Raw genomic sequence first — 288,358 nt, 5'->3', positions numbered from 1 at the left:
CACGGCTCCATATGATTATTGAATCAGTTAAATCTATGATACTTATCCTCCTCGAAGGATTTTTTCTCTATTTTCTTTTTTGATTGATATATGTAGCGATGCCATTCCTTGTCAATGCGACTTTTATATATAACTTTTTTTATTCTTTATTTTCGTATTTTCTGTCATTATATTTATTTATTATTCTATCCCGAGCTGCATTTGAGTTGGTTAGGATAGAAATTTATCTGTTAACTAAAGGTATACACTTGTGCTCCACGATAAACACCTATAGCTCTTGATGAGTTAATTACACACCTGAACCCATTAATGGACATTCCATCACTAAGAATTATGATTGGCTACTTAGCCTTTTAAATACTGGAGACCTTCCTCCAGCTACTATGCTCCTTCTGAAGAAACCGCCACCATATTTCTGCGGAGAAACGCGTCAAGGATCGTTATTTATTGCTTCTAAACCCTCCTCTTACCTGCTGAGATCCTTTTTGCAATTCAGGAGACGGCGCAATACAGAGATCGAGACATTTTCCAAAGCGGCAATTACAGCTGATTTACAACTACCTGCCTATTCGGAAAGCCGGACACTGTGGACCTATACAAAATCTAAGGTCAGTGAAGGTGCTCCCCGCCACGCCAAACACATCATCGGCTCGCTGACTACAGCTGGAGCCAGGCGGGTTGAAGCACCCGGACACAGAAGGCTACCGCAGGGAATGTATGTGAGTACCCGTAACATCAGAGAGGTACTGGTCTCAAAGTTTATACAATAAGCGCAACCCTCTCTCCTGAGAAGCCCTTTGGCAACAAAGAATGGTCTATTAAAACTCTTTAGATGTGCACATCTTCCTCAAATAAAGGATAAGTTTTCAAAGACTTGAAAGGATCACCTTCCTAATTGATCCCACTTATTTGTATATTTCCTCGGAAATTACAATTGATGGATATTTTATTTTTCATGTGCAGGGAATTGTCTAAGAGCTGGGTTTATTAGTAACCTATGACTAAGTGGTTAATATATATTTTTTATTGCATTCCCAATTGGGTTAATTATATCCGTGATATTATATTTTGTGATTGTATATGTGTCTTCAATGTATGTTTTTTTCTCTTTTTTATAAATAAATTTTATATGAATTTTCTAAGATATATGTTCAGGTGTGTGGCGCTCTCTTTTGAATTAGATTAATTTTAGTGTTTATTTAAAGCCAATTAATTTTCTTTCTTATAATTCAATCAATTTTTATATCTTTAAACGGCAATATCCAGAATTGCCTTTGGGAGCAGCCTTAATATTTTATATGTAACCAATGTCATTTGGTCTAGTAAAAGAGTAGTGGAGTTTAAATAAAGTAATAATAATATCGCGCCCGATTGTTGTAGTTTATATGCTTCTAAGGTCCATGGATGACAGCAGCAGCAACCTAGTCATAGGAGGGTTTTTAATCAGAAGCAGCACTGGGACTGTGAGGTCTCCTACAGTCCTACAGAGTAAGGTGCAGAGGGACAAACACTGGCTTTTCATGTGGTATGTATGTATATATCCCCTGCAGTTACCCATTGACCAAGTTTATACTGCCTTTACTCGGTGTTTTGACAGTGTAATATTCTCCCATGCAGTTTGCGGCCAGTAATGACAAGTGTAAGGGCGCCCCCCTGTCTAAAGTGCCCTGGGCCCCCCAAAGGCTTAATCTGGTACTGCATGTACCCAGGGCTGGATTAAAGGGGGGTGGGGGTGCGGCACAGGGGGTCAGTACCCCTGGGCCGCCCTCTATCTAGGCATGTGTGCAGTGCATTACTGCGAGTTGAGCAGGTCCCATGACACCATTTTTTTTTAAAATACATGCCTAAATACATGCCAACCACAGGGGGCCCTAGCTAGAGGGGGGGGGGTGCAGGGGTACTGACCCCCTTTAATCCAGCCCTGAGTCCAATGCTGGCTGCAAAGAGTTGCTTGCTAATTTATCCTTGTAGCAGGTTTCTGTCACTTTAACATGTTCCAGTAAAGCAGAGCATTGGGAGTTTGATGGCACTAGCTGCATGTACGCATGCACTTTGAAAAAACATAACATAACTTTGTAAGAAAGTGCATTTAAAAATAAATTGAAACAGTTAATGTACAATACATAGCCCACGTACCGTACCACTCTATATTTACATGACAAAGTGCTCTGTTTACACTTATTGAGAAGAAAACCATCATATTGCTAATGGGTACTTGTTGAGCACAGCTGGAAATTAAGTTTGGGACTGGAAATGAATGTTTCATACAAAATGTAATGTACAGTAATGAATATGCTTACCACTGATTTAGTATAATTGACAGGTTGAGTTAATTGTGAAAGGGATAATACAAGAAAATTAAGTATCCAATAAGGTTGCCTTGTGAGGGACAATTGATGTGTGCTAAATTGTATTGCTAAATAATCTCAGCATGCAATTTCGGACTTTTGCTATATATCAGAAACAACAACGCAGAACATCAGAAACAACACAGACCCTTATTGTACTTGGAACGTGGCTGCTTTCAGTGTTGGTAATTAAAGGACTCACACACACACACACACACATGTATATATCAGTGGCGTAACTATAAGGCCGCAGCCCCCACGGTGGCGGGGAGGCGCCCGGGGTCTGCGGGCGCTATTTTTTCTCCGCTGCTGGTGGGTGCAGCGGGGAGCTGGCAGGGGGGTCCGTGCGGCACGGAGGTACCTGTATTCAGGGAGAGCCTGGAGGTCCCTGCGGCGCTGAGTATGATGTTGCCGGCCGGGGTCCCTGCAGTGAAGTGGAAATAACGCGCTATCTCCGGCGGAGATAGCGCGTTATTTCCACTTCACTGCAGGGACCCCGGCCGGCAACATCATACTCAGCACCGCAGGCGCAGGGACCTCCAGGCTCTCCCTGAATACAGGTACCTCCACGCAGCACGGACCCCCCTGCCAGCTCCCTGGGGAGGTCTTTTAACGGGGGGCAGCGGCAAAATTGTCCCGGGGGGGGGGGGGGGGCGGCAAAATTGTCCCGGTGGGGGGGAGCAAAAGTTTTCGTTACGCCGCTGGTATATATATATATATATATACATATATATATATATATAAGGTGCTGTAGGTGGCACTCCAGGACTCGCTTGATATTGAAGTACAGAGCGCTGGTGCCTTCCAGAGAGGGAAGCTGGTCCCACGTAGTATAGAGGTATGGGGGGTGGCGGCACTCAGCAAAAATGACACATGAGACGGTTTTGGTGGACCGACGTTTCAAAGCCCGCAGGCTTTTTTATCAAGGTGCTGTAGGTGAGAACAGGTGTTCTCACCCACAGCACCTTGATAAAAAAGCCTGCGGGCTTTGAAACGTCGGTCCACCAAAACCGTCTCATGTGTCATTTTTGCTGAGTGCCGCCACCCCCCATACCTCTATATATATATATATATATATATATATATATATATATATATATATATATCCACAGTGGAAAAAATTTTTAGAGCGCACTCACCAGACTTCTGAAGGTTAAAATTTCAAATCTTTATTTCTCCAATGTAAAAACAGACATGGTTGACTAATAATTTTTCCACTGTCAATATATTTTGGCACACCTGGATCTTTTCATGTGAAGCCTGGGATGATGGCACCCCAGCAATGACATTAATGAATTTTGTGAGTGCTGCTTTACATCCTGGAGATATATATAAACCAGTTGCTAGTGTAGGACTTGCAGTGAAATGGGGTCCCTTGGCGATGGGCTGCAAGCTTAAATGCATTGATCAATTCATGAACTAAAACCCCATTATTTATTTATTGATTATTTGAATGTTAAGGTGAGTTAGTTTGTTGTAGTGAGTGCTGGGCCCCCTGTGTTTGTATTTACTAGAGTGTGTGGTCACAGGCCACCGCACCCCACCCTGGGATGTGGGTGCTGTTTGCACCCCATTCCTAGGAATGGCGAGTGTGTTGGTACTTCTGTATCTATATATCTTTGGTGATACCCTGCTGCTGGCTGCTGTTCTAGGATCCCTGTATACTGATGAGATTATACATCAGGGCCATCTGTTGTGATATCTATTCAAATTGCCTGCTGTGAATTTTATTTGAACTACCTGCTGTGATACTTAAAAGACACTTCTGTTTGATTCCGAATATTGAAAAACCATCGGATTGTCCTATGAAATGTATGTCTTCAGATTCTATTGATATAAGACACGTATAGTGTCTACTGGCTATGCTATCTGCCCCTGATGAAGTCAGGAACTGACGAAACGCGTTGGGCTATTTTCTACTGAATCGAACAATATTCATGAGAACCTGTACAAGCATATGTGCCTTTTCCTGTATTAAGCAGTTTTATTTGTATGTGTATATTAGATGTATTTGTGATACCCCAATAAGGTTTTTTTTCCACTTTTATATTAAACGGTAAAAACCGATCTGTACCTGATTGTTATTGGCTAGCGCCCTCTGAAAACCCCCCTTTTTCCCATATATATATATATATATATATATATATATATATCAGTGACGTGCGGTGAGGTTAATAGTTGGTGAGGCACTAGCTTGGTGGAGCCAGCACCGACAAGCTCTGTGGGGAGCCCTGGGTCCACAACACTTCTGCACTGACAGGCAAGTGCAAGAGATACCGCCTACATAAGCTGCAGAGACCAGCAGAGCAGCTCCTACACTGACCCAGTGCTCCCTGCAGACCCTGTCGGTGCTGGCTCTACCAAGCCGCCATGGGGTCTGCCCACTGTTCTACCACCCCTGCTGCAGTTTTTGTGAGGGATGTTTAGATGGGTGGCTCTGGGCTGGGGACAGGGATGGCTCGTTAGATAGGGGGGCACTGGGCTAGGGGATGGCTGATTAGATAGGGTGGTAATGGGCTGGGGATAGGGATAGCTGGTTAGATAGGGGGCACTGGTATAGGGGATGGCTGGTTAGATATGGGGCACTGTGCTGTGGACAGGGATGGCTGATTAGATAGGGGGGCACTGGGCTAGGGGATGGCTGATTAGATAGGGTGGTACTGGGCTGGGGATAGGGATAGCTGGTTAGATAGGGGGCACTGGTATAGGGGATGGCTGGTTAGATATGGGGGCACTGTGCTGTGGACAGGGATGGCTGGATAGATAGGGGGGCACTAGGTTGGTGACAAGGATGGTTGGATAGATGTGGGGGCACTAGGCTGTGGACAGGGATTGATCGCTGGATAGATAGGGTGGGCACTGGGCTGGGGATGGCTTGTTAGATAGGGTTGGCTGGTTAGATAGGGTTGGCTGGTTAGGTAGGGGGCACTGGGCTAGGGAAGGGCTGGTTAGATAGGGCAGGCACTGGGCTAGGGAAGGGCTGGTTAGATATGGCAGGCACTAGGCTGGGGATGGGGATGGCTGATTTGATAGTGTGGACACTGGGCTAGGGAAGGGGAATGACTGCTTAGATAGGGAGGACACTAGGCTAGGGAATGGTGTGGCTGGTTAGATACAGGGGATCTGTGCTGGGGGTTGGGGGATTCCAGCACTGACCTGAAGGATTGCAGTTCCTCAGATCTGGCATCAGGCGTGGGGGCAGCTGTCAAGTCCCTCTGATGAAACTTCCCTGCTGGTCTCACCTGGAGCCACTGGAGCTGGGGCCAGCGCCAGGGGAGAGGGGGAGACGCTGGTGTCTCCTGGAGCCGCTGGAGATGCGGCCAGCGCTGGGGGAGCTGGTCGCTGGGTCGCTGGTGTTACATTCTAAAATAGAGCATATGGAGCTGAGGTCAGCGCTGGGGGAGCTGCTGTCACTCGGGATGGCGCTGGGCGGTAGTTAACAATTTATTCGCCATGCTGTTATTACGTTCAGCGCTGGAGCTGGGTCCAGCGCTGAGGTAGAGGGGGAGACACAAAGTCATTCCCCCGCTGGTGTCACATACTTGAGCGTCCGGAGCTGGGGTCAGTGCTGGGGGAGAGGGGGAGCTGCTGTTACATTAGACGCTCGGGCTGGCGCCTAATGTGACTAACAATTTATTCCCCCTGCTGTTATTACGTTCAGCGCTGGAGCTGGGTCCAGCACTGAGGTAGAGGGGGATCCACCAAATCAATCCCCCCGCTGGTGTCTTGATTAGCGGCGGGGCTGGTCCGGCTTACGGCACCTATAGAAGCTTCTTCTAGTGACTTGGTTCAGGGACGTGCTTTCTGTTTCTGGCTATATGAAAGCACGCCCCTGTCACTGAGGCAGCGCAACTGTGCCCAATCATATCTGCCTCAGTGACAGGGGCGTGCTTTCATATAGCCAGAAGCAGAAAGCATGTCCCTGACTGTCACTGAGGCACCGCTATAAGTGCCACCTGTGCTGTTTTCTGTAATGGGCATTCACAGCCTGCTACTTGGCCCCGCCCCCTACCCACCCCCTATTTCAGAAACGTTAACATTGACACACGGAGGCACCGCTCTTGGTGCCTCCGTAACCAATTATAAAACAATAAATGGGGTAAAAGTGATTATTATAATATAAAGCATATACTTATGACACATATGTGTCATAAGTATTTCTTTGTATTATTTCATTAATGACAGGGAAGGCACTGCCTCCCCTGCCTCCCCTGACTGCACGTCCCTGATATATATATATATATATATATATATATATATATATATATATATATATAATGTCCACGTCAAAGCAGTACATCCGCCAATAACATGTACTTTTAAATGGTGCTCTCCCAAAAGACCAGTTCAGGTCCCCACAATATTCATCCAGACACGGTGGCACTTCTCAATAAACAAAACTTAGTCAGGGATAGCGATAACGTTTCGAGGCTTTATTACCTCGTCGTCAGATCAACCAGAGAAAAGAAACAAACAGAATTTATACTTACATACACCTGTGTTCATTCCCGGCGCGGGAGCATCTGCCGGCGTCACCCGCCGTCGGTGTCACAGAGCGTCGCACGGCGCACCGCGTCATCATACGTCACTCCGCTCCGGACGGCGCACCGCGTCATCATACGTCACTCCGCTCCGGACACAGCGTCAGATGCGGCCAGACGTCCCGGCGGCCCCGTTGCCAAGGAAACCTATAGCATAAATACAACACCAGAAAAATACATTAATAAATGTGCATACATTAAACACAATACAATTAAAAACAAACAGACTCCGTCACGGCAGACAGTGAGTCACTACACAAAAGATATAGTATGCTGAAAATTTAACTTTATGATAAAGAGCGGCATTTAGAAAAAAACGAAGATAAAGACTTTCCACATAATACATAATTATCCATTCCCCTATTACACAAAGCTGTGACGCCGACGGCGGGTGACGCCGGCAGATGCTCCCGCGCCGGGAATGAACACAGGTGTATGTAAGTATAAATTCTGTTTGTTTCTTTTCTCTGGTTGATCTGATGACGAGGTAATAAAGCCTCGAAACGTTATCGCTATCCCTGACTAAGTTTCGTTTATTGAGGAGTGCCACCTTGTCTGGATATATATATATATATATATATATATATATATATATATACATACATACATACATATATATGAAAAACAGAATAGGTTGCGCTAGTCCTTAAAATAGGAGTTCCATATGTTCCAAATCTTGTATGGTGCAGCTTCTCTTTGAATAGCAGATCCCACGGCTCACAGAAGATATGCAAAGAAGATAGAGAAGCGCACAATGAGCTAAGATTGTCACAAGTATTTTATATAATAAAAAAGCTCACACACAATTAAAGTGTAAAATGAACCGCTTGCCAGCATGGTATAATGGAGTCCTGGGCTGGCGTCTCTCATACTACTCTGGAGCCGCACAGCTTCCATCGTACCATCGGTCGGACCTTCACAGCACCAAGTACGTAACGGAAACATGCCCAACGTGTTTCATCACACAGTCGGACTTCGTCAGGGGGTGTCTTTTTTGTCTATCGCAAGGAGCTGATCAAAGTGCAGATATGTTAATCTCCACTTCTGTTAAAGTTTTTTATTTTCACTCATTAATAGCCGCATGAGTTCTAAGGAACACTCATCTAAGATGCGGTTCAATTCTTTCATAAAATGATCATTCTATAGACCAGTGGTGGGTAATTTCATAAGCCTGAGACCCTGTGGCACTAGTCCACAGGTGATGTAACTGTCCAGGCCTTTGATATCCCACCAAGGGCGTAACTACCATAGGTGCAAGGGGTGCAGCTGCTATGGGGCCCAGAGCTGAAGGGGGCCCATCTTCACTGTTCAAGTAATGTTTTACACACATTTATCACCATCAGTTGCTAAATAGGGGGCCCTTAAAAACTTTTGCTATGGGGCCTATGAATGTCTAGGTACGCCTCTGTATCCCACCATGTCTTTGCCTATTTAATGAGTCATTCAAGATCAACTAAACAGCTTTTTTTATCAAGAGGACTATTTGTATCAGGTGAGACATCTAGCATCTCATTAAATATTCTTGAACACTCCTGTGAGCATTTAGTATTCAGTTCACTGTTTCTAAACATAATATCCAAACAATGACAAAAAATTAACTCAAACAGGTTATAAACAAAGCAGCTGAAATTTTGAATGGGATAAGGATTAATATTTTGCTACCATCGATGTGCAAGCATTATACACTTGCATTTCCCATGAAATGGGAATTGAAGCTGTTAGACTCTGCCTCCAACAAGATCCCTCAATTAAATCGGAGAGGATCAGTTTTATTTGCGACTGTCTTTGCTTTGTATTAAAGCGTAATTATTTTGAGTTCCTATGTGAATGGATCATTCAAACATGCGGAACCGTGATGGGACGATTTGCGCTCCGAGCCTGGCTAACATCTATGTGGGCCAATGGGAGTCCTCCCCATCTGTGGGACAGTTGAGAAACAATGTAGCACTTTTTAAGCGCTACATTGGCGATATTACAGTCGTGTGGAAGGGGGATGAATCATCCTTCAATAGTTCCCTAATTCACTCAACATTCCTTCCTTAGGAATTGTTCCAATATTGATAGATTTAATGAACAGTCATTGGTCTATATTGAGAGGTTTAAAGAGAGAGGTTACCCATCTGTAATTATACAAGGTGCACTCGATAGAGCTAGAGGCTTTGATAGAGAAAATCTCCTGAAAAATAAAGATGCCAGCTCTACTACTGGTGCGCATAACAGTAATGAAGTATTGTTTATATATAACAACAAGGAGAAGGAACAGTGGGGTAGATTTATTATAGCGGCGCTAAGAGCGCCGATATAACACTCCCTGCTTCGCCTCATTAGCGAGGCGAAGCAGAAGGGGACACCGACAAGATCTACAAGATCTTGCCGCCGAAGCGGGGGAGCGCTAACTCCCCCCTCTGGCGATGTCCCCTCCAGCTGACAGTACGTCAGTTAACATTGACGCGCTGTCTCCTTCCCCCCAGCCGGCTGGACTGCACATGCACGGGATCTCGCTACTCCCGCGAGATCCCAGCGCAGCTCAGCGCCAGCAGCAGGGACAGCACTATCCCTGCTGTAGGTATAGGGCATTGCCGCCTGCAACTGTCGAAGTCAATAGCTGCAGGCGGCGGAACCAATCAGGCAGGAGGCAGGGGCGCAGCATGAAATATTGTAGCTGCGCTATGCTTCCTGCCCCACACCGCCGCCGACAAAGTACCCGGCCAGCAGGTGTGATAGATCAGGGGAAGCGCTATCCCCTGCCTTAAGGCACGGGGATAGTTCATATTCCCATGATCGCCATATAATAAATCTCCCCCTGAATTCCACTGGAATGTGTTGAGCTAGATCCCATTCTGGCTGGACATATTCCAGATGCACCACGCATGGTTTATAAAAGAACCACAACCTTAAAATCTATACTTGCAAAAAGTCAACTTGAACTTTTGAACAATAGGACACCTTCCAGTACCTTTTTGGCCATTAAGGGTTGTGACCCCTGTAATGGCTGCAAAGTATGTTCTTTTGTGTGTAAAGGTCCCTTGATTGTAGATTCTGACTTTATGGTTAGAGACTTTATTAATTGCAATTCTTTATATGTGGTATATTTACTGACATGTGGCTGTGGCCTGAAATATATTGGCAAGATGAAGAGGTGCATGAAGATCAGGATTCTTGAACAACAATAATATTAAGCACAGCATGGCCAATCATAGTGTGTAATGCCAATTCAGTAAATATCAAACTTGCAACCCATCTGGGTTGACTTTTAAGGGTATTGAAATAGTGCAACAGGGTAAAAGAGGAGGTGATTGTGACAAGCGTGAAACTTTTTGGATTTTGAAACTTAAACACCTCAGTTCCTTCAGGACTCAATGAGGGATATGAAATAATGGTGTTCATTAATTAAATGTATTAGTTAGGTTTTTCATGTGAAAAAATGTTTTGGGTTTTTCATGTTTTTTTAATAGTGAACTTCCCATGTAAGAGATGTTTTGTGCACATGCATATACTGAATTTATGTATATACATTTTTTGTAAGGTATGACATATATTACCACGGCTTCCTTGATAAGTTACGTGCATGAGAATATATATATATACTAGGTGATTCATCGCACCCTACGGGCGCTCTTCACACCGGCGTAAGGGGCTACGCCCCTTAATTTGTGAACATTTGTATTGTGAGAAATATGGTTAGAATTGTATGAAAGATGCCCTGTATTGCAGCTTCTGGCAGTGGGTGAGGGTCCAGCGTGGCAGCACAGGAGTACCGGACGGTGGCCCTGAGTCAGTGTCTCCTCCTACTGGGTGGGAGTTAGGGTGCATGAGAGCAGGAGGCTGGGATATGAGGCATGATAGGGGTATGTGGGCAACACAGCGTCAGCGATTACCCAGTGGTGGAAGTTACGGTTCAGGAGAGCAGGAAGCTGGGTAGTGATAGGGGTGTGTGGGCATACGGGGGACTAAAGAGGGTGGTGGACACTGTGCAGCTTCTGCCAGTGGGTGAGGGTCCAGCGTGGCAGCACAGAAATACAGGAGTCAGTGTCTCCTCCGACTGGGTGGGAGTTAGGGTGCATGAGAGCAGGAGGCTGGGCGGTAAAGCATGATAGGGGAATGTGGGCAACACAGGGTGAGCGGGTCTCCACTGGCGGAAGTTACGGGGCAGGAGAACAGGAGGCAGGGCAGTGTCCTCCCACATTGATGGCAAAAGTATTCAACATCGACCATAAACCATCGATTATTTGAAAATCATTGATGGTCGATGGGCATCCCTAGAACTGGAGGAGGGTGGGGGACAGCATGCAGCTCCCGGCAGTGGGTGAGCGTCTCCTCCCACTGGGAGGGAGTGAGCGTGCATGAGAGCAGGAGGCTGTATAATAGTGGTATGTGGGCAAGACATTGATAAAAGTTGTGGCGCTGGTGCAGAGGGCAGTGGGGAAACCTGCAGTGCGGCAGCCAGGGCCGGATTTCCCACCTAGGGGCGGTACCTGCTTGTGGTGGTACAGGATCCCCCATTGTCACGGGGGTACGTGAAATGCGGGAGCGGGGGCCGCGGTGGTCCGCTGGGGGGTGGAATTGCCGGAAGGGGGTCTGGGGGGTCTGCAAATTGCGGGAGGGGGGGTGGTGTGTGGGGATCCGCGGTTAGCGGGAGGGGGCGGGTGTCCGCAAATCGTGGACAGGGGCGCGGGGGGGCTTGAATCGTGGAAGGGGGGTCCGCAAATTGCGGGAGGGGGGTTGTCGGGGTTAGTGAATTGCGGGAGGGGGGGTTGCGGAGGTCCGTGAAATGCGGGAGGGGCGCGTGGGGTGCCGTGAGTCAAGGGGGGGTGGTGCGGGGGTCCGTGAATCACGGGAGGGGTCATGAATCGCAGGAGGGGGTGGTCGTGGGGGGGCTGCGAATCGCAGGAGGGGGGGTGTGGGGTGTTGCCGTGAATTGCATGAGGGGGGCGTGAATCAAGGGAGGGTGGGCGCAGGGGGGTGGTGCGGTGGTCCGTGAATCGCGGGAGGGGGCATGAATCGCGGGAGGGGGGGTCGTGGGGGGTTCCGAATCGCAGGAAGGGGGGTATGGGGTGTGCCGTGAATTGCGTGAGGGGGGCATGATTCGCGGGAGGGGGGGTCCCCGAATGTGTGAATTACGGGGCGGTGGCAAATCGCGAGAGGTGCCGAGGGGGCCCGCAAATCGCGGGAGGGGGGCGCTACGGGGGGTTTCGTGAATCGCGGGAGGGGGGGTCGTGGGGGGTTGCGAATCGCAGGAAGGGGGGTGTGGGGGGGGTGCCGTGATATGCGTGAGGGGGGCATGAATCGCGGGAGGTGGGGTCCCCGAATGTGTGAATTAGGGGGCGGTCGCAAATCGCGAGAAGTGCCGAGGGGGCCCGCAAATCGCGGGAGGGGGGCGCTACAGGGGGTTCTGTGAATCGCGGGAGGGGGCGGCGCGAATTGCGGGAGGGGGGTCGCAAATCACAGTAGGGGGGGGGGGGTGCCGTGAATCGCGGGAGGGGGGGTCGCGGGGGGCCCTTTTAATGGCGGGAGGGGGGGTCGCAGGGGTCCGGCGAATCGCGGGAGGGGAGGATGCAGGGGTCCTGCGAATCACGGGAGGGGGCTCGCGGGAGGGAGGGGTCGCTGGGGTCCCGCGATTTGCGGGAGGGTCGCGGGGGTCCCGCGTTTCGCGGGAGGGGGTGGTCGCGGAGGTCCAGCGAATCGCGGGAGGGGGTGGTCGGGTCTGGGACGGATATTAGACAGCACTTACATCGACAGCCATTACATCGACACCATTAGTTCGACAGCTCAATAGGTCGACATGGTTTTAGGTCGACATACCATTAGGTCGACATGTCATTATGTCGACAGCTCATTAGGTCGACAGCTCATTAGGTCGACATGTTTTTAGGTCGACACTGCCATTAGGTCGACAGAGTCTATGTCGCCAGTCAAAAGGTCGACATGGGTTTTTTCACTGTTTTTTTGGCCGAAATGTCGACACAGTCGACATGGACACAGTTTGAAGTGTACCGTAGCCGCTCGCTATGCTTCGGGCACGGTGCCTCGCTGCGCTCGGCACACTATTTTATTCTCCCACCACGCCCTAGTGGATAGTAGGGCATGAAATACCGCCTGTCGGCACATGTCGGCTCAATAAACAGTGAAAAAACCCATGTCGACCTTTTGACTGTCGACATAGACACTGTCGACCTAATGGCAGTGTCGACCTAAAACATGTCGACCTAATGAGCTGTCGACCTAATGACCTGTCGACATAATGACATGTCGACCTAATGGTATGTCGACCTAAAACCATGTTGACCTATTGAGCTGTCGAACTAATGGTGTCGATGTAAGTGCTGTCTAACAATAGTCCGGATACCGGGGTGGTCGCGGGGGTCCCGCGAATCGCGGGAGGGGGGTCCCGTGAATCGCGGGAGGGGGGGTTCGCGGGGGTCCCGCGAATCACGGGAGGGGGGGTCGCGGGGGTCCCGCGACTCGCGGGAGGGTGGAAAGCGGGGGTCCCGCGAATGGCGGGAGGGGGGGTGCGGGGTCCCGCGAATGGCGGGAGGGGGGGCCACGGGGCTCCCGCAAATCGCGGGAGGGGGGGTCGCGGGGGTCCCGCGAATCGCGGGAGGGGGGGTCACGGGGGTCCCTCGAATCGCGGGAGGGGGGGTCGCGGGGGTCCCGCGAATCGCGGGAGGGGGGTCGCGGGGGTCCCGCGATTCGCGGGAGGGGGAGGGCGCGGGGGTCCCGCGATTCGCGGGAGGGGGGGTCGCGGGGGGTCCCGCGAATCGCGGGAGGGGGGGTCCCGCAAATCGCGGGGGGGGGGGGGGTCGCGGGGGGTCCCGCGAATCGCGGGAGGGGGGTCGCGGGGGTCCTGGCAGAGGGTAGGGATGTGCAGGAGTAATGGTGGATGGTGGCTGTGGAGTAATGGTGGATGGTGGGCGTGTACTGTAGCCCTGGCTGGGCGGGGGGAGGTGATGTCAAGGGGGTGGAACATCATACACATGAAAGTGAAACTGTTTTACACAGGAACGTTCTCCACAGGGGTTGAGTGACAGATCTGGCTAAATATATAAGAGATATCTATCATTTTTTATTCACATATTGTTCTATAGATATATTTATTTTTATTATTTGCACTAAAATACTGTGCAAATTTTAATTTGCCAATCCAATTTGGTATTTATCTTAAAAGTACTTCTCAAGCATGTTAGACACTTGCAATATGTGTCTACATGGGATTTTAATTATATTAGGTGGTTGCACATGAGTGACAGCTAGTGCCTATTTAAATCTAGTGAGTGTGTGCGGTGGTTCTGGTGAAGTCCCAGTTACGAAACTTGTCAGGGTGTAGCTTACTGCACTCATCATTCTGCTGCTCCTGCTGACCCCCTCCAGCCGGTGACCGTCCAGGCACTGCATCGCAACCCAGAGGGGAGACGTGCTGCAGGAATCCAAGCATGGTGGGACCAGTTTTGTCCAACAGATTTGCCTTGGTGATATGTTTCACGCCATGTGGTAACCAGCCCACACTGTTTTTACTTTTGTATGAGCAAAACTTATACCAACTTGTGGCTCTACTATTTGCTTCATTAAAAAATAGTTTTTAATGCACCATGAAGCACATAAATTGGACTTTGGTGACTTTCACAACGGAGGTTTTTACTGCTGGACTTGTTGGTTTTATTACTTAGCGCTGGTTTAACTGCCTTTGTTTCCATAAACTGAGGCAACACTCAACAGACTTGCAAAGGATGTCCTTTGTTTTGGGGTTACCCCCCACACACACACACACACACACACACCACCACCACCATCAGTACCAGATACACTTAAATACTGCTAAATAAACAATTCAGTAACTACACACATATAAATACCCCTCCCCCTTCCCTCCCTCCAGAAAACAAGACAAAAATTGTCTTGTGAGGTGCCGAACTCCCACAGCTGCTGCAGGACACAGAGAACAGCCGTGCCGCCAGACATTGGTGCCTGAGTCTGGTGAGTCCACTTTTTGTCTTGTTTGTTGAAGGGAGGGATTGGGGAGGGGTATTTATATGTGTATATTGTCAAGGTCTAATGGCACATACAAGTGATTCTGGCGAATCAAGACTGGCACGCCTTGTCTTCAGGGCTAGATAGCCAAAAGAAAGGGACTGTCCCGCAAAAATCGGGACAATTGGAAGGTTTTATATAGTTATATACTTTTATTTGTTGGGATGCCCTGTGAAAATTAGCATATTTCACACTAAACAAAGAGATATATGACAAGCTCAGCATGAGCCCCATTGTGTGCTCTCAAACTATATCATAAATCTTTTTGCTTGACTCATCTTTTAAAGTGGTTTCATAAACACCGCAGTTGATTGAAAACACCTGTTCATTTCCATTAAATGACTTTCTCCGTGCTGTGTGAGATTGGATTTCACCAATCTCTACAGATGCTTTGTTGTTGTTTTTCTCAACCTTGTCAAAACTAAAACTTTGAGTTGTGTGACTAGCAGGTATCTAGCCCTATTAAATACTGTAAAGAACACTCAATTGTCAAAGTAGTATCATAATGATAGACATTCTTCATATCCGATTCCCTTGTTAATGTTCTAGTGCATTGTTTTCTGTGAAAAAAGCATACAAAAGGGTGAAATTTAATAGGATGAGAGATTCAGAAAGTGAGAGATTTGGTGAGAAATCTCCAGTTTTTTTTAAAGCGCAATTATTTACACTGCAAAATCAAACTGGTTTTGCAGTGTAAATGATTGCCGCTTTAACCCCTTCAGTGGTGGGTTTTTTTTTTGGGAGCGCTCCCCACTGGGCGAGTTTTTTATGGGGAGCGCTCCCTTTAAAAAAAAAACACCACTACCCCCCTGGGTCCGGGCAGCGCCGCTGAACTGTCAATCAGCGGCTGCCCGGACCTGCGCCCCCCCGCGCCGCATCGCTGTCCCCGGCAGCCGGCTTGTCATAAGCCGGCGCCGGGGACTTCTATTAAACACCCGGAGGGGAGGGGGGAGGAGGAGGGAGGAGGAGGCGACGCCGCAGAGGGGAGGGAGCTGGGCAGCGCAACGCTGCCTGAGATCAGAGTGAACTCAGCAGCGCTGCCCGGCTCCAAACAGTGGCAATCCCGAGAATTTTCTGGGCTTGCCAGACTGGGCACTGAGGCACAGCCCGAAAAATTCTCGGGATTGCCACTGAAGAGGTTAAAAAAACCTGGAGATTTCTTACCAAATCTCTCACTTTCTCAATCTCTCATCCTATTAAATTTCTGCAAAAAGTGGACTTCCATTTCAGTGAGATATACTAAAAGGAAACTGTCATACAGTATAAAAAAAAAGGTTGGCTATTTATTGAAAAGAACAACATGTTAAAAACTGTACAGTGGCAATAATCAGGACAACCAACAATGCTCCAACACGAACACACAACATGCATTGCGAATGGAATCCACCCTAAGGGTGCTTACAACACAAAACAAAATGTCTAAAAAACCATATCATCAAACTGGAGTCGACCATCTATAAATAATAAAAGAAAGTCACGATGAATACCAAACAATCATAGGTTCTCATGAGTGAAAAAAATCACTTTGTAATACCCTACATGCCGGCTTGATAACCTGTCAATCAGTGCTCACTGATCATACAAGCATCAGGCACAATGCCCCTGAAACTAACATAATGAAATATGGACAATGCATGCACTATGCTGTTATCACCACCTAGTGCATGAAAAACATTGAAAACTATTTTGCATGGTAAGCCGTGCTACACTAGCTGTGCAAGCAAGGCCCCTCTATCAGGCCTTAGTAGGGTAATTAGCAGAGCCAGATTTAGACCTCATAGGGTCCTAGGTATGATCTCTCCCTGACACAATACAAAGCACTAGATCTTAATTTCATATTCTGAGTAACATAACAAGAATGCTTTGGCATGTGCACAGTATGATCTTGGCATGTGAGCAGTTTACTGGCAGGAGCTCAGTTGCATGAACATCAACTGAATCAGTCCCTAGGATGTTTTGGAAACAGACAGAATACCGGTGCTGTATACAGATACAGTAGATGAAACCATTTTGTGTCCAGGCACTTCTCATCCTATCAAAGAACATTGCTTAACACCATTGTCACAAGTCCCTAGTAAGTCAATAGGCTGCATTATCAGGGTTATTGGGTCAGGACCTTGTATTTCTTGATGCGGATGGGATCTTGGATATAGATGACTGTTTACTCTGGGCCTGACTCTACACAAAGATATGTAGATTTGTAAATCCAGGACACGTAGCATCTGTACCCTAAACCCCTAACCCAAATTGCTAAACCCTACATCAACCCTAACACCTTATGCCCAATGTTAGCTATAGGGTGTTGGGTATGGATCATAGGGTCGACAAATGGAAGGTGGACATGCATTAGGTCGACCGCTGAAGATCGACATGCATCAAGGTCGACATGTCTGAAGGTCGACATGGGGTTAGGTTGACAAGGCTCATTAGGTCGATGCAAGAATTACGTTGACATGGGCAAAGTTGACAGTCAAAAATTCAACATGGGGTTTGTCACTTTTTTATCCCGAATGTCGACACAACCGACATGGACACTAATAAAGTGCAACGCGTCCCCTCACATGGCTCGCTGTATTTACCATGCTTCGGGCATTGTGCCTCCCCACCCTAGTGGATGGTAGGGCATGAAATACCACTTGTCAGCACATTTTAGCTCAAAATAAAGGGAAAAACCCAATGTCAACCTTTTGACTGTCAACCTAGTCCATGTCAACCTGTCGGCATCTGTCCCCATGTCATCCCAATTCATGTTGACCTTCCCCTTGTTGACCTAGTCACCAATGGTTTTTTTTTTTTTGGTTCACTCTTTCTGACAAATACCTTCTTAGATGGACAAACCCATGTGCACTGCAGGTGGGGCAGATGTAACATGTTCAGAGAGAATTAGATTTGGGTGGGGTTTTACTTCAAAGTGAGATCTATATTGCAGTGTAAAAATAAAGCAGTCCATATTTTCCCTGCATAGAAACAAAATAACTCACCCAAATCTCATTCTCTCTGCACATGTTACATCTGCCCCCCTGCAGTGCACATGGTTTTGTCCATCTAAGAAGAATTTTGTCAGAATGAGTGAACCAAAATGCCATGGTTTTAGAGTTGGTGTAGGGTTTAGCGATTAAAACCAGATAAAAATATTTTATTAATGTCACAGATTTTTAATGCTCATTGCTGAAAGCAGAACTCAATACTGTACATCAGGCATTCCCAACCACGGTCCTCAAGGCACACCAACAGTGCAGGTTTTGTAGATATCCTGGCTTGAGCACAGGTGACTTAATTAGTATCTGAGGGATTCTGATTAAACCATATGTGCTGAAGCCTGGATATCACTAAAACCTGCACTGTTGGTGTGCCTTGAGAACCGTGGTTGGGAATGCCTGCAATACATGTTGGTGTAATTTGGAAGTGGACCTGCACAAATCTGTCTAAAACAATAATTATGATAAAAGAATTACTATTCCCTATTAAAAATTATGTTGAACAACAGACAAGCCAATTAGAATTGTACTTAAAAACAAATAAACCCATACTGTTTTTTTTCCTGCCTGAGTGATAAACAGCCAGCCAATCAGCTCCTACCTGCCATGTCACAGACTTTGTTTGAAAAATGTCAGACAGGAGCTGATTGGCTGGTTGTTTATCACTCTCCATTTTATCACTTTTGAAGCTTAGAGAATCTGGCCCTTGATCTCTTTCCTCGCCTTGTCTGTAAACACAAATACATTCACATAGCACCCACATAGCACCCATGCATCATTTTTTGATCCATCCTGGGACGCACTGTAAATCACAGGCCAAGTGTAATAGGCAGCCATTTTGTGAGCCAGTAGAAGATAATCATTAGATTTAATGAGGTAATTAATTTAACCATAAAACTAACCCGGTTTTGCCTTAAACTAATTGATTCTTTAAATCAAATGACTCTCATGCCAGAATGGCACCAGCTCCTGCCAAACTGCATGCCATTACATTATGCCCTAAGTCTTGTTTTATGACAGAGGGAGTGGGTGCAGCACAAAAAGGTCCTGTAGCTAGGAACAGGATTAATGATCGGGGACTAGAGGCACAGAGTCCACATCAGACTTCTTGGCTGGTACTGTTTGTTATTGGATTTTGTATGCTAGTATAACTACATTCTATTAGAATTGGTCAATTACAGTAAACCAGGGGGAGCAAAGCAGCAGTATAAAACGTTTATGAGCAATAGTAGTCTAGCTGAGGTATTGAAAATACATTGTAGGGATGAATGTGAGGAGGACTCCCACAGTCATATGCACAGAGAAATGACTGATTAATGGGAAAATAATGAATGCTCTATTGCCACCTAAAGAGATAATCATTATTGTAACTCATTGTAACTCATGCTGTAGTGAATTTATTTTGCTACAAGTTGTTTTTAATAGGGTAACATGGAAGAGTAATATTGTTCTCAGAACAAGAAGTAACTGTACTTGTGCTTCTGCAAATGCTGTTTTTTAAGAAATGATGGTGCTAATGTTGTATCAATAAAGCGTAATTTTAAAAGTAGTTTTAATGTTTGAATTTTATACATGGTCTATTTATAGAGACCCCTCTTAAATAAAGTTGTTCTATCACTGCTAATCCATTAATTCTTCTCTTGTGGGTTTCCGGTGTTTAGCTATGGAGGTTGTCATGGAGAACCACAGTTACAGTATGAGTGGATGTCGTTTTTGGAATCCCAGTGTCCTTTCTAAGTGTAAACCTATATTAGAGTAAAAATACAATATCTAAAATGACTGTGGGCGGAGAGTATAAGAGGAAGAATCCGAAGTCACAATGTCAATAATGCATATTTTGATTGGCCGACTGATTACAACCCCTCCAAAGTGTCATGCACGGAGATCTGGAAAAATGACCTCAGTACATGCAGTAGAGTCCAAGGATTTTGGAAAACAGTACTGCTAACAAACCATGTATACTAGATGGCTCTAAAGTCTGAACCCAAGACATGTAATTATTTAATAACCACCTAATAACCAATAATACCTCAAATGAAAAAGTAGGTATTTTTTAAATAAAGTCACAGATTTAATTAATCCAATTGTAATTGATTCTCAGCATGGTAATAATGCACTGCACACCATAAACAGCCAGACAATGTCATGGTATCAAGGAAAAGCCCACCGTCCACATCTAAGGTAATGGCTTTCTGAGTAAAAATCAATGGTAAAATTCCCAGAATGCACACTTACCCCCTATATCTGCCACAACCAGGTTCTAAGAGCTGCAATCCACCACCACGAGACCCCCAAAACTACAAAATCAATAATAAATAAAAGGACGAAAATAAACAACTCCAAACCCCAGGCATTTAGATGGGGCGTTAGATAACCCAACATTTGCCACACCCCCTTGGGAACTCCTCCAAACTGATGCAACACATTCACTCTAATGTAAGGTCAAATATTCCAAATAGGTTGCAGTAACAGCAATGATAAGCTCTTGATCATAAGGATATCCAGGGGAATCATTTAGAGATTCTGCCTGATACTAAAAGGAGAAAACACCCATATACCAGACCAACACCCATCCACCAGAAAAAACCCTGAATTAAAGTACAAGGACAAACCCTTTAGAACAGACAAATGGCTGAGCATCCAAACACTGGATCTGGACAAACCTGCCCTGGTAGGTTTGTCCTGCCCAGGAAAACCCACCACTTAAGGTGCCAATTTATGTTTTTGCTGGTGGGTCCTCAAGCCAAAAATATATGGGATTGGCTTGAGGACCAACATTGGGGAAGGGGTGTGGCCACAAAATAATACCAATGTATATTACGCACCACAGTTGTCTCCAATATTCAAATTACGGCAGCTGTGCCAAATACATTAATGCCCCCACAGTGCCAAATACAAAAATGCCCCCACTGTGAGGGTACATAAAAGCCCCCACAGTACCTGTGTCGGTGATGAGGGAGGGGGAGTGCTCACCAGCCCCCGCAAGCATGAGCCGCACCCCATCTGTATGTTGACATGTTACTTTCCTAACAAAAAAAAGAAAAAAAAAAAGAAATCTACAACAATTCAAAGTAAAATCTACATTGCTCATGCAGCCAATGTAGGACAACAGTGACAGTTGGTCTAATGCCTACAAGATTTGGGGTATATAAATTGGGTGAAATGGCTGTTCTATGCATTTTTCCAAAAACAAAAGTACAAAAATTATACAAAGTGTGTGTTTTTTTTAGCAGAATATGCTCAAATAAATTGTGGGTGAAAGCAGACTCCCTGCACCACCAGCAGCTCACACAAAAATAACCTACCATTCTGCTGGATTCCTGGCTCTTCTCCGAGTCCAGCGTGTCTCCCCTACGTGTGTCGTGATGACGTCACATGCCGCAGCCAATAGGCTCTGTGTACAGCAGCACAGTGGGATTGCTCAATTTATCTGAGTGACAGACAGTCAATGCCCACTGCCAGGCCAGCGACAGCACAACTTTATGCCGCGCACTGTTGCCGCGGCGTGTTATCAGACTGTTCTGTCACTGACTGTCAGCTCAGCAGCCTAATGCAGTGCCCTGGGCTCCTCAAGCCACCGCGGGGTCTGCCTCACAGTAGTTATGCCACTCTCCAGGTGTAAGTGGTTTGACTTTTCGGAAATTCTGCATTGGCACATGGGCACGCAGCCTGTTCCCTGGACATTCACACAACCAAGTTTCTATATTTTATTTTACGCTTTGAAAACTGGATTACAGTAATGCTGAGTTGCATTATCTCTATTTTTTATAATGTTTTTTACTATGCAAAATGGTTTGAAATTTTTCTTTTACTTGTGTTTATGACCAGCTGGGATTCCTCCAGTATTTTAAACTGTTAAATGATTCTTAATTTGTTCACTGCAATATGTTGAACTTTGGACGATCCTGTTGTATCCCTTCATAACAGTTGAAAAATGAGGCCACAATAGTCTTCATTTGTTTCAAATGGTAAAACTGAACATCACTGATTCATCTGTACACAACTTAAAAATATATCAGGTGCTAGTTACCCTAATATTTAATTGTAACCATCAGCACAGCTACATTCTCTGTTTAATGAAGTGTCCTGTGGACACATTAATCATGCACTATTAAATGCTTTTCTTTAATAAGTATACTGCTGACCGAATGTGTCTTGATTGATTATGCTTAATGCAGAGGTTAGGTTTCAGATATAAATACCCTAAGGACCATGATTTGTAGCTACCTACGCACTCAGGGACCTGTAATCGTTATATAACATCTCACCATTCTTGTATCTATAAAAACATGAGCTAAGCCAATGGTGCTTAACTACTAATTCCATGGTAAAATTAGAGCCACAGCTGTGCAAATGATGTAACACAAGTAGTTAGGTATGACCAATCCAAAAATGATCTGTAAAAATGTCGTGGCAACAAGAACAATACATTTTTTATTCTGACTCCTTGTTTCATTTAAAGTTATTAAAGCCAATCTAATTATAAAATCTAATAATAAGACCTCGGGGAATGGAACACACTGTTCAAAAGAAACACGATCAATTCAATATTACAAACAGTTGCGCACTGGTCAACTATATTTATCTGGCATTATTTATGGGTTTACAGAGGGGCAAGGGTAACATGTCAGGTGATTTTATAACACATGAAAATTTTATGTCTATTTAACCCTTTGAGTGCCAAGGGAATTTGTCAAGATACAGGTAGGTATAAAAATTGTCAAGCAAACATTTTTATTGATCATAATGACCTGGAAATATAATCTTTTTTTACACAATTTTCTTTTTTTAATTTATATAACAAATGTGAGTGATGCTGGCATATTTTGAACATCTCTCACAGAGATGCTGGCACTCAAAGGATGACAACCCTGTAAATCAGTAAACTCCTCTGCCAGGATAAACTGTAGAATAGATCTAGTGTATAATGAACCTAGGTTGGTGTAACTCAGAATAAGGAGAATAGTGTGGGTTTATTGAAGTGGAGCTGTTGCCCATAGCATACAGTATTGTGTTTATTTAATGATCTGTGTGAAAATTTAATTGAAACATAATTGCACACCCTATTGCACCAATGGTAACCTATGTGCATGCTATTTTGAAGTGCTATATAAAAAATATTATTATAAAATTGCATAAGGAAGAAAGTGCTGGAAAACTGATAACATACATTGATAAAGCATATTAAAGCATATTTATTATTTTGAATAAATGAATCAGTGTTAAATGTAACAGACAGTCACTGCAATGACTGATGGTACATTGATTCAGGAACCACAAGACACTTTGAGCCTTATTTAGACCCTCTTGCTAGGCAGTGTACACTCGCTGTCTAGCAAATGGATAAGCACCGTTCTGACGAATTCTGCCCCACCAGACACCAACGCCTCCTGCATCCCCTCGAGAACACATCCCCTCACATGCAACCGAAGAGGAAAGAAATCAAATGATTTCTCTCCCCATTGTAAATAATTTATTTCCTCTGCAGATTGCAGAAAAGGGGATGGGTACTGACGTTATGAAATGTCAGACGCAGCCTCCAGCAGGCATCCCAGAGGAACATCCAGCAATGGATGAGTAGCTGTACAATGGAGGAGTAGCTGTACAATCAGGGGCACATCTTTGTGCACAGAAAGAAGCTGTTCCTCTTGTGTAAATTTAGTGGCTGCATGCTGTCTCTACATGAGAGAAAGAGTTATTCTATAAATGCAAAAGTAGCAATTTCTGTATAAATTCAATTAATATTTTGTTAAATTGACTCAATACCCACTATATTTCAAATTAGATATACTTCACATAATTCTTATGTCTATATCAGATACTTGTTATATGCTGTTCACTACTCAGTAAGGACCATAGTGCGTGGGTCTAGTTCAGATATTATGAAAATACTGTATAGAGAGATTTCAGAGTTTGCGCAATAGAGAATGTCTACCATATGGCATACACAGTACATTCCCACAAATCTGTCAGAAGCCTTTTCAGTTTAAATCATTCTGATTTATATATAATGGGCACCAGAATGCACAGCAGATGGCAGCAATAGTTGTTTTTCTCAGTTTCCTGTTATTTCTATAAATTAGATGCCTATTTTCTGTTAATAATTACTGGTCCATAATGGATGTGTGGTAAATCCAGCTGCATAGCAGCCCTCATAGAAATAGTTGGAAACTGAGGGACTGAGTCAGACATTGGTTACCTTCCTATAGTACCTGCCCCCCTGCTCCTGACACCCCTGTAATAAAACCCACCAGGACATGTCACACTAACTAGTGCTGGGACACTATAGATCTCCTAGCAGCCGGATAAATATTTTACAGCAAATGTATATATCAGGGGCATCTTAAGAGAGGAGGGGACCGTATGCAGCCTCCTCAGCCAGGCCCCCTCCGCTCTGCCGGGAGCAACGTCAGGAGCAGTATGGTCTGAGCACTCTAGTGCTCAGATCCTATTGCACATGCACGGACCTCTGCTGCGCTGCTGTGCACTAGAGCCGTCAGACTCCACTGCACACAAACAGATCACTGGAAAAATGGCTGCCATGCCATTTCCCTGGCCATTTCTGCAACGCTTCTACTGTATGACTCCAGAGGGTAAGTATTTCCAAAATGGGTGCAGTGTGCAAGGTGTGGGTGCAAGGTGTAGGTGCACTCATTATAGATACGCCACTGGTATATGTTAAGTTTGATATCTTTGGGCTAAATGTTTTATTAGACATACATTAACAATCATAGGCAAGATTTCTTAAATTCAAATTTCCATTATTTTACCAGTCCTAATATACCGAATCACAATGGGCCTTATTCTGGTCGATGCGTAAATTTTCGAATTCTTTCGGATGGCGTTTTTTAGCCGTCTGCGCATGCGTAGGCAACGCTATGCACATGTGCCACGCACGGTCTCCGTACTCGTTCTCACTAATACCGTACAGAAATGTGCACCGCATTCACTCTGGAAATATGGGCGTAATATGGGCGTCATTCGGAACTACACAGGGGCGTAGTTTCAAAGTGGGCTAAACTGGGCGTAAACATGGGCGTACACGAGGGAGTGCACTAATTCTGGTAGGTGTGCATTCGGACAGAACACCGACTGCAAACGAACCAACAGGCAGGAAATATGCGGTCTTCATAAGCAAGTTTCACTTTGCGGACACCACTCGGTCATGCGCTAGGCATTCGGATCGCCCAATTAGTACGGCCGCACTTGAACCACTGTCAGCTGAACACAATACAATCCACTCCTCTACTCATTACTCATTAATTACACTCTTTTCATTGCTTCAAATGGAACCATTGCAGCCTAAAAGGACCATTACAAAACAGCACTTCACATGATGTAAGGGTTAATGTAAAGTGGTAGTAATGTGTTTAATGTGTTTAAGTATCAATAGCGATACCTGCTAGGAGAGGAGACTTTATGGTGTCACTGCTGACACTCACCAAAATTTTATCTTCTACCAAGCAGTTTTTTCAAATATCGCAACATTTGGGTTCGCCATCCGGTGAGGCGAAATTCGAGGTGGATTGGATTGTCGTATTCCATTCGCCCCCAGGTTCTATGGACAGACCTTTGAGGTCATGGCTACCCCAACTTTCTAAATCTAAAAAAAGACCTGCCACTACTAAAGGAATTTCCCTGAAGGGATAACCGTTTATCCAGGAATTAAAAAACCTGAGATTTTATACAGTGCGAAGACACTCTTCTTATACCAATCCTATCAAGACTTTTATAAAAATCTCTTTGTTATACCCCTGACGAAGTCCTGTGCGACGAAACGCGTTGGGTTTTATGAATAAAGGATCACTTATCCTAAAAGGAGTCTCCTTCTTATTTGGAAAACGGATGAAAGAACTATTCTACTTCTGATAAGAATACCAGTAAAATAGACTAATTGTGAAATAGCTAGGTGGTACTCATTATACGCACTCCGATAACCCCCTTCTGTATCTTTGTACACCCCTGTTTCTCACTAACAGGAGAATCCTAATGGAGGAGCAGCTGTTTCTTTAGGATTAGGGCACTACGGAGGTTAATCCATTGTCTGTTTTCTGTGTTTAAGTATCTATTAGGATTTAATTGATTCCAATTACAAACAAACAATTTTTAATGAGGTAGCCTAATTGCATAAGTGTGTCATGTGACAGATTTATGAGTTCAGAGAATAGTCGTGAGTTTTGTGGAAATACACCGCATCGGTGCGTACGTGCAGCTTCATGTCCGTTCTGATGCTGTAAGACCGTGCAGAATCTTTGTGTGGCCACCGCACACGCACGGTTTGGATGTTGTCTGTAAACACACCCTCTTCTTAGAGAGCGAGTCCGTCCGTATGCGGAGGACCTGTGGGCGTTTCTTCTTACAATGTTTGCACAGCGTGGAAAGAATTCGGAAAGAATTCGGAAATTTACGCACCAACCAGAATAACCTCCAATATGGCAAAACACTGTACAAGCTAAAAGAAAGTGAAGTTAAAGGATTATTCACAGTGGAAGGCTCATGCTGTGTCACTGACAAACCTACTGATTTAGTTGCTGTTCTGTTTCCTGACTACAGAGACTGCAGAACAATGCAAAATAAATCTCACAATGTTGGCAGGAGTTTTGTTTGATAGCCCAGATGCCGTGAGTCTTACACAATGCTTAAAAACTCCATTGTCCAAAGAATACAAATTCATCTTTCATATTTTCACCTGCCAAGTTACACGACTTTGGGTAAATTCAGCCAATAGATCCACAGGGTTGTAATCTATTGTCAATGTACAATAAAGAAATGTTTACCGTACAAGCATAATATAAACCTATCAATACAGTCACTCAACTTGCAGTAAAACATTATTACACACGCAATTCAGAAAATTGCACAAAGCAGAGAAGCGGAGGGAGTGGGCACTATCAAACCCAGGTCCAATCCACCTGGAGGGACCTGGCGAGAGCCCAGGTCAGTAACACATTGGTCAGGGACAGGGGACACATTGCTATGTGATGGGATGCAGAAAAGCGGAATACTACTTAAAAAAATAGGGAGCTGGCATAGGCACGTCTGTTTATCGGGGCTACACTATCCAGTACACAGGACAGTCACTGTTTCTTGACAAAATCCACAATGACCTCTGCTCAGTGCATCTTATCTGCTTCAATTTACCTGACAAGATTCTGTTATAAATAGGGAAGAAGTTTACCTAGTGGGTGATTGTCAGGTGGGGTGAAGGTATTCCCAGCAAAGTACCAAGCTGTCCAAGAAAAAAAAAAGAAATTACCCTTTGCTGAGCTAAATTATTCCTATATTTTAACAGGTGGGAGTACAGGTGTGGCACTGTGAAGCAAGCTATTCTTGGGAATGTACCCATTAGGGTTTGAGACCTACAATTGCCAATGTACTGTAGTCAAAACAGAGAGCAAATCACAGTAAATTGAAAACAAAAAATATTGCCCAGCAAGCGTTCTTCTAAGTAGATTCCAAGTAGCACCTTCAAAAAGATTAAGAATATGAGACTGGGACCGTTCATCCATAATATTGATATAGTATTCCCATTTTTTATAAATTTTTTCGACTTTATATCTTTTTTAAGAGTCTTCTATATGAATAAAATTGTAAAAAAAGATGTTGCTCTATGATTGTTTTTATATTTGATTTCTAGTATATTAATCTCTCAGGAGGTACAGCAGCTAGCCTATGTAAAACTTAACAACGGAAAAGCGAGCAATTCACTGAGTGTATTCATTTATTTAGGTTCACCCAATAAGCTGCTAGGGTAAGGTCATGTGAGTATCCATGAGTAAACTGTGCTGATCATGCGGCTATGAATGACAAACACAGAGAGCTGTCCAATCAGATCAGGTGCTGCCCAATTGCTCTCAGAATTGTCGAGCTGTATAACCGAAGCGGAAAGCAGTTGTCTAACAACCGCAGTACACACATTTAAAAAAATAAAAATAAAAACCAGAAAACAGGTAGATCAGGACAGAAGAATAACTACTGACCACACTTGTACAGGTGCCAATTGCAAGGTAGTCTTCCACTAATTGTGTGTAATTAAGCCTTTAATGGTTGTTGTCATCTGAAGATGGCACTAAACTGGAACAAGCTTGGTAAATTCAGGATTCCCAACCAGGGCTGCCGACAGGGGGGTGCTGTGGGTACAGCCAGGGCCGCAGACAGGGGGTGCCAGCGGTACAGCTGTCCCAGGCCCCGGCCTCTGAAGGGGCCAGGGCAGATGCCCACAGTGGCACGGCACCATACCCCCCGCACCCGCACAAATCCCCCCCCACCCGGCGGCCAGGCGCGCACAATACACAGCGCAGCCTGCAGAGCACTGAGCCTAGAATGCAGAGGGGCTCTGCAGGCAGCACTGTGCAGTGAGTGCTCTGAGCCCTGTGTCCCGGAGGGAGAAGGTGCTGCACCGCCGCCACTGCTGGTAAGTAATAGTAATTGTGGGCGGTAGGCGGTGTGCCGGTGCGCAAGGGGGGGGTGCCGGCGCGCGCAAGGGGGGGTGAAGGGGCCCCAACATTACTAGTGGTGGCCCTGGGTACAGCTGTCCCAGGCCCCGGTTTCTGGAAGGGCCCAGGCAGCTCATTTTGCCCACGGTGCCACCCCCAGCCTGCACATTGCCTCCCACTCGGCGGCTCCCCAGCCAGGCACACTCCACGCAGGGCAGCCCTCAGAACGCCGAGCCCAGGACACAGACACAGAGTGCTGATCAGCATCATCTGGATGCTCCCCTCTGTGTACCAGCCTTGGCGCTCTGCAGGCTGCACTGTGCACTCACCACAGAGGAGACGCCGAGCGGGACTGAAGGGATGCAGGAGGGTGATGCCACGCTGCTGCCACCACCACCGGGTGAGCAATTGGAGGGGGGGTTAGACTGAAAATCAGTCCTGGCCCCCAAAATTCCTAGAGGCAGCCCTGTGCAGTAGATGCACCAACTCTTCTAGGAGCCTGGTGGACTCTCCACGTTGCACCAAAATAGGTAAGTATGATTTAATCTAATCTCTAACTACTATCCCCCAAAGCAATATTTTGATTATCTCTCACAGAGATTTTGGCACTCAAAAGGTTAAACAGCAAATGTCTTGTTTTTGAATTAAGCTTACACATTTTTATCACATAAAGACTTATTTAAGAATTTTATATTATGCAGTGTTGTAATTACAAAACAGAAATCAATGTTCCTAGCTAACACTTTAAGCCTATAATGTGTTCTCTAATTCTTTCATTTTACAATTAATTGATAATAATTGCATAATCCATAAATGGTAAATCCATTATCACAATAGGATTTCTGAGTGAATAAAAGTACTTGAATGTAAGTTTATTAACTTTTTTGAAAGTACTTGAATGTAAGTTTATTAACTTTTTAAGTGTTCTGTAAAATATTGTCCTGATGTTGTACTTAACAGTGACATGATGCATGTTCCACTGGTGAAATATCTACTAAAACAGTGGATCCTCAATCCAGTCCTCAAATGTAAATACACTCTCCTTCATTCACACTCTGTGGACTGCATTCAATAAATACACTGCACAAAATCAGTATGGGACACAATCAATACTAAAATGTTTCAATGATCACGTCATTTTCAGCAGGTTGTGTGCAGTGTATTTATTGGATAAAGTCCGCAGTTGGTGACCGAAGGAAGGGGTATGTATACTGCCGAGAGTATATGTAAATCGTATAGATTCCGAATGGAAAGAGAGGCAGCACTTTACAGACAGTGTTCAAATCAATATATGAAAACATCAACAGGTGCCAAACTTGCCTATCTTCTTGTCGTCCATGTTTCAAAGCATATTGCCTTTTCCTCAGGAAGTGCGGCTAAGATGGTGAGTGAAAACATAGCAAACCATAAAGACACTGTAGTGGAACATTCCTCATACATACAAAAATTGTCTGAAGTGTCAAAACAGTGTTAGACTAGGAATTCATACTATTTAAAATATCCCAAAAAATCACTGCTGTATTTAGCTAAATGCATAAAAATTCATAACTGCATATTTAGTTCAGGATACAAATGGACTATAACCAATTCGTAGTATTGATTATAATAGTGAGACTTAGAGAAATGCATTTATAGAAAATGTTTTGGTAGTTGCTTAGTTTCACGGCGGCCGATATATCGAATGCGATATATCAGCCGATCCGATGCATTTTTTTACCTGTTCATAACCCTACTATCCACTACGCATGGAGTTGATCTTATATAGTGTGGCGAGCGCAGCGAGCCACCCATCCCGAAGCGTGGCGAGCGGACACGGATTACTGTGCTCGCCAAACTATATAAAATCAACTCCATGCGTAGTGGATAGTGGGGTTATGAACAGGTAAAAAATCGCATCGGATCACATCGGATCGGCCGATATATCGGCTGATATCGCATCCGATATATCGGCCACCGTGAAACTATACAAGTACCCATTTTTTGTTTAACCCCAGGGTATATACAGTATATGTCCAGGGTATACATCCACTTCATCTTACGTTGTGTCAACCTACAGTACGATGCCGATCTTCTCCACTTGGGAGCTAGGGATATGGTCTATATTGTATCGAAGGCTTGCCAATGGGTATCCAAACTGTTTAAAATGTTGGCAATTTGCAAAATGGATCTTAGTGAAGCGCTCTGCTCCTATGGTGTGTGTGTTTTTGGTGGGGTTTGGGTCTCTGAAATGATGAGTGATTTCTTTGTTTGCTGAAAAAAACTTTACTGAAGAGGTGTATATGCATACAATATATTCACATTAATAACAATTTTCTTTACACATATAAAACAAAACAAAGTTGTTCCAAATAAATTGATTACAAGGTATTCTTCTACTGTGTCCAAATTCCACTTTAAGTGTGATTCCCTTGTTCCCAAATCAGTTCTGTCACAACTGATTTCGGTTGGGGCTTTGGGGGATGGTCAGGTTGGGGGATGGTGTGTCCTCACGGTTTGGGGTAGTCCAGGGAGGTTACAGTCAGTGTCTGCACTGACTCCCTGGACTATCATTTCAGAGACCCAAACCCCACCAAAAACACACACCATGGGAGCAGAGCGCTTCACTAAAATCCATTTTGCAAATTGCCAACCCTACCCAGACTGGTCAGCTGGGAAGTGAAGCACCTAACTCTGTACAACCGAGGATAGTGCGCAGACCCCAAAAAACGTTGAAATGTTTAAAATGTTGTGCCACAGGTTGGTCAATCTCTTTTCCATTTAAGATCGACCTTATTGCCGACCAGTGGTGGGCCACTCATTCAAGGAATTATCAAGTGGTACGGCCCACATAAAAGAGTCTGCACAGGTATATAGTTATAAATATACAATGAACTGTGAGGTACACATTAAAATGTTGACGTGCATTTTTCATGCTTTCTTTTGGACTTCTTTATACTTTACCATCTACGTGGACTATGATTGACTCGTGCATTTCCACATTAGCATCAGTATGTCTACTACATACTTTATCACAGTTTTATCAGAATCTATATCTGCACTTTGTTGCAGTGTGTTGTGTCACATGTTTTCCATCAGCGCAGTATCAGTATTATGCATGAAATCTCTAAAATTTGGCATACAGGCCAACATCAACACATTTGTTGAGACTGCTGAACATATAAGGAATTTGATACCTCGGAGCTTAGTTCAAACTTGGTGAGTAGACATTTTGACGTTCAAGTGGATTTGGACCGGTAAAACAAAATAAAGCCAGCGCTTACCTTCAGCTCAAGATTATAGCTGATTGAAAAACAACCCAAATAATGAAATAACTCTAAATACTATCACTGTCTTCAAATAGTTATTATAAAAAAAGTAAGACAATCTAATTTAATATTGTGCAACTAAATATCCCAGAAAATTTAAATCAAATGACTAATAAGGAGTGCTTCAATGAAAACATTTTTATTATAATGCACATTCAAATGAGAAATGGTAAGTATCAAACGATAATATATGCATAAAAATAATAACAGATAATAACAAATAATAAAAACACACACATATTGTATACTATATATATTCATATACAGTGCTATTTTTCAGCAGGAACTAGCAGGAACTCAGTTCCAGTACCTCATATTAAAATTTGGCATTGTCAGGAACCCAGTTCCTGAACCTGTCCTGGACCATAACATACTTTCCATAAATTAAGTTTTATTTTAAAGCTCTTTTTGAGTGCCTTCTTTTCTGAAAAAAAGTTAAAAAAAGAAAGATATATATATTTTCTCCCTATATGTATATATATATATATTTATATATATATATATACACACACATATATATATATATATATATATATATATATATATATATATATATATATATATATATAGACATTGTAGGGGCTCTGCACACACTAAATTAACTGATAATAAATAGTGGAGATTTGGTTCATGAATTGATCAATGCATTTAAGCCTGCAGCCCCCTTCACGGGACCCCACTTTTCTGCAGGTACTAACACTATCGCTGAAAATGGCTACAATACACATAGCTATCACATCAATGTTTGATTCCTGGCATGCTATCTGGTCTGAAGCTCACAGCACACTTTGCTTTTATAGGTGAGCAGCTACCACCACACCTGTCACTAATCATCTAGGGAAATGGTTAACATAAGCTATGGAATCTTAGTTAAAAACAGGGTGCATTTTTCTGTTTACTTAACCATCATCAGACACAAATGTAACAGATACAGAGCTTACTTTAAATAAACCAGTGTAACCCAAACAAATCACCATCTCACGAATACTGATCTCCGGACTTCCGCCTGCAACCGGACTGACCTTTCGGGCGATCGTGCCTAAAGCTGGGTACACATATATACAATCGTCGGGCCGTTCTTCCAATCTGGGGGCAAACGGCCGTTCGATTGTATAGGTGTGTACGCTGTCCCAATTGCTGCTGTGCGACCGATAAACGGCCAAAAACGCTCTTGGCCGTCCACGGTCGGTCGGTCGAAGGTTCTTTGCTGCTTAATATTTCATCCGACAGGACGGCTCCATATCGGAACAAAAGTGAAGTGTGTACGCACCTTCGATCGATATGCTTGACAGTTTGACAAAGCACGGTGGTATGCTGCATTATGAGAGACCCTGTAACCCTTTGCCTGCTGTTTTAACTAATGTGTGTATAATGCCTCACTGCCCAACACTTTAGAAGCATCACTTTAAGACATTAATCAATGTTGAAGTTTTAATAGTGTGAAGCTGGTGCCCTGAAAAGAGCTTCCAGCCCACTCTATTAAAACTTCAACATTGATTAATGTCTTAAAGGGATGCGTCTAAAGTGTTGAGCCACTGCTCAACATATATACATTATATACACAAGTTAAAACAGCAGGCAAAGGGTTACAGGGTCTCTCATATACTTCTTCTTGCGATTGTTTGGACGGGAGTACATCGGACGTTGCAAGTAAAATTGTACATATGTGTACGCGCAGAACGGTCGTATGTTTTGGACGGCCGAATGTGTATTCGGTCGATCGAACGGTCGCAAGAAAAAGGAAATTGTACATATGTGTACCCAGCTTTACAGATAATCTGCATAGTAAACATGGAAACCCAATAAACAATAATTCTTTAATAATAAGGAGAATTTCCTACATACTGTATAACAATAGTTATTAAATGGCGTCTAAGCATGTTCATAGATGCAATCTACCAATTTTCATACAAATAATCTCAATGATAAAGCCGGAATCACTATAAGAAACAATTCAAAGACATTGTTTCATTCAATCTTGCTGGATATACTGTGTTCAGTTTGTGTATTCAAGTTGTTTCTTTTTGCAGCAATCTCCGATTCCTGTCCCCTCCTCAAGTCACTTATCTTATTTGTTTTAATTAAATATCCCATTTAATAGACTCAAATCTGTAATGAAAAATTGCCTAAGAGTTTAGAATAAAAAGTGCAGATACTAGTGAACGACAGTAGATGAGGAGCAAATCAGGAATAACTAATGTTTTATGTGATCAACTTCAACACTGATTGGGTGTAACAAATATAGATACAAACCACAATTGTTCTTAAGGGATGCTGTATGAATCCATGGGTATGTAGTGAGGATGTAAATGTCATCTAGTTATCAGTTACTATTGGGCAAGTTGCTATGTTACACATTTTGGGGAGTTTTCAGAGTGGATCGCTGTTGTTTGATTCGCAATCCCATTGATTATTGAGCAATTATGCAAGAGTACGGATCATACTGCATATACGCAAGGCCAAGCAGCAACAAAATCAGGGATGAATATAATCCAAATCCCTTACAATTTTACTGCCAGGAGCCAGTGCTTGGGGGAAATGACACATCTGCCATTTTCTGGGGGTGTCATAAAAACGCAGGTATGCCCAGGTGTTTTCTGGGACATTAGCTCTGGTCGCAATCAGCCTGTATGTGTTGGTCAGTTGTGGAAGGGTCAGAGTTACGCACACCAATCGTTAGATGGTGAGTGAGTTTGCAGATGACATGTGATCAGCGATCCATTTGCAAGCCATTAGCAGACCTGTATATGGCAGGATTTCACTCTGCCTGGGCAGAGTGCAAATTCACACAGCAGCGATCAGGTTTAAATTAGTCAATAAGTATCATATGATGACCGGCCAATGGTACAGAAATGTGTATTTTATTGGCAGAAACTTTTATTGTCAATTTTGGTTTACATACATCTCCGATGTTAGCTTGCGCAGGACCCAACTTAGCAGCCTAGCAGCTGTTGTACTGCAGCTATGCTTTAACTGAATAAGTAACAGATACATAGGGGTACATTTACTAAAATGGCTTCTAATTCTTATTTATTTAGCACCTTTTAGAAGATAATAGATCAAATCTGATTGGCTGCTATGGGTAACATCCTATCTTCAATAGAACTCCCATCTTAGTTAATTTTGTGTGTTATAAATATTTTCCCTACTAACACTTTAGATTTATAGGAAAATTAATCCTAAAAAAATATAAAGGAAAACCATTTTACAACAATAAGCCACTATTATAACAACAAAACAAACAAACATGTATTTATTACACTACACTTGACATTTACTTGTATCTGATGTAGCAACTTCTAATTTCCTTTTGTGCTACCTGATGTATATAATACACACACACACACACACACACACACACACACACACACACACACACACACTATACTGATATTTGCACATATGGCAGACTTTTTCAATTGTGTATGCATATACAGTATTGTATGTGACTCAGGGGTGGATTTATTAAGCTCGGTGAAGTGTTAAACTGTCTGGTTTTTATCACCGGCCAATCAGCTCTTACCTGTCATTTTTCAAACCAAGCCTGTAGCTTCACAGGTAGGAGCTGATTGGACGGTGATAAAAACCAGACAGTTTATCACTTCACCGAGCTTAATAAATCTACCCCTAAAACACACACTGCAAATTTCTCACAGAGGTGCAGTTGTGATTAGGACGCATTGGACCAGATGTTATAACCATGTAATAACTGTTGTGAGGGATGCCAGCCGATTTTTTTTTTATAAAGGGGCGATCATGTACAAGGCAAAAACATGCCTTGTGCATGATTGCCCCTTTAAAAACTTCAGAGTACAGCTGGCATCTTGCGTGGCTGCCGAACTCAAAAGCTATTACATTTAGCAACTGGCCTCAGAAGTATATAGGGAATGTATTGTGGTGTTCCTGGGTGGTTCCATATGCACAGAGATGCATTGTCTTATGGGCATGATATGGGAGTGTTGCTGTATTCAATAGTTTATACAGGTACACCAACGATTATCCAGCACCTGATGGTCAGGCAGCTCTTTTGAGGTCCAGATGCACTAAGCTTCAAAAAGTGATAACATGGAGTTTGATAAACAACCAACCAATCAGCTCCTGCCTTATATTTCTCAAACACAGAATGTAACAGTTAGGAGCTGATGGGCTGGCTGTTTATCACTCTCAATTGTATCACATTTTGAAGCTTTTTCCAGTGATATTTGCAGCTGTGCATCCGGCGCTGGGCTGACAGAGAGAAGAGTTTATTTGAATGGGTGCAGGGTGTGGCATGTGTGTGGGGGCCCATGATCCTAGGGAGCAGTCTACCCTGACATATTATGCTGATGTAATTCTCTTACAGTATATTCTCACACCATATGTGTTCTAGCCAACAGTTTGGATGCATATAATGCATGTAATGCATTACTGTTTGCCAGTTTATCTTGACACATATGTTAAACATTTATAACTATATGTGTAGCATGACTTACTTGGCATTTGTTCCCTGGAAGGTTTGGGTAGGATTTTATGCTTCTTCTTTTTTTGTCAAATGCGATGTCTACAACTGATTTGATGGGATGATGTTGACCTTCAACAAATGCAATGACTGGAACAGTTCTAAGCCACAGAGAATTCATATTGTCAATCCTTTTTACTTCCCCAACAATGTGAGCGTCCCCAGGGTGCAAGTTACCTCATTACAGCCGAAGCTATGTCTAACAAAAGCAAGATAGGAAGAGATTTGAAAAATGTCTTTTGTGAAATCTGTTGTCCTTTGCTATTTCTGACACAGTTTTATCAATTGAAATGCATTGCAAGAACTAACAAGAAGCTGCATGCAAACATGACAAATATGACAAAAAAAGTGAGTAACAAACAGTGTCGGACTGGGGCATGAAGGGCCCACCAGGGAAATCACTCACAGGGGCCCACCAAGGGGCGTGTTGCGCGCCGCAGGCGCGCCCGATTTTTTTTGGGGGGCGTGGCCTAGTAATATGGGGGTGTGGCCTATTTCAATGAGACCACGCCCCCATTTTTTGACGCTGTGGGGCATGGCTAGTGGCTCTGAGCTGCTGGCTATGTCCCCGGCAAGGACAGAGAGAGTGACAGCAGACAGAGAGTGACAGCGAGGACACAGAGAGAGCCACATATGTATATTGAGCATCATTGTGTGTGGCAAATGTATAATGGTCATCACGGTGTGTGGCCTATGTATAATGAGTCCATTATACAGTGCAAATGCACTGTGGGCAAGGCACAACTGGCACATAGATAGTTACGTTCCTGTGTGGGACACAGATCAGGCTGCTTCTGCCTCCACCCATACACATTATTATGTTTTTAACTAGTGTTTAATGACAGGTGTTGGTGCACTGCCCTACCCTAAAACAACCACTGTCTGCCAAGATAATGATCTTTCTTTTACTTACCATGTTCTTGGTCTTCTTTCTTCTCCTTCTGTCTTACTTCTCTTTTCTTCTCCTTCTGTCTTTCTTCTCTTTTCTTTTCTTCTCTTTTCTTCTCTTTTCTTCTCTTTTCTTCTCCTTCTGTCTTCTAGGGCTCCTCGCTGTATGCTCCTCACTGAATGATGCAAAATGTTATGAGGTGGGAGGGGGTCTCTTTTCAAGTGTAAAGGCCCCCCTCCACTAGTGTACTTTGGAATGTTTAATCCGATGCAGAGCAATCAAATCAAATTAAATCAAATTAAAATGTAAAATGGAGGTAGAATCTACCTTCATTTTACATTCCCTCTCCCCTAGGACCCATATAGCAGCATATTCTACCAGGTACCAGCATCTTCTACATTCATAAATACTACACCCACTGCCGCTCTCATTCATACATACTCCACACACTGCGCCCTCATTCATACATACTACACACACTGCCACCATCATTTATACATACTCCACACAATGCCGCCCTCATTCATACATACTACACACACACACACACACTGCCGCCGTCATTTATACAAACTACACACACTGACGCCGTCATACATACATACATACTACACACACTGCCACCCTCATTCATACATCCTACACACACTGCCACCCTCATTCATACATCCTACACACACTGCCACCCTCATTCATACATACATACATACATACTACACCCACTGCCTCTCTCATTCATACATACTACACACACTGCCGCTCTCATTCATACATACTACACACACTGCCGCTCTCATTCATACATACTACACACACTGCCGCTCTCATTCATACATACTACACACACTGCCGCTCTCATTCATACATACTACACACACTGCCGCTCTCATTCATACATACTACACACACTGCCGCTCTCATTCATACATACTACACACACTGCCGCTCTCATTCATACATACTACACACACTGCCACTCTCATTCATACATACTACACCCACTGTCGCTCTCATTCATACATACTACACACACTGTCGCTCTCATTCATACATACTACACACACTGTCATTCTCATTCATACATACTACACACACACGTTTCGCGCCCCCTCCCCCCCCAATTTGTAGTAGGTGAGGCTCCTGCACAGTGAAAAGTCGGCATGGACCAACATTATACCACACACCGTAATGCCCATTGCACATTAGGGAACTTTGTAATTACAATTACACAGAAGCCCACACATGATGCCCACGACATACTATATAACACTCCGCAATGCCCACGACATACTATATAACACTCCGCAATGCCCATTGCATACTATATAACACACCATAATGCCCATTACACATTTGACACATAAGTGCCACTTACCTACATGCTCAATGCCAGGGGCTTCATGCTCGATGCCAAAGGGCTTCGTGCTCGATGTCAAGGGGCTTCATGCTCAATTCCAAGGGGGACTGAATTTGTTCGTTGCCAAGGGGGACAGAACTGTGCAGCGGCCTGCTCCCGGACGCTATTTTCAATTCAATGCACCGCCGGTGGTGTGCAGCAGGGAGGGAGGGTGGGAGCGGTGGTGTGCAGCAGGGAGGGAGGGTGGGAGCAGTGGTGTGCAGCAGGGTGGGTGGGTGCAGTAGTGTGCAGCAGGGTGGGTGGGTGCAGTAGTGTGCAGCAGGGTGGGTGGGTGCAGTAGTGTGCAGCAGGGTGGGTGGGTGCAGTAGGGTGGTTGTGGGAGGGTAAGTGCAGGGTGGATTTGAGACTAGTGTGCAGCAGGGTGGGTGCGAGGGTGGGGAACAGCAGGGTGGGAGTACACCTGACCTTACTCACCCCCCCTGCTTGTGCTGCGTCCTGATCCACCTCCCCCTGCCTCTGCCTCTGCTGCTGCCTGTAATGCCCTGTGCCCCCGCTCCCCCCGGGAGAGAGAGACGTGCTGCTGCTATGTAAATTCATTCATAATCTCCCGCTGGACCGCTAGCCAATGGGCGCTTGCGGTCCAGCAGCCAATCAACTGGTGGCTGCTGGACCGCGAGCGCCTATTGGCTAGCGGTCCAGCGGGAGCTATGAATGAATTTTACATAGCGGTGCGGACGTCTCCGTCTGACGTCAGACGCCGCACAGAGCACACGCTGGCTGGCTCCAGGCTCCAATATGGCGGCGCCCTGCGCGACCGTGCACATGCCTGGAGCCAGCTGCAGCGCTGACAGGCGAGTGGGCGGTGGGCTGGGGCCTGGGGATGGTTTGTGCGCGGGTTCGGCGGTGGGGAACTGCTGATGGCGAACGGCTGACGGCCCGGGCTGGCGGCAGGCGCAGGCTCCGCCCCCCTTTAAAAGTGGGAGGAGTTCTGAACCAATGGGGCCCACCGGGGAATCTCCCGGTCCCCCGCCAGGCCAGTCCGAGCCTGGTAACAAATAACAACGATAACCTGTAAATGAGTATCTACAGTAAACACAATGGACTTTTTCTATTGCTGTGATAAAAAAATAGAATTATTTCCAGTATTTAAAAAGTACAATGCTTCTGTAATACTACTGTGTACCATAGATATCCCATGGGGAGTGCACAGTGTTTGCCCACACACTCCTGGCCTTCCCACCCTGCTGCTCTTGTTACCTGCCACCATATGACGCAGGACTTCAGAAGCCATTGATGGCAAAACCATTGAGTATTGGTGATTAATCATCGATTGTTGTTTTTACACATCAATGGTTGATGGCAATGCCTAAAGCAAGCACACCACTGGCCGAGTGAGCAGCACAGTCGCACTGAAATTCTACTGCTGCAGCACAGGATTTTTAAATGTGAAATATTTTTCTAACAGTTTAAAATAGACATTTCAGGGTTATGATTTTCATTGGTGAAAAGTTCAGGAGTGTGGAGCATTTACCCTTTATCAAGACAAAGGGCCTAATTCAGACCTGGTCCCTGTGCTGCTAAGTTTTGGAGCCCTGTGATCAGGTATACACCACCCGACAGAGCGAAATCCCGCCCTGTGCAAGCCTGTGAATTGCTTAGTGTGGCTCACCATCTAATGATCTTTCACATGTGCATGCAGTCTGTGCGTAGCCCAGGACTTCCTCAGAGGCTGCAGTAGAAACAGTCGGATCAGGACAGTCTACCGATAATCGCCTGGCCTGCAAATTCGTAGCTACAGTATGCGATCAGGTCTGAATCGGGCCCAATGCCAACACCTACTGTATACCAAATAAGTGTAAAAATTATAAAAATTATGAATACGTTTTCCTAAGGTGTTCTCATAAATGCAGCGTTCCTTTCACTAATCAGATGTTCCTCAATCCCTTGTTGATGGAATTTATTAATACTATTATTAAATTAAACACTGTTCATTTTGCATCCATTTGAATTACACTTAAACTCAGTTATGTAACTATAGCCCCGCAGCCCCCGCGATGGCGGGGAGGCGCTGAAGGGGTGTCGGCATCGGAGGGGGCTGTGGGACTATTATTACTACTCACTGCCTTCTGCTGTCAGTGCCTGTGCCGGGTCCCAGCTCTCCCGGCTACTGCTGCAGAGCTGCTTATCTAAAAAGTGACACTCTGAAAATGGCTGCCCCCATACTGCAGACAGTTTTTCGTCCGAAGCATGGGGGCAGCCATTTTCCAAGTGTCACTTTTCAGTAGACGGGAGAGCCGGACCAGGCGCAGACGGATGCGGAAGGAGGTAAACCCCCCCTCCCGCCGCACCCCGGCTCCACTCCGTGCACCCCAGCTCTCCTCCACTGGCAGCACAATCGCGGCTGAGGTAACGGCCGCACGGGGGGTGTCAGGGGTTGTTTACCCTAGGGGGGGCGTCCCCCGCATTTTCGGCAGGGGGGCGCAGAATTATTAGTTACACCACTGCTTAAACTCTCATGTGCTCCTCAGGGAGGCCATTATTTAGCTTGGTAGTACCTCTGCCTCTATATACATCCCATCCAGAGAAGGCTGCATTACCAAGGTAAGTACAAGGGGGGGGGGGGGGGGGTGGATAGCAAATTTATTTTGATTATTTTAGGAAAACTCTTGCCTGGCCAGAAAATAAAACTAGAGAGGATATAATCATATTATACATTAACATCTACTAATGAACACTGATAACAAACTAGCCTAGAGTTGACTATACAGTACTAATGGTAGTGACTTTTTTACTCTGACACTTCTGGAGCCCTTATTGGTGCCATACATGACCATGACTGCTATTAAGAACTGCTTAATACATGAATGTATGTCAGTTTCTATGGAAAACTCTTTAAATTAGTCACCCAAGGCCTGGATCACCTGTTCTTCCATTGATATTGTCTATGACCGCCAATATATTTGCAATAGATATACTGACAAATACATACATACAGTATATTCCTGATATATTTGATGGTTTTCTTAGTTTGGATTTCATAGTTAAACATAAAAAATACCAGATGGTGTTTGTGGGAAATTGTATATTGATATAGTTTTACACGTGTCCACCACAACCATGGTTCTCACAGCAGTGGCGTAACTATAAATTTTGTATAATACAAAAAGTTTGTGGCACCCCCCCCTCCAGGCTCCTCTCCAGTTTGAGACATGATGACGTCTCATGCATAACAGAGAAGCTGAAGCAGGATAGAGGAAGAGGGACACTGCTGCTTCCCTTGGCACCGACACATCCCAGGCTGCCCTAGCACACCCATCCGCCCGCCCGCCAATCCTGTACACAGTAGCCAATAGCCGGCTCTGTGTACAGTCAATTGAATCAGTGAGGGAATTTGACATCTCTGCCATGGCCCCACCCGCGTTGCGGCTGACTCGTCTCCAGTGCTCAGTCAGTGGGCAGCAGCAGGCAGCAGCATGTCAGTTCATCCAGCGGGTGCCGGCGCCCACACACACCCTGCTGCTGCTTGCTCCCCCAAGCGGCTGCTGGGGCTGCCTTACAGTAGTTACACCACTGTCTCACAGGATTTCCACTCCCCGAGATCCCTGTGTCACTGGAAATTCCATTAGGCACCAATGCTCCCACAGTTCCTGGGAGAGATCTCACAAGACCTTACTCATCCCAACTCCAGCAGCACCAGAAAGCACCCCCACCTCGGTGCAATCTATTGTACCGGTGCTGCGCCGCCCCCCCCCCCCCCCCCCCATCCCTCAAGAACTTAGCACTCCAGCCTGAAACCTAATCAGCCTATTGGTTAATCAGGCTATGTTCAAGAATTGCGAATTTTCTGCTGAAGCGCCTGAGATGCTTTCGGAGATCAACTTTCCATTTAATATCCCACACCCCTGGTGAAGAGTTATCCAGAGGTTATTAATAAAATATTGCCGCTCCCAGGTGAATGAAATGGTGAATTATCCACAGAAAAGTCTGACAAATTATAGTTCACATGATACAATGGGGACACCATATTCCATCAAATGTAATGAAGAAGTCTTCTAACAGCAGGCAGTGTAATTTACAGAGCAAATTATAATTTGCAAAAATTTTCTCCCAGACTTCCAATTCCGAAACTGCCTGAATAATAAATATTGTCACTGTTCTGTAACCTTTTCAACTACTACTTCAGTCTGCTGCCCTTGGCATGTCTGCTTTAAGAAGGGGGGCTGATAAAAATAGAAAGTTCAAACTTATTTATGATGTGAACAGGATGCTTTCTGCAAATACAGTAGGTTTGGTTTGCCCTAGTGCTCCTACTGTTTCTGGCTCACACAGCAGTTTAATGTTCTCATCTTTGAAGATAGATGCCTCTACTACTGCTCTAAGAGTCCTTATCAGAGGAAAATGTGAAGGCTAAGTGGTTAATTTACTAAGGGAGTTCTTTTGAAGATGGGATGTTTACTTCTAGCAACCAGATTTTCCTTCTTTATTATTTTGCACCTTCTAGAATATAATAATCTGATTAATTACTACAGACAACATTGTACAGTATCTTAAATAGAACTCCCATTTTAGTACAATTACCCCCAAATGTCTCATACACTGATGTGATCTTTCTGTGAGTTTAAACAATATTTTTATATAGGAAAATTGGTTCTAGACATATGTTTGCAACTGAAATTTAACTGGAAAATGCAAAATACTTCCCATTAAAACTAGAGGGAGAGACAAGATCACCACTTTTTTATGTATTTTTGCAAAAGAAAATAAGTTTGCATTCTTTCACAAAACAATGAAAGGTCTGGCAGACACCAAATCTGATCCCACAGACACTGATCTCCACAGTGTACCCAAAAAGGAGGCTGTGTTGCTGTAACATAGACAGAGCTTGAACATGGTGTCGCCACATCAACAATGGGCTCCCAGCATGAGCATAGGAGTAGACACCACGGCTCGTAGAGTGCGCTTTGCAGGTGTGTTGGGGTTAATCATCTATGTCCTATGGGAGGGGTTTCACACACACACACACACACACACACACCCCTTAATCACAGCCTTTACACTCCTGTACTAAAATTGTAACATCCCATCTTCATTAGAACTCCCATATTAGTAAATTTACCCCAATAAATAACAACACGTCAATCTAAATATTGCCAACAAGGTTAATGTAGTCTTATAATATTTTATTAACTTGTTTATAATTATTACATACATTTCTAACAAATTAATTATTACACATTTTTCTATTTAACATAAAATGACAGGTTTAATTAACTTTTTATGGAAAGAACAAAACAGACTCCCTTAATAGACATGAGATTACCTCTCATTTTGAGTTTAACATGTCTGTTTTTTTGGAAGGAAACAAAAGTTTTGCTGAAAGTTTTAACTATAAAAAGACATCCAAAGGCACTTTTAAGTATCCTTGACAAAGCAACCAAGAACTACAAACGCATTGAAATTATCATGCTCATCATTGGGCAACAGTCACCAATGCCCAGAGCAGAGCGAAGCGGTGTCCGATCAGATGTCATCACACCGACCAGATGTCATCACACTTTTCGTATCTACAGCACATGCACATCTACCTTCCTAATTGGGAGACACTCTCTTAACAACAAATAGAATTTAAGGAAAGTGTAGAGTCAGTTTACCTTAAAAGCTTGCTCTGGGACAATCCAAGTAATGTCACCTGCCCATAAAGTCTTAAAAAGACTATAAACATTCAAAGTGCGCCTACATTTACTTTTTGCTTTCTGCTGTAATAACTGTCATTTTATATTTCATTTTACATTATACAATACACTTTATACATTATTCAATAGCACTATTTACTATTTACATATATTACTGTTTACTTTAACAGAGAAGCCTTGTTTTCATGCACATAGAGTGAGTTGCTTATTATTTTCATCAATTACACTAGATACCATACTGACAAATAGACTTTTTATCATCCAGCACAATATGGAATAGATTTACCATACCTCCCATCTGTTCCGGGGGCATAGCCTTGGGACGTGTCATCCCACGAGGCCATGCCCCCTTTTCATATACCACGCCCCCTTTTGGGGCACGAGTGCGGCTTCAATGTGCGTGTGTCCTGATCAAGGAGGACCAAAAGTTGGGAGCTATAAATTTACTAAAGCGTCTAAAAATTAAAAGAGGTGATCATTTTCTAGGATGTAACAGAGAAATGTTAGACAGAATCTTGAATAGGCAACATCACCTCTTTTAATTGTTAGAAGCGTTGTCATGAAATAAATGTTTCAAAGCAATAAAAAGAAAAACATTAATAATTTTTACATGATTCAATCATTGTTGTATTTTCATAAAGTATATTACCAGGGGATAAATACATAAAAAAAACTAACTAATGGGGAAAAAAAGTCTACAAAGGAAAATATCCACTGTGTTGTAGAACATTATTTTAGTCTTTATTAAACTCTCCTACACAAATTCCGAAATGATAATAGAAAGATGAATGTAATAAAATATACCAATGCTCATTTTTTATTATTTATCCTGCTAGTTACAGATAAGTGATTTACCGGGAGTGTTGCAACTTTACTTTAAATGTCATCAATCTTTTGAATCTATTGGAGAGTCTCCAAATATAATCTTATCAATCTCTGGTAGAGATTTAATGCATTAACACCATTAAGTCATTAGTCTATGCAAATAAAATGACGTTTGGGCTATTTTCTTTATTACTGTTTAAATAGTTGTCAGAGAGGCAAAATTCTAAACTGTGTTCAGAATCCACATCCATGGATTTCTAAGCTATATCTTTTTCTTAGGCTTTTCTGAATTGTGTCCAACAGAAATAAAACAGACATCATTAGCAGTGATTTAATGTTATTCCTAAAAGAATGTTTTTAACTTAAAATGCTCAAATATAGTATATGAGGCTAAGCTTTAGCTGTGCCAACAGTATGCAAAATCTAGTTTAGTAGGATTTTCCAATAAATGAAAGCCTGCAAGCACATTGAACTTTGCTTTTTAAATATAATTTGTTATTATAAGTGGATGATATTTTGTGAAGTGTACTTATTCATTTGTCTACATTACTAGAGTATGATAGCCAGACAGGGTTATTTAAAAATTGGACAATAAGGGGCATTGCAGAGTTCAGAATAAGAAGCCAGGATAGACTTCCTAACAGTGGAGTTGGATATGCGAGGAACGTATAAGGTTTGCTTTCTTAGACCCATGGATTTTAAGGAGAACAGTATATACTGTACCTTTGTTTTAAACAGGGAAGATTTAGTATTAAACCCTGTGGAAACCCCTAGGCAGTTGAAATCTCAGGCTGCCTTCCAAATTGTCTCCTTTTTTATGTACTGTATTTTTTATTGTTATAGGATCCAATAGTAGAAGAGCATTTCCTGTAGTGTGGAGCCTAAAGTGTGGGGTCATAGGCTGGTACCTATTCTGCCTATTCTGTAAGCCGGCACTGGGAGTATCTTGGGAGTATCCATAGACTTGGTTATTTAAGCAGCTCAGGAGAAAGAGGGGTAAGATGAGCCAGTTGGTGACATATACACATACACACAAGCACACACATACAACAGAAAAATCCTCACACATCCAATAAAGCAGGGGATCTCAAACTCGGTCCTCAGGACCCCACACAGTTCACGTTTTCCAGGTCACCTGTCAGGTGCACAGGTGCATTCATTAGTCATTGACACATTTTAAACGATCCATAAGGTGGAGCTAATTATTTCACTTGTGATTCTGTGAGGAGACCTGCAAAACACTGTGTGGGGTCCTGAGGACCGAGTTTGAGAAGCTATGCAATAATGCATTACATAAGTTTTCATGAGAAATTTATTACATTCAACAAAATGTCAATTCATGTGCAAAACAGAAAAAAGTGCAAATAGGGAAGACCTGACAAAGTATCTTTAAAACTTAGCAGCAACGCATCTGCATAACTTAGCAGCATAAATATTATCAAAGGTTTAACACAGTCCACGCCATCCCTATGCAGCCAACTCAACAGCTGTTTCAGTTACACCTAGTGAATGATAAACCTCATATGGTTTATATGGTTTCAAATTACTTTTAAGAGAAGAAACAAGACTATTTGGAAATGAAAAAAGGCATTAGTATTTTTTTCTTCTAACAATGCTCATATTTAAACTTGAAATAGTCAATTGGTCATGTTACTTCTACATGGCTCAATTTACACACTGACCCGGTCAACTTACCCTAAAGTAGTGCAAATTAAGCCACTAGATAATTTTTTTTAGAAGTCATATTTTGAAAGTCCTTTGTCCTGGATGCATTATTATAATTTCCATTGACAAGAGACATCCTGAAATAAAAGTAGATGCTTTCTTCCTATTTTTTTTTGCCTAGGAGAAGATAACAATATACAGATGTGTCCACATACGTCTTGGTTTTATTGTGCCATGTATGGCACAATTTGGCACACCTTGGACTCTGCAAAAGTCACACTTTGTGATTTTTCTAAAAATGTGCTTCTCTAATCTATTACTTTATACAAATTCTACTGCTGCTAATTTTTTTTAGAATCTATCTAGTTGCTACATTAGGAAAAACAGCTAAGCCATGTTTTACATGTTGTAACAAATTGAGAAAAAAAGATGTATGTGGACACATCTGTATGTGTTGCTCATCTTACCCCACTTTGCCCTACTACGGTTGCCTTGGGGGATGCAGATATTAAATGTGTTGAAATCATGATCCCCGAACCCGGTGGGGATTGCAGAAATGGGACATTTCAACATGTTTTATATTCACAATTCGCCAGTGGATCGACGATCATTGATGCTTGCCGATAGATGCATTTGTTCAGTGAATCGGTGCCGCCAGCAGGTCAGAGGATCAGAGGATTGCCCCCTCTGGTGTATGGGCACCTTAAACTCTGGAATCAACAGATATCGATCCTAGAAATGTCGAGTCTGGGCAGAGTGAATGTGTAGTCCATGCTGGTAAGGGTGGTCCCTAGGTGTGTGTGTGTGGGGGGGGGGGGCTTTGTTGTACATCACTTGCTCAGAGAATCTACATATAAAGGTAAGAGGTAAGTAAAGACCTCTGGCATATTCAAGAAGTACTCAAACTTTTATTTATTTAGCAACTGATTTAGAATTATAGTAGGAGCAATTTGAAAAAAAGAGCAATATAAAACAATGGTATGCAATCCATTTATTATCATGCATGCACAGAAAATACTGATCACATTGCATGTAAAAATAAATGACTGTCCAGCTTTGTGTAATGTAGGATTAAGCTAGATATCAAACCATCCAGTTTTATTGAGTCAAACACATACTAGATTTCACTCCAACCAGTTTGCTATCTTATGCCAATGAGAGTATCAGTGGCAAAAGTACGAGCTAATAGAGCCAGTAGCCATATGACACCTGCTCCGAACAGGCAACTCCTCCATTGCTACAGTAATAGGGCTAGATTACCAGCAGTATGGTGATGGCAGATCACATACATCTGTATGAGGAGAGGAAGTGTGTGATGGGTGACCTTTTGCAGTGGCACAAGCAGGGCATGGGGTATAGTACTGAGTACGGCTGCACTAGGGTCAGTAAAAGCCGGTTGGTAGGGAAATAAGATACTGCATTCACATTAGGAAGATACTGTATTCATTCCAGGATGGAATTCACTAAGTGACATTGCACTGGATACAAAACACGACTCATTATGCACAGCGGTAACCAGACCCAGAGCCCCATTTACATGCCAGAAAAGAGCCGTCTCCAGGTGTTGGAGGCAAGGATGCATGATAAATACCAGTACTATATTATACCCCTTTTACATTGCCGAAAAATCCCGGATCAGCGGCGGGTCAGACCCTTTACACGGGATTTCTACCCAGGTCCAGACCTGGGTAGAACATGGCTAGGACCTGGGTAGAGGGCAGTGTAAACGGGTACGCTGGGTCATACGACCTGGCTCCCATTTACATCAATGGGGGACGTCCAACCTGCGGACCGCAGTGTCCACAAGTTGGATGGGGGGCACACACAGCCTCGGCTGCTGTCTGCTGTACTCTACAGACAGCAGTGGCAGCAGTGGAGGAGGTGAATGGATGCCTGTGTGCAGCATCCATTCACCTCCCGGATGATGGTTGGCGAGGTGCACGGGGGCTGGGGGCAACGATCGTCGGTCCTGTGGGGAGGGGGGGGTGACCACGGTCCCGGCGCTTGGAGATTATGTCATCTCCTAGCGCCGCCTCCCTCTCCACTGCAGGTAAATGGGGGTAAATCCCGGATCCAACCCAGCTTGGATCCTTGTTCCAAATGCCGGTCGGAACTGGGATTTTTGGTGTAAAAGGGATATTAGTTGCATGTACTGCACCTTTGCAGCATTAAATCCTCCCTGCTCATGTGTTAGCATTAGAGAACACCAATCCATGTGCTCAATGTATCCACAAGCTCCTCGTGCGGACCTGCATGCTATCTGCACTGCTCTCTGTGGGTAGATATATGTAGACTATGTGGCTACACACCTACTTTGCCTACTCTCCTGGAATGACTGGTGGCACTCCCATCCCCCATCTGTGTGCACCCTCTCAGCAGCCACACCAAGTATGCTACACATTCTGTGTAACATTCACACATCTGCTAAACCAATCCCTTTTGGATCAGTGTGAAAAGTACTGTGGAATTGTGGTTTAAGAACTGATATATTATTTTCCAGAGTTCACTATATACCTTGTATCCAATATTGCAACACCAATGACCCATCCCATGAGCTGAACTAACGCTGGGAACACTGGGTATGGTTGTATTGTGGTGCGGGACCTGCAGCGTTGCGGGATACTGGTTTACCAAAGAGGGTTTTTTAAAGGGGCAGTCATTCAGAAGGCATGGTTTTGTCTTGTAAATTATTGACCCTTTGAGCAAAACTCAGAGTTCGGCTACAATACATAAGCCTCTGGTTCAGTGAGATTTTCAGGACTTTACAAAGTGCACAAAGATCTTCACAAAAAAGGTTTTATAATGGGACAATTCCAAATTGTATACTTAACATTAGCTTTTTGACAGTACCAGTGCATAAATTCTAGGTGGTACATTTTATAAGATGGGAGTTATATTGAAGATGTGATGTTGCCCACAGCAAACAATCAGATTCAATCTATTATCTTCTAGAAGGTGCAAAGAAGTAGTATTGTATTGGTTGCTATGAGCAACATCCCATGTTCAATAGAACTCCCATCTTAGTCAATTTAACCCTAGGTGTCTTAGGCAAAGCGACACAAAACAGCCCCTACTCCCCCTAATACACCCGACCAACCTCTCAAACGCAACTTTACTTTAGAAAATATTAGATTTATTTTTGGATTTCATAACAACATTACTTCTAAAAATAACAACACTATAACAATAATAGCAATAACAGCACTTTCCACAGGACATGTACTTGAAAAAGTGGTTATGAGAACTTCCATTTTTACATTCTCGGTTTCTCTCTATCTAACATGAGTGCACATCTGAAGCGGATCACCCATAAAGGGACCTAGATACGGGTTGCCTTGCTGGCAATAACTTGTGGGAAGAGAAAAAAGGGGATTTGTTCTATAGTACTCACTGCGCCGTGAGCAGCAATATGAAACAACACCAATAGGGGATAGTTCCGTCCCCCAAAGACATATATATCACAATAAAATATGGGTATTTCTAATAGCGCTGAAACCTCAAAAAATAATATAATTACGTGTCCAGAAGTAATGAAACAAATGGGAATCTATGTTCAGGAACACTCAGAAGCTTCTTGGGATGATTCTCACATATATAAAAAAATCAAACAATAATATGCATAGTGTAGTATTTATAACAATTTTGAATAAGTAAAATAGATAAGTATAAGAAGTAGATTCCAAAAGGGGCGATACCTCTTCTGGTATGGGAGTAAGTCCTCTAAGGGGTCACCCTCTGTGCTGCAACAATTCAGAAGTGCTTACAGGAAGCTTACCGTTTAATTTGTGAATACCAAACATTTAAAGGTATATTTGTATAAGCTCACATCAATGCTTACATCATCCAGGTGGTGTAGCCATAACGGTTTCCTAATTGTCCAAAAGGAGCCAGTATTAAGCAGATGTTTTCTTAAGAATAATTTTCCTTTTTTTATTGATATATAAAAAAGTATATAAAATATATTAAGGAGCATATACAATAAGATGGTAACTGGACACTACAGTGGGAGAATGGAATGGCGCCCAAATTAAACTCACCGCCATGTAGTTCCACTATGATTGAAGATCTAGCCTCCTTACTATTAAAATCACCAATGCGTTTCAACAATCATATGTCTTTTTCAAGGTGTCTTTCAAGAAAATTTCTGGGCTTACCACCGAAGGGGTTCAAATTTTTCTGAAATCTTAAGATAAATCTTTGTCAAGATGTACCCTTTGCACAAAATATTTTGGCCAGGACTGAAAGGTAGTTTAGGATGGGGCTTAAGTCTGGCACTGCTGTCTGTGATTAGCAGGAGTGATTCCTATGGAAACAACTGGGGGATTTGGAGCTCACAGTTCAATGGAGGATTTATTGGGGTAAATATGACACTGTTTTCTATGGTTACCAGTAAGCAGAGCGGATTTGGAATTGAACAAAAATTTGGGTGAAAATTCCTAGGAGGTAACAGGACGGTGGCTACTTAGACACAATCATGTTACAACCAACAGTTATGTGCAAAGATGCAGTTGCAGTTGCAATGGCAGTCATGGACCTTCTGAACAATAATAGATTAGCTTTGATGTACGATGATCCAATGTCCAATGGTGTGTCAGATCTGTGATTAATGGTTTGACATTTTATTCAAAATGGCAGATAAGACACATCGTTGTGGGAGTCTCTGTAACATTTCCATCAGTTGCTGCATTAGCATAAATTTGCAGTTGCAAACAAAGACACAGGGGGTCAAATGTAATAGGGCGAGAGTTTCAGAAAGTGAGAGATTTTGGGAGAGAAAAGACATTGTTACAGTTATATGATTGTACAAAGAATTAAGGCGTGTATTATTTGTTACAATACAGAAATTCATAAAATCTTTAAAAGTTTAATAAAATATGTAAAACATAATGAACCGTGTCAATGTTGTATTATTACACCGGGGATTGAGAAGTACACTGTTGGTTATGGTAGTTAGTAAAGACTCATGAGCTGTACATAAAGATAAGAATTATCTAGTATACATCAATATAGGATAAATGGTACTTTCACTATCAATGCAGTCGTTAAAAGTTGCAAAGCTGATTGAAATATGAATATAATAAAAATGGGCTTATAAAACATAACAAAAGTCTCTCCCCCCCCCCCCCCCCCCAGCCCGCTTAGTATCTGGTATTTTAGTCCTAATTCTCTTCTCTTCTACTCCCCCCCTTTTTATTGAATTTTGTTTTAGATGACTTCAATTGGGGGGTCATTGCTCACCAAACGTAATAGGTACCACGAGGTGTTCTTTAGGCTGTCGGCCACTTGCTTTCTTATTGCCGTGGATAAGGTAGAAATGTAACTCTCCCATGTCAGGAAAAATCTCTCTGTTTTGGTTTCTTTATCTAAAGTAACCTCCACCCAGTCCATCCTGAAGACATTAAAAAGTTTGCACCTGAACAGTGAGAAGGACGGAGTTGATGGAGTTATCCATTCATGTAGTATTGTTTTACGGGCTGCTGCACTAATTGCTAAAAGAAGGCGTCTACCCCCTTGCTTATTCTCATTCCTGATGGAATTATGCCAAATATGGCCCATTCGGCCACCATTGGTACATAGTTAAGTAAAAATGATTCTATGTGTTGTTTAATTTGAAGCCAAAATCTCCTTACTAATGGGCATGCCCAGAAACAATGAAATAGATCTGCATTTGGTTCCCCACATCGAAAACAATTGTGTGTAGTTGATCTCCCCATCAGAAAACTTCTGTGTGGGGATAGATAGGATCTATGGAAAATATTTTAAGTCATTTCTGTATATGTGGAGGCGGGCAAAGCCTTATATGATTTCTTAAGTGCTGCTAAAAGGTCTTCCATTTGGAGATCTGGGAAATGGGTCAACCACAATCTGGCCCCACCGGATTGTTCTGAGTACTTTATGTTTAGTCTGAAGAATTTGTAGTAATATGAAATTGCTTTTTTTAGTATAGGGGTTTTTGTTAGGTTTACATCTATCCCATTCTCCCAATCCTTATCTGAGAATTCACGCGTGACTGTAGACACATAATGCTTGGCTTGCAGGAAGGCCAGGGGATAACCCGCTAGGGTATTACATTTCTCTGCGGCTTCATGAAAGTTAAGGAGACGGTATGATGCCTTATCTACTAAACAGCCTATATTAACCACCCCTCCCAATCTCCAAACATTAAAAGGGTATGTTGCCTGTCCGTTTTGAAAGTTTGGATTGGCCATGAGAGGTAGCAGTAATGTGTTGTGAAAGTTTAGTCCTGCTTTATTGCGGGCCCAATGCCATGTTCTTTTAGTGTTCCAAAGCAGGGGGTTTTCCTGTATTGCAGGTGGGACTTCCAGGTCATTTGTATGTAGGTATATCATTAGGTCTCCACCTTCTAAAAACTCCCTCTCTATGGAAGTGTTGGCGTAGTTGTCCTGACCTGAGGCTTAATCTGATATATATCTGAACATTGCCGCCCTGTTGTATAATTGGACATCTGGTAATCCCAGTCCCCCATTTTCTTTTATTTGTTGCAGTTTAATTAGGCCAATTTTATGTCTTTTACCATTCCAAATAAATCGAGTGAACATTGTGTTAATACGTTGGATGTCTTTTGTTGTAATAATTAGCTTGAATCAAATACATTAATCTTGGGAATGAGATCATCTTAATTAAATTTAAGCGACCCGAGAATGACAAAGGTAAACTTTTCCATCCCTCTAACTCCCCAGATGTCCTTTGTATTAGAGGTGAATAGTTGATCGAGTATAAAGTTGCTAAGCACCTTGGTATCTTAACCCCTAAATATGAGATATTATTTGTTGTCCAGTGTAATTGTGTGCTCTCCAAAGTGTTGTAGTTTACGTGCAAGTTACCTAACGAAAGTACTGTGGATTTTTGTAGGTTTATTGCAAATCCTGATATATCCTCGTATGACTTTAGTAAGTTTAAAATATGTGGCAGGGACATTGATGGATTTGATATGTATAGCAATACGTCGTCCGCAAAGACAGTCATTTTGATCTCTTTGGATCCTATTTGTATCCCCTTGAACATAGGGTCCACGTCTAAAAGATGCAGTAAGGGATCAATTGCTATATTAAACAGGAGGGGGGACAATGGGCACCCCTGACGTGTGCCTCTATGCAGTTCCACAGGGGCACTGCTATTTCCATTTACCAATATATTAGTGATTGGGGCTGTATAAAGGTATTTAATTATGTTTAGAAAAGATGCTCCGAATCCCCGCCCGTCCAATACTGTGAACAGATGGGGCCACAGGACAGTATTGAATGCCTTAACAGTGTCAAGGCTAAGTAGGATGTTTTGATTCAATTGTGATTAAGAGGATGCCGCTGTAGCTGCAATTGCCATTCTGATTCCCTTGACCGAGTGACGGCCCCTTACGAAATTTGATGTGGGGTCAAAATATCTGGCAGAATATTTTGTAGTCTATCTGCTATTATTTTTGCAAGGAGCTATACGTCGGTATTAAGTAGGCTTATGGGGCGATAAGATTCTAGTAACTTAGTGTCTTTTTTAGGTTTTGGAAGCAATATAGTGGTGGTGTCGAAGAAGTTTGGGAAGGGGTTGTAATTAGTTGTAAGATCATTAAATAGCTCCAATAGGGATGGGGCTACCTGTTGTTTTAGCATCTTGTAATATTCATTACTAAAGCCATCAGGCCCTGGTGATTTCCCCAGTTTTAATTGTGAGATGACCGTCAGTATCTTGTCTAAAGTTATTGGGCCACTTAATGATTCCCGTTGTGATTCTGTAAGTTTTGGTAATGTAATATTTTGTAACATGGCTGTGTGTTTTGACATATCGAAAGGTTGTGTGCTATAAAGCTGTTTGTAATAGTTTTCAAACTCTTTTGTTATTTCCTCATTTTTTGTGAGTAATGAGCCTGATGAGGGTTTAGTGATTGAGGTTATGTATTGTTTTTTATATTTTGGTTTGGACATAGAAGCCAGCAGCTTCCCACCCTTATTGCCCCATCTGTAAAATTTTTGTTTGGTATACAATAGGTCTCGCTTTGCCTGGGAGAGGAGGTGAGCGTCTAACAACTGTTTACTTTGTGAGTATATTTCCCTGTTATTCTCAGTAGGAGTTTCTAAATATTTTTCCAGTGCTGCAGCTAGTGCGGAAGATAGGGAGCAGTATGTTTCTGATGTTCTTTTCCGTTTTCTTGCAGTATAATCTATTATGTGTCCCCTTAGTACGGCCTAGGAGGCACCCCAGAAGGTAGTTGGACGTCCCCAGGCTTCGATGTTGTCATCCTGGAAGTTCATCCAATGAGACAACAGAAAGTTTTTAAACTCCTCCGAATTGTATAGATGTGCGGGGAATCTCCAATGCCTATGGCTTTTAAATTTGTTTGGGGTGGAAATTGATATTGTTATGGGTGCATGGTCTGATATTAAGATTGTATATATGTCAGCCTCTGTGACCTGAGTAATTAGATGGTCAGCAATAAAAAAAGCATCTATTCTCAACCAGGATTGGTGTACTGCTGAGTGAAAAGTGAAAGTTTTATCTGATTGATTGAGTAATCTCCAAATATCTGTTGTCTGCAGGGTGGTTTTAAAGGATTGAAATCTGCGCCACACCGCTGCACTAGGAGATATTGGAGTAGGTTGTCTGTCTACCGAAGGATTTTCGACTGCATTAAAATCTGCAATTATTAGGGAAAAGTTATTTATTTGCGCCAAGATGCCCTCCATCTGACCCAAGAACTCATGAGGTGCTGCATTTGGGGCATAGATGTTTACTAACGTGTATCTGCTACCCCATATTCCTACGTCTATTATAAGATACCTGCCATTATATTGTGTATTGAAGAGATCTATGAAAAAGAATGGCCACTCCCCTGACCTTCCTGCAATAGTTTGCTGTCACACATTCACCAAGCCAAGGAGCCCGCAATGTAGCAGTTTCACCCTCTGCCCAGTGAGTTTCCTGCAGGAAGATTATGTCCGGGCGGAATCTCTTTAACTGGCTCATTACCCGTTTCCTTTTTATGGGGGAGTTCAATCCTCCTACATTCCACGAAAGTAATTTTATTTTATCTATTGATAATTCTGGGGGAGATGTATTATTTAATTGTGACATGTCTTAACCTATACCTAGTTTGATTTAGAGATTTATCAGAAGATTAGTGTTATGCAAATTAGCCTTCCCTGTCCCAGCCAGCAGGGAGGCAAATAATTTGAGACCTATGTCAATAGTTTTAGACCGGAGGGGTGAGGGAGAGAAAAGAGAGTGCCCATAAAAAAACGTGTTTAACAAGAACAAACAAAGCCTTATCCACATTAACCTTCACTAGAAACGCTGCAGTAGGCCACAGTGCATATACATGCGGCGTACTATTAACAAGTGTATTTTTCCAAAATAGCATACATACACAAAAAAAAGGGGGGAAATAAAACACAGTTATTGGAATAACATGAATAGCTCCGCTCCAAAGTTGGATTACAGCATTTTACATTTATAGCCAGTTGTTAACACCCGTGCAAGTCATTGACTTGTAGTGGCAGACATAAGTTCACCTAATAGGGGACCTTTCCCTATCGGCATTTATACCAAAGTGTGATTTTGCAGTGGCAGGGTCTGTAAAAAAAATAGCTCTACCGTTTTCCTCCACCCTTAAGCGTGAAGGGTATTGGAGGGCAAACTTGACGTTTCTTTGATAAATCCATTTGCATACCTCAGAAAACTCTCTCCTTTTCTGTGTCACCGTAACTGAGAAGTCCTGAAATATTAGGACTGTATACCCATTTACCTCTAATTTTGGTATTTTACGATAGGCTGCCAGTATTTTTTCCTTCATGCGAAAATCCAAATATTTCGCAATTACCGGTCTGGGTCTATTGTTCTGTGCTGACCTATCTGGGCCAATACGGTGTAATCTTTCAATGTGAGGCAGTCGGGTGTTTTCTGGTATTTTTAAAGCCTGCAGTATTGTAGTTGTTATTAGGTAATTTAGGGATTGGCCTGAAATTTTGTTCTGGAATCCCTATGAACCTGAGAGTACTACGTCTTGTACGATTTTCCAAATCGTCTATCTAATCAAGAAGAGATTGGATTGTATCTGTGTGGGATCTCACGGTTTGATGCATTTCATGCATTTGGTCTTCCACATCACTAGTTCGCTGTTCCAGGGCATTGACCCTAGAAGTATTGGATTCAATTTTAGCCAGCACTGCATCAAAAGAAGATTGTAAAGAATCCAATTTCTTATCTAATTGGGGCATTATAATTTTAGATAATTCTTGTGCCATCTCCAGAACAGCTGAGGGGTTACTCGCACTAGGACCCGGAGAAGGGACCCCATCCGAGCTATGATCTGCATGCTGTGATGGAGAAGGAGGGACTGGTCTCCCAGATGTGTGTCTGTTTTTGCCCATGTTGTTGATCCGGTTATCTGTCTTAGGAGTATTCGGAACAGACTTCCGGACAAATCTGTCCATACCCTAGAAAGGGTTATGTGTATGTACTCAGTACGCGTGGGGCCTACTGCTTTAAGTTATAATTTAGGATGTGGTACACGGGATATGTATAATGTATAAAGTAAAGGTGTGGGAGCGGTGCTTTCTATAGCCTTAACTCATCTTCAGTTTTTACATTACAGATGTACAATACAGGGTACCATCAGTGAACTGATCGGAAGTGATGCTGGGAAGATTAAAAATCCTCTCCTTTAGAGTTACCCACTGTAAGGTGGTAGTTACAACCAAATTCCAATTAGCACAAGGAACAACAACAAAAAAAAGGGGGATAATTACAATACTTATGTGCTCAGCAAATTGAGACTGATGTCACCCAAGATGCTGATGTAACAGAGGGCAATCACCTCATGATGGTAGCGTCACACCTGTAAATGCCAATGTAATAATTGTTCAATAACACTTACACTGGACCACTGCCCTAGCTGATCTCTAGGAGGATGGGTCTGGGTATTGGCCACCAGGTGGCATAAATCAGCTGCCAATCCCTTAATCTGTTGTGCTTAAGTGAACCATGCAGCCGTCAAATGTCTCCTATAAATCTAAAGTGCCTATAAGGGCAAATGCTACGTAACAACAATATATCAATGCAAATGCTGGTCCGTATATCCTCTGTGCTTTTTGCCTATGAGAGAATAAACAACTGCCGAAACCCCACCGTTCCAGCTGTTTTAGTCCCGGTGTTAAAGATGAACTTTTATGAGATCAAACGGTGCAGTCACTGAGAGGTGTGACACCTCTAAGAGAAATAAGGGGTTCCGTCTCTATATTTGCTGTAAATAATCGGTAGTTAGTCTGTCTCTTATGGGCTGAGACAATTCTCCCCGCGCATCGTAGTTGAAATATGTGAAGCGCTTGTCAGGTGTGAGAGATTGTTCAGGAGCTGCTAAAATGGGGGAGATGAGGAAGGGACAGTCCTCTGTGAATGGGAAAAGAGGGATCAGTTATGGGGACTTGGTGCACAGAAGTGCTACACAGGGGAGTAACAGAGTACCTTGTGTAGATGGCTGGGCGATCTGTATGCACCTTTCAGGCTACAAGGCAGGTGCTCTCACCTTCCAAGGCTGAGGCCCGCCGTTCATCCAGACCAGTCCCGCTCCCGGCAGCTGCACTCGCGTGTTGGGGAAGATATGCAGCCGTGGGGGTATCGTGATCTTCCACCCCAGGACAGGCCTTGCCCAGCTCCCCGCTCTGGCAACACTCAGCACAGGCGAGGCCTCCTGGGAGACCAAACAGCAGGTGAACCTCGTCCGGGTTCCAGCATGTGCCCCGACGTGGGGAGCTGCACTGTGCCGGGCTAGTCCCCGTGTCCCGGGCACTCCATCACGGCTCACACCCACGGGGTCCGCTACAGTCGCGTCCTCTGTGTCGGCCAAGGGGGAGCAGGCGGTCCGCGCCGTATCAGCAACAGGTCTCCGCAGAGTTTGGCAGCGTTCCGGTTTTCGCGCCTAGAGGTAGGCGGTCATGTAGGCCTGCACACAGCGGGCTAAACTCCGGTGTGAAGTATAAAGTTTTTGGGCGAAAAAGGCATCAATCTGCTCCAGGGAGTGTGCTCTATGCTCTGATGGGGTTTTCCTGCGTTTTCAGGGGTTTTGAAGAGCGATGGAGCTGGATTTTGCCTCGTCTTGTGTAGAGCCCATGTAAAATGCGGCCATATCCAATGCTCCGCCCACCGGAAGTCCCTTCCCATGTTTTTTTAAAGCAGCAATCAATTACATGGCAAAATTAACCTGGTTTTGCAGTTTAATTGATTGCTGCTTTGAAAAAAAGGGGAAAACTCTCCCAAAATCTTTCACTTTCTGAAACTCTCACCCTATTACATTTGGCCCAGGGTGATAGGATGAGAGATTCAGAAAGGGAGAGATTTGGTAAGAAATCTCCAGTTTTTTTAAAGCGGCAATCATTTACACTGCAAAATCAAACTGGCTTTGCCGTGTAAATGATTGCCGCTTTAAAAAGCTGGAGATTTCTTACCAAATCTCTCACTTTCTGAATATCTCATCCTATTACATTTCCCCCACAGTAATGATTGGATATGCATTCATCTCTAAATCAGACCCTGAATGAGAGCTCTCAATCTGCTATAGGAATGGATGTGTTTGATACTAGAGATACATGTACTGGGAATGTGTGATTTGGAGATGGTAATGTACTGTAGGCAGCAGACAGGTGTGTAGTTTTCTACCATTTGGGATTACCCCTCTCTGACAGCCAAGATACAGCATGTGATTTCAGAAATCTCAGAATCGCCTGCCTTCTCCTAGTAGTTCTATGCACAGTTTTACAAATGACTGCTTTATATATAATTGCAGGTTTTATTCTTGACAAACTGTCAAAATCAGGATGACAGTTTGAGAATAGGTACATTGAAATAATGCACATTCATGCCACTAAAAAAATCTCTGAAATCTCACTTTCATTATTTTGCTGGATCTCTAGCGACATCTAGTGGCTAATTCAGTTTTTTGTTTGTAGATGCTTAGTTCGAAAATATTACTATTATTATTATTATTATTATTATTATTGTTATTTGTAGTAGTAGTAGTAATAATAAAATAATAATAATAATAATAATCAGAATAATTGGTACTTATGTATTATCTGGGCTGCCGATTTTTTGATTGTATGACTTAACTTAAGGCATACAATCAGATGCGATGCGATAGGATTCAATGTTAAAATGGACTGAGTCCATTTTAACATGGAATTCAATGGGAAAAAGGGGTCCTTGTCATACCCCTACTATCCAAGTGGGCATGGAGTTGGATATAAACCTGTGGCGAGCGTAGCGAGCCACCTAGCCCGAAGCGTGGCGAGTGAAGCGCGCCCCGCGAGGGGACGGTATTCTGTGTCCCCTCGCGGGGCTCGGTGGCTCGCTACGCTCGCCACAGGTTTATATCCAACTCCATGCCCACTTGGATAGTAGGGGTATGAAAAGGACCCCTTTTCCCATTGAATTCCATGTTAAAATGGACTCAGTCCATTTTAACATTGAATCCTATGGAAAAATCGGGTCCATCGCATCGCATCGCATGCGATATGGTCGGATGCGATGCGATTCGATGGACCCGATTTCAAAATCGGCAGCCCAGTTACTACATAAGTACCGAATAATTACCTAACGAGGTATTGTATCTCCAAAAATATTTAACACAGTTGTTAACAAATTTTTTGAATGATATCCAAAACACAATCTAAAACAAAAGCCAGTGAGCTGATATGTGAGACTGCTTATGTTAAATGATAACAATTACTGTCAAATATTAAGGGAATAAGTAAATACGCAGCAGGCGTACATTTACTAAATGTTTGAAAAAATGACATTGCCCATAGAAACCAATCAGATTAGTCTATCATTAGTATGCAACAGAGGAATGATAGACCGAATCTGATTGGTTGCTATGGGCAACATCACTTCCGTTCATTTCTAGTACCTTTAGTATATGTACTCCTAAGGGATGTATCAAGCTTTAAAAAGTGATAAAATGGATTGTGATAAACAACCAGCCAATCAGCTCCTAATTGTCATTTTTCAATCCCAGCCTATAGCATGACAGTTAAGAGCTAATTGGCTGGTTGTTTATCACTCTCCATGTTATCACTTTTTGCAGCTTGATACACCTGGTTCATAGAGTGAACAGCACTCATTTATTTATTTATTTATTTACAGTTTCTTATATAGCGCAGCAGATTCCGTTGCGCTTTACAATAGTAGACAGTGATAAGACAAACAGACAGACTTGGAGGTAGGAGGGCCCTGCTGCAAGCTTACAATCTATAGGGATATAGGGGGGAAACATAAGGACAGGCACCAGTAATAGCATAGCAGTTACAAGTCCAGAAGGGAAGCTATATAATACATAAGTGCCTCGGAGGGTTATGCATGTAGAACTTAAATATGATAGGCTTGCCTGAAGAGGTGAGTTTTCAGGGAATGCTTGAAAGTTTGGAGACTGGTGGAGAGTCTTAATGTGCGTGGAAGGGCATTCCATAGGATGGGAGCAGCCCGATAAAAGTCCTGTAATAATGAATGGGAGCTAGTGATCCGTGCAGAAGAGAGACGCAGATCTTGTGTAGAGCGTAGTGGTCGAGATGGGAGATATTTTGTGATAAGTGCAGAGATATATGCTGGTGCAGTATGGTTAATAGCTTTATAAGCAAGTAGAAGTGTTTTATATTGAATACGGTAATATACAGGCAACCAATGGAGGGACTGGCAGAGCGGATCAGCAGACGATGAGCGTCTTGCAAGGAAGATCAGCCTAGCAGCAGCATTTAAAATTGATTGCAGTGGTGAGAGTCTGTTCTTGGGAAGACCAGTTAGGAGACTATTGCAATAATCAATGCGGGATATAATGAGTGCATGGATAAGAGATTTGGTAGTGTCTTGTGTGAGATAGGGTCGTATTTTGGATATGTTTTTTAGATGCATGTAACATGATTTGGAGACAGATTGAATGTGGGGAAGAAAGGACAATACACTACACTCCCTAGGTCTTAATGATACAGCCCTTTCCTGGTTCACATCTTACCTATCTGATCGCTTTTTCAGTGTTCGCTTCTCTAACTCTACTTCCTCTTCATTACCTCTGTCAGTCGGAGTTCCGCAAGGTTCAGTCTAAGGTCCTTTGCTCTTCTCAATCTATACCTCCTCTCTTGGCAAACTAATCAGTGTAGTATATTGTTATGGGTGCGTGGTCTGATATTAAGATTGTATGTATGTTAGCCTCTGTGACCTGAGTAATTAGATGGTCAGCAATAAAGAAAGCATCTATTCTCGACCAGGATTGGTGTACTGCTGAGTGAAAAGTGAAAGTTTTATCTGATTGATTGAGTAATCTCCAAATATCTGTTGTCTGCAGGGTGGTTTTAAAGGATTGAAACCTGCGCCACACCGCTGCACTAGGAGATATTGGAGTAGGTTGTCTGTCTACCGAAGGATTTTCGACTGCATTAAAATCTCCTGCAATTATTAGGGAAAAGTTATTTCTTTGCGCCAAGATGCCCTCCATCTGACCCAAGAACTCATGAGGTGCTGCATTTGGGGCATAGATGTTTACTAACGTGTATCTGCTACCCCATATTTCTACGTCTATTATAAGATACCTGCCATTATATTGTGTATTGAAGAGATCTATGAAAAAGAATGGCCACTCCCCTGACCTTCCTGCAATAGTTTGCTGTCACACATTCACCAAGCCAAGGAGCCCGCAATGTAGCCGTTTCACCCTCTGCCCAGTTTCCTGCAGGAAGATTATGTCTGGGCGGAATCTCTTTAAATGGCTCATTACCCGTTTCCTTTTTATGGGGGAGTTCAATCCTCCTACATTCCACGAAAGTAATTTTATTTTATCTATTGATAATTTTGGGGGAGATATCTTATTTAATTGTGACATGTCTTAACCTATACCTAGTTTGATTTTGAGATTGATCAGAAGGTTAGTGTTATGCAAATTTGCCTTCCCTGTCCCAGCTAGCAGGGAGGCAAATAATTTGAGACCTATGTCAATAGTTTTAGACCGGAGGGGTGAGGGAGAGAAAAGAGAGTGCCCATAAAAAAACATGTTTAACAAGAACAAACAAAGCCTTATCCACATTTTCTAATTAACCTTCACTAGAAACGCTGCAGTAGGCCACAGTGCATATACATGCGGCGTACTATTAACAAGTGTATTTTTCCAAAATAGCATACATACACAAAAAAAAGGGGGGAAATAAAACACAGTTATTGGAATAACAGGAATAGCTCCGCTCCAAAGTTGGATTACAGCATTTTACATTTATAGCCAGTTGTTAACACCCGTGCAAGTCATTGACTTGTAGTGGCAGACATAAGTTCACCTAATAGGGGACCTTTCCCTATCAGCATTTATACCAAAGTGTGATTTTGCAGTGGCAGGGTCTGTAAAAAAAATAGCTCTACCGTTTTCCTCCACCCTTAAGCGTGAAGGGTATTGGAGGGCAAACTTGACGTTTCTTTGATAAATCCATTTGCATACCTCAGAAAACTCTCTCCTTTTCTGTGTCACCGTAACTGAGAAGTCCTGAAATATTAGGACTGTATACCCATTTACCTCTAATTTTGGTATTTTACGATAGGCTGCCAGTATTTTTTCCTTCATGCGAAAATCCAAATATTTCGCAATTACCGGTCTGGGTCTATTGTTCTGTGCTGACCTATCTGGGCCAATACGGTGTAATCTTTCAATGTGAGGCAGTCGGGTGTTTTCTGGTATTTTTAAAGCCTGCGGTATTGTAGTTGTTATTAGGTAATTTAGGGATTGGCCTGAAATTTTGTTCTGGAATCCCTATGAACCTGAGAGTACTACGTCTTGTACGATTTTCCAAATCGTCTATCTAATCAAGAAGAGATTGGATTGTATCTGTGTGGGATCTCACGGTTTGATGCATTTCATGCATTTGGTCTTCCACATCACTAGTTCGCTGTTCCAGGGCATTGACCCTAGAAGTATTGGATTCAATTTTAGCCAGCACTGCATCAAAAGAAGATTGTAAAGAATCCAATTTCTTATCTAATTGGGGCATTAGAATTTTAGATATTTCTTGTGCCATCTCCAGAACAGCTGAGGGGTTACTCGCACTAGGACCCGGAGAAGGGACCCCATCCGAGCTATGATCTGCATGCTGTGATGGAGAAGGAGGGACTGGTCTCCCAGATGTGTGTCTGTTTTTGCCCATGTTGTTGATCCGGTTATCTGTCTTAGGAGTATTCGGAACAGACTTCCGGACAAATCTGTCCATACCCTAGAAAGGGTTATGTGCAGGGCCGGATTTGTCACTAGGCCCGTGAGGCACGGGCCTAGGGGCGGCACCTGCTATGGGCGGCAGCTGGCAGGCACCTGCTGTCATCCAGTTTGTCAATCTGAAACTCTTTTACAGAGCGGCCGCTTGCCGCCGCTCCTCAGTGCAGGGAGGAGCTCTCTAGCCTAACTAGCATCCCCACAGCTATGCCAGTGTGCTCAGCAGCGCTGCTGCTGCTGTACCTGTCCAACTCTTGGTAGCAGCCCCGGCACTGCAGCCTGAAGCTACAGTGACCCGTCCCTCCCTCCTTCCGAGCAGTGCATGCAGGCAGTATGCCTGCCCTGCTCACACGCTGTCAACCTGGAACTCCGGAGTCCGTCTCCCTGCACTCAGGTTACGAGCCCTCCCTCCTCTCCTCTCTTCATGCTGCACGGAGCAGAATGTGTCTGGAGCACTTCTTTAACTGTTTGCATCCTGTCTGTAACAGTAAGTGCTAATAAAGTGCCATGATAAAAGTGTGTGCCTTCAAGTGTGTACGCTAGGTGTTGGTGACTGAGTACTGGTGTTTTTTTTATTATTATGGTGTTTAATATATATATATATATATATATATATATACATGGGGGGGGGGGCAAAAATGTTGTGCCTAGGGGCGGCCTGACCCCTAAATTCGCCCCTGGTTATGTGTATGTACTCAGTACGCGTGGGGCCTACTGCTTTAAGTTAGAATTTAGGATGTGGTACACGGGATATGTATAATGTATAAAGTAAAGGTGTGGGAGCGGTGCTTTCTATAGCCTTAACTCATCTTCAGTTTTTACATTACAGATGTACAATACAGGGTACCATCATTGAACTGATCGGAAGTGATGCTGGGAAGATTAAATATCCTCTCCTTTAGAGTTACCCACTGTAAGGTGGTAGTTACAACCAAATTCCAATTAGCACAAGGAACAACAACAAAAAAAAGGGGGATAATTACAATACTTATGTGCTCAGCAAATTGAGACTGATGTCACCCAAGATGCTGATGTAACAGAGGGCAATCACCTCATGATGGTAGCGTCACACCTGTAAATGCCAATGTAATAATTGTTCAATAACATTTACACTGGACCACTGCCCTAGCTGATCTCTAGGAGGATGGGTCTGGGTATTGGCCACCAGGTGGCATAAATCAGCTGCCAATCCCTTAATCTGTTGTGCTCAAGTGAACCATGCAGCCGTCAAATGTCTCCTATAAATCTAAACTGCCTATAAGGGCAAATGCTACGTAACAGCAATATATCAATGCAAATGCTGGTCCGTATATCCTCTGTGCTTTTTGCCTAACAGAGAATACACAACTCCCAAAACCCCACTGTTCCAGCTGTTTTAGTCCCGGTGTTAAAGATGAACTTTTATGAGATCAAACGGTGCAGTCACTGAGAGGTGTGACACCTCTGAGAGAAATAAGGGGTTCCGTCTCTATATTTGCTGTAAATAATCGGTAGTTAGTCTGTCTCTTATGGGCTGAGACAATTCTCCCCGCGCATCGTAGTTGAAATATGTGAAGCGCTTGTCAGGTGTGAGAGATTGTTCAGGAGCTGCTAAAATGGGGGAGATGAGGAAGGGACAGTCCTCCGTGAATGGGAAAAGAGGGATCAGTTATGTGGACTTGGTGCACAGAAGTGCTACACAGGGGAGAAACAGAGTACCTTGTGTAGATGGCTGGGCGATCTGTATGCAGCTTTCAGGCTACAAGGCAGGTGCTCTCACATTCCAAGGCTGAGGCCCGCCGTTCATCCAGACTAGTCCCGCTCCCGGCAGCTGCACTCGCGGGTTGGGGAAGATATGCAGCCGTGGGGGTATCGTGATCTTCCACCCCAGGACAGGCCTTGCCCAGCTCCCCGCTCCGGCAACACTCAGCACAGGCGAGGCCTCCTGGGAGACCAAACAGCAGGTGAACCTCGTCCGGGTTCCAGCATGTGCCCCGACATGGGGAGCTGCACTGTGCCGGGCGAGTCCCCGTGTCCCGGGCACTCCATCACGGCTCACACCCACGGGGTCCGCTACAGTCGCATCCTCTGTGTCGGCCAAGGGGGAGCAGGCGGTCCGCGCCGTATCAGCAACAGGTCTACGCAGAGTTTGGCTGCGTTCCGGTTTTCACGCCTAGAGGTAGGCGGTCATGTAGGCCTGCACGCAGCGGGATAAACTCCGGTGTGAAGTTTAACGTTTTTGGGCGAAAAAGGCATCAATCTGCTCCAGGGAGTGTGCTCTATGCTCTGATGGGGTTTTCCTGCGTTTTCAGGGTTTTTGAAGAGCGATGGAGCTGGATTTTGCCTCGTCTTGTGTAGAGCCCATGTAAAATGCGGCCATATCCAATGCTCCGCCCACCGGAAGTCCCTTCTCATGTTTTTTTAAAGCAGCAATCAATTACATGGCAAAATTAACCTGGTTTTGCAGTGTAATTGATTGCTGCTTTAAAAAAAAGGGGAAAACTCTCACTTTCTGAAACTCTCACCCTATTACATTTGGCCCAGGGTGAGATTTAATAGGATGAGAGATTCAGAAAGGGAGAGATTTGGTAAGAAATCTCCAGTTTTTTAAAGAGGCAATCATTTACACTGCAAAATCAAACTGGCTTTGCCGTGTAAATGATTGCCGCTTTAAAAAGCTGGAGATTTCTTACCAAATCTCTCACTTTCTGAATATCTCATCCTATTACATTTCCCCCACAGTAATGATTGGATATGCATTCATCTCTAAATCAGACCCTGAATGAGAGCTCTCAATCTGCTATAGGGATGGATGTGTTTGATACTAGAGATACATGTACTGGGAATGTGTGATTTGGAGATGGTAATGTACTGTAGGCAGCAGACAGGTGTGTAGTTTTCTACCATTTGGGATTACCCCTATCTGACAGCCAAGATACAGCATGTGATTTCAGCAATCTCAGAATGGTTTAAAATGCCTGCCTTCTCCTAGTAGTTCTATGCACAGTTTTACAAATGACTGCTTTATATATAATTGCAGGTTTTATTCTTGACAAACTGTCAAAATCAGGATGACAGTTTGAGAATAGGTACATTGAAATAATGCACATTCATGCCACTAGCAGGAAAAAAACTCTCTGAAATCTCACTTTCATTATTTTGCTGGATCTCTAGCGACATCTAGTGGCTAATTCAGTTTTTTGTTTGTAGATGCTTAGTTCGAAAATATTATTATTATTATTATTATTATTATTATTATTATTATTATTGTTGTTATTTGTAGTAGTAGTAGTAGTAATAAAATAATAATAATAATAATCAGAATAATGACCTAACGAGGTATTGTATCTGCAAAACTATTTAACACAGTTGTTAACAAATTTTAAGAATGATATCCAAAACATAATCTAAAACAAAAGCCAGTGAGCTGATACGTGAGACTGCTTATGTTAAATGATAACAATTACTGTCAAATATTAAGGGAATAAGTAAATACGCAGCAGGCGTAAATTTACTAAAAGTTTGAAAAAATGACATTGCCCATAGAAACCAATCAGATTAGTCTATCATTAGTATGCAACAGAGGAATGATAGACCGAATCTGATTGGTTGCTATGGGCAACATCACTTCCGTTCATTTCTAGAAACTTTACTATATGTACTCCCAGCGGTGTAGCTAGGTGCCATGGTGCCCGGAGCAAGGGCATATTTCCGCCCCCCCCCCCCCCCCTGTAATGAATTGGGGGCGTGGCTAACATGTGTTGGCATTTGAAAAGAAAAAACTTAAAAAAATAAGACACTATATAAGACATTGTAATGGAATCTGCTGCGCTATATAAGACACTGTAATGGAATCTGCTGCGCTATATAAGACAATAAGACACTGTAACGGAATCTGCTGCGCTATATAAGACACTGTAACGGAATCTGCTGCGCTATATAAGACACTGTAACGGAATCTGCTGCGCTATATAAGACACTGTAACGGAATCTGCTGCGCTATATAACACACTGTAACGGAATCTGCTGCGCTATATAAGACGCTGTAGACACTGTAACGGAACCTGCTGCGCTATATAAGACGCTCAAAATGTGACTATTAGTTCAAGAGAGAACAAAAAAAGAAAAAAGAAAACTCTGTTTGGGGGCACCCTTACGTCCCAAAATATTCTATGTACTGTGACTATTCCTTAATATTTAACTTTTATTTCATTTGTTAAAATTATGGACCACCTCTCATCAGTTATCACACACCGCGAAAATCATGAGTATTTTTAAAAACTATCCATGTTTAAATTGCAAATCAATACCTTCATCAATAAGAAAAATTGAGAAATATCTCAAAAAATGTAAAAAATGACCATCATATATCCAGCCACTTTTTACCCATTAACTTGGGTTGGTTGCGTGGTTAAATCATTGGTCATCAATCTCATACCATCTTGTTTACGCAAGAACCCTATTCCACTGCGTGTTATTTTCTCAGAAATTATGACTAAAAGGAGAAAAAATATGTAATCCGCCCTCTCAGAGTTGTGTCACTTCTGCTGTTCACCCTTCATGCCACCGGCGGCAGAGGAAAGGGAATGAGAGAGTTTATTGTCTCGGGGTTTAGGATTGAAATAGATAAGATAGCCAACCGTTATACCGATGTGGTTACCCTTGGCAACCCTGTTGCCATGTAAGGCATTGCAGGGTACTACCTATGGATCCCAGTCGGCTTTTGGTTCGCTATGAAAAAAAGGGGAGAGTATTTTGCAGGTAATAATGGTCACCCCTGCCAGCAAGACTCCACCTCTGCTTTTCTCCCTCTTGTAGCCCACAGAGGAGGGAAAATGAGAGAGTGGGGTCCACCCGGGTTTTGACCTAAATAGTCAGATGACCAATTACAGTGCCGGCAGATCCTGCAAGCTGCTCCTGATACTATATGAGCATTGCAGGATGCTATTCTTGCTGGAGGTCGGCTCTCATATTGGTCATGAAACAAAGAAAAAGGTGCAGTATAATTTTAGAACATACAAGTAATTATAGGTCTCATCTCCTTAATGCCTCTTTTATATACTGTACTCTCTTACATATTCAATGATTAATTACCTCTCTGTACCACCTTAATTCTTTTATTCTTATCTAGTAGTTAAATAACCTCTTACTCTCCAATTACTGTCTAAATTTCTATTAAAGATGAAAGTAGAATTAAATAAGGTATGCGTTTGTTTTTATCAATATTTAAAACATGTACTGTCACATAATAATCATATACTAATTTATGAGGAATTGTAACCAGTATTTTTTGCTTCTGGATAGTATCAGTTAATTTCTGAATACTAAATTGCCAATATTCATTCAGTACCAGACAACATCAATTAATTCCTAAAGGGGCAGTCACCAGCGTTGATCCTGTCTCCACAGGATACAAATACATTGGACTCCCAAATGGATCAATTGTTCTTACCCTAGACAGCCAGCCACGTATCTATATATAGTTTAGGCGCAGTTCCTGAGACAATAAACAGTGAAATACTTCATCTCTAATGTCAGAGAATTACATAGCACTGTTGCAGCACATCAGATACGATATATTCTAAGATATGCTGACAATTGCAATTTGTGCTGTTCTCACATCAAATATACAGCAAGGTTGCAATATATGTTTGTCAATTCTCCTGTAACAATCAACTTGGTGCAAAAAATTCAAAGGATATAATTCCTAACACCATATATCAGTGCTATCTCCTTAGGTAGTAATTATGTATCCCACCTATTGTCTGGCAGCCTGTCTCTGTATGAGCGTATTAACGTTGGTAAATCCCCAGCGTCCGCACACTCCAATAGTGCATGACAGCTGGGTATCCCAAATGCCACCCGTTAGTTGTACCGCTCCCCCCTAAGGGTAAACTTTATATAACTCCGGCTTCTATTAGCGGGTCGCCAGTTTGTACTCGCACTGATGCGAGATACTCCTGGCGTCCCCCTGTTACCTCTCCCGCCGGCAGAAACAATTGACCCGGCTGCGTCTCTCTGCTGCGTCTCGATGCTGCGTCTGGCTCTGTAGGAGGCTTCCCTGGACTGATTAGGATTTCAATTCCTGCGGTCACATGCGTGCACCATGTGACCTCTCAACCTTCTGACGTACGTTTCGCCTGAGCTTTATCAAAGTAGATTGTGTGTGTCCTGTCCATTTCCCCTCACTGCGCTTTTATCAGCGCTTCTATCCAATGGGGAAGTGACTACACCTAATTAGCGCAAAATCGGCTTTTCACACTGCTTTCTTTGTTACAGTAATTTAGATTTCTAGTACCTTCAAAGTATTAGCATTATCTGCCTTTGAAAAAATGTATCTATTCCCTTGCGACAGGGAAATAGAATAAAAGTTTTTTATTATTAGAAGAATCTTTCAATTAACGGAGTTTAATCATTAAAAGGAATATTTTGTTTGTTGGCCCCTGAAAATTACTATTACTTTTGTTCACAGGGGTCGCTATAGAAAACTCTGCCACTGGCTGCATGTATATCATTTAATTTTTGTTTTAATTTAATTTTTACACCTACCTCCATTGCCTTTATTATTCATCTATATTAAAGATTTTTTCTTGTGTATTGGGGTTATCCTGAAATTTCATTTTTATAATACAATAATTAATAATATCTAATTCATTTTTTATATATATTTTTTACATTCTTTTAGATTTTAAATAATTGGCTTTCTATTATTTTCCATATGTTAATATAGTTTGTTGTTATTGTGCTAAGTGAGATAGCACTGATATATGGTGTTAGGAATTATATCCTTTGAATTTTTTGCACCAAGTTGATTGTTACAGGAGAATTGACAAACATATATTGCAACCTTGCTGTATATTTGATGTGAGAACAGCACAAATTGCAATTGTCAGCATATCTTAGAATATATCGTATCTGATGTGCTGCAACAGTGCTATGTAATTCTCTGACATTAGAGATGAAGTATTTCACTGTTTATTGTCTCAGGAACTGCGCCTAAACTATATATAGATACGTGGCTGGCTGTCTAGGGTAAGAACAATTGATCCATTTGGGAGTCCAATGTATTTGTATCCTGTGGAGACAGGATCAACGCTGGTGACTGCCCCTTTAGGAATTAATTGATGTTGTCTGGTACTGAATGAATATTGGCAATTTAGTATTCAGAAATTAACTGATACTATCCAGAAGCAAAAAATACTGGTTACAATTCCTCATAAATTAGTATATGATTATTATGTGACAGTACATGTTTTAAATATTGATAAAAACAAACGCATACCTTATTTAATTCTACTTTCATCTTTAATAGAAATTTAGACAGTAATTGGAGAGTAAGAGGTTATTTAACTACTAGATAAGAATAAAAGAATTAAGGTGGTACAGAGAGGTAATTAATCATTGAATATGTAAGAGAGTACAGTATATAAAAGAGGCATTAAGGAGATGAGACCTATAATTACTTGTATGTTCTAAAATTATACTGCACCTTTTTCTTTGTTTCATGACCAATATGAGAGCCGACCTCCAGCAAGAATAGCATCCTGCAATGCTCATATAGTATCAGGAGCAGCTTGCAGGATCTGCCGGCACTGTAATTGGTCATCTGACTATTTAGGTCAAAACCCGGGTGGACCCCACTCTCTCATTTTCCCTCCTCTGTGGGCTACAAGAGGGAGAAAAGCAGAGGTGGAGTCTTGCTGGCAGGGGTGACCATTATTACCTGCAAAATACTCTCCCCTTTTTTTCATAGCGAACCAAAAGCCGACTGGGATCCATAGGTAGTACCCTGCAATGCCTTACATGGCAACAGGGTTGCCAAGGGTAACCACATCGGTATAACGGTTGGCTATCTTATCTATTTCAATCCTAAACCCCGAGACAATAAACTCTCTCATTCCCTTTCCTCTGCCGCCGGTGGCATGAAGGGTGAACAGCAGAAGTGACACAAGTCTGAGAGGGCGGATTACATATTTTTTCTCCTTTTAGTCATAATTTCTGAGAAAATAACACGCAGTGGAATAGGGTTCTTGCGTAAACAAGATGGTATGAGATTGATGACCAATGATTTAACCACGCAACCAACCCAAGTTAATGGGTAAAAAGTGGCTGGATATATGATGGTCATTTTTTACATTTTTTGAGATATTTCTCAATTTTTCTTATTGATGAAGGTATTGATTTGCAATTTAAACATGGATAGTTTTTAAAAATACTCATGATTTTCGCGGTGTGTGATAACTGATGAGAGGTGGTCCATAATTTTAACAAATGAAATAAAAGTTAAATATTAAGGAATAGTCACAGTACATAGAATATTTTGGGACGTAAGGGTGCCCCCAAACAGAGTTTTCTTTTTTCTTTTTTTGTTCTCTCTTGAACTAATAGTCACATTTTGACCTATTTTCAAAACTCGGGGTGCACCACTGACTGTCACGCCTAACCCAAAGAAATTCTTTTTTCCAAAGGGTGTGGTGACCGATTGTGAGATTACACTCATGAAGTCAGTAGTCCCAAATTATACAGATTAGACCATAATTTACAATTATCATAACATAGTGCTCAACAAGACTGGTGCGGTCTCTGTCCCATTCCCCTTTTCCTTTTCTATACATATTTACACTGGCTGGTAACAGCTTTCAAAAGTGACCCGCACAGTAATAAAACACTAGGATTACAGATCCCTCCCACATTAGTGCAGAAAGGCTAATTAACACCAAATCCAGGAAAACATTGAATCAATAATATCAGATATCAAAAATGAGTTTTAATTTATTACAAGAATTGTCAACAAGACGCAAGAATAAGGACGAATTGGAAGAAATCTTCCCCAGTGATGTCACCAATGATGATCCACATAACAACTGGGAAGCGGAGTTTTTTAGATTAAAACAACTACTACAGAAACAGGCAAGGGTGAATTGGGACCTGATTACAACAGAAAATTACCTAAAGAATAAGATCTCACCAAGGGGTCTACGCCCAAGGGTCTTCCCAACATTCGAGCTGGCGAACGAAACTCTGAAAAAAGATTGGGAAGATGCACTTTTGAAATGTTCAACGGAACTCATGCAAATTCTTGTCAAACATGACACCTTAACGCTGGATGAGTGTGAGAAAGACCTAGTGGAAGTAGGCAAGAAGCTGGAAGAATGGGAGAAAGACCAACAATTCCAGAAATGTTTCGAGAAGAATAAAGAAGAGCTAAGGAAGTATGAACAAATGATCATTGATCGTAAAAAGAATAAGTTTGCGCGGGATAAGAAGGATTTTGCAACCGGGAGAATTTTCAGGTGGCAAAAATCAATACCAGTGAGGGTGCCTCGGAAATACTCAGAACAATATACATCCTCGGAGGCAGAGACTTCAGGTGTAGACGAGGAGGTGGAACATATGGGTAGTCGTCTGAACAATCAAAATCCTAGAGGTGAACGCTTATTTGACTCTAACTCTGCATCGGCCCCTTTTTTAGGGGATGTCAGGGAAAGCAGAGGGTGGAACAAGTCAAGAGGAAGAAGACGAGGAGGGGGGGCCGGAGACATAAGAAGCCCTCCACGGTGGGATCTACCACAGAGTCGTCGTTACCCACAGAGATCCACGCGCAGAAAATAGGACCCCAAGAAGAGGATATGCAAGGTATAACATCACAAACTGCACCTCTTCAAATTATAAACCTAACAGAACAGATACTTACTGAAGAACAGATATCAGTTCTACAAAAAGGCCTGACTTATTCACCAACTCAACACTTCAATCGATTTGAGTGGGAGCGAGATCTTAAACTTTTTTGTAGGAAAATCCTGCTGACCAAAATGTATGGGGAGAGGGGTGAACCTTCCATAGGTCAACAGGAGTCAACCCTTGAGAGTGACCTGGACACCCTAGAACAGGAAGCACTGGAAGCATTATGTGAACTGGCGGGGGAAACAGCGGAAGGAGATAGAGAGGCATCAAGACCCCAGGTTAAAAAGAGATCGACCTTTTTTCCTCTGGAGCATACCTCACCAGAGGTACAGATCTTCTCCAAACTGGTATCTCAGGAGTTTGATAAAATCTACACACGAGGTTTTAAAAGTATGAGAACATCTAACTTAACTCAGAAACAACGAAAAGCCCTGAAAGAAATGCAGGAGTGGAAGGGGGTCATCATTAAATCCTCTGACAAGGGGGGCAATGTTGTCCTCTGGTCAGAGGAAAAATATCTCAAAGAGGTTAACCGCCAGTTAAACGACTCCAGATGCTATCAACATATACTGTTCAATCCCTTGGAGAACTATAAAAGATTATATGATCGAATCATCGACACAACGTTCAAGAATGGCATAATTACAAAAAATGAATATGGATATTTGAAAACTGACAATCCAAAAATAGCCACTTTTTATGCACTACCGAAAGTGCATAAGAATTTGACCAACCCCCCGGGACGCCCGATAGTCTCGGGGATAGGAAGCCTGACCGAAAGGGCAAGTAATTTTCTTGATTTACATTTGAGAAAATATGTCTTGGAGTTACCCTCCTTTACCCAGGACACAGCAGATATCCTCAGAAAATTACATGATATCACCCTGGAGGATAACCAGTATATGGTGTCCTTAGATGTCGAGGCGCTGTACACCTCAATAGGGCATGAGAGAGGACTACAAGCAGTACAGTATTTTCTCCGAACTAGTGGCTATGATGAATTTCATGATTTTCTCATGGAATTACTGAAATTTGTGCTTTATCATAACTTTTTCACGTTCAATGACCGGTTCTATTTACAGGTGAGGGGCACAGCTATGGGGGCAGCTTGTGCCCCCACCTATGCTAACATCTACTTAGGCTGGTGGGAGCGTGAATTAGTTTTTAACGAACAGAATGCACATCTGACCAAGAATGTAATTATGTGGAATCGTTATATCGACGATATTTTTATGATATGGGAGGGTGACAAGGAGGAACTACTCTCTTTCATAGGGATTCTTAATTCCAATGACCTTAATTTGCGCCTGACATATACAATCAGTCAGAAAGAGATTCCATTTTTGGATCTCCTGATACATCGGACTGAGGAAGGAAGAGTGGCGACGAAACTCTACCGAAAGGAGACTGCGACTAACACACTCCTCCACCAAACAAGCTCACATTTTCCTCCAACTGTGGAAAATATTCCGAAGGGCGAATTTCTTCGCCTGAGGCGAAATTGCTCGGACGATCTGGAATTTAAAAATATGAGCAAAGATCTATCATGTAGACTGAAGGAAAGAGGATACAGCAATACAGCTATTAAGAAGGCAATCAGGACAGCTGAGTCCAAGGATAGGGAACATCTTATTTTTGGTACTAAGAAAAAGAAACAAGAAAATAAGATCAGATTTGTTGGCAATTATTGCCAGGAATGGAAGGAAGTTCAACAAGCAGTGCAGAAACATTGGTCAGTCCTACACTTAGACCCAGTATTAGCAGGAAACCTGGATGACAAAGTGTCCATGAGCTGGAGGAGGGCGAGAAACCTTAAGGACCGTCTAGTCTCCAGCCACTACATTAGGACAACCAAAAAGGAAGCAGGGACAGTGGGAACGTATCCCTGTGGAAGCTGCAAAGCGTGTGAGTACATGACAACAACCAAGACAATAGAAGATCGATTTGGCAAGACACGCAGAATCCAAGGTTTTTTCAACTGCAATACTAAGGGGGTAGTATACTGCCTCACATGTAAATGTCAAAAAAGATATGTGGGCATGACCACTAGACAATTAAAACAACGGGTCTTGGAGCATGTAGGAACTATACGCAATGCTGCATCTGACTTGGGAAAAATGAAAAAACTGACGTCTGTGGCACGTCACTTCCATAAGTACCATAACAGTAAGTGGCAGGAATTGAAGGTGTGTGGTCTCGAGAAGATCACTTTAGGAATTAGGGGAGGTGATTTGACGAACGCCCTCCTAAAGAAGGAAAGTGAATGGACCTTCTGCCTTAATGCCATGAATCCACATGGACTAAACGAATATATAAACTATGGTGCCTTCCTCAACTAAATACTATAATTGCGATATATGAAACCCTCTTCCGGATGTCCAATTGCCTTTGGTAATAGATATTATAATACATATCAAGTTATTAAAATTAACATACCAGATAATAAATAGCCCCTATATAGTTTAAATATTTCACAATATCACATTTTAAATAACCGTTGTCACTCATTTTTTGGTTTTGTTTTGTTTTGCTTCTCACTAAAGTTTTTTACACTACAAAAAGTACATAAACACATGTGCACAGATGGATACATGTATACGTACACGTTTGCACGATTTAGAGGTCCTATACATACATATGTGTATTTGTATGGGAGCAGACACGATCAACTAATTTACACTCATAAATTTTATTATTATTTCTATATTATCCGACATAAATGTGGAGGTAATAAAATATAAAATCATATTCACTAGAGATTTCACATTTATCACTTCTGGGTAATAAAATAATCTGATCACTTATATCAGCACATTATCACTTAGCACAATAACAACAAACTATATTAACATATGGAAAATAATAGAAAGCCAATTATTTAAAATCTAAAAGAATGTAAAAAATATATATAAAAAATGAATTAGATATTATTAATTATTGTATTATAAAAATGAAATTTCAGGATAACCCCAATACACAAGAAAAAATCTTTAATATAGATGAATAATTAAGGCAATGGAGGTAGGTGTAAAAATTAAATTAAAACAAAAATTAAATGATATACATGCAGCCAGTGGCAGAGTTTTCTATAGCGACCCCTGTGAACAAAAGTAATAGTAATTTTCAGGGGCCAACAAACAAAATATTCCTTTTAATGATTAAACTCCGTTAATTGAAAGATTCTTCTAATAATAAAAAACTTTTATTCTATTTCCCTGTCGCAAGGGAATAGATACATTTTTTCAAAGGCAGATAATGCTAATACTTTGAAGGTACTAGAAATCTAAATTACTGTAACAAAGAAAGCAGTGTGAAAAGCCGATTTTGCGCTAATTAGGTGTAGTCACTTCCCCATTGGATAGAAGCGCTGATAAAAGCGCAGTGAGGGGAAATGGACAGGACACACACAATCTACTTTGATAAAGCTCAGGCGAAACGTACGTCAGAAGGTTGAGAGGTCACATGGTGCACGCATGTGACCGCAGGAATTGAAATCCTAATCAGTCCAGGGAAGCCTCCTACAGAGCCAGACGCAGCATCGAGACGCAGCAGAGAGACGCAGCCGGGTCAATTGTTTCTGCCGGCGGGAGAGGTAACAGGGGGACGCCAGGAGTATCTCGCATCAGTGCGAGTACAAACTGGCGACCCGCTAATAGAAGCCGGAGTTATATAAAGTTTACCCTTAGGGGGGAGCGGTACAACTAACGGGTGGCATTTGGGATACCCAGCTGTCATGCACTATTGGAGTGTGCGGACGCTGGGGATTTACCAACGTTAATACGCTCATACAGAGACAGGCTGCCAGACAATAGGTGGGATACATAATTACTACCTAAGGAGATAGCACTGATATATGGTGTTAGGAATTATATCCTTTGAATTTTTTGCACCAAGTTGATTGTTACAGGAGAATTGACAAACATATATTGCAACCTTGCTGTATATTTGATGTGAGAACAGCACAAATTGCAATTGTCAGCATATCTTAGAATATATCGTATCTGATGTGCTGCAACAGTGCTATGTAATTCTCTGACATTAGAGATGAAGTATTTCACTGTTTATTGTCTCAGGAACTGCGCCTAAACTATATTTGGGAGTCCAATGTATTTGTATCCTGTGGAGACAGGATCAACGCTGGTGACTGCCCCTTTAGGAATTAATTGATGTTGTCTGGTACTGAATGAATATTGGCAATTTAGTATTCAGAAATTAACTGATACTATCCAGAAGCAAAAAATACTGGTTACAATTCCTCATAAATTAGTATATGATTATTATGTGACAGTACATGTTTTAAATATTGATAAAAACAAACGCATACCTTATTTAATTCTACTTTCATCTTTAATAGAAATTTAGACAGTAATTGGAGAGTAAGAGGTTATTTAACTACTAGATAAGAATAAAAGAATTAAGGTGGTACAGAGAGGTAATTAATCATTGAATATGTAAGAGAGTACAGTATATAAAAGAGGCATTAAGGAGATGAGACCTATAATTACTTGTATGTTCTAAAATTATACTGCACCTTTTTCTTTGTTTCATGACCAATATGAGAGCCGACCTCCAGCAAGAATAGCATCCTGCAATGCTCATATAGTATCAGGAGCAGCTTGCAGGATCTGCCGGCACTGTAATTGGTCATCTGACTATTTAGGTCAAAACCCGGGTGGACCCCACTCTCTCATTTTCCCTCCTCTGTGGGCTACAAGAGGGAGAAAAGCAGAGGTGGAGTCTTGCTGGCAGGGGTGACCATTATTACCTGCAAAATACTCTCCCCTTTTTTTCATAGCGAACCAAAAGCCGACTGGGATCCATAGGTAGTACCCTGCAATGCCTTACATGGCAACAGGGTTGCCAAGGGTAACCACATCGGTATAACGGTTGGCTATCTTATCTATTTCAATCCTAAACCCCGAGACAATAAACTCTCTCATTCCCTTTCCTCTGCCGCCGGTGGCATGAAGGGTGAACAGCAGAAGTGACACAAGTCTGAGAGGGCGGATTACATATTTTTTCTCCTTTTAGTCATAATTTCTGAGAAAATAACACGCAGTGGAATAGGGTTCTTGCGTAAACAAGATGGTATGAGATTGATGACCAATGATTTAACCACGCAACCAACCCAAGTTAATGGGTAAAAAGTGGCTGGATATATGATGGTCATTTTTTAAATTTTTTGAGATATTTCTCAATTTTTCTTATTGATGAAGGTATTGATTTGCAATTTAAACATGGATAGTTTTTAAAAATACTCATGATTTTCGCGGTGTGTGATAACTGATGAGAGGTGGTCCATAATTTTAACAAATGAAATAAAAGTTAAATATTAAGGAATAGTCACAGTACATAGAATATTTTGGGACGTAAGGGTGCCCCCAAACAGAGTTTTCTTTTTTCTTTTTTTGTTCTCTCTTGAACTAATAGTCACATTTTGACCTATTTTCAAAACTCGGGGTGCACCACTGACTGTCACGCCTAACCCAAAGAAATTCTTTTTTCCAAAGGGTGTGGTGACCGATTGTGAGATTACACTCATGAAGTCAGTAGTCCCAAATTATACAGATTAGACCATAATTTACAATTATCATAACATAGTGCTCAACAAGACTGGTGCGGTCTCTGTCCCATTCCCCTTTTCCTTTTCTATACACTATATAAGACGCTGTAACGGAACATGCTGCGCTAAATAAGACGCTGTAATGGAATCTGCTGCGCTATATAACACACTGTAACGGAATCTGCTGCGCTATATAAGACACTGTAACGGAATCTGCTGCGCTATATAAGACACTGTAACGGAATCTGCTGCGCTATATAAGACACTGTAACGGAATCTGCTGCGCTATATAAGACACTGTAACGGAATCTGCTGCGCTATATAAGACGCTGTAACGGAACCTGCTGCGCTATATAAGACACTGTAACGGAATCTGCTGCGCTATAAAGGACGCTGTAACGGAATCTGCTGCGCTATATAAGACGCTGTAACGGAATCTGCTGCGCTATATAAGACGCTGTAACGGAATCTGCTGCGCTATATAAGACGCTGTAACGGAATCTGCTGTGCTATATAAGACGATGTAACGGAATCTGCTGCGCTATATAAGACGCTGTAACTGAATCTGCTGCGCTATATAAGACGCTGTAACGGAATCTGCTGCGCTATATAAGACACTGTAACGGAATCTATATAAGATGCTGACAGCTGTAAATAAATATATATGCAGATAAAGAATAAAGACATATACAGCACAGCACAGCAGGGCCGGGGCGGCAGCAGAAGCCAGAGATATTCACCCCCACCCACCCCCCCACCCCCCCCACACGTTTATTACTATGTTTAATATTAACATTAATTAGCTGTATAAATAAAATAACAATTCACCTTGAATTACAGGGCGGCACGGGCGGCAGCAGAACACCTTGTCCTCCTCCAGGCTACAGCCAGCGCTTGGGATGGTTGATAATAACGCTGCTGTAGCCACGGAGGAGGGAGTGAGTCAGGTGACTCTGGGAGTAGTCTTTAGTTCTGCTACTATGCTGCGCTGCCCGGAAGCCGGACCGAGCAGCAGCAGCAATTTAGAGAAGAGAGAAGATTGTTCGCCCGCCGCCCGGCCACACCGTCAGTGACGCTTGGCGGCAGGGACCGGACGAGAATGGCAGGACGGAGGCAGACGCCGGCGCCGGGTAGGGCAGGGCAGATGCCGGCGCGCGCTGCCCGTTATTATACTTAACTTGTGCAGGGAATGGATAATTTGCATAGGGGGGGCGGGCCGGCGGCGCCATTCCACCAATCTGCGCCCGGAGCATGAGCTCCGGTGGCTCCGCCCTCCCTACGCCTCTGTGTACTCCTCAGGGATGTATCAAGCTTTAAAAAGTGATAAAATGGATTGTGATAAACAACCAGCCAATCAGCTCCTAATTATCATTTTTCAATCCCAGCCTATAGCATGACAGTTAAGAGCTAATTGGCTGGTTGTTTATCACTCTCCATGTTATCACTTTTTGCAGCTTGATACACCTGGTTCATAGAGTGAACAGCACTCATCAACTGTCCTGAATACTTTATAGGTCCATACTTATGCCAATATGTTTACTCTCTAGCAATGTTGATCTCCTATACTGATGCATTTTTTTTTGCGCTTTTTTATTCTATAGTATCATCTACACTGCTTATTATTAGAGATGTGCACCGGCCACTTTTCGGGTTTTGGGTTTTGGGTTTTGGGTTCTGATTACCTTGAGGTTTTGGGTTCTAATGGGTTTTGGCAAAACACCTCCTAAGTATTTTGTGTTTGGATTTATTTGGGTTTTGGGTTCTGATTTTTTTGTTAAAAAAAGCCTAAAAACAGCTAAAATTGCAGAATTTGGTGTTTTTTTTTGCTCCTACGCTATATTGACCTCAATAACATTCATTTACACTCATTTCCAGTGTATTCTGAACACCTCACACCTCACAATATTGTTTTTATTGCCAAAGTTTGCACTGAGGTAGCTGGATAACTATGCTAAGCCACACAAGTGTGCGGCACAAACACGTGGCTCATGTAAGAGTGGCACTGCAGCGGCAGACATGATGGCAGTTTAAAAAAATAGGCCCATAAAAGATACCTATCTGGCTTGCACTGTTTACCATGTGCAGCCAAGGAGCGGTGGGCATTTTGTGCAGCACAGAGTTTGTCTGCAAGTGTGTAACTGTTTCGATCACTTTAACATCCAACAAGACCCCTATCTGGCTTGATTGTGTGATAATGTAATCTGATTGTTTAATTTTGTGATTATTATTCATTTATTATTACCAGTCGTCTCTTAAATCATTGCCTAATGGGTGTAGGGGAGTGGGCTAATCAATTTTAAGGTGGCAGATGGAAGATGTAATGTAATGTAAACCATCACTAGCATTGGTTGCAGCAGTGGCAGTAACTGATGGACCCGGCTGTGCAGATAAGGAGGATGCTGACAGCGATGATGTCAAAGGGAGAGCCAGCGAACTGTTGCTCCATGCAGCGCTGGAAAACTTCGCTGCCCGTGGTGATGCCATAGGGCATGCGTAGGAAGACGTAGCACCCAATAGGGGTCATGAAGGCAGTAAGCATGGAAGAGGCTCTGTCCAGAGGGATCTGCCAAAACCCACACTTGGCATTCAGGGTGCTAAAGACCGTTGCACCTGGCATGTCAGTGATCACCTGCTCGATGGTGCAGAGTGTGTATCTGTTTTGGTCAGTTTAATATTTCATAAGACCCCTATCTGTCTTGATTGTGATTATGATTATTTATAATTAATTTCATCTGATTTTTAATTTGGTGATTAGTAATATTATTCATTTATTATTTATTATTACCATTCGTCTCGTCAATCATTGCCTAATGGGTGGAGGGGAGGGGGCTAATCAATGACTAGGTGGCAGCTGGAAGAGTTCTATCTGGCTGCGACTTCTGTAACTCTATTGATCGCTAGGGTGGATTCAGGTGATCTGGCTCGCTAGGCCGGTGTTCCCTTTGCTCACTGCTTCACATGCGTCCCTCGTGAAGCTGTGCGCTCCGTCGAGGAGGATGTCCTTTGCCGGTAGAAGTAATGATCTTCTCTCAAGGTGTTACGACTCGTAGCTGCACTCCCCTGCTACAACCTCAAAACAAGCACCAAGACCCCTATCTGGCTTGATTGTGCACTGTTTACAGTGCAGCCGAGGAGCAGTGGGCGATTGGTGCAGCAATCAATTACTCTCATTAGTGGAATGCAATCAGTTGTATGCATTTAAAAGACAAGTCCCTCATACGAATGACTCTCAGCAGTGGGCACCAGACCAGACAGGTAGATGAAGCAGTACTAGACACCACACGGTAGATAAGTCAGTACTAGGCACAAGACCGGTAGATAAGGCAGTACTAGGAAGTACTAGGCACCAGACGGTAGATACGGTAGTACTAGGCAGTGGGCACTAGACCAGACAGGTAGATGAGGCAGTATTAGTTGTGTGTGTATCTGTTTTGGTCAGTTTAATATTTAACAAGACCCCTATCTGGCTTGATTGTGATTATGATTGATTGATTGATTATTAATTAATTTTTTGATGTGATTGATTCATGGTCGAAACCCCGTTTAACAACCTGGCTGATCCTGACCCTGATGTGCAGTTTGTCTCTGTGCTGAAAGATCCCAATCTCAAATGGCAGACTGAACAACCTGTGGATAGCCATATTTCAAAAAATGTGAATGGGCTTGTGTGGCAGCCCACTACAGGATACCCCCTGTGCCCCTGGAGTGCCCCCAAAGAAGTTTAATTGCAGCCAATGCTGCTCAGAGGAAAACTGCAGGGATGTGAGGGGTTAAACAGCCCCAGCTCAGTCCACGTGCAGGGAGCCTGACACCCCCCTAATTGGCTGCCCAGGGAGCGCAAAAGGAGAGGTCAGAGGTGAAATGAAACTGTGCAGCATGACGGAGGAGGGTTTGCAGCAGCGTGAGAGAGGATGACACGTGCTTAGAGAGAGAAGACAGGCTGGGCACCCTAAAGATCCACAGAGAGGAGAGCAGCAGAGTGCGCAGCCTGGAAGCGTGCAGAAGTGAGACCCGCTAGAGAGGAGAGAGCCGTGCAGCGTTTCCGTGCAGGAGACCCGGCGGTGATGGACAGCGGCGCACACAGAGAGAGCCAGCAGCCAGCATCATGAGGAAGGCAAGCGGGAGGCCCTGCAGAGTGCTAGCCGTGACACCAGGGAGACGCTACCGGCCGGAGCCGGCAAAAGCAGCAGAGTACAAGGGTGCCCTACCCCCACTCAGCCTGTACCCTTCCTGCCCCAGCCCTGACTCCCCCAAGTCAGGGAGATCACATTCTCACCCATGAAGATGGTGATGGTGACACAATTTTAAAAGAGGACAGAGAACAATCTCATGCACATGAGACCACTGTGCTTGATACAAGACAGACCAGAGTCCACCTAAAGATGTCGGCTAGTACAGCATCCCTAAAAGTCTCAAGGCTCCAAAAAAAATTAGGCAGTGAGCCCCTGACCAGACAGGTACAGCAGTATTAGGCAGTGAGCCCCAGATCAGACAGGTAGATATGGCAGTATTAGGCAGTGAGCCCCAGACCAGACGGTAGATATGGCAGTACTAGGCACCAGACAGGTAGATAAGACAGTAGTACTAGGCACAAGACAGGTAGATACGTCAGCAATACTAGTATTGTGCACCAGCAGAATTTATAATAATTAATTTTCTTATTAGGTACTGCTTGGCCGTGGCACTCAGTGGCAGACGTCAGTGCACAAGCAGCATGGAATTCTTTTTTACAGTCCCACACAGCACAAGTATTATTTTTGTTTTTATTAAATTAGATATAGCAGCTGTGTGGAGGAATATGGCCGACGTGTCGCTGGATGAACTGATCAGGAAACGGGGAATGTCCGTGGGCACTGGGATATACCGCAGGGTCAGTAACAGGGGAGGTATAGGAAACGTGAGATCCAGACTCCAACCATCTGTGAACAATCGTCCACTTGCCACCAGTTTTCAGAGAACATTTGATGCTCATTTGATGCTCGTCAGAATTGGTGTGACTGATGCATGCCAAAAACTAGGGATAAAAGATAAAAGATGCCCGTGAAAAGTTGGTGGCCAAAGATGCTCGCTTCCGCATAAGGGGTAAAGTGCAGGACGCCCGTGAAATGCTGAATTCGAGAAAGCAACAGATCATGGCAGGAGACAAGCCTATCAAAGTGATGGACGCTCGTGAAAAGATTACTTTAAGAGGAGTGCTCCAACAGTAGCTGCTAAATCACCTATGGCACAAGGTTCATCGGCGATAAACCTCACAAAAACCATCCAGATTCCACAACACAAGACCATTTCAGGTCTGAATAACTCTGTCAAGGGAATGCGAATAAATGTGGTCAACCACCAGCAGCAGGTCTCATCTCAGGATGATGACTATGATGATGAGGATGATGAGATGGAACTTGCTCCCATCCCTTCCAAACAGATGAAATTCACAGCTGCAAATACTTTACAGAAAAGACCAGGAACATTGGGCAACCAATTTTCACTTGGCCAAACATTACCTTTCACTAAAGTTGTACAGAATGATACGTACACTGCTCCCAGTGCTACACCGCCTGCCCCAACAGTACCTTTACTACGGACTAAAACGCTGACCAATATGTCACGTACTCTTGTTACAAAGGAGGCCCTACCAGCCGTACCACCTCCAACAGAGTCTGTTTTCAGCCCCCTAGAAGGAACGAAAATGACGGTAAATAATTGCAAAATATTGCGCTCAAGGTCAAGCTCAAGTTTAAGCCCCAGCAGCAGCACCAACACACCCTCTCCCAACCCACTACTTGACTGGAGTGAAGATGGCGGGCGCGTCAGCCGCTTATAAAGCCTCGCGAAATCCGGCGCCAGGAGATGACGTTCTAATCATGCGGACGGACCCGAGTCAGGTGGGAATCTCCGAGCGCTGCTCGGAATCGGGCTCGGAATGATGACGTCCGTGGGGGCTCGGAATGATGACGTCCGTGGGGGCTCGGATCTCTGAAATCCGAGCCCGCACATCTCTAGCAGTAACTGATGGACCCGGCTGTGCAGATAAGGAGGATGCTGACAGCGATGATGTCAAATGGAAAGCCAGCGAACTGTTGCTCCATGCAGCACTGGAAAACTTTGCTGCCCGTGGTGATGCCATAGGGCATGCGTAACCATCTCTAGCATTGGTTGCAGCAGTGGCAGTAACTGATGGACCCAGCTGTGCAGATAAGAGGATTAAAAAAGGAGGATAAAAAAAATGTAGCCTCCCAAAAAGAAGTGTAATTGCAGCCGCCCAAAAAGAAGTGTAATTGCAGGCGCCCCCAAAGAAGTTTAATTGCAGCTGCCCAAAAACAAGTGTAATTGCAGCCGCCCAAAAAAGAAGTGTAATTGCAGCCTTCCTGCCCCAGCCCTGACTACCCAGGTCAGGGAGATCACATTCTCACCCATGAAGATGGTGATGGTGACACAAATCCAAAAGAGGACAGAGAACAATCTCTTGCACATGAGACCACTGTGCTGGATACAAGACAGACCAGAGTCCACCTAAAGGTGTCAGCTAGTACAGCATCCCGAAAAGTTTCAAGGCTCCAAAAAAAAAGACTGCAGTGGCAGACTCCCAAATTAATGCAGGGTGAGAGCTGCAACCAGCAGTGGGCGATTGGTGCAGCAATCAAGTGGAATGCAAACAGTTGTATGCATTTAAAAGACAAGTCCCTCATACGAATGACTCTCAGCAGTGGGCACCAGACCAGACAGGTAGATGAGGCAGTACTAGTTGTGTGTGTATCTGTTTTGGTCAGTTTAATATTTAACAAGACCCCTATCTGGCTTGATTCTGGTTATGATTGATTGATTGATTGATTGATTGATTATTAATTAATTTTATGATGTGATTGATTCATGGTCGAAACCCCGTTTAACAACCTGGCTGATCCTGACCCTGATGTGCAGTTGGTCTCTGTGCTGAAAGATCCATATTTAAAAAAATGTGTGGCAGCCCACTACAGGATACCCCCTGTGCCCCTGTGCCCCAAAGAAGTTTAATTGCAGCCGCCCCCAAAGAAGTTTAAATGCAGCCTCCCCCAAAAAAGTTTAGCCGCCCAAAAAGATGTGTAACTAATTGTACCCAACTGGTCATCAAAAAGAAACCAATCTTTATTGTGAAAACAAGGTATCAAGTGGCAAAGAAAAGGAAGCCAGTGATGAGAATTTTGTGAGCTGTGAAAGTATTATCAAGGAAACATAACTTTACTTAAGTTTTGAGGAAAGGCTTTATCGGACCATTTCATGAATAAAGAATAGTTGATGAAGAAATTAAAGAAGTATTCATCGTTCTTGTCATTAAATAAAAAGGAGAGAGATGCGAAGGTCAAATCATTACAAAGGTTATCTGATGAGGAAAAAGCAGTTCTCTCTAAAAGGCTATGCACATATGACAAATACTACAAAATGTTTGCAAATCAATTAAAAATTGAAAAGGGGGGCCAGAAGGTTTGTACAGCTTTATCTCCTAAAAAATTTCCAACAACTTGTTCCGAAGCAACTGTGTCTGTTAGTAGGTCAGCCTGTACAACTAACGGAAAAGAAAGTGACTATCTTCAAAACAAAAGGATTTTTGCCGCTTCAGAAACTGATCGTGCTCAAGGTGAAGGCAGTCAGTGTACACCTCAGAATGCTAACCAAATACACAAAGTCCATGCAAAGATAAAGGATATTGTAAAAGAAAATTGCACTGACAAGTCTTCAACTTACAAAAACCAAGCTATGTATAAAACTGCAGTAACTGGAAAACTAAAAAAAACTTTAGCCGCCCACAAAGAACTTTAATTGCAGCCGCCCAGGCTTGATCCTGATTATGATTGATTGATTATGATAGATTGATTGATTATGATTGATTGATTATGATTATGATTGATTGATTGATTGATTATTAATTATGATGTGCCTGATCCTGACCCTGATGTGCATTAAAAATGACTGTCAGCAGTGGGCACCAGACCAGACAGGTAAAAAAAAGTTTAGCCGCCCAAAAAGAAGTGTAATTGAGCCTTCCGGCAACAGCCCTGACTCCTCCAGGTCAGGGAGATCACATTCTCACCCATGAAGGTGCAGCAATGAGGTGGAATGCAAACAGCTATATGCATTTGAAAGACAATACCCTCATTAAAAATGACTCTCAGCAGTGGGCACCAGACCAGACAGGTAAAAAAAAGTGTAGCCGCCCAAATAGAAGTGTAATTGAGCCTTCCTGCAACAGCCCTGACTCCTCCAGGTCAGGGAGATCACATTCTCACCCATGAAGGTGCACCAATGAGGTGGAATGCAAACAGCTATATGCATTTGAAAGACAATTCCCTCATTAAAAATGACTCTCAGCAGTGGGCACCAGACCAGACAGGTAAAAAAAAGTTTAGCGCCCAAAAAAAGAAGTGTAATTGAGCCTTCCTGCCCCAGCCCTGAGTCCCCCAGGTCAGGGAGATCACATTCTCACCCATGAAGGTGCAGCAATCAAGTGGAATGCAAACAGTTGTATGCATTGAAAAGACAAGTCCCACATATGAATGACTCTCAGCAGTAGGAATAATGAATGGTGATGCAAGATGGAATTGTCCTTGGGCCCTCCCACCCACCCTTATGTTGCGAAAATAGGACATGCACACTTTAACAAACCAAACATTTCAGCGACAGGGCCTAGAAAACTGTGGCTGAAATGATTGGTTTGTTTGGGCCCCCACAAAAAAGAAACCAATTCATAATATCTCCCTGTATAAACTGGCTCTACAGTAACAAGATGTCATCGTCACTCATCATCATCCTCCTCCTCCTCCTCCTCCTCTGATTCCTCGCCCCCTTCAGTGTGTACTTCCTCATTCTCAGAGATTATCAATTCGTCCCCGCTGGACTCCACAATCACAGGTCCAGTTATAATCTCTGGAGGCAATTCCTGGTCTTCATTGAATAAGTGATAATTCATTTTTATAAACATCATTTTCTCAACATTTTTCGGGAGCAACCTCCTTCGCCGCTCACTGACCAGGTTCCCCGCTGCACTGAATACTCTTTCGGAGTACACACTGGAGGGGGGACAACTCAGGTAAAATAGAGCCAGTTTGTACAGGGGTTTCCAAACTGCCTTTTTTTCCTGCCAGTACAGGTAAGGACTGTCTGACATGTCTACTTGGATGCTGTCACCAAAGTAATCATCCACCATTTTTTCAATGTTGACAGCATCCAATGCACCGACAGTAGACATGTCAGCAATCGTTGGCAGGTCCTTGAGTCCGGACCAGATGTCCAAACTCCCTCCTGCCTGCCCTGCATCCCCGCCAGCGGGTTGTGTGGGAAATCGCAGCTGTTTCCTCACAGGCACAGGTGGGGGAGAAAATGAAGGAGGAGCTGGGGCCGTGTCACGGTCCCCTTCAGATGACAATCTCCTGACCAGTAGGTCTTTGCACCTTTGTAGACTTGTGTCCGCCGGAAACAGAGACACAACATACGCTTTAAACCGAGGATTGAGCACTGTGGCCAAAATGTATTCCTGTGACTTTAACAGACTGACCACCCTCGTATCCTGGCAAAGCGTATGGAGGGCTTCATCCACAATAGCGACATGCTTTGCGGAATCGCTCCGCTTTAGCTCCTCCTTCACTTTCTCCAGATGCTTTTGTAACAGCCTGATCAGGGGAATCACCTGACTAATGCAGGCAGTGTCGGAACTGACTTCACGTGTAGCTACTTCAAACGGCTGGAGAACCTTGCACAACACGGAAATCAGCCTCCACTGCGCTTGAGTCAGGTGCAGCCCCGCTCCTCTGCCTATGTCGTAGGTGGCTGTGTAGGCTTGAATGGCCTTTTGCTGCTCCTCCATCCTCTGCAGCATATAGAGGGTGGAGTTCCAGCGCATCACCACCTCTTGTTTCAGCTGATGGCAGGGCAGGTTGCGGAGTTTTTGCTCCCGCTCCAGCCTTCGGCAGGCTATGGCAGAATGCCAAAAGTGTCCGCAAATTTTGCGTGCCACCGCAAGCATCTCCTGCACACTCCTGTCATTTTTTATGAAATGCTGCACCACCAAATTTATTGTGTGGGCAAAACATGGCACGTGCTGGAAATTGCCCATGTTTAATGCCCGCACAATGTTACTGGCGTTGTCCGACACCACAAATCCCCAGGAGAGTCTAAGGGGGGTAAGCCACAGGGAGATGATTTCCCTCAGTTTCTCTAAGAGGTTGTCGGCGTTGTGCCTCTTCTTGAAACCGGTGATACACAGCGTAGCCTGCCTAAGAAGGAGCTGGCATGCAGGAGATGCTGCTGCTGCTGCGGAAGGCGATGCATCTACCCAGTGGGCTGTCACAGTCATATAGTCCTTAGTTTGCCCTGATCCACTTGTCCACATGTCTGTAGTTAAGTGTACAGTGGGTACAGCCGCATTTTTCAGGGCACTGAGGACACTTTTTCTGACCTCCCTGTACATCGCGGGTATCGCCTGCCTAGTGAAGTGGAATCTAGACGGGATTTGGTACCGGGGACACAATACCTGCATCAACCGTTTAAATCCCACTCCATTGATGGCGGACACCGGACGCACGTCTAACACCAACATAGCTGTCAAGGCCGCAGTTATCCGCTTTGCCATAGGATGACTGCTGTCGTATTTCATCCTCATGGAAAATGACTGTTGGGCGGTCAATTGCTTAGTGAAAGACGTAGCGGTCTTACGACTTCCCCTCTGGGATGATGACTGACTTCCCCTCTGGGATGATGACTGACTTCCAGGAGCAGCAGCAGCAGCGGCAGTAGTAGTAGTAGTAGTAGGCGTAGTGCTGCAGGATCCTCCGGAGGAATCTATGGAGTCATTCATGCAGGTGAGATGGACTGCAGGACTCCCCCCTATCCGGATCGAGGAGGAATTTGTCGAGGAGGGAGTTGGTGGTGTGCTTTTCAGGCATTTGGCTCCAAAAGGAGGACCAAGTGATTTAGGTGTCGCTGGACTGCTAGCCGCACTTTCTGGACTAAACACTGAACCATGACACGTCGTTAGGTGACGTTGAAGGGAGGTTGTCCCTAGGTGGGCAAGATCCTTACCCCTGCTTATTGGAGTTTTACATAAGCTACAAATGGCAATACTTTTGTTGTCCGGATGCGGATAAAAAAAATTCCAGACCGCAGAGGTGGATTTATTGGTCCTTTGTCCAGGCATGACGATGGGCTTTTTCATCCCATGGACAACAACTTTTTCCCCCACAGGTGCCTCATTCCCCCCTGGTGCGTCATTTAAGCAAACCAAGTCTCCATCCTCCTCGACAACTTCCTCCTCAGTGCCAGCTACATCAATATCCTCCTCCTGGTGTACAACATCACCTTCACTAATAAAATCTGGAACTAGACTGTGGGTGATCCTTCCAGCATATGCAGAGGGCATACTGCAAATGGTGGAAGGAGCCACCTCTTCACGTACAGTGATGGGAAGGTCCGGCATCACAACCACCGCCACCCTCGGACTCTCCGTGGGGATTTGGGATATGTCTTTAGAAGGATGAGTTTTTTCCAGATTTATTTTCTGAATTTTTTTCTGTTTTTTTTCTGAAATTTTTTCAGACTTTTTTGAGTCGGTGTCAGCCTAACTCTCTTTGATTTCCTATTGGGTGGGGAGAGCGGAGGAGGACTTTCCTCGTCATCTGAAGCTGCACCACTAGTCATGAAGTTAGGCCATGGCCTTAGCCGTTCCTTGCCACTCCATGTCGTAAATGGCATATTGCCAAGTTTAAGTTTCTCTTCCAACGATTTACATTTCATATTTTTATTCCTTTTACGGAAGTTTGGTTTCAATTGTACATGCCCTCTGCTTTCACACTGGGCATCGGCCGTGGCAGACGACGTTGTTGGCATTTCATCGTCTATGTCATGACTAGTGGCAGCAGCTTCAGAACTATGAGGAAGTGCATCTTCATCTTTCCTTTGTTTGTTAACCTCCATATTTTGGATCTCCATTATTATTGTGGAGTTATGTCACAGAACAGCACCACTGGAGTGCAATTATATATGTCAGTGAGTATGCACCAGCAGGCAGTTATACAGATACAGCAGTATTAGGCAGTGAGCCACACACCAGACAGGTACGGCAGTATTAGGCAGAGAGCCCCAGACCAGACAGGTAGATAATGATATACGGCAGTATTCAGGCAGTGAGCCCCAGACCAGAGGGTAGATACGGCAGTATTGGGCAGTGAGCCACACACCAGACAGGTACGGCAGTATTAGGCAGAGAGCCCCAGACCAGACAGGTAGATAATGATATACGGCAGTATTTAGGCAGTGAGCCCCAGACCAGAGGGTAGATACGGCAGTATTGGGCAGTGAGCCACACACCAGACAGGTACGGCAGTATTAGGCAGAAAGCCCCAGACCAGACAGGTAGATAATGATATACGGCAGTATTTAGGCAGTGAGCCCCAGACCAGAGGGTAGATACGGCAGTATTGGGCAGTGAGCCACACACCAGACAGGTACGGCAGTATTAGGCAGAGAGCCCCAGACCAGAAAGGTAGATAATGATATACGGCAGTATTTAGGCAGTGAGCCCCAGACCAGAAAGGTAGATAATGATATACGGCAGTATTTAGGCAGTGAGCCCCAGACCAGAGGGTAGATACGGCAGTATTGGGCAGTGAGCCACACACCAGACAGGTACGGCAGTATTAGGCAGAGAGCCCCAGACCAGACAGGTAGATAATGATATACGGCAGTATTTAGGCAGTTAGCCCCAGACCAGAGGGTAGATACGGCAGTATTGGGCAGTGAGCCACACACCAGACAGGTATGGCAGTATTAGGCAGAGAGCCCCAGACCAGACAGGTAGATAATGATATACGGCAGTATTTAGGCAGTGAGCCCCAGACCAGAGGGTAGATACGGCAGTATTGGGCAGTGAGCCACACACCAGACAGGTACGGCAGTATTAGGCAGAGAGCCCCAGACCAGACAGGTAGATAATGATATACGGCAGTATTTAGGCAGTGAGCCCCAGACCAGAGGGTAGATACGGCAGTATTGGGCAGTGAGCCACACACCAGACAGGTACGGCAGTATTAGGCAGAGAGCCCCAGACCAGACAGGTAGATAATGATATACGGCAGTATTTAGGCAGTGAGCCCCAGACCAGAGGGTAGATACGTCAGTATTGGGCAGTGAGCCACACACCAGACAGGTACGGCAGTATTAGGCAGAGAGCCCCAGACCAGAAAGGTAGATAATGATATACGGCAGTATTTAGGCAGTGAGCCCCAGACCAGAGGGTAGATACGGCAGTATTGGGCAGTGAGCCACACACCAGACAGGTACGGCAGTAGTAGGCAGAGAGCCCCAGACCAGAAAGGTAGATAATGATATACGGCAGTATTTAGGCAGTGAGCCCCAGACCAGAAAGGTAGATAATGATATACGGCAGTATTTAGGCAGTGAGCCCCAGACCAGAGGGTAGATACGGCAGTATTGGGCAGTGAGCCACACACCAGACAGGTACGGCAGTATTAGGCAGAGAACCCCAGACCAGACAGGTAGATAATGATATACGGCAGTATTTAGGCAGTTAGCCCCAGACCAGAGGGTAGATACGGCAGTATTGGGCAGTGAGCCACACACCAGACAGGTACGGCAGTATTAGGCAGAGAGCCCCAGACCAGACAGGTAGATAATGATATACGGCAGTATTTAGGCAGTTAGCCCCAGACCAGAGGGTAGATACGGCAGTATTGGGCAGTGAGCCACACACCAGACAGGTACGGCAGTATTAGGCAGAGAGCCCCAGACCAGACTAGTAGATAATGATATACGGCAGTATTTAGGCAGTTAGCCCCAGACCAGAGGGTAGATACGGCAGTATTGGGCAGTGAGCCACACACCAGACAGGTACGGCAGTATTAGGCAGAGAGCCCCAGACCAGACAGGTAGATAATGATATACGGCAGTATTTAGGCAGTTAGCCCCAGACCAGAGGGTAGATACGGCAGTATTGGGCAGTGAGCCACATACCAGACAGGTACGGCAGTATTAGGCAGAGAGCCCCAGACCAGACAGGTAGATAATGATATACGGCAGTATTTAGGCAGTGAGCCCCAGACCAGAGGGTAGATACGGCAGTATTGGGCAGTGAGCCACACACCACACAGGTACGGCAGTATTAGGCAGAGAGCCCCAGACCAGACGGTACATACGGCAGTATAGCCAGTGAGCCCCAGACCACAAAGGTAGAGATATACGGCAGTATTTAATTATTTATTAGCCAGTGAGCCCCAGACCAGACGGTACATACGGCAGTATAGCCAGTGAGCCCCAGACCACAAAGTTAGAGATATACGGCAGTATTTAATTATTTATTAGCCAGTGAGCCCCAGACCAGACGGTACATACGGCAGTATAGCCAGTGAGCCCCAGACCACAAAGGTAGAGATATATGGCAGTATTTAATTATTTATTAGCCAGTGAGCCCCAGACCAGACGGTACATACGGCAGTATAGCCAGTGAGCCCCAGACCACAAAGGTAGAGATATACGGCAGTATTTAATTATTTATTAGGCAGGCAGTATTTAATTATGTATTAGCCAGTTAGCCCCAGACCAGACGGTACATACGGCAGTATAGCCAGTGAGCCCCAGACCACAAAGGTAGAGATATACGGCAGTATTTAATTATTTATTAGCCAGTGAGCCCCAGACCAGACGGTACATACAGCAGTATAGCCAGTGAGCCCCAGACCACAAAGGTAGAGATATACGGCAGTATTTAATTATTTATTAGGCAGGCAGTATTTAATTATTTATTAGCCAGTGAACCCCAGACCACAGACCGCCAGATTCAGTGCAGGCAGCAGTGCAGCACCAGTGGACTATATATATTTATATTTAATATAATTAATTAATAATTATATATATAATAAATGGCACAGCACAGCACCAGAGGTATGCCCCAGCACAGAGGAGACAGTAGTACTACAGGCAGGTACACACAGTTAGACTGTTCTCTTAAGCAGAGGAGAACATAGTACAAAGCAGCACTGAGGGAGACAGCCCTAGCAAATAAAATAATTAATTACAGCACAGCTCACCAGAGGTAGACCGCACAGAGGAGACAGTAGTACTACAAGTACACAGTTAGACTGTTGTCCTAAGCTGAGAACAGAGTACACAGCAGCACTGAGGGAGACAGCCCCAGCAAATAAAATAATCAATTACAGGCAGCACAGCACACCAGAGGTAGACCGCACAGAGGAGACAGTAGTACTACAAGTACACAGTTAGACTACTACACAGCAGCACTGAGAGACAGCACCAGCGATTGCAAAAGCTCAAGGTCAAGCTCAAGTTTAAGTTTAAGCCCCAGCAGCAGCACCAACACACCCTCTCCCAACCCACTACTTGACTGGAGTGAAGATGGCGGGGGCGCGGCAGCTGCTTATAAAGCCTCGCGAAATCCGACGCCGGGAGATGACGTTCTAATCACGCGGACGGACCGAGTCAGGCGGGAATCTCCGAGCGCTGCGCGGAATCGGGCTCGGAATGATGACGTCCGTGGGGGCTCGGATCTCTGAAATCCGAGCCCGCACATCTCTACTTATTATGTGCAAAACTTTTGCTACTTCCGAGCCAAAGACTTATTTTACCGCCATGAACTTCCAAAACTTCTATATAAGACGGTCTTTGGATTTACACCCCTGATGAAGTCGTTAGAACGACACACGTTGGGTTTTAATTCCACCAGGAGCTGACTGTATAAATAAAGAACTGTCGTCAATTCTGTACTATCATATACATTTTTAATAAACATTTTATTAACAGTGCTTGGTAATGTTTTATTAAAACATATTCACTTGAGTGGTGGAGGTATAACTTAAAAGCGCACTCTGTTGAATATATATATATAGAATATACAAGAAGAAGCTATATATATATATATATGTTCTGGAATGGGGGCGTTGAACTTTTTGAAGCAATGATGGCTGAAATTAATGCGGCTGATACACCGATTAAGTTTACATACACCTCGAGTAAAGAATTGATTAACTTTTTGGATGTATCTGTAAGACTGGTTGATGGTAAGATCAGCACCAGATTATTCAGTAAGCCTAGCGATAGAAATACATTGTTATTGGCTAGTAGCCACCACCCCCCTCCACTCAAGAAAGGCTTGCCTTTCTCTCAAATGGTGAGAGTGGTCCGTATTTGCAGTGACAGGTCGACAATTGATGAAGAACTGAACAGGGTCGTTGCAAGATTTCATCAGAGAGGATATTCTTTGAGAGAATTGGAGAATGCTAAAATGAGGGCTCTTAAACTCAATAGGGCTGATTTATTGAAATCAAAAAAGAAGAAAAGCAAAGAAGTGTTTCCATTTGTGTCTCAATTTGATGCATCCAGTTCTGTAGTCCCGATAGCCACTAAAGCGCTATGGCCGATTGTGGCCACTGATGCAGAGCTCCCCATTTTCAAAAAGTAGCTTGTTACACCAGGGGACGTAATTTAAGAGACATCCTTGTCCATACAGATGTCACTGGGTTTGAGACTGCACAGGCTCCGAATGTGCAGGTTAAAAAACCAGGATGTTACAAATGCCCCCGTTGTGTAACATGTAGTTTTATGCGTGCGGGTGATAATTTTCAAGATCCCCATTCATCGAAAATATTTAAAATCAGACACGTTTTGACATGTGACACTAGGTTTGTTGTATACATGATTATATGTCCATGCAATTTGTGCTATGTCGGGATGACATCACGCAAATTTAAAGAGCGCATGGCCATGCATAGGTCATCCATCAAAGGGGCTCTGTCTGGCAAGAAAGCCGAACAGCCTGTGGCTATTCATTTTAAAGAAAAGGGACACCCACTGGAATCCTTAAGGTATCAAATAATTGACCACATCCCTGAATCTAATAGAGGCGGTTAAGAAGCTGCTACGTCTTGAGGCTAATTGGATCCATAGATTAAATACAGTTGCACCACACGGATTAAATGAAAGAATTGTGTGGAGTATGTTTATGTAGATGACCATGGATCTAAATGATGTACACTGTTATTATTATCTCTATTGCATGTCTTGCATTTCAGTGATTTCCTTAGTAATTTTTATATACATCTTGTTCTATAGCAATGTCTATAGTCATTTCTATTCCATTGTCTAATTTTTATATTGTGTGTCTTTTTTGTAATTTATCTATGTAATGTGTATTAACGATTGTATGTACAGGTAACCGTACACTAACTGCACATTTGCCACCACTGCCCCTGTACTCAGATGATTGCTCCGGTTGCTATAGGAACGCGTACAGCGGGTGAGAGCCGCGGACGTGATCCTTGTGCGCCGTTTTGTGATTGGCTGAGAGGAAGGGGGATGATAGACGCTGCCTCCGTACTGTCTAAGGTGAGGATGGGTTGTCATGGTGATGACGCCGGCGGGTGGGAGCCGCTGACGTTGGATCTATGCGCCGGTGCTCACGGGGCTGGCCGGGGGAGCGTCTGGGCGGAGCTCTGTGTAATTTGGCGCCACGGTGTCCTATTTAAATGTAAGATGTGTCTGTATGCTGTATCCTCTTGAAAACGGGGTGTTACCCCGAAACGGCCCCTTGAGGTCAAATAAAGCAACTATTTCTGTGAGAAGGCTGCAGTGACGTGTTTGTGCCGGCTACCTGAGGGGATTCGGTACCCTGCTTTGTATATATATATATATATATATATATATATATATATATATATATATATATATATATATATATATATATATATAGAGTAGACGAAAAAGCAGGCACTCAAATATATATATATAGCTTCTTCTTGAGACCGGCACTCCACAGACTTACTTCATTTGAAAACACCAGCATCTTATGTTATCTTATCTTACCGGGTATCTTACCCCGAAAGCGCTCGATATTTTCATGCCTAATACAGCTTGAACTGCTACAAAGTTGTCTGTGTGCCTCTTTCATTAGACGCATATTCTTGGATATTAGAGAGCACCTGACCCAGATGACATATATTATTGGAGTGCCGGCATAAAAAGATATATTTGGATTGATGTGCTGTTCTGGCACATGTGTTGGAAGGCATCTGGATCTTATCAAGTGATATTCTTGCCTGTTATTCCCCATCGCAACTTGGTAAAGTCAAGTGATCTAGTATCACCAGTGAATTATATATTCTGATATAATTTTTCACTTTTTTTGTGGTGTTTGTACAATATGGAACCAGCCAGACAGGGGGACTGAATCTATCTGGCATTACTACTACCCTGTTGTGTGAAGTATTTAGTTATACACAGGAACAAATTGACTCCATTCTGGCACAAGAATTCTTGGAATCATTGGCTGACGTGGATAATATCGAGGATGTACAATACCATACAGCATTTGGCAGGTTTTCAAGGCGCTCAGAAATATTAAATTTTTTCAGAAGAGAAAAAAAGACCACAATGGTGTAATATTGGTAACAATAATAATATGGTGACTTCAATTTGTAATAGTATTGACTCATACCAAATTGTTAGGTCTACGTATCAGGTAGACAACAGTGCATAATGGGAGGGACGATACAAGTCACTATGGATAAAGTCCTCCTTTCACTCCCCTCCATGGATAGAGTAGTATCTCAAAAGGATAAAAAGGACATCATGGTGCAGCATATACACTTTTAATAAAACATAATAAAAACAGATAACAGCGATCAGAATCTCAGGACTCTCACCATTCAATTTTGTCCACAGGTAAATGTAGACAAAATAAGAATGTGTTGTTAATCCAAACAGGCATCCCTGGATGCTGGAATAGGGTAAGGGATCCCCCGAGTCCTTTCACTGTTTCTCCTAATGACCACGACCGTGGTTAAGAACCATTTTGGTCTTTTTTTCTGTTTTGGGTGTAAAAATTGAATATTTCTAAGCGCCTTGAAAACCTGCCAAATTCTGTATGGTATTGTATGTCTAAATTTCTTTGAAGTGGTTCTTCAATCTTTTGGAAGTGGTTATCAGGGCTGCTAATTTAGCGCACAATATTTTAGCCTGAATCCATTGTCTATTTTGAATATCGAGGATGTGTATCATCGATTTTTGAAATTATGATGTCGCGAGACAGACTTTTTATTACACAGCACATCTCTTGCAAATTATTACAAAGAGCATAAGATTCCTCGAGGCTCCTGGGTGCGGAACGTTCCTACACTGGGCAGACACAATCCAGAGTTTGTAAGGAGATGGGTGGCGATACTCAATAAGTGCGCATTCGATGTAATGATTTTGGTGGTGGAGAGGCGAAGATAAAAGATTACAGCACGCCAACAAGATTTTAAGGACATGCTGCAGCTAGACTCTAATGCTAGCTGGTTAACCAAATTGGAGTCACAATGTGAATCATATCAGAAGGAATTAATAAAGTTTAAACGGAGTAAAAGATTTGCTGTAGATCTGGACTATGAGGAGAATAGGGTGTACTCATGGCTGTACGGTGGGGAGAGGCAAACCTTTGATAATGCCAAACCACAAAGGAGATGGAGACCGTGGCTACGTAGAAATACTCAGACAGATCGCAATAAATCCAGCAGTGATAGCAACTTCCATTTCTCTGATCTGGATGATACCAATAGAAACACGGCTGTCCCTTTAGGACCACAAGGGGTGGATCCCATCTGCCTGAGCTTCGTGCCTACATAATGAGTACAATTGGAAACTCAATCACCATAGGTTCTCCAGACAGCTACGTAGAAAATAATGTTTTCAACAAAAACAATTGGTGGGGCGTGGCTTGGCAGCCAACGAGTGCAGCAGCATAGGGTCTGAGCTCCGGTACCAGGGACCTCTATAAGCTCTTTTAGCCCCTTCCTCTCCCTCATCCACCCTCTGGGAGAACCCCCCCATCCCTCATCACCCCTCCAGCACCCGTTTAGGACTGACCGCGGAGACGGGAAGCCGCCACGGAGGCTTCTGCGAACTGCGGCCTTCCCGTTTGCCGGAAGCCGGGGACTCGAGTGGGGAGCGCGGCCGCCCCGCGAGCTCCGTGACGCCCGCCGGCGCCGGAAACTCGCGCCCGGCTCCCCCGAACACCGCTGAGCCCCCCAGACACAGGGTAACCCCTGCAGAGGCTCCACCACCCTAAGGGGACCCCCCCAGAGTGCTAAACTGACCTGGACACCGCAGGCGGCGAGAAGTTCGCGGCCCAGGCCGCAGGCGCAGCTGGTACCCGGACTCAGCTCCATAAGGACTTGCAGGGGCGCACCATTTCCCCTGCCCTCCACCTGAGCCTCCGGCGGACAGTAAAGCAGGGTAAGACCCTCTAGTGTGCCTCTCCTACCCCCTCACTTTCTTTGGACTCCAGGCCGCAGCGGCGGCCATATTGGTGGAGGCAGAGACCCTCTCTCCACCACTAACCCTTTATTAAACGCACCTCTTAAAAGCTTTATAGGTGCATAGGCATAACACCAGCCACAGTGAGGCTCCCAACAACTCGCCTGCCACAGTGTCTCAATTTAACACCTCATCAGGAGCGCACATAACTCCAGGTTTGGAATATGACCTGTACCACTGGAGTGCGTTCCTAAACTAGTCCCCTCCAAACGCAGGAACTTTCACAGAAATTCCAGGCCGGGTGCTCCTTATCCCTCACCCACACAATACCTCCTATTTTGTGCCCCAAGGTTCAAGCCTCTACCCCCAGTCCCACCTTGTGGTTGCCCTGCCTGAAGGCCCTTTACATTTCACCTTTGCACACCCCCCCGCTCCGTGAAATCATTACTCACCGACTCACACCGGTGGATCTTCTAAGCACCAGTACCCAATTTCTGCAAAGGAAGTTTCCCGCCTACAAACCTCTACTGCCTACCCCACTCGGACATCACTTGAGTACCTGTCCCGAACTGCTATCTGTTTAACCAATACAGCATATATGTCTGCCTAAACTTGCTCCAGGTCCGGAGTCTCTTCCTCATTATCCAGAGCATCCAGGAGTGACGTGCCTGTAAACAGTAACTTTGATTACAACACAGCTTCTCTCACCCCTACCTGGTCAGCCATATCTCCCCCACCATGCCTAAAGGTCATCGCAAGCAGGACAACCCGGAACCCTCCCAGACACTCAGTAGATTTGCTTTCTCTGTGGAAAAGCCTCAGAAAAAACCCTTGAGCTCCACCCAAGACCACTCCGATTCAGATGAATCCGACAACTCCCCGCTGACAAGAGGTGACCTTCGCTCCCTACTCCGAGAGATCCAAGAGACAAGGCGTTCAGTCCAAGCTGTCCAATCCGAAGTCAGGGATGCAGTCACCACTCTTAAGGCAGATATCAATGACATCGGCAACAGGACAAACCATCTGGAATCTAAAGTAGATGAAATTGTCACATTTCATAATGACCTATCCTCTGATCTACAAAACCTCAAAAGTGAGATGCGTGACCTCCAAGACCGCCAAGAAGATCAAGAGAACCGGGCCAGACGTAACAACTTACGGATAAGAGGCATTCCCGAGGAGATAGAAGCTTCTACTCTTGACGATTATCTCAAGAAACTTTTCTCCCATCTCTCCCCAGCTACTCCAGAGGACCATCTACTCCTCGACAGAGCCCATAGGGCACTCCGCCCTAGGTCACTAGACTCTTCCCAACCCCGTGACGTTATTCTCCGTTGTCACTATTTTCAGGCAAAGGAGGACATTATTAGAGAATCGAGAAAACTACCGAGAGTGTCTTTTCAAGGCCACAACCTGCAAATTTTTCAAGATATTGCCCCGACGACTTTAGCTAAACGCAGAGAGTTTAAACCAATCACCTCCCTCCTTAGCGAGAAGAACATTAGATATAGATGGGGATTCCCATTCCGTATTCTCATATGGCACCAAAACAAGTTCGCCCCAGCAAGAACTCTGGAAGAAGCCTGGAAACTCCTGTCTGCGATGGGCCTTTTCCATACCTGCCCCCACAAGTGCGGCAATCCCAACAACACAAGCTACTCCAACCTCAGCAAATGTCAACAACCCCAGAAGATTTCTAAACCGCGACTGGTCCCAAATCCCCTCTGCCAAGAAAGCCGTGCCACCAGATCACCCCCCTTGAAATGTCGTCAGAGGGTGAGATAATTTGACTTTCTTACTCAAGTTCACATTAGTGAACTCTTCTGGACTGCTATATATAATTATAAAGTTAGTTTACTTACTTGGCATGTCTACACCTAAATATTCTTTTGTTTTTTTTTGTTTTGTTATGCTTTCTTAGACTGTCTATTCACTACTATAACAATAGCCGACATGTGATGAAGATAGCCTAATCAACATAGTCGTTACTGTTTAGTGTTGTTATCTGCTAGTTTCACGTGTTAATTCAGTCTTGATGTGATATTTTCCTGTTATGCTCGTACTAACTACATTTATGTTAAGACTCCGGACCCATCTTGGTCTCACCTAGACCTAATCAATACTATGTCCTGGGTAACCCCAGGCCGCGACCCCCTCCTGGGGCCTTTAGCCCCATACCGGCCCAGGTCGTACTCCGACCCTCCCCTTTTTCCCTCTGGCCGGTGCCTTAGACCGGAACTAGTCCCTCCTGGTCTTCCACCTCCCTGTATCCCCATGGCTATTGCCACCTTTTTCGTTGATACCACCCGCCCAGTCCCTCCCCTGAAGGGTAGAACCATTCCCATCCTACTATTCAGAAAATCAAGCTGTAGATCTACAACTTTCCCCCTGGGGCCCATCCCTTGTTATTTTCCTACCATATGCCTGATATATCTGGATACCTCACTTAACCCACACAATGGCCCTTAGAATTTACTCCCATAATGTTAAGGGCTTGAACAGCGCTACTAAAAGAACCAAGTTGTTCCTAACACTTAAGAACTCTAAAAGCGACTTGGTGTTCCTCCAGGAAACCCATTTCAAAAATCCCACTCACCCCGACCTGAAATCTAAACTGTTCCCTCTTACATTCCATGCATGCGATGCCAACCAAAAGAAAAGGGGAGTATCTATTCTCTTCGCCTCACACCTCACGTTCGCGCCAGAAAATATCTACGCTGATAAGGAAGGTAGATGGCTCATTTTGGTAGGGAAGTTAAACCAAACCTTGTGCACCCTGGTCAACATTTATGCCCCCAACCAACGCCAGGCCCGCTTCTTTAATAAACTCAGCTCTCTCCTAGATAATTACGCCAAAGGTTCCATCATAATGGCGGGCGACTTTAACGAGGTGCTGGATAGTAAACTAGATCGCTCCTCAATCTCCCCCCCTTCGCCGTGCTCTCCCTCACCTGGTTCAAGGGCTCTACTATCACTTCTTAAAAAGCACTTATTATATGATTCATTCAGGCTCATGGACCCCTCTGCTAGGGACTACACCTTTTTTTCACCAGTCCACAATTCTTACTCGAGAATTGACATGATTCTTCTTAGCAAATCCCTCTCGTCCAATATCATAGCAGCAGATATTCACCCCATGATCTGGTCAGACCATAATCCAATCTCATCTGACCTTGCCACAATTGCCACACGCCCTCCTTCCTCGCCTTGGCGCTTAAACGACTCACTTCTACACAACCCCACATATGTCAACCGAATTAAAGACCACCTTGAAGAATACTTCCAGCTCAACTCCTCCCCGGAGATATCCCCACAAACTCTCTGGGAGGCACACAAGGCGGTTATACGAGGCCACTTCATCAGCATCGCTTCCAAACACAAAAAGACACTAGATCAACAATTGAACACACTCACGACTAAACTTCACTCTCTAGAACTACAACACAAACTCTCCCCAACACCTCAGTTAGCAGAACAATTGACCAAAGCCAAACAGGAGGTGTCCACCTTCATGTCGGAGCGGACAGCGAAAGCTCTCCAAAAGCTGAACCAACTATTCTATGAGAAGGGAGACAAAGCAGATAAGATCTTAGCATCTAGACTCAAAGCCAAAAACTCTCGAAACAACATACTAGCCATCAGAAATAGAGCGGGAGACCTGTCGTATTCTGCAGACTTTATTAACAAAGAATTTGAGAATTACTACTCTAATCTCTATAACATTCACAGCAATAACCCATCTAACATCCCGCCAGACACTGCAATTGAGGACTTTTTAAGAAAAGCCAATCTACCTTCCCTCCCAGACCACCTATCCACGCAACTATGCCGAGATATCTCGGATGATGAAATCTCGCACGCCCTGAAATCTCTAAAAGTATCTAAGGCCCCAGGCCCAGATGGCCTTTCGGCTGCCTATTTTAAAAAGTTCTCCCACATACTCCTACCTCATCTCAAGTTATTATTTAATACAGCCCTACACGGCTCCCACTTTCCCTCATCAATGCTCGAAGCAAGAATAATCCTAATCCACAAAGAAGGTAAAGACCCACATGATTGCTCTAGTTATAGGCCTATCTCCCTCCTCAACATAGATATCAAAATTTATGCCAAAATCCTGGCCAATCGCCTTAATACAATCTTGGCGTCCATGATACACTACGATCAAGTTGGGTTTATCCCAGGCAGACAAGCAAGGGATAACACCAGGCGAACAATAGATATTATACAAATCTTGAACCACAGGAAAACCCCCTCTTTGATACTAGCTCTGGACGCCGAAAAGGCATTTGATCGCATCTCATGGCCTTTTCTATTTAAATCCTTACAGGCTTTTGGCATAAAAGGTGAATTTCTATCAGCAATTTCAGCCCTATATTCTTCCCCAACAGCGAAAGTCATGACAAATGGTATCCTTTCTAATCCATTTTCTCTATCTAACGGTACTCGCCAGGGATGCCCCTTGTCACCTCTCGTATTTGCACTAGTGATCGAATCCCTGGCTTCTAGGATCAGAAATTCACCCGATATTAGAGGGGTCGAGGTAGGCCAGCTTGAGTTAAAACTTTCATTGTTCGCGGACGATGTTCTATTAACCATCACCCAACCCCAAACATCCTTACCGGCATTATTCGAGCTCATAGAGGAGTATGGCCATCTCTCTGGATACAAAATTAATTATACTAAATCCGAAGCCTTATCTCTCCACATTCCCCATGACCTCAGAGCTTCCCTCTCCTCCACATTCCACTTTAAGTGGCAACCCCGAAAAATTAAATATCTCGGCATTAACATCACCCCCAATTACAACTCTCTGTTCTCCGAAAACTACCCCCGTCTCATAGACAAAATCACCAAAGATCTCTACACTTGGAAATCATATTTCATTTTATGGCTAGGAAGAATAATAGCGGTCAAAATGTCAATCCTTCCTCAGCTATTATACCTTTTCCAAACCCTCCCGGTAAAAGTCCCCGATAAAGTACTACGTGCGGTCCAATCTTCCATCACCAAATTTATATGGAACAACAAACCGCCTAGATTGGCTCTTAGTACCCTTAGACTCCCCAGATCAAAAGGGGGCAGAGGCTTACCGGACGTTAGATGTTACTACTTAGCCAGTCAACTAGGGCAGGTAGTGGCCTCTTTCGCGCCAAAGGGCAGCTTAGCATGGGTCGATCTCGAATCCTCAGCACTTGGGACCAGCTCCCTCTCCTCGATTTGGCCTATGTCTCACAAGTCTAATATCCCCAAACTCAGCACCCTCACCGCCTTCCCCTCCATCAAATTCCACTTAACCTTATGGAAACACTCTAACTCTAAATTCAGACTCACCTCAAATTCAACTCCCCTTACCTCAATATGGGACAACCCTGATTTCCCCCTGGGATGCTCCCCCACAACTTTTAAGTCCTGGAAGAGAGCAGGTATCAAATACATTACAGATCTACTGATTGAGGGGCAAATAGCTTCTCTTGACGGTATCAAAACTAAATTCCCCTCTCTATCCTCCCACTTATTTGAATACTTCCAAATTCGCCACTTCATTAACTCGCACATGGGTACTACTACCCCACAACCTCACACCGCACTAGAACGTATATGCTTGGAGAACCCCCTGCAACGAGGTATAATCTCACAAGTTTACTCACTCCTATTAGACTCACTTGCACCCTCCTCCCCACGCCACGAAGTAGAATGGGAACGTGACCTAGGACCTCCCCCTGACCAATCAACCTGGGAAGAAATTAGGGAGAACATTGCCAAGTGCTCAATCTCTACCCGTCTTAAAGAGACCTCATACAAACTTTATTACAGATGGTATTTCACCCCGGCTAAACTTTCCAAAATCTTCCACCAAGCTAACCCTAACTGCTGGAGAGGATGCGGTATGAAAGGTACCCTCCTGCATATATGGTGGGAATGCCCTGTAATAGTTTCCTACTGGGAAAAAGTCTCTATACTGATAAATTCGCTAACCGGCACTCCCCTCCCACTTGACCCCTGGACATGCCTCCTGGCCCGACCTTTACAAAACCTCGATCCCAAAACAGGTAAACTCCTATCACACATTTTGGTTGCAGCTAAATCACTAATTGCTAAAAACTGGAAATCCCCAACTGCGCCCTCCATGACTGCACTTCATAACCAAATCAACTTTATCGCCAACATGGAAAAAATTTCCTACTATCTGCATGACTGCCCCCAGAAATTTGATCAAATTTGGCACCTCTGGCCTCCAGCTAACTCCCCGCTACCCAACAGCTCCCACAATGTGGATACTAGTCCCCACACCCATCTCAGTCCCCCCAACCAGGCGACCCCACGCCTAATATCTACCTATACTTGAAGGCCTCTTGGCTTCTCCTTTCAGGACGATCCTACATTTATCATGTGAATCACACCTTGTGCTAACCTTCAGTAAACATATATTCAACACCCTATCAATTCTACCCCCCCCCCCAACTCCCTTCCCCCCCTCCTTTTTAATTTTGTGTTCTGCACCCCCCCCCCCCCCGTAGTTATGCTATAGGGTTACTTATCGATCTTGCCCTGCCTTTGCTTCTATGTGATAATGTTACATATTTTGTCGATCATATGTATGGACTTCATGTTTTTACGCGACATGTGACAGCCTCAACTACTGTAACCTTAAACTGTTCAAATAGATAAAAAGTTTAAAAAAAAAAAACAATTGGTGAGACCTACAACTGTATTTGACAGTTTTTTGTGAAGAGCGTCCCATTCCAATTTTGATCCTCCTTCGCAGAAAAGCTTGCTGAGGACATTCACAAGACTCATTGATGACTCCATGAACCGATTTCTTGCCACTCCATACACTATTCATCCCAATTTGACTAAGGAGGAGACTGAAGCATTAAAAATGTTGGAAAAAGACCGGTCCATAGTTATAAAACCGGCAGATAAAGGGGGAGCCACAGTGATTATCAATATGGAGGATTACAAATCTGAAATTTTGGGACAACTGGCGGACCTAGAGGTGTATGAATATTTGCCAAGAGACCGAACTACGGGTTTTCAAAAGGAATTGTTTCCCATCATCGATTCAGCCTTGACCAAAAAGCTTTTACCCAGATTTTGGGGTAGCACACCCGATGGTCCCAGTTTTGTATACGTTACCAAAACTCCATAAAAATCTGGTGAAACCCACAGGAAGACCGATTATATTGGCTCGAGATTTATTGCTGCAGCCAGTGTCTCAACTATTGGACAGTGTTTTACAACCGTTGCTCCCCTTGGAAGATATGTTTCTTAAAGACACCAACACCTTTCTCCTTAAACTCAAGGAGATGGGGACCATCCCAGCTGGGGCTCTGATGTGCTGCCTTGACGTTTGTAGCCTGTATACATCCATCCCCCATGTTGGAGGGTTGAAGACTATGGAGGAGTTCTTGATGAAGTACTTGGATCCAAAACTGTTTGACCACAAATTTCTCCTTACCCTTCTGGAGTTAACCCTATGTCAAAACTATTTTTTATTTGATGGGTCATATTATATACAGCTAAGAGGGTGTGCCATGGGGTCATCTGTGGCCCCCTCTTATGCCAATATATACATGTTCACCCAGGAACGGGACCTCTTCTTTAGTGACCGGGACATCTGTGGACATGTCATGCTGTACCTAAGGTACATAGATGACGTGTTCCTCATTTGGACTGGGAGAGAGTAGGGGATCCTAAATCTGATGGCAGACATAAATATGAGGAGTCCCTTCATCAGATTTATGTATAGTTACAGTGGGTGTCAGGAAAATGTTCTTGAAGTAGCCATAGAGGTCAGGGCTGGATTAATCTCTAGTAGTAGATATTACAAAAGCACTGACAGGAATACTCTACTCAGGGCCTCTAGTCATCATCTAGGTTACCCCTATCCCAGATGTTGAGGGTGGCACGCCTCACCAGTAATAGAGTACAGATGCCTGGGGAACTTGATTTAATGGTATCAAAGTTTGGTGAGAGAGGATATGACCAGAAAGGCCTCCTGTTGCAAAACAGCAAGTTTTGGACATGGATCCCCAGTCTCTTTGGATTTCAAAGAAATAATCCAATGAGAAAAGAATTCCATGGGTCCATGAATTTTCACTTTTAAGCCCCTTTGTCCAATGTGCCTCTAGGGCTCTATGGCCTATCATCAAAACTGACACCGATCTTGTAGGTTTGAAAGATCACAGACCTCTATTAGCATATACAAGAGGCCACAATTTGAGGGACCGCTTGGTCCATGTGGATATTACAAACCATTGTGATATTGCACTTTAACTCTGCACAGAGACCTGATGAAAAGGCCACTATGGGTCTTGAAACGTCGTCTTGATCTGCTGTAAATGTATCCAATTTTTTCACTACTATAAACCACTAAACTGAAAGTCCAACGAGTGCCAACTCCTTCTTCCTATCAGAACACCCAGCAGGGTACTGTGGAATTCGTTTATAGAGAGAGAGAGAGAGAGAGAGAGAGAGAGAGAGAGAGAGCAGACTCTAGTTTCGCGCCACAGAACTTATGAATATTTTACCTGGGCTGCCTGGCTTACAATTTCCCCTGTTGGATAGGGGAAGGATAGGATATGGATAGCAATTGTAGGATGGCGCTCTTTGTAAAGACCTTAAGGATTAGATCAATGAAGCCTTTCATTTTCGAAAACAACTAAAATAAAGTCCATAAATTTCAAAAATTTATTAAAAGTCTCTTTCTCCATTCAGTGTTGGTGGTTATTTCAGACCGTTAAAAGGTTCAGGTATTTCAACATAGCAAACAAGTATTCCCAACGCGTTTCGTCCCTACATGGGACGATCCATTTTAATAAATTGACAAATATCAGTTCACATGCAGAAAGAAAAAACACCCCGTGCAAAAGTTTAAGTGCATTGAGGTTCAGTAACAGATCCATTTGCAAATCACGAAATATCGAAGAGTACTTACCATTTATCCACATGTGAGGCTTCCACTAATCTGTGACTAAGATGGGCTGGAATGTCAGAGACCCCCTAAAACCAACTGGACAAACCTGCATTTTTTCGAACACACCCAGAAAAAGCTTCCCTTTAATCAAACTGCAACTACTGTGCAATTGCTAAGCGTTTATATATTCACTAATTTCGACACGCACCGGAATTCTCTAATTAGGGATCCATGCTTCATTAGGTCCATAGACAGCTGGGATATTACTATAAGTTAAATGTTTATTCCCACAGCCTATGTGATTGTAAGGTTATACAGAGCCCTGAGGGCTGTAGTACAGAATAAGATCAAAGTATTCCGGCAGAATAATTCAGAATATAAATACAGATGTAACTCAGCAGCAGACAGGCAGATGATCAAAGTCCCATTTTTTGTGTATATACAAATAGATGTGTCTGGCAAATAGTAACAGCAAACACAGATGATAGAACTCTAGATATATAGAAAGATAGATAGATAGATAGATAGATAGATAGATACTGACAAATGTGGATGCACTCTCAGGACTTGTAAATTCCAGCATAGGCTGTCAGAACGGTGGATTGCAATATCAGTGTACAGTACCTGAACAGATTTTCTAATGTATTCATTTAGGGGGGTGGTATTGAAACCTTTGACGCTAATTCCAACGGGGGAAATAGCATCCGGTGCCTATTCAATGCTGTCTTTCCCGATAGCATTGAAGAGGCATCTCTGCAGACTGGAACGACTTTAAAAGCAGTTGTGCTCGTTTTGGCGAGAACAACCGTGGATTGTCAAGCTCACGGCCATATCTCAACGATCCATGGCCGTTTCCGCAGACACGCCACCTTTTTTGTCATTCGGCAGGTGGGACATTGAATCCCACCTGCTGAATAACAGTCGAGCGGGCCGAGAACGGGCCAGGGACACAACTGTCAGGACATCCCGACATTCGTGACCCGGATTTAATACCCCCTTAATCTGCACACCCTGAACTCATATTTAATTATTTACCTCTACAGAGTTCAGCATCAGCATTGCAGCAGACGTCACCTGGAAAATGGAGCCGTGTCCATTGTCCTTATGATTTGTGCATGCACCATAGAGATTAGTCACTGGGTATAATGCCAAGTCTACTGCACCTCATAGAAAAGGGGGCCCGCATGGAGTCTGTACACAGGCCTCTTCTCTTAAATTGAGTTCAGCACAAAACAAGCAGATAAAGTGCCAGTTAAACTGTATATCCCAGGCAGGCTTTAAATGAATAAATGCATGCAGAGGACAACACCAGACACAGGCACATCAAAAATCCATGAGCATCACAGAAACATCAGAAACTTCAGTGGGAGCACAAGAACGAAATAACAAGCAATGTGTTAGGAAGGCGGTGTACAAGCCCTCTTTTGCGGACCCCTAGCTGTCCTGATTGCCTCCTGCGAGCTAAGGCTTCACCAATAGCAGCCACGTTCGAAGGGGTAGATTACTTCCACCCCAACCCCGGTGCCACCTGGTATTATGGATTACAAGGCTGCTACAGGAGGCAAGATACCGCAAGAGTAACTGGCTGAAGCACACACACCTTCAATACCCAGAAATAAATGCAACAATGCAGGAAGACGATACCAGTAAATACAAATATATTTACCAACACACAAGATAGTACGTGGTTAATAAAGAACAATAAATGCAACAATGCAAGAAGATGGTACCGGTAGATATTTATTAAAGTGTCCATGGGTGACAAAAACTGAGATTTAACAGGTTGCTAGTTTAGCCCCATAGGAAAATCCTTCCGTCCCCCTTCCTCCCACATTACATTGAAGAAGGGGAGAAGAAAGAGTGAGGGGTGAGAGACAAAGACTGTATTGGGGAAAGAGAGAGAAAAGGGAAGAGATGGAGTGAGGGAGGGTGTCAGAGAACGAAAGGACAAGAGACAGTGAGTGCAAGAGAGGAAGTCAGGGAGAGAAAAGGGGAGACACGGAGAGATGGTATCTGTCAGCAATGCCGCTGCAGCCGAGTACTGTTGCCCGGCAGGCCAGGACAGTGGCAGCACTTCAGCCCGGTGGCGCCGGGTTCTGCCGAGTCACTTCCGCCCAGCTGAGGTGCGTTTTTTGGCCGGCCGACTTCACATTCACCCCACTGCGCTCCCCTGCAGCCACTCGACAGTTGCTTAGTGACAGGGGATGCCGGGGAACGCGTGTACCTGAAGCCATTAGACCTAGGGGGGCTGCTTCTCCTGGTGGCGGCTGATTGGCATGTGCATCCCTTTTAAGGGATATGGCCATATGCAGCCCCGCCAATGATACTGCCTTATTCAGGTAATTACTTTTCCTGTTTCCTGCCTGCCAGTTCTGTCCTGCCCAGCCTGCTTATCTCCACCTGCCGCTGCTGAAAGTTTGCTAACCCTCCTGTTCCAGTGAAAGGTCATGTAAGTGCTCCATTGGAGCCCAGTTTCCTTTATCTTTATTCTCATTATTTGGCGATTAGCCCTTTATTTCTGTTATTATAAGTTCTATTGGATTTCCCCAGTTCTGATCCTCCCTGGCGTGGCGAGGCACTCAGAACTGCATTGCTTTGTATGCTTTAGGGTATTGATTGTTTGTGCCCTGTTATTATTGCTTTTGTATTCTCAGCATAGGTATTGCTGGAGGTACCCCAGTTTAGTTGTTAATTGTTTCTGCGACTAGGTCACCTTCCCCGTCCTTGACCTGGTGCCGTTAGATAGGTTGTCTTTGCCAGGCAGGCCCTTTAGTTGGATCTCCTTTTGATCCCGGTCCTCTGATGATCGCCGATACATTGTCACCTCCTAAGACCTGGTTGAACCGGAGTTGGGGTGGACCTAATTCGCTCCTCCAAATGTGGCAATTATAGGTGAAGCTTTAGTTCCTGCAGGTATCAGTTATCAGTCAGAGGGGATCAACAGAGGTAGTGCAGGGTGCACCATAGCCATTCTAAATATCGGTCCCGGCTGTGGGTCCACATCCAAAATCAAATATATTACCCGCCTTTGTTACTGTATCAGAGAGAGAAAAAGGGAGAGAGAGGGTGCCAGGTAGAGAAAGCGGGAGAGGCAGGGAGAACAACAGAGGATGTCAGGGAGAGAAAAGGGGAGAGACAGGGAGAGAGAGAGAGGGTATCAAGGAGAGAAAGGTAGAGAAAGAGGGTGCCATGGAAACAAAGCAGGAAAAGAAGGGGGAAAGACAGGGAGAGAGAGAGGATATCAGGAAGAGAAAGAGAGAAAGACAGGGGAATAGATAATGATAAAGAAAGATGGTGTCAGAGATAGAAAAGGGGAGGGAGAGGGTGTCAGGAAGAGAAAGGGAAAGAGACAGGCTATTATAGAGGACTGTGTAAGTATGAGAGAGAGACCATGCCAGGTAGAGAGTGAGACTATCATTTAGTGGAAGAGGGAGGAAAGATAGATGAGAAGTGAACTGAAAGAGGTGGGGAGGAAAGAGATAGATGAGAAAGAGAGCAGGGGAGAGAAAATGAGAAGGAGGAGAGAGGGGAGGGAGCGCAGGGTTTGAAAAAGTTGTGTTTGAAAAAGTCCCTCCTAATCTCCCCCTTCCCCCAGTACAGGTTGGACTGTGTAACTTGTGTTGTCCCTTTCTCCCCCATCAGTACGTAGTGACAGGTCTATTTTTCTCAACGGAGCTGCTGGTCACCGGCTCCAGCAGAGCTGGGTCTTTTGCTCATGCTCCCTGGCAATGGGTCTTCTGCTCCTGCTACCCAGTACTGGGTCTCCTGAACTCTCTCCCTGGAGCCGGGTCTCCTCTTCCCGTTCCCCGGCGCCGGGCCTCATGCACTGATAAGCGGTACAATTTTTTTTAAGGGAGCAGGGGATTGCCTGCAGGGGGGAGTGGGGCCCCCCAAGCCACCAGGTCCCATAGCAGCATCCCCTGCACCCTCTATAGTTATGCCACAAATTAATATTCAAACAAACACAACTACTGTTTTATATTGGTCTGTTATTTATGTACACTGTGTGGGAGCAGTGCCGGATTTGTGCCTAGGCCCGTGAGGCACGGGCCTCGGGGCGGCACCAATTTAGGGCAGCACGGCAGGCTAACTGAATAAATGAATAGCAACTGGTGGAGCCAAGTGGTCAGCGGCGAGTGACGAGCGCCGCCGCCGACGACATGCTTCATTATAGGCAGTGCCGCTCATCACCCGCCGCTGCCCACCCGCACTGTCACGCACATTACATCACCATCAGAGCGGTCCCACTCCGGAGGGCTCCGCCGCTGGGTGCGCTGAATGGCTGAGCTCAGGCTCACTGCTGCCGGTGCCCATTGGCTACTCTATACACACAGCCTATTGGCTGCTGTGTATACAATGGGCGGGTACAGCAGGCTTCCCTCCAGGTCCTCAGTACACAGTCCAGACTGCTTGAAAAAAATATTGAGGTGGGCTAAAGTTACATTTTAATTAAACATAGATATATATATATACTAGGTGATTCATCGCGCCCTATGGGCGCTCTTCACACCATCGTAAGGGGCTGCACCCCCTTAATTTGTGAACGTTTGTATTGTGAGAAATATAGTTAGAATTGTATGAAAGATGGCCTGTATTGCAACTTCAGTTATAGGTGAAATGTGTTAAATAGAGAGCATATGATGTGGAAGGGGGTGTGTATTGTTTTGTTTAATTAAAAAGCGGTGACATTTGTGGGTGTGGGGGGGGGCTGTGTGTGCATGTTGTTTAGGTGTGTGTGTGTGCAATAGTATAGTAGGGTGTTTTTGAGTCAGCGGCTCCCCACTGGCGGAGGTCACGAAACAGGAAAAACAGGAGGCTGGGTAGTGATAGGGGTGTGTGGGAATAAGGGGGACTAAAGAGGAGGGTGGGAGATACTGTGCAGCTTCTGCCAGTGGGTGAGGGTCCAGCGTGGCAGTACAGGATGGTGGCCCTGAGTCAGTGTCTCCTCCTACTGGGTGGGAGTTAGGGTGCATGAGAGCAGGAGGCTGGGCTATGAGGCATGATAGGGGCATGTGGGCAAAACAGCGTCAGCGACTCCCCAGTGATGGAAGTTACGGTTCAGGAGAGCAGGAAGCTGGGTAGTGATAGGGGTGTGTGAGTATACGGGGGACTAAAGAGGGGCTTAGGGGTGCCGTGAATTGCGGGAGGGGCGCGGGGGGTGCCGTGAATCAAGGGAGGGGGCGCAGGTGTCCGCGAATCGCGGGAGAGGGCGGGGGTCCGCAAAGCGCGGGAGGGGGCGTGAATCGCGCGAGGGGGGGTTGCGAATTGCGGGAGGGGGGTTGCGCGGGGGTGACGTGAATTGTGGGAGGGGGGCGTGAATCGTGGGAGGGGGGGTACGCGGGGGGTCCGCGATTTGCGGGAGGGGGGGCACGGGGCGCGATGAATCAACCTAGTTGGTTATATATTCTTGTAGAAGGATGGTAGGATGTTGCGGTCATTCAGAATGCATTTACATAAACAGTAATAGTAGCAGTAAAAGATCTGACTTAAAGCACCTACAGTAAAACAGAACAGGTGTTATATATTATACAAATAATTGGTTGATGATGTCTAGGTTGACGTGCACATAGTTGTCACTGGAAAAAAATTGCCACAAGAAAAAATCAACACAGACATGTAAATGTTGACATAAGTGTGACACCTCATTGGTGTCCATGTCGACACATGAGAATGAATATGAAAACATTCAAAAAAAAGAAAAATAAATCTTCAAAAACTCATGTCAACCTTTTTCATTGTCGACCATAGCCGTGTCAGTGTTTTGCATGTGCCATGTTCTGGGGTTGCTGTGAATCACGCGCGGGGGGGGAGGGAGGAGGTGAGGGGTGTCCGCGAATCACGGGAGGAGGGGTCGTGGGTGGATGCCGTGAATTGCGGGAGGGGGGGTCGCGGGGGGGTGTGGGTGCCGCAAATTGTGGGTGGGGGGGCGCGAGGGGTTGCAGTGAATCGTGGGAGGGTGGGTCCGGGGGCGGGGGGTTGCCGCAATGACAGGAGGGGGGGCTCGGGGGGTTGGCGCGAATCGTGGGAGGGGGGTCGCAGGGTGCCGCGAATCGCAGGAGGGGGGGGGTGTCATGGGGTGGGGACGCGAATCGTGGAGTCGCTGGGGGTGCCGCGAATTGTGGGGGGTGTGCTGCGAATCGCAGGAGGGTGCCGCAAAGAAAAATCAACACAGAAAGGTCAACACATGTAAATGTTGACATAAGTGTGGCACTTCATTGGTGTCCATGTCGACACATGAGAATGAATATGAAAACATTCAAAAAGTGAAAAATAAATCTTCAAAAGCTCATGTCAACCTTTTTCAATGTCGACCATAGCCATGTCAGTGTTTTGCATGTGCCATTTAATCGTGGGGTTGCCGTGAATGGGGGGGGGAGGGAGGTGGGGGGTGTCTGCGAATTGCGCGGGGGGGGGTCGCGGGGGGTGCCGCGAATTGCGGGAGGGGGGTCGTGGGGGGTGGGTGACGCGAATCGCGGGAGGGGGGTCACATGGGGGGGGGTACCGCGAGTCACGGGAGGGGGTCGCTGGGGTGCCGCAAATCGCCACAAGAAAAAATCAACACAGAAAGGTCAACAAATTAAATGTTGTTATAAGTGTGGCACTTCATTGGTGACCATGTCGACACATGAGAATGAATATGAAAACATTCTTAAAATGAAAAATAAATCTTCAAAAACTCATGTCAACCTTTTTCATCGTCGACCATAGCCGTGTCAGTGTTTTGCATGTGCCATTTGATCCTGGGGTTGCTGTGAATCGCGGCGGCTGGGGGGGGGGGTGGTGGGGGGTGTCCACGGGAGGGGGGGTGGCGGGGGGGGGTGTGTGCCATGAATTGGGGGAGGGGGGGTTGCGGGGGTGGGTGCTGCGAATTGCGGGAGGGGTGGGCGTGGGGGTTGCAGCGAATCGCGGGAGGGGGGGTCGCGGGGCCGGGGGGTTTGCCGCGAATCACGGGAGGGGGGGTCAGGGGGGGTGCCGCGAATCACGGGAGGGTCGCGGGGGGTGCAGGGGGGGATGGGCGCGGGGGGTTGCAGTGAATCGCAGAAGGGGGGACGCGGGGGGTGGGGTGCTCTGAATCGCCGGAGGGGGGGTCGTGGGGGCTGGGGTTGCCGCAAATCGTGGGGGGGGGGTGCTGCGAATTGCGGTAGGGGGGTTCGCGGGGGCGGGGGAGCGCGCGAATCGTGGGAGGGGCCCCGCGAATCGCGGGAGGGTAGGCGGCGGGGGCAGGGCTGGATTTGTGCCTAGGCACGTGAGGCACCGGCCTCAGGGCGGCACCAATTAAGGGCGGCAGGCAGGCTGACATTCTGTTAAATAGCAGCATGGCACAGAGGGTGGGCAGCAGCGAGTGACGAGCGCCGCCGCTGCAGACATGAATTATCATGTGTAGGCGGCAGCGCCGCTCGTCACCCGCCACTGCCCACCCGCTGTGACATGCACATTACATCACCGCTTAATTGCTGGTTCCGACGGTCCCCCTGCGCATCCGGAAATGTCTCAGACTCACTGCTGCCGGCGCCCGCCCATTGGCTACTCTACACACACACAGTCTATTGGCTGCTGTGTATCCAGCAGCTGAGCGGAGCGGCGCGCAGATCCTCCCTGTGGCTCAGTAAGTCACAGTGTGAGAGAGACTGACGGAGAGTGAGACACTCTGTGCTGTAAAACACTGTACTAATAAGTGCCTCCCTCCCTCCGGGTCCTCCGTACAGTGAGCAGTCCAGAGTGCTTAAAAAAATATTGGGGCTACAGTTAAATTTTAATGAAATATATAAATAACATTGTATATACATATATGATTACATTAAAATAGGAGGGGGGCGGGGACAAAAATGTTGTGCCTAGGGGTGACCCGACCCCTAAATTCACCCCTGGGCGGGGGGCGCTCACCTGGTGTGTCTGGTGAGTAGCTGTGTCTTTGCTGGGTAACATGGGGAGGCAGAGGGTGTCTGGCACTGTGCATACCTCCCAACATGACCCATGCCAGGAGGGTCACAATGCTCTGCCGCTGGACTTTCTTCCTAATGTATGATTACCTCCATCTGTGTTGAACAGGTTAATTGATAGGAAAGGTGCTTCAACACAGGTGATGGCAATCATACATTAAAAGGAAAGTGCAGGAGCAGAGCAATGTGTCCCTCCTATGACTGTGGGCTCACTGGGCTGGTTCTCTGTCATGTGAGTCAGAGGCTCCACCCAGCGTTAGAGGGTCAGACACACTTTGAGTGACAGATGTAGCCAAATATATAAGAGATATATGACGTGAGAAAGAATGTTTCAGGGCTAGGATGCCCGTTTTTGAAGACAACTTGGCAAGTTAGGACTGATTAAATTAGGGGGGCGGCCAAAAATGTTGTGCCTAGGGGCGGCCTGACCCCTAAATTCACCCCTGTGTGGGAGCAGTGGTTATCGGAAACAAATTCCTTGTGTATTATATATGCTGTACATTGATATACTTGGCAATAAAGTGATCTGATACTGATTCCCAAATTTCTGTCAAAGTACAAGCCCTAAAGAAATGTACAATAATACACTTCTGCCTCTAGATGGTGGCATTGTTGCACAGTGGTTAAACCGAATTTTGTACTGATGAATTTTGCAGATACACTGTATTGCTTTTATAAACTCTAATGCATTTTCTAACAGCTTTTCTTTTTTGTTTTGGTATAGATTTTTTTTTTATTTCAAGAAATAGCATAATTTAAGGGTATATGTCAGTATTTATCAGTGTCAATTTTAGTAATTTATTTTAAAAAATGTAGAGAAGAAAATAGTATAATTGCATCCTTAGCAAGACAGGAGGAGGCAGAACAACTCAACAGAATTGACAATTTTACAGTTGAATGGGCTGCTTCAATGTTTGTAAATACTGATTTGACATTACTTTTCCAACAGCAAAAAACAAACATAAACATGTATTTGCAGCAAAATAATTGTGACATTTGCAGGAATTTTTTCCTGTAGCTTTTCTGTCCCAGAGAATCTGCTTTCTCAGACACTGTGGGCAGCACTGTTGCCCAGTGGTTCATTCACATTGAGTGGAGTTTGCCTGTTCTCCGTGTGTTGGCATGGGTTTCATCCAGGTGCGCAGGGTTCTTTGCATAATTTAAAAACATAAGGTGGAATAAATGAATACTGAGGGGGGGGGGGAAGCTGGCATTCCCCTGAAACCGTTTTTTCAGGTGTTTTAATTTTTTTTTAAATACTACAGTGCGGGCAGTAGAAGCAGGAGACCAATGCTGCTGACTGCAGCACACAGGAGACCTGGCACTGCTGACTACAGGGGACAAGAGACCTGGTGATGATTTCTGCAGGACAATGAAGACTACGCGCTGATGGCTGCATGGAACAGGAGACTCAATGCCGATGGCTGAGGACCATGGGGCACAGGAGACCCAGCGTCAATGGCTTAGGACCGCAGGAGACCCATCGCTGCTGACTGCAGGATACAGAAGACCCTGCACTGATATAGCCAAGGACGGCAGGGCACAGGAGAAATGCTAAAACCTGCACCACCAAACAGGAGACCCAGTGTGACACAGGTCCCAACTCTGTGGAGTGCAAAGTTGTGAGGTATGCTCTCACTCCCCCTCGCATCTCTCTGTCTCTCTGCTATTTCTCTCCCCCTGCTATCTCTAGCTCCTCTTTTCCCTACTCTCTCTTCTCCCCTGCCCCCTCTCTTTCTCTCAACACTCTATCACTCCCCAGTCCCCCTCCATCTCACCTCTCTTTATACAGTATATCTCTCTCCTCCGCTCCTGTCCTCTTTCCCCACACTTTCCCGCTCTCTCCAACTCTGACAGTCTGTCACTCTCTCTCTCTTTCCTTTCCCCCCCATCTCTATCTCTCTATCTGACACCTTCTTTCTCACTCTGTCTCTCTCCATTTATTTTCCTTACATCCTCTCTCCCTTCCTGTCTATTCCCCTTTCTCTCCCCTACACCCTTTCTCTCTCTCTCACACATGACAGTGGTGGTGGGAGAGCCCTTTCAAAATCTTGCTATGGGGCCTACACGGTTATAGTTACGCCCCTGATGAGGGCCTTTTGATAAGTGTGGTAAATCTTTATAAGATGGCACCATAGGCGAATCATTTTGTAGCTGAGGGATGGGGCTTTCCAACGAGCCCAGCCCTGTGTCTCTAGCCCCCTGGGAACCGGAGATACGACCAGGCAAAACTGGAACGTTTTCCCTATAGGATAACATGGGACCCGCTAATTCCGACCCCCACCCAGTTCAACGGCTGCCAGTTCCCCCTTCTGCATCACTGAAGCTCGAGGTTGATCTCAGTCGAACCCAAATCGCTGGGCCTTCAATCTGATACCAGGCTGGATCCATATGGGTTAATTGGTTCCAGGGATATTGAGGTTAAACCGTTTTTTTTTGTTTTTTTTTTTCATTTCTTAAATGTAAGTTCATGACTGTTTATGTTCTTTGAGGGCAGATTTCTCTGGAACCAAACAGCCCAGTTTCACGGGACCAAAATCATTCAAAGCCAACTCAAAAGTTCTTCAATATGATGGTCTCATGTAATGGGTCAGTTGGTTCCGAAGATATAGTTGGTTGGTTAAAGGGGAGTAAGGAGAGGGGAGTGGTTATCTCTCCCCCTCAAACCAGAAAATGCATGATCCTGGGACCATATTCCTGGGTAAATCCCTGCATTTTCGGTTGTGAAAGGGGTATTATTTCAAACAGCCTTGACCTGCAGTGCTCTGAATACAGCCGGGCAGCCCCCTGCTCTCTGCCTAGCTGTCAATGACTGTCACCCCTGCAGCTTCCGCTCCAATTCTTTGCTTAAGGGAAGCTACCAGTGGCAGTATGTGGGGGCATTACGCATAATGTGCGGCTTAATGTGTAAGGGGCATTACGGTGTGCAGCGTCACGTGTAAGGGGCATTATGTGTGCAGCATCATGTGTAAGGGGCATTATGTGTGCAGCATCATGTGTAATGGGTACTATTGGGCGCGGCATCATTTGTAATGGGTACTATGGTGTGCGGCATCATGTGTAATGGGTACTATGGTGCCATCAAGCAAGAACCCCCTAGCAATGAGCACGTAGGTAAGCAGCACTTATGTGGAAAATATGTAATGGGCATTATGGTTTGTTATATAGTATGTAATGGGCATCATGATATGTGGCACAATGTGGCATTACGGCGTGTGGCTTTATGTGTAATGGGTATTACGGAGTTTGCTACAATGTGTAATATGCATTACTGTGTATGGTCTAAAGTGTAATACCACACCCCTTTTTGTGATGCCAGGCCCCAGTCCCCCTGCTATTATATCTAGGTCTGGGACAACCATTACAATAATTCTAGATTCGCCTATGGATGGCACCACAATACCTTTAACCACATGGGAAAGTTCTATCTTCAAACACTCACAGGACAAATTACAGTCAGAAGCGAAGCATTGTCCAGAAGACCAAATACCTGTGAGAGGTGTCATTCTTGTTTTTTTTTTTATAAACGTTTTTATTGATTTTGGCAGGAAGTAATACAAAGCGTAATCAATATGCAATCAAAGTGCAAAAAGTAATCTGCGTCTACATGACTGCAGGAATCCAATAACATAAATTTGTATGATCATGTTCATTTGGATCGGTAATGGTCTAGATAATACAGTTGTCCATAGAGCTCAGTCCGGAGCAAGTCTGTGAGTCTTGGGTGACCATCAGCGCCTTCATGAATAAATGATACGTAACTAATACTGTATAACCTTTAGTGTCAGAAACCGTCTAATTCTTGATTGCTCACAACTCAACCTTGCGAACTTCTGCTATGATTGAGAGTGAATAGAGTAGATGACAGGAGGAGAAGAAAGGGGAAAGAGAGGGGAGAAATAAAAGAAGAGAGAAAGAGAAGGGGGGGGGAGGTGATTAAAGTTCTCTGGAAGTACCGACTACCCATGGGCCCCCGGGCCCCACCGATCCACCCACTACCCTCATTCAACAGCAACAGCTATATATATTCCGATTGATCCTTTTAAGCTTGAGCCTACCTCGCGCAGAGGGGTGCAATGTTTGCCTGAGCGTAACTTTGAATGGCCCATGTATTTCCCTAGTCAGAGGTGCTTTTGGCAATGGTCTGTACTGAGGAGCCAGCTTTGATATTCTAAAAACTATATATCTTTGCCTGGGTGTCTGTTTCCAGGGATTGAATATACAGTTCCCATTTCTTCCTAAATTTTATTTCACCTGAAGCAGAGTTCCCAGGCAAATATTTCCTATCATAATACATTTGTTCTAGTAACATCCTGAGTAGTTCCCCCAGAGTAGGGGCAGATTTATCTATCCATTGTTTTAGTATTAATTTTTTGGAGATAGTAAAAATAATAGTGAGTTAAGGGAAGATTCTCTTATGCCGATCCTCATCCGCCCAGTCCGAGAAGTTGATGCATAGACATGCCTTTGGCTGTGGTAGTAGGTGTACCTGGAATGTTGTATTCACAAATATCTTATTCCAAAAACGCCTGATTTTATAACAATCCCAGAAGGAATGATAAAAAGAGGCTCCCCGACCTCTGCATTTGGGGCAGCTTCCATCCTCCTCTGGAATAAAATGTGCTCTGACACTTGGCGACAAATAGGCCCTGTGAAGTGTTTTAAGATGCACTTAAATATGCAGAGTGGAGGATACGGATAGTGGACATCAAGGTCCCCGTAAGGTCCTCACTCCCGGTGATCTCAACAACATTGTGGTGCCATCTGTCTACATTAAGCCTCATCAGTACACTTGCTGGCTCATTCGCTAGGATTGTGTAGATGTGTTTTAACTTGTATGGGTGGTGTTCCCATTTTTTCATAACCTTTAAGATGGGGCATGTGTTTAGTTGTGTTTGGTTTGGGTGTAACAGTGATTGTGCGTAATGTCGAGCTTGTAGGTAGACATAAAAATGTGAGTTCAGGAGCGTGAATGTATCCCGCAGGGCAGCGAAGGTGAGTATGGTGCCACCAGGCTCAAAGATTTGATTAGCCGAGTGTAGGCCTTTCTCCCGCCATTGTAGGATTATGGGGTTATGAAGAGATGGTGCGAAGGATGGGTTCCCCCAAAGGTGAACATATGTAGAGGTGTTTCTATTCCCCTTAACTTTTTTGTGGAGATGAACCCAGCTGGTATAAGTGTCATGAAACAGAGGGTGGTGTAAAATATCGGTTGGTATTAGTCTTTTGTCAGAGTGTAATAAAGGGTTGAGTGAGTAAGGCTTAAAAGTCTCTTGGTCCAGTGTTAGATCCGTGAATTTACTATAACCCAGAATTCATTCTATTGCATATCTCGCCAGTATGGAAATAGAGTAGGCCATGACGTCAGGTAGTCCTCCTCCCCCTTCTTCTCTAGTTAGTGTTAATTTTGTGTATGCTATCTTGGACTTTTTCCCTTGCCATAAAAATCGTGTCACGGCCTTTTTTAATTTTCGATCATCTAACGTGGATATGCGGAATGGTAATAGTTGCATGACATAAAGTATTTTAGGAAAGATGATCGATTTTATCATAGCAATTCTGCCCAACAATGAGATCGGGAGGTTCATCCATCCTTCTAGTTTTGAGATAATGGCAGAGATTACCTTCGTATAGTTCAGTGTATAGATGTCCGTGACTAGTTTCGGGATTGAGGTGTCATTCTTGTTTAATATAATTATATAGTTCCTTTCCTAATTTGAACAAGCAGGGTGAGATTCAATTGTTAAACAGTCAGCACCCAATGGAGCTAATTATTTCTTGGATGTGACCTGCTGTCGGCACCTGCATTTCAGCTCATACACCATTTGGGGTTGGGAGCTGAAATTATGTTTTTTTCAAAAGGATTTTGACACAACTCTATCATCCTGACCTCTGTACAGCAAATCAAATGAGCTTTCTTGTTACTGCCAATTGCTTCAGCTAGCTGTAAGCTGAATTCCTGACCTCTCATGTTTTTTATTCTATGGATTCTATGGTTAAGAACAAGACATCTCTCCTTAACCGCGCCAGATCCAACTAGAATTATTCTGGCGAGTTAGTGTAAATATATTTATGGAAATAAGACGTGTCACTGGCTGCTGTAAATTTGTCAGATTGCAAACCAGAAATAAAAGACTAATGTGCTGTTTAATAATGTTTACATTTCAAATGCACCTGGGGGGGGGGGGGGGGGGGCGCACAGCAAAGGATCACAGTAAAGGCCCCCATACACTAGTAAGACTTGTTTAAAAGATTTTTCATCCCTATCTATCGAAATTGGGTGACATCTAACCAAATCTCACTAGCCATTAGGAGTAGCACCTGACTAATTTTGCCTTAATGAGGAAAGAAAAAAAACATCATGCACCCCACAGACAGTGGAAAATTTCCCGTGAGGCATGTGCCTAGGGGCGACACTTGTTGGGGGTGGGGGCCGCACTTTGAGTCTTGTGTCAGCCCGAAATGTATCAGTAACTGCATTATATTTCCACTGTACTACTCCATATGCCATCTTGCATGGAGTGTAAATGACATGCACACAATGCCCCTGTAAGATGTCGTACTAAGTAAATATGTGTACATAATTAAAAATAAAAGTCATAGTGGCTTTTATTTGTATTATTTTATTACATTGGAAACTCAAATAAGGGCTTATAACAAATCATTGAATATAATAAAATTAGGCAAAGGGTGGGAGGCAGTTACTATTGTGTCTAGGGGGCCTTATTTTGGTTCATTCTTTCTGACAAAATCCTTCTTAGATGGACAAAACCATGTGCACTGCAGGGGGGCAGATGTAAAATGTGCAGAGAATTAGATTTGGGTGAGTAATTTTGTTTCTGTGCAGGGAAAATACTGACTGCTTTATTTTTACACTGCAATATAGATCTCACTTTGAAGTAAAACCCCACCCAAATCTAATTCTCTCTGCACATGTTACATCTGCCCCACCTGCAGTGCACATGGTTTTGCCCATCTAAGAAGGATTTTGTCAGAAAGAATGAACCAAAATAAGGCCCTAGGTATGCCCTCACCCGGGAATTTGCCCCTACCAGCAGGGACTGCTAGAGTGCACTGAAAACCACCATAGAATGTAGAACACCTTAACAGTCGGGGGTTGGGGAAATGTACAAATATAATAAGACCCTGCACAAATCTACTGCCACAGTTGTACTAGTGTAATGGACAGATGTCTATAGAACACCTGGCCAGAATATCAAAGAGTTAAAAGGAGGCAATGATCCTGCATTGTTTTTTGCAGATGGGATGTGTATCTAACACTGGGGTAGATTTATTAAGCTCAGTGAAGTGATAAAGTGTCTTGTTTTTATCACCGGCCAATCAGCTCCTACCTGTCATTTTTCAAACCAAGCCTGTAACTTCACAGGTAGGAACTGATTGGCTGGTGATAAAATCCAGACAGTTTATCACTTCACCAAGCTTAATAAATCTACCCCACAGTGTGCACAAGTGCATGGTTCAAGTCAAACGAGGCTACTTCCCCAGCACTGCATCAGCCCAGTCCCCAAGTCAATCTCTTCAATGAATATAGTCATTGAAGACTGTTGGATTTGATTAGATCAGCCTATGGTTGGATTTAATTTTAACAGAAGGACCCCCAGACTTGTTGGATCCCTATTATTCTGGCCATCTAGCTGTGTGGCAGTTTAAGGATATAGATGCAGGAGATACTTCCAATTTTTTTATATTTTGTTAATTTTTGTCTATATAGTACCCTTTATGTAGGAATTGTTTGCAGACCTCACTCAGGTGCTGGCTCCTCCACAGAGATAGTGGGCTGAGTGTGACATAATCATGCAGCACCTGGCGACCTGTAACTCCAGGGTGTCTTTGGGAGCATTCCAACATCTCTGGCAATGCAGCACATGCCTCTGGAGTGGTGTAATGGGGGCTTTCTATGAATCTCTGCCCCCATCCAGTAAGGCCAACCCCCTGATTGAGGTAAATGGGGGCTTCTTGTGACACCATGCCCCCTGTTTCTGGGTCACACCCAAGGCCAGATTAACAATGGGGTGGATGGAGCTGCAGCTCCAGACCTTTATATAAAAATAGGCCCATCATCATGGCAGATGTAAAATTGCTTTCCTATTCTATAAATGAAGGCAATTGTTGTACTTTTATACATTTAGGGAGACATTGGGGCATATAGTGTATGGGGTTTACATGGCATTGGTATCTACTTATGATAATAGGCCCTTGAACATTTCCAGCTCCAGGCCCATCAGGCCCTTATTACAGCCCTGGTCATACCCCTTTATGTGTATTTTGTGCAAGTTCCCCAAGGCACTCCAGGGTGCCACATCAAACAGATTTGGAACAACTGCTGTAGGTGGTAAAGTAGCAAATCAAATCAAATCAAATTTTATTTGTAACATACAAAATCATACATAGTACAATATGTAGTGAAATGCTTACTATACAACTATCCTACATTACGATAAGTAGATCAGCTGAGGAAGAGTGAAGAGAGAATGTGTCAGGTAGGTCTAAAAAGAAAGAAAGAAAGAAGAAAGTCCTGGTATTAGGAGGTCTGGTTTAGGGCTCTAATGGCCTGCGGGAAGAAGCACCTTCTCATTCGCTCTGTGTTTGCCTTCAATGAGCGGTAGCGTTTTCCTGACCGCAACTGAGAGAATAGTCCATAGTTGGGATGGCTAAGGTCCTTCATTATCTTCCTGGCTTTGGTCCGGCATCGCTTGCTGTATATAGTGTCCAGGTCAGGAGGCAGGTTGTAGTTACAATTTTCATTTGATATGCACTAGTTTTCTATATTTTAAGGTGGAAGAATAAATGCCAGCTAGTATCTATGGTCCATCTTACATGGCACACGAGGACACAGATTTTTGTCCAAAAATACAGAGAGCAGATTTCAAATCCAGCCAGAGAAAGTTAGTATTCCGTTTTCTGTAACATAAAACATCAGCTGAATGACTTTGGCTGCTGATACAAGGAGACTGTGTTTTTATACAGAATTATTTTGATAGAATACATGAGTACAAGACACATTAAGAGCTGCTTTGATGTCTGCCAGCACATTGTCATTGAAGTGTATCAATAGTATTAATGTCTAGTGCTTGATATGTTGACATTTCGGTTGAAAGGATTTCCCTTAATGCTATAGTTTTTATCATTATAATTACACAGACACTAAAAGGGATTTTAAATGGGTCTATTGTCAATTTATCAAGCAGATAAAAAAAAAGATTAGTTGAATAGAAATAAAGGAGCTGTAATTACCAAGTGCCATTTGTTATCACTACAGTCCCAATGCCTCTTATTGGCATGATTCATTGAAGACATGAATAAAGCTAAAACATGCAATACTGCTCGAAGACCAGTAACCAGGCAAAGGTGGAAACGGCGGAGGCAGTTACCGTGAGCAACAAGTTAGAGTGCATCCCGTAATGCTCTTGGCTGACAAAGTGGGACACTTGTAGAACTAGACATTGTATTACCCCAACATGTAACTATTCAATTAAATCTATTGCCTTGTCTATCTTCTAAAAGAGATTATCATCTAAACACCTGCTCAATTTGGTGTCATCTGAAATCATGAATTGTTATTGTAATTAATTAATTCTGCAGTAACAGAAATGACTATTATTCTTTATTAATAGGGCACCACAAGCTGTCTGCAGTGCCTGGCAAAGGGCCTATATATACAGATACAGTGCAAGCATAGCAAGACAAAGCTGCTGTTGCACACAGAGGTGTCCATGTCTGTGTCATGTGCCCCAGCAAGTCTATGTCTTTATGCTAATACCACAACCTATTTTGTGAATACTGAGAAATCCATTTGCAGCATTTCTTTCAGCACTGAAAATCCATATTGGTGCATCTTTATGACAACTGTGGATGTTACTGCGAGTGTTTGACCCCTGTATTCAGTGTTGCAAACTAGTTCCTCATATCTGTGGGTATCTACTATCACTGATATTACCATTGCTTAATTGGAATACCAATGTTGTCACCTCTGTCTGTTACTATGGTTTCTGTTCCTCAAAAAATTTGCAACCAATCCTGCTGTTGCCTATTGTTAACTTTCCAGGTTATGGGCCCAGACACCAAAGACTGCATTGAGTGTTGCAGTGATCAATAGACCAGCTACTCATATGTGTGGGTACCTACAACTGCTGATACTGTGTGACTACTGCTATAAGAGATCACCATCGTTGTCATCGCTGTCTGTTACCACTTCTGATGCTTATTGTTAATGTTTTGAGTTATACACCTGTCGGATAAACTGTGACAACAGTTTATGGGCCCAACGTCTTAGTAACCTGCATGTGAAGTAATCAGTGCAGTCCTGCATTTGATCAGCACACAAAATGCATGCTGTAGCCGCACCAGCTGCCAACAAGATAACTTTCCGCGAACTCTGCCTCATGGAGTCAATATAGAGCTGCAGCTCAAGCATGAAAAGCTGTAGAAAACTATAAACAATCCAGGTGGCAATCCTAATCCTTATAAAGTGGATCAGTCATATGAACCATAAGCCTAAGTGTGAAATATGTGTTACATAATTTACAGGAAAGTGACATCACATGACATGTTGATTGCCCTGCAAGCATGATGACTCTTGTTATGATGCTATGTGTCAGTGTTCCCTTGACATGTTAGTTTGCTCCCCAAATTCCTTAAAGATCTGTGAAACATCAAAGGCCATGATCCTTTATATAAAAAAAATACCCTTCCACCATGGATGCCAGTCCCAGGATCATCAGGATCCCGGGATTTAGGCCAATTTTTGCTAGGATTTCAATCCTGGGATTGGATCCCCCAATCCAAGGATTTCAACCCTTTCTCTAGGGAAGCACAGAGCACCAGCAGCGCTTGGCACAGGCGCTGCCCAGAAAACATGTTGTGCGGCTGAGCAGTGTGATGTTAGAGGTCAGGCTTTGCAGCCACGCCTTGCCATTGGTGCTGAAGAAGAGGCATTTTTGAACAGTCAAGTTGACTTTTAATATGGTGTCAATTATTCTATTGCGCCTTTAATACATTTTTTTAAAGGATGGAGAGTGACACCTACTGTCTGATCGCTGGAGCTCCCGCATTAGGTTAGAGTGTGAATGCATTATCAAAAAGGTACCCTGGCATTTATGTTAACTTAATCTTGAGTGCCAAACTCATCCAACTTGCATATATATTGATATTTTGTCAGATTTTAAAGTAGGAAGATTTTTAAGTAGGGAGAAAACAGTCATATAGCTTAAAGCCTGGACTTAGCCTGGACTTAAACTGGACAGAAACTGCCAACCAACTTCACATCTTGGTATCAAAGTGACTCAGAAAGACAGAAAACAACCGCAACTCAGAAAACCAAGGGACTGCTTTGAGTAAGCTTACTTCATCCTCACTACATACTACTCCTGGCTGCTTAATCTGGCTATTCATCCAGTATCACCATTTCTACAACTCTGTATGCTTGTATTTGCACTGTTTTGAAAATGCACAGCTGTACCTCTAATGACTTCACCTTTCCTGCTTTTCCATTGATAGTAGGTGTCCCCCAACATTTTATTCTTGCCCCTCTTCTTCTCTATCTCTACACGTCCACTCTGGGTGAGCTTATTTGCTCAATCGACTTTCACCTCTATGCTGATATTACTAAAATCTACCTCTCCTTTCCTGATCCCTCTCCTATCCTCACTCATATCTCCAACTGTCTCTCTGCTGTCTACTCTTGGATGACCCAGTGCTTTTTTAGACTTAAAATATCAAAGACTAAGCTGACCCCTTCCCACCCTCCTGCATAAAACCTGACCATCTCTCAACCTAACCTGTTTATACTCACTTCTTCCCCTTCTGTGTCACCCCTGTCTGTCTAACCCTCCCCTGTAGAATGTAATCTCTCACGAGCAGGGCCCTCTCTCCTCATGTGCCTTTCTTAGAATATATAAACCTCTGTCATCCTGAGGATTGCTTCAGTGTCCTGTCCCCTGATGCAACTATCCATATTTACCACGTACTTGTCCTAAACTATCTTGTACTGTAATTCGGTATGTGTTTTTGCTCATAACTATGCTCTGTAAAGCAAGGCGTAATATGTGAGCGCTATATAAGAAACTGTTAATAAATAATAATACAGTATATGCACATACAAAAATACTGTACATAAAATATATGATTTGTCTTGATAAAGGGCAGATTCTTGCCCCTCTTAAAGCTGGGCATAATTCTGGTATCTTTTAATTTTAGATCATCATCTGAGCTAATAATTGCCCACTGTTTTTCTTTACTGTCTGTAATATTTTAAAATATTCCATAATTATGCCCAGCTTTAAGAGGGGTAAGAGTCTTAAGGTGCCCATACACTAGTAAGATTTATCTTCAGATCTGGCTGGTTGGAACAAAAACATGGTTATGGATGAGTGATAGTTTGTCAGTTCTCCAGCATTCCAAGCAAATGGTCAACTGTCATTTGCTCTTATCCATAACCAGGTTTTTGTTCCAACCAGCCAGATCTGAAGATAAATCTGCATGTGTATGGCCACCTTAAGAGGTTTATTAGTTAGATCTGACATAGCTAATATAGGAGTACCCCCGACAAAAAAAAATTCTGTCAAATAAGCCACCCGGTTGTTTCAAATGCTCTTGTGTGACCTGCAAGTACTTAATTGTACTTAAGTCGTGATATATATTTTTAATCCTCATAACAGCAACAAATATCAAATTAAATATCATTTAACATGTGAGAGAAAAAATTTCACTTGCAGGCTTATGAATATACAATAGTACGTGCCAAGAATGTTTCTTTTTGTATATGAGACATTGTATTTATTACTTGTGTATCTCTATGTTATTGTAACTTAGTACTTGTATATATCACCATAGCAACAAGCCGAGGAAGTGCCCCGGGCTGCACTGATGATTGCGTACTACAGGAGAGTCCCCGGGCGGTGACGTCACTACTATGGGACAGTCGGCGTGGATACTCCAAGCTGCGTGACCAGGTGGGCGATGTCCGGAAGGCGGACCTCCGACTCACAGTGGAGGTATAAGGTGAGCTTATTTGTCATTGTACGTTTGTATCCTGACAATATTCCTCCTGGAAATGAAAAATTGATGTAACTGGGTGGCATATTTGCCTAATTTCTGAATCTTCGAGTGCCGCGCCAATGATTGGTATATATATATATATAAATATATATAGTTGATAAAATAAACAGCAGCACTCAGAGGTCTTTTCATAAAAGTGTATTCAAAAATGAAAAAGCTGACATTTCGGAGCTCTTGCTCCCTTTTCAAATCGTCTCACCTACACGCTTTGAAAAAGGAGCAAGAACTCCGAAACGTAAGCTTTTTCATTTTTGAATACACTTTTATGAAAAGACCTCTGAGTGCCGCCGTTTATTTTATCCACTACCCATTTTGTCGTGAGGGCACCGGGGCAGCTGAGGAGAAGGGAGAGTGGCAGGCCGCAACCCGTAAGCTATATATATATATGGCCAGGATGCCAGAGCAGCAGAACCCTGAAGCCCACCCAATGGGAGACGAGGGCGGATGACACGTTGAGGGGGTAAGTGTGTTGCTTTGCTCACTGTTATTCCATATCCTGAAGATTGGGTGTGCTGACCCCGAAACGTGGATAGCTGCCTAAAGCTATGGATTAAAGTTGATCCCACTTTCACTTGCTAAAAAATCTCAGTGTGCCGCTTCATTTGTACACTGTATTTGAGGTATTAACTCCTCAGTTGCTGGCACCTGAACAAAGACAGCAGTGCAAGCTACTTTAAGACCTGAGTGACAGTTCTCCTCCAGCACATATATTAATAAGAATTCAACACTGCAGGTGGGGCAGATGTAACGTGTAGAGAGAGTTAGATTTGGGTGGGGTTTTACTTTAAAGTGAGATCTATCTATATTGCAGTGTAAAAGTAAAGCAGTCATGGGCAGATTTATTAAGCTCGGTGAAGTGATAAACTGTCTGGTTTTTATCACCAGCCAAACAGCTCCTACCTGTAAAGTTAAAGGCTTGGTTTGAAGAATGACAGGTAGGAGCTGATTGGCCGGTGATAAAAACAAGACACTTTAAATCTACACCACATAAATCTACCCCACAGTATTTACCCTGCACACAAACAAAATAACTCACCCAAATCTAAATCTCTCTGCACATGTTACATCTGCCCCCCCCCCCCCCTACAGTGCACAAGGTTTTGTCCCTCTGAGGAGTTTGCCTTTACGAGTCAACCAGAATAAGGGCCATAGTCTTGTCCATTTGAAGAGGAATTTGCCTTTGCAAGTGAACAGAATAAGGGCCTTAGTCATTTTGGAATCATTTTAAGGTTCTATTTTTACACTCTGTAGTGTGATGTCAACTTTTTATGCGTTTTATGGCTCTTGTAAACAACCATAACCTTAATGGATACATAGCATGTAGAAAAACAGCATTTTAGACTCTTTTATGTTTTAAGCTTATTCAAATTCAAAGCACACATCAGGATAGGTTGAGTATTTTATGTTGATCATTAGTAGAACAATCGTAACTGGGAATTTTTGTTTTGTTTTACTCTAAGCTCTTATGTGATTTCATAGAGCGGCAGGGCACAGGAGCTCCGGCATACAGTGCCGGAGCAGAAATGAGGGGGGAGAGACGCGGGGGGTGGCCCACAACTCTGTGGTGGGTTTTGCTGGGGCAGGACAAACCTGCCCTGGTAGGTTTGTCCTGCCCCAGCAAAACCCACCACTCAAGAGGTTAATATTAGAAATTTGCACCGGCCACTTTTCGGGTTTTGGGTTCTGATTACCTTGAGGTTTTGGGTTCTAATGGGTTTTGGCAAAACACCTCCTAAGTGTTTTGTGTTTGGATTTTTTGGGTTTTGGGTTCTGATTTTTTTGTTAAAAAAACATAAAAACTGCTAAAATCGCAGACTTTGGGTGTTTTTTTTTTTTGCTCCTATGCTATATTAACCTCAATAACATTCATTTACACTCATTTCCAGTCTATTCTGAACACCTCACAATATTGTTTTTAGGGCAAAAGTTTGCACCGAGGTAGCTGGATAACTATGCTAAGCCACACAAGTGTGCGGCACAAACACGTGGCTCATGTAAGAGTGGCACTGCAGCGGCAGACAGGATGGCAGTTTAAAAAAATAGGCCCAAAAAATACCCCTATCTGGCTTGATCATGCACTGTTTACCATGTGCAGCCAAGGAGCGGTGGGCAATTTGTGCAGCACAGAGTTTGTCTGCAAGCGTGTAACTGTTTTGATCACTTTAACATCCATCTGGCTTGATTGTGTGATTATGATTAATTAATGTAATCTGATTGTTTAATTTTGTGATTATTATTCATTTATTACCAGTCGTCTCTTAAATCATTGCCTAATGGGTGTAGGGGAGGGGGCTAATAAATTTTAAGGTGGCAGATGGAAGATTTAATGTAATGTAAACCATCACTAGCATTGGTTGCAGCAGTAGCAGTAACTGATGGACCCGGCTGTGCAGATAAGGATGCTGACAGCGATGATGTCACAGGGAGAGCCAGCGAACTGTTGCTCCATGCAGCGCTGGAAAACTTCGCTCCCGTGGTGATGCCATAGGGCATGCGTAAGAAGACGTAGCACCCAATAGTCATGAAGGCAGTAAGCATGGAAGAGGCTCTGTCCAGAGGGATCTGCCAAAACCCACACTTGGCATTCAGGGTGCTAAAGACCGTTGCACCTGGCATGTCAGCGATCACCTGCTCGATGGTGCAGAGTGTGTATCTGTTTTGGTCAGTTTAATATTTCATAAGACCCCTATCTGTCTTGATTGTGATTGATTGATTGATTATTAATTAATTTAATGATGTGATTGATTCATGGTCGAAACCCCGTTTAACAACTTGCCTGATCCTGACCCTGATGTGCAGTTTGTCTCTGTGCTGAAAGATCCCAATCTCAAATGGCAGACTGAACAACCTGTGGATATCCATATTTCTAATGTGAATGGTCTTGTGTGGCAGCCCACTACAGGATACCCCCTGTGCCCCTGGAGTGCCCCTGTGCCCCCAAAGAAGTTTAATTGCAGCCAATGCTGCTCAGAGGAAAACTGCAGGGATGTGAGGGGTTAAACAGCCCCAGCTCAGTTTCAGCTCAACTCACGTGCAGGGAGCCTGACACCCCCCTGATTGGCTGCCCAGGGAGCGCGAAAGGAGAGGTCAGAGGTGACCTGAAACTGTGCAGCGTGACGGAGGAGGGTTTGCAGCAGCGTGAGAGAGGAGGAGGGTTTGCAGCAGCATGAGAGAGGATGACACGTGCTTAGAGAGAGAAGACACGCTGGGCAGCCTAAAGATCCACAGAGAGGAGAGCAGCAGAGTGCGCAGCCTGGAAGCGTGCAGAAGTGATACCCGCTAGAGAGGAGAGAGCCGGGCAGCATTTCCGTGCAGACCCGGCGGTGATGGACAGCGGCGCACACAGAGAGAGCCAGCAGCCAGCATCATGAGGAAGGCAAGCGGGAGGCCCTGCAGAGTGCCAGGCGTGACACCAGGGAGACGCTATCGGCCGGAGCCGGCAACAGCAGCAGAGTACAAGGGTGCCCTACCCCCACTCAGCCTGTACCCTTCCTGCCCCAGCCCTGACTCCCCCAGGTCAGGGAGATCACATTCTCACCCATGAAGATGGTGATGGTTACACAATTCTAAAAGAGGACAGAGAACAATCTCATGCACACGAGACCACTGTGCTTGATACAAGACAGACCAGAGTCCACCTAATGGTGTCGGCTAGTACAGCATCCCTAAAAGTCTCAAGGCTCCAAAAAAAAAGGCTGCAGTGGCAGACTCCCAAATTAATGCAGGGTGAGAGCTGCAAACAGCAGTGGGCGATTGGTGCAGCAATCAATTACTTTCGTTAGTGGAATGCAAACAGTTGTATGCATTGAAAAGACAAGTCCCACATATGAATGACTCTCAGCAGTAGGAATAATGAATGGTGATGCAAGATGGAATTGTCCTTGGGCCCTCCCACCCACCCTTATGTTGCGAAAATAGGACATGCACACTTTAACAAACCAAACATTTCAGCGACAGGGCCTACAAAACTGTGGCTGAAATGTGTACTTCCTCATTCTCAGAGATTATCAATTCGTCCCCGCTGGACTCCACAATCACAGGTCCCGTTATAATCTCTGGAGGCAATTCCTGGTCTTCATTGAATAAGTGATAATTCATTTTTATAAACATTTTCTCAACATTTTTCGGGAGCAACCTCCTTCGCCGCTCACTGACCAGGTTCCCCGCTGCACTGAATACTCTTTCGGAGTACACACTGGAGGGGGGACAACTCAGGTAAAATAGGGCCAGTTTGTACAGGGGTTTCCAAACTGCCTTTTTTTCCTGCCAGTACAGGTAAGGACTGTCTGACATGTCTACTTGGATGCTGTCACCAAAGTAATCATCCACCATTTTTTCTATGTTGACAGCATCCAATGCACCGACAGTAGACATGTCAGCAATCGTTGGCAGGTCCTTGAGTCCGGACCAGATGTCCAAACTCCCTGCTGCCTGCCCTGCATCCCCGCCAGCGGGTTGTGTGGGAAATCGCAGCTGTTTCCTCACAGGCACAGGTGGGGGAGAAAATGAAGGAGGAGCTGGGGCCGTGTCACGGTCCCCTTCAGATGACAATCTCCTTGACCAGCAGGTCTTTGCACCTTTGTAGACTTGTGTCCGCCGGAAACAGAGACACAACATACGCTTTAAACCGAGGATCGAGCACTGTGGCCAAAATGTATTCCTCTGACTTTAACAGACTGACCACCCTCGTATCCTGGCAAAGCGTATGGAGGGCTTCATCCCTTCATCCACAATAGCAACATGCTTTGCGGAATCGCTCCGCTTTAGCTCCTCCTTCACTTTCTCCAGCTGCTTTTGTAATAGCCTGATCAGGGGAATCACCTGACTAATGCAGGCAGTGTCAGAACTGACTTCACATGTGGCTAGTTCAAACGGCTGGAGGACCTTGCACAACATGGAAATCAGCCTCCACTGCGCTTGAGTCAGGTGCAGCCCCGCTCCTCTGCCTATGTCGTAGGTGGCCGTGTAGGCTTGAATGGCCTTTTGCTGCTCCTCCATCCTCTGTAGCATATAGAGGGTGGAGTTCCAGCGCGTCACCACCTCTTGTTTCAGCTGATGGCAGGGCAGGTTGCAGAGTTTTTTTTTTATGTATACTTTATTTAGTTTTCAGATAGAAACATAGGTATAGGCATACAGGTAATACATTCTTACAGGAGAATAAACAGGTACATTATTCCGAAGAACATACATGGTCAGTATCTTATGAAACATTTCTAGACCGAAGCCAGTTACAATTGAACAATTCTTCATAGAAAAATCTGGCCTACGTCTGTGGAGGAGTAGAGTACCTTTTCAATAAAAAAGATTAGGGCCTCTGTGACGGGGTTCTCCATCAAGAGTAATATTAAGAATAAGTGACATAGCGCGTATGCCTAGGAAAAAGGGAGCACCGTAACATCTCAGGGTGGTACGGTGGGTACCAAAGGAACCGGGGAGATTAAACTTAGGGGGGGGGGTGAGGAGGGATGAAAGGGGGGGTCTGGGGGCCTTTATATAACTCATATCTATTGGGACCAAAAGGTGTATCAGGTCAGGTGGGTCTCAAGTCTATGTGGGCTCATTGCTGAGAGAGTCTCAAGGCGTCTTAATTCACGGAGCCTGTTCTTTATACATTGACGAAGATTTAAAGTCTATCCATGATGCCCATGTCGCCATATAGTCTGCCTGTTTATCTAAAGCATCAAAATAGATATCTTCCATAGTGCAATAAAAGTCAACTCTACAAAACCATTCCCATATTGTTGGGGACTTTGTATCTCTCCAGTGTGTCGGTATTACAGCCCTGGCGGCATTGTTCAAGTGTTTTAATAAGGACTTTTTGTATTTATGTAACGGGATTTTGGAATGGGAGAGAAGCCAGAAGTCGGGACCCTCCGGTACTTGGGAACCTAACATCTTTGAGGATAATTGTATTACTTTGTCCCAGAAGGGTCTAATCTTGGCACACTCCCACCAAATATGAATCAAAGTACCACTTGAGGACCCGCACCTCCAACACAAATGAGATACCGTGGGAAATATTTTATGAAGGAAATCTGGGCACCTGTACCAACGGGTTAGCAATTTATATTGAGTGTCTATCACCTCTAGACTTGTTGAGCATCTTGCCATGACCTCGAATTGTTTTTCCCATTCTATCGTTATGCCCCATTGTAGTAGGTCCCTATCCCATTTCTCACAGAAAGAGGGATTATCAGGAAAATGACCCTTTAGCAATAATTGATATATTGTTGATAATGCATGTGTGGGCTCAGAGGCTCGATAGCATAGCATTTCAAATTGCGTTGGTTCTTTTTTAAGGGTATCATCTGGTCTTTTCGAGTGGATAAAGTGTCTTATTTGAAAATAAAACCAAGCATCTGATTTGGCCAGTTCCTTTCCAGCTCTCAAATCCGTAAAAGCAGCAATTTTCCCACCCGACACTAAGTGAATAATTTTAGTAAGGCCCTGCTGTTTCCACCTAATTGCTTGCGCCCCAGAAGTTCCAGGGGGGAATTCTGGGTTGTCCACAAAAGGTAGTAGAAGGGTGTTGGGGGTTGAGAGACCAAGCTTGTGTCTAAGATTTTTCCACATTGATAAAGTGGCCTCAATTGTGGGAAGCTTAGTCGAGGGTATTTTAGCCAGCCAGGGGATGAGCTGCAAATTTAAAGAGGAAGATTGTATCTCCAATTCAACCCATTGCTTGGGGTTAACATCTGCTCTAGTCCAGTTCAGTACCCTGTGTAAAACTGCTGCCTGGTAGTAGGCTAGTAACATAGGCAAACGTTGTCCCCCTCTATCTCTGTTATAATATAGATAGGCATGTTTAAATCTGGGCTTTTTGCCCCCCCAGACAAATTTACTAATAACTCTCTGTGCCTCTCCGAGGTATTGCGCCGGGATCCTTAAGGGGATTGCTTGGAAGAGATATAAGAATCTTGGGAGAATATTCATTTTGATAATGTTCATCCTCCCCAGCCAAGAAAATCTCTGTGTCGCCCATTGTGATAATTCTCGGCGAATACCCCGGAGTAAGGGAGTGTAGTTGAGAGAGACCGCAGAGGACAGGGTGCTAGGGATTTGTATCCCCAGATATTTAATATGGGAGGTAGCCCACTGGAAGGGGAATCTGGGCTTGAGAGATTCAACTGTGTGAGTGGGAAGTGTTATGTTTAGTGCTACAGATTTTGAGTAGTTTATTTTAAAGTTAGATAATTTCCCATATCTTGAGAATTCCCCCATAAGATTCGGTAACGATACCACTGGATTCGAGATTATCGCCAAGAGGTCGTCGGCAAATAGTGCCAATCTGTGATCGGTCTTCCCTACCCTTAGACCTCTAATACTGGAGTTATTCCTAATTGCCCTAGCCAGGGCTTCCATACAGAGTACATAAATTAAAGGTGATAAGGGACATCCCTGTCTTGTCCCATTTGCGATAGCGACCGGAGGGGATAGTGTGCCATTAACCCTTATCTGTGCAGTAGGTGCATTATATAGTGCCATAATCTTTTGCAGAAATTGACCATTTAAACCTATGTGTCTCAAAGTCATTTCCATAAACTTCCAGTCCACCCTATCGAACGCTTTTTCAGCGTCGGTGGATAGGAACATGATTGGGGTATGTGTTGTCTGGGCATGTGCAACTATGTCGAATACCCTGATAGTGTTTTCCCTCGCTTCTCTGCCCCTCACAAAGCCCACCTGATCTTCGTGTACTACCATAGGGACTAAAGTCGCCAGGCGGTTTGCCAATAATTTCGCAAATAACTTGGTGTCTATATTAAGAAGGGAAATGGGGCGGTAGCTTGCAGGGAGTGAAGGGTCCTTCCCCTCTTTTGGTAGTATTGTAATATGTGCAGCAAGTGACTGATGCGACAAAGGTTGCTTTGTGGATATCGCGTTGCATGCCCGCAACAAGAGGGGGAGGAGTTTCTCCTGGAAAGTTTTATAATAAGTCACTGGGAAGCCGTCTGGCCCTGGGCTTTTGCCCGACGGAGTACTTTTTAATGCTAGTTTGAGTTCTTCTTCCGTAAACGGTTCATTAAGAGAGGATGTTAAATCTTGGGGAAGGACGGGATATTGTATTTCTGATAGGTATTCCTGAATGTCCCTTTCTATGGTCGACCTCCCTCCCACCTGGTCTTCCCCGGTTAGATTATATAGTGCAGTGTAATATTTGTGAAATATCTGTGCTATTTGCGAGTTACTTGAGTGTGTTCGGCCTTCAGAGTCTTTCATTTCCTTTATATAGGTCAGGGACCTTTGCGCCCTCAATGCCCTCGCTAATTGTTTGCCAGGTTTATTGCCCCATCTGTGGAATTTGTGTCTGCACCGTCTAAACGCTCTGCGCGTGCTGTCATTGAGTAGGCTATTCAGTGCCGTACGAGCTTCTTGTATTTCCAAGAAGGTATCAGATGTCAGGGAAGACTTATGTGCCAATTCCAGGGACTTTATCTTTCCTAACAAGGCCTCCCTACATTCTGCCCTCTTTTTTTTCAACCATGAGCCTAGTTGAATACATTTACCCCGTATTACACATTTGTGTGCCTCCCAGATAGTGACTGGTGACATCCCTTCAGTCTCATTGGTTTCGATGTAGTCACTTATAGCTACTCCAATCTGTGTCCTACAGTCGTCTTCCCTAAGGAACTGTTCATTGAATTTCCAGTTCCATTGTCGGGAAGTGGGATTCTGCAGGGACAGGGTAAGGGATATGGGTGCGTGATCAGATACTACCATCTGCCCTATTGTCGCATCTTTAATCAGTTCCAATGAGCTTTGTCCCAGACACAAATAGTCTATTCTAGTGTATGACTTGTGTGGGTGGGAATAAAAAGTAAAATCCTTGTCCTTGGGATGTAATAGCCTCCACGTGTCAATCATTTGGAAGTCATGTAGTATGGCTTTGAAACGTCTTATATCTTTTTGAGGGGTATTGGTAGTGGATGTAGTTGTGTCCAATTCGGGGTCTATAGCCCAATTGAAATCGCCCCCAGTCACCACGACACCCTCCAGCTTGCCCTCTACTAATTCCATAGCCTCTTTGAAGAAACGCAGCTGCCCCTTATTTGGTAAGTACAAATTTATGAATGAGAAAGTCTGGTTAGATATAGTAGTCTTAACTAAAAGTCCTCTACCATTCCCTATAGGCTGCACTACAACGTCTGAAAGGGGAATGGTTTTAGAAAACAATATGGCAACACCTTTAGATTTGGAATCGGAAAAGTTATTAAAATAACCTGTCGGGTAATGTCGGGATGACAGCCTAGGAGCCGCGTCTCCTTTAAAATGTGTTTCCTGAAAAAATATAACGTCTGCTTTCTCAGTGTGCATTAAGTGCAATAATTTAGATCTTTTTTCAGGGACATTGAGACCTCTCGCATTCAAGGACACTATCTTTAGATTAACCACCATCTCTGATCCTAAAACAAATCAATAGATTAGGGCCCCCTTTCCAAGGTTTAGGTGAAGGGTTAGGAGTGGGGAGGGTGAACATACGAGGACGTACTATAACTATAGGGGAAAAACTGTTATTGCCTAAGCAATAGGCCCATACAATAAGTATGGGAAACTCTGCATTTTTAGCCAAGGGAAGCTCAATTCGTCCCATGGTCTACGTGTCTACAGCAGAGCTTAAGGGGTATGGGGGAGAACAGGGCGGGCCGCCCTTAATATAAAGCATGAATGGAACAATAAAATATCAAACAATAAAATAACCAGTCTCCTACTGAGTAGTCTACTCAAGAATCAAATTATTATTAATATTAGCTTTATGTAACAGTGGCCTACAACAGGGCCCAAACTAGGCGTTTCCTCTGGACTAGCCGAGCCGCACACTCTACCAAAAAAAAAAAAAAAAAAAAGACGACCACATCTATACTTATTAAGAGTGCTTCCTGGAATCCTCATGACCCTATACGATGCATTATCAAGAAAGATTACTTCGGTCATGCACTTTGGACATGTTCCTGTAAGACCAGATAAAACATCTGATCATGCACTGCACGGCCAGCCCAGAGTGCCATCCAACTTATTCGATGCAATATATAAACTATAAGCGAGCAATCATATACCATACATTTTTAAATCGAACGGTCTTATTCTCATTAAACTAGAAAAGGATTTTTAGCCGTAAAACAAACTAGACAGTCTTTGCCAGTTTCAGCAGATATTTACGTGTCTGGTGTGAGAGACCCCGGGGATCTCTGCTGGCCTGATAGCTGATCTCTTGATCCGCCACTCGGCGTCGTTGGTGGTGGGTTTCCGGGCTTCTTTTTCTTACTGTGATGGATCTCTTGCCAGTGCTCCCTGCGCGGTCTCGATCTAACCGACAGTTCCATTGGATCCAACCAGTTGGACAAAACTGGAGGTGGCAGGTCCAGAGCATTGCAAAAAGAGATCACACCTTCGGGGTCTTGAAGGATGCATGTTTTACCCCCATGAACAACCTGGATGCTTATTGGGAATCCCCATCTGAACTTAATATTTCTCTTCTTTAGTTCATCTGTGATGGGGCGTAGTAGGCGTCTTTGCTGTAAAGTTGTCCATGACAGGTCTTGGTATATCTGGATGTCGTGTCCATTGAAAGTGAGACCGGGCGAAAGACGTGCTGCCCTCAGAATTTCTTCCTTTTCTTGGAAATAGTGGAGCCTACAAATTATGTCTCTGGGTTTCTCCGAGGGAGCTCCTTTGGGCTTAAGGGCTCTGTGTGCCCTATCAAAGACTATTCGGTGCTCTGCATCTGCCTCAATGAGGTTTTTGAAAATTTTGGACAGAGCGCCCTCTACATTTTGGGGTTGAATGTCTTCCGGTATACCTCTAATCCGTAGATTATTTCTCCTCCCACGATTGTCCATATCATCAAGCCTGCGGCCCAATTCTGTCAAGGCCCTAGACTGCCGGGACACTAGGTCATGTATATCTGACATCCGAGTGTCCACCTCCTCTGCTTGTTCCTCCAGCAGTACTACTCGGTTTGCAAGGTGCTTGAAATCTGATTTAATAGAGGCGATTTGAGTCTGCATTGATTCCTGGATCCTCTTTTCAGAGGAAAGAAGATCTTCCTGTATCTCTTGCCGGGTAGGAATCTCTTTAAGGCCCTTATTCTGGTTGGTGCGGTCGAGCCGCATATGCGGCTCCGACCGCACCAGACGAATCCCCGCCTACAAGACGGATCGGCACGGCCGTCCGTACACGGACGGCTGCCGATCCGCATGAAAATGGTGGAGGCGTACGCCTCCACCATGGTGGGAGCTGCCCCCTGCATTCGATGGTCGTCGACCATCGAAGGCAGGTCCGCACGCCGCGGCAGCTCCCGCAAGCTGAGACCACACGGACAATCGTCCGTGTGGTAGCTTGTATGGGGGCTGAAAGCTGACATCCGGCGACGTCAGCTTTCCGCCCCCATGAGTTGCGTCATGGCCTCATTACCATGCGTACGCCCCGCGTTTGCATGGGAACGCCCATGAAACGCGGGGCGTATACATAGGGAAATGAGGGCATGAAGCCCCTCACGCCCCTATACGCCCCCTTTGCGGCGTACAAACGTTATGTGCGGCGAATTCGCCTGCACATGCGCAGATTGACCTCTGCGCATGTGCAGACGGAAAACATCGGCGGTACGGCCGCACGCGGGCCGTACCGCACGAACCAGAATAAGGGCCTAAGTTTGGTGAGTATGGTGGTCAGGTCCTGTGAGGCCATCTCTATTTCTTCCGATGAGGCTGGATGAGGAGGGCTCTGGTTAGTGTGATCTTCTGGACGTGGGTCGGGGGTATGTATACTCGACGTCGATGAAAGGGAGTCGCGTGTTGGAGCTCCGAACAGAGAACAGAAAGCTTGAGCTTGTGTTGTTTTAGACGGCTTTTTTTCTTTGAGCCCGTTGTGGCGGCGTTTTGTCATGTGTGTTGAGACTGGGTACTCATATGATGGATTTTCGGCAATGTAATCATAACTGGTAGGCAGCTTCACGCATGTCCTCCCCCACGTGGCCTGTTAGCGCCGCATTTTTATTCCTGAGGTATTTTTGCCATCAAACGCTGTCTTTGGGAGTATTCCTGTGGGTGGCGGGATCCCACGGCTCTGTGCACATCACCCCCAGGTATAAAATGGCCTGTTTACTTTAATGCTTCAAATTAACACAAGTGTAAAGCCAAGAGAAGGGAGAGTGGCTGTTGTTCTCCACCTATAACACTAGATGGCACTATTGGGCTGAGTTACACCATATGGCTTTATAAGCACAGTCTGGATATGTGCAGTTCCGACAGTGTACTCTGTATTATCAGCAAGCAATAAATATGGATTGAAACAGCTGGCCTGTCAGCTTAAAACTTTGTAATAATAGAGGATCCTTTGTTGTATTAATGAAAGCCTTTCAATACTTAGCAGCAGGACCTTAAGCTCAGTTTGAATGACAGTATATAGGAGATTACAGGATTCTTGTGTTTGTAAATACAGAGTCTTTCACAGCCTCTTCACATGCCTTGAAAAATCTATATAGAGCCAGGGACCCTGCTGCTATTTCCTTGTGGGGATCCTGAGGGGTTATGGGTCACCCTCTGGCTCATGCACCCACCCCCTATATATTGTATGCACCCAGCCCTATATACAGTCCACTGTGCCAGGTATAACAGTGATGCAGATCGTTTTGTCTGCCCTTTTAGAGATCCAGCGGGGCCCTGGGAACACTGTTAGATTAGAGGAGGGAGCTGACTGCCGTCTACCCTCAGCCTCCCCGCTGTTCCTGGAGTTCAGGCCCGCGTCGCGGGAATCCAATATGGCGGCCGCGACTCGTACAGAGCCGGCTGCTGCGCTACCCCTCACCTCTCTCAGACCAGCGCCACTCTTCCTTCAGGTGCCGCCGAGTCGAGGGCTCCCCCCGCCGGGTAAGTAGCTGGTTATGCGGCTCCACTCTGCTCCGTGTTTCCGGTGGGCGGCGGTGTTACGCGAGCCCCCGGCTTCAAGGGGGTACTAGGCCACAATCCGCGGGGACCTCTCAGAGAGGTCCCCCGACTCCGCGGCCTTTCCCACTCCTTTATTGGGGTCTCCCCAGGTGTGGTACCAAGTTGTAGGGCTGGATGGCTTCGGGAACCGGGGATTTTGTGCAGATGAGATGTCAGCAGGGACGGAGCTCAGGCACCTCACGTCTTGCTCCTTCTGCAGCCAGGCCACGCCCCCCCGGTTGCAGAGTTTTTGCTCCTGCTCCAGCCTTCGGCAGGCAGTGGCAGAATGGCAAAAGTGTCAGCAAATTTTGCGTGCCACCGCAAGCATCTCCTGCACACTCCTGTCATTTTTTATGAAATGCTGCACCACCAAATTTATTGTGTGGGCAAAACATGGCACGTGCTGGAAATTGCCCATGTTTAATGCCCGCACAATGTTACTGACGTTGTCTGACACCACAAATCCCCAGGAGAGTCTAAGGGGGGTAAGCCACAGGGAGATGATTTCCCTCAGTTTCTCTAAGAGGTTGTCGGTGCTGTGCCTCTTCTTGAAACCGGTGATACACAGCGTAGCCTGCCTTGGAAGGAGCTGGCGTGCAGGAGATGCTGCTGCTGCTGCGGAAGGCGATGCATCTACCCAGTGGGCTGTCACAGTCATATAGTCCTTAGTTTGCCCTGATCCACTTGTCCACATGTCTGTAGTTAAGTGTACAGTGGGCACAGCCGCATTTTTCAGGGCACTGAGGACACTTTTTCTGACGTCCCTGTACATCGCGGGTATCGCCTGCCTAGTGAAGTGGAATCTAGACGGGATTTGGTACCAGGGACACAATACCTGCATCAACCGTTTAAATCCCACTCCATTGACGGCGGACACCGGACGCACGTCTAACACCAACATAGCTGTCAAGGCCACAGTTATCCGCTTTGCCATAGGATGACTGCTATCGTATTTCATCCTCATGGAAAATGACTGTTGGACGGTCAATTGCTTAGTGAAACACGTAGCGGTCTTACGACTTCCCCTCTGGGATGATGACTGACTTCCAGGAGCATGAGCAGCGGCAGTAGTAGTAGGCGTAGCGCTGCAGGATCCTCCGGAAGTATCTATGGAGTCATTCATGCAGGTGAGATGGACTGCAGGACCAAACAGACATACAAATGAACACAGATTATTGCTACAAGGTCACAGAGTGAATGCCAATGCGCATTGGCATTCACTCTGTGACCTTGTAGCAATAATCTGTGTTCATTTGTATGTCTGTTTGGTGTTTAATTATTCTGTGTAACCGACTTAGCATTACTAATGTATGTAATATTACTGCGATAAGCACACGCCAGCCAGAGAGACCTATTCCCTGGCTTGGGGCGTTTATTTGTACCTGTGCTTTATAACTGCTGCGGCAGAACACGCCAGCCAAAGAGACTTACACTCCGGCTGGGAGCATCTATCTGCACGTTTGTAAGATGCAAACCATCCCATGCCAATAAATCTGGCTTTCCAAATATATTAGTCACTGTCACGGCAATACAAGCCAGCGAAGGAGATCCAGTCTCTGACTCAAGACGCAGGAGACACTGACAGCCGTCACTGTAGCCATACATAGCGGCAGACAACCGCTGATATAATACGTGGTGTGACTGCACGCGAGGATACAGTGCAGCGGCAACAATATATGATGTATATACTCAATACTGAGCACTTGTTATAAGTCTCGTATTTGTACAATTAATGGGATGTACAGATCCATGTGAATACGCTCCAAATAACGTGATATAAACACCTGCAGTTTCTAGCACTGTGTTTGGAGAAAATAAAAGCAAATTCTCCTTGAAACTTGATATTACTAATAAACGTATAAAGTTATACTTACTCTCATCCAGCCATCATTTCATGTATGAGCAGTGTGATAATAACACGGCATGAACAGATCCAACTCAGAAGTTAAATCTGTAGATTGTCACATGTGTACGCGAGCAATGCAATAAAATTCAGACCTAAATATGTGCCTAACAGAATAAAAGGGATCTGATTAAATCTGTGTACATACTGAGAAGTAATAAATCACCGACTGGATATGAATACCATGCGGACTTGCGCAAAATAAATTGTGGTCCAATCTGGTGATTGCCTGGTGTGTATGCAGGAATACAACACTTTGTTTAAAAACAATCAAAATATTTAACGTAAAACGTGAATGAGAATATAACTCAGTTGTAAACTATATTTTCTGTGCATATGAATATAAATCTTACCTGCACACGCACGCTTGATCACTGAAGTATTGAAATAAATTGTACCAATAAATGTGCATATTGAGAGGGGAAGTTACAGCAATACCATGATTTAAATCGTGTGGTCACCTAGCCTGTACGCTAAGGTTTCACACTGTGTATATGTTTAAGAATAACACTTGAACTGATTTCACAGTGCGTACCTGGGTACAGTGGCAAATTGTAAGGAACACCCCTTATGAAACACATTAGCATCACGTAACCAGACTGGTGTCCCTATTTGTATGCGTGAGCAACAGTAATCCCAACACATTTATGCGTACATGTGTGAAAATCCCTGTTCATTGACTCTCAGACATCCCACATAAGGGAGTACTGGGCTGAACGGCAGGCATCCCCTTTTATTTATACCATGTTCTGAGACCAATCACACTTCAGGACAGCAAGTGAACATTTGAGCATCCAGAAGAAGTGATCCTTGATCCTATAGATTGTAAGCTTGCAGCAGGGCCCTCCTACCTCCAAGTCTGTCTGTCTGTTACCCAGTTTGTCTTATCACTGTCTACTATTGTAAAGCGCAACGGAATCTGCTGCGCTATATAAGAAACTGTAAATAAATAAATAAATAAATATATTGGAGAGAGAATTTGACATACACTATAAGACAGAATAATTCCACCAATAACTGTGTCAAAATTATATTGATACAAAGTATACCAACCTATCAATTTGACATCATTTTTTATGATACTAAAGGTCAAAGAAGGAGTGGATACACAATAATAACAATTGAAATAATAAACACATGTAGAACCCTGCATGTATATATATATAACATGTTGAAGTTAGGAGTTGTAATAGTTGCATGTTTTGTATTTAGGGAAAAAACAGGCATTAAGTGCAGCGCAGAAAACTGTGTGTTAATCAATGGACTGCCGTGGTTAACTTCCAGGGACAGTCAGCAGCCCCCACTGTGTCTGGCGCGGGGTAGTTTGACACCTCGAGGCAGAAGGGAACGTGCAGCAGCGAGCACGGGACAGGGAGACGTTATCGGTGGCTGTTAGGACCGGTGGCGCAGTGCGGGGAAGATAGGAAACGGAGTGGAAGTGCGCACCGTGCCGTCTGTGTTAGCGGCATTCGGAGCGAAATTGATTACATACCGGAGGCTCTGGAGGCTGAAGCGGAGGTCCGGGCGAGCTGGGTGGTCGTGACGAGTACCCCGAATCCCTGCGCTGTCAGTCCCCTCTCGGGAACGTCACTAGGAGGCGGCGCTATTATACCAGGACCACCGGAGGCTAGATTGAAGGAGTGGTGAGTGAACACCCTGCCCATTAGGGGTGTGACTAAGTCTACTACCGCCCCTGTCTAATACCCTCCTCACTGCTGACCCCATACAGCTGAGCTCACATAAAGGAAAATAGACTGAGGCTGCAGTTAGCGATCTCCTCGCGGCCACAGTACAGCGAAGGGACAGAAAGTCTAAGATATAGACATATCAGCAGTAGTTAGACTCACAGAGCATCCCCACCTTGAATTCCCAACTAACTAGAGTAGGGCTAAACCCGACCCCCCGGAGGGTCTGGGGACGCCTATCTCTGCCGCTACGATAGTTCAACACCACTCAGTCAGCCGGACTAAACCCGACCCCCCGGAGGGTTAGGGGACGTCCATCTCTGCCGCGGCAATAGTCTAGTACCACCAAGCCAGCAGGGCTAAACCCGACCCCCCGGAGGGTCTGGGGAAGCCCACAGCAAGGAATACTTACCCTAAACTCACGAAGAGAGATAGACAGCCAGTTACAAGACTGAGAGAATCAGAAAAAGGAAAGTTCAGCTTACATTCAGTTACCTACTATTTGTAGGTGACCCCTTAACCCCAAACCTAGTCTGTGCACAGTGAAGGTATCGTGAGGAAAATACTTGGGCATAACTTATATTTCATAAAGACGTTTAATAAAGTCTTAGAGACTCGTGTAAACACTTCTCGCTGCCTAGAATACTTACTGTCAGACCTGTTCTTTTGTTGAACCCGAAAGTGTCTAAATGTTCATTCCTGTGTAAAGTTGTGTAGAAATAACCTGTAATAGAAACATTTGTATATTTAGAATATAGACGTAAATTATTATCAAAAACATTATTGCGCAATAATACCGTAATAATTATTTTACCAAATACATTTAGTTATTAATATATAGAGATTGCATGTATAAGATTGTAAAAGATCTCATAATCCGCAGTAGAGATTGTTAATCTAATGTTGAAAGTAGTGTAACCTTTCTCCTTCAGTTTTACAAAAGAAGAAGAAATTGCAGTTTAAATAAAACTTACCTTTGTTAACCGAGATTTTGTATTGTCCGAGTGAAAAGCCTGTTAACCTATAAGAATAGAGAATACTTACCTGGATAAGTTTTCCTGACTACAAATCCGTGTTACACAAAGATTGGCGTCTGACGAACAGGATTCGAACCAATAAATAAACAAACGAAACGAATATGTCGACATCTGGAGAGTCAGAGTCGGAGGCCCCAGTAGATGTACAATTAAACGCTGAACCCAGCACTTCATCCACCCAAGCAACCATGACAGGTGTAAACGCTATAACGTTACCATATTATTTCGGAACCCCCTGGCTACCCATCTATTCCGGGGAAATTCCGAGGAAAGACACCAATACGTTGATCCAGTTTCAAACGAAGTTACGGTCAATGTTCACCTTATGCCCGATGGAAGTGCACCAACAAGTGGAAGTCCTTATAGGACAACTAAAAGGATCAGCTCTGAGAGAGGTGCTATCCTGGCCGGATGAAGAAAGGAAAAATGCGGAACAGATCTTTGCTAGACTGGCGACCACATTCGATACATCGACTCTATCCGAACTGAAATCCGATTTCTATGCAAGGAAACAATTACCGGGAGAGAGTCTAAGAGATTTTGCCCTAAGCCTACAGGAATCACTCAAAGCAATTCAGTTGGTGAATAGCAAGGAAGTGGTAGAGGTCAACGATACGCTGATAAATAGATTCATTGAAGGGACTAATAACAGTGGTATCAAATCCCAACTTAAATTACTGAGACTCCAAAAACAGGGATGCTCTTTCTTAGACTTCAAGGAGGTCGCCATAAAGGTTATTGGCCGCAAAACGGTCAATGACGTAACATTCCCAGAGCTGCCGGGCTATCAAGAATCCTCACCGCGGTCTGTAGAAGATCACGTTGAACTTGAAGAGGCTGAAAAGAAACCTCCAACTGTAGTACAACATGTCCAGTCATCATCCTCTGATCCTTCGCAGGGGCTAAAAGGGCAAGTGGAAGACCTGGCCAGTGGGATGGAGGAAATAAAGAGAGAACTTCGAAGGCTTGCAAGGCAGGGATCGTCTGGAAGGGGCGATAGAGACCGAAACTATAATTACCGACAACCAAGAAACGAGTGGAGGTCAACAATATCGGACCGGGGTCGCAGGCCCACCGACAGATTTGACTCACAGGGAAGACCTATTTGCAGGAGGTGTAATCGGAGTGGACATGTCGAACGATTCTGCCAACAGGACGAGGATTTAAACTCGTCAGCCCCGGGGACGGAGATCAATCCTCGGGGAAATCAAATGTAAAAGACCCCACTCCGGAGGAGTGGGCCCCCAGATACGTGGGTCCGTGTCCTGTGTTGCCAATTGTCATCGACGGAATCGGAGTATTGGCTATGCTTGACACGGGCTCTCAGATTTCCACCATTCAAAGTGACACCTTTCAACGTTACTGGGGCGCTAAAGATAATTTACCTCCTCCTCCATCCTGGCTACGGCTGTTGGCCAGTAATGGCTTAGATATTCAATGCAAAGGGTACTGCGAAATGAACATGTGTTTGGGTAAAACCATCCTACCACGTCAAGGGTTTCTCATTACGCAGACCACCAATCCGAATGTTCCATCTATTATTGTTGGCATGAACATTTTACAAAACTGTCCCGATGAACTGATCAGAGCGCTCAAAGAAGAGTTGTCTCACGGCACTGTGATGATGCAGAGAGCTATCCGAAAGACTATTAAAGTCTTGCAGAATCAACAACGTTTTGTTAACCCCAACGGAGATGTGGGAAAAGTGAGGATAACCGATCAGAGGACTGTTATTGTACCGGCAAACTCCGAGATTATCGTTTGGGGAAAGGCGAAATGTGGCCCCTCTGGGCGGGAGTACAATGCAATGGTGGAACCGTGCAGCGCCACCAACCAGAAAGATTTAGTAGTGGCAAGGGCCTTAGTGACTGTGACAAATGGCCGTGTCCCCGTCCGCATAATGAACCCACATGACCATGCTGTCCGCCTACCCAAAAATCAGACTATCGCTAGACTCCTGTGGGTAAATTTCCAGAACATCTACGAGATCCTACATATGAATACGACGATGGAAGAGAAAACCCAATCGACAGAGGGAGCAGACGTTGATTGGTGGACAAAAATTAACATTGGAGAGGCCAGCACTCCCGTCGAATTGATTGAGGGGGTTCTCAAGGTAGTAAAGGAGAATGCTGTTACCTTTAGCCAACATGAAGCTGACTTTGGCAAGGTGGAGACCGTCCATCATCGTATCCCCACGGGCGACGCGCCTCCCATTAAGGAAAGGTACCGCCCCTTAGCTCCAGCCCTATACCAGCCTGTGCGGACAATGCTAGAAGAAATGAAAGCATCCGGTGTTATTCATGAAAGTCATAGCCCATGGGCGGCACCAATTGTCTTGGTTCGAAAAAAGGATGGACATCTGAGGTTTTGCGTTGATTACCGCAAGTTAAACCAGATCACTCATAAAGATGCCTACCCTTTGCCCCGCATCGAAGAATCTTTCACCGCTTTGAAAGCTGCCACGTACTTCTCGACGCTAGACCTGACTTCGGGATACTGGCAGATACCGATGGACCCCTCTGATCGTGAAAAAACAGCCTTCACTACCCCAATGGGGCTGTTTGAATTCGATCGCATGCCCTTCGGGTTATGCAATGCCCCCAGTACCTTTCAACGTGCCATGGAACATTGCTTGGGCCACCGCAATTTTGATATGGTACTCATATATTTGGACGATATCATCATTTATTCTCAGACCTATCACGCCCATCTACAACACCTCGATGAGGTGTTCAAGCGACTAGCCGAATACGGCCTGAAGGCCAAACCATCCAAGTGCCATTTATTACAAGAAAATGTTAAGTTCCTAGGTCACATTGTAAGCGCCGCTGGCGTTGTCCCGGATCCAGATAAGATCGCCATTATAAGAGACTGGCCTGCGCCGACCACTGTGAGGGAAGTTCGAAGCTTTCTAGGCTTCGTCGGCTACTATAGACGCTTCATACGGAACTTTGCCCAGGTCGTGAACCCCATTCATTCTCTCCTTCGAGGGATTGATAAACATCACCAAAATAAAAATAAGCGTGTGACGTGGACGGAGACTCAACAAAATGCCTTCAATCAGCTGAAACGGATGATGACTGAAACCCCCATCCTGGCTTATCCGGATTACAGTCAACCCTTTCAACTATACACGGACGCCAGCTACTTGGGACTGGGTGCAGTATTATCTCAAAGACAGTTCGGGGAAGAACGCATTATAGCCTATGCCAGCAGGAGCTTGAAGAAGACCGAGAGAAACGACTCGAATTACAGTGCCTTCAAGCTCGAACTGTTAGCTTTGGTGTGGGCTGTCACCGAAAAATTTAAGGACTATTTGATGGCCACTCCGTTTGTGGCCTACACGGACAATAATCCGGTTGCTCATTTGAACTCGGCTCAACTGGGGGCCCTCGAACAACGCTGGTGTTCCAGGCTGGCTAATTACCAATTTACAATCAAATATCGCAGCGGTAGGAGTAACAGCAATGCGGATGCGCTTTCCCGCCTACACAACGAGTGCAGTTCCGCTGATGAAGAAGATGCCTGGGAAGAGATAGAGATGCCCAACTTTCATACCCTCTTCGTCAAACAGCAGACGATAACGACTAAACAGAGGAAAGAGACATGTAAGAGGGAGGCCACCCCGAGCCAGATAGATCCGAATATAGAGTGGACACGAGTCCAAGTATCGAGCCCCATATTAGAAAGATTAAAGTTGTTGTTGACTTCTTCGAACCCCTTCGGAAAGGAGGAACGGGCGAAGGCTGACCCCGAGCTTGTTAAATTATGGAGACAGAGAGATCGTCTGTTGACGAAGAAAGGGTTGTTAGTGCGGGCAGTAATAAACCCAAAAACACATCGTTATGTATACCAGATCGTCATACCTCGTCAACAGTGTGACACAGTATTGCGGGCCTACCACGATCAGTCTGGCCATATGGGGATTGACAAGCTCGAAAGTACAGTACGACAGCGTTTTTATTGGATCGACCTACGAAAGGATGTGGAAGAGTGGTGCGAAAGTTGCTCCAGTTGTGCCATAAAGAGGAAACCGATGCACAACCAACGGGCTCCACTCCATCCTATTACCAGTCATTACCCCCTAGAATTGGTCTCCATTGATCATGTCAAGCTCGAGCCAAGCAGGACCGGATACCAATATGCTCTAACGATGATCGACCATTTTTCTAAATTCGCAGTAGTGTTGCCAGTTAAAGATTTATCCGCTGTGACCACAGCCGAGATCCTGTGGAGAGCTTTCGTGCGATCTTATGGCTATCCAAAACAAATTCTCACCGATCAAGGATCAGCCTTTGAGTCGAGATTATTCCACGAATTGTGCACATTGTACGGCTGCAAGAAAACCCACACCACAGCATATCACCCTCAAGGAAATGGCGTTGGGGAGAGAATGAATAGAACATTAATCAATATCTTAAGAACCCTATCTGAAACCGAGAGGAAGGACTGGCCCACTCTTCTACCAGAAATAATATTCGTCTATAACAACACTATTCACAGTTCCACTGGATTCACCCCCTATTTCCTGCTATTTGGCCGGGAAGGGAGATTACCCGCAGACGAGAAACTAAACGTACCTCTAACCGAAGTGTATCGAGACTTTGCACATGCTGACTGGGTAAAAGACCATCAACGACGATTACAAGCCGCCTACGGGATTGTAGAACAACAAGTCCAACACAAGCATCAAAAACAGGCCGAGTATTACGATCAACATGCAAAAGCTGAACCTCTAAAGTTACAGGAGATAGTGTGGAGACGAAAAAATGTCCGTCATAGCAAACTAGACTCCCACTGGGAACAACAACCATACATGATAACCGACATATCCAGAGCTGAGAAAGACATTTATGAGATAACTAAGATGGGAGGGAAACTGACGGTCGTGGTCCACAGAAACCAAATCAAAAAAGCTGTTACCCCACATAGGGAGAGTGAAGGGGGTCGAGCAGAACAAGTCCGGGAAATGAATGCCCCAAAAGCAACCGATAGTGTCCAATTGTTTCATGAAATAATGAATGCTTTTTGGCCTGCTGGGGGTGGTATGTTGATATCTTCTCCTGCCCGCTCATCCCCTGTACCTATGGGACTAGCCACACGTGCAGATGATAATCCTGTGTTATTGGATGATTCCCACAGATCCTCACCTGTAGAACCGGTGCAAGGTCCGGTGACCGAATCGAGTGAAGTTCTGACTGATAAGTCTGACACATTGAGAAGGTCTACCAGAATCACAAAAGGGGTTCTACCTCTAAGATATCGTTGTTAAGTACTGTTAAACAGATAAAATGTGTGTTGCTTGTGGACACGCAACTTCAGCGGGGGAGTATGTAGAACCCTGCATGTATATATATATAACATGTTGAAGTTAGGAGTTGTAATAGTTGCATGTTTTGTATTTAGGGAAAAAACAGGCATTAAGTGCAGCGCAGAAAACTGTGTGTTAATCAATGGACTGCCGTGGTTAACTTCCAGGGACAGTCAGCAGCCCCCACTGTGTCTGGCGCGGGGTAGTTTGACACCTCGAGGCAGAAGGGAACGTGCAGCAGCGAGCACGGGACAGGGAGACGTTATCGGTGGCTGTTAGGACCGGTGGCGCAGTGCGGGGAAGATAGGAAACGGAGTGGAAGTGCGCACCGTGCCGTCTGTGTTAGCGGCATTCGGAGCGAAATTGATTACATACCGGAGGCTCTGGAGGCTGAAGCGGAGGTCCGGGCGAGCTGGGTGGTCGTGACGAGTACCCCGAATCCCTGCGCTGTCAGTCCCCTCTCGGGAACGTCACTAGGAGGCGGCGCTATTATACCAGGACCACCGGAGGCTAGATTGAAGGAGTGGTGAGTGAACACCCTGCCCATTAGGGGTGTGACTAAGTCTACTACCGCCCCTGTCTAATACCCTCCTCACTGCTGACCCCATACAGCTGAGCTCACATAAAGGAAAATAGACTGAGGCTGCAGTTAGCGATCTCCTCGCGGCCACAGTACAGCGAAGGGACAGAAAGTCTAAGATATAGACATATCAGCAGTAGTTAGACTCACAGAGCATCCCCACCTTGAATTCCCAACTAACTAGAGTAGGGCTAAACCCGACCCCCCGGAGGGTCTGGGGACGCCTATCTCTGCCGCTACGATAGTTCAACACCACTCAGTCAGCCGGACTAAACCCGACCCCCCGGAGGGTTAGGGGACGTCCATCTCTGCCGCGGCAATAGTCTAGTACCACCAAGCCAGCAGGGCTAAACCCGACCCCCCGGAGGGTCTGGGGACGCCCACAGCAAGGAATACTTACCCTAAACTCACGAAGAGAGATAGACAGCCAGTTACAAGACTGAGAGAATCAGAAAAAGGAAAGTTCAGCTTACATTCAGTTACCTACTATTTGTAGGTGACCCCTTAACCCCAAACCTAGTCTGTGCACAGTGAAGGTATCGTGAGGAAAATACTTGGGCATAACTTATATTTCATAAAGACGTTTAATAAAGTCTTAGAGACTCGTGTAAACACTTCTCGCTGCCTAGAATACTTACTGTCAGACCTGTTCTTTTGTTGAACCCGAAAGTGTCTAAATGTTCATTCCTGTGTAAAGTTGTGTAGAAATAACCTGTAATAGAAACATTTGTATATTTAGAATATAGACGTAAATTATTATCAAAAACATTATTGCGCAATAATACCGTAATAATTATTTTACCAAATACATTTAGTTATTAATATATAGAGATTGCATGTATAAGATTGTAAAAGATCTCATAATCCGCAGTAGAGATTGTTAATCTAATGTTGAAAGTAGTGTAACCTTTCTCCTTCAGTTTTACAAAAGAAGAAGAAATTGCAGTTTAAATAAAACTTACCTTTGTTAACCGAGATTTTGTATTGTCCGAGTGAAAAGCCTGTTAACCTATAAGAATAGAGAATACTTACCTGGATAAGTTTTCCTGACTACAAATCCGTGTTACACACATAACACAGCAGACAAAGGAAAAACTTTCTTTATTATAATTGCAATGAACACAGATCTTATACAATTGCAATAAGCAAACCCTACATAAGCTGCAAATAGGTCACAGAGACACTTTTTAAATCTCTACTTCTATGTTTTTCTATATCTTTATTTGTTTTTAATAATTTCGCTATGTGTCATCCCTTGTAAAGGGAATATATTATATAAAGGTTTCATACAACTAATACAGTTGAAAACCCGCAATATAAGTGATGGCCGGATAGGCTAACGTGTTAATATACACTAATAAAATATACACCTAACAGTAGGTACGTTTTTATAAAAAAGTCCATTAAGAGACATTTTGGGTAAGGAGTGCGCCCCATTTGAAACTGATTTCTTTTCTTTCCTCTTGTTTATACTGCTTAAATGATAAATCAGGGGGCTGCACCCTAGCAGACCAGGAACTATATTTGATAAAAATTCCTGGTAGGCGAGCATTTTTTCCACCCAAAAATAAAAATCATACAAAATACTAACATTTAATTTATGGTGCAGATCACCCAAACCCCTTCTATCCAGGATATACAGCAGTATTTATTAGGCAGTGAGCCCCAGACCAGACGGTAGATACGGCAGTATTAGGCAGTGAGCCACATACCAGACAGGTACGGCAGTATTAGGCAGAGAGCCCCAGACCACAAAGGTAGATATACGGCAGTATTTATTAGGCAGTGAGCCCCAGACCACACAGGTAGATATACGGCAATATTTATTAGGCAGTGAGCCCCAGACCACACAGGTAGATATACGGCAGTATTTATTAGGCAGTGAGCCCCAGACCAGACGGTAGATACGGCAGTATTAGGCAGTGAGCCACAGACCAGACAGGTACGGCAGTATTAGGCAGTGAGCCCCAGACCACACAGGTAGATATACGTCAATATTTATTAGGCAGTGAGCCCCAGACCAGATGGTAGATACGGCAGTATTAGGCAGTGAGCCCCAGACCAGACAGGTACGGCAGTATTAGGCAGAGAGCCCCAGACCACAAAGGTAGATATACGGCAGTATTTATTAGGCAGTGAGCCTCAGACCACACAGGTAGATATACGTCAGTATTTATTAGGCAGTGAACCCCAGACCACACAGGTAGATATACGGCAGTATTTATTAGGCAGTGAGCCCCAGACCACACAGCAGTTTTAGGCAGTGAGCCCCAGACCACACAGGTACGGCAGTATTAGGCAGTGAGCCCCAGACCACACAGGTACGGCAGTATTAGGCAGAGAGCCCCAGACCACAAAGGTAGATATACGGCAGTATTTATTAGGCAGTGAGCCCCAGACCACACAGGTACGGCAGTTTCAGGCAGTGAGCCCCAGACCAGACAGGTACGGCAGTATTAGGCAGAGAGCCCCAGACTACAAAGGTAGATATACGGCAGTATTTATTAGGCAGTGAGCCCCAGACCAGATGGTAGATACGGCAGTATTAGGCAGTGAGCCCCAGACCACACAGGTAGATACGGCAGTATTTATTAGGCAGTGAGCCCCGGACCACAAAGGTAGATATACGGCAGTATTTATTAGGCAGTGAGCCCCAGACCACACAGGTAGATAAGATATACGTCAGTATTTATTAGACAGTGAGCCCCAGACCAGACGGTAGATACAGCAGTATTAGGCAGTGAGCCCCAGACCACACAGGTAGATATACGGCAGTATTTATTAGGCAGTGAGCCCCAGACCAGACGGTAGATACGGCAGTATTAGGCAGTGAGCCACAGACCACACAGGTAGATATACGGCAGTATTTATTAGGCAGTGAGCCCCAGACCACACAGGTAGATATATGGCAGTATTTGTTAGGCAGTGAGCCCCAGACCAGACGGTAGATACGGCAGTATTAGGCAGTGAGCCACAGACCAGACAGGTACGGCAGTATTAGGCAGTGAGCCCCAGACCACAAAGGTAGATATACGGCAGTATTTATTAGGCAGTGAGCCCCAGACCACACAGGTAGATATACGGCAGTATTTATTAGGCAGTGAGCCCCAGACCACACAGGTAGATATACGGCAGTATTTATTAGGCAGTGAGCCCCAGACCAGACGGTAGATATGGCAGTATTAGGCAGTGAGCCACAGACCAGACAGGTACGGCAGTATTAGGCAGTGAGCCCCAGACCACACAGGTAGATATACGTCAATATTTATTAGGCAGTGAGCCCCAGACCAGATGGTAGATACGGCAGTATTAGGCAGTGAGCCCCAGACCAGACAGGTACGGCAGTATTAGGCAGAGAGCCCCAGACCACAAAGGTAGATATACGGCAGTATTTATTAGGCAGTGAGCCTCAGACCACACAGGTAGATATACGTCAGTATTTATTAGGCAGTGAACCCCAGACCACACAGGTAGATATACGGCAGTATTTATTAGGCAGTGAGCCCCAGACCACACAGGTACGGCAGTTTTAGGCAGTGAGCCCCAGACCACACAGGTACGGCAGTATTAGGCAGTGAGCCCCAGACCACACAGGTACGGCAGTATTAGGCAGAGAGCCCCAGACCACAAAGGTAGATATACGGCAGTATTTATTAGGCAGTGAGCCCCAGACCAGACAGGTACGGCAGTATTAGGCAGAGAGCCCCAGACTACAAAGGTAGATATACGACAGTATTTATTAGGCAGTGAGCCCCAGACCAGATGGTAGATACGGCAGTATTAGGCAGTGAGCCCCAGACCACACAGGTAGATACGGCAGTATTTATTAGGCAGTGAGCCCCGGACCACAAAGGTAGATATACGGCAGTATTTATTAGGCAGTGAGCCCCAGACCACACAGGTAGATAAGATATAAGTCAGTATTTATTAGACAGTGAGCCCCAGACCAGACGGTAGATACAGCAGTATTAGGCAGTGAGCCCCAGACCACACAGGTAGATATACGTCAGTATTTATTAGACAGTGAGCCCCAGACCAGACGGTAGATACAGCAGTATTAGGCAGTGAGCCACAGACCACACAGGTAGATATACGGCAGTATTTATTAGGCAGTGAGCCCCAGACCACACAGGTAGATATACGGCAGTATTTGTTAGGCAGTGAGCCCCAGACCAGACGGTAGATACGGCAGTATTAGGCAGTGAGCCACAGACCAGACAGGTACGGCAGTATTAGGCAGTGAGCCCCAGACCACACAGGTACGGCAGTATTAGGCAGAGAGCCCCAGACCACAAAGGTAGATATACGGCAGTATTTATTAGGCAGTGAGCCCCAGACCACACAGGTAGAGATACGGCAGTATTTATTAGGCAGTGAGCCCCAGACCACACAGGTACGCCAGTATTAGGCTGTGAGCCCCACACCAGACGGTAGATATGGCAGTACTACTAGGCACAAGAGAGGTAGATACGTCAGCAATACTACTAATGTGCACCAGCAGAATTTATAATAATTAATTATTAGGTACTGCTTGGCAGTGGCACACGTCAGTGCACCGGCAGCATGTAATTATTTTTTACAGTCCCACACAGCACAAGTATTATTTTTGAATTAAATTAGATATACCTGTAGCAGCCTAGTATGTACTAGGTAGGTACACTAGGTAGGCAGTAGCACTGTCAGTGGCAACAGTGGACTGAGTAACTAAATAATACTGGCAGATTCAGTGCAGGCAGCACCAGTGGACTATATATATATATTTATTTAATATAATTAATTAATTATTAATAATATATAATAAATGGCACAGCACAGCACCAGAGTTAGGCCCCAGCACAGAGGAGACAGTAGTACACAGTTAGACTGTTCTCCTAAGCAGAGAGGATAACAGAGTACACAGCAGCACTGAGGGAGACAGCCCCAGCGAATAAAATAATTAATTACAGCACAGCACACCAGTGGTAGCCCGCACAGAGGAGACAGTAGTACTACAAGTACACAGTTAGACTACACAGCAGCACTGAGAGACAGCACCAGCGATTGCAAAATATTGCGCTCAAGGTCAAGCTCAAGTTTAAGCCCCAGCAGCAGCACCAACACACCCTCTCCCAACCCACTACTTGACTGGAGTGAAGATGGCGGGCGCGGCAGCCGCTTATAAATCCTCGCGAAATCCGGCGCCGGGAGATGACGTTCTAATCACGCGGACGGACCCGAGTCAGGCGGGAATCTCTGAGCGCTGCTCGGAATCGGGCTCGGAATGATGACGTCCGTGGGGGCTCGGATCTCTGAAATCCGAGTCTGCACATCTCTAGTTAATATTGCATATTTCATTGTCTCAGAACATACAGACATTCCATAAACTGTTCCCGATTCAGGTTATTTAAGATTAGAATTGAGGAACTCATTAGTTGAAGAGGTTAAATAAACTAATTTATTAAAAATGATACCAAAAACTCTTTTGTTGAATTCCAGTGTCAGTTCCTTTTACAAATAGCTCTCACTTCCTATGTCCCAGACACTGAATTAATTGTCATTGATTTGGTCTAAATAATTTTGCATTCAGAACTGGTGCAATGTAAAATAATAGATAATGTTGTAAATTAGGCACCAACTTTTTTGCATTTTGTAACGTCTTTAGGCAGAAGACACATAAGCTATTTACAATACAGTACATTATGTTTTCTGTTTTCTGACAGTAGCATAACTATAAATTTTGCCCCCCTGTTCAAATATTTTCTGGCAAGCTCCCTTTCCCCACAGTATAATTTTTACACACATGTTCATTGCCAGGGGTCAGGGCCGTTTCTAGAGGCGGACAAGCCGTGCAGCAGCCCGGGGCGCCGCACGGCTTGTCCGCCTCTGAAACAGCCAGGGCGCCCTGCAGTCTCCCCCCCAACACCCCGTAGCCGCCGCCGTAGTCTCCCCGGCCGGCCCGACTACACGCTGGAGAGGGGAGGGGAACGCATTGTGCGTCTCTCCGTCCCCTCGCTCAAGTCACTGGGCTGCCGCTGTCAGCCAATCAGAGCTCGGGCGCGAGATATGAATGGCTGACGGCTCAGCTCAGGTACACACACTGAAGGGGAAGGAGAGAGGCAAGATGCGCTCCCCTCCCCTCGGAAGCAGCATAGACAAAGTGAGTTTGGCACTGTGGGGGCATATATTTGTGGCACTGTGGGGGCATATGTGTAGCACTGTGGGGGCATATATTTGTGGCACTGTGGGGGCATATGTGTAGCACTGTGGGGGCATATATTTGTGGCACTGTGGGGGCATATATTTGTGGCACTGTGGGGGCATATATTTGTGGCACTGTGGGGGCATATATTTGTGGCACTGTGGGGGAATATATTTGTGGCACTGTGGGGGCATATAGTTCTGTCACTGGGGGCATATGTGTGGCACTGGGGGCATATATTTCTGTCACTGGGGGCATATGTGTGGCACTGTGGGGGCATATATTTCTGTCACTGGGGGCATATGTGTGGTACTGTGGGGGCATATATTTGTGGCACTGTGGGGGCATATGTGTAGCACTGTGGGGGCATATATTTGTGGCACTGTGGGGGCATATATTTGTGGCACTGTGGGGGCATATGTGTGGCACTGTGGGGGCATATATTTGTGGCACTGTGGGGGCATATATTTGTGGCACTGTGGGGGCATATGTATGGCGCTGTGGGGGCATATCTGGCACTGTGGGGGCATATTAGTAAACGGCATCAGTTGTGCGGCAGCGGCACATGGGGCATAATGTGTAATGGGCATTACGATGTGGGGAGTATTGTGTAATTGCCATCACAGTGTGGGGTCTAATGGGCATCTTGGTGTGCGGTGTAATGTGTAATTGTCATCACGGTGTGCGGCGTAATATGTAATCGTCATCACAGTGTACGGCGTAATGTGTAATTGGCATCACGGATAAATAGTGTATAATGATTTAAGTAGCCTGTCATTGTTTGGCCTTGATCTGTGAGGCGTACTAGGTCACTGTGTGTGGCCTTCAGTCCGCCAACTTAAGTGCGGTAGGACAATAACAATTCCTGCAGCAACCAATGTCTGGTCATGCAGGTTGCAAAAGTGTGATATAAGGTAATTGTTTTCCTGCTAGACCACGCCTTACATTAAGCCACACCCCTTTTAAAATTAAGCCACACCCCGCAATTTCTATGATACCATGTTATGTATTGGGGGGTGCATTTTTTTTTCTTCGCCCTAGGAGCTTAATTGTCTAGAAACGGCCCTGCCAGGGGTTTTATGATCATTGGCATAATAATGGCACTGCAGCCCAACGGGTGGCTTGGGGGAGCCGGTGCTGTGGGTTTGCATGGTCTCTTCAGATTCCAATGGGTCTGGCCATCCGTATTGAACCTGCTCAAATTGTCCCTCCAAAATATGGCCACCGCCTTGGAGGAGACAGATGCTAGAGGTCCTACTGGACAGATAGAGAGAGATGCTAGAGGTCCTACTTGGTGTCATATATCTCTACCCAGAAGTTACAGATTCCAGGTAGTGAGATATATTGGAATACATATATAACATCCTGGCAATGGGCATGTAACTCCCTGGCAACGAGCATGTAACCCACTAGAAACAAGCAAAAATCCACTGGCAATTTTTGGAGGACCATTTTCAGCAGATTTCCATGTGGACAGCGAGGCCTCATGGAATCTGCATAACACAGGCGGTGGCGCCTCCAAGCCATCGCTTACTCTGCGGGAGCTATTGCCCTGCCACTGCTATCTGAGCTGTGACCGAAAGATATTTCCAGTCTTCTGTTCCACTCAGCACAACACTCAGGTAATTGTAATGTGTCCATAATATTATTAAAAGAAGTCATGTTTGCTTTTTCTCTTATTCATATTTTCTTATTTTACACCAGGAAAAATTATCACTTTTACAACTATAAACTGAAATACCCTGTCACTTAGCTAGACCACTGTGCAAAGGCAGAATTACAATTGGTGCAAAAGGTGCATTGCATCGGGGCCAATGAGGACTAACAGGCCTACTGCTGCCCCTGACACCCTCTTCCTGTCACCCACTGTTTTTCCATGTCACACTCTGCCTCCCCCTGCCTCTTCCTGTTACCCACTTCTGTTTTGCATATTTTTGCAACTAGGCTCACCACCCAAAAGTTCCACCACTGCCACTATGCTATATGAGACCAGAAGCAAATACTGTATTAACTGTTCTTTTGCTTTGACCAATGTATTTGGTTTCACCACTCACATCTCAGGTTTAGCACCAACCCTTTCATTTTTCATTTTCAGGACCAGGCTGTCACCATATATATCATCAGTAACACATAGCTGGGCTGAGATAATTACACAACTAATGTGTTATGTGTCACGGTGAGGAATTCCAGGATGTTACAGAGGAGATATCTGTAGTGCAACTGCAATCTCATGTATAATCATTTTTTTTAATTGTATGTATGGACCACCCAAGACTATTAATGCATCACTGCAATTTAATGGAAATGGGTAAAAATTTACGACGCAGTTACAAGAAACAAAGATTCTTAATTACTTTGTGAAATAATCCACATGCTACTTAATCTCTTTAATTTGAAATATCTCCCTTGCCATTTTTGGCAATAGTATCAATGTTATGGTGATCTCACTATATGAACTCCTATTATTTAGTAGCCTTTGACCTAGCAGAACTTGGTAAAAGGAGATCTCATTTCTAATTGAATGTGAGCAAATCCAGATATTTGTCCAATTTGTAAGGCACTGTAAGATTACAGAAAGCTATTTGGCCTCAGACGTGTCTGAGTGTGTATGAAATGCAGCTTTTATTGTTACAATGACCACTGTAGAGTTTTCACCCTATTTCCGGATAGCTTCTATTCTCGTGTGATATCCGTCTGTCTGATAGGAAACAGCAAGCTGTCACCACATGCAAAGCCTACAGTATCTGAGTAATTCCAGATGCTTCTAAAAACGACAGAATACTATTATCCCAAAGCTAGATTACATTACATTGCTGAAGTTGGATTTACAAATATTTTATCCCAAGAGAGAAGACCTTTGTCCTAAATATACCTATAATATTCAAGAGGCCTTCACATATTTCATATATTGCAAATGCAAATAAAATCTGTAGATCGTCAGTAGAATTCCATTTTAGTAAATAAACCCCTCTTTAAAAAGTTAGATCTGTATTTTCAAAATTCACAGCCGTTTTCTAATAGATTAGTGTGGCGAGCGCAGCGAGCCACCGAGCCCAAAGCGTGGCGAGCGCAGCGAGCCCCGCGAGGGGCCGCTGATACCTTCACAGATCCCTGCGTCCCCTCGCGGGCTTCACAGGTATCAGCGTCCCCTCGCGGGGCTCGGTGGCTCGCTGCGCTCGCCACACTAATCTATTCTCAACTCCACGCCGACGTGGATAGTAGGGGAATGAAAAGGTCGGAGGACGCGCAGCGCCGCCCCTCGCGGGCTCGCTGCGCTCGCCACGCTTCAGGTTCGCGTCAATCGTGGGGGTGGCGGCCACAATGGGGGGCCATTATTTTTTACACACATGACGGGGCCATACCCAATGAGAAATGGCCCTTATTCGGCCTTTTCCCATTTTTTCCTATGTTAAATGGACTCAGTTTCAATGTTAAAATAATTTAACATTGAAGCCTATGGACAAATCGGGTCCATCGCATAGGCTTCAATGTTAAATATTTTAACATTAAAGCCTATGGAGAAATCGGGGGCATCGCGTCGGGCGCGCATAGGCTTCAATGTTAAAATATTTTAACATTGAAGCCTATGGGGAAATCGTGGGCATCGCGTCGGTCGCGTCGGGACCAATGTTAATGGTCCCGACCGACGCGATGCCCCCGATTTTTTACCTTTGCCGGCAAAATGGACCTGATTTCAAAGGAAATCGGGTCCATCGTTGGGATCGTGTACCTTAACTTAAAGGTACACGATCCCAACGATTGTGGCCGTGCTAGGAAACAAGTACCAATCTGAGTATATATTAACTGCATCAATCAGAGAGACCTTATTCTATTTATATAGATCTATAGATCTTATTCTATTTTTGCACTTTTATAATTTGGATATGACAGTATAGACAATGTGTTAATTCAATGAATCAATGTTTCCTATTGTTAGCTCTGTCAAAACTGCACTCACAATGTGGTGAATCCAACACAGGACAATGTTTCATTGGCAGAAATCCAAACATCAGTGAGTATGTGGGAGGTCAAGCTATGCAGTTCCCTGCTAAGGGAGTTGGTGATGACATTCACCAGATGGAGTTATAAATAGGTCCCATGCATTTCTTCTTAAATATCATATTTGTAGTTGCTACAATATTAATAAATAATAGTGATTATTACAGCTGTCTGTTATGGCATAATAGCTAAAATAACAAATGCTTTTCTTCTAGAGACAAGAAAATTTTGAGATTCTAAGAATTTCATCACTTTTCTTTGCTTCTTCTATGGATCATTACCATGAAAGTGTACATATAATTACAGAGAGGTGCTCATTCTGAGTTGAGTGTACATTTGTAGTGCATATCCTCACAAAGAGAGAAAAAAACACTTACAGTATATGTCCTTAAAATTGGAGAGGTGGGATAAGGTACAGTGAATGGGGCATGCAAACTGCAAACCCATTCAAGTAGAGTTAGGGCCTATTCCTGTTCCTTACCTAAAACTGCCCCACAAAAAGGTGCACATATGTTTTTCAGTAACCACATCAGCAGTGGCGTATATCCCCCCTAGGCACATAAGGGTTTGTGCCAAGTGTCACCTAGGCACACGAGGCATGTGCCTAGGGTCATAGGTGCCGATTTATGATTTTGCTGGTGGGTGCTCAAGCCAAAAATATAGGGGAGTGGCTTCATGGGGAAGAGGCATGGCCACAAAATAATACCAATTTATATTACACAGTACAGTTGTCTCCAATATTCTAATTATGGTAGCAGTGCCAAATACATAAATACCCCCACTGTGAAGGTACATAAATGCCCTCACAGTACCTGTGCCGGCAATGAGGGAGGGGGAGTGTGGTGGGACATGGGCGGAAAGGCCGCTGCTGAGCTACTCAGTCAGTGTGTGCTATGTGTACAGCATGCACAGGCTGGCCTGCCTCATATCCACCTATTACTCTGTGGATGGAATACACTCGGCATACTGTTTCCCAGGCGGCGGTTCCAGCGATGCGGGTGCTGCAGCCGCAAATTAGTAAGTTAATACAGTGGCCCAGCAGCGGGACTTGGGTCCGTGGGTGCTCATCAATTTCCGTGGGTGCTCGGGCCCTTGAGCACCCACAGAATCGGTGCCTATACCTAGGGTGCCACTTGCTGAAGGGGAGATGCTCACTTGTATGAGTGGTGCTAGGCTAGACCAGATGGGGATAAAATTACTCTTTTTTTGGCATTATGATGCATTTTTTTTATTTGTAACTGGTGGAGGGGGCAATGGTCAGTAAATTGTGGTTGTGGAGGGTAAGTGAGGTTGGTGCTGCTTTGTCAGTCGCAAGGCCCAGCAAGAAGGAAGGTGGCTGGTGAGGTTGGATGGTGACTCCCTAGCCTAATTTATGATTGCTGTCACCTTTGTTGAAATACCTTTCTCATCAATTAGCTAGTTTAACACGGATAGAAAACTGTCACCATAGCGCTCATAAGGTGACCATAAGTACTGAATAAAGTGATTCACACTACATAGAAGAAAAAGAGCACTGTCCCTTTAATTGGTATTGATCCAACGATGACAAAAAAGCAGCAATATCCTTCAGCAAGGATTAAATAGTTGATCTCCCTAATTGATGACTGGGAGATCAAAGAAACAGATAATGGTGCAAATCATTTAATACAACAACATATATTTTAATAAAATGCACTCACAAATTGTAGAATTTATATATAAAACAGCATAAAACAGGGAAGCCCAAGGCAAACACTGCTCAGGCGTCCAAATCTGGATAGGCAGGAGTCCTCCAGGCAAGTTGGTAGTGGAGACAGGTGGGCAGAACAAACACAGATAGAGCCACGCATTTCAGATCCAAAGGATCCTTCTTCAGACGCTTCTGAAACACGTAAAAAGCATTTAATGTAACATTAGGATTTTTTTTTTTAAACGCAATAAATATTATTTTAAGAAATAAGTTTTAAACCATCAAACAAAGGTGTCAGGCAGATGACATTGATGTATCATGTTTTTACTTATGCCCAATTTTTCTGAGAAGTTGTCTATACTTCTTTTTAAACCTTTCCATTTAGGACATAAAATTACAGGCAAAGCCCTTTTTTCACATATACACATTTTCTGCAACATTGTAGTATGTCACCAGTAAGAATTTTGCCCAATTAACCTCTAATTTGGAAACCTACACAATTTCAATGATATGCGTGATACCGTATGTATTCTTTACAGCCATAGAAGTAAAAATGGCAATAACAGCTAAACGGTATCTGGGACTAAAAATAATTTTAAAAAACAAAGGGGACAGTGAGATGCCGACCCTGTGTAATGTTGACACTTTATTTTGCATATTTCTCCTCAAATACACATGGGGTTTTAAATAAATATGTGTGTGGTCTTTTTACTGTATAAATGCATGAGTCAGTCAGCCAGTCAGTCACATAGTAACTCAGTTTCTTTCACCTCTGTAAGACAGCTTACACAGCACACGCATAGGGAATTCTTTGTTCACTATTCACCTCCTTTTTCCCACATTTTCCCACACTGGGCTCATTTATATTTCACTAACCAAGAAGTTAAGATCATAACAACCTCACAGTTGAATTGTGAGGGAACATGGGTGTCACCACATTATAAATCAGCTTACCACTGGGAAAGTATCAGACAGGGATTAACGGACAAGTTAGTAATACTATTTAAACCAGACAAGCATATTTCTCCACGATGTAAGGAGTGTTTACTCATTTCACATGTGTTTAATATATGCCTACTGTAAAAATAGGTCAGTTGATAGAAAAGTATACAAGATGTGGTAAGGATTTATCTATGCACTGTAACACCAAATGGTTGCCACTTAATAATATATGCAACATTTATGATAAGGAATGCAGAATTTTTAAATTTTATTTATTAACAGTTTCTTATATCGCGCACACATATTCCGCAGCGCTTTACAGAGTATAGTTGAACATTCACATCAGTCCCTGCCCCAGTGGAGCTTACAATCTATATTCCCTACCACATATACAGTACACACAGACAGACATTCTAGGGTTACTTTTTTTTTGAGCCAATTAACCTACCAGTATATTTTTAGATTGTGGGAGGAAAGCGGATTACCCGGAGTAAACCCACGCAAACATGGGGAGAATATACAAACTTCACACAGTTAGGGCCATGGTGGGAATCAAACCCATGACCTCAGTGCTGTGAGGCAGTAATGCCACCATCCATGATGCCCCGGATTTTTTTTTTATTATTGAAAGATTACATTGTTGTTGTGGTATAATAGTGTATATTAGAGATAGAGACAGTATATATATATATAATCATTCTATAAAGAGAAAAAAACTACCAAATTTTTTTTTCCATACAAGAACACTGTAATCAAATGTATCCATTTAGTTACAGGGGCAAACTTAAGTTAATTATGTATTATTAGGCTACTGTAGTTTCCGAAGCTGCAGCTATAGATGTGCAAGTGGTAAATATCCCATATACTCACTGCAAATGATGGGCCTTATTCGTTCGCATGGACCAGTATATTCGCAGGGGCTCCGATGGTTGGCGTATGCGCATGCGCAGGGTCTTTTTTTGCACATGTACATATGACGGGTGCATGCAGCCACAGTGAGCAATGTGTTCGCCGGGTGCACGCATCCAAGTGTGCGGGCTCCCGGCGAGGAGAAGCATATGGGAACACCCAGCATTTTATTGGTGTTCCCGTGACAACGCTGGACGTTCTCATGCAAACGCCCCAATGATGCGTGTGTGGGGGCGGCCAGCTGACATCACCGGATGTCAGCTGCCCGTCCCCTTCCTCCCCAGCATCCATGCATATGTAATTGACTTCAGAGTCACTTTTATATGCGTGCACCTTTGCCATCATTCGATGGTCGCCGACCATCAAATGATGTCGGTGGATCCCACTAGGCTGTGAATGGATGTTACTGTGTAACATCCATTCCCAGGCCCTGCGAGGGAATCGCCCTTATGAATGGGTGGCGGCCAGGCATGGCGGGTTTGGTGGACTCGCAAGGCAGCAAATTCTCAGCCTTGCGAATCAACTAAAATAACCCCCAATGTATCCGAAATCAGCTAAAATGCAGGTTTTAAATCTCACAGATGGGAATATTTTCATTTCATTGCACTATTTCAACCCATTGGGCTAATAAATCACGTGAAAGGTGCCATATTGTATATGTTTTACTCCCGGATGGCATCCGATGCATGGTTCTGTGCGCACCGGACTGGATCCGGAGATCGCCATGACTGCCACAAGGATTTGTCTGATCCTGTTGCAGTCAATGGTATCACATACGATACTTTGTATGCAAAAGGACCGCATATGATATATCGTATTGGGTCCAGCTGCTGAGAAGCCCAGCGGATCCCAAAAGACAGTTGCCGAGGTATCACATGCCAGGCTGCATGTGATACCTCAGCTTGGTGTATGCAATACCCCGCCAACTCACCTGGCAGCTGCCGGACGGCTGGATCGCATATGATCCATTGTATGCGAGCCTATTGCATACAGTGTATCGTGTGCAATCCCAGCAAGGGCTGAGGGCTGCCATGAATATTCATGGTAGCCCGTAGGATCTGGCACTCCAATGCAATGCCCACAGGAATGTGCCTCGCATCGCAATCAAATGAAAATGATTATCCTTACCTACTGTTTATGCCCACTACTTTCCCTTCTGTGTCACCCCTGTCTGTCTAACCCTCCCCTTTAGAATGTAAGCTCTCACGAGCAGGGCCCTCTCTCCTCATGTGCCTTTCTTAGAATATATAAACCACTGCCACCCTGATGATTGCTTCAGTGTCCTGTCCCCTGATGCAACTATCCATATTAACCATGTACTTGCCCTAACCTGTCTTGTACTGTAATTTGTTATGTGTTTTTGATTATAACTATGCTCTGTAAAGCGCTGCGTAATTTGTGTGCGCTATATAAGAAACTGTTAATAAATAAATAATAAATAAATAAATGAAGGAAGGGCGTGGGACGTCTGCTCCTTCCCCATTTTTTCCACAGGCAAGCACTCCATCTTCCTTACATAGACCTAACCTGAACTACTGGAACTACTGGAGCTGCTCAAATACATAGCGCAGTTACAGTACACATATTTTTTTAAAGACGCAGCTTAGCACCCACCTCTGAATCAGGGCCATTGAAGTTTCTCTGTTGCTGGTGGAATGTATTCTATTCTGTGTGTGTACAGCAGGCATGTCTATACTATGGCCCTCCAGCTGTTGTGAAACGACAAGTCCCATCATGCCTTGCCACAATTTTGCTATTAGGGAATGCTAACACTGTGGCAATGCATACTGGGATGTGTAGTTTCACAACAGTTGGAGGGCCACAGTTTGGGCATGCCTGGTGCATAGTATGTAATTGCTTTTACTTAGCAACATTGATTTAAAAAGTCCATGTATAATCACACTATGACAAACGGCACACCAGCTCATTAACTAGCATTTCATTATACAAGTCCATTATTCAGTTTAAGTATATGAAGTAAAGGTCGTCATGATCAATCCTCTGCAGTGACCCCAGGTGAGGTGACACATGAATTTATGAATTACTTACAATAGCTAGTATTAAATTAAAGCAGGCATGTCCAAACTATGGCCCTCCAGCTGTTGTGAAACGACAAGTCCCATCATGCCTTGCCACAGCTTTGTTATTAGGGTATGCTAAAACTATGGCAAGGCATGCTGGGATGTGTAGTTTCACAACAGCTGTAGTGCCACAGTTTGGACATGCATGAATTAAAGCCATCTACTTTTATTTTCTGTTGTGGACTTTATGTATATAAATATTGGCACATTAACTATACAGTATCTGCTGCATGATTGCACTGCAGTCAGTTCATACGAATTTCAGAACTTTCCATTAGGCAACCATGTAGTACAACAACAAGTACTGTATATGAACTCATGGCAGTGTTGCTCTGTAGAATATATAATTCATTTTTCAGGTGTAATTGATGATAACTAGCAATGAATCGAAATGCACATTATATGAAGTCTAGATCAATAAATTGTAAGAAAGACCGTCGCAGAGAGTAAGTTGTACAACCATGATACTGTATGTACCAAAACTGTGCTAGCTGAAGTCAGGCAATTTGGCTCCCAATAAGAATAGTAAATAACGTGATCCCCACCCCCACATGGACATCTAAAAAATGAATCTTTTGCACAAGACAAAGATGCATGCACAAAATGGGAGTGACCTAATTGCAATATGGGTGTGGCTTCTCTGCAGTCATTTGGCCTTGTACAAAAATACTTTACACCTCAGTTAAGCCCCTGACACCATTTTATAAAAGTACTACCCCAGAAGACAGTCCACATCCAATGACATGGATGCCACATAAGAAATGTGTACTAATAACTTACTGCCAATAAAGTTAAGCAATTTACTTCTTATATTCCTAGAACCATAACAATATATTCCACAGATTTTTTTAGTTTTACAATTTTCAGAAAATAACATTAGTTTCAATTTAATAGACTAAAAAAATCCCAAATAAGACCAAATACCAATTGATAATGTATATATTTTCCATTTGCAAAATACAGAATTAATGCCAGTGAAACTGTGAGGCGAACCCACAATATTAGCTGCAGGCAACATTTCTCACTGCAAATAGTTTTTTTAAAACTTCATTGTGCAGTACAATAAACAGATATATCATACAAAAAGAATCAAATAGGTTAAAATATTCATTTATCAAAAGAGTGTAAAAGCAATAACAAGATGGTGGATGGTATGCAGAAAAAAAGGGCATCTAAGATGGACCCAACAAAACTGTTCAGGTGAACAAGGATTTGGAGGAGGCAGCTAGGAAAGGTGTAGGGGTGGTTAGATACAGATGGGTAGAGTTGTGGAGGGGGAGGAGGGTCAAAAAAGCAAATGTGGGGACTGCACTGAGGGCCAGATTAGAGGAGGTAAGGGGGTCAGTACTCCCAGGCCCCCTCTATCTAGTGCCGACTGTGGTTGGAATGCATTTTAAAAAATGTAAATGTTTTTTAAGTTAAAATTTGTGTTCATGGGAGTGGGATAGTGCTACAGCTTCACCTATCTGCCAATGTGACAATGATTAATGGTGCTGAGCATCGGGAGCCGAGGCACACTGACTGCACAAGTGTGCAGTGCATTACTGGGAGATGACTACTTCCTATGAGACTTTGCACAAGAGGTCAGAGGCTGAGAGGCTTGTGGTGAGCTCTGATTGGTGGAGCTCATCACATGCATCTCATGCCCATGGAGGACAGCAGCAGCAGCCCCATCATGGGAGGGATTTTAATCAGAGGCAGTGCTGAGCCTGTGAGGTCTCCTACTGAGTAAGATAGATAGGGACAAACACAGGCTTTTAATGTGATATATATATATATATATATATATATATATATATATATATATATATATATATATAGCAACAATCCAAAATGACAGCAATCGAGAGGTCTGTATTTTAGCTTACAAGCTTTCGGGGTGTGATCCCCTTCGTCAGGTTTACAGACAACCACATTACTCATTTGGGCAAGTGAGTGCCGACTGATTTGGACTGCTATATATATATATATATATATATATATATATATATATATATATATATATATATAGTATAAAGAGAAAACAGGTGCCCAACCTTATTTACAAATAATGTAACCATAAAAACCTAATATATTCAATATAAAAAAAAAAACACATATATTTTCTGAGTTTTAAAATAAACACGGGTGTATGGGGTGAGGAACACGATGGGGAGGGGTAGGATGGGGGAACAAGGCTGTAAGGTAGATATTCGAATAGTCAATTTGACATTAAAATATATATATTTCTTCTGACATCAGAAAATCAAAAGATGTGCTTGCTAAAAAATGTTTTTCAAGGTCCTTTCCCAAGTTGAGAACTGGGGAACAGAGTATCAGTCCAACGGCTCAATGGCATAGAGGATTGGTGGAGGAATCCCAATGCGAAACGCATTGGGATTCCTCCACCAATCCTCTATGCCATTGACTGTGGACTTCTTCAAGGGGAGCAGGGTAGATATATATATAGTTATATATACAGTATATAGATATATATAGTTACCCATTGACCAAGCTTATACTGCCTTTACTCTATGTTTTGACAGTATAACATTCTCCCATGCAGTTTGTGGCCAGTAATGATAAGAGTGAGATGGCCCTCCTGTCTAAAGCGACCCCCGAAGGCTTATTCTGGTGCTGACTGCACCCCAAAAATATATTTCCAGGGTCCCATACTTTAGAAAGAGATACAGAGAAGTTGGAGATAAAGCTTGAGATAAAGGGCAGTATTCAATGAGGATAATTCGCCCTGTTTCACTGCGAATTTGTGCTATTGTCACGTTGGAAGGTGATTTTTGGGGTCAGAAAGTAAATCACCCTATTCAATGTGCACTTTTCGCCAACTTTCTAAGTGATTTTCGCCGTGTGCCACCGTGTAGCAAACCTCCATCTTTTCATGGTGAAGTGGAAAGTGAAATTTTAAAATAAAGCTGTTGTTGTTTTACATTTGGTGTAAAAAAATCAGGAATTTTATTCTGTGAAGGGGCATGCTATTTTTAATCATGTGCTTATAGCACATGAATATATATTTAATTTAAAAAATATATATATATTTTTTTACACATAGCAGCCAGCAGGGGGCTGGGAGCCGAGAGCCGCTCATTAGATATTCATATATTCACTGCTCCCGATCATTACATATGCACGATCGGGTGCAGTGAATACCCGGTCCTCTGCTGGCTCTCCCGGGAGGCAGCCTGTGCTGCCTGGCTCCCAGGGAGCCCACCTCCCCCCCACATACATTTTGGGGCAGGCAGGGAGACTTACATCTCCCTGCCTGCCGCCGTCCTCAGGCTCCCTGCGGCGTCTGCTGCAGGAGTTCACATTTGCGGTCAGGGGCAGCGAGCCCCTGCCTCATTGAATACTGTGTCAGCGAGGGCTGGCAGCGAGGGCTCCAGCCCTCAGGAACACGGCAAATGTGCAGCGAATCCTAAACAGGATTAGCTGCACATCGCGATTAGGGACATTGAATACTGCCCAAAGTACATTTTGTATACATGCCAGATCCTGGGAAGCATGGCCTGCAGAGAGGGGACAGAAGGCTGTTTCCAGTGTGCTGTGATTTAGCATGTGGCTACCAAACAAAATGTGACAGATTAGTTTGGATTGAATGACGAGTGTTCCTGGGGCTTTCAGCTTGTAGGAGATATAATCCAGCGGAAAATGTGATAGCAATATCCCTAAAAAATTATAAAGTTCCCGATATCTGACAAAAATATGCAGAGCTTGGGACACCATGGGCCAAATCGTATAGCGTGTGAGAATCAGAAAGTAAGTTTTCCCATTTTTTTTAATGTAGCAATCATTTACACTAAGAAACCCGGTTGGTGCCCATTCAAATTCGATCACTTGGCTTTTCCTGCCTTGCTTAGATTCCAAAATGAGGCAAAATTTTATCTTCTCTGTGCCAAATCTTGCTGGTTTAACTTCAATATAGCTCCCCCTAATGGTGATTTGGGTGCCATTTCACACACTTCTCTGGACATAGACCATATCCACTAGACTGCTGGGCATTATAGATTAATTTATCCTTTACTGGTCCTAATAATGCCCAGAGTTCATCAGCATTATTTATTTTTAACTATTAGATGACGCTTTATTGGTGCACTGTCAGTCATGCTCCTTCTGTAACTGCCAGTGGTGCAGTCCAGTGCTCCTTATACAGATGCACATATATCTCTTGGTGCACACCAGCGTAGTTTTTTGTTCCTTGCCTATGCTGCAGCTTAGAGCTCTTAATAAAAGACAGCATTAACCCTTTACTGGTGCACACTGCTGCTGTAACTGCTCACAATACAAGCCAGAGGTCCTAATATTAATACAGGGCAGCATTAACCCTTTATTGGTGCATACTACTGCCCGCAAAAGTTTTTCATAATATAAGGACAGTGATGCACATGTAAAATATGTGTCTGTGTTCAGGGTGAGGCAGTGGCACTGTGTTACAATGCTCTGTAGGTGCCATGCAATTTCATTAATAATACAAACACTTTAGGAGTCGCAGTGTGAAGTCATTTTTTTAAAAACACACCGTTTTTTTGTAAAACTTGTGTATGTTCAGGGCCAAACTGTGCCACCATATTAGTAATATAAGCACTGTAAGTCAATATGGAGCATAATCAACAGATAAAAGAGTAGGAGCAGCAACCAATAAAGAGTGCTTCTGCTGCCAGGAAACAAACTAGCCTTTTCCAAAAGATCCATTGGTGATAAGGATGAGTCCAGCCAGTGCACCAAAGGGACCCAACAGTTTAATATCTGGTCAGGTCTCAATAATTCACCAGTGACACCTCTACCTCGACTCAATTTGATACTGTAACATCCATAGAATAGCAGAGAATTCCAACATAAGAGTGGTCAACATAATACTGGATGGGAGGCTGTGATGGCTGTATCTCACACAACACAGTGCAGGGGGATGAGGGATCAGCCAAACCTGTGTGTATAATAGCTGCTCCTACACAGTGAGCAGTGCATTTGTTTAAAAAATCCCACCCCAGACTTCTGTGAAACCTAACCAATGGGAGTGTGGGGGTGAGCTTAGAAGGACAGTGATGCCTTATGCTGAGGCCCTGGTATGTATAGCTTCTGTTATGCACAGTGCTGCTGTCCAAGGATAAAACAAGCCAGCGCATATACTACATACATCCTAACATGTATGTTTTTACATCATAAGCAGTCCCTGCCCCCTACACTATGTAGTCAATGCTTCTGCCACTGATCAGGGGCTCAAAGTCAATTATGTTTTTGCAACTGCTGTGTGGCATTATTTCATATATGTTTCATTAACTGCTGTGTTTTTTTGATGCTACTATTTCACTTAGTAATGCAGCGGTGGGGAACCTCCGGCCCGCGGGCCGAATACAGCCCCCCGAAGCCGGTCTGTCCGGTCCGCCCACCCACCCGCCCGGCGAGTGCGGAGGGAGTCAAGTACAGGGGAAATCTTGTGAGAGCTACCAACCTCTCGCAAGATTTCCCCTATACTTGACTCCCTACACAGCCGTCGGACCACACAGACCGGCAATTCTTAAACTGCGGCAGCCGCCAGACCGTGGGACGGATGCCGCAGGTGAATTTGTAAGTTTTTTTTATATTTGGCCCGCAAGCCATTTTTCGCCAATACAAATGGCCCATCCCTGTAGTAATGAGACAGCTCACAGTAGCCTTTCGGCAATATTTGTGAAATCAATATTATGAGCTGTGAGGTGGTCAAAATTGATGAAAAATTACTGGAAATGTATGTTATTAAGGTTAATAATATTGTAGGAACAAAACTGGCCCAAATTATGTGATCATAGCATTTAAAAAAAAAAAAATTCAGATCCAAAACACACATCTTTAGAAAGATTATGCAGTATGTGTCTTCCAATATAAAGTACCAGCCTGTGGGTTTTCTAGGTTCCATCTTATGAAGACGGATGGGAGCATAGAGGCCAATTTACACTTGATCGCAGGACTGCAAATTTTTTTTAGCCACCTCCCCGCCTGAGTGTAAACCCACCCCTGTGCACAGCTGTGAATGGCATTGCAGCCATGCGAAGAGGAGGAATTCCTTTTGTAATCTCTCAACATCGAAAGGATTCCCCTTCCATGTGCAGTGCCGTGAATATCAAGACTTACTCAGCTCTGCAATGGTCGTGGGTAGATCCGGGCTGCTGATCACGTCAGCGGCTCTCCCTCCCAACAGCCAGGCCCACAAGCATTTTTGTGCGGAGCTCTGAGAAAATGTTGGGGCGTACATGCGCAGTCCTCCGTTAATTGGTGCAGCCCTGCGATCAGGGCTTAATCAGCACCATAGTACCATCGATAAAGTAATTTGGATGTGTTTTCCTTAATATACACACAAAAGTCTAGAGACTGTGCGGCTGCAGATTTCCTACCAGTTGTTTGCATCCAAGATCTACAAATAGTTTTAATTAAAAGTCAAGTCATTTATGATTTTGCTTGACGACCCAACTGTAGGTGTCCAATGCCATAGGACAGTATAACCTAACAAACGGCATACAATATAATGTGAAATTATTAACCTGGACTCAATGACCTATGCTTATGGAAAAACAATTCATAAGTAAGTTATAACTTGAGCAATAGTCTTATTATTATTTATTTTGGGTGTTTTCATAATAACCATGTCTGACGTTACAAATGTGATTCTATTTATCAAAATTTTCCTCTACAATTCTATGTAAATAACATATTGGATTTTCAATTTTCACATTTGCAATATAATGTATTGGTGGCATTACTAAGAATAATATAAAGAATAGAATCATGAGATAAATGGTAACTCATTTATGATGATCATTAATTATTAATAAAAGGTTAACCTTTCAGATCAGTTGGAAAACAACTCAGCCATTTTTGGCTCATACAGCAATAACCTAAAGGGTCAGTTATCTCGGTGTATTTGGTGGAAAAACATGATATTTCTGGGCAGAAAGTCAAAATCAGCATTTTATTGGCAATATTGTGCTCAGTCTAATACTCTGGAGCCATGAGTCTCAGCATTGAATTAAAAGATATATTATAGCTTTCCATACCATATGACACGGTACAGATTCATGTAACCCTTCCCAGCGGTGATGACTCTGAGGGAAATTCTAAAATACTCAAAATTATTTTCCAAAGATCATAATCAACTTTACCTGTAAAGAATACAGTATGACAGTACATTATCTAGTATTAATAAGAACTCGTATCCCCCCCCCCACCCACACACACACACACACACAAAAAGTACTTGGATTTGTGCAGTAATGTTTCATAAAATAATCATTGTTCTTTATAACTGTAATCATCCAAGTGTATACCCTAGAATAAGCCTTTAGTGCATAGGCCTATTTCGAGCTAGGGGATCTCCAATTAATCATCTCTTTAAAATTTGTGTTGTATGAACATGAAGTTACCTCACCCTTTCTTAACTTTCATCACGTACATTTTTGTTATAAGCAAAATGGTTGTCTTTATGTTTTGTCATCTGTGGGCAGCATGGGAGGTCTAAAGTGTAGCATTACTGGCACACAACACTGAGGTCATAGGTTTGATTGCCACCATAGCCCTAACTGTGCAGAGATTGTATATTTCCCCCACACTTGCATGGGTTCCTCTTGGTACTCCGGTTCCTCCCACAATCCAAAAATATACTGATAGGTTAATTGGCTCCCAACAAAATTAACCCTAGAATGTCTGTGTGTGCATGTACATGTGGTTGGGAATATAGATGGTAAGCTCCACTGGGGCAGGGACTGATGTGAATGTTCAACGATTCTCTGTAAAGTGCTGCAGAATATGTGTGCGCTATATAAATAACTGGTAATAAATAAAAAGTTTGAAAAACTAGAATTGCACGCTTACAAATGCTTGCATTACAATATAAACAGATACTTACCTGTAATATTAAAATTACACCCTTTTATAATTACGTGTGTTGTGCAAATATTAACAAAATGGGTTTAGGTTTTATTTGGTTTCTTGAGAAATGTTTGTTTCATAACTATGATGGATTACAATAACAATTACTCTGTCAAAGATTCTTAAGACTGGTCCTCAAATAACCCAAGCCATGTTTTAGAGATTGCATTAATCTTGTACAGGTGAGATAATCTAATTAGCTATGACAATACTTTCTTACAGTACATGTCCCCATGGATGAATATCAACAAAACATAACCATTTGGGAGGAGATGAAGAACTGGAGAGGAGAATCACTGCTGCAACTTGATCACATCTTGCGTTCCATTTCACAAGACATCACTTCCTGCCCAAACAGCCCTCCACTGGTTACAAATAAAGTTTTTATGAAAAGTAACACAATGCAACAAATGTACACTTTCAATTAATTATATAATACTACTGCATATGCTAATGTACAATTATTGATTTAGAACTATGTATTTTGATGTGAGTTATAATAACTGAAACTAAACATTACAAATTATTTGTTATTTAGATGTGTTATCAGATAGTGTAACAAACTCTACTTAAACCAAATTTTCTTATTTTTTTTTGTAATCTATAGGGGACTTTTGAAAACCTACCAACATTCACCAGTATTTGTAAGGTTTTTAGATGAAAAATTGAGGCATTTGCAACTGCAGTCATTATTGCTATTATTCTGTGTATAATCAATGGTGCCGAGAGAAGGGGGTACTAATTACCCGGGCCCAGGTCTGATGGAGGGGCCCAATGGGGACCCCATTACCTGTCAGTAGCAGCTGTTGTGCGCTGGGCTAAAGGGCAACCAGGTAGGTGCGCAAAGTATTATTTTTTCTTTGTTTTATTTTAAGGTTGCATGGCCATGCCTCCCCCAATTAGGCCAGACATCCTGAAAAGTACTTGGGTCCAGCCAGGCTCTACACTTCCCTGTGTATAATGTCACAGTCTTTATAAATATCCAATTTACATATTGTAAATGTCCCTGTAATGTCAACGGAGGCATGGCACTCAAATTACCCATTGTTACTCTATTAGAGGATCAGTTATAGGGCAGTATTCAATGCTGGGGGCGAGCTGTGACAGCAAGCAGGGTCAGTATTCAACTGACCCCCTGCATATGCCGATTCCCCCTTTCTCAGTTTTGGAGCAAGGGGGAAACGGCTTATGCAGCCACTAAACCAGCGAGGTTTAGTGGCTCCCTGCATTAGCCGCTAGCGAGGTTTAGTGGCTCCCTGCATTAGCCGCTAGCCTCGCTGTTTGGGGGAATCCTCACTGTCCTGTGACAGTGAGAATTCCCCAGGAACGTTGAATAGGGTGAGCGGCCAGCTTGGGGGTTAAACCGCGAGGAATGCTTGTTTTCTGTGATCCCCAACGTTTTACCCCCTCGCCGGCTGCATTGAACACACCCCATAGAGTCTCTGAGGGCTGTCCAAGTCTGTGTGTGGGCTGGTCTCATCAGCATGGGTTCCTATATCTGCATTCCCTTCATTGGCCCTTCATTCCCCAGCCAATGTGGATACAAAAGCAGAAACTTTTCCATTTATTTAAGTCTGTGATAATAAATGAATTTAAAGTAAACCTGATCATAATATGGAAGCTACAGTACAACTACAATGACATTTTATCTTATGTAGTAACTGTAGACAGATAGTGTTGATGTTTAGAATGGTGTTGCCACATACATGCACTATAAATGACTAATACGTGATAATGTCATGCAATATAATTTTTTATACATTGTAGTGCATGTTACTCTTTACTGATGCATGCAGAGGCCATAGCTGAACATCATACCTGTGTTATCAATAGTAGAACACAGTGACCACTGATATCTTAAGCCAATAAGAATAGTTGCTCTCATGTAACTAATATTTCACATGTTATAGGCACATCACATATTCTAATATTACTTCTTGGGTTTGGAAGACGTTCTTCCAAACCTGTCATTTTACAATTTTGATGTAAGTAGAATTAAAATGTAAGGAAATGAACAGGGTCCCATTGCTGTTCTAAGTGTCTGAGGTGTTTGTTACTTACAACATTTACATTTTTATTAACGTTTTATAGAACACAAATAGGGTGAGGGATACAGAATGAAAGAAAGGGAAAGGTGGGATAATGGGGGAAGGGGATACATTCGCAGGATTACAAAACATTGTCATGAGACAAAAAAGTAATACACATATAGCTATGTCTTTGGAGGACATGAGTATTCCACTCTAGAAAACCTAAGCTACTGTATGCTTAGTAATCGGTGTCATATGCAACACAAAGAGCCAGATACTGTATAGCAATGTGGAACCACAGCAGACAATGTGGATATCACCATTATTTCTTCTGTTTTTGATCAGCACTGCATCCTCATACTGTATGTTGTATGGTGGAAGGGTAAATGCTTGTGCATTACATCTGCAAAATAGGCAAAGGGGGGGGGGGGGGTGTCCAATTGCACTGAATTCCCCCTCACACACAGAGCAGATCGTTTGGATTGTGTGATAGTGTTCACAATCAATAATTAAAATATTCAGCTCAGGTGGGCTTGTCCTCCTGTTGCATTGATTGGCTTGCTATCATCGCTGGCCCTATACATGTGTGAAATATTACTTACACTGCATTCTGAAGTGCAATGCCATGCCCCCCTTCATGTGCTGTCCACACTTTCTCTAAAAGTGGAACACCTTCACCCCTCAAGAATCATGCATTACCCCAGTGCCATGCCTGAACCCCTAAAGTAATGAATTTAGTGGGACAGCAGTTTTCCGGGGAGCTGCCCTGGCACAATTATAGTGCTATATCGATGCCAGTAAGTACTTGTAGAGAGTCAAATTGGAACATAGTATTTTTCGTTCTTTGTAACATTTTTCCCTTCAAAGGTTAAAAGCTCATAATATGCTAACATAATATTTTTAAAGTAATAACATTTACCAAAAGAGTTTTTGTTGTTGTTTAATTCAAGTTTGAGTTAAATATCAGTCCTCTGACCCAAAAAGATTTTAGATTTTATTTAGTAGAGACATTCTGCCCAGAAACTATTTATATAGAAGCATATCCCATGCTTGGTTTCCTAAGGTGTCTCTCAGTACAGGAAGGCAGCAAGCTTTGGCATGCCTCAAGGCAGTCCCACAATTCCTGCATAATGCATTTCTTTTTGACATCTAAAGGCATTCAAGGACACTGGAGAACTCCGCTTTATTTTGCCAAGCCAGGTTTAAAGTATTTAAAGTTACATATAATCAGTCAGATTTACTGAAAAATAAAGTTATCCAATTTTTTGGAAACATGTCAAGCGATTGTATTATCCAGGATTTGAAGGAAGGAGACATCAAAAGTAATGTCAAATTAGATCCCTAGTGATATATATGTATTGTGTTCATAAAATATCCATGAAAAGGGATTAGTTATCAGCAGTGTTAGGAGAACAAATGGTGTAAGGAAAAATAATGGAGGTAAGTCTAAAGGCAGCCCAGATAATGTACAGACATTTGACAAATATAACTTCATTTGTAGGTTTTGGCTGTTCATGAGAAACTAAAAGTCAGCCTGTGCTTGAATGTGTTTTGTGTTTAGAGCATTTAATGCATTCTAGGTACATTTCTGACTGTGTGTAAAGACCTTTTTATGTGATTGGTACTTTCCAATTCAAATACATTAATAACTTTAGTTCAAAGGTTAAATATGTAAATGAATAAAAACAAGACATCTCAACTCTTTGAGTGCCAACATCTCTGTGAGAACTGTGCAAAATTTCCACAAAAAATGCCAGCATCGCTTACATGTGTTATATAAATTCAAATAATAAGTGTTATGTAAAGAGATTAGCCTGGCGCCTCCCTGCACTGCAGGTTCTATTGAGCAGCTTGCGTCTGCACCGAGAATATCTATGCATTTTAATTATCTAAGTCACATTCTTCACAGCCATTTTTCTCTGTCAGAGATATATGCAGGGCCGATGCAAGCCCTGTCAGCGCCTCCGACCGACCCGCCCCCTCCCTCCCCAATGGGCATCGATCGCATGGCTCACGGGCGGTGGCAGCGGCACCACCCACCGATTACTGCGCTACAGGGGGGCATGCGGGTTCTAACCGCAAATTGCTGCTGTCCAGCACGGGGGGGGGGGGCAGCGTCAACATCCGCCGATTAATGCGCTGTGGGGGGGTGCCGGTGCTGCCTGCAAATTGCTGCCGTCCAGCACGACGGGGAGGGGGCAGCGGATTGCCGCAAACTAGTTCCACGGGCGGGATCCGGGGGGGGTGCGGGTGCTACCCCTGCCAAAGATTTCCGAGCGGCCGCGTTTAATCCTGATCCGGGGGGGCGAGGGGCGTACAGGGCTTACCTGCCGTGCGATGTGATGCGATCAGTAGTTAATATGTTATGGCACCCTATGTGCCTACTGATGAAAGAATGCATGTGACGCTGCCACATTAAAGCCTGTCGCAAGAAGGTGAGCCTCAGAGCGGCGCATTGGTTCCCGGCGTGCCGGTTATCCTTCGTAACACTTGCCCGCTTTATATATTCCTGGGCAGAGGAGCTGACAACTGTAACTTAATATGAATGTCAACTGCAGTTGTCCAATAAAACTACAGTCCAGTATAACAGTTTAATGCATGAGGCCTGCACTCTGGACCTAATTGCACAGCCCCAATGGCAAATTGGCGGCTCCGGAAACATATTTAAAGTGGACGAGAGCCTGTTTGTGAAACGTAAAAGCCATGTGGGACGGATGCTGCCTCAGCAGTGGATATTTGGAGGGATTTGCAGGGAGACTGGTGAGTGTTTTCTAACTCCAGTCGAGAAGCGTGATGCCACTGCATTGATGGCTGCCATCAATCAATTTGTTGAACCAGGGACAACGATTTACTCTAAATGCTGGCAGGCCTATAATACGGAGCAGCTTGAGCAGGCCGGATATGAACATGCTGGTGTGAATCACAGGTTTAACTTTGTCGACCCGGGGACAGGTGTTCACACCCAGAACATTGAGCGCCTCTGAGGGGCATGTAAATGGCGCAACAAGCGCCAAAGAGGCATGTCACACAAACATTTAGACTCCTACCTGCAGGAATTATGTGGCGGAAGACTCTGGGCGCTGATATTGCGTTTCTCTGTATTCTGCATGCACTTGCGCTGCTTCCTAAGGCCAATGCACAGTGTGAAGTGTGACTTTGTCATTAATGGTTTCTTTTGTTATTAATTGTTATTATTCATGTTCTTTTACTTGATTTATTGTTATAATTGTAATTAATTAATGTGATATGTTATTATTAATTATGTAGTAAATTCAAGTTAATCGTTAACACATGTCGTCATTAGTGTGTCAGATGTATGATTTGGCAGGTGTGAATGTGTTCCTAAAACACCCCCACTATCCACGCCACCCCGAAGCATGGCGAGTGCAGCGAGCCCCACGAGGGGACGTGTAATGCGTCCTCCCAATCTTTTCATACCCCCACTATCCACGTCGGCGTGGAGATGATTTTATAAATTGTGGGTAGCGTAGCGAACCACCGAGCCTGAAGCGAACCCGAAGCGATCCCGAAGCGTGGCGAGCGCACCGAGCCCCGCAAGGGGATGCAGATTACTTTACATGTATTCCACGTCCCCTCGCGGGGCGCGCTACGCTCGCCACGCTTCGGGCTCACTGTGCTTGCCACACTTTATAAAATCAAGTCCACGCTGACGTGGATAGTGGGGGTATAAAAAGGTTGGGAGGACGCGTTACGCATCCCCTCACGTGGCTTACTGCGCTCGCCACACTTCGGGGTGGCGTGGATAGTGGGGGTGTGCAAAATAAAACGCAAAAAATGCTTTCAAAATGAAGCACCCATCATATATCATAGCATGGGTGCTTATACAATGAAATATGTAACGCATCGGATCGCACCCAGTGTATGGTGACATGCGATCTGATGCGATGATCTCCTTGGGCAGGAGTGCACTTATTATTATCTCAAGGAGCATCGCATCGCATGGCACCATAAACAGCGTGCGGTCAGATGCGATGCGATTTCAATACGGTGAATAGCCCACTAAGCAAATTGCTTAGTGGGCGCCGTGGTACTACACAAGTATCGGAATCTGCCTTTGAGAGTGAACCAGAATAAACCCCATAGTCCATGAACTGCCAAATCTAGATGTCATTAATTTGTTCTGACCTGTATTTAGTCAGAACTTAATGGTTAATTTGAGACATCACCAATATTAATATTGAAGCTATTCAGCATTGCATAGATAACCACTACACAGCAATTTCTTTTCTTATATTTAGACAGCCAATCATAATACTTACACTCAAAATAAAACCTAATATTACATATGAACAATTATTATTACATAATTTTCCAAAGTAAACATAATATTCATATATAACTAAATAGAAACACAACACAGCTTTAGTTGGAGAATATGGCTGTGTTACTCACAGAAATGTTAGCGTATTATAGAAACTAGTAGTTCGGCATTACATACAGACCGATAGAGAGCAATCATGGGCCACACTGATTGGTTCATCAAATATAAGCTATGTGTCCATGAGCACTCAAAATGAATGAACTCTCCCATGCACTGTGTAACAAGCTTTGTTTTAAAATTGTCAAAACGATCAGCTGCCAAAGTTATTAAGTATAATATGTAAAAAATCTCAGCATCTTGACACATAGTGCCCCCACTCCATATTGTACATCAGTGGGCCAAATTCAGATTAGCATGTAAATCCAATGTCTGTTGCTCTGGGCAGGATCCGTTCTGCTCATGTGCAGAACATGTCCTGCATGGTCACTCACAGCATCCCCCTACCTGCAGCATGATTGACATGGTGTGGCATTTGGCGGTGGCTACCAGGATCGTTCTACAAAACGGGGACGTGTTGCCTTATTTTGTAGCCATGCCAAGCCCAGGGCCTGTGTAGGCGGTACACAGCTGATTTTGATAGCCAGTAGGAGTAGACACCTCCTGACAGGATGGCTGTTCCTACAGACTCCTCTTGCTGCATTTGTATTTGATTTGTTGGGTATTGCAAAACTGGTTCCCTGCAGCTGTGCAATACTGTGCAAACCAGAATCAGGCAACTGCCCCAGTTTACATAATGCCATTGGGGTCGACTATAATGGGTATACCAATGAAGAGGCGGCCACAATAATAGGTATATAAATTGGAAAGGGGGCCATAATAAAATGTATACAGATGGTTTGAGGCAAAAAAAGGTGTATGTATGTATATATATATATATATCAATATATATACACACAAGATGCAGAGAGCGGCATATGACTCGGTGCCCTCTGTATGGGACAGCATAAACCCACTGTAGACAAGGAGTTGGAGAGGCGGTGGCACTCAAATGAAACAAAGTTTTTAGCTGCATCTTTTTCAAGCTGCAGAAAAAGAAGCAAGTAAAAGCTATGAAACATTGGCATACCCCCTTGCCTGATGTGTTTCTTTTGAGTGCCACCATCTCCCCAAATCCTTGCCTACAGTGGGTTGATACTGTCACATACGGAGGATACTGAGTCATTATAGCTTTATCATTCAGTTACTAGAGAACAAACATAGTGTCGCTCTCTGCATCTTATATTGTGGCAGGGGCAGTATACATCCACATGAAGATAATGTGGAGGATCTGGTCCAGGTTTTAGTGCAGCCAAACTGATGTGATCAGGGTTGGGCTAATTAGCAGCACCTGTGATCTCCTAATATAAGTGTTTCCAGGGCAGAGGGCAGAGGGTCATTGCTTTTTAAGGTGTAATAGCTGCCCAAGTGATAAGCCGAGGTTTGGTAGTGACCACTGAAGCCTTCTGAAGAGTTTGTACTATGCTGTGACACCTGTATGCTGCAATGCTTTAACCATCCTTGCTTATGCTAATTACCTGGTAAACTGTAGCAGGTACAAAATAAAGACCAAGACTTCATCTTATTGAGTGTGTGCATGCATATGTATATGTATATATATATATATATATATATATATGGTTCTTTTCTTTTTTATATATATATATATATATATATATATATTTATATATATATATATATATATATATATATATATATATATATATATATATATATATAGACGGGAGAAGGTGCGGCACTCACAATCTGTCACTCAAATAACTGGACTCTGCCACAGAGCTGTCATCAACGTTTCAAAACTTTAAAGTTTTGAAACGTTGATGACAGCTCTGTGGCAGAGTCCAGTTATTTGAGTGACAGATTGTGAGTGCCGCACCTTCTCCCGTCTATCTCAGCATACCCCTGCAGTGAAGGCACCAATCGCTAAGATACCACGTTACTGGGAGTGCCGGACCCCGCTCCTCTATATATATATATATATATATATATATATATATATATATATATATATTTATATAGAGTGGACAATTAGAGGCAAGCACACCAATTAAAGTTGAAAGCATGAGAGTCTTTATCAAAAAGTGAGGGCAAAAAATCCAACTTGCAGTACAATCATGACAAAAGGTTTGTTACCAATGCAGGAGAACATCATCCATTATGCAAACAGCAAAAGTACAGGACTGCAGGGATGCCATATTCTTAGCTCTACAGCTGTTTCGATGGATGTACCACCGTCATCAGGAGCATACTGAATAGGCTCACAGAGCGCGTTTTTATAGTGGCCAACAATTAGAACCAATTATCATAAACACAGGTGTACCTGAAAACAATGACGAATCACACACCATCTTACTAAAGGTAACACGTCTATTGGCTCACCTGACCGCTGGTTCAGGAAGTTAAGACGCATGACACAGGTAACTCACCTAGCGCCAGCGTCTGCTACTATGGAAACCGAGTAGCGTCACCGGAAGTGACGCGACGCAGGTCTCAGCCGAAGCCGGACACTGCGAGCATCACTATGGTAACGCCAGACGGCGTCCTCAGCGTCATGCAGCGCGAGTCCCGATTGGCTATCAGGAGAAGCGCTGACGACACATGATTCTGCCGTCTTGTACACAGAGATGTGACAGCGCTGTGACTGGACCCTGTCACCAGGGGACAATCACAGAAGCCGCTTGACAAATCTAGTGCAGAGCGGGAGAGCATCAAAAAGACTATACCAATAAGAGGTACAATGTGAGTTAGAGAGAATGATACATTAAGTTCCATGTTGGCCCATAATTAGAACGCGCTGAGTGAAAAAAATATAATAATACAAAAAAGTGCAAACATAAAAATTGACAGGAAAAAATTATTATCATGAATGGAAACATATTTTTGACATGGTTTTTTAGCACCCACCTCCTTGGATAGGAGTGTGCACAGATGCCTGGATCCCTTTACATTTGTATGCTTTTGTGGCACCTCGATATTGGACTTGTCTTATAACTCGTTTTTTCTGCAAGTTTTTTCTTCTAAAAAACCTTTTGTCTTTTGGTGTGGATTTCCATTGACTGGTTATAAATTTATCATGGAAGGAACAGCTGCTCTGACAGAATCTCTGATGGATTTGAAAAGATTTGATAATAAGGATGTGGCAAGGATCTTATTTACGGACACTGACTCTCTGGCTTTTGATATTGAAACTCCTAAAGAAATATATGCTGATTTACTTAAGCTTAGAAAAAGGAAAGTGGAGCTGACACTCCATGGGCTCACGCTTTCTCAGTATTTCAAAGAAAAATTAATCCCCAGGGGGTTCAGGATACGTAACCAGCCCACCATTGGTAGAACTAATCCTGTTTTTTGTCAACAATGGTGTCACATATTAAATGATTGTTCATTTCAATTACTGTTATTGGTTATAGAGCAAGTTAACACAGATTTAGCCACTTTAGATCAGGAGATTGCTAAGGTTACCAGCTCTGGTCTTGAATTGTTGAGATCTGATCCAGCTGGGGACCTTATGGTTAAATTGGATGAAGCCATTAACTCTTTTCACACTGAACTGCTAGCTTTTAAAAAAAGCAAATACAAATTGGTCAAGGATGATTATAGAGAACTTAAGGTATATGGTTGGGTCAATGGACATGAATCCAGGTATTCCTGGAGAGATAATTCTAAACCTAGAAGGAGACGACCGGGTAGGTTTGACAGAAAATTTTCAGAATTAGACACACAGACTTCTGTGTCTGACTCAGATCAGTCACAAAAGAGGGTTTTTCCCAGGGGCACAGTCACACGGTCCAAACAGAAAGATCCTTTAGCAGAAGACCTTGTAGAAGGTCTAAGCGTAGGCGGCCGCAGACAAACAGGCAAGAAAGTGAAGGGCACGACGTAGTATTTAATCTATCTAACTATGACCTTAAACCCAATGAAGTCCAGGTTTTGACAAAGGGTTTATCCTTTGTCAGAACCCACAGACAAAGACCTTTTGAATTTGAAGTGGAATTTTACCGCTTCTATAGACTACTTAAACTTAAAGATCACTTTGCCAAACATGCGCCTGCTAAAACCACCAAGCCTAGTCCTTTTAAACCGACCAGTACTTTTGACCCCCCCTGTACTAACCCATCCATTGAGATATTCACCAGACTTGTAAGATCAGAGGTGTCTACCTTTATGAGTAAACAGAAAATTTCTTTTTCCAATCTCTCCAGAGACCAAAATTTGGCTTTGGATTCATTGAAAAACAACCATGATATCACCATCCGCCCTGCTGATAAAGGGGGCGGAGTGGTGATATTAAATCGTATTGACTACATTAATGAAATTAAACGACAGCTCAATGACGTAATATGTTATAAAAGTTTGACTTATGACCCAACCTATAACTACAAAAAAGAAATAGACGCCGTGATCAAGATGGGTTTATGTAATAATTGGATAGACGAACCCACTGCGTTTTTCTTGACCCAAAATCATCCTAAAATACCAATAATCTACGTATTGCCGAAAATACATAAATCTCTGGTTAATCCGCCAGGGCGTCCCATTGTCTCATCATGTGGATCCCTGTGCCAGCCGATTTCGCAATACGTAGATTATTGGTTACAACCGATTGTACAAAATACTGCTTTTTATCTCAGGGACACCACGGACTTCATTAATAAATTGAAGGGCCTAGGTAGTATCCCTGAGTCTTCATTGCTTGTCACACTTGATGTGACAAGCTTATATACCAACATTAGACATGTCGATGGTCTTGATGCGGTCAGGAGTCTAGTATCCACCAGTCCTCTCTATACCGGTCCCAATGTAAACTTTTTATTGTTATTGATGGAGATTGTTTTGACAAAAAATTATTTTTTGTTTGAAAATTCATTTTTTTTACAGTTACAAGGGACGGCGATGGGGTCTAACATGGCCCCATCGTACGCCAATCTATATATGCATTTGTACGAAAATCAACATATAATGGCTAATGGTTTATTTTCCAAGTACATATTTTTTTACGTTCGCTATATAGATGATTTATTTTTGATTTGGACTGGTGGCGCTAGACTTCTGACCGAATTCTTGGACTACCTTAATTCTTTGGCCACAACAATTAGGTTCACCATGGCTTTCAGCGAGGTGACGCTTAATTTTCTTGACGTTTGTGTTATTAATAAAAGTGGCAGTCTCAGTACGCAGTTGTATAGGAAACCTACAGATAAGAACACACTACTGTACTGTGATAGTTTTCACCCACTCCCACTTAAGAGGGGTCTTCCTCTATCACAGTTAATGAGAGTGGTGCGTATCACTTCTGAGACAGAAAAAGTACACGATTCTTTATGTGATATGGGGGCTAAATTCATTGAACGTGGGTATCCGAGTGTTGAAATAGAAGAAGCAATAGATAAATGTTTATTAATGTCACAAGAGGGATTATTAGCTCCTAAAGCCTCGAAATCAACAATTGAACGTTTAACATTTATCACCACCTTCTCTATCGCCTCCAGCAGGATCCGCGAAACAGTGCTCAAACACTGGCACATTTTACAAACAGACGACATCATGGGCCAATTCTGCAAAAATGCACCTATGTTCTGCTACAAAAAAAGCAGGAATGTGAAGGACATTGTAGCCAAGTCAGATCTGGAACCAGTTAAAAAGCAAACATGGTTAAGCCCGAAAAAGGGCAGCTTTAAATGTGGACATTGTGTTAATTGCCAGTTCGTGAGAACAGGTTCTCACTTCGTTGATCCTGCCACTTCTCAACAGCATGAGATCAAATATCATCTAGACTGTGACAGTCGTTACATCGTGTACGCAATCATCTGTCCTTGTTCCTTAATATATATTGGAAAAACTGTACGTACTCTAAAAGAGAGAGTTGCCATGCACCGATCGTCTATAAAAAAAGCATATGTATTACTTGAGCCGTCTACTCCACCTGTTGCCAAGCATTTTGCCTTGCTTAAACATCTACCAAAAGACTTTAATTTTATTCCCATCGACCATGTACCACCTCTCCGTAGAGGCGGCGATCGTGGTAAATTATTACTACAGAAAGAGAGTTACTGGATACACCGTTTAAACTGTATTGCACCAGCTGGCTTAAATGAAGATCTATCATTCCATTGTTTTTTGTAATTTCTTCTTCAAAAATATGTTTCCATTCATGATAATAATTTTTTCCTGTCAATTTTTATGTTTGCACTTTTTTGTATTATTATATTTTTTTCACTCAGCGCGTTCTAATTATGGGCCAACATGGAACTTAATGTATCATTCTCTCTAACTCACATTGTACCTCTTATTGGTATAGTCTTTTTGATGCTCCCCCGCTCTGCACTAGATTTGTCAAGCGGCTTCTGTGATTGTCCCCTGGTGACAGGGTCCAGTCACAGCGCTGTCACATCTCTGTGTACAAGACGGCAGAATCATGTGTCGTCAGCGCTTCTCCTGATAGCCAATCGGGACTCACGCTGCATGACGCTGAGGACGCCGTCTGGCGTTACCATAGTGATGCTCGCAGTGTCCGGCTTCGGCTGAGACCTGCGTCGCGTCACTTCCGGTGACGCTACTCGGTTTCCATAGTAGCAGACGCTGGCGCTAGGTGAGTTACCTGTGTCATGCGTCTTTACTTCCTGAACCAGCGGTCAGGTGAGCCAATAGACGTGTTACCTTTAGTAAGATGGTGTGTGATTCGTCATTGTTTTCAGGTACACCTGTGTTTATGATAATTGGTTCTAATTGTTGGCCACTATAAAAACGCGCTCTGTGAGCCTATTCAGTATGCTCCTGATGACGGTGGTACATCCATCGAAACAGCTGTAGAGCTAAGAATATGGCATCCCTGCAGTCCTGTACTTTTGCTGTTTGCATAATGGATGATGTTCTCCTGCATTGGTAACAAACCTTTTGTCATGATTGTACTGCAAGTTGGATTTTTTGCCCTCACTTTTTGATAAAGACTCTCATGCTTTCAACTTTAATTGGTGTGCTTGCCTCTAATTGTCCACTCTGAATACCTTTTACATGGTTTTTTAGCACCCACCTCCTTGGATAGGAGTGTGCACAGATGCCTGGATCCCTATATATATATATATATATATATATATATATATATATATATATATATATATGAAAATAACCATGGAAAACCTATGTGGTTTCACCATGGAAATTAATGAGGAAAAGTGTTCTCATTAGTAAAGGTGTAGAAGGAATATTGTTCACCCTATTGATTCTACTACGGTCCAAACTGGTTTAGTAGAATCAATAGGGTGAACAATGTTCCCCCTACACCTTTTGCTGTATATGAAGAGATAATGTTCTGCCCCGTTGCCTAGATTATGGATGTGCGCTCCATTCGAATGGAACGCACATTACTTCTGGGAGCCGCCATTGTATTTTTTATTCTCATTACTGAATGCCGGCAGCCGTGACTTCCTGGTCATGGCTGTTCGCTCCAAGGTTGTGGAGCGCATGTAGTTCTGGTGCAGCGACTTTGTTTATTTGTTCCTATTATAGAATGCAGGCAGCCGTGACTTCAGTTCATGGCCGAGCATTCCAAGGCTTTGGAATGCATGGTACTTCCGGTGCGGTGTCCGGAGTTGCTTTTATTCTATTTTTTCCTGTTTATAGCGCTGTGTTAATAGCGCTTCCTGACTGAGAACTTGGAGGCACTTCATTACCTTTATATACTAGTTTCTAAATGTGATAAATCCTCTGTAAATACAGTTTTTGGGCTTTGATGACATGATTGGTGGATCATAAGCCCATGTGACCTACAGTATATGCCTATATATACCCTGCTGGTTGACCATTTTGGCTGGTGTGGCTGTAGTGAAAGGATCACTCTGTACCCTGTGCTGATGTTTAGACAAAGATCCAGGTGGGGATCGAAACGTTAACATGCCTTATAACCAATAAATTCTTCTAAGATTTTTTCAGCTCAATGGTGAGTGCCCTCTTCCTTCTTCTGTTGTTTATTGGATTTATTCCATTGGAGTGAGCACCACAGTGACGGCTAAATTGACAATAGGTGCGGACCTTCTGTGGATATATATATATATATATATATATATATATACTGTTGTCTACTATGGATTTTAAAATTGGAAATAAAATATTAGCTATGATTATTGCATAATTACTATCTATAATGGCACTGGGGTATATCACTCTGTATTTTACTTCTCTAAGAAGACAACCATCAATAAATCCAATAATCTCTTGCAAATTCCAATGATGCCAGATCTTGTTGTCTAGACAAGCTAACTTGCAATATCCATGAATTCCACACATGCCTAGAGAATGACCAGTACCAAACTAGTACTAAGACACAATTAACAAAAGGGCCCAGCAATCACATCAAACGCTGCACCTGGCTGTAATCTTTTCTGCTTGAACTAATTGCAGATTGCTATTTTTTTTTTTTTTACTTAATACAGAAAAGTCACTTCTCTGGCAAATGTAGCATTAGACCGCAGAAAGAATGCTGCACAATTGCTGGTTCTCTTATTGGGGAATTTGACATCTTAAATTAATTTTCAGCTGCTGTAAATCATAAAGGGTTTCTGTCTTTCTCAAGAAACTTCAAAGTAACCACAACCTTAACAAGGTGCAGTGCCTGGATTAATATGAAACGTTTCAGAGCAGAATTGTACACACACCCAGCTTATTTTTATTAAATATGTATAACATTTAGAATGTAGAATTTAACTAAATATTTTCCTTCTTTTAGAGATCATCAATATGGAATACTATAAGACATACATATTTAGCAGACACATAAATTAAGGGAAAAGTTGGCTATGTCTCTATGGATTATAGTAACTACTATTAACTAACTACTATTAACTACTATTAAACAGCGCAACACAGAGATACCTCATGAAGACAAATAATACATGTAAACCGACAGCAACTTACAGCAAATAACTAAGTAGTGATTATATAACCGTTGTTGATATCCCTCTCACTTCCCTGTCTCACAGTGATGACAGTTTTTTCAGTACACTTATGATGATTATCGGCGTATATCGCATTGAGTATAATATTATGACATTAATATAAAGGTATTGATCACTGTTAATCACGTAAACTAAGTCCTTGTAATGTATATATGTCTGTTGTCTTTTTGTAATACATGTTTTTATATATATATATATATATATATATATATATATATATATATATGTTTCTTTGTATATAGTTGATTGTCCACCAGTGTGAACTAAGTTTAGGGTGCACGTCTCTAACGAACAGAGCTGTCAGATAGGATTCAGCGTGGTGGTTACCAGGCAACGCCAGGATACGGCGGGTGTCTGATGATGTCACATGCTGCGCACTGACAGACAGCTTGTGCAGATCGTGGCAGCCCGGAGAGGAGAACACAGGTGAGACTTATTTCTTTAATTTAAGGTGGAGGAGGAGCTGTTCTTGTGGGTATAAATATGTGCACGGTTTTGTTACTTGGTTATCCCTGAGGACGAGCATTAACGCTCGAAACAATTGTCGGATTGCCTGTTGGTGAATAAAGCCTTATTCTGATTTGAAAATTCTCAGAGTGACGCCTCTGCTTCGTGCTATGGTGAATGTGTTGGGTTCCTATACCCTAGAAAGGCATTGGAGTCATTTCTGCAAGTAAATTGGGGAGTGCCGGTTTTGCTGCTTCTGTATATATATATATATATATATATATATAATACTAGGATAGGGGTTCAGCGACTGCACGTGTTAATATGATACATGTAATACAATCTTTAAAAATCTATTAAAGATGTAAATAGTGGTTTGGTAAAAATTTACAGTGTATTTTATCAATAATAAAACAATGAAAAGTTCATGATAAAAGCATACATATTATAATGAATCACAGAACAAAAAGCTAAAAAATAAGGTAAAATAAGGATGAGGAAAGCGGGTAGTCTTAACTTAGGTTTGGCTAGAGGTAGGTTGGCCAACGCATTTCCTCTGGTGTGACTTCTTCAAGGGGGGATATACATATATATATATATATATATATATATATATATATATATATACACAACACACTCAAATACACAATAAGGCTTTAAATAATAATAATAATCATAATAAAAAAATATTATTATATAAAGCTTTTCTTTTAATTGGACTCAGAGTGCTTTACATTTGAATTTAAAGCACTATATAAAACTAAGATTAACAGGAGAGAGAAATAAGCATTTGAGTTGTATTTTTCAGACATTTCTGAAATGTGTGATGTCTATAAGATTAAACATTACTTTAATGAAATATTTTGCCACACTTCAACGTATCTGTCAAACTAACATATCTGAGTAAACCATATTGTAACATTTTGAAAGAATTTCCAGTCATCAAGATATATGATATAAACACAACCCTGACATGTTCTGCTGTTAGCACAGACTATCTGAATTTTGAGACCAACCACAAATTCTTTTGTATTCAGGGTGGCCATATGTTGATGTGAGTCTAGTTTTAACATCAAAGGCGTCTATTGACACCAACCACACTCATCTTTAAATGTCAAACTTTTATTTATACTTCAGACATTTGAATGATTCATATAAAAGTAATGATTTTATTCTTTAATTATCCTTATTCGCTGTGAGGTTATATGCCACATGTTAATGTCCAATTTAATATAAAAAGTTCTATAATCATTTAAAGAGATGTTAAGATGATAAAATAAAACGTACTGTTCTGTAATCATGTAAATGTTGTGGCTGGTTTGGAATCCTCTACAAGAGCTGCAAGTTACCATCTGCTGCATCTGAGACAGGAGACCATCACATTTCCCACGCTGCACCACGAGGAACAATCTGTAACTATCCAACTGTTGATGCATTCTGTCCAATATCCAAAATCATCATGGATATCAGAGTTTTCTATATTTTGGAATATTTGCATACCATGATAATGCATCTTGGGGATGGCAGCCAAGTCTAAACACAGAATGCATATATTATTCATATACAGTACACCACGTCCTCATAGACTTAAGGTCATTTTATATAATGTTTTTAATAAGTTTTGTGTACATTGAATCATTAGAAAGAAATATGTGACTATATCGGTTTTGCTCATAAAATAACATATTTTGGAAAATGTGATAATTTAGAATTTTGCACACTATATGGTAGTCAGCGGGGGATTCAGTTACCCTAGTTGAAATAAATAGGACTAATTCAACCCTATTGTATTGAAATGAGGGCATTTTTCACCTTTTTTTTAATTTTTTATGCCCCATGCCTTTTCTCCTTTTCTATTGGTGAAAATTACTAAAAATGAGTGAAAACACATGGATCAGTGGTTAACTTGCTAACATGCTTGTTTTCACCATTGGTGTATTTTAAGCCTAGGCGAAATATTGGCCCTTTAAATAAATAGGACAAATTCAAATTTGCCCTAAAAACTGTGAAAACTGACAATTTTTCTCCTAGGTGAAAAATCAAACCAACTGAATACCCCCTCAACCTGTAATACTTACTCTGAAAATAGTTTTCTATATAGGTTACATCAAATATATAACAAAAAAAGGAAATAATTTTGATTCACTGGAAGCCTCAAACTACAGTACAGTCTCATGCTCAGTGAGCTATTTTATCAATAACATACAGTAGTAACATAGTGATCCAGTTTAAAGCATTATTGTGATGGTATTGAAGCCCTAGTGTACTTGCACATATGTTCCCAGGGTTTTTAGCTCTAGTTGGAGATGTATTATGATAGGTTTCCCCCTACATATTTAATTGAATTGCTCAGCTCTCCACTCTTTTTGGGATTAAGTCCTGGAATTGACTAAAGGTATTATGGGTAAGGATCCTGCCTTCTGGCTCTTGAATATTATCACAAGCCCCATTTCCCGCTATAAAAAAATGTACTCAATCATTTCTCGATAGTGGTGCTGAAGCATTCCAGTCAGTTGAAGAACCACTTCTCCACCAATACTTAAGGAATGGTTCTCTTGACTAGATCAATATACAGTATGGCCATGGACAACATCTGCTTGGCTAGCATCAATACTTTTTTTGCGGTCTGGGGCACATGGTTGTCTAAGAAGTCCAGATGTTATACTGATGCTTCCAACTAAATTTACATTTTTGCATCCAGATTACCTAGGTTTATCCCCGTTTCTTGAGAAGGTGTGTTTGGATCTTGTACTTTTTTAGCAGCCTGCTTTGTTGCTGCTTAGGCCCCTTGTGTCTGGTAAGGTCTTCCTCCATCTCTTATTCCCTTCTCTTCATTCTTTTATTTCTTGTGTCCCCCCCATACTTTTCTCTCAAAGTTTGTCTGATATGGCTCTGACTAATTGAGGTTTGATGAGGATTAGCTTATTTTTATGGAAACATTGCCACAGTCTATTTTTACTATGGCTCAATATGCTGAAGTCACATAGTAGAGGGATGTACATCATTTCCCATCCACATCACAGATGTACTATGGGGAGAGCGGCTGCTTCAGTCTCCGGTGGGCTGGTGATATGGTACATTGTTTGTCCTGCCCCTGGCCTTGCACAATACATAAGCAATTCAGAATCCAGCCGCAGCCTAGCACAAGGCATATTCCTTGTGAACTCAGCCAATCAGCGGCCGCCCAGTCTTTTGAATAGGATTGTTTCTATTCTCCCGCTGCTCTGCGGTCCCCACAGCAAGCGGGAGAATAGAAACCATCCTATTCAAAAGACTGGGCGGCCGCTAATTGGCTGAGTTCCCAGCCAATCAGCGGCCGCCCAGTCTTTTGAATAGGATTTCCTTCTATTCTCCCACCACGCCCCCGGTTTCTGCTCTACATCTGCGCCGTGGTCCCCGTTCCCTGCCTGCCGCTACATCTCGTGCCGTGGTCCCCCGGACTGGTCCCCACTCCCAGCCTGCTCCTGTCACTCCCAGCCTGCTCCTGCCGCTACCGCTCCTGTCGGATCAGATCAGATGTCATACCCTATGCAATTTAGCCAATTTCATTTCTCGGCCCAATCCTCCAGAATCAGGTGAAATCGAGGCCAAATCGCGTCGTGTATGGGGGCCTTAAGATTACACACAGGTCCTCTAATCTCTTTTGGGTAAATTCACTAGGATGGGATTTATATTGAAAATGAGATGTTACCCATAGAAACCAATCAGATTATATCCATTATCTTCTAGAACAGGCATGTCTAAACTGTGGCCCTCCAGCTGTTGTGAAACTACCCATCCCAGCATGCCTTGCCATAGTTTTTGTATTCCCAAATAGCAAAACTGTGGCAATCCATGATGGGACTTGTTGTTTCACAACAGCTGGAGGGCCATAGTTTGGACATGCCTGTTCTAGAAGGTGCTAAATAAATAAGAAGTAGTATCTGATTGGTTGCTATGAGCAACATCCCATTTACAATGGAACTCCCATCTTAGTAAATTTACCCCCAAGATCATAATGTTATTAAATAGCAGCTCTCTACAATGTGGAAGTACTTTAACGCATGGTCTGTCCCGGCAAGCCTTTTCCCAAAAAATACAGTCACATACAGCATTTAATAGTGAATATTTTGTATCACAATTTGTAATAAATAGACCAGGTAGAATGAAAAATGTTTGGAATAATCTCATAGCTAGTAAATAATTACTTCCACACTTTAGCATCGACATGACCCTATGAACACCTACCCAAGGGAAACATAACTTAATTAATTTATTAGTGGAGTGATTTATTATATCAAAAATATTTTGACTGCCATTTTGCCTTCCATGTTTTTAATTAGGGGTGCGGTCTTTATTCAACTGAGGTCACATGACTTCATGTCTGCAGTAACATGGATGAAAAACTTGGAGGACTCCTTTTAGCCGTATAGTCTATTATTTCTTCTAACATTTTAAATTCAGAAATATATACACACACACACGCACACAGGGTGATATATATCAAGCTTTGCAGAGAGATAAAGTGAACGATCAGCTGCTGTCTTTTATTATAGCAGCTGATTGGTTGAATTGGGCAACTTCTCATTTGGATTTCTCTGCAGCATTTGATTTTCACCATTTTTAAAAAAAAATGTATGTGGAATGGATGGAACTGTCCTTAACTGGTTGAAATCATTTCTGTCCTTAACTGGTTGAAATCATTTCTGACCACCAGGCATCAGACACAATCAAATTCTATTTTTTTTTTACCTGAGAAACGTCGCCAGAATCAAAAACTTAATTCTCTCAGAAGATCTGCCTAGTCATACATGAATTTGTATCATCACACCTAGACTACTGCAATGCCCTCTACCCAGGTCTCTCAGCAAAATAACTGGGCCATTTGCAGATGGTACAAAATGCCATAATGGAAATAGGGGGCGTGACCTGAGGACGCATCATCCCATGAGGGCATGCCTCTTTTCATAAGCCACGCCCCTTTGGTGTCCCGTTTTGAGGATGACATATGTTGGGAGGTATGCCTATAGCACAGGTTCTCAAATTCGGTAAATAATTAGCTCCACTCATGGATCTTTTCAAATGTGTCAGTGAGTAATGAATACACCTGTGCACTGGCCGAGTGACCTGGAAAATGTGAACTGAGTGGGGTCCCGAGGACCGAGTTTGCGAACCACCGCCTTATAGAATTAGCGCTAAAGGTACCCGAAGCAGATAGATTCTGACTCCTTACTTCCCAGTAGAGGCTCCCCTGTCAAACTCCAGCACACACAAAACTAAAACTAAAGTTTTAACCATAATAATGAAGAGAATACTAAAAAGACATTTATAACTGATAAATATCATCTTTGTATATTCATATAATCTTTATATTGTTCTGATTATTTATAAAGTCTAAACTCACCACCAAATCATACAGTATGTTTATGTGTAAATTTGGCTCTGATACTAGCCAGTGCCTCCCCAGTCACTGACCTCACCGTGGTTACACAGGAAAGAAGAAAGGGTAGAGATTTTTGGGTGCACTCAGAGGATGTCTCTGCAATGGATCCAACTGATAGTTTCCACTTTATTTAAAATGTAACCTTTATTATTATTATTATTATTAAAAGGTGTACTAATTCCACCTTCTTAAGGATAGTAAGATGTGCAATAAAGTCAAGAAAATGTGATTAAAATCAGTGAATGTTTAGCATGTATTATATATATATAGGTTACTTGTACTTGGTTATTATAGGAAAATCACTTTATTGTATTGCAATTGTTTCCCCTGCTTCCTGAAGTGTGGCTATTCTGTTACTGTAAGCGAGTTATTGGATATTGTTGCAGCTTTGTTGTATTTGTCTGCTATTTTATATGTATCCACTTACTGTAACAGAAAGTACTTCTGATTTATAAATGTTGCAATTGCATACAAGACTTAATATTATCTTTTCAAACACATTGTATTTAAATTCTATTTCAGATAATTTGATACATTTCTCCCTTGTGGGGAAGTACAGTAGGTCTTGTAATCAGATATGAGAGGTATATTTAACCCCTTTATTACCACACTGCAGGATAATGAGATTCTGCTGTTACCTACATTCATTGGCAGATTCAGGAGGGGGGCACCCGGGCACGTGCCCCCCCCCCCCCAGTCATTTCATTTTGTAGCTGAGGACCTGGGCTTTCCAACAAGACCAGCCCTGTGTGTCTCTAGCCCCCCAGGAACTGGAGATATTGCCTGGCAAAGCTGTAACGTTTTCCCCATAGGATAATAGGGACCCGTTAATTCCGACCCCCACCCGGTTCCGATGACTGCCAGTTCCCCCCTGGCATCACAGAAGATTGTGGTTGCATTCATTCAATTCCAACTCGCTGGCCCTTCAATTTGATACCAGGCTGGTCCATATCGGTCAATCGGTTCCAGAGATATTGCGGGTAAACCGATTTTTTTATTTTTTAAATGTAATTTCATAGCTGTTCGTGTTCTTTGAGGGCAGATTACTCTGGAACCAAATGTTCCAGTTTCACTGGACCAAAATCATTCAAAGCCCACTCAAAAGTTCTACAATATGATACTTGTCTCATGTAAATGGGTCAGTTGGTTCCGAAGATATAGCCGGTTAAATGAGATAACTGGTTAAAGGTGAGGAGGGGTGGTTGTCTCTCCCCCTCTCACCAGAAAATGCAGGGACTAGGCTGGTGTAAAAGGGGCCAACCTGGGAATGCATTTTCTGGTGTGAAAGGGGTATTATTTGAAATAGTCGGGACCTGCAGTGCTCTGAATACAGCCAGCCTCTGCCACTGTCAGAGGCTATCACTTCTGCCTGGCGGCGGCTGTCCCCCGTTTACCACGAGCATGTATTCCCCCTTGGCAATGAGCATGTAATCCCACATGGCAACGAGCATGGAACATCTGGCAATGAGCATGGAACCCTTGGTAATGAGCATGTAGATAAGCAGCACTGAGCATAATTTTTAATAGGCATTATGGTGTTTGGCATAATACATAATGGACAGAATGGTGTGTAACTTAACGTGTAATGGACATTATGGTGTTACTGTTTAATGCATGCCTTTGCCGGACAATGTCCCTTTTTATGAAGCGTATTGTGAATTTTGGCTTAATCCGTGTGGCATTATGTGAATTCTGGCTCAATCCGTGTGGCATTATGTGAATTCTGGCTCAATCCGTGTGGCATTATGTGAATTTTGGCTCAATCCATGTGGCATTATGTGAATTTTGGCTCAATCCGTGTGGCATTATGTGAATTTTGGCTCAATCCGTGTGGCATTATTTGAATTTTAGATCATTCCATTTGGCATCATGTGTAAGGGACAAGAATAATGGGGTCTAGTATTTTGTTGCATATTGTTGCATATTGTGTAGAAGTTGTATATGGTGTGGTACACTACACTCAAGGACATGCCCCCTGTTGAGTGGCCACACCCCCTTTGGCGCGCGCACAACTACATCCTTCACTTTTGTTGACATGGTGGTCCTGCGTACTTTAAATGCCAGGGCCTATTTTTAATCCCATTCCCACCCTCTCTCTGCCGCTCTCTTAGCATGTACACTGGCACCACTAACACCGCCCCTCCCCCACCCAAACCCTCTTTTATCATGGTGCCCCCCTGTCATTTTATCTTGGATCCGCCCCTGCCTACATTGGACTTAGTAGATCATATGCGTCATCACCTTCATGGGGAATCTTATATATTATTTTAATAGTGATTCCTATACTGTATTTCTGGGGTAGTTATATCCATAGCCAACTCCTGGTGTTGGTACTTATAGTTTACAAGGAAACTATGCTCTAACTCCCGTGTTTGGTATCTGTCTGACTAATATTGCTATTGCAGATCCATTATTGTAGAGCACAGTTCACTATATGGTATACCTGCTGCTATCAAGATATTAAATACACTGGTATTAGGTATATTCTTTATTACAAATTTGTAATATCAGACACCATGAGGCATACATATTGCTGTTCGTGCACAGTGTGTGTAGGGGAAGTCCTCGCTGCTGCTACCATCTTTGTTTCTCCTAATGCAACCGGAGTGTGTTTATCACTATTAATTTCCGTGTGCTATATCTGTATTGTATATCCAATTATTGTTACAGACTAATTATTTTAGAGCACTTTTTGTTTGGAAATATATGCAGCATTCGGCATCTCAATCTTGCCACGTGCAGCCGGGGCATACACACTATATCTTTCAATATCTGTGTGCGGGTCCTGTCTCTCCCATCTCTGTTCCCAGTGCAGCCAGAATGTATTTAGTCTTTTATTATAATATCTGTGTGTCATATCAATGCTATACATTGTGTTGTTGTCAATTCATAGATATTCTGCACACTTTAGATGCACACTTTAGTATGTTTGCTGCTGTCGGCATCTTGATCTCGCCGCGTGCAGCTGAGACACATATGCTCTTTTCCTTCTGTGTCTATATGCAGCACCTATACCATGATATTCTTTCCGTTATAGGTTGGCAGGACTATGGATTGCTATTCCTCAATTATCTTATGTATTTACATGCATACATTTCTAATATTACACTGATTGCATTTCATATTTTTTCATTTGAACAATTCCACATTACACGCCTATGCGCATTTCACCGGTGAGCCGGCTTCTTCAGGGCAAGAGGAGTGGTCCTTCTGAAAGAGTATTTATGTAATTTCCCTAGTTTCCGTTGCCAGGGGGCGGGTCCCGTCTTCACCCTTCTATGTAACAGGTATCATATTGCATTTGGATCCTATTTTAAATTAAATGTATAGTATAGTTCACATACTCTTATGACCTCACCATACCTTACTGATACAGTTACATCAGTTGTATGTTTCATACCATAGTATTTTGATGAGTATTTGTTGAATCACCCCCCATAAGCCACCATTAATAGCAAATACTAATCCTCATTTTATGCATTTTAGGAAAACAATGGAGCTGCCATCACATATAATAAACCATGATTCTGTAAGTGGCAATCACATTGTTATTGTGAACTGTGCCAGTTAGAAGAAGGGGATTATATCCCAGCATGCTTTGGCATGGAGTAAGTGAATTGTAATGTTCTTTTTCTTCATGCATTAACTTTGCTTATAACCTTGAACACTGGGCACATAATATGCCAGGACAATATAACACAATGGTTGTTCGTTTTAAATCTTTGTTTATAAAACATCTTTTAAACCCAGATGTTCCAGATTTGTATTAATGTGTGCAGAACACTAAATTGTGTTATTTTATAACTGTTTCATGAATTTAGAATTATATCAGCAGAAAACGATAACGTATCAATGTTAGATGGCAAACAATATGTCTTCACAACAGATTATACTTGTCATCTCTCCACTGCCGACACAGTAAACCTATCTTACTGTATGATTTGTTTTTAGAACATGGCCCTGCTCGATCCTTACTCGTTATGTTTGGAAGATACGCCCACCCAGACTGGCTCGAACTAGGATGATTCTGCCGCATAGGAAGGGTGGAATGGCTATGTTCGACCTGGCCCTCTATCAGGAGGCTTGCATATTAGCCCAGCTCAAACAATGGTTTGGAACACCCTCGGAGGCGAGTTGGGTATCCATTGAAAGAAAAAAAAAACCTACCTTCCCTTCAGACATTCTTGATACGGACCTGGGAATGGTTGGTGAGTCGTATTCCTGCTCAGGTATTTCCCTACGCTTCACATCCATTACATACGGTAACTAACTTAATCCCCAATCTTAATCTTTCAGTCTGGTATGCTAGTAATATAAGGGTACTAGGTGATTTGTTAGAAGGAGACAACATCTCCCTGCAGCCCCGTTTCGCCCTCACGGGCACAGAATTGCTTCATTATTTTCAGGTCCAGCACTGGTACAAAAGGTTTCCCAGAATTGTGGGTACTTCTAGCCCAATTCCTCAGGCCATATCAATGCACCTTTCTCAATGCAACTCAAAAGAAGATATATCTTTTTGGTATAGGACCCTTTTAAACTTGATCCCTGTCTCCAAATCTAACGCACAGTTAAAATGGGAGGATGACTTGGGACTACCCATGTCTGACGCCCAATGGGAAAAAATATTCACATCATTTTACAGAATGTCTAGATGTTTGAATCATACAGAGATGCATATCAAACTGTTAAACAGATTATACCTAACCCTTGACAGATTACAGACAAAACGTGTGGCAATCCTAATCAAAATTCTGCTGGCGTAACTGTGGAGAAGTGGGAGATATCTTTCATATCTTTTGGACCTGTCCCCATATACGGGCCTTCTGGTCTGAGATATTCAAGTTGATTAATGAAGTGCTAAACCTGTCCCTGACCCCCTCAGCGGCCTTAGCATTGTTACATATATTTCCTGCGGATGTGTTACCTCACCATAGATATCTGTTGGGCCATATTTGCATAGCTGCCGGAGCTGCTATTGTGCAGAATTGGAAGCAGCCTGTTACCCCTCCTATTACCCTAGTTACCAACAAAATCCAACTCCATTTTACTATGAACACTGAGGGTGAGATTTAATAGGATGAGAGAATCAGAAAGTGAGAGATTTAGTAAGAAATCTCCAGTTTTTTTAAAGCGGCAATCATTTACACTGCAAAACCAGTTTGATTTTGCAGTGTAGATGATTGCTGCTTTAAAAAAACTGGAGATTTCTTACCAAATATTTCACTTTCTGAATCTCTCATCCTATTAAATCACACCCTGAGTGTATGTTACACCAGCCGCAACCTCCTCCCCATGGAAGAAATGGATGCCATGGCATGAGTGTATGACAGCTGGTTTGAATGCCGCTTCACCCCCCATTGCCAGCGCCTCTCTCCCCCTCCTATTCCAGGGCTGGCGACACCCCTATATTTTACTAGATTTGCTATCTACCAATGTGTTCTACTGCTAGACCTACGCTTGTTTGTTTGGCTGTATTTGATGTACTACATGTTTTTCTACCTATCGGATTATATGTATGCATAATTGATATATGCAGTCCATATGTGTTTGTATCCCATGATTCTGGTTCTGTATCCCCCCCCCCCCCCCCCCCCGCCACCCTTTTTCCTTTCTGTATCCCCCTACAAAACACTGAAAACTATTTTTCAATAAAAATAATTGATGAAAAAAAATAAAACATGGCCCTAGACCCCAAACATAGTCATTGCCTTTCCTGGATTCCTGGTGTAAACTCTATGGCCCTGATACTCAGTTGGATGCATATTGGGCATATTTTTGCAAATATAAAATCTACCATAAAAAATTGTATTTCTGCCATATGCTAAGATGTACGCACCACAGCTTGTGTGCAGGTCTTTACCAAAAGTACAAAATATATGTGTCTGTTTTACATCAGTCATACAGTACATACTATATACTTACACATATGTATTTAATTATTTGTTTTGCTTGAGGGGACACTTTAAAAAGAGGGGAAAACTCCCCCCAAATCTCCCACTTTCTGATTCTCACACCCTATTATATTTGACCATATTTCTTTAACAGGGATGCAGTTAAAATCCCGGCGGTCGGGATCCCGGCGTTCAGAATCCCGACGCCGGGATCCCGACCGCCGAAATCCTGACACTTTCTCCCTCCGTGGGTGTCCACGACACCCCTGGAGGGAGAATAAATTAGCGTGCCGAGCGTAGTGAGGCACCGGGCCCGCTGTGTGGTGAGCGGGCCCGCAAGGGGGGGCGATCCACGTCCCCCCCTTGTCGGGATTTCGGCGGTCGGGATTCCGGCGTCGGGATTTTGAACGCCGGGATCCCGACTGCCGGGATTTCATACTGAATCCCTTTAACATGTTCAATGATTAAGGGTTAGTACCAGTAATTCCATTTTCCCCATTCAAATTATCTAATGGAGGTATATAGATGTATATATATATATATATATTTTTTTTTTTAATGGACAGCTTTCAATAATCTTTATAGCAAGAGACAACAAAAAGGTCAGATAATTTACATTATCTGTCTGTCACGCCTTTTCCCTAAGTCATATAATTTATATATTATATATCTGGTGGGTAACTGCAGCAGTTTATGTGTATTATATCCATGTTCACCCAAGTATTTTTCTATTCATTGAACTGTCCATTTCAGAGCTATTTATATGGCAATTATTTTTAGTTGTGTGCCCTATGATGAATCATCACATTCACCCCTATTTAACATATTTTCATGCCACAGATTTTATTTGCAAGGTTTTGTTTCTACAACATACTGTATTGAAGCAGTGGCCTCACTAGGCAGGTGCGGGGGGTGCGGGCTGCACTGGGTGTCACCAGTCTCTGGGGTGACACCACCTTCTGCAGGCAGCCAGCGCAGTGTTAGTGCACAGCTCTGAGATAGGTACAACACATACCCCCTAATGCAGTTGGTAGGGGTACCGCGGCCGCCACCGATGCCCGCCCCGCACAGCATTACTGGGAGTGTGGGGCGGGACATGGTCACGCGGCGGCTGCAGCAATGACGGGACTGGAGGCAGGAGGAGGGATCTCTGCCTGCAGTTCCGTTCTGCCGCTGCGAGGCGCGAGCAGCAGTGAGGTGCGGCAGGCTGACATTGCGAGTGCTACAGTCACTGTCGGACAGTGTCCCGTGACTGTCTGAGGACCCCGGCAGCCACCACTGATATGCACCAATTATTCATCGTCCTTCTTCCCTTCGTTTTATATTAGTGTTTACACATATTAAAAACATACCTCAGTGTCCTGACTCCACAGCCACATTCCAGCGACAGTCCACCACTCAGACATCCTTCAAAATTAAAAGTAAGCTGCTGGGCACACTTCTCAGAAAAAAAAAAATACAAAACAGACATATATATATATATATATATATATATATATATATATATATATATATATATATATATATAGGGGAGCAACAGTATGTATAATAATGTTTTGGCACTGTGGGGTGGGGGGCATATATGGCAATGTGGGGTATATGTCTGGCACTGTGGGGTCATATCTGGCACTGTGGGGGCATATCTGTGTCTGGCACTATGGGGCATATGTGTAATGGGCATCAGTGTGGGGTATAATGGGCAGCATTATGGTGTGGGGAGTATTGTGTAATTGCAATCACAGTGTGGGTGTAATTGGCATCACAGTGTGCGGCGTATTGTGTAATTAGCATCACGGTGTGTAGCATAATGGGCATCATGGTGTGCAGTGTAATGGGCATCACGGTGTGCGGCATATTGTGTAATGGGGCATCACAGTGTTTGGCGTAATGGACATCGTGGTGAGCAGTGTAATGGGCATCACGGTGTACGGCGTATTGTGTAATTGGCATCACGGTATGTGGCATAGTGAGCATCATGGTACGCGGTGTAATGGGCATCACGGTGTGCAGCTTATTGTGTAATTGGCATCACGGTGAGCGGCATAATGTGTAATTGGCATCACAGTGTGTGGCGTAATGGGCATCACGGTATGCGGTGTAATGGGCATCACGTTGTGCAGCTTATTGTGTAATTGGCATCACGGTGTGCAGCATAATGTGTAATTGGCATCACGGTGTGTGGCGTAATGGGCATCACGGTATGCGATGTAATGGACATCACGGTGTGCAGCTTATTGTGTAATTGGAATCACGGTGTGCGGCATAATGTGTAATTGGCATTACGGATAAACAGTATTTAATGATTTAAGGGAAGAACTAAGCTGGACTGATCAATCAATTTATCTATAATACTGGAAGATTAGAATAGGTGCACTGGCACAATCTGCAGTTACACAATACAATCACGGTACAGGCTACGCCCCCTTCTGATAGGCCACACCCCAATTTTTCAGCATGCACAAGCATCCTATCTCCGGCTTATGGAAAGTTGGGGGGGGTGACACCATGAGATACTACACCGGGTGACACCTACCCTAGTGACGCCAATGTATTGAAGATATTTTGTATATTCCTATAACCTACTGTATACCACTCTCTGTCATGCAGAACTTCTGTTTTTTTGGAATTCAGTTTTATATTAGTGTTTACACATATTAAAAACATACATCAATATTTGATTCATAGGGTGACATTCTATGGGATGTGATAGACTTTTGCGATTTTTTTCCGTCCGAAATCGCATTTTTTTCCATTTTCGCATATTTAATGAGCTGCGAAAATGTGAAAAAAGTGCGATTTTTGCCAACAAGTTGGACACACTGGAAATGTGATGGCTGCTTTTCGCAGCACATCGCATCCAGATGTTTTCACATGAAAAAATATACAAATTGCATATTTAATGGTATGCAATTTGTATAAAATGTGTCTATATTTCGCCCAAAAATCAGACCAGGTTTTGATGGGCGAATTAGCCAGAACCCTGCACAGATCGCAATGTTCTGTGCAGGGTTCTGGTGTAAAAAAAAAATTAAACAGTTAAAATAAAAAAAAAAAACGAGCGCGGGGTCCCCCGCCCGAGCATAACCAGCCCTGGGCTCATTGAGCCGGTGCTGGTGACATAAAATCAGGGTCCCCGACAAATAGGGGTCCCCTTGATTTAATGAAACCAGCACCAGGCTCAAGGTCCGGCGCTGGTTCCCAAAATACGGGGGACAAAATGACTAGGGGTCCCCTGTATTTTAAGAACCAGCACCAGACCCAACCAGCCAGCAGGGTAATGCCACAGCCGGGGGACACTTATTATATAAGGTCCCGCGGCCAAAGCATTTACCCCCTGGCTGGTCAGCATGGGAAGGGGTCCTGCGGAAGTGGGGACCCCCCCAAAGGAGGGGTCCCCCCCTCCAGGACTTACCAGTCCATGCTGAAAGTCCGGGGCTGTCCCCGATGCCCCTGGGCGATGGGCATCGGGCTGATGTTAAGTGTAAAAAAAAAAAGAAGATAAACTATTGTTTTCTACTGTAGAACTATGAGTCCCAGCAAGCCTACCCCACATGCTGGGACTTGGAGAACCACAAGTCCCAGCATGCGGGGCATTAAAGGGCCCGCTGGCACTTGTAGTTCTACACTACAGAAAATAGTGAAAACACACTGACACCCTGAAAAATAAAAGTTTAATACACACATAACACACACACTGATACTTACCTACCTTGAGCCCGTAGGTCGGTCCCTGGATCCTGGGTCCGGGCTCCGGGGCTCCAGGGCAGAAGAGTCCGGTTCCGGGGCCTTGGTCCTGGTTCCGGGGCTGGTCCGGGGTTCCGGGGCTCCTGGGCTGAAGAATACGGGGTCCAGGATCCGAAGTAGTCCACAGGGGGTACCTGAGGAAGGAAATCCTACTCACCTGGTCCCCGGCGACGACATCGGCATCCTCTCCGGCAGACGCGCTGCTCCCGGCTGGTACCCGCTCTCGGACTGAAGAGGCGCAGAGATTTTCATCTTCCGTGCCTCTTCTCAGAATGATTCCAAGAAAGTCGGCTCCTGATTGGCCGCTAGGCGGCCAATAGAATCATCCGGAGGAGAGGCGCAGAAGAAAATCTCTGCGCCTCTTCAGTCCGAGAGCGGGTACCAGCCGGGAGCAGCGCGTCTGCCGGAGAGGATGCAGATGTCGTCGCCGGGGACCAGGTGAGTAGGATTTCCTTCCTCAGGTACCCCTGTGGACTACTTCGGATCCTGGACCCCGTATTCTTCAGCCCAGGAGCCCCAGAACCCCGGACCAGCCCCGGAACCAGGACCAAGGCCCCGGAACCGGACTCTTCTGCCCTGGAGCCCCGGAGCCCGGATCCAGGATCCAGGGACCGACCTACGGGCTCAAGGTAGGTAAGTATCAGTGTGTGTGTTATGTGTGTATTAAACTTTTATTTTTCAGGGTGTCAGTGTGTTTTATTTCACTATTTTCTGTAGTGTAGAACTACAAGTGCCAGCGGGCCCTTTAATGCCCAGCATGCTGGGACTTGTGGTTCTCCAAGTCCCAGCATGCGGGGTAGGCTTGCTGGGACTCATAGTTCTACAGTAGAAAACAATAGTTTATCTTCTTTTTTTACACTTAACATCAGCCCGATGCCCACCGCCCAGGGGCATCGGGGACAGCCCCGGACTTTCAGCATGGGCTGGTAAGTCCTGGAGGGGGGGGACCCCTTCTTTGGGGGGGTCCCCACTTCCCCAGGACCCCTGCCCATGCTGACCAGCCAGGGGGTTAATGCTTTGGCCGCGGGACCTTATATAATAAGTGTCCCCCGGCTGTGGCATTACCCTGCTGGCTGGTTGGGTCTGGTGCTGGTTCTTAAAATACGGGGGACCCCTAGTCATTTTGTCCCCCGTATTTTGGGAACCAGCGCCGGACCTTGAGCCTGGTGCTGGTTTCATCAAATCAAGGGGACCCCTATTTGTCGGGGACCCTGATTTTATGTCACCAGCACCGGCTCAATGAGCCCGGGGCTGGTTATGCTCGGGCGGGGGACCCCGCGCTCGTTTTTTTTTATTTGAATTTGCGCTTTCCTGCAAACGTGCGATTTTCAGACATGAAAATCGCACATTTTCAGGACTAAAGACACCGCACCACCTCGCACCTATTCGCACTATTTGGGCCGTTTTTCGCATCTCATTAAATATGCGAAAAACGGCCCAATCTTGCGATTTTAAAAAGGGCGAAGTGGTGCGATAAAAAAAATGCGCATTTATCACATCCCATAGAATGTCACCCATAGAATCGAAAAAGTATATAACAATATTCTCATTCATATAACTTTATGCATTATTATTATTATTATAGAAAAAACGAATCCACTAGACCTATCCTATGTTTCAAGGAGAAAAAAAGGAGAGAAAAGGTAAAAGGAGATAAAAAAAAGAACTTCTGTTTTATGGATTCACCACAGTCAGTAGAGCAGCATTTTCCATCCACTGTGCCATGGCACACTAGGGCCTTCCTCTGTTCTCAAGTGTACCCCAGAGCTAGAAATGACCACACCAGCTTACAGCCACCACCAGTTCAACTGTTATTGAATGGTCTTATCTCTGTATCCTGGGCATATGAGACCACCCATCTCTGTCAGTAGGTTGAGATCTGTCTGTTGGCCCCTCATCCTCTTGTCATCTGCTAATCATCATTGATTGGCGGTGGCTGTTGTTGCTTCCTCTGTTACAACAATGATGTCATGTGGCCTACACACTGGGTGACTGTGCTGAGAGATATAATACTAGCTCTGCACAGTGATGTGTCAGCGATGTGTGCTTAGCAATCTGTCAGGGCTAGATTTATCCTACATGGAGGATATTAATCGCATAAGTTAAGTGATGCATGGAGCCAAGCATCACTATTGCTATGGCCCCTACACATGCAGCAATGTAGGGTAATTTTCTAAGCAATCTAGTCAGATTGCTTAGAAAATGGACTGTAATCGTCCCATGTGTAGGCCCCATTAATGTCAGTGACGGTGTCCCGGTTCAAGGGCTTGTTGCTTAAGAAGCTGCCTGGAGACTTCATAGGATATGAATCAGATTAGAGAACATGAGTCACAGGGAGCTAGGTGAGGAACTGCTTGGGTGTACAGCATAATAGCAGCAATGCAGTGTCTCATATGGTGTTCACATGGGGCAATTTTTAACTCTACCCCATGGGGCACTACACATTATAAACTAATGGCATTGGCATAAGGTCTCTCTTGTGTTCTGCAAGCAAATGAGCATGGCACAGACTTTACTGTGTTCATCTGAGGGTCAATGTGTTTTATTTTTGTGTTCTATGGCGGACAATGAGATTGACAAGTTTTTTATGTGGGGACCAATGTGATATTTGTATTTTTATTTTTTGGTACTTGTGGGAACCAGTGTAATTGTTTTTCATATAGGTTTCAATTGGTTCATTTTTTTTCCTTGTGGGAGCCAATGTGTTTTTCCCTGTGGGGGTCTGATGGTGTGCCTTGGCAATTTTAAAGTCTTGTTTAATGTGCCGAAACTGAAAAAGGTTGAGAATCATTGCAGTAATAGAATGGCGGCTTCAGTAGGAAGCATTAATGCCCTGTAACGTCAGCCCATTGTCATCAATGTTAAGCCTTCCCCATCCATACTATATGTAATTTCTCTCGTATTTGCTATTGGGCTTGGTCATGTTTTTGGTTCTTTCTGAGTGCAGTGCCATATGTCATCCATATTGCATCAGTGGGCCCCTCAGTGGCTGTTCTGGTAATGAGAATCTACACAACTGTTTTCAAGTATTGTGTGTGGGTATTAGGAGACTGTTATGGTAATTCCTGCATGGAGGTGATCATTGGAGAAATGTTCAAAAAAGCTGCATCATTGTCCTTAAAACTCCTTATATTAAACACATGGGAATCAGCTTTTATATTCAATAAAAATAGATAGATAGATAGATAGATAGATAGATAGATAGATAGATAGAAATATAGATAGATAGATATATAGATAGATAGATAGATAGATAGATAGATAGATAGATAGATAGATAGATAGATAGATAGATAGTGTGTGATGTTATCAGTTAGTAAAAACTGCTTAAAACCAATAAGAAAAATATATTCACCATTATGGAAAAAAATATCTTTCAGTACATGAAATTCTGCTCTAAATGCTCCATAATTAACAACATGTTGCAAAACAATCCCATTAAATCTTCAGATTAAGATGGTTTAGCATAAAAGCATTGTAATTTTTTTTAAAAATGCAACCACTCTAGGGCTTACATACTGTATTATAATGGCATATAATGTACACTTACATTATATAACATAATACTGTTTGAATTGTGGATATAGGTGATATTAGATTTACAATATTAAAATATATTAGTAAGGAGTCAGTGGTGGAACTAGTTACTATTAGGTCAAGGTGCACACATATGCTTTGCGTCCCAATCAACCCACCTCCCACCACCCCCACAAAAGAAAACAAGGGCGGTTAGTACATTGTTGCAATGAGTGCCCATTACTGTGCTCACTTTACCCCCAATACGCTGCAAACAACCCTACAGCCCCTCCTGAATATGCTACACACATCCCCTAATACATAAAACAACCCTACACCTTACCTGAATACGCTACACCAGTGGTTCCCAAATTGTGCCGTGGCACCCAGGTGTTCCTTGAGACCCTTACAAGGGTGCATCAGGTTGGTGGTCCAGGACCAGTTCAAATGAATTACAATCAACATAATAGGAAAAACCAGTGCTTGTGGCAGCCAATCATATAATATGTGTACAGAATAGAAACAAATCTTATTTAAACCTTAAGTTGATATATACACACAATTTATTTAATTTTTCATCATCAAACTTTTGGGCTAAGGGTGCCGTGGATAAAATTCTGAAACTATAGGGCCCATGATTCTAAAAAGTTTGGGAACCTGTTATGACTCTGGGAGACACACTAGGGAAGGGAACTCCACCCCTGACTCTGTTAATCCCTCCAGAGATTATGGGCACCTGCAGATCTAAGACTTCACCTATCATAGCCACATTTTAAGGGGCGAATTATGTCCGCCCCAACTTCATTGCCACCAGGCCTTGCAGGGGAGACAAGGTGCCCAACACCTCCATAGCGGACAAGAGGAAGACTAACTAAAAACTCTGTGGAAAACAAGTGGAAAATGAAACATAAAGTGGTACATCTGTCCCCAACAGGTAATGGTTTCACCAGCAGTCCCACGTACACAGTAATAACAGAAAGGGCCCTTACCGACCCAAAGACCTCATCTAATTAGCGGCACCATGTTCCCACTAGCAGTGGGGACAAATGCAACAGTGCATGAAGATATTATTTAAAGAATATATACACCTGTGCGGCACTTACCAATACAACAATATATGAAGATGTTAATGCAGGGATAAATGCATCTGTGCAGTGCTTCCAAATGCAACAATGCATGAAGGTATAAACCAAAATAAATACATAAATGGTATGCTAGTAATAAACTCCACACAGATTTTCTGAGAAGTCCCAGGGGGATGAATGCACTTATCTGAATCTTGGCAGAAAAGGTTGAACCAGGCAGGGTACTCATGGTTTTCACAGGACTTAGGAACTCCAGGAGCTGGCAGACAGGTTACGAGATACTGGAACAACAGGAGCAAACAAACCAGGGACACCAGAGGCTAGCTGAATAGCTTACAATCTACTATTACCGTTGTCTTGGTGAAAGGCAGCATAGGAGATAAAGGGACCATTCCCAATCAGAATAGCTAAGACTGACAAGCTTCCTTAACCAGGAAACTCACTACAGGTGAGCAGCCTGACACATGGCCCAGAGCTAATGGTCTAATTATACAGCAGCTGTACTGCACATTGAGGACACAGGAGTCAGGCTGCAGCTCCACAGTACCAAAACCATATACCAGAAAATGTGGTATGCAAACAGACAGAAATACGTAACCAGAATGAGCCACTGCTGTGGCTCATGACAGAATCTCTACACAATATCCCCCCATATGCTGCAGTACATCACTACACTACATCCCCCTATATGCTGCACTACATCACTACACTACACCCCGCCTACATGCCGCACTACATCACTACACTACATCCATATATGCTGCACTACATCACTACACTACATCCCTATATGCTGCACTACATCACTACACTACATCACTACACTACACCCCCTACATGCTGCAATATGTCACTACACAACATATCTTAAACGCTACACTACATTTCTACACTACATCCCCTTATACTCTGCAATACATCACTACACCATGGGCCTAATTCAGACTTGATCGCAGAGCAAATATGTTCTCAAAATGGGCAATACCATCAGCACTCTTCCCACGATCACCGTCCTCCGGTGTTCTGTTGACATCTGGGGCTCCGCCCCCCGACCGGGACTTAGGCCCGCCCATCAGCCAATCATGGTCCTGGAAAACCGGCATGCCGGTTTTCCAGGACCACGATTGGCTGATGGGCGGGCCTAAGTCCCGGTCGGGGGGCGGAGCCTCAGATGTCAACAGAACACCGGACCGTGGGAAGAATGCTGCTGGGCACCCGGAGAAGCGCTGAAGACGTCTGTGGTGAGTATGATTTCTCTCCACAGCCTCCCCTCTGGATTCTACTGGACAAGGGGACCGAAGCTTCGTGTCAACATAGGTGAGTATGGATGAATGGGCTTGGTGTGTATTAAACTTGTACTGTCAGTGTGTTTGTGTACTTTTTTAACTATTTGTAGTACTGTGGGACTACTAGTCCCAGCGGGCCCTTTATTGCCCCACATGCTGGGACTTGTGGTTCTCCAAGTCCCTGCATGTGGTGCAGGCTTGCTGGGACTCATAGTTCCACAGCAATACACAATAGGATTTTCTCTATTTTTTTACACAATTAATCAGCTCGATGCCCACAGCCCAGGGGCATCGAGGACAGCCCCGGGCTTCAGCATGGGCTGGTAAGTTCTGGAGGGGGGGGGACCCCTTCTTTGGGGGGGTCCCCACTCCCCCAGGACCCCTGCCCATGCTGACCGGTCAGAGGGCTGAATGCTTTGGCCGGGGGGACTTGTATAAAAAGTCTCCCCCCGGCTGTGGCATTACCCTGCTGGCTGGTTGGGCCCGGTGCTGGTTCTTGAAATACGGGGGACCCCTAGTCATTTTGTCCCCCGTATTTTGGGAACCAGGACCGGCCCTTGAGCCTGGTGCTGGTTTTATAAAATGCACGGAACCCCAACTTGTTTGTTCCTGTGATTTTATGAAACCAGGACCAGCTCTTTCAGCCCGGGGCTGGTTATGCTCTGGAGGGGGGACCCCACGCCGTTTTTTTTTTTATTTTATTTTTTTACCCAAAATCGCATATATGAAAATGCGCACATTTTCATGACTGAAAATGCGCACATTTTCAGGACTGAAAATCGCCCGAAATCGCGGCAAATCGCATTTTTTGCCGCTAATTCGCATCTCATTACATATGCGAATTTGCGGCAAAAAACGCGATTTTTAAAGGTGCGATTTCTGGCGAGTTTGGAACTCGTCCAAAAATCGCAACCTATTACATTTCGTCCCAAGTGTATATGCAATCATAAATTGTATACAATTTATAAGGATTAACGAGCAAAATATAATTACACATATTAATAAAATTAAGTTAGTGCCAAAATTGTATCCTGTTGACATCTCATACTGTTGATCATGATTTATTTAGTCATTTTAGTCATTTGGTATACTAGCATATAATTCCTTTGTAATTTTCTGATTAATATCAGTGCTTTTTTGCTTAAATGATAGTTGGCCCATCAGAGTTCTTTCCTGTTCTTTTTTCTCTATATCAATATACAATATTATATTAGTCTCTGTAATCTAGTAACATCAGCCACATCTGAGAGATAGAAATCCCTCTGCTGGCAATGTGAATCACAAATATTGTTTGTACAGCATTGTTGCACCACCTGGAAGTTATTTCTAAATCTGGAAAGAATAAAATCAGCTGTCTGCAGAAAAAATAAAATCAGGTCTGTTTTAACTAATGTTTTCCCTCAATCTTACCCATAGATTACCTGACCTGTGCTAACTGGCATCTTTTTTTTTCACAAAGTGATTAATGTGTTTTAACAACTCCCTATGAAATTCTGTATGGTGCAGTTCATACATGCACTTCAATACTGTAGGAAAGCTTATCTTTTGTATTTCTTTATTACATACACAGTTTAGGTACAAACAAGAACATTACTAAAACACAATACTGTTTGAATTTGATAAGTGGATATAGGTGATGGTTAGATTTAAAATATTAAAATATATAAGTAAGGAGTCAGTGGTGAAACTAGCTACTATTAGGCTAATGTGCAAACATAAAGTATTGTTTGGGTCCCAATCAACCCACCTCCCCCCACCCCCACAAAAGAAAAACAAGGCGGTTAGTACATTGTTGCAACGAGTGCCCATGGCTGTGCTGACTTCACCCTCAATACACTGCGCACAACCTACACCCCTCCCTTGAATATGCTACACACATCCCCCCAATACACTGCAAACAACCCTACACCTTACCTGAATATGCTGCACACATCCCTGTGGTAACAGGGTAGACTAGGCTTAGTGCCCAGGAATGAAACGAAATAACTCACACAAATCTAACTCTCTATATACACGTTACATCTGCCCCACCTGCAGTGCACATGGTTTTGCCCATTTTGAGAACAAATTTGTACTGCAATCAGATCTGAATAAGAGTCTAAAGGCCCCCATACACTAGCCGATTTTGGTCAGATTTCAGCCAGATCAATCGGATCTGGCCGAAATCGGACCAAAATCGGCTAGTTTTGATGTCCCCTCAGATCCGATGCGCGGTCCCGTGCGCATCGGATCTGCGTCGGGTGGTCGGACCTGCTGCACGTCCGACCACCCGACTTGGGACCTAGTGGGGCGGCGCGGCGGTAGAGGGAGCAGGGGGGGCTGGGGGCGCTGCGGGGGACACAGGCGGCATAGAGCCGGGCAGGGGGAGCCGGCGGGAGCTGTCAGTACGGAATAAAAAAAAAAGCCCATACAATGAATGGGCGGCCTGTGATTGGCTGAGCGCTCTCTCAGCCAGTCAGCAATTGGCTGAGAGAGCGCTCAGCCAATCACAGGCTGCCCATTCATACATAGCAGCAGCGGGGACGGGCAGCGCAGTGGCGGCTATTATATTTTTAAAATACTTGTCAAATGACCGGCCGCTCTCTGATTGGCTGAGAGCTCTCCGGCCAATCAGAGAGCGGCCGGTCATTTGACAAATATTTTAAAAATCTAATAGCCGCCACTACGCGTCCCGTCCCCGGTGCTGCTATGTGTAAGTACACTGCCCGGCCAGGTCAGCAGCGCTCACCGCACCCGCCGCCCGCCCCCACCACCGCTGGCCGCCGCTGCCCGCCCCCACCACCACCGCCGCTGCCCGCCCCCACTACTCCTCACCGCCCTGCAGCTCCCCGGGGTTTTTTTTTACATGGGATAAATCGCATGCGATTTATCCCATGTAAAAAATGGCACATCAAGTGCCAAATTGTATGTGAGCCTCCCGGGGAGCAGCCGGGCGGCTCGCAGGTAAATTGGGTCCGACTTGTCCCTAGGACAAGTCGGCCTAATGTATGGGGGCCTTAAGTGTGAATAGTTAAAAATGGAGACATCTGTCCTGCCCAAGCTCACTTGTCGCTACCTGAAACCCTTCAACTTAGATGATATTGTTCCAGTTTGCTACTTACAGCTATAAAATGGACTAATTATTGCATTCTGTTTGTTACCTATGTTTTCATTTTCACTGGTTAGATCTAATTTATTGTAATCTTTAGCATTAAAGCATACCACAGTCAGTTAGCCCTATGGTTGGTCATTGTTAGCGTTCACCTGTGCTCCTGTACTGCAACACTTGTTTTTTTCTGGATAAGGAGATGGTTCTCTTCTTCCTGTCATTCAGTCTACGTAAGTGGTTTACTCCTGTTTAATTTTCTTGTTTTTATCCATGTGTCTCTGCTGCAGAACCCACTGAACCCACTGCTCTTTTTCCTCCCTTTCCCCAGTCCCTCTTCTCTTGTTTAGGGTTCTCCTGTTCCATTATTTCCAGTGTTCCTCATAAGGCTGTAGTCTGTATAGCTCTTTATAACATATCCCTATGGTCGGTCTGGAAGACACTTTAGGGTAAAATGTTCCTGAAAAGTGATCTAACATACTGTGGGCTGATAAAACTGATATGGCTCAAGTACAAGAAAATAATTTCACATTTGTAATTCCCCTCTTGTAATTCGCCTCCCAAAATAATAATAATAATAATAATAATAACAACAACAGTAATAATAATAATGATTATTATTATCATGTCTTTTAACCCCTTCCCGACATTTGACGTACATGTACGTCATGGCCGGGATGTACTTGCCGACACATGACGTATATGTACGTCATGACTTCAAAGTGCCACCGCGTCTACAGACGCGGTGACAGAGGGACGATGTCTGCTGTCCCTGACAGCAGACATCCTCCCTCATTGCCCAGGGGGGGCAGCGATGCCCCCCGTCATGATCGATCGCTGCGATTGGCTGTTCAAACGTGAACAGCCAAAAACAGCGTTTTAATGTGTGATGTGTAAAATTTAGACTCTGCTGCCTCCTAGTGTCCAAAAAAATTAAAGGAGGTTGAAATAATGATTTAAAAATAAAGTTTAGATATGGTCTATGTTAGTTATTAACTATTTTGAGTGGTATGATTATTTGTCTCACAAGCAGAAAATTTTACATTTTGCAAATAGCAAAATGTTCCATTTTTTTACGACATTTTGGTATTTTTCACAAAAAAAAAAAAAAACTGTATCGACCAAAATTTACCAATAATTTAAAGTACAATGTGTCACGGGAAAACAATCTCAAAATCACTGGGATAAGTAAAAGCAAAAAAAAGTTATCCCCACTTAAGTGATACATGTCAGATTTGAAAAAAAGGCCTCTGTCAGGAAGGCAAAAACATGCTGCGTCGGGAAGGGGTTAAAGTGACAGTTATACCAGTAATTGTTGGAACGTGTGGAAGATGCTACATTATTCAGACCACTACTGCCCAGAATTAGTCATATGTTTCTACATTAGGGTGACCAACTCATCACCCCCCAACCTCACCTGTGACCTCCTCCTCCCTGCACTATGATCCTCTTCCAGGTGCAGGGAGGAGGAGAGTCCGGCGCAGCAGCAGCGCCGGGTAAGGGAGGGGGGAGCCGCTGTGTCCTGGTGGGACCCGCTGTCTCCCACCGCAAAGGACAGCTCTTAATGCAAGAGCTGTCCTTTGCCATAATTATCGCATATGTTAGAGCATATGCAATAATTATGTTTGCGGTAGCCAGCGATGGGCGGCGGTAAGGGGGCGCAGATGTTAGAGCATCCCCCCAAGGAGAAATAAACATCCAGCCAATCAGCTCCTTACTGACTTTTTTTTAAACACAGCCTGTAACATGGCAGTTAGGAGGTGATTGGCTGGACATTTATCTTTATCATCCTTGCATTTATCTCTTGTTAAGCCTTAATACATCTGCCCCATATTATGGAATGTCTCATTTCCCTACCACCTTTGCTAATGGAATGGACATTTCTTTGCACTGCAATTCAGCGAGCAATAGTTTGAAGAAAATTTTGCTATGCTGGTTGTGTTCTAGAAGTTTTTCTACACAATTGTAATTCTGATATGTTTCTAAGAACTAAAGAAGGTCGCAGGGACTGATGCCACTGACGGGGTGAGTACCAGCGGCCACATGTCTCCTGGCCAGGTTGTGACAGCACAATGAAATGTCAAGATTATCAAGGTATTCTGAAGAGAAACATATTTTCTAATACCAAAAATGTCTTTCTCAGTTGCAGGTCACAGGTCCTCCAAGAGGATTATGACCTAAAACGCACAGCTAAAAGCACCTAAACATGGAGAAGAACAAAACATTGGGCTATTCTGTAGTGGCCTGCTGTAAGCACTGACCTGAATCCTATAAAACACCTATGAAAAGAATTGACACATGCAGTCTGGAAAAGGCATCCATTAAACCTAAGACAGCTGGATCAGCTTGCTAAGCAAGAGCTGTCTGTTGTCAGGTACAGAAGTCACTTCATTGCAGAACTGTCTACCAAGGTTCTGCAACAACAAAGTAGGTTTAGGATCCCATTCTTTTTGTCCCTACCATTTTATTTTAAATACGGAATAAACAATGATATAAGTTAAGGGTTGATGGAGTGCAATTGGAAGCAGGCAAAAAATAATATGATAAAAAAGGCAAAAATGATAAGTCATTTTAGAGTAATATAAAGCATAGTCGTGTCAATAAGAATGATGTTAGGAATACCGTACAAAGAATCCAGTTGTTTAAAATATGGACATTCTTATAACATGTGTTTTGGGTTTAGCTTTTGAATGAATACAGTAATGCCGCAGTACAGCTGCGCTTCCTCATATTATCAAAGATATAAATTTAAAGGCAATTACAGGGCATAGCTTTTGCATTACCTGAGGGTGGGCTTTAATAAAGAAAAAAAGAAACCCCTTTTTTTCCCTCCATATTTTTGGAAACAAAAGGTCATTTGGCAACAAACAACTCAGCTTGAAGCATGAAAACATAATTAATTATAATAGAAGAGCTAATAGCAAGGTGATCGCTCTATGACCATTTAATAACTAATGTGACCTCTGACAAAGACATATTCCAGAATTACAGGATTTTGTTAGCTATAAACTAACTCCTTTAGTGAAGTGTAATAGGGTCTGATTTTGCACATTTGCCCTGATTTTACCATATTTTCAGTGCTTTTCAAGTCCCTGTATGGAATGCAGATAGAGGCAAACTCAGTGGAAGCATGCAACTATTATTAATCTTCACTAACAAACTTGTCCTGATCTTTACTACAGAAGTGTCTACTGTCAACATGTGTGTGTGTGTGTGAGTAGTCACACCTGTGATAAGCAGAGAACGCAGAGTGCATTTGCGGTATGACTATTCGCACCTGCTCTTGTGTAGTCGCTACCGAAGTTGGATATTCCCACTTCACTTACTCCATTCTAGCTTATGTAGAGAAGGTTGCAATTCTTAACTAAGATGTCAGTTGTCTGAACAACTGCACAGTGCCATCTTGCTACTACAGTATGTTAGAGCACCACAGTGCAAAATGGATGTGTTTCACTTAGTTCCAGAGAGACCTTTCTATTACGACTACTCCAATCCTTCTACAACCACTCTTCCACTTAAAATCTGCACTGCTTCATACAGTTACCGGCCGATGACCTGTATGCTCCACTCGAGAGAGAGTCATAACAGCTGCACCCTATACATATCAAATGACTGCTGAGTAAATTACCCCACTGGTTAAGTACTAAGGTGTTCACTGGCACAGGACATCCACTGGTGTGCTGGGCAGTAGAGAGCCTAGCTGGGCCCAGAGTGGGTAGCCCATAAGGGTTGTACGCACAGCCCAGAAACACGTGACCAAACAAACGAAAAACAGAAAACGTGAAATATTGACAAACGTGAGAGAGGGAAAATAAATAAGTATAGACACCCCAGCCAAAAGGCCCAGGGTGAGGACATGCAGCGCTAACCTAAAGGAAGAGCCCCAAGGTCCACCAGTGCAGGGTTCAGGCACCCCCAAGTTTCCACGGGGGCACAGTGCAAGCTCGAACTCCAGGAAGCCAGCCAATCAGCGTCCGACCAAGTGTTTCTCTACTCCATCTAGGGTGTTTTCCAACCCCTGGCATGGGAATGGATACTTTACTGGGCTTTTCCATTGACTCCCTTGGGGCTTGAGGCCCCCTGGGAAGAGCAATCTACTCAGTCCCAGTGTTTCTCGCATCCCAAGGTTAAAGTACTAGGTTGAGATTTTCGCTGACTCCCCATCAGAGGCTATGGACCTCTGGAATGGGAGCAATTTACTCTCAGCATTTCCCCACTCCTTGGGAATGGATATTAGACTGGACCTTTCGCTGTCTCATCCTTCAGGGGCTACAAATCCCGTCAAGAGAGCCACCTATTGGGCCCAGTGTTTCTCCCCTCCCTTACCAGTGAAATTACGGAAACAACACCTCCCACCATCTGGCAAGGATGAAGGTACTCAGCCAGATTTTTTCCCTGCCCCAAGCATGAGGGGTCCCATACCCTCTGCCCATTGAAGCAGTTACTCAGTCCAACCTTTCTCTATTCTTCTGCCAGGGGCTGGTCCGCACATACTGATAAGAACAGATACTACACTTGATCTTAGCCAAAAGGCTGAGAATAGAATTGCACACACATACAGTATGCCACCAACACATACAAGTCTCTTGACGTAATAGGCAGTGAGTTGTAAACTTGTTGGTAACACACCAGAAATAGACAACTCTCAGCCCAGTGAGACTGTAAGCTTGAAGCCTGTTACCACAGAAATATGGGTTATTAGAACATTGGAAACTTACAGTATATAAACCTGCCAGTATAAAAGACTACCGCATTGACAAGGAGATAGAGCACAGCCAACTAGTAAGAATGAAGTGTGTTTAATAAAGGGTTAAGACATTCCACACATTTGTGGCATCACCATTTTAATATTTTGCTAAAAGCAGGACTGCAGGACCATCAATCTCCCAGCATGCTGTCTCTAGTGGTTATCTCTCTCTCTCTCTCTCTCTATCTATCTATCTATCTATCTATATATATATATATATATATATATATATACATACATATACACACACATACACATACACGCACACACACACACACACACACACACACACTATATGGACAAAAGTATTTGACAACAGATATGCTCATAGGTGGAGAATGACGTGCCCCTTGGGTATAATGTGACAAGCCCCCAATGGCACTTGTGGAGCATAATAATGCAAACTATGATCATCTTGAAAACACTCTAAAAAATTAGGCAAGTATACAATATGATGATGTTATAGACAGTTCATGTATTGTTACTTTCAGCTGCTCCTCACCTCTATGGGGGGATTCAAGAGTTTTGCAGTGCACAACTAGATGGTGGCCATTAGATGGCACCCAACAGAACAATTCACCTGCCATAACTAGTCTATTCGTATTTCTTATGTGTCTATTTCATTTGGTCTACTTTAGGGAAAAAGAGTCTTAAATGAATATTAAATGTGACAAACATTAAATGAAAATGTGTTTGTTTTAATGTAGTTTTATTAGGAAAATGCAGCTTTTGTTATTATTAGCTGTATCTATGACATTTCACTACAATAGGGCAATGTCACTTGTATTTATTACTAACACTGTAAAGCCTCATATCTATGGTGGTGTGTTATGAGTACAGTACCTGTGATGTGGTGATAACAAACGTATTACTGATCTGTGGGTTACTTAACTATAGCAAGCTGCCATTCCCTTCAAAATAGACCAATTTATAGGTGCTCATATTCCCCCACTTCAGGAAATAGAGGTATTGCCAAGTTTATGATGGACAGGACACTATACAGGATGTCCACGTACTGAGTAGAAGTGAAGGCACAGATGTGAGACACATTACTAGCAAACAGAAGCTTATGGGAAGCAGAACTGATAGGTGGTAGTTATGGAGATTGTACAATGCTGAGCTAGGGCAGGCTACAGACAGGGAGAAACAATTAGACAGTCTGGTTCTCAGCTGGAAAACTTGTCACTGTATCTGGCTCTGGTAAAGGAAACAGGGTGGTCCCACTACTAGATTATTCCATCTCACACCTCCAGGGTATGTCACCCCCAGAGATACGGATGTCTAGGTGACCCCCAGTGGCATGGCAACCAGGAACTGATACTCAGATTGCCCTCCAGAGTTGGGGGCAGGACAGTCTGTGTCAGATTTCTCTTCATGTTCAGACAGAGATGGTTCATATCGGCTGTGTGGGGTGGATAAGATCTGTCGGTAAATCGTGCAGGGTGCTTGCAACTCTATGAACACTCAACTATTGTCAACCAAATATAAGAACATACACAAAAATTTTAGGCTGGTGTGGAAAAAAACAGAGAATAGAAATCTAAGTCAAATCAATATTTGGTTTGACCACCATTTGCCTTCAAAATATCAATTCTAAGTAAGCTTAAGGTGGCCACACCAAATTTTGATTTGATTTTGATTTGATTTAGATTTGTCTTCTGTTTATTTACTTTGGATTTTTGTTAATGCATAAAACTAAACTATTATCACTTCTATTTTTGAAAGCCTTTTTACTTTGCAGATTTTTTTTCCACAACTTCCAAAAACTTTTGCACAGTACAGCACATGCATAGAATGATGCATAGGCAGGGCAGCCAAGAGGTATGTTGGGCCCGGAAATTTTTTGGGGGAGTGGCCTAATCCTGAGAGGCGTGGCCAGCTCCCCCATATAAAATAGTGACAATTATGAGACATATTATTACAGTACCTCTCCAGCATGTATAACAATGAAGTACACAACTACATATGAATCTATAGAGAATGCATGGAAAACAAGTTAAATGGTAAGAAGAGTGAATAGAATTAGTAGTGGATAGGATGCAATAAAGTATTAGTAGATCAAACCTATGTATTGAAATGAGTAGATTATACTTGCCTACTTTTTGCACAATGCCACATTGAGAGGGCGTGTCATGCCCCACCCAAAGGGCTTGTCTAGTTCCATATATGGGCCCTTATTCTGATCGGTGCGGATATTCCCGAATTCTTACGGTGCGGGCCGCACGCCACGGTGTTCTGCCGCGTGCGGCCATCGTCCGTAGAAACGCCCACGTGTCCTCCGCATTCGGACGGACTCACTCTTTAAGAACAGGGCGTGTTTACGGACGACATACAAACCATGCGTGTGCGGGAGAAACACTCCGATTCTGCACGGTATTACAGAGTATTACAGAGTATGCACGGGAATACCGCATCCGAACGAGAGCCAAGCGGTGCTACCGCACGTAAGCGGTGTATTTACGCCAAACAACCCACTATTATGTCTATTCTGCAATACATCACATGACCCACTTATTCAATTACCTATCCTCATACAAAAATGCTTATTTGGAATTGGAATCAATTAGATGCCAATATATCCTTACAAGCATGCCTAACACATGCATTGCACACATTAACCCTTACAGCAATTGAAGTGCAATGGTTTGTATTAGACCCTGTGTAAAAGATTATAAACAATCTACACATATACTGTTTAATGTGCAAATAAAACCAACAACTGTGAACTTGCATAAACCATTTATTAGCATGAAAAATTAACATTTAAATATAAAACTATAAAAAAATAAATTAGAGAAGTAAATCTCGCAGGTCCTGGAGATCGGCTAATAATAGGCGCAAATGGTGGTCCGCCCGCAGGAGGGCCCCACGAACCCCCTCATCTGCCGGTGTTGTGTCATCTGTGGGCATGTCAAAGGGGCAAAAATTAGTCATGATATTCATGCATACATTTCACATACTGCGACATAAATTGCAGAAATGCTAGGTGACATGTGTATATATATATATATATATATATATATATATATGTAGAGAGATAGAGACACACATAGATAAATAGATATGACACCCACATATATACATACATGCAAACTTATTTACTACATACTGTGTTTTTTTCCCTCTACCCTTTACTCTGCAGAAGACATAACAGTCATAGTGTTTCTTCTCATTCACAACCCACCCATGACTAACCAATGACAAGCATGTCATGGCCTCCGTCAATAAGAACTTGTCACAATCTCCTCAGTCTAAGTTCAGTGATGGTTCGTGGCATGGGAGTTATGCAAATGTCAGGAATGCACAGTACACATCCTCAAAATCATAATTCAGTCTAAACCAACCTACAATTCTGTGAGGGCAAAAAAACAATCTGAACTACAGGGGGTGTTTAGGTAGAGGAGGCTCCAGGGACACTGGCAACTTGTGACTCCATTCCAAGGTAGGCCGGCCCATACTCCATTTATAGCATACATCCTATAGTTTATAAATAACATTCAACAACAATATAGATTCCACTATATGATGGGTCAGAATCGAGGCTTGCAGCAGGTGAATTTAATCCACAAATGATCCACTCATCCCTTTACTCCAGGATCCTGTTTAACTACAACGGTTATGTGGCAGTCAAAATGGAGCTCCAAGCCATCCCACAAACCTGTGTAATTCAGAGGTGTCCTGGATGAAAGGGATGCCTTGGACACCCCATCTAACCCGTACCTGTATCTGTAGCTACCCACTTTGAGTTCTGTATTAATAGTATTGTACCAAAATTTTTCATCACCAGTGCTACATAACAAATACCAGTACAACTACTTCATGAATGATGCATTATGTAAACATACCGATCTGATGGGACTCCGGTGCCTCACACGCCTCCTCCCCCTCGGATTCGTCCAACTCCGGGGCAACCGTGGCCTCCTCAGCCACCTCCTCCGCCAGCTCCTCCGCCACCATCACCTCCTCCACCTCCTCCTCCTCCGCCACAACCACCTCCTCCACCACCACCACCTCCTCCACCTCCTCCTCCGCCACCAACACCTCCTCCACCTCCTCCTCTGCCACCAACTCCTCTTCCACCTCCTCCACCACCACCTCCTCAGGCACCTCCTCCTCCTCAACCACCTCCTCCACCATCTCCTCCACCTCCTCCACCATCTCCTCCACCATCTCCTCCACCTCCTCCACTTGCTCCTCCACCATCTCCTCCTCCTCCTCCACTTGCTCCTCCTCCACCCTCGCCGCCACCTCCTCATCACGCTCTTGGACCTCCTCCTCGGCCAGGGCTGCCTCGGCCTGTTCCCGTGCCTGTCGTGCTCGGGCTCGTGCTGTGTGGTAGAAAACAAAATCATGGTCAATGTCGGGTCATTGGGGCACATGTATTAATCCATAACAAGACATACATGGAAGGGTGATAATGTTGGCAAACGATGCTTGAAAGTAGCTCCTTACTGTTAATGGACTCCAAAATGTGACATTTAAGTTGTTATGTGATTGTTAGTAATTTGTTCAATCATTACAACCCTGGCATTTATCAATGTTGAACACATATTAGATCTGGCACATTGTATGCATCAGAATCATGAATGCTATGTCATTACATATAAAAGCCACATGACTGCATGTTAACCAGGAAGAAGCACACATAACAGTCTATGGACTTTTAAACCCATGGACACCCACTTATCATGAGACACATTTTATTTTTTATATATGCTATGATGTAAGTGCGAAATTTCATAGCTAAAATACTCACAATCAGCTATTTCGCCCCTAATCTGCTGTAAAAGCTGGGGCTGGCGCCTGCGGAGGTCCGACCACCGCCTCTCTAGCTGCCCGATGGTCCTCCGCACCCGAGTGCGGGCGAAAATCCTGCGCCCTGCCGCAGCATAGGCCCGCCGCTTCTGCCCATTAGTGATAAAGGGCCCCGCACGGCCCAGCCTTGTCTCCATGACGGAGACCAGAGCCCTCAGTTCCGCAGGCGAAAACGGCTCTGCCCTGCGTGTCTCCGCCATGTTAACAATGGCATCAATCAACCAATCAGGTGTTGGCATTGGTTTATCACAGTTATTTGTGTTAATAACTTTATTGTTCATCTTTACATGAACAGCGTCTCTGCGCCAACACAAATGGTGACAAATTCGCATGCCTTAAAAACAGTAGTGCTGATGTATGGGAAAGAATAAATCTGATATATATAAAACACAGTGTGTATGCACTTAGCAAATCCAATAACGCCTCGCTCCGCCAAGCAACGCGTGCTATAGCTTAGCAACGCATAGCTGTACTTAGCATTACTTACTCTATGCATCTATGTGTATGCGTACATTTATGTTTAAAAGACACATACACATACTTGCAGGTATCCTGAGTCCAGCATTATACACCAGCGCTGCCTGCCTGCCTGCCTGCCTGCCTGCCTGCCTGCTCCTTGAAATGTTTAAACATGTGAATAAATTCCAATATCATATATATATATATATACATATATATATATATATATATATATATATATATATATATATATATATATATATCCTCAAACAAATCATACATCAACACAGAAAAAAGTCACCACCACATTAGAGAATAAATCAATGTACTCACCAGACATCAGGGATAGTATCAACTACAATAATGAAGATATAACAAACAAATAAGATCCCTTGTACAAAGTATAATAATGAGCACCTATATTGTACTTCCCCCAAAACTAAGCACATATGATAAATATCTACTATTTCTTTGCCATTAGGAGGGCAGGCTGGATAATTGTCGTTTTGTAACACTGACAACTACCACACTGTACTTATTTGAAGGGGTGATTTTTACCACAATTGGTGTGTTCTGGTCAACTAGATAAAATGTACCTGAAGAATCTTTGCGCCACAGAGTCCCGCAGCTGGTATCCCCTCCGGCATTCGGGGGCGCGGGATGGGCGCATGGGCGGATCTTGCGGCTCAGATGGAACCTCCCACTCATCAAAGGGTATCTCACGCCGCACAGCAATGTTATGGAAAAATATACACAGGCCCACGATCCTCGACACCATTTCAGGCGCATACTGTAAGTCACCACCAGTGCGGTGGAGCACTCTAAATCGACCCTTTAAAAGGCCAATTGAGCGCTCCACCACTTGCCTGGTGGCAACATGCGCCCGATTGAATGCCTCCTGTGGGCCCGGTGCTGGGTAGCTGTACGGCGTAAGTAGCCAGGGCGTACATGGGTAACCGGAGTCACCCAGAACCCACGCATCACGGCCTTCCAGCTCTTGTAGTCTTTGCCATATCCCGGTTTGTCGGATGACATGAGAGTCATGGGCACTTCCGGGAAACTTCGAGTTGAAGGCGAGAATTTCCATGGATGGGCCACATACCACCATCACGTTCAGTGAGTGGAACAATTTGCGGTTCCTATATATCTTCTCACTTCGAGATGGAGGCACAAATGGTACATGGGTGCCATCCACAGCCCCTATCACATTAGGGAAGCCAGCAATTTGATGGAAGGCCTGCTGGCTTCTGCGCAGGGTCTCGGTGGCAAATGTCATGGCCATGAAGTGCCCCTTGCGCCTGAACATGGCCGACGTCACACGCCTCAGGATTCGGCTGAAGGCCGGCTGAGATATTCCAGCAAGTACTGCCACTACTTGTTGGAATGATCCTGAGGCGCAGAAATGCAACACCGCCAGCAGCTGTGTGTGAGGCGGAATTGCTGTCGTGATCCCGTGTAGAGGTTCCAGATCACTCTCAATTAACGAGAGCAGATCCAGAATGACATGTGGCGGTAACCGGTACCTAGTAAGTACCTCATCATCGGGCATAGCAAACAGAGTCACCCGTGTGCGATAGATTCTAGCACGTCCTGGCCTCCTTGGGCGACGAGTGGGGAGAGCCGCAAGTGCCCTTAGCCTCCTTTCCATGTACGCCATCATTGCTTCAGCAACCTATAAAGAAATGAACATAAATACTGATGCACCTATGCACATAATGGCCATATCCGACTACAAATAGATTTGTAGCCTTCAATACGTACAATAGATGGGCGCCCCGTCAAATCGCGAAGATCCATTTGACTCTATAATGATGTAACAATAATATGAACTCAATACACACCGTCATAAACACACAGATGCTTACAACATCGAACTACTAAACACTACTTGAGTATCAAAGGTGTCTGCATTTGTTGCCGACATCATGTACTATGAGACATTTCAGCTATTGCTGGGACATGTTGTCCTGCAATAGATGAACACACACAGGTTTAAGACCTGTGAGTGAAATAGTGAACATGTGACATGTTGCAATAATGCTACAAAGACTTTGCTGGCCCAACAATCTGTAGTCAGTGAGGCAATGGTGCCATAGGCGTGCGCAGCACATTTTATTAGGGGGTGCACCATCAAAGGGGTGTGCATAGCTCCATCTATTGGGCGTGTCTAACACCACCAATTAGGCGTGTCTACCATCATCGATTGGCACTGGCTACAATATATCTCAGCCACACCAGAATCTGCCTATTTCAGTTTTAATCTTCTAATTACTCTGTGTAACAGTACAGGCAAATACAGTCATAAACATATATGGATGAAGCAGGTATGTAGTGATATGACAATGGTCTAGTATAATTAACAATGCAAACGCACATTATTGATTGATAGGTGCTTATTTTAATGGAATACAGTTCTAAAAAGAAAAAGTCTTTTGCTGGTATTGTTAGCAGCAGAGGTGTTCATAAGGGTGGGCACAGCATTAGGGGGTGCCTGTGCACCCCTAACACTCAATGTGCGCACACCTATGAATGGTGCATACATTCATACACTTACATTGTTAATGGATATCATATGTACAAGGACCATGGAAGAGCTTACCTTAGACCCTGACAAGTCCAGATCTGGAGACAAATGATTCTAGCAGCAACTCACTATTTATAGGCCTCTCACATGTGTGGTCTATAACAGTAGTGATGAGTATTGCATGACTTGTGGCCTGGATTTTCTAAGGGATTGGGCTACTTTTAGCTTGCTATCAAACTCCACAATACCACAGTAGTCATGAACCAAATGTCATGTCATGCTAGCAAATAGCATGTGTATTGTGCGATAGTCACAGGTGTATCAGAAGATTCTATGCAATGTTAGAATTGGTGACCAGTATTTCATGTCGAAGTTTCGCCAGGTTTTACACAATGGAATTTCCGCCACGTATGCGGCGCGAAAAAACAGCGACGTACGCTCGCGCACGGAACGCAGCTGCCGCTGATGTCCGCCAAACAGGATACACAAACAGTATATAAAGGTGTATTAGAATGTGACAATGTTGTTGCTAACATGTCTGGATCACAAGCAGAGGTGGACCAGGAGCTGCAGCAACTATTTGACCACATGGACTCCAGCACCTCCTATGTGCCACTGCACATGCGGCCAGTGGGAAATGAGGAGGCTGCTGGCCCTTCTACAGCAGGGCAACCTGCACCTGACCATTCTACAGCAGGGCAACCTGCACCTGGCCCTTCTGCAGCAGGGCAACCTGCAGCTGGCTCATATGCACCATCAGCAGAATCATTTGGAACACAACCGGGGACTTCACAAGATAGTACCATGGCCAGCACTTCAAGTACAGCGACACGTGCCAGTAGGCGTGGGCGTGGCAAGGGGAGAACGAGGGCAACAGAGGAACCAAGTACAAGAAATAAGGCATATGAAGCACAGGAGCTTGCCATCCTGGTTCCCCGAGCACGTGATTGGATTGAGTGTCCATCGGAGAGGCTGACACACACACGCAGATGGAAGATTTGGGAAGACATAACGGCAGAGATTAATGAAGTTGCGCCACAAGTTCATGAGACGGACCATGTCAAGAAGAGGCAAGTTGTTTTGTGATACATGGGCCCAGTAATAGACAAGTAATGATTGAATTCATGCTTAGATGGATTTTGCAAATGGCCGGTGAGGTTGTTACGATACACAGACATTATTGACATGTTATTTCGTGGAGAGTTAGAGTAGGGTGATTGTGAATGTGTATTGTAACAGTTGATATCATAGTTGCATGTAATGTTATCTTTTGGACATTAAGCACATGTCGTAATATGTAGCACAGACCAATGGCTGCAACAGCAAACATCTGGAGTGACATGTATTAATATGTCTACTTACATTGCAGGTGGCAGGACTTCAAAACCAACCTGAAGAGGAAGATGACCAAGCGGTGGGAACACAGCCAGAGATCTGGGGCCGGGCCCATGCCATCAGGGCTAGAGTTCACCCCCCTGGAGTTGATGGCCGAGAGCTGTGTATCACTTGAGGAGGTCAGGGGGGTGAGCACGATGGATAGCGAGGCCCCAGCTGAAGTGTTTGCGTCTTTTATTGAAGGTAAATATTTGTCATGGCATAAGCTTGTGCAAGTAATTATCTTAGAATGTGTCCTAATTGTGTTTATCATTTTTAACAGACACCCCACTGCTTGGTGAAGAGTCTTCTCAGGAGGTGGAGGAGTCCGTGCCACCTGGCCCCAGTGGTAGGCCTGTGCAGCAGCAGCCATCGGCCCAAGCCGATTTTGCCACCTTGGCCCAGATGCTTGGGGACATAAACCAGCAGGGAGAGTTGGCATCAGAACGGATGCGTAGGACCGAGGAGATCATAGCGAGCTTGGTCAGCACCCAGCAGGCCATCGCTGGGAGCATGCAGGCCATGGCTGAGGCGCATCAGGCCATGGCTGCAAGTGCTCAGGTGCTGGCCGAGCAAGCCACCCGCCAAAATGATCTCCTCCTCCACCATAATGAGCTTATGGTGGAGCTAGTTAACAGCAACAGGGTCCTAATGTCATCCGTTTCTGGTGCATTACCACCAGCAACACTCCCTGCTGGCAGGAGGGGTAGACCAGCCAACCCCTCACCAGCATCTGCTCCACCTGCCCCAGCATCTGGCCGTGGCCGAAGAGCTGCTGCACAGGCCAAGGAGCCTACCAAGGCCAAACGTGGTCGCAAATGAACTTGTGGCTGCATTAATCTCCACCGTTATGTCATCCCAACTCTTCCATTGTGCTGTGTGTGTCAGCTTCTTGTGTCCAATCACGTGCTGAGGGTAACCAGATAAGCCCTTGCTTCAAATGTCCTTTTTGGTTCCCCTGTTGCCCTCTTTTGCCTGCCATTACTGTCAGCTGTACTTGAAGTGATGTTGCTAAGTCCCCGGTTGTGTTCCAAATGATTCTGCTGATGGTGCATATGAGGCAGCTGCAGGTTGCCCTGCTGCAGAAGGGCCAGGTGCAGGTTGCCCTGCTGTAGAATGGTCAGGTGCAGGTTGCCCTGCTGTAGAAGGGCCAGCAGCCTCCTCATTTCCCACTGGCTGCATGTGCAGTGGCACATAGGAGGTGCTGGAGTCCATCTGTGTGCAATTATATTTGTTTTGTATTCTAATTTATTGTGGTACATTCCTGCCATGGTTTTTTTTTTGGGGTTTTTTTATTTTTTTGTCATTGCATCACAGTGGCATTGACTGTGAAATGTATATAAATAAATTTATTTACTTTACAAAAATTGTGTGGTTTCATTAGTACATGTCGAATACACATGTGTATTGCTAGTATTAATATTCAGTCATGTCCATTGTTAGCAGGTTTAAAGTGTGTGACAAGTACAGCATATGTGGGTGATTACTAAGGTTTCCTTGAAGCAGCAATGTTTTCAATTAAAGCACTGACAAGCGTCCTATTAGTGAGTAATGAGTAAAGGAGTCGATTCTATTGGGTTCAGGTGTTAATGCTTGTAGTCATTAGGCGGTCCGTTCGCCTACCGCAGGAACGAGTGGTGTCCGCAAAGCAATAGTAGCCTTTTGGACACCGCACATTTCTTCCCTTTTTGTTCGCGTGCATTCGGAGTGGTATCCGAATGCACGCCCCCCAACATAAGTGTACTCCCCCGTGTCCGCCCATGTTTCCGCCCCGTTTTGCCCACTTTGAAACTACGCCCATGTGTCATTCCGCATGACGCCCATAATACGCCCATATTTCCCGACTGATTGCGGGGAACAGTTTTGTACGGGATTTGCCCGAACAGGTACGGAGTCAAGGCGTGGCACATGCGCGTTGCGTTCTCCACGCATGCGCAGACGCCGTAAAGACGCGATCCGAAAGTATGCGGAAAAGTACGCGTCAATCAGAATAAGGGCCATGGAGAGGTTGTGAAAAAAGATTGTAAATGTGGCCCCTAGAAGCATTAGTGTGCACTGGTACATCTAAGAGGAATCTTCAAAAATGACATATCGAAATGTAGATGAGCCCCAAAGCAGTTGTAAATGTAAATGTATCTATCCCTTGTTCCTTTTCCCCAAAAATGTAACAGTGTAATGTGGGCTAGGTAAAATGAGGGAGATCGCTGCTATTTCAGGGAGTCTCCTGCAGAATACAGGAGGGTAGGCAACTATGTATTAGATATGAGACAATCTATTTAAATCATTTATTTGTTGGCATTTTGGAGGTTTCAGAATGATTAGCAAAAAAGACATCACTGACTTGATAAAAATTGACTGATTAAATGTGTCCTTCATTAATTCTACAATGTTTAATATTCCAGCAAGGTCCTTACATAGGCCCTTATTCTGGTTGGTGCGGCCAGAGCCGCACACGGGGCTCCGGCCGCACAAACCAATCCCCGCCCACCCTACGGATCGCCACGGCCGTCCGTACACGGACGGCTGGCGATCCGCATAAAAATGGTGGAGGCGTACGCCTCCACCATGGTGGGAGCTGCCCCCTGCATTCGATGGTCGTCGACCATCGAAGGCAGGTCCGCACGCCCCGGCAGCTCCCGCAAGCTGAGACCACACGGACAATCGTCCGTGTGGTAGCTTGTATGGGGGCTGAAAGCTGACATCCGGCGACGTCAGCTTTCCGCCCCCATGAGTTGCGTCATGCCCTCATTACCATGCGTACGCCCCGCGTTTGCATGGGAACGCCCATGAAACGCGGGGCGTATACATAGGGAAATGAGGGCATGAAGCCCCTCACTCCCCTATACGCCCCCTTTGCGGCGTACTAACGTTATGTGCGGCGAATTCGCCTGCACATGCGCAGATTGACCTCTGCGCATGTGCAGACGGAAAACATCGGCGGTACGGCCGCACGCGGGCCGTACCGCTCGAAACAGAATAAGGGCCATAATGTGGATAATGTTCCCTGAGAACTTACAAAGGCATGCTAAGAAAAGAAGTGATGTCACACATTCCAACCTTAAACCTCATTGGTTCAATGCTTTTAAACAAAATATATTTTTCAACAAATATATAATTTCAATGGCTCACCTTATTTTGTGGAAAGAAATGCAGGAAGTTGACAAGTCTTTTGAAAATAACACTCTAATATAGCATTGTTGCGTCAATGTGTAATTTACACATCTCTGCAAAAAAGTGCATTTATTCATTATCATTATCCTGCCAAGCACCACAAATTCATAGATAAACACATTACACATTAATATTTTCAGCCAATCTAAATATTAAAAGTTAACATTTATAACAATTCAACTCTGCTCTAAATGTCACATTAAATAAGGTCATATTTTATGTTCTACCAAGTCATAATAAAGGACTCAAACAGCAATTGAATGGCTATTTTGTAATCCAATGTATTCTGTTTTACATAGGAAGATTTATATGTACCACCTGACCACTATTCAGTATCCAGCTTGCCACCTACATGATGACCAAGGCAGGGGCGAATTTAGGGATGATGGCGCCCCTAGGCACAACAATAATGTTTACTAAGTAGGACAGTTTATAGGGGCAATGTCTGCATGTCCTATCCATTTACACTCTATTTAAGATGGAATATAGTACAGTACAATGGATATTTTGCAGTTATTGGTACACTTTGGGCTGACAGTACTATCACAGGCATCCAAGTGCCGCCCCCAAACATGTGCCGCCCCTAGGCACGTGCCTCACGTGCCTAATGGGAAATTTGGCTCTGCCAAGAGGGCCATATAAAGGTGTACACTGCTTAGGCACACATTGGTAGACTACAGCTATCTTCTGATCAGATTTTCACCAGAGCAAATACAATTTTTTTTTGCTTTAGTTGGTGTTTTCAATAGGATTGTACTACACTCCCCTCCCCCTTATATTTACTACAAGCACACCTAGCACACTGTCTATGAAAAGCATATATTTAGGGTCATCTGTATTTTGTTAACATGATTAATGGTAATTCCATGCAGTAAGTCTCAATGAAGCATCCCAGATTGTCTACCTCTAGTTAAAAACATATGAGAGGGGAACTGCTTGTGGTATATGGGGTAACAATGACAAAGAGAGAAGAGTTAAATTTTGTTTCTATATAAAAGTGTACTTTAAACAACACTGTTGCATTATTTTATATACAGTATTTAATTTGAAGGAAAACAGTATTTTTAGGAATTGAACCAAATATTGCAAGTTATAAAAAAAATTGAAAGATAAAGAGAAATAAATAAACAAATACATGATGTTTAAACTTATATAGTTTGTACTAAATGAAAATTAACTTTTCCTGGCAGAGACAGGGACAGCCATATGGTAAATTTACTCTCCCAGTACATCAACTGTATTATATCCGACAAGATCATTTTTTTTATAATTTTCATTAACCTTCAAAATTAGGTAATGCATTAAAACATTAGGCATAGATTTTTGGATTTGTGCATAATCCTAGAGCTATTTATTTAAATGTACCCAATTATACAATTAGACATGCCATTACATGTAACTCTAATAATGTTTTAGGTCTAAGCCTTGGGCATGCAAACTTAAACTTGACATGACTTGTCTAAGAAGGCATCATCAAGGAACTTGGGTTGCAAGTGAAGATCTTGATAAGATATTGGGCAGAGATCTAGATGGACAGTCAACATGTCAACCTCAAAATGACAACATGGTCGACCTGGTCATAAAGTCAACATGGGAAACATCCGCAGGGTCAAAAAGACTAATCCTCATAGTGTCATAGTGTAAATCATAACATTTATTAATACATCAACTACAAACTCATACAAAATTACTTAATATTATATGGGGCCTTATACAAAAGACCTTTTGGTCAGTGGTCAAGTGGTGGATGTTAACACGGATAGCTCCTTCTCAATTGTATCCAAAAAAAGTCCCAGTATCGGTGTCCCACAACGTTCCAGTATCGGTGTTTGCGGAGTGGTACTTTATACTTATTTTTTACGAAATATTGAGATATGGGAAGAAGTGTTACATCTGCCTGATATCTGGCACCTCAATTTATATTGACGTGATCAAATCTGGCCTGGAGTAGGCCATATAAGGGTACAGTTTTAGACTTGAGTTGTCTGGTTCATTCTGTTATTTGAGAGATACTGTACACAGGTTTACCCTATGAGAAGTATTTTTGTTTTCTGTCTTTGATGTTCTTTTGGATCCATCATTCCCCTAGATAAAAGAAAGTTCAAGGGGATCAAAGAAAGTTACTTGAGTAACTATCTATACGAACACAGATTTTGACTTTAGGCGTGAGGGTACAACCCCCATTTACTTTGTGTATTATTCATTTACAGGTGGTGACGGCCGTAACTACAGGTATCCAGCTGTACTTGTTTAAAGTGTAGGGACTCATCAATCAGGAGGATGAGTTGATACGTAAATCTATATCTGGCCCCTCTCCCTAAATATTACAGAGATGCCATGTACAAGTGAAGAGATGTGATGTCAGATGAAAGACAGCACCTTCTCCATGCAGTGCAGCCTTTTCCTGCTATATAATGTGCAGCCACTTCTACTCCCCAGAGGTTTTTAACAGTATGGGCTAGCCTCATCAGATCACCTTCAACAATGGTGCTGACTGCACTGCAGCTGTGATCAAATGATCATCCTCCCTCCAATGCAGGGCCTCCATCCTAGGAACTACTGCAGGGGTGGCCAACCAAACAGAGGCGAAGAGCCAAAAAAAATCGGTTACCAAAGACAAAGAGCCGATACCATGCCAAAGTGGGTGTGGCCTAGCTCACAAAAGGCCACGCCCCATTTTAAGTGGGTTGTACACTGAAAAAAACAAAGGTATGGGCATGCTGACACACACAAAATGTTTTGGCGCACTTTCAAACACACCTATAAATATTAAGGGCACACACACACATAAATTGTAAAGGAACCCTGAGACACACACATAAGTTGTAAGGACATACACCTCCCTCCCCCTTCCCACCCCCACCACCAAGAATACCTCTGTACTGTAGTGCTCAGCTTGTGTCCCCAGGCAATGGACTAGGAGCAGTTAGTGGGGCCTGCATATCATCCATCCTGCAGCAGGACTTGGAGAAGGTGTATGCACAGTTTTGTGTGGGCGGGCCGGATGGAGCTGTGCGGGATGCGGTGGCGGAGCCGGGTAGCAGACAGCTGCTCTCTTCTGCGGCAGAGCTGAAGGGGGAGTGGCGCCAGCAGTGAGGTCTGGAGCACTTCATAATCCATCACCGCAGGACTGGGAGCTTTGAGTGGCCAGGCAAGATGGTCCTGTGCACGATGCGGCAGGTGTGAAGAGGGATCGGCGCCGGAAGAGATCCTTCTGATATGCTGCCAGGGGGCGGGGGTCACATAAGCAGGAGCTGAGACACACTCACTGACTGCCGCTGTCCTAGCGTGATAGCGCATGCGCCGGCCACTGGTCCTCTCCTTGTGCTCTTACTGCTGTGTCCCGGCGGCGCTGGCCTGGGACAATTTGAATGATGAGCCGCAGTTTGTGGAGGGAAGAGCCGCATGTGGCTCGCGAGCCGCGGGTTGGCCACCCCTGGACTACTAGCTTCCTCCTTCATGGTGCCACCTCCGAATTGCCATGGTGCCACCTTCTTCTCCTCTCCGTGGTTCCACCCCCTTTTCCAAAGGACTCCTCACCAGGCAGACATCACAATTCTACCCAGAGATCAGATTTATGATTTATGCACTCATTACTCACTAACACGTTTGAAAAGATCCACAGGTGGAGCTAATTACTTAATTTGTGATGCTGTTAGGAGACCTGCAAAACATTAACTGTTGGTAGCTCTCGAGGACTGGAGGTGACTACCCCAGATGTAAGAGAAGGAAAAGCACCTGAGGGAAGAGAACCCTGCTCTTGAGGTAGCGTTTCCTTTGTAAAATTGTATACATATTCTTCAAAATATGTTATTCAGAGAGTTTGTTTGATAGGTACAAGTAGAGGTCCTGAAGATCTCCCCTGTATAGAACCTCAGTAGCACACGCAGGGGGGGTTTCTGAGTACCCATCTGAAAGCTGAGGGTCCCCTCTTTCCATGGGTATAAAAATTGTAAAAATCGGCCATTGGGAACCGGAGATATCTGACTTCAAAGCAGTGGTCCCCATCCAAGCCTGTTAATTGTTATTCCCAGTCAGATATTTCAGGTTCTGTCTGACTTAAAGTTATGTATCAGGGCCCCTTCATTCAGCCCAATGCCCCCTTCTCCCACCCCATCTCCCACCATCTGTGCAGTAAAGGGGTAATTAGTGGAAATTACTGATCAAGGCCCTACATGCTGAGCGGTTGATATAATACCCCCTACCACCCGGGGGACATCAAAGCTTCCCCCACCCCTACCGCTGGAGGATCGGTAGGGGGCCCCAATACATTACTATGCCCAGGGGTCTACACTGCTGCTGACGCCCCTGTATGCATATGTATGTATGTATGTATATATATATATATATATATATATATATATATTTTAATTATTATTATTTATATATATTTGGTCTATCTATAATACTTTAACTGACCCGGCATATACTGGGTCACCTAAGTGTCCATCTCCGTGCTTTGCTCCGCCCCTCTGGAAACCCCCTTCTGAAAATCCTGCGTTTGCCACTGAACCTACGCAATGATTCAAAAAAGATATATACATGTTGCCATGAATGTAAACTGGCTTGACCTACAACCCCATGCTGACTGTCAAGCTCTAATATTCCAATATATGTTAGGCTGTAAACCTGATGGTCTGTACTATCTGTTTTGACTCACTAGATGTCACACTCTGATATATCTCCTTAATTCATGTTTTATGCATGCATTGTTTTGAGCCAACAAAAATGATTTATATCTTTTAATACGTTCCATGAGCATAACATTCCTGCTGTATGCTCCAACTAGCCTTCATTTCACAAATAAAGGCTTATACTATTGTGCCTGGCAGTGGCATTATTTAACCTTGTATCCTTGCCAAGCTCCGGCGTATAAAATATATCTGGAGAACATGCTTCTGGCGTTTCATTTATTTAGGTTTTAATAATACGTTTGGCAAATATGTAACCATTAGTATTAGCATATTTAACAATCAGTTACTGTTAGCAATTTGTTAAATAGAGTTTTTCTATATGAAAGAAGAAGTACACTTATATCTAAAGTGTAGGAGTCTATGGGGGTATTCAGTCCAGGATTCCAACTGTCGGAACATCCCGACAGTCAGAATTCCGTGACGTTTTCATTTGATACAGTAACTTAACAGTTGTAATTCAATGTTCTGACTGTTGAGTGTGGGAAAGTCCGTGGATTGTCGAAAGCGGCTGCGGATTGTCGAAAACAGATCTGACTTTAAAAAAATTGGATGACACTCTCCAATGCTGTCATTACTGGCAGCATTGAATAGGTGAGTGTGGATATTTTCCATGTCGCGCTATCCCTGTTTTGTTTATATAGGGGGCAACAATTCCCATTCTAGCACAGGGCACCAAAATGTCTAGTTATAGCACTGGTGTAAGCAGCACTACTGCTTTATGTGCATTATGTGTAAGGGGCACTACTGTGTAGTGTTACATGAATTATTAGTGTAATAGGAATCAAGGGCACTACTAGCCATGTAATGTGAATAATATTGAGCTGCTACGTGGCATTATTTGAAATAGGGGTACTTTTGTGTGGCCATGCAACTTAAAGTATGGGAGGACACACATTTATAGGTGGGGGGGGGGGGGGCGCTGAACACCAGCAATGGCCCTGCCTGCACCTTCATTCCACATGCTTTCATACAGTGGATTGCTATCAGCACTCTTATTGGTGTAAAGCTCCAGCCATCTACCAATCAGGGGGGGTGGGGGGCTCTTATGTCTCATGCCTAACAGCGGAAAATAAATATATGAGCTTTACATCATATGTCTCTGGTGAAACATTCTACATAAAAGCATTTTTTAACTGTAAAACAAAATACATCATTTATCTTTTGACCTGTGGCTGCGGTCTACAGTACGTAGGCCGCACGATCAGAAACCTACATGTTAGATACATGGAGCTTAAAAGAAACATTATGAAGATGAGTAGAAATAATAGTCTATATAGACACATGGCCGGGTGCCAAAGGGGTGACATGAAGGGGGTTAGAATGATAGGGATTGAACACATTCAAAGCACACCCCGAGGGGGTGATAGGTACGTACGGCTATGTAGAAGGGAGGCGTATTGGATCTTCTGTATGAAAACCCTGAGCCCATTGGGATCAAATGACACCATAGAATTGAATGGTATTTGAAGTGCAAAAAAGTAGAACATACATAAAAAGGGATTCTTATTACTAGGAGGGAGAACCTGGTATCCAGGAAAGTGGGGAGGGGGATGAGGACATGAGGTTTGTCCATCATTTTGGTTGATTGGGTAACTATGGATAAATATAGCTGGAGTTATACCACTGCTGACGGTATTATCAACAATTGATGTCTATACCCAATCGATATCTGTATCATATTAAAATGTATACTTCTCTCTGTATATAATTAGAGCGGTACCCATGGGGGGGGGGGGGAGGGGGGGATACCTTAGGGTTACAGCAATATGAACGACACCTCCCTAAAGTCCATTAGATCTAATGGGGATAAACTTGTTAAGAATGTTAAAAAGTCTATGCACGCATTAATATATAGTTCTACTAAGGTTGATGTTATCATCAAAATATATATATATATATTTTTATATATATATATATATATATATATTTTATATTAATTTTGTGTGTGTGTATACAGTATATATATGTTATATGTGTGTGTGTCCCTTTAAGGATTGCCAGTCCTCCGTAATAATGTGATATATTTGTGTATAATGAATAGCAAAAGAAAGAAGTAAAGGAAGCATATATGAGCATTAAAATGAGGCAAGTTCTACTTCAGATGGGCGTATGAACTGAAAATAATGTTAAAACAAAGTAAACCCGTTTTCGGGATATGCAAATGAGGTGATATGATTCAATATATGGAGGACGCTATTTGTATGTGTCCTGGAGTGAAAATGAGGCTTGGAACACATGAAACAAAATGGCCGCGGGAGCCTATAAATACATGCAAAACAAAAGTGAGGCTTGGTGCGCAACCCGGAAGTGCGGGTAAATCAAAGGTGCGAACGGCGCTGCTATAAAGCAGCAATGTAAATATCTGTGGGCTCAGACTGAGGAAGCCGCCGATTGCAGCAGTAGGCGGAGAAACGCATTTTTGAGCCCCATTTGTGCCTGATCCTGTACTCTATCCTCCAGCGCGTTATCTGTGGATTACAATAACCGTCTAGATGGCTGGTCCAGCAGAAAAAGGTCCCCAAACAGCCTATTTCCAGAGTGCATTTTTGGTAAAACAACTTGGAGAGACTGACCTGAGGTTATATCCCATCATCAAGAGCGCAACAACTAAAGGATTCAAGTACATGCAGGACTGGTAATTATGAGCAATGGTTCACTGCCTCTAATATAATCAATTACTCAGCCTCATATATGCTCTAACCAGGGCTGGCGCAACCACTAGGCAGGTTTAGGCATTTGCCTAGGGCGCCGGCCACTGGAGGGCGGTAGTGAGCTGCAGGAGGAGCAGCAGGCCAGCAGCAGGAAAGCTACGCAGCGGAGAGCCGGAGGAAGGAAGCGAAGCTGCATCTGCCAACTTCAAGCACTTAACTCAGCTATTCGGTGAGTGATTCGTGCCCTCCCTCCCCCCGCTCTAGCCTGCCCGTGTTAAACTTGCTGCACCCATCCCTGGCTGGTCGACAGCCACCAGGCCCTGGCAGCAACCCCCCCTGATCTAACATACATCCTTCCTATTCCTATGATGGGGCCCCCCTCCCCCCATTTGCAGCACCCGCCACCCCCCCTCCCCCCATTTGCGGCACCCGTGACCCCTTCCCCACACAATCTACCCTCTCCCCACACAGGCTACTCCCCTCATGCTCTCTCTCCTCACAACCTCGACCCCCCCTCCCCCCCATTTGCGGCACCCGCGACCCGCCCCCCCTCCCCCACACAAGCTACCCTCTCCCCCACACAGGCTACCCCCCTCATGCTCTCTCTCCTCACAACCTCAACCCCCCTCCCCCATTCGCGGCACCCGCGACCCCCCCTCCCCCACACAGTCTACCCCCCTCATGTTCTCTTTCCCCTTACAGCTCCAAACCCCCCCATTCATGGCACCCATGCCCCCCTCCCCCACACAGACCCCCACAGGTTACCCACTCATGCTCTCTCTCCCCTCCAAACCACCCCCTCCCCCCATTTGTGGCACCAGCAACTCCCCCCATCCCCCACACAGGCTACCCTCTCCTGCCTCCCCTTCACAGCTCCAACCCCCCCTTACCACAGGCTATCCCCCTCATTCTCTCTCTCTCCCCTCACAACTCCAACCTCCCCCACTGGCTACCATGATATGTTTTGTCTCCTAACAGCTCCATACCCCCCTACACACACACACTGCGTTGCCCACTAATGCTCTTTCTCACCTAACAGCACATCTGCGGAACCCATGACCCCCACATGGGTTACCTGGTTACCCTCTCCTGTTATTTCTCCATCCACAGGTCCAACCTCCACTTCTTGTATTATTAACAGTGTTCTGACAGCAGTCAGAATGCCAGCGCCGGCATAATGAACACCAGGCCCTATATACTGGGCATTACCATGTGTAATGTGTAATTGGCATTGTGGAGTGTGGTATAATGTGCAATGGTACAATATACAGTGTGTGGCATATTGTGTTACGGACATTAGGGTGTGTAATATTCTGTAATGGGCATAACGATGTTTGACAGAAACTTTTTGCCTGGGGGAATCCAAATGATTAGTTACGCTGTACTAAACACTGCTCCTACCAATAGCACCCCTGCCTGGACAAGTGCACATCACCGCAGACAGCACCGCCGACAGACAGTCTGCTACCACAAATTATGCAGTCGAGTTTCCCGAATTTGGGGAAATCGCAGGGGTCAACACACCCGGAGTGCAATGGGTGAGCCTCGCCCTGGGTGAACCACCTTTGTGATCATGGTATCTCCCCTGCCAGGTAAGTATAGGGCAGTACGGATGGTGTAATGGTTAGCATTACTGCCTCACAGCACTGAGGTCATGGGTTCTATTCCCACCATGGCTCTAACTGTGCGGAGTTTGTATATTATCCCCGTACTTGCGTGGGTTTCCTCCAGGTACTCCGGTTTCCTCCCACAATCCAAAAATATATACTGGTAGGTTAATTGGCTTCCAACAAATTTACCCTAGAATGTCTGTGTGTGCGTGTACATGTGGTAGGGAATATAGATTGTAAGCTCCACTGGGGCAGGGACTGATGTGAATGGTCAAATATTCTCTGTAAAGTGCTGCGCGATATAAGAAACTTGTAATAAATAAATAATAAATTAGCAGCTTTTATTATATGTTGTATGTTGTTTGTCTTGTCTGTCTGTTACATTGTGCACAATTGTTAATGAATTGTTATATTATATGGAAGCAATTTCCATTATCTGTGATATTTTAAAAAAATGATTTATACCTTGTAATAAAACATGCATGGACATACTGAGCAGGACTATGCTTCTTAAGTGCCAGACACCTATGGTCTCTGACACTAACTTTCCATATCTACCAATCTGCATGCTGACAGCTATTAACTGTCTCACTGCGGGCTAGATAATGCTTGCCATTCTAATTGTGTGAAGATCACCTGCCCATAAAGGAATTGTAGGGCGATGTGCACTTGAACCTTAGAATTATGGCTTCCTGACCTTTTTCAATCACTCTCTCCTGTCTGGGTTACCTGTCCTTTCTGTGTCAGTCTTTCTTACCTTCTCCTTAGCTTTTTTTAATTCGCTTTTCTCTTCTTCTGTTTGTCATTCTCTGTTCTTTTGTGCCAGCCACTCTGCTTTTTGCCTTCCTGCACTAACCTCTGTCTTTTCCAGTCTCCCTGCCCTTACCCTTTCTGAGCTATCTTCTCTACACTTCCCCTCTCTTTCTCCTTTCCTTTTCTGAATCTGTCTCTCTCCTTCCACTTTACGGTTGTCTGACCATACAGATTAAGAACAGATGAGCATTGTGATCAGGTCAATAAATAAGACAAGGACTGTTTACAATTACAGGAAAATTTTAGATGCTGAGAATTATTTATTATGTAAGTTTTAAAGACATAGGCAATATCAGGAACATAGCTTTCATCTGACTCAATACCTAGGATCAACCTTTCTCTTGTAATATCCCCGCACCTCAACTTCTAACGAGCCCAGTATAATGTCCATAGCTATCATGGATCAGGATTTGTTTGTGGACACTGGAACTGGGAGAACTGGGCAATATAGATGTCGCTGTAATGAGATTTGGTTAAGTATTTAAATGGTGTGTTATGGCCAGATTATTAAGACAGATATACAGTATTTACCTTCCAAGTGTTTAGCAAGACTGTCACTGCATTCCAGAACATGCTTCCATCAGCGCTTTGTGCACTCTGTCCTCAGTGCATGGATCCAGCACTCAAAGGGTGCATCCGTATCAGCAATCCAGCAGTCTTCCAGCATGGTAGCTGCCACAGATAAACACCAATCCATGCCTGTCTGTCAGCCCCTGTCTCGTGCGGCTTCCACGCCACTACCATTATCATAGCCATGCTCCATGTGCTGTACAAACAGCTTTTCCCTCCTTTCCTGAACATGACAAACTGGATTTCAAGCGTGGACTGACTATACTAGATGCCAGGTTAGGACAGGCTATGCAGTATATCAGGCTGGGACCAGCTACAAAGTATATCGGATTAGGGGGCCAGATGCACTAAGATTCAAAAAGTGATAAAATGGATGAACAACCAATAAATCATGTTGGTTAGTTAGGAGCTGATTGGCTGTCTGTTTATCACTCTCCATTTTAGAATGGAATATACTGGCTTGGACCAGTAGTGCTGCAGAGTAGGCTGGCTGATAGTTGCATATGAAACAGATAGATTACTTGCTTGCAGTATTATGAGAGGTTGCCACACACACTGGGATTCTGGAGATCTACAAAAAGCAACGGGTGGACTATTCACAGGGTACAATGCAGCGAGTAATTAAAAGATATGGCTGAACTCTGAAGCACTGTGCTTGAAATCACAAGTAATTCCAGCACAATCTGGAGAAAGAGTCACAGCAAAACTTAGATGGTTGCATATAAACAAGGTGGCTGAACACAGGAGCTGATTCCAGAAGAGCTGTTACTTGTTAGTGCTATGCAGCTGGCAGAAACACTGGCTTCAGAATGGTAACAGGTAATGGGCGGGATGTACTAAGGGAAAAATGCGAGGTTTTACAGCATTTTTAAATATTCTAAGACCTGGCCGCCGGGTCTTCGCTGGGAAGGGTATCCCCACCTTTGGGTGGCGATACCCTATAGAAGCCTATGGGCTTCTTATCACCACCCGCCGCAGACCATAGAAGCCAACCCAGTCCCGTCGCCCATCAAAATTCTCCTCCCTCTAGCAACATGTCACAGCCGCAGGTCCTACCGGCTGCAAGGGGGATGAGGAGGCACCGGGGATAGCCGCTGAAGCCCAAAATGTGACGGAGACCCCACGCACACCCCATCACAGGTATCACAGGAGGGTCTCCGTCACCACATTGTGATGCTAGTCGCATATGTTAGTACATATGCAATAGCATCTCTGCGGTAGCACAGTGAGGGGCGGCAATGTATAGAAAATAGTTGCTTAGAAAACTTTAGCAGCGATAGTGAAAACAGAACTTGCTGCTAAACAGAAGCCAGGATTCAGCATCTGTTCTTACAGTAAGTTAGTGAATAGGAAAAGTTTACATAGGAGCTGCTGATTACCGATTGGCTGCCAAAGTCAACTGAGGCAAGGAGCTTTCTGACTGGAGGAGATGTTTTCTGTCAATGAAATGCAACATTGAAACGTCCATGTTGCATTATTCTGGAGTGTGACACCCTTCCAAATCCAGTGTAATACTGTGAATCCTCAACAACCTCATGACCACTATACCACTAACAGCAAAAAATACACTAGTTCAAAGCATATGGGGGCAAGAGATTTAATGCAGGATTTTTAGTGTGGGTTTCTAAATGCTTCATTTTAGTGCACACTTTGTCAACCAACGAAGAGAGCATAATTATATATATCATATACAGTATACTCGAGTATAAGCCTACTTTTTCAAAACATTTCTTATGCTGAAAAAGGAAAAAGCCCCCCTCGGCTTATACTCGAGTGAGGGTCCCACTTGAGTCAATAAGTTTTCCCAGTTTTTCGTTGTAAAATTAGGTGCCTAGGCTTATATTCGGGTCGACTTATACTCGAGTATATACGGTGTGTGTGTATATATATATATATATATATATATATATATATATATAATGGAGATAGTAGAAGATGTAAAGTGCACTACCACCACCTTAATTAAAAATGCAGACAATTGTTTCTTAATAGAAATAAAACATATTTTTATTAAAACTATTTGAATTCATCTAACATGGTAGTTTACATTCAATGCCGTCACAAAGGGAACAGACCCAACGTGTTTCATCAGAATGACTTCATCAGGGGTACTGGTTCCAACACCTCTATATCGCAGAGTTTGGGAATTAACCTTTATAGGCGTATCAGCGTTATGGATAACATCTCATATGTAGAAGAGTTTTTAAACTATATGACGTTTCAAAGTGAACCAGATTAGAAATGGTTAGTCAGTCTCCAGTGTCTGCATTCAGTCACTGAGACATATGAGATGTTATCCATAACGCTGATACGCCTATAAAGATGGTGGTAGCACACTTTACATCTTCTACTATCTCCACATTACATGCTGTGCTGGCAAGAGGAGGACATGAGATGAGATGAGCTCTCTGCTATTGAACCTAACTGCATTAGCCAAGGTGATTGTTGCACGTTATTGGATGGCGCAAAAAAGCCCTGTGTTTGCGGAATGGATTAATCTAGTAAATATAACATATGAGCACGAAAAATTTATATATGCCTCTCGAGGCGCCAGCACTAAATTTTATTTTATTTGGCACCCTTGGCACCAATCAGCATGGTATAAGTTCACAGGACAGATCAATAAATAAATAGTAAAGCACATAGACATATTGTTCTATTTTTTTTTTCCTTTCTTCATTATAATTATTTATATATTTAAGTAAGATCGGTTAGGATCTAATATACTCAAGGGCTAAGAATAGCCTCCCTTCACCTATTTAATTGGTTTGTAAGATAAACACAATAGAGAGTATTTAATCCAGTACAAATGCAATGGCACAATCTAGCCCAATAGCAAGGCAAAGAAAAGTTAATATCTCCATTTAATTAACGTCACATTAAGACGAAAATGAGTGCAGCAATCACCACTGGCTAGGAAGAATATTCAAAGATTAAATAACTCCCAAAACTGTTTGATGTATAAAGTTCTATGCCTAAACCTATATATGAGGGAACTATACTCTAAGCCAGGGGTGGGGAACCTTTTTGTGCCAAGGGCCGTTTGTATGGTGAAAAAAATCCTTTGGGGGCCATATGTTAAAAAATGTATCTTACAAATTGTCCTGCTGCAGCCGTCCAACGCTCCGGCGGCTGCCGCTGAATAGGACTGACAGTCGCCGGATGCTGTTGATTAAGAGGAATCTCGCGAGAACTACCGACCTCTCGTGAGAATTCCCCTGTACTTGACTCCCAGCAAAGCCGCCGGGCAGGTGGGCGGGCCACTCAGACTGGTTACAGGGGCCGCATACGGCCCCCAGGCCTGAGGTTCCCCACCCCTGCTCTAAGCAATTTAACATGACATATGCTATATCTCCCTCCCCCTCTCTTTCATAAGATGTAACAACACCCAGTTGTGACATACTGAATTCTATCTCCCCTTGACGCCGAATAGCGTCTTTGATATAACATGATTGTTCTGATGTTTGTTAGTTATTTGTGCAATGTGTATTTGTGTATTTTGTATGTCTATGTTTAAAAAAATATATATAAATAAAGACTTAATTTAAAAAAAAAACAGGAGTGCTGAAGCTCATATAATGTGGGAAATACTATGTAGTATTTTAGAGAGCCATTACTGGCTATGGAGGAGCTATGCCTCATTTGAAATGTATATGTATATATATATATATATATATATATATATATATATATATATATATATATATAGTCTGTGCAAAACTCCGGCACTGCCTGCCTCCTCGCACTTACTGGTTGTACCTGGCCCGTTCCACCAGAGGGACACTCTGGTGTATGTACAGCAGTGAAAGAAGAGAACGTCACTCCGGGCTCTTAGAAAAACAGTAATTTTACTGTGCTGCCAATGGCGTTTCGGGCCAGGGCCCATCTTAAGGACAATAACCATTATTGTCCCGAAGAAGGGCCCCCGGCCCGAAACGCCGTTGGCAGCACAGTAAAATTACTGTTTTTCTAAGAGCCCGGAGTGACGTTCCCTTTTTTCACTGATATATATATATATATATATATATATATATATATATATATATATATATTTGATTATGCTCTCTTCATTGGTTGACAGAATGTATATATATAATTATTTCTAGGTGATTTTTGTGACGCTCCCTCTTTCTCCATTCATACTAAATCAAAATGGATAAATGAGGTACCATTTGAAAGATTAAGTTTTCCCCTTTTGATGAATTGTTAATTTACAATTGCACATTGTATTGTTTGTTTACAAATCTAAGTTATTACAGTGTTGGGCCGTCACATACCTCCACGCTGGAATTATGCATGTCCCCATGCATTGCATAACATGAGGAAACAATAGAACATAATCATCATAGATATTATTTCTAGAAGATGATTTTTGGTGATGATCCCTTTTTCTCCCTTCATACTTAACCAAAACTCGATAAACGAGGTACAATTTTAAAGATTAAGTTCTCCGCTTCTGACAAATTGTTAATTTACAATTGCACATTCCCGCTGCCCCAGATATGCTCAGTATATGAAAAACATGGCAGATTCCACACGGTAATAACACTAACAGCACTGGTCCATTACTTCCAGTGCTGCTATCAGACCTTTGTGCAGTCCCTCTCCCACCCACCTGACAGCTAAAACAGAGCCCACTCAGCTACTTAGAGCTCCTGCAGCTCAGCCTCGCTGCAGGACGAGCACTCAGGACATTCATCCTCAGTTGTCCAAAGCGTCCCATCTGGCAGCAGAGAGAGTGCTTGCGGACTTCAGTACCTTTCGGAAAACTATCCATGTGCGCTACATCCCTGCTTGCAAAGCCGCAGCTTTGGAATAAGAGTTGGGACATACTGTATAAAGGCAGCGCGAAGAAAGGCTTGCTTACTTTCCGGACCTCCGGTACAACCAGCAGTGGGGATTGCAGACAGGTTGCCCAGAGATCCGGAGACTGTTTCTATAATAAAAGGAGGAAGGGATCCTCGTGAGATATGTGTTAAATAAATATAAATAAAACCTACTAGGTGGCCCGTACAAATATTCCGATCCCTTTTTCTCCCTTCGTCCTTAACCAAAATCCATAAATGAGGTACCATTTGAAAGATTTTTTTTTTCTGCTTCTGATGAATTGTTCATTTACAATTGCACATTGTATTGTTTGTTTAAAAATTCAGGTTAAATATTGACTTTTGGACATATAGTTCTTTGCCTGGATGCATCGATACAGATTTTTTTGCTACGGATAGTTTTGCTCGGCAAATCGAAATGTCTTCAAATGAACCAGTTCTTCTTTCATCCTACTAAAAACCACCAACCTCGCTATAAAATTAATCATATTTTATTTGCATGCAAAATGTTCTTTTTTTTTGCATTCAGTTTTTTATTAGCTTTTACACATATTAAAAACAAACATTTGATTCATAGAATTCATAGAAGTATATCACAATATTCTCATTAGTTTACACATCTTCATATAACTTTATGCATTATTATTATTATAGAAAAAAAGTAATCCACTAGACCAATCCTATGTTTCAAGGAGATAAAAAAGGAGAGAAAAGGGAAAAGGTAAAAAAAAAATTAAACGCCAGGGGAACCTCTCTTTACTCATACACGCAACATAATTCATAATTAATCTGCTGCTGATATCATATATGTTTTATACTCATCAGAAATTTTATATTCTATCCATCTATCCCAAGAATTTGTAAAGACAGTTTTTTTGTCTAAGGATGTATTCAGTAGGTCTTCCATTGACATAAAATATTCAAGTCTCCCGAACCAATCTTTCTGGGATGGAGGAATTATAGACTTACATGTTACGGTATGACGGCTCGTACTGCATTACCTATATGTTTAAGTAGAGAATTTTTATATTCACACATAGGAATTTGTGAATGGTTAAGAAGCCAAAACATGTAATCAGTTGGTACTGTTGTGTTTAAAATATGCTGTGTAACTGTTATTACCTCTGACCAGTATTTTTTCAGTTTAGGACAACTCCACCAAATATGTTTCAAAGTGCCTACCTCTAATCTACATCTCCAACAAATCTGTGAGGTTTAAAGATATATTGCATGTAATAAGGAGGGGTGTTTATACCACCTTGTCATAACTTTATATTGTGTCTCCTTTATTACTATACATGAGGAGCTATAATGTGTTTTTAGACAAATCCTTTGCCACTCTCTGTCTATAAGAGTAATCCCCAGTTCTTTTTCCCTGGTTTTAACTGAGGAAGGGGTTTGGGAGTCATATTTTTGTAAAAATATTTTATGAAGAGTTGAGATTCTATGAAACTGGACATTGGTCGCTAGACACATTTTTTCAAAACTCGTGAGTTCACTTTTAGCCAGGGCCAATCTATCACCTGTCAGTATATAATGTCTAATCTGGAGAAATTTCCAAAAGTCAGATTGAGGTACAGTATATGCCATTGTTCACAAATTTCCTGGAATAGTTTAACTCCAGAGGTATTCACCATTTGGCCCACTCTTAAAAAACCTTCTCACGCCCATTCTGAGAAACAGGTAAGATTTAGCCCTGGTTTAAAGGACGGGTTTGCATGCAAAATTTTCATACCTAGTTAGCACTAGGAATATGTAATACCGTACTTCAGACATTTACACTTAGTTGATGCACAGTAGCGCAGCCCCCTGAGCTAAATGCTTATACAGTTGTGAGCACTTTTTCAGTTTCTAAGTTCCTTGCTTTGCAGCATTGTATTTAGGCCTCCTCAGGGCTGCCGACAGGGGGGTGCTATGGGGACTATCCCAGGCCCTGCCGCTCTGACAGAGGGTAGGGCAGAGGCAGCTCTATCCCCAGCACCCCCACCCCTTCACTTGTCCTCTACACTGTGACTGCAGTGTCGGTGAGCCGCAGCCTGCCGCACTCCGAGTCCCACCCCCCCATTCAACAGCCGCACATACTGTATTCAAAGCCCCATGGAGCAGCTGGAGCATGGCGGCTCCGAGTTCCTTCACATTGCGGTGCAGACACCTGCTGGGAGCCCTCCACACAGGAAGCCCCCATCACACTGCGCAGTGAGGGACGGGGGCTTCCTGTGAGACAGATGAGGAGCTCGAGCTGTATGCTGGCCTGTCTCATGCAGACTCAGTCACCAGATTGGTGGTCAAATTGGTCAGGATCATAGGTGTGCACACATTGAGTGTTACGGGTGCACAGGCACCCCCTAATGCTGTGCCCACTCAACCTTATGAACATCTCCCTGCCGCTAGCAATACCTTTTACCAAAGAATTTTGCTTTTTAGAACTGTATTCCATTAACTGCGCCCATCAATTAATTGTGTGTTTTGCATTAATTGTACTAGACCATTGTCATATCACTACATACCAGTGTCATCCATATAAGTTTTTTACTTTTTTTGCATATACTGTTACACAGAGTAAGAGAGATGTTTTATATTGTAGTGAGTGCCAATAGATGATGGTAGACACGCCTGATTGGCGGTGTTAGACACACCCAATGGGCGGTGTTAGACATGCCCAATAGGTGGTGCAAGGCACACCCCTTTGATAGTGCACCCCCTAATAAAATGTGCTGCGCACGCCTATGGTCAGTATAATAGGCAAAACTAGTACTTGTGGCCTATTGTAATAATAATATTAATAATTTAGAAATTATAAACTGTATTAACATTACAGCTTTTGCTGTCTTGACTTGAGCTGTTGGTTTGGAGGCCAGAACGAGGGGGGGGGGGGGTAAAGCATCTGGAAAATCTCCTGTATAATGCCTATTGGGAACCTAACTGTATATTTATCAACATTGGGAATTATTAGTATGCATGGAAAAGGGAGCACATTTGTATTCAATTATGTGTATACCTTCCAATTAAGAAAATTCTACCTTAGATGAGATGCATAATTCAGCAATCAGTGTGCATAAATCACAATAACAAGAACATTCCCATCTATCCAGACTCCTTTGTAGTCACATACAGAATAACCTCATTACCTGATGTCATTTTCCACATTAACTCATTAAATGCATAGGGACTACAGTATGTTGGATGTTTCTTTGTGCATGTGTGCAAATGGTGAGTATTTAATACAGAATATGTGAATTTACATATATTCTGAATGGTATACAGGGCCGGCGCTACCCACTCAGAAGCTCCTGCAAAGCAGGAAGACGCCATCCTAAAAAGGTGCTGTTTCCCTCCCTGCTCTGCTAAAGCTGCCTCAGCCCTCACTGTCACTGCCTCCTGCACGCCGCCCGCAGCGCCTGTCTGACAGTGGGCGGCAGTATGGAGAGGCTGAGCAGCTCCCTGCACTGCGCGCTGTCCTCCACACTGTCCTCCTCCTGCGACCTGCCCCCTCTTTCTCACGCACCATTGCGCTGAGGCATGTAGCGCTGTCTGTGAATGCCTGGATGACATGTCATGTCCGGATCCGCCCCCTACCCATTGCTCAGAGTCCCTGCACCTGTCAGCTGTCAATGAAATGACGAACAGGCAGCAGCGCTGCCTCCCCTTCCTTCCCTCTTCTCAGTGTGCCAGTCCTCAACACTCTGCCCCCTCTATCTCCTCCCCTCTTCTTCCATATCCTCCTTCTCTCCCCTCCTTTCCCCCTGAGTCACAAGAGGGGTGTAATGGCGTCCTCAGCGTCCTGCCTACGCAGATAGAAGAGGAGGGACTGCACAAGAGTTAAACAGCAAAAGAACAGTGAGTCTTTTATTATACATGTTTATAACAATTTTTTTTTAATAATTGTAGATTTTTTTATATTAATTTAGAAACTTATTAAATAATGGGCTGGGTTACGTGCCTAAAGGTGGCCATACACACTGCAATGCTTTTGGATCTAGCCCATAACATATGCGATTCTCGCAGTGTGTATGGGCACCTTTAGTGCCTGCAAAATTTTGCAGACACAGCACTGAGATGGTGTATGCATACATGTACATGCACCCGAGATCCTCCATAGGATCGCATGTTGCATACACTCCCACAATCGGGCTGCAGCTTGTTGCAATGGTAATGTGAAAGGGCGCAAAATGTATGGTTTGCAGAAGGGCGCCGGACACCCTAGCACCGGCCCTGATGGTATGGAACTCTGACAGATCTGTCAGAAAAATATGACATTTCAGGGTGGCAACAATGCAAGGACACAGTAGTACCCTGCCTTGTTGGAGTGTCCTTGGTGTATATCTAAAGCTATGTGAGATTTAGAGTTGTGTGTAAGGGGATTGGAAGCCTTTTTCTGTTATGGTTTTTGAGTGTGAACCCACAGCTGTGACCACTGTTTAGGGCGGCCACAGCGAACCCTACTCTGCCTCTGTTGACCTTTCCTGAAAGATGGCTGGCACCTGCAGAAACTAGGACTTCACCTTTAATAGCCACGTTTGAAGCGGCAGATTAGGTCCCCCACAACTCCGGTGCCACCAGGTCTTGTGTAAGGACAAAGTACCGGAGATCTTTTATGAAATGGTCAAAAGGTGAAACTGACTAAAGGGGACCTAACTAGAATATAAAACTAACTAACGGTACAGCGCTGGCAACAGACAAACCAGGGAGCAAAATGCAGAAGCAACCTAGTCGCATACCATGGATGACCTCGTCGCATACATAAGAAAATGACCCAAACAAAACACAATATTACACCACACCAAAACACAGCAAAACCACACAAAGGTACGGTGAAAAAACGTAAACAGGAAATTACCCCACTGGGGTAAATATAAGCAAATGGCACAGACCTGCGGCAAACTCAGGGGATCCCAAAGGGACAATAAGCAAGCGTGAACTCATCACACAAATGAGAACACCGTCCAAAATGAGGAAACCAACAAATGGTATAGATATGAAACCTGGGCCCCAACATGGAGCACTTATGGTTTACCAGAAATGGACCAGGACTGGCAATAAGCAAACCCAGGAGCTGATGAACCGGACAGGCCAGGAGAAAGTAGAAACTAAAGAGAGGCAGGTGACTGTAACAGATGGGAGCTGGTATCTGGTTGCATGCTGCCTGCATGCATAGGGCAACAGGCCTGGAACCCGGATGGCCCAGATTGACCGGATTGCTGAAAGCAGTAAGCAAGTAGATGGAACCTGGGCACTGGTAACAGGAAACTAGAAGCTACTAGCTAGGAGCTAACACCTAAGAACAGAAGCTGCAGCTAATTTATAACCAGCCACAGGGTCTGGGTTTGCAGGGACTATAACAGGAGCAAGCACCAATCAGCACTGTTGGAGAAGCACCAGTCTCATTTAGCACAGATTACCTCCAGGTGAGCTGCCAGACCAGATAATGAGCTCAATCAGGCATCAGCCTCGTATGCAAAACAGTCACACAGAATAGAGCTGTAATATCAGTGACTCACCACCGGAGGCCATCAGTGAGTCCCATATCAGAGACAGAATCTTGGAAAGCTCACAGAAACTGACATAAAAATAATGAACCACAGCGGTGGCTCATAACACTTTCTGAAAGATCTCTTCCACCTAGCATTGGGCTAGTGTAAGTAGCAATACTGAAGATGACTATGGTTGGCAACATAAAATGAATGGGCTCCACAGGTTTCTGTTTACAGACGCACAACCCTCACATTAGTCCTATGGATTCTCACATTAGTATAACATGGTGCATGAAACTTTTGCAACAAAATACTTTGCTGTTTGCACCAAATTGTATCCCCCCATATACTATATGTCATCTCTGAGTTCCTTATTTTTTGTTCAAAATTTAAAAAAAGAGCAACCTACATTATATCGAAGCATCACATTAAATGATTCTATTGCACAACACATCTTGTTTATATTGGTGCCTGTGTGATCACATGAATCCATTTGTATTCATCCTCAGTACAATGGGCCTGATTCAGACCTGTTTGCTAGGCTGTGTATGTTTGCAGACTAGTGAACAGGTAAACACTGCCCGACCATACACCCGCCTTCCCCCTGCTGCGCCAATCCCCGCTGGATACGCATACTTACACATCACCTCACATGCAGTTTTCAAGGGGAATGCCCAGCATATGTATGGGGACGACCATAAAAGGTGGGTGTTCCCCTGCTGCCACCCCTTGACCGTGCGAATGCCTCGGCGAGTGGGATACTCGCAGAAGGGTTCACACAGGGGGTCTGCACATGCACATATTTGTGCATACGTGGACCCGCACAATCAGAAATGGGCCAGAATTTGGCCCCCGACTGATTGGATCTGAATCAGGCCCAGTGTGACGTTAAGGAATTCTAGAAAGAATAAATACATATTTTCTACCACCATGCAAACTATAGGCTTTGGTCCAGCCCAGAACCCTCCCTCCCACACCCCACCTATCAGACAGTAACAAAAATAATGTGTTATTTACACAATACAGATGTGGACGTGAATGTATTAATTAAACTATTGTGCCCCAGCACAAAGCACTTACATAGAAACATTCTGTAGAGAAGGAAAACAAACATGTGCCTGGGCCAAGAAAGTATATAGAAAACGTGTGTGGAAAATGAATGCAGCCTAGCAACAGATGCTTTCCTGTAGGCTGCAACAAAACACGAGGCCTGTGACTAACAACAATGCTGACATGTGTAGATACATCTTATAAAATACATTATGTTTTCAGCAGAACCGATTGAGAATAATCCATTACAGAAACTAGAAAGCTGAAGTTGAACATCTCAACTAACTGAAGGCCCCTATATTTCTATGCAGCATTTCCCCGACCCAGCCGGGACTACCGACTTCCCAACCAGATACACCAATCAGTGGCGCACAAAGATCTGCAAACTTGGAATATGGGAAAAATGCCCCATATGCAGACCTGTTTTCGGTTGGGATCAGGGAATCAGGATATTTGAACATGCTTAATATTCCTAATTTCCTGACCTGGCCATCGGATGACATTGTCCCAATAAACCTCTGATATACTGGTCAGTTGTATACAGGGGTGGATTGGGAACTAGATATGGCCCTGGAGAAATGTCTAAAAGAGGCCTCTGATGTAAGTGCTGCAGTCCGTGGAGCCCCGTTACCCTACCCACCACATCGCACTCAATCCGCAGCCGCTGCCGCCGACAATTAACACCACAGACTCACAATACACTCATAGAAGAGTGTCAACATTTCTGTGATCATTTTTCCTTTACAGGTGCATTTTCTTTCTTACTGATCTTTTGACTTTTCTTTTACAAATATTTACCTTATCCCTTTTATTGCTCACTTTGTATTTTATGGTATTCAATGTGTGTGGATATTTCCAATTTTATTTGTATTAATATAATATGCTGTTTCAAAGATGTCTTGTACTAAGTGGCGGATACACCAGCAAGGCCGATCCTCGGATCCCCTGACCTGCCAGCACCGCCGTTGCTCTGTTCCGCTGACTGGATACGCCAATCAGTGGGCAATCTGTTAAGGGATTGGGGAGATTATTCATGTTGAAAAGTCCTGATTCCGCGATGACCATCGGGGGATCGGGGGTTTGCCCCAATACCCTGCTGGTGTATGTGCACCTTTATTTAAATATTTTTTTATGTTTTTGAATAAAAAAATGTAAATCAATTAAGTTGTTTACATTCTTATTATTGGGCTACTAGACTTCCCTACAAGGCTTATCACCTTACTTTAGAAAAGTAACTTTTGGTAAAACTGGCTTTACAAATAACGCTTTTATTCATGAAGCGTTATGCTGATTCCTGGGTGACGTATGGCTCCATATACACTCAGTATATCCTCGGAATAACCAGCCAGCCAGTGGCGTCTCCGGAGAGGCTGCAGCACAGTTCAAAATTCAAATAGGCAAGAAACACCAACTGTCAGTGAGTCAGTTTAGAATGACAGTTGGTGGTAGTGGGTGTGACTCCCTATTTGAATAATGAAATGTTTCAGCCCCTCCTCTGCAGCCGCCACTGCAGCCAGCACATATATAAAAAAAAAATATAACATGTATGTTTATATGTACAGATGGAGCCGTTCTCATCATAGCGGCTCCCGGTGCACCAACCGACATCCACCAATCGCCGAATTGGGTGCGCGCATGCCACATTCTCTGCAATGGATGCGAGAGGGTGTGAGACGCTCACATGACCACCAAATTGCCATCAGCTGAATATAGGCAGTTGACACAATGAGAACAGCCCCATCTGTACTAAGCAAGCCCCCCCCCAGCGCTGCCGCTGGTTGAATTTAACAATAGATTGAAAGCGGCATAAATATTGTGGACTTCATATGGATAGTTACTTACAGTATTTTAGGTAGAGATACATGTTTGGTTTTGAGTTTCAGAAGTGTTCTTACTATTTTTATCATCTAGCACAACAAAGCTAATACTTCGTATTGCAGTAGTTGGAAGGAATTTAAATGTTCTGTAGTAACTTCTCTGGGACAATTCTATTAAAACCAGATACTATCACACCCAGAAAGAAGTTGGATGAATAATTACTGAAGTGAAATATTTAAGCTCAGAAAAAAAGGATTTAAAGTTAACAAAATGTACAAAGCACATGTATGCCATGTTTACGGTAAGCAGCAAAGGGGCCCAGGCCCTTAGCATCTGAAACGAAGGGGTGGAAGGCTGTCAATTAAAATCTCTTGAGAAGATTATAATTATATATACATATATATATATATATATATATATATATATATATATATATTATTTTTTTTTAAATGTCAGTGTTAGTTTATATTTATTTGGGTGTTATATACTGTGCAATGGGGAATTTGGGCATGAAAGAAAGATAAAGGTAGAGCCTTTTAAATTCAAGAAAGATATTTTAACTAAGTCACTGCTGTGGCATATATGTACGAATTGTACTTCACCACAGTGGCGTAACTCCTGGAGGCAACAGAGACTTTTGCCGACGGGCACTAGCCATCCCCCTGATGGCTAGCGCCCGTCTGCAAATGTTTCTGTTGCCTCTGGGAGTTACGCTACTGTGGTGAAGTACAATTTGGCACAGAGATTTGGCACAAGCAAGAATACCCGGCCCCCGCCGCAGCAAGAAACCCTGGCCGCTGACACCTTCTCCTCCCCCCCCCCACTTTTCTGAAATGCTCCCCCTACGGCTGACACCTGCCGCGGATCGGATCTCTGTACCTGATCCGATCCGCAGCGCTGCCCTCCCTACTGCAGTGCACACTGACAGCTCACGTCAGGTGCCTGCTGCAGAGCTGCCCAGGACAGCTGAGCGATGGCTCAGCTGACCACTGATAAGTGACTCTGCAGCCTGCCGGACCCTGATTGGCTGGGTGCAGGAAGGAGGCAGGATCCCTGGAGCACGGGGGGCCTGGACCAGCTGACTATATATATATATATATATATTTATATATATATATATATATAGTGTGGGGGGGGGGCTGATGCAGTGGGGGCACTATCTACACCACCTCTGGGCGTCTCGTATGAACTTACGCCACTGCATCACCAGGACATATTAAGGTAGTAAGTCTGAACTTACTGGGAGGTAAGGAGAAGGTAAGGCTATGAGCTGGAATTAAAATTACCCTACTAGGTATACTTGGTATGATTGGTACAGAGTGGTATAACAAACAGATAAGCGCTCAGTGTATATCCAGACAAATAAAGGATTTATATCACCATTTGTATCCAGATTTGTTTTCCGCTGGTTTAGAGTGATAACCTGTAATGATAACCACCCTTTCGCAGGATATGCGACAAGAGGGTATAACAAGGAAAAGAGAATAGTGCAAATTATCCTTTAAAAGCACAAAATTTTAATAAAAGTCCACACTTACAAACTGTAGACGTATAAAACAGCATAAGGTTTCCACCAGTGTCAAAACAGCAACGCAGGATGGAATGACAAAGACACCCTCTTATAGTCCAAAAGAGACCCGTCCGGAACAGGGGACTTGAAGACCAGGGATGTGATGACTCTTGCAGCTGTCCGCCTCGAATGGAACCATACAGCACACTCAACGCGTTTCGAATGATTTCTTCTTCAGGAGTGTTCATAGGTGGGGCACTCAAGCCCTGACTGTCATTCCATCCTGCGTTGGTGTCTTTGTCATTCCAGACGGGTCGCTTTTGGACTATAAGAGAGTGTCTTTGTCATTCCATCCTGCGTTGCTGTTTTGCCACTGTTGGAAACCTTATGCTGTTTTATACGTCTACAGTTTGTAAGTGTGGACTTTTATTAAAATTTTGTGCTTTTAAAGGATAATTTGCACTATTCTCTTTTCCTTGTTATACCCTCTTGTCGCATATCCTGCGAAAGGGTGGTTATCATTACAGGTTATCACTCTAAACCAGCTGAAAACAAATCTGGATACATATGGTGATATAAATCCTTTATTTGTCTGGATAAACATTGAGCGCTTATATGTTTGTTATACCACTCTGTACCAATTTCTCTCGATCTAAGGTGGTTCACTGGATGTATACCTTTGGTGTATGACAAACCTAGCTGCACAGTGCATTTAATCGCGCACCACGATTGTTAACTATTTTTATACTTGGTATGATCCCAATCCCAAGAGAATACTTCTATATCAAGAGTATTTGCTTTTTATATGTTTATAATAAATGTTTTATATTTAAGAAGAAGTCTTGGTTGATAATTTTACAAAAAGTGGAAAGACTGAATTCATTGTATTGATAAATTATATATGGGCGCTGAATAACACTATTGGGTTGTGTATTGGATTGTGTGGATCCCTGTGGGGATCTAGTATTAATAGCAACCACCCTATATCTAGCGCAAATACCTAGTGATATTGTTTTGATGTTTTATATATATATATATATATATATATATATATATATATATATATATATACTGGGGGTACGAGCCGGCACTCACTCCTTATGATAAATCAGATGCCTCTGGGTGCCCTCCGCATAGAGTAAACAGGTAGTAGATAGAAGGCGGCGTCACTCCAAAAGGACTTGAATAAAGGTATTTATTTGAGCATCACATCAATGGACACAACGCTATGTGTCGACGTTTCAATGGCTATGCATTTTTCTCAAGACAGCGTGTGGCCAAACAAACATGAATAGATATACATACTGAAATTTATACTCACAATACCACGTGGAGGTCCGTCCGGCCGCCGAGTGTGTCAGGACTTCCCCCACTAGGTGGGCGGTCGCTCCAACACTGACGGCATCTGATGCGCGGCCGTTGCTAGGTGACGCTAGGGACGCTAGATACCGTCCCCGGCAGCACGACAAACCTGCAAAACAAGATACAACAGAAGGTTACTTGGACATATGTAACAACATTAAACAACAGTTATATGACGATGCAATTATAGGCACAGTAAACTGGCAGTGTCACAGAGCATGTATGATCGGGAGGAATTACAAGAACACATTCCAATTAAGCCGCTCATTCAGACCTTGCGGCTTAGAGGTACCTAACTTGTAAATCCATTTGGATTCAAGTTTTAGTAATAATCCATCCCTATCACCCCCACGTTTAAGGGGGGGCACATGGTCTATCAGAATGAAGCGCATATCGCTGACAGTGTGACCGGCCTCCAACCAGTGCCTAGCAACAGGCTGGTCGGCCGTTTTTGCCTGCAGAGCTGTATTAATAGTTGAACGGTGCATGGCCATTCGTTCACGTATGGTCCGCACCGTTTTGCCAATGTAGTGTAATTTACACGGGCAGGACATAAGGTACACAACGTGAGTGGTTAAGCAAGTGAGTACATGCTTGATATGTATAACAGATGAGTTGGCCGGGTTCTGAAGTTCCGGCAAACTATCATGTTCTTGCATGTTATACAATTGAGGCACCGGTAACAGCCGGGTGCCCTCTGTAGAAATGTGGTCGAGGTCGATCTAAGTTGGGCATCAAAGCCGGTGATGTCGGTGTGTACCACCCGGTCTTTGATGTTCCTTCCTCGAGTGTAGCAGGCCATCGGTCTGACATTTCTGAAGCAGGGTAATGTACTGTCAGTTTTGACTATGGGCCATAAGGCCTTTGTAGCTCTCTGTACCACAGGGCTAGATGTAGAGAACTCCTGCTTCCAGGGTAGAATCCCTGTGTTGGAACGCAGTTTAGGGACCAAGAGCGATTGTCTAGGCAGAGCTAAAGTCTCCGTTTGCTGCTTTTTAAGTTGGGCTAGATCGTACCCCCTGGAGGCAAAGCGGGTGACCACTTGATTGGTACTTGCAAGGGCTGCTTCCTCAGTGCTGGATATGCGTGCCACCCGTAACAGTTGGGACTTGGGGAGCCCTCTCTTAAGGGGCTTAGGGTGGTGACTCGAGGCCAACAGCAGGGTGTTTCGATCCGTATATATATATATATATATATAGTTGTGTGGCGGCCCGGCACTTCAGCAGGATTTTCCAAAAACTGTATTAGGTGACCAAAACCAATGTTTTGGGGTTGGCACGTCCTTTTGTCAAGGTGTGGGTGAGAACATAGGGCTTTATTTTAATTCACTCTTTCTGACAAAATCCTTCTTAGATGGACAAAACCATGTGCACTGCAGGGGCGCAGATGTAAAATGTGCAGAGAGAATTAGATTTGGGTGAGTTATTTTGTTTCTGTGCAGGGTAAATACTGGTTGCATTATTTTTACACTGCAATATAGATCTCACTTTGAAGTAAAACCCCACCCAAATCTAATTCTCTCTGCACAAGTAACATCTGCCCCACCTGCAGTGCACATGGTTTTGTCCATCTAAGAAGGATTTTGTCAGAAAGAGTGAACGAGAATAATGCCCAAAGTGACAGTGGAGTTGATTTTCCAAAGCGTGGCGAGCGCAGCGAGCCAAACGATCCCAAAGCATGGCGAGCACAGCGCGCCCCGCGAGGGGATGCGGATTACTTGACGTGTATTCCGCACTCGCCACGCTTCGGGAACGTTTTCCGCGTCCGCTCGCCAATCTTTATAAAATGAACTCCACTCCGATGTGGATAGTGGGGATATGAACAGGTTGGGAGGACGTGTAGGAAGCAACACTGATTGAAAATCAATTTCACATGCTGTTGTGCAAATGGAATAGACCGGTGGAAATTATAGGCAATTAGCAAGACACCCCCAGTAAAGGAGTTGTTCTGTAGGTGGTGACCACAGACCACTTCTCAGCTTCACTTTTGAAAGCCGGCATTGCTTTCACTCTAGTGGTAGTATGACAATGCACACAAGTGGCTCAGTTAGTGCAGCTCATCCAGAATGGCACATCAATGCGAGCTGTTGCAAGAAGGTTTGCTGTGTCTGTCAGCGTAGTGTCCAGAGCATGGAGGCGCTACCAGGAGACTGGCCAGTACATCAGTAAACATGGAGGAGGCCGTAGGAGGGCAACAACCCAGCAGCAGGACCGCTACTTCCGCCTTTGTGCAAGGAGGAACAGGAAGAGCACTGCCAGAGCCCTGCAAAATGACCTTCAGCAGGCCACAAATGGTCAGAAACAGAGTCTATGCAGATGGTATGAGGGCCTGACCTCCACAGGTGGGGGTTGTGCTTACAGCCCAACACCGTATGCATCCATAAGATGCATAAGATCCATAAGAAGCCATAAGATAAAAAATTCCAACCCGAAGCATGGCGAGCGCAGCGAGCCCACGAGGGGCGGCGGTACGCGTCCTCCGACCTTTTCATACCCCCACTATCCACGTGCCACACACACTATATTTTTTTGAGCAGTGTATATATATATATATATATATATATGTGTATACACACACACATATACATATATATATATATATATGTGTGTGTGTGTGTGTGTGTGTGTGTGTGTGTGTGTGTGTGTGTGTGTGTGTATATATATATATATATATATATATATATATATATAGGAATGGAAGAGGTGGCACTCAAATGGGATTTTTCAAAAGTGTATTGTGGCAAAAGAAAGGACCAACGTTTCGGGGTCTTAATCACCCCTTTGTCAAGGTGCAAGTGGAAATCAAAAGGAAAATCCAGTCCAGGTTTAAGAGCAGCAGCTGGAGAATTAGATCCCGTCCAGGTTTCCTAAACTGATGGCTGATTACCAGCACCTGTGGTTTCCTGTTATATATGTGTCCAGGGCAGGAGGTCATTGCTCCCAATGCTGAAAAGCAGCTGGGTACTAGGCCGGTAATGTTATAGTATTTTATGTGTTGTGGAGTGTACCGCGTCATCAGAAGTCCAATTGGATAAAACACCACCGATGTATCTTGGGTTGTTAATCCTGATCAGAGACGCTTCTTGTGAGCCAGGCCGCCAAGCTGAATTCCGGATATCCAGGCTGTGTTCTGGTGACTCTGAATAGTATACTCAATGCTGCTAACTACTATGTATGTGAGCTAATTATTGCAGTAAAATTGCAAAAATGCAACATGCATTTTAAACAATTTGATTTGATTTTCAAATCTCTACAGTTCTTTGATAATCCCGTCTATGCCTTAAGACACATGGCCATATTTATGTTATGTGCAATCTCTGCCGTTTATCACTGTATAAGTTTTATCTGCATGAATACATTTTACAGCTTAGAAAACATAGAGACATCCTGCAGATCCTATTACCTGTAATTCTTTACATTCCATTTCATCTTCAAAAGGCGATGCTTCAAGTTATAAAATATCAGTACATTTGCCCATCTGAAATCACAGACTCTTTATAGCAAAAATGTGTATGTTAAGGAAACAGTATAATAGCTGAAAATGGTAACCATATGGCGATCACATGTAACCCCTATCAAAAATAGTTACTATTCTCAGCCAAAAGCAAATGACCCACAATATTGTAACAAACATTCCTGTTCTTCTACAGATATGTTATTATGCGTAAACACTGCAATGTAATCCTGATTTCTCTTCCAGTGCTCACAGCAGTGCTACATATGGAGTTTCTGATCTCCCCCTGCTTATTAGACACGTGGTTAAAATTAAGTTAATTAGAAGGCTGTAATATAGCTCCCTTTCTTCTAGTCCCTTGGTGCAGTATCTGATATTTCAGAACAGCCAGTACTGTCAAGCCCGGGACAGGCTGAAATTGACAGCTTAGCATTTGACGGGTCTTTGCTTATACTGCTGGAACTCTCAGAAGATAAATACACTATTTTTTTTAAAATGAGTTAACTTCCATGGTTCCAGCTTGAAGAGAGGTGTCAGAAGGATAGAGTTTGTATGGGGAGTTGTTAAAGCAAGGTTATAATAAAAGATTGAGTTTACGACTCACCGGCATACCTTCAATTAGCCCGCAGGTTCTCAAACTCGGTCCTCAGGACCCCACGCAGTGCATGTTTTGCAGTCTCCTTACAGAATCACAAGTGAAATAATTATCTCCATCTGTGGATCTTTTAAAATGTGTCAGTGAGTAATGAATGCACCTGTGCACCTGCCGGGTAACCTGGGAAAAGTAAAATGTGTGGGGTCCTGAGCATCGAGTTTGAGAACCCCTGAATTAGACAATCAGGTAATTGGATACCCCCTTAGTCAAAAAAGTCCAGATTGTCACCAATAGCTTTGCTGATGTTGCTTATACCAGTGATTCACAAACTTTTTTTTAAATCACAGCGCATCTGAGTATTAAAATTTGTTTCATGGCTCCCCTAGGCCAAAACTTCTCATTGAGAAAATCAGAAAAATATATTTAGTATATCTCTTCCTTAGGGTCAGTTATGTGGTATAAGACAGAATTCACTTCCATTTGTCCACAATTTGCCTATTACATTGGTCATCACAGGCGTGCGCACGGGGGTGCTGGGGGGGCAAAGGCACCTCCTAATGTCTGCACCCTCCGCACAATTGCAGTCCCTCCTCATGACGAGCAGTACAGCAGCCGCAGCCAGAGCCTCTGATCTGATCTGCGGGACTATGCACCTAGCTCCCCGCTGCCCTGACTCCTTGAGTGACAGATGAGAGACCTGGCGCCGCATAGCAAGACAGCCAAGTGATGGCTCGGCTGTCCATGGGGTGGGGTATTAGTCAGGAGCCTGCGGCTCAGTGATTGACTGAGCAGCAGCAGGTTGTGCAGGGATCAAAGAGGCGGGATCAGCATTATGATCCCGTGCAGAGTGTTGCTGTGGAGCCAGCTTGAGGCTGCTTGCAGGAGACAGAGAGGCTTTCTGCTCTCCTGCTGTTTATTTCTCAGCTTGCCACCTGCACAAAGGTGGGCTTTTTTTATTATATATGGTTATATTTATTTTTATGTGTATGTGAATATATACGTATATAAATATATATATATGGAACAAATAAAAGGCTGGCACTCTGGGGTCTTGAAAACGTGCTATATTCACAGCAAGGAAACAACCAATGTTTTGGGGGTGGTCCCCCTTTGTCAAGGTGTGTAGGTAGAGACAACATGTATAGTGTTTACCTTATATAAGGAAAGGAGAAGTGAAGGGAGCATGTCCGCTGCACGCCGTGCGCCCGCCGCCGGCTGGTCTGTCGGAAGCATCAGGACCGGAAGTCCATGTACTTCCGGCCTGTGGTACGCTACTGGAACGCAAGCCGGGCGGTAGTCAGTGCTACCTCGCATTGTGTGGATGAGGGCTTCCGGCGGCTGGTGATAGGCTACAGCGCGTCACGTTCACTGTAAGTGCATAAAAGACAAGGAGTGTTTACATACTATAAAAAAATTGAATTATACATTGCATGTGATCGGGTGTACAATGAGCAAAAAGGAAACAATTACTTGAATGTAGCCATGTTTCTTGGTGGCTATGTGTCATTTTAAGATGTGCTGCAGGGTCTCAGCGCAAAGGGTAGTGGAATACAGTGGATGAGGGATCACACATATCGTGGAATCCCTGTGATCTAGGTGGGGGTATACCAGTCCTCCTAAGTCCAGACCAGCTGTTAACATAATGCTTTACTATGTGTCCGTGAGGATCTGTCAGGTCATGGTCGGGAATAGCACAAGAGGTGGCTGGGTCAGTAATTGATGGGTAGGACGAATGGGGATGAGCCCGCAGCCTTATGCCAATGATACAATGACAGCTAACATGACCTACTGTATAAGATCTGACAAGCTCAATGTGTGCTTTTTTTCATCTCCATCTCATCTTGCTATCCTTTATATTTTCTTGTTTAATGTAATAATGTAATATATATCTCCTCTCTCTCTGTACTGAACCGAGTGCCGCCGCACGTCTCTATATCATTGGAACTCGCCAGCTTGGTGAGGGATACTGCACACAGTGTGCATGGCTACAGTATCTCATACCTAATAGGGAGTGAGTCATTACAGCATGCTATATATGTGTGTGTGTATGGGTTTCCTTATGGATGACTGGCAGTCAAATGCTGATGCTGGCATCAAAAGGAATAGGTCAGGTGAGGTGAATATACTTAACCTCCCCCCTACCCCATCCCCCCCTGCAGCCTCACACTTACCCTCCCCATTAGTTCCTAACCCTCTGCCCTGAAGTCTAACTCTAAAGCCCCACACACATGGGGCGATGCTGTCCTCCGCGCTGAGCGACTTGCTAAGCACAGATCGGTCAACACACATTGGGGCACACAAGGGATACTGTGTGCTGAGCGATCTGTGCAGTTTAGTTTATAATGATGCCCAATAGGTGCTGATGGACATGCCCAGTAGGCGGTGATGGACACGCCCAGTAGGCGGTGATGGACACGCCTCTCTAATGGTGCACCCCCTAAGAAAATGGGCTGCGCACGCCTATGTTGGTCATAAGTAATTTGAATTAGTCATTGACCACCAATCCAGGGCACCCCTGCAAGTCCCCCAAAGCACTTTAGTGTGCCACAGCACACAGTTTGGATTCCACTGGCTAATACCATAGACTGCACTAGTTAAATCATTGTCAAACCTAGTTACAGTTTTGGATCTTCTAAAAGTGTTGGATCTCAAATAGAAAATCAGTATTTTGTGTTTGGTATTGCATGTCAGCAGCCATTTCGATGGGCAAAAGTAACTTCATATACATAACAATGATATTTCTATTAATAATCAAAGCAGATCCAAATTACATGATTTTAGTGGGTTTCTTTTACATTTCATAAAGTCCATAAAACAGATCTGAATAAAAAAAAATGAAGGGTTGTTTTGCAAAAAAAGAAAAAATTACGAAAACAGTAATAGTGTTTTTATTCAAAACCATGACATTCCCACTTAAAGTCTTGCTATAGCAGCATTGTCAGCACCAGGTACCGTTTTACTTGTCTTAAGCCCTTTCGACGAATGGGCGAAAGTTTATGCTTATGCAATTTTCTAAAGTTTTGTAAAATGAAATTTTTTTCATTAAATGGACCCTTTTGGTGGTATGGATGGAAATTTCTCAGGCTGAGGTGTGCTGCAAGAGCGGGCTCTCCTGAGAAATTTCTGTGCATGCCACTATAAAGAAAGGGTGTGCCTTAATGTAGTTATCGACTGTGAAACTTCTAAGATGCTACAGATGGAGAGCCTCTCGCTCAGTGCCGGGGCTCGCCAGACCGCCCCCTTTGGTGAGCCGGCGCTCCATCTGACTGGGACACGCGATCGTCTGACACGCACACGCGTCCAAGTTAGTGTGCATGCTTGGACGCGATATCTGCCCGTCTCCGCTTCAGAGAGACGGGCAGGATTAGGGGGGGGGGGGAGCATGGAGGGAAGGATGGCGATGGGGGGGGGGGGGTGGGCTGCGAAGAAGCAACAGGGACCCGGGGGGAGCTCTGGTTTAAGGGTATGTGCATCCTCTTCTGGCTGCTGGCGAATCCACCACCAACCCCTGCCTGATTGACAGAGGCTCCATCTGTATTTCCACACTTTCACTTGGTCTAGAAAGTGGGTATTGATGGCAGTCTGAAGTTGTGGGGAGTAAATTTAAGCTTTGCTTATAATGAGGAGAAGCCCTGGGTGGCAGATGGTCAACTCACTGTCACCTATAATATTACGCTGCCTCGGACAAACACTGTCAACTCAAAGCTTGTTGCCAAAAATAAAAGAAAAAGAAATAACAAAAAAATCCAACATTTGCCCAAAAATGCTGAATTGTCCAAAATACAATTAAAAGTGAAGTCAGAATGCAAATAAAGAGAACAATTATGCTTTATCATAAAAGATCATTTTGGCATAAATTTGACTCAAATGTGGAATGCAGAGACTATTGGAATGTATGGCAACCCTAGAACAGACTGCCGTATAAGAATCTCTTCTGGCTTTTATGATAACAATCTTTCATGTGTGATGGCACATTTTATGAGGTTATGGTTGAAATGGGCTTTTTAATGTGCCCTAACTGTGAGTATTCTACAGCAATATACTTAAATGACCTAAAAAACATTTTGCATATTTAAATTACTGCAGAAACCTTTTTGGTAAGAAAATAACAGACCCAAAGGCATCTGCTTAGCAGAGGCATCATTAAATGATATCTCTAAACATTGGTTGCCAAGTTTTATTTACTAACTGATGATAGTTATGCAATGTAATAGAGTAAAGCTGTGTACACACACAGTGCAATATCACTGGCAATATGGTCGCTGAGCTGGGTGCACGCTCCCGTGTTCAGCCTTCTAATGGTCGCTGGTTACAGCTCTTTCCCTCTGCGGCTCCCCCGGCAGTCTCCTGTTCATCAGCGACCATCTCTGGTCGCTAATGAAAACAGGACACAGAGCAATATATTGCACTGCTATGTAGCAGGTCTGAAATGTATCAATGATTTGCATATGTTTTCAGCCACCTTAACCTGATTCTTCATATTGAATGCATATATATTTGTTTCTTCATTCAGGGGAAATAATATGACATAATTATATAATACACATATTACAAGCAATGCTGTTTATCACCAGGAGGACAGTCCTATCCATGGGTCCTCAAACTGCGGCCCTCCAGATGTTGTGAAACTACAAATCCCAGCATGTCTTGCCACAGTTTTAACACTCCCTTATAGCAAAACGGTGGCAAGGCATGCTGGGATTTGTAGTTTCACAACATCTGGAGGGCCGCAGTTTGAGGACCCATGTATTAAACACTCTGCAACAGCCAAGCTATTATATTTTTTGGTCTGGTTGCTTTTCCTCCAGTGACCTCTCGTATCCATTTTTCAGGACAGATGTGCAGAGCTATTACCATTACGGGATGTGTGAGCACTATAGCGCCCATTGGACCTTTCTAGAGGCCTTTACTCTGCATGAGACCCATGCACAGAGCCATCTTAATGTATGGGCTCACTGGGCAGCTGCCATGGGGCCCTTGATTCTAGGGGCATTTGATCAGGGGCATCTGCCCCAGGCCAGTGCCTCTGGAGCTTATTGGTAGGCAGGTTGCAGAGGATGCTGTCTGACTGATCAGCTTTCTCTACCTGCCTCCCAGTCTGCAATCAGACAGGATTTGTCAGACCTCGCACATGTACAGAAATGTGTGGTAGAGCAGCTTCTCAAAATGTTGATGTGGGGATCGTACTTTTGAAACAGGGAGATTGTAAAAGCAACACCAGAAACCATTGTACTGTATATTAGAAACCTGACCCATGGTATAGGACAAACCAGTTATTTACTTTGTAATAGAACTGATCTTTAAAACAATACAGATTCAGAAGACTCAGAGTGAGTAGTTTAACTCTGATTAGGTACATGTCACATGACTGGTCTTGATATTATGCAAATAAACATAATTTGGAGGATTTGAGCTATTTACAGTGCAAGCTTAAAGCTATTGTAATCATTTATGTTCCATTTTTGTTCATAATGAAATAATGTTAATGTGTTCCAGATTAAGTATGTCAACAGTGAGGATCAATCTAACCCGACCCTATCCGCAGCCTAACACTGATATGATCATAATGTAGACATGGATAATATGGACATGTTGAACAAGTACTCAATTTAGTTCCATACGATCATTTTCTGCATGGACCTCACGCCGTGTTCGTACATGTGAGGCGTTCGTACATGCACAGATACGCCTCTGCACATGCGCAAACACCAACCATCGGCTGTCCGTCCGCACTCTGAGCCATCCGACTCAATCAGAATAAGGACCATGGTTTTGTCCATTTGGGCCTAATTCTACTACACCACTACCCAAGATAACATTAAGACACCTCTACATAGATAGCAGTAATGTAACCCCCTCTCTCACGTGTGTTATTTAGCATCCAACTTGCACCAAGCCACAGCCAGAGCAATTCAACATTGAAGATCAGCTGCTAATTTTTTTTAGCAGCGAAACTTAGCAGTGCTGTACATGATGCAGTAGTGTTATACCCCTTTCACACCAGAAAATGCAGGGACCCACCCGGAATATGACCCAGGGATCATGCTGGGGCATGAACCCGCCGCCTGTGTGGATCCCCGTGTTACAGCACGCACCGAGGACCGACAACCTGCTTGAGTACCCTTTCACACCAGCCAGGACCCTGGGTTTAACTCGGGAACAACCCTGCTGCATAGCAGGGTTGAAATCCAACCCGGGAATTTAGGCTGGTGTGAAAGGGGTATCAGTGATTGTGTGTAAATTGGGGTTCACACTTTGCGAGCAATAATCCTGGGGTGAGATTTAATAGGATGAGATATTCAGAAAGTGAGAGATTTGGGAAGAAATCTCCAGTTTTTTTAAAGCGGCAATCATTTACACTGCAAAACCAGTTTGATTTTGCAGTGTAAATGATTGCCGCTTTAAAAAAACTGGAGATTTCTTCCCAAATCTCTCACTTTCTGAATATCTCATCCTATTACATCTCACCCCTGATGTCCATTGGAGCAGGGCAAATGGAACTTAAAGGATCTTTTTTCGCAACATTGACCATCTCTTTCTCAAAGGAAGCAGTGTGATCCTGGGAAACAAAGACACCTTTGAAAGATGGTATACTATAGGCTCCAGCTATCAAGTGCTAGATCAGGACTGTAATGAAAGTAGAAGATATCCATGATTTCTCCTGCATTACCATTGTAATGAATTGATTATTGATTATTAAATGATATTTAATTTGTACAAAAGTAGTTTTAATATTATTTTCATGTGCTTTTGTAGAAACTGGGTACACACTAGGTGAACGGCTGATACATCACAGCACGTCAGTGGGTGTGTACTCATGATAAGTCTGTGAATGGCATCTGAATTGGGAGTGAACACTGTAGCACCCCCAAATCATAATATATCACACGCATTGTTCACAATGCAAATGCCACACAATGGTTCAATATATTGGGTGACATTCTATGGGATGCGATTTCCGTTTTTTTGGCGTTATTTAGACCACAAAATGGCGATATCGCATTTTTCATTGAAATCGCAAATTTAATGTGATGCGTTAAGGGACAGAAATCGCATATTATGTGCGTAAAGGTATGTGGACCAAAAGCGCGAGATTAATTTGCACTTTTATCGCATCCAGATGTTTTCCAATACAAAAGTATACAAACCGCTTATTTAATGCTATGCGCATTCGCAATTCGCACTTTTTCGGTGTCTAAATATCGCACTTATTTCAGACCTGGTTCTGTTTGGCGCATTTGCACAGAACTCATTTTGGCCAAGTGCACACATGGTTAATTTCAACACAGGTGCCCTCATTATCACTCACAAACACCCCTACATTAACCCCAACATCAGTAAGGACACCTGTGAGGGTTTATGATGTAGATTTTGATGACTATTTTCAAGTTGCTTATCTGTGATGTGTCCCATTTGGAGGAGCAACGCAGGAGGGAGGCTGGCCAACAGATCCTGGTAGCCCCCCCACTACTGGGTACCCCACGTATGTATGGTGCTCGCCTGTACCTGGACTACCTGTCAGATCAACAGGTTGTGGGGATGGTTACGCTGACCCCCATTACCCTGTAGGAGTTATATGAGCAGGTGAGAGATGAATTGTACCATTTTGTAGGTGCCAACTATGCAGTGTCTGGCCAGCACAAATTAATGTGTGCCCTCTACTATTTTTCCACAGCCTCCACTCAGTGTGTGACCTCATGGGCCTTGGTGGTATCACAGGCCACTTTGTCTAAGCATTTTTCTCAACTGTTACTTGCTATAAAGAAGTTGTTGCGGACATACATCAGCAGCCGTAACTTTTCTGCTAAGCACATGTGCCCTGTACTCCAAAATGTACCAGTGTTGTAAGTGTACTCATTAACAAATTATTGACCAATACCATCTGTTTCCACCCACATTTAACCTAACACCAGTCCCCAACGGATGCACATGGTGGTGCTGACCTATCCCTTGCTGCTATCTACCTTCTAAGTACTGCTGATACATGTATGAATGAAGTTTGCAGTCAAACATGGCTCACTGGTTTTGTGGAACTACATGTGCCAGCATGCCCAGACACACTACAACCATTACAGTCCAAACCATGAGTATCAGAGCCTGCTGGAATATGTAGATCCACAACCTTTGGCAGCCCAGGAGTTATACCACACTACTTTAGTGCAATCCCATAGTTATATACCATTACAATATGTTATAAATCACACATTAATTTATATTGAGAAAAAGACACAAACACAATGTTATGCGGTTAGCAATTTTTACTTTTTTTTTTTTTTGCTGAAGCATTCTGCATTTTGACATGTGGTAAATAACAACTGTGGGGCCATGTACAAAGATCTTTGGCATTTCAATGACTAAACACACTGATATAGCAGCTACCTTCTCCCTGCATCAGGCAGCCCTACACCACTTCTCGACCCTGCACTAAGCCCACCACGGGTCCTCACACTACGACGGGGTGGGGAAGTGGGGGAGACACTTATTGGGGTGCTGGATACACTGCTGAGGGTTGATGCAGTGCCACCTCCCACATTGGCTTCCTGCTGCTGTATTTGGGCCTGCATAGCTAGTAGGGCATTGGTCTGCGCTGTGCATGTTTGGGTTAGTGCTGTTAGACTTTGCGCCAGGCTTCCAATATGCATATTCTGCTCCCTTATTGCAGCAGTTAGTTCTGCAAAACGGGTGTCAATACTGTTGGCAATGCGCACTTGAGTGCCTACACCTACCCGTACACTACGTGCAATTTTGCGTAACTGAAGGAAGGTGTCACGCATGTACCCCTGTATATTACCTATTTGGAGGCTTTGGGAGGCCATGAATTCTAACTGTTTGTCCTTGAAATTAACCAAGGAGTTAGCTACTTGGGAAGCAGTAGCTGCTGTATGGGGTGGGTGGGTGGGTGGTTGGGGGTGGGTTGGGAGACACCCCACTTGGGGGAAGATCACTCTGTGACGAGGTCTGCATTTCTTCCACTGCCGCAAAGGTGTCGACCGGATCAAGAATGATGTCCATTTCGTCTAGCACCAGTATTGAAGAATCTGTAGTGTTGCTCCCTAGTTGTATAGCACCTGTGGATACAGATGAAGAGGTAAGTATTGATGCATATATAGGCCACACTGTCGTATACACTGTGTTACATAGGGCTATAGTTGGCTGACGCACATACCTAGGGGTGTTATGCACTTACACATGTACCCCGATACAGCATGTAACATTGACATTAATAATAAGTCACATGCCTAGCTCAGATTACATTCATTTCTGTAGCAATGTAGCAGCAGGAGCTGAATGTAGTTTGAGATCTTGTTGGTGTAACATGGGTGTGTGTACTGTATGTGTAATGGGGTGTGGTTTGTTCATTTACCTGCTTCCGCAGATTCAGCAGCAACGGCCCTTCTTCTCTTGGATGCCGCAGCACTTCGGGACGGACAATCTGTACAAGGAAAGATGGACAGGCATTATGGACATTGCTAAGGCTAAGCATTTTCAGAAAACATGCATTGAATTTACAATAATGGACAATACCCAATGGATAAGGACTGCATTATATCTTGACCACCTTTTTTTGGTTTATAGTCAATTATTTCATTTAAAGCTTAGTAGTAAACTAGTGTACACATGCCAACTGTTGGTTAATCGGTGGTATGTAGGCATGGCAGCTAAACCACCAGTACACCACAGGGGTTTTCTACACATACATGTTAGTCTGCTAGAAAGAATGGTACACTGTTAATCAATATAAGTAGTTGTGGAACTACAGGGCCCAGCATTATCAGCAATTTCAAAGTAGGAGCAGACATTTTCTTGTGCATGACCTTGCTGGGCTATGTAGTTCCACAGCAGCACTTTACAAAGCATAACAATACAAGTGCACATTACAGGTATAATACATTGGCATGTATGTTAAAGATTGCATGGGGTCACACTTACCAGCTCTCGGTGGCGTTTGTGGCCTGTCGGAATCCGCCACATGCATGCCAGGCAGGACCTCAGGTGGGATGATGCACTTCAGCTTGACCTCATACGCATTGTAGCTGACAGTGGTGGGGCTTCCTCCTCCAGTCCTGGTGGCCTCCTCCATCTCCAGGGCCATTTTATGTTTTAACTGGCGTTTTATATCGTTAAAACGCTTTTTCACATTGCGGACCAGGCGCTTGTGATTACTGACAGCGTTCACCGCCTGGGTGATGTCCTTCCATATAGCCCATTTGCGCTGGGCAGTGGTCTTGTAGTTTCTTTTTCCAAGCAGACGCTTGAACACTGGCATGATAGCCCGGACAAGTGCCACATTTTCTTCATAGGAAAATCTAACCATCCGGCCACTTTTGGTGCGACCAGCTACCACCTCCTCCTCCTCCTCATTTTCACCACCAGCCATGTCGCCCTCCTCCTCCATGCCAGTGTCTTCCTCCTCCTCCCCAACATCTTCCTCCACCTCTGACATGTGGCCCTCCTGCAGCTGGTGTGGGGTATGTTCTAGGGCTTGGCTGTAGGATGGGGATGCCAGCGGATCCTCAACCTCCTCCTGCTGGGGCTGGACGGCCAGGGTCTGGGCTGAGGCTGGCCTTGCTGTGGCCATGCTGCCTGCCACACTGCTGCCTCTCACACTTGACTGGCTGCTGCCACTGCTCCCTCTGCCACTGCTCCCTCTGCCACTCCTCACTCTGCCACTGCTCCCTCTGCCACTCCTCACTCTGCCACCAACACCTCTTCCTGAACTCACGCTTCCACTGCTCCTCTCCATGCTCCTTACTTCCTATTAAAGAGTGAAATGGCGCCAATGCCCCTTTATAAAGGGGGTGTGATGCATAATGGAGGGGACACAGGTGGGCCAATAGGTTGTGGGGTTCTTAGTGATGCGGAGACAGTTTTGTAAATCGCACTCCGGTTGGTCCAAAACTCGCACATGATCAGCGGAAGAAATCGCACTTTTTTGTTACTAAAATTCGCACCTCTTCGCCGCAAATCGCCCCTCTTCGCACTTTTCAGCCTCAAATGCGCATCACATTAAATCAGCGAATTTTGACTGAAAAGTGCGATTTAGAAAAATGCGATTTGCGGCGATGTGGTGCGTGAATAAAACATGCGCATTTAGCGCAAACCATAGAATCTCACCCATTATGTCAACATACATGTACAGTATGTTGATATTCATAATGCAAACCCTAACTCCTAAAACTAACCTTATAAACCTTAAGCTTAACCCTAGTGTTGACATTTTCAACATATTGACATATCGGGGGAAATTTACTAAAGGAAATTTGTAAAAAAATAGGTGTATTTGTATCCAGAAATACACTTATTTTTGACTTTTACTATCCCGAGAATACGGCAATTCGTATTCGTATTGATGTGCTATCAATAAAAATAGGAATTGCCGTATTTTCGGGATAGTAAATGTCAAAAATAACCTATTTTTTTTACAAATTTCCTTTAGTAAATTTCCCCCATCATTTGTTGACATTTTGGGGGAAATTTACCAATATGAAAAACCTAGTTTTTCGTATTGGTTGTTTCCCTACGACTGCATACGACTGTTTAAGTCGTATGCAAAGTCGTGTTCCGGAGGGGGATTTACAAAGCAGTCAGATACGACTGCTTTGTAACCCTCCGATGGTGTAATGATTCGTATTAGCGGCCGTATATACGGCCGCTAATACGAATTATTTCTAGCAGTCTGCACGGATCAGTCAGATCCGTGCAGGCTGCAAGGTGTAAAAAAAAATAGAAAAATAAATAAATAAAAAAAAAAACGGCGTGGGGTCCCCCCCACAGCCGAAACCAGCACCAGGCTAAAGGAGCCGGGGCCGGTAATTAAAAATCAGGGAACCCGACAAATAGGGGTTCCCCGATTTTTAACAACCAGCCCCAGGCTCCAGGTCCGGGGCTGGTTCCCAAAATACGGGGGACAAAATGAGTAGGGGTCCCCCGTATTTTAAGAACCAGCCCCAGGCACAACCAGCCGGCAGGGTAATGTCACAGCCGGGGGACACTTATAATATAAGGTCCCGCGGCCAAAACATTCTCCCTACCGACCAGTCAGCCTGGCCAGGGGCCCTGGGGGAGTGGGGACCCCCCCAATAAAGGGGTCCCCCCCCTCCAGGACTTACCTGACCAGGCTGAAGCCTGGTGCTGTCCCCGGTGACCCTGGAGCGGTGGTCACCGGGCTGATGGTATTGTGTAAAAAATAGATAAACCATTGTTTTTTACTGTGGCACTACAAGTGCCAGCAAGCCTCCCCAGCAAGCTGGGACTTGGAGAACCACAAGTCCCAGCCTGCTGGGCATTAAAGGGCCCGCTGGCACTTGTAGTTCTACAGTTAAAAAAATAGTGCACAAAACACACTGACACACTTTTAAAATAAAACTTTATTACACACAAAGCCCACACATACTAATACTTACCTATCTTCTTCCCATAGGTCGCCCTGATGTCCTGTGTCGTCTTCGGGATCCATGTCGACGTCCTTCTTCATGTCGACGTCGCTGTCGGCGATGGTGTCCCCGTCCGGATCCGAAGAAATCCATTTGGGAAGCTGTGGAAGGAAACCATACTCACCTGTCCCAGCGCGACGTAGTCCAGGTAAGGGTCTTTGCAAAAAAACAAACCGACAGCCCCGAAACCAAACCGGACTCTGACGGAGACACACGGTGTGTTTACATCGTGCGGCTCCGCCTCCCGAATGCCGCTATTGGCCGCCTTGCGGCCTAGCGGCCAATCAGGAGCCGCTAGGCCGCAAGGCGGCCAATAGCGGCATTCGGGAGGCGGAGCCGCACGATGTAAACACACCGTGTGTCTCCGTCAGAGTCCGGTTTGGTTTCGGGGCTGTCGGTTTGTTTTTTTGCAAAGACCCTTACCTGGACTACGTCGCGCTGGGACAGGTGAGTATGGTTTCCTTCCACAGCTTCCCAAATGGATTTCTTCGGATCCGGACGGGGACACCATCGCCGACAGCGACGTCGACATGAAGAAGGACGTCGACATGGATCCCGAAGACGACACAGGACATCAGGGCGACCTATGGGAAGAAGATAGGTAAGTATTAGTATGTGTGGGCTTTGTGTGTAATAAAGTTTTATTTTAAAAGTGTGTCAGTGTGTTTTGTGCACTATTTTTTTAACTGTAGAACTACAAGTGCCAGCGGGCCCTTTAATGCCCAGCAGGCTGGGACTTGTGGTTCTCCAAGTCCCAGCTTGCTGGGGAGGCTTGCTGGCACTTGTAGTGCCACAGTAAAAAACAATGGTTTATCTATTTTTTACACAATACCATCAGCCCGGTGACCACCGCTCCAGGGTCACCGGGGACAGCACCAGGCTTCAGCCTGGTCAGGTAAGTCCTGGAGGGGGGGGACCCCTTTATTGGGGGGGTCCCCACTCCCCCAGGGCCCCTGGCCAGGCTGACTGGTCGGTAGGGAGAATGTTTTGGCCGCGGGACCTTATATTATAAGTGTCCCCCGGCTGTGACATTACCCTGCCGGCTGGTTGTGCCTGGGGCTGGTTCTTAAAATACGGGGGACCCCTACTCATTTTGTCCCCCGTATTTTGGGAACCAGCCCCGGACCTGGAGCCTGGGGCTGGTTGTTAAAAATCGGGGAACCCCTATTTGTCGGGCTCCCTGATTTTTAATTACCGGCCCCGGCTCCTTCAGCCTGGTGCTGGTTTCGGCTGTGGGGGGGACCCCACGCCGTTTTTTTTTTTAATTTATTTATTTTTTCTATTTTTTTACACTGCAGCCTGCACGGATCTGACTGATCCGTGCAGGCTAAAACGCAAATAGAACAGGAAAATGGTGTTCTATTTTCCTGTCGTATTTGCGTGGGTGTTTCACACCACTAAGCAGCCGTATTGTCAGTACGGCTGCTTAGTAAATCAGAAACCACCATTCTTTTGAATGGTGATTTCTGTCGTATCCTATCGATGGTGTAGACATTCGTATTTGTAACTACAAATACGAATGTTCCATCTTTAGGACTACGAATTGTTGTATTTTTGGGATTGTAAATCCCGAAAATACAAATTCGTAAAAAAAAGGTGTATTTCTCCCTACGAATACACCTTTTTTCTACGAATCCATTTTGGTAAATGTCCCCCTTTGTCCATGTCAACATTATCCAGGTGCTCCAATCTTAATACAGCTATGCCCCTATATCATAATATGTCCCATGCCAGTGCTGCCAATGTACAACATCACTGCTACCTGTATCAATTATAGAATTGGTATTAAGATGAGTTGTGCGAATGTAGAAAAACATCTGATTTTAGACATACTGAATATAATAATTTATTAAATGTTTAATTCATTTTAATAGTGTACAATACCTTAGGCATACATTTGATTACAGACCTCCTTTAGGGCGGGATGTATTAACATACATCGCCGCCCTTCGCACGGCAGCCGCCGCGATGCTGCCGCATATGTACTAAAATATGCGGCCAGCATCGGGTTGCGGTGACGGAGACCCCCGCGATACCTGTGATGTTGGCTGCGGGGGTCTCCGTCACCTCCCGGCGGCTGCCAGCGTCCCCCTGTGTCTCCTCCTCCCCCTGCCCTGAAGCCGGATGTCCTGCCGGCTGTCACACCAGGGGGAGGAGATGATCATCATCACAGGAGGACGGGAGGGGGTGGGCGCGCGTACGGCGGGCGGCGAAAGAAGCCCATAGGCTTCTATAGGGTATCGCCACCCAGAGGTGGCGATACCCTGCCTAGCGAAAACGCTGCGGACGTTTATTGATACATAGGAAAATGCCGTAAAACGGGGGTTTTACGGCATTTTCCCTTTAGTAAATCTCGCCCTCTATCTTACAGTTTTGTTCACCTGTGAATGGGTTGTTTACACATATCCACCATCAATGTCACCAACACCTGAACATGCATCTCTAAGACCTGTGAGGTTTTTTCTTTTTAACCTTATTGAACATTTTTAGTTTTACTACTTAAGTTATGCTTTTATATAACATATAGGTAATGAACTTCAAAAGCCATCCAACAAACTCAACAATGTCTGAAGATACACAGTGCATTGGTTTCCCTCAGTTCTACCTCCAATATTTATGATACAAATATAACGGTTGTTGGAAGATAACATCATTAAGAAATATAACTCTCTTTAAAAAATGTGAAACATTCCTCTTGTGGTTTTTATTACCTCAAAATATTCTCATATTTGGGGCCTATTAAACCATTTAAAATCTGTCTGTGTATATTATAATGAATGGAAAGCATTTCCATATGAACTGTTTGAATGTACATGGTGGTCCCACTCTAAGGCAGAAATTCAATATACTATGAAAGGCCTGTCTCACCATGACCAGCGGAAAGCTCCCATTGTTTCAGTATGAGCATTTAGGCAATCTCATTGAGATCTGTTGGTTTACATTATATTATATTACACTAATCTCAGCACAATAGTCACTTCTGAGATTGGATACTTTAGGCAGCAAGGAATTCTGGGGCTCTGCAGTAGGTTTCTATTTATTGGCGTTAGCAGTTTGGATAAGATTCTATAGCTTCTTATGCATCAGCTTATTTCATTTTCATGGTTAGGCAAACATGGCAGGAATTATATGATTGAGGTTTATGTAGTTACTAACGGCTCTATGTACTAATGTACATCTGACAGCTGACCTCCGCCATCTCAGACGGGTGGAAGATTTTATCACAGGAAGTAAGAGAAATCGTTTTGTCACATGGTTATGATTAATATTATTATTATACATGGGTTTGTGCACCAGTTCTTCCTTATGGCATTCTGAAAATGCATGGAAAGTAGAAATACTTGTACTATATATTTGTCTTAATACACAGACCAAAATATATTTTACTGAGACAACCTTATATTCGTACATACAGATTCAAACAAGCTTAAAACAATAGTTATGTTACCTGCTTCAATTACTTGTCCACTTCTTCTCCACTGAAATGAAGGCAAATGCAGGTTTTTGTTGTTGTTGTATTGCTATGATATTTATTGCAAGAGAAAATATGGCTCTAAGCGCTGAATGGTGTTTGTCAATCAAATATTAACACCAAAAAGTGATACACAATTATGGTGATACAGTTACCACCTTGAGGGGTTAATTTTCCATACAGTATTCACTTGTCCAATATATGTTCCAATAGCTCTATAAATATGGAAAAGAGCAAAAATAGTGCAGCATGTCTCAAACATATAACAATTTAATGAGATTTTACACTTACAAACATGGACAGAAATAAAGCATTCAAAAGTTTCTCCAAGGCAAAAGCAGCAACGTCCAGTGAGTCCCAGATGGAATTAGGGCAGCAATTCTCGGTCCGGACCAAGGGGTTGCTAACACCAGAAAGCAGCAGGATCACCAAGGAGTCAAACGGATAAAAACGGAGGCACACCGTTTGACTCCTTGGTGATCCTGCTGCTTTCTGGTGTTAGCAACCCCTTGGTCCGGACCGAGAATTGCTGCCCTAATTCCATCTGGGACTCACTGGATTGTTGCTGCTTTTGCCTTGGAGAAACTTTTGAATGCTTTATTTCTGTCCATGTTTGTAAGTGTAAAATCTCATTAAATTGTTATATGTTTGAGACATGCTGCACTATTTTTGCTCTTTTTCATATTTATAGAGCTATTAGAACATATATTGGACAAGTGAATACTGTATGGAAAATTAACCCCTCAAGGTGGTAACTGTATCACCATAATTGTGTATCACTTTTTGGTGTTAATATTTGATTGACAAACACCATTCAGCGCTTAGAGCCATATTTTCTCTTGCAATTTGTATACAATTTGAGTGAAAGTGGGATTTCACTTTATATGTTGCACTGAGCTGCTTGTGGTTTTTTAATTTGCGCACTGACCCTAAGATATCCTCCGTATCCATTTGCTATGATATTTGTAAAATATGGTGTGTGCAGCATAAATTATGAGTGCCATTTGTCATTTCATCGGCGGGGGTCCCTGTCGCGAATGGGAAATAGCGGGCCCGAAAATTACATATGCGCATATCTAATTAATCGCTAATTAAATATGCACATATTTAATGAACGGCTCCGCTATATCCCATTCGTGGCAGGGACCCCCGCCGATGAAATGACAATCTCCTAATTGACCTTCCTTCGCTTCCTCCTCCTGAGCACAGACCGCGCTGCCCGGATCCCCAGTGCCCCCGTTGTCTGTGCACCAGCTGCAGCCTCCTCCTGCATGATATTTTCATGCATCAGTCAGGGACCTGCCGACTAGGAGCCCTGGAATGCCCGCTGCCTACCCTGCCTACCATGCTGCCTGGATGCAAGGTACCAGCTGCAAGGTACCAGGGGAGGGAGGGGGCAGGACAGGTACCAGGGGGGGGGGGGGGGGAGACTAATGTGGGATCTTAAATACCGTTTCAGAGCCATTCTCACTGCATAAAAAAAAAGCTCTGAAACATTTAGGACTCTGCTTTGGAAATGGGTTGAAATACCGGTTAACTTTAACCAGTAAATCAACTCTGGCGCTTTCCCACTGTCGCCTTGAACGTTTAGAAAGGGGGAAAAAATGGCAATTTGCCATTTAAGACCTGCAGTGGGAAAGGGGCATTAGATTGCCAACCTGGCATAAACACTGAAATTACTAAATGAATGAATCAACCCACTTATTTAAGTTTTGTTTCCAATTCCTGGTGGCCTTACACTGAGTCCTGGATGACCATGGGTTTGATAAAACATTAAGAATGTGGAAGAGCATTTGCATTTCTTACTTTCCGAAGGGCTTTCAGAGAGCTATACCCGATTTACAGGCTGACATACAGTGGATGAGCAGAGTTGGTAGTCGCACAGAGGGGGAGATGTACTAAGCCTTGAAAAGTTAAAAGAATGGAGAGTGATAAACCACCAACCAATCAGCTCCTTTCTGTCATTTTTTTAAACACAGCATGTGTGTGGCAATAAGGAGCTGATTGGCTAGTGGTCTATCACTCTCCATTTGATCAGTTTTCAAACTCAGTCCATTTGGCCCTGAGAGTGAACTCCCCAACCTGTGCCAGCTACTCCCTCCATGTGCTCTAAGCACCACCATTAGAGGAGTACCATTGGGATTTGGGATGGGGTGCACACCATCAAGGAGTAGTAGAGGAGCCATTGCAAACTAATACCCTCAGCTGACCATAAATTAATATCATCTGTTTATTCTGTAATAAGCAGATTTTTTGAGTATGTGTTCTGCTTGTTTGGCTGGCGAGATAGTAATACTTTTGTATAATTTACTAAATAGCATATCATGAATGCCAAGTTGGAACTTAACATGAAATGTTTTATAAAATGTACAACATTAAAGTCATCAAATGTAGCAGAAGACAATACTTACCATTGCAAAATGATCACAGTACTGTTATACTGGTGGAATATACACTGGCATAGTTTAATATGAAAATGTAATTTTTACCTAATACAACATATCACCGATAAAATACCAATATAAACATAAACATATGCCCAATAAAATATCCAGGGGTATCAATGGGGGTATGGGGTATACAGTACTTGGTCTGTATATATTTATATGAATTTCTATTTCTAATTATCTATATTCATAACTGTGCTGTAAATGTGCTATGCTTGCTCTATGTCTGACCTGGCGTAGAACAAGCACCGTAGTTTTGCTTTTTGCAAATGATGTGTATCTTTTACAAGTAGCAAACCAGACGTCTTGCCAGTAAGATCTACCCCATTTTTGGGAAGCCAATCACCCTTTAAGAACCAAGTGACAGTAAGTCAGAAAATATTACAAGTAGAGTCTCCAGTATCCGGAGATCTCTTATCCGAAATAATCCCAAAACCGTGAATATTTCAGATTCTTTTTCCTCTGCCCCTTTTTTTATACTTACCAAGTCCCCCGATGTCCACGGCAGCCTTCAGGATCTTCGCCAGCGTCTTTAGTGGTCCCAGGAGTGCCTTGCGTGCCTGCAAACTCGCGCAATGCACCCCTGGGACCACTGAAGAAGATCTTGAAGGCCGCTGTGGATGCCCGGGGGATGCCGATGACACCGGGGGATGCCGTGGGACCATTGGGGGAACAGGTAAGTATGTTAAAAAAAAAAATCCAAAAAAATAAAAATACCTTATCCAAAATGCTCGTGGTCCCCAGCACTTCGGATAAGGGATACTCAACCTGTATTACATTTTGCAAGTGTGCTCTAAAAAGAATTCTTCTGCATTTAACTTTTAAATAGTACTCCGCTTAAGTGTTGTAAGCATATATACTCCTCTTAGATGTGTATATACTCCTCCTAGATGTGTAAGCATAATTGTAGGGTATGCAGATGTGACTACACATAGAGACTCATTTTATCATGAACAGATCTTATGCCCAAATGCTGCTGCAAATAACTGCTACATTCACACATGGATGGATGAGGTGTTGCGTTCACATACATGCTTACAGCTCTGTGGCTAAATTCTGTATTTATTTCCCAATCAGGTCATAAGAACAATTAGCTTTGTGCTTGCTCCACTCATGATGCACAGATAAGAACTTCCTGAACTACTTGTGAGAAATAGTTCTCTTTTCCTTTCAGGTTGCTACATAAGACTGATGGAAGTTGATACTGTAAGTGATAAGTGAAATGTGCTCAATTATTCCATGGTACATTTGCCTTATGCATCATAGTTATGAGAGTTTCCATATCTTACTGAAGGAACTTTCTCCATCCTGTTCTTACAGCACCACACAGCTGCACGTTCCATATTTCCAGCTTTGTCCACAGATATAAATTGTGAGAAATTCACATTTACAAAAACTGTATACCATATTCTACTATAAAATGATTGCACAATATCACCATGATTTCATTGTTATAAAAGGAAGAACTGAGAGGAAGAACACAAATCTAGTTAAGTTACAGTAAGAGGTAAATTTACGAAAGCTTTCGATTTTCTAGGATGCAAGACAAATGATGGCTAGAATCAAACATCCCCACTTTGCACTTTCAGAAGCTTTAGTAAATGTACATGTAATGGTGTAATGGTTAGCATTACTGCCTCACAGAACTGAGGTCATGGGTTTGATTCCCATCATGGCCCTAACTGTGCATAGTTTGTATTTTCTCCATGGGCTTCGATGGGTTTCCTCCAGGTACTCCAGTTTCCTCCCACAATCCAAAAATATACAGGTAGGTCAATGGGCTTCCAACAAAATTAACCAAAGTTAATGTGTTTATGTGTACATGTGGTAGGGAATATAAATTGTAAGCTCCACTGGGGCAGGGACTGATGTGAATGTTCACATATTCTCTGTAAAGCGTTTTGGAATATGTATGTGCTATATAAGAAACTGTTACTAAATAAATAAGTCTTAAAGTCTCTTAAGTTTTTAATTTTAACCTCTTCTGCTCTATAAAACAAACTCTAATGTATCTATAAACAGTATTCATAGCGAAAGCAAACACTAATATATTAGGGAAATTCGTGAAAACTGGTGCAGTTCTGTATTAGTCAACATATAAATTCACTGTATTTTCCCAGCACAGTTTGGAAAATAGAAGCTCATTTCTGATTGCTTGCTGCAGATTACAGCATCTTTTGTGCACATTATGTATAATCCGATTCTTGAGAGGCTTTCAGAAGACCATTTTACAGCTTTATATTGTATTGATAAGATTGATGAAATGCAAATGTTTTTCATAAGATTATTTAGACTCGTGGCCAAATTCTGCCGGCACTGAAGACAATGTGCACTTTCTGTCATTTCTAGACATGACCAATTACATTACTCTGTTTAGATCATCTCTGAAAAATATGTAAATGGGTTCAGAATAAATTGCTGGAACCTTAAGCGTCATTGTTATTTTTTCCACCATATTATGTCTGCTCTCAATATCAGTAAGATTCAGCCAATCTTGGATGCATAGCAAATGTTGGAAACTATTGCCAAAATAAATGCAATGGCTTTTTTTTATCCTAACAATGGGAAAGGAAATCTCAAGAGACTTTCTATTCTCTAAAACACAGCAATCTCACACCATTCTGCACAATCAAAATTATACTCAACATTTTATCAATCAAATTAGCATTTATAGTTTTGAGAACACAATTCAAGTTTTTCAGCTAAAAAAACCTCTATTGAAATTAACGAGAATAGTATTTAAAAATTCTAATTAAGTTTGTGCCTTGGGAAAAAGATTGCAGTCATTGTTTTTGGTTGGCTTCCACCGTGTAAGATAAGCAGATTTGATGAGAACAGTTCTGTACAATATACAGTAACACTCATGGCAACCTTTGCAGACATCCAGAGATCCATCAGTGAGTCATATTCTGTAATTATTCACCTTCCATTCTCCCTTCTATGCTATGGTAAAATTATGTACATTAGTTGCCTTTGTCAATGACTGGATAACGGAATACATTAATGCATAGCAGGGGAAACAAATAAATTGTTATTTATTTTAACAGAGGGTGTTCATTTAGCTGCTATAATTTACTGAAGCTAATTGATTCTCCGGTGACTATCCTTTTAGCCCCAGTACCCAGCACATATTGGGGGTTATGATTCTAGTGCCACAGGAATGCAAAGCAAAATCCCCAACAAGTAACCCTCAAAATTGCAATAACACATGAGATCGGATTACTTATACCGGATCCTATGTGATATAGCATGAAAATGGGATGTTTTTTTCACCCGAAAAAAATGGTGTTTCATTGGCTAGCCCAATTATGACCATTTTTAGTTTTCAGGAGAAAAATGATTAAGGATAATTGACTACCCCTGATATTGTCCAAAACCATAAAGTACACATAACTCAGGTAAACATGATATTTCTGAAATATGCGATCTAACCAAAGACCAACTCTTCAACCTCTTCAAGACCTTGCGCGAGTGCATTGGTAAATTGGCAAACTGTGCCAGACAGTCAAGGAGCTTGTACATTGGCCATGTCTCTACAGATTGCATGGCTGCAACCTGATTTCTATTCACAGTGACACTATAAATAAATTACACACACAGACACACACAGACACACATACAAATATATAACTTTTGTTGGTCATGAAGAAGGAACTATGTTGCTTAGCGAGCTCTCTAATGCCACCCACCAGATGAGCAAATGTCTGTCCCCCTCCACCATGTGAAAATCCCTGCGACAATGCTAATGAATAATTACCGTAGACATCCATTTGCTCAGGATTTTTCCCCTGTTCGCAAATATGTCAGTCTTGACTGACCTATATTTGTGGTGTGCGGCTCCAAGAACAGGGTGGGTCGCTGAAGTCCTGTGATGTCAGCCGGCCGCCCCCAGCAGGCATCGGCCCACCCGCGTACCCATGGGAATGCCCAGCTTTTTTATGAGGATGCCTATAATGTTAGGAGTTCCCATAATCCATTCCCCTGACCACCTCCACCCTGTGCGAATGCCTTGGCGAATGTGCAAGTTGCTGAAGGCATCCACACAGTGGCCCTGCACATGCGTATGTTAGCAAATACAGAGCCAAAACATTGGTTCCCGGGGACCGATCAGACGTGAATTAGGGATTGCCATCGACCATCTGAAGTCCGAAATGCCGACTGTGCTGATTCTATGTGCCTGAGGAGGAGTATCCCTTTACCAGTATTGTGAGTCCCCTTGTCCCATTGAGGTCATCAAGGAGGCCTGGACCCAGTGAAAGTCTACTTTGTTGTTTGTTGTTGGAGTTTGATGCATATGATTTTATATGTCTGCCTATTGTGAGTTTTATGTGTAGATCAAAAACTTTATACCATAAATACTACACTATCATGGCTCACCCCTCCTTTCATACCCAACATGGGTTAGGGGGTGTTATTATTTTGTCTTTCCAGATCAATTTGTTCCCTAATTGATGGAAAAACCTCTTATCGTCTAAGACAGTGGTCACCATCCCGTCAGCTACTGGTAGTTCGCGGTAGCGATCTGGGTGGCTCGACCACTCTGGACTCGCCCGCCCATCCCTGCATCCCCGCTGCTTCCCTTTTGAGGGGAGGAGAGCACATTGTGCGTCTATCCTTCCTCTCACTGTATAACTGACTGGGCCATCAGCCAATCAGAGCTTTTAGAGCGCTGGCCATGCCCCCATAGTGTAAAAAATGGGGGATGTGGCCTCGCTGGAGTACCACAACAGTAGGTCATACCCCCTAATTTTGTCATGCATAGATGTCCCTTCTCCTCTGCCTCCAGTGTTGGGATGTATGTATGCAGCATATTGGACATTGCAGTATGTGTCAGGGGCATTGCGGTATGTCAGGGCTCGACAAATTTCTATAAAATCTAGGAGCCAGGATGGAAATGTAGGAGCCAGATATACTAATAACAGAGACAGTGCGTGCCAAAGCCGTGCACTGAAAAAAATTATTTGCACACGCCATAATGTCCATTACATTACATGTACACACGCCATAATGCCCATTACATCTATACATGCCATAATGACCATTACATATACCACACGTCGTAATGTCCATTACACATTTATACCAAACATCCTAATGCTCATTACACAATATGCCACACACTAATGCCTATTACGTATAATACCATATGCCGTAATTACATATTATGCCACATAAGTTCCACTTACCTACATGCTCATTGATATGGGTTTAATGCTTGATGCCATGGGTTAACATGCTCTGCCAGGGGTAAATTCTTGTTTCTATGGGTGCCACTGTGGGAGCCCCCTGGCCTCGCCTTCCCTGGGGCAGGCCTGTAGTAGGCTGTAGTTAAGGCTGGAGGTGTGCTATATTGGAGTGGTCAGGTCTCTCCCTCCAGCCCAGGGGGCTTCGGCTGAGCAGCTACTGGTCACCAGGGGAAGGAAGTCTCCCTGTTCCATCAGCGGCTGGGGGTTAGTGGTAGCAGCAGCCGGGTACATGGTGGCTTCGCAGTGGAAGGAGGAGCTGGACCTGCTGCGGCTCTGTGTGGGGGTAACGGAGCTGCTGAGGCTGTGTGCACTGGAGGCCAGGATGCTACCTGCTGGGGCTGTGTGCGAGGGTGGCCGCCTGCTGGGGCTTGTAGTGTTCACTATAGGATTTTTTTTTTTAGGGCAGGGTTGTAATCACCAAGCAGGGCACATTTTTTCAATTGGGAGGGCATTTGAACTGGCAACACATTTACAATCCCTCCCTAGGAGTGCCATAGAAAAAATTCCCCCAGTAGTGCCATGCTGCCAGTAGTGCCACATATATAATGCCCCCAGTAGTGCCATGCTGCCAGTAGTGCCACAGATATAATGCCCCCAGTAATGCCATGCCGCCAATAGTGATACAGACAAAATGCCCCCCAGCAGTGCCATGGATATAATGCCCCCCAGCAGTGCCATGGATATAATGCCCCCCAGCAGTGCCATGGATATAATGCCCCCCAGCAGTGCCTTGGATATAATGCCCCCCAGCAGTGCCATGGATATAACACCCAAATAATACTCACTGCCCTGGCAGGCCTCTTATGAGGGGAGAAGCAGAGCTCAAGCTTCTCCCTCCAATGGACCCCGACTGCTATTTAAAATATGGTGCCAGCCCATAAGCCGGCTGTGCGTCCCCCGCGCCCCAGACTGCTCGGAAGGGGCACCCTACGGCCAGCAAGAGCCGATGCCGATGCCTGTCCAGCCCTAGTGAGCCACTCTCAGCAGAGGTGATCAGTGGCATGTCAGCACAGCAGGGAGCACCTGTAAGCGCTAACAGTCGCTGTTAACCATGCTGACATGCCACCTCTCCCTCTGCTGAGAGCTGCTGTCAGC

The 288,358-nt window shown here is 43.8% G+C and overlaps 1 long non-coding RNA gene, 1 other non-coding gene and 2 pseudogenes across 2 annotated transcripts; 1 reads left to right on the top strand and 3 right to left on the bottom strand.

The window, feature by feature from the left end:
• Positions 1-83,823: 83,823 nt before the first annotated feature.
• LOC146072966 (polymerase delta-interacting protein 3 pseudogene) lies at positions 83,824-84,843 on the top strand (annotated as a pseudogene).
• A 39,761-nt stretch (positions 84,844-124,604) lies between these two features.
• LOC146072406 (uncharacterized) lies at positions 124,605-259,697 on the bottom strand. The gene is made up of 4 exons (XR_014473111.1): positions 259,576-259,697; positions 153,326-153,399; positions 146,407-146,480; positions 124,605-125,090 (listed from the first exon to the last, which is right to left on the bottom strand). It is a non-coding gene; the product is annotated as an uncharacterized LOC146072406 (long non-coding RNA).
• LOC146076291 (U2 spliceosomal RNA) lies at positions 220,560-220,696 on the bottom strand (annotated as a pseudogene).
• LOC146076251 (U1 spliceosomal RNA) lies at positions 242,024-242,186 on the bottom strand. The gene has a single exon (XR_014473729.1). It is a non-coding gene; the product is annotated as a U1 spliceosomal RNA (small nuclear RNA).
• Positions 259,698-288,358: the final 28,661 nt, after the last annotated feature.

This window comes from Crinia signifera, chromosome 4, assembly GCF_055691185.1.
Source record: "Crinia signifera chromosome 4, ASM5569118v1, whole genome shotgun sequence".
In the NCBI taxonomy this organism is placed as follows: Eukaryota; Metazoa; Chordata; class Amphibia; order Anura; family Myobatrachidae; genus Crinia; species Crinia signifera.
The sequence above is the reverse complement of the archived record's forward strand: the minus strand, read 5'-3'. Positions and strand labels throughout refer to the sequence as shown.